The sequence below is a fragment of the Excalfactoria chinensis genome, chromosome 2 (assembly GCF_039878825.1).
Source record: "Excalfactoria chinensis isolate bCotChi1 chromosome 2, bCotChi1.hap2, whole genome shotgun sequence".
NCBI lineage: Eukaryota > Metazoa > Chordata > Aves > Galliformes > Phasianidae > Excalfactoria > Excalfactoria chinensis.
The window spans coordinates 81,717,549-82,004,385 of NC_092826.1; the positions used below are offsets into that span (position 1 = coordinate 81,717,549).

A 286,837-nucleotide genomic window follows, 5' to 3' on the forward strand; every position below is an offset into this window, starting at 1 on the left:
AAGACTTCCTTCAAAGCAGAAACTTTGCCATAGCTGTTTTGATCAGCTTTTGCTGCATTGCTGTGTATGTAAAATGTAATTAAGGACTGGCTGCTTGGGGGAGATGAAGGATCTGATTAAAAGTTATAGAAAGAAATGGCAGGGGGGCGAGGAAGGACACTTTGAGGGGTGGGTCATTAGGAGGCTCATGATTCAGCGATACTGAAAACGATTAGTAAAAATATGATCAGAAGTGTCGTGTTCTGTAATGCAAGCAGCTTATCTTTGTACTCCTCGTAATCAGCAAATAGATTTTTCTCAGAAAAGTAAGCCTAGCGCAGGTGAGGCACAAATTATATTCATGATCTCCAAAAATGCACCCAAGATTTCCCAAATTACCTGCAGCAATGGCAAAAGCCATTTGTTTCCTTGAGTGCTTTTGGACACATTTGCCACTAATTTCTAATGTTGCTTCTCACAGCATTTTGAGACACCTGAAGCTTGCAGTATTCATACGGGTAGATGCAAACCATCTGTCTCCTTTTCAAAGAGTCAAGCTTTCATTCACAGACTCTCCCCCTCCTCACTTTCTCACACACTAAGAATTTTCACCACCTGAATTTTACTTTCTTTTTTTCTTTTTCTTGGTTTTATGAACTGTGTCATCTGCAAGTGAATGCCATCAAGTACCCCTTAAGTTTATTTCCACAGTAAGGAGATATTGGAAATAACAGCTCAAAAACTACTCTCTGATCCCCTTAGCAATGCAGAGCTTGATTTACAGCAGTAGTAAACAAGCAAAAATCTAGCTGGAGTGAGCACAGAGTTATGTTAGCTTGGCATCCTCTAAAAATCATACTTTAGGTATCTTGAATTGTAATCCAGAAGGGGAGGTACCAGCACGTGCTTTAGAAAACCTACCTCTATTTGTATTTGAGGCTAAACATTTACACACTGGTCCCTCCCTAAAAGTCCAGAGGGTTTCACAGTGTCCTGGTAGCCATTTGGTACTGAGGAAGTCTTTTTTTTAAATCTACTGATTATAACAGAATACTGGGACTCTACATAAATAAATTTATTATTTCTTAAGAAATAGTATGTATTTCTCTTGGAAAAGCGCGTCAAAAAGATAACATTAGATGAATCACAATGGGCAGTGCGTGTGTTTGGTAAAATCTATTTTAAAGATGGATTTAATTGACAAGTCTGTCGCTATTTGGAAAAGAATGAAAAACACATGAGGCCAAACATCTTTGTTAAACTATTAACTGTGAATTCATAGCTGGACACGGTGCCTGTGCATGCACAGTTCATTAACTGCACAGCTATTTGGTCCCAGGCATTTACAAGCTCTTCTGTAGAAACTTGGGAAAACGAACCTACAAAAAAGTGAACAGAGCCTTTAAATACAGCCAACTGCTCAGCTTTGAACTAAACTCCATAAACTATGTTTGTAAATCCACATCCCCACTAGGTATGGAGAGAAACCGCTGAGGTGCCCTGAAGAAGCGTATGGAGCTTTACCAACTTGCACAAGCCTTCCAATCCTGGGCCAAGGGCTCAGCAGCTAGCTGGCAGTGGGCAGTAAGCTGAAGATCCTCTTTGCCACCCTGAAAAGCATAAATACAAGTACAAAAATGACATCAGTGAAATTCAAATGCTACCAAAAAAAATCCCATGCTCTGTTCCCAAAGCAAAATGCTATGCTTAGCTCACTGTTCAGAGGCCATTCCCCATAGGGCTGCGTGATGATGTTCACAGTATCTCAGAATCATAAAATCACAGAATTCCTAGAATCACAGAATATTCCAAACTGGAAGGGACCCACAAAGATCATCAAGTCATTTCCTGGCTCCATGCAAGACTAAAAATCAGACCTGAAGTATGAGAGAATTGTCCAAACACTCCTTGAACTCCAGCACTTTAGGCCATACCCACTGCCCTGGGCATCCTGTTCCATGCCCACCACCCTCTGGTGCAGAACTTCTTCCTAACTCCCAGCTTCCCCTCCCCTGACACAGTCCAATGCCGTTCCCTCGGACCCTATCACTGTCACATGCAGCAGAGCTCAGGGCTGCCCCTCTGCTCCCTGTGAGGAGCTGCAGTCACCACGAGGTCCCTCCTGAGCTTCTCTGCCCTGGGTTGAACAAACCAAGGGACCTCAGCTGCCCCTCATACACCTTGCCCTCTGGACCCTTCCCCATCTTTTTAACCCTCCTTTGGACACGTTGGAGCAACCAGGGCTCACGTATTCTCCATGAGCACAAACCCACCCCTTGCACCTACCAAACACAGGTTCTGTCCAGGCATACCATCAGAAATCCCACTTGTGGTCCTCCTTAGATAAAATATTTAGCATCCTTCTAACTCAGCCCTCGACAACATGTTTGCTTGTTTACTACATCCATTGTTTTACTTCACAGACAAATCACATTTGTTTATACTTTTTCAGAAACACTGCATTCATTTGGAGCCGAAACAGCTTTCACAAAGATTGCAACTATACCACACATTTACACACAGAAACCAGATTTGTACTTGGTGTGCATTGCCTGCGTGTTTACTGCAGTGCTCATTTTTATCTTTGAATAAAAGTGCAATTTTTTTCCTCCATTATCTGCCAGCACTATTAACTAGCCACATTCTTCCTGTTGGTTGTACAATGTGTCCTTCTCTGATCCTTCCTAAAGCAAACAAGATGGCTGTGCCCACACCACTGTACCCATATGGACTTGACTGTCATCCCAGGACAGCACTGAAGGAGTTATGGCAGGTGATCCCATGATGGTCATTCGTTTTTTGGCAACCTGGGTAAAAGAAGGGGCTCTCCTCCCCTGGGAATGGACCTCAGGGCTGGGGGAGGAGCCTGCTGGTGCTTGGAAAGGTGGAAAGCACCCAGGGGTACTGCCTTCGGGGTGCACGTCAGCCAAGCCAGTGTGGAGGCTTTGCAGGGGAAAGCACAAGCTGGTTTTAATGGACTTTGTGGAGCCTGAGATCTGGCTGGACTGCCTGTGTAAACACGGCCAGTAATACCAGCGATGTAAAACTCCTGTTGTGAGACGTGAATCAATCTCTTTTTATTCCCCCTGCACCTTGTCCAAGGCTTTATCAGGCAGATGAATCAGATCTTGGTCTCCTAATATCACAAGCACAGGTTTTCCTTGAATCAGCTACTGTTCCCCAGTGTGAGTCAAGCAAGAAGGCAGCGTAACAAATCCTTGCCAACCCTCTTAATACTTTTATTATGGCTGGGGGATCTGCCCTAATACAATTGATTCTCCCTACAGCCCCCATGTGAGTGGCTCAGGTTTGGAAAAGGAAACCCACCCAGGGGAAGACTATGCAGCATTTCAGAGCTGATTCGGGAAGTGCAGACTGTTTTCACTCTGCACCTGCATCACTGACCGGATATTGGAGTCATACTGATCAGGTGTGGAGTGACACCTTGCCACATTGGTAGTCCTCAGATTCCTGAAATCTGAGTAATTTGGGAATTCTCCAGGGGTTGAGTCTCGTACCAGAACCTCAAGGACACTTCCAGACATCCACCCACAAGAATAGGTCAGTGACAGAGCTGCTCACAAATAGTTGTAGGTCCAACCTGTAGGTCAGATGAACACAACACCTTCCCAGCTGATTCCTGAGACTTCCAGGCAAAGACTGCTTTCTTCCTTTTAGCCTTTTGAAAATGATACAATAGATGAACCTTCCCTTGTCCCAAAGACTGACAGCAACTCACCTCCCACCAGACACATCTCCCACTGAAACTACATCCCAGGAGAGCTTGAACACCCCCACAAGGTCCACAAGGGCATATTTTTTGGAAGAAACCTTTAGTTCTTATTTCTGAGGTATCGAGTACAACAGCAAAATTGTTCACCTTTGACACAGCTTTTGTGAAGGTTTGAAGACGTGGCGTGGTATTAGTACTTCAGGTGAGGTATCCTAGTACCAAATCTTGTAGAGATGCTGCCATGATCAGGGTTTATAGCTTATGGTTTAATTCATTGCGAGTTGATTACAATTATTTATGTTAAAAAGGTTTGAAAAAGAAAACTAGGCAATAGACGTTGGTATGGGTGTTTTTCAAGTACAGGAATGAAAAATAGAATGAAATTAAATAGTGTAGTACAGGTGAGTCTTTAAATAAAAGGCATAATTTCCACTAATAAAATACTCCATTTCCACTGATACTCCATTTCCACTCTGAAGATTAATACTACAATTTAAGTAGCTTAAAACCACTTTTGCTTTTCTCACTCTTTAGACAGACAGATAAAATTCCAGTTCAGTTGAAGGGTTTCTATTTAAGTCCTGTAGGTATAATCAGTCTATTAAAATGGGAAGTGTTAATTTTCCAGTAATCACCACACTTTCTTTCTCTTCCTATCTCCCAACTGAAAGGACAGCCTCATCCTACATGGTTAAAATGTAGTAATGCATTTAATGCCAGGCCGTGATTTTAGACCTCCAGCTGTTTTACTGGTTGTGTAAGTAAAAATAAGATAATGTTATGCTTGGTAACCATGGTTTTTGTAGGCATTCACATTTTACAAATCACTGCACAGTATGCAAACCATTATATATATTTAAAATGTTTAAAATCAAGCCTACCAGGAGTCTACCACTTCCATTATTTAAGGAGGAGGACTGCTAGACTGTGAAGAGTGATATATTCTATCAAGCTACTCAGTGGAGTTATATTATCAGTGCAAATCATGTGAAAATATGTGCTTCAGCAAGACAGGAAAGGAGTATTCTCTCCTATAAAAAGTGTGATATGGGAAGCTAGACAGAGTCATTGGTTTGGTATAATATATGAGTAAAATCTTGTATGTTCAAATAATAAAAAGGGAGAAACAACAGCATGGAGAGAAGGCAACCATGAAGTACTTGTTTATTCTCTCCCTGTACAAAAGCCGGCTTCTACTTCAAACAAAGGCATCGATTCTCATCTCCTGCGATTTTAGTGAGGTGTAACTATGCTTGTGACTGGAGATCCCCCTGATTTATACAGGCAGGAGCAAGAGCAAAGCCAGGGTCACAAGGAAGAAGCTTATTGATTCGTTCCATGCACACGGGCAAAAAAATATTATACCTCACCAGTGTGATCACAAGCATTTAGTTAAATACAAGTAAACATTAACTGGATTATTTTTGTAAGAAAACACTGGTAATGGAGCTTCTGACAGCTTCATTTTCAAGAGCATCTGCTTTCAGAAACAGCAGCCATTCAGAACAAATGTTTTTGGAGGCAGATTGTGCTCCTCTGATTAGGAGTACAGCAAAGATAACAGACAGTATTCGGCTGAACCTGAAGTTGCCTTTAAAGTTCAGTATGAAATTTGTAGCGGGATTAGAAAAACACATGGCCCCTGTTTGCGCTGTAATTGTTCAGAGAGCAGACGTGTCACACTCTGGACAGTTAGAGCTCTCAGTTTTAATTAAAAAATGGTAAGTATTATGCGGTACAGTCAGATTTGATTAATTGGGGTGGAGCTGGTTTACGCGTATGTCTGGGAGTAACTAATGCTTCAGGTATTAATCAGTGTTACTGTATTTATTTACTTTATATATTTGTTTAGATTGACCCCTGTTTGTCAACCTCCGGTATTCAAAATAATTAATGAAAGCAAAATCACTTCACTGCCTTTATATATATATATATATAAAATTATGTATATATATATATAATTATGTATATATATATATATATAAGGAAACAAGAAAAAAAAATGAAAGGAAAGAAAAAGAAAAAGAAAAAGAAAAAGAAAAAGAAAAAGAAAAAGAAAAAGAAAAAGAAAAAGAAAAAGAAAAAGAAAAAGAAAAAGAAAAAGATAATGGAAAAATAAGTTCTTTTTTTCAAATTGTGGTCCTCTGTGTCCTTATTCTTTCCATCATTAGGATGCATTTGGGTCAGCTTCAGAGCTCTTTCTTTAACGCAGAAAAGAAAACAAAACAAGGTGTCCCCCTCCACCTTCCAGTTAAGAAATAGCAGTGTGAAGTTTAAGCCTATCATCTTCATGACTAGGAGTTGCAATTTAAACTTTAAGTACTATAAGAAAGCATATGAGAATGGTGGCAACATGGAGTGTCTCAGGCACCTCCTGATCTATGCCCAGAAGGTCCACCAAAGGCTGCATTTATTCTGCCAACCATGGTCTGCATCACCTTTTTGAAGATACATTTCAGCAATGCAAAGAGCCCATTTGCTTAGCTTTACGTCAGGAAAATCCCCAACTGCTCCTCTTCATCAAGAGAGGAATTTCTGCTCAACACTGAGTTCATCTTCCAGTCTCCTTGTGAATGAAAGATTGGAAAGGACTCCTGAACTGTTCCTGCTGCTGATGTAGGCATAGTCTGCCTCCTTCTCCCAGGCAAAAGTGCATGACAGCAGAAAGAAGTGTTTCAGTAGCTTGAGACAAATGGGAGAAGGAATGTGTTTAGCCTGACACAGCAAAGTAGCAACAGCTCCCCAAACATTGGGACATCGAACATTGGGAATGACCACATTAGTTCAGCTTCCTTAGGGTACTTTGGTATTTACATTCCCTGGATTAGTACGTGCAACTACCGCAGGAATCTGGAGATAGTTTTTCTTCACAATGGGCAATTTGGATGTCTCATACTTCTTGCCTAGAAAGGAAAACTATATAAATGATATTCTGATTTTTGGTGTTTTGGCCACAAATAATCCTATACATCACTCACACTCTATGCATTCTGTTGGAGACGTCTTGGAAATGTTTTAATAATAATTTTAATACGCTACATCTGTGAGAACCTGCTATACAAGTGTTATTTCCTTTTAACAGACATCTGACAGCTTTGCTCAACAAATGCATCCATACAGTGTGAGATTTTTATCTACAAGTTTTGCATTCATTCATTCCCTAGAATTCTAGGAAATAGCTTCTTACATAAACAGATTCCCAATGTCAGCCCACCACACATACGATTTGTGGGTACATCTGTCCACTAAGTAAAAACCAATTTGTCTTGATAGAGTATTTTCAACTAGAAAACAATTTGCTGCTCGTAGCGCAGTAGCCATGTCTTTCCATTTGTTCAGTGTCTTGCATATGTAAAAACATAAAAGTACTGTCATTACAGTAAGCTCAGCCTCCCTGAGAAATAACATCTGCTAACAAGATGCCCCTGTGCTGCAGATGGGCACCCGCTTCTAAACTCAACTAGCATTGTAAAATATGTGCATGTTCGCAAACTAATGTGAATGTGGTCTTCTGTGTCTGTTCTAGCTTCAGCGTAGGCCACTTGAGATTACACAGGTTTCCAGCTGATGAAACAATGTGGTCTCACCATGTTGTATTTGCTGTTTTTCAGAGTGAGATGCTCTTATGCACTTGAAGAAAGTGGGAAATAAAAATGCACACTCTGTCTCTGAGACCAGAAAGATAGGCCTGAGCTATAAAAGACTCCAATCTGAATCCAATCTTTTATTGGCCCGCAACTCATCACTGGTAATCAGAATAGCTTATGTCATCAACCTCTTTAATTAAAAAAATAAGATTAAAAGGCCAGCTTATCTTCCTGAGTTCTCATCCTGGGAAATCTAGGCAACCTTCAGAGCCCCCAGAGGATCTCCAAGGGCTCCTCCAGGGCTGCTGCAGATGAAGAACCTCTGTAGCTCGTCAGCCTCCTGCACTGGGAGGAGTACCCTGCGGACAGCTCACAAAATGGATTTGTCCTCTGAAGTAGGCTTGCCCCTCCTATTGGCTTCAAGAAACAAAGAAAATCTACTTCTTTTTCCTCTGCTGAAGCGTGATGTGAATTTGCTACAGAAAGGTAGTCTGCACAAGGTCCTGTAGACAATAGAGCAGCCAGACTGAGCACTGCAAGTAATACCTACACCGTGACTCTTGGTCAAACCTTGGTGGAGGGAAATATTGCCTGACATCCCTGAAAAACTGAATTGTCTCCAGGTAATCCTCCTCACTGAGGGCTTGTATAAACAACCCAGAAATGCTGGCTGCATGTGTTCCCTCATTCTACAAAGACAGCTTCACTTTTCCTGTGGCAGTGTGGTGGGAGCACATTATTTCTCACCACAATGCAGCATATCTCTGAGCTGACCACAGCATAGTGCAGGAATTATAAGGACTGGTAAGGATGTCCCCTTGGCCCCACCAGCTGAACCACAGATCTGATTTCTTAGGGGACATGTGGAAGCACATTGTAGTTAGACCTCTCTGTCCCCACATCTCTTACAGTCTTTGCCTGGCTTCAGCCAAACATGACAGAGAGTTAGAATAAAAGTGCTCTTACAATTGTTATGAAAATAATCAGACAGGAAGATCTAAGTTCTTAGCAGGTCAGGGGAGATGGGGAAAAGCTCATGAGATGTCTCTCAGCCAGCAGAAGATCCATGCAGGAAGGAACCATTGGCTTCAGTATTCCTAGTGCCCATGGGACTATTTGTTTAAACGTTCTTCGTATTCATAAACAATTCCTATGCTAAAGGCTAACACCAAAGCAGCCCTTCTTTTGCAACATGCCTGTCTCTGTGAAATCCTCACAATGGCTGACTGTATTGTTTAATGCACGTTCATCAATTTTGGATCCTATATGTAATATCTTCCCATCAGCCTAGTTACTTGCAACGTGTTAACTTGGGCCATCGGCTCTCTGAAGCAAGTGGAAACAGAGGTCATCTTTAATCCTTTGCTTAGAGGAAAAGTACCTGGGGATGTTAGTCATTTGGTAGTGTGCCCCGGTGACCAAGAAGGCCAATGGCATCCTGGCTTATGTCAAAAATAATATTGCCAGCTGGAGCAGGAGGGTGATAGCCCCTCTGTACTGAGCTCTGGTAAGGCCAGACCTCAAGTGTTATGTTCAATTTTGGTCTATAAGGAAGACACTGAGACACTGAATCATGTCCAGAGAAGGGCAATGAAGCTGGCGAGGGGTCTGGAGCACAAGTCTTATGAGGAGCGGCTGATGGAACTGGGATGGTTTAGTCTAGAGAAGAGGTGGTTCAGGGGGAGTTTACAGCTCTCTACAACTGCCTGAAAAGAGGTTATGGCAAGGTGGGGATCAGCCTCTTCTCCCAGATAACAGCAATAGGACTAGAGGGAATGGCCTCAAGTTGCACCAGGGGAGATTCAGGCTGGATATTAGGAAAAATTTCTTCTCAGAAAGAGTACTGAGACACTGGAACGGGCTGCCCAGGGAGGTGGTGGAGTCACCATCTCTAGAGGTGTTTAAGGAAAGGGTAGACATGGCACTGAGGGAGTGGGTTGGACTAAATGATCTTAGAGATCTTTTCCAACCTTTATGATTCTACAATTCTATGATTCTACAGGAAGTGAGCATATCACAAAATCCTTAGACCCTTATAACCTAGGGTCTTACAACCTTACATCCTAGAGTTCATTGTGTGTGTGGTACACCACTCCACAGGAATGAGAAACCTAAGGAAAAAGACAGCAGTGTGTTCTTCCCCGCCTATGAGATTCTGGTGTCCCTAGTAGTTCTTCTGGTGTTCAAGAACCCAGTGCTTGGAAGGATTTATCTGAGCAGGAGAAAGAAGCTGATACTGTTCTATATGAGAAGATTCCAAGGCAATTTGGGGATATCTTTACTCAAAGTACATAGTAAAATCTGCATGGCCAGAACCTTATCTTTTATTTTTTTATCCTACAGTAATTATGAGTTCTTTTTTTAACAAAAGCTGGGAAAGAGGTAGAATTGTGTTCAGAATCTATTGTGGTATGGTTCTTGAAATATAAAATACAAGAAGCTCCAAGCTCTTCCGTGTTACACACTGTTTCTTCCCACAGCTCCCCATCCACACACAAGCAATCAGCCTCAGCCCTCTGGCAGTACCCACCCCATGTGCTCAGCAGAACGCTATGCGGGCCCTGGGGCACAGGGAGTCCCCTGGGGTAAGGTAATTTTTACAAGGAACTCTCAGCAAAAGCATTCAAATAGCACAAGCCTGCCCGGTGGAGCACTTCTCTCCATGCCTGGAAGGCTCTTGGAAGACATGGCTAACTGGATGAGTGAGAGTTGCCTCATTCCTGATATGGGAAAGATTTGCTAATAAGTGGGAACCAATGCAAGGAATGCGGTGGCAGCAAGGAGATCTCTCTAGAGACGTGAGTATCTTTCAGGGGACCTCACTCTTGTGTGCTGCAGTGCCAGGGCTGACTGCCTGGGAGGTGCTTCTGTGGGTTTCTCACCCAATAAGTGGATTATTTTCCAGCAGGCAGCTGCTTCATAGAAATAGGTCAGTCTCAGGAACACACTTTGCTTTCCCCTGTTTGACCTCAGAACCATTCAAGAGGAAAAGGGTCTGCTTGCAGGGTATTCATTTGGGGAACATTCATCTCCTGAGTGTGCCTGCTTCAGCCTTCTCCCTTTGCTCCTTACCCATTGCTTATCTGAAGCCAGAACATGGCTTTAGTCCTGATTTCAAAATGGGGGTGCACACCAAATAGGGGGGAGCAACAGGGCAGCACCAGCAATGCAAATCCACAGCTCATGAAAGCCACCCTCATTGTCAGGCGGGAAAAATAACCTGTAGCACAGGCAAGAGTAACAGAACAAAGCACTGAAATAAAAGTAGGCAATATAGCTTTGCTATTAAGATTTCTCTGTCCCTCACACTCTTTCCATACTATTATACCTCAGTGGATCATTTTGAAGCATAGAAAGCTTTTCAAGTGTTCATTATTGACTTTAGTTTTTCTCATTCCTCTATTTAACCTCTGCGTTGTGGTTCAAATCACTCAAAAATATGAAGATAAAGGCCTTTTCCTACTATATCTGATATGACTGGAGAAAGGCATAGGGAAAGCTGTATATGAAATGACTGAGAAATGAGGGTAATTTCCAAATTTTCTAGCATTTCTGCAAACAAACCCTGTTTGCACAGGTAGGCATCTCTGCAGTGAGGGGCTGATCCCCAGTTGGTGCGATATGACACAGCCCTGGAAGTTTTTATGAAGCAAACACTGTTCTTCTGCCCCTCAGATCCTCACTCCACTGGAGCAGCAGAGCAGATTTGGAGCCCTCATTTCCACGTTCCCAACACCACATGCTGTGGAGCCTGGGAGAGCTGCAGGTGCCTGACCTTGTAGCACAGAAATTCAACTCGAAAAGCCGGCTGCAAATGGAGTCCAACCCAGCTGCAGAGAGCCCCAGCTGAGGGAGGACATGCTGCCGCAGCCCCAGATCCACCCCTGAAAAAGCTGCTTCATCACCGGATAGAAGTGGTGGAGGAATTAATTGTGCCATTTCCATGACATTCTGCTGTAGCTTAAACACATTAATAACCGCTCATCCCCAAAACAGCTTTTTCCTCCCACATAAGGGGGAAAAATATCCATCTGAATTTTTTAGATTATGTGACAGGCTTGCAAACTGTTGTTAACTTTATCATTTGGGATATGGATTAGACTGCAGCACATTAATTTATCGGGAAATAAGAGCTGCCTGTTCATCTCTTCTCCGTTATGACATCTGCAGTGAAAACGCGGTGGGGGCCAGACAGGCAGTGAGTAATAGACTGGAATATGAAGTTTGGTGGAGGGAAAATGGCAAGGTTTGCCACAGATGTAATTGAACCCATTAAGCAAAAAATAAAAAAAGCAGTCAGTGGTCCTTCAGCAGATATTGTTCTTAATGAAATTGCAGATAATGAAACCTGCCAGTTAAAAGCGATACCAATTCACATCCATTATCGTCGGCACAGAAAAGTCAAGGGACAGCTGATGGTGCAGTTGAAGGGTTTTGCTGGAGCTCTGCAGCCACCTCCTTCTCCTCGTCTCCTCTGTGTTCTGAGGGCTACAGCTGATAGGGCTGTGCTCTGTGCTTGAAATCCACTCAGATGCCCCAAAGGGGCTGTGAAACAGACAGCACCTCATGGCCAGGCACTTGGGGTTGCAGGGCTTAGGTTCCGTGGGCTTTCCTCCTGTTTCAGGGATCTGCCACATGGACACAGCAGTGGGAAAGGGGAAGGGCTGTGTATCAAAAATAGTGTAGTCAGCAGGACTAAGCGCTGTTGAGGCTGCACAAGTCTTGTGAGGGGTGACTGAGGGAACTGGGACTGTTTAGTCTGGGGAAGAGGAAGCTTAGGGGAAACCTCTACAGCTCTCTGAAAGGAGGCTATGGCAAGCTGGGGGTTGGCCTCTTCTCCCAGGTAACGGTAATAGGACAAGAGGGAATGGCCTCAAGGGAGGTTCAGGTTAAATATTAGGGAAATTTTCTTCTCAGAAAGAGTGTTGAGGCATTTGAACAGGCTGTCCAGGAAAGGTGGTGGAGTCACTGTCCTTGGAGGTACTCAAGAAACACGACACAGAGGGAACAAGGTTAGTGGGCATGGTGGTGATGGGTGGATGGTTGGACTAGATGAACTTAGAGGTCTTTTCCAACCTTAAAGATTCCATGACTCTACATATGAGTTGAGAGAAATGCTAACAGCGAAGTGTTTGTGAACTTCAAAGCTGAGCTCGCCAAGTCACAACAACACAGTAGTGCTGCCACCTCACAGCAATTTACAAGCTCCCATGCTGACTCTTGGTCAAATCAGCTACAGGGCACAGGGCCCTTTGCAGCTCTCGTCCATACTTCCCAGCTCTCCAGACTCTAAGCACACCATTCCCAAATCCTTCGGGATTTCTCTCCTCAACAAGGAGGCATGGGGAAGTACTGCACATGCTGCAAAAAAAGCAGCTCCCAAACCTTTTCTCAAAGCAAACCCAGCTAACTCATGCTGAAGGTGTTCCCAGGCCCTTCTTAATTCATATTATGTGAACAATCCTACCAGCCACTTTTTTTCTTTTGTTCCTGTTAATTCACTGGGATGAGGGCATGTGTGTACAAGGTAAAGATTTATGTCAGAAGCGTTCGCACAGCTTCCTTGTCATCCCTTTGATTTCCCTCTTTTTATTTGTGGAAAATGACCCTCGCAGAACAATACCATGTGGGAACAAAGGGATGTTGGTGCCGAATCAGGCCATTGTTCTGCCACGCTCCGCACCGGTCTCCATCAGCAGCCAAGCCCAGCTGCTGCAGAGGGAAGCACGCAAAACCCCATAATGAATGATTATGGAATGATCTGCCCATAGGGGAAGGTATTTTCCTAATTTTTATCAGTGAGCTGCTTTCTAGTGCCGTGGAGCATGAGAGTTTGTATCCCTCGTATTTTGTTAATCTAGTCTAATGTAGTTCTCGTTACCCATACAAATGCCTGGCCTGTTTTGAATCCTGCTAATCTCTTGGGCTCAGTGGTGCTTTATGGCAGTGAGTTCCCAGGGTTAATTAAGTGTTGTCTAAAAATATTTCCTTATCAGTTTCAAATCTTCCTTTGTTTTTCCCTTTGTGCTTCCTTATTGAGTAACTTGCTCATGAATTTGGAAAAGCAGTCAAATGAGGTCATCTTTCCTCATCTTTTTTGTATTTGTCATTGTCTTCCCACTTTCCCTCTTTTCATTTATTTAATCCTGAAGTAGAAGCAGTTGGTTCGTTTCAGCCTCTACTCCTAAGGAACCCTTTCCAGGTGTAGATCACATGCCTTTTTGATGTATAATTGCAATAAGCATCCATCCCATTTGTACAGCCTGACCCAGAGCACCTCAGAAGGCTCCAATCACCAGAACAGACAGATGAGACCATCTCCAAAAGCAAAGTTCCACAGCACTCTGGACAGCATCTTCCAAGGACAGACCACTATTCCCTTAGACATGCTGGGATCAACAAGTTTGCAGCAGGCTTGCAAACAATAACCAAATGAAATTCATCTATGGCTGTGGATGAATGGAGCTGACCAGTCCAGCTTCCCTTTGGTCGTGCAGCCTCCCATAATTGCTGCCGTGCTGCAGAGCCGCATGCCTGCCCGCCGAACAGATGCAAGTTTCCCGTGCTCCAGTTCAGCTGGGAGGCTGCTCAGCAGAGCAGAAATAAATCACGGGGAACTTGTTGTCACGCCGCTGCTTTCCCGCGCACCCTTCGCTGCCGCCGCCTGGCTGGCTGGCTGGAGCTGGCGTGGGTTGTGAATGAGATCTGGGAGACTGGCATTGGCAGGGTTGCCTTGCTTTGAGCTAATACCTCCGTGGGTTCTGTGCTCACATCTGGCCGGTGCTACCATGCTGAGCCTGATGATGACGGGCTGCTGCTCCTTGTGCACGGGAGGCCAGGCCCAGCCGTGTTCCAAGCACAACAGCCAGCGAAGGGTCTGCGGCGTGGGACTTCTCCCAAGGCATAAAAAAAAAGGAGAGAGAGAGAGAGAAATGTGTTAACTGTGCTAACAGTGCCAAGTAATATGCTTCGTTAAAAATTTAATCACCTGCAAGTGCAAAACAAGTGCAAAGCAATCATGTTGTAATTAGCACAGCAATTAACACCTCCCTTTTCGATAGCACATGCATCCTAGGAAGTGCATGATTGCAAGTGTTTATGCTGCTGACAGACTAAGTTCCTATAGAGAAGAAAAAATTGCTTAAATAGATTTTTTTTTTCCCTTGTCTTTTTGGCATTCGGGCTGCTCTGTGTCCACAAAGCCCCAGCACCAGCTGCCGTGTTGGTCTTGTGTGCATGCTGCTCTGTTGCACAGCACAACCAACAGCTAAAATAAACCTGTGTCTGTGGTACAGGTCTCTCCAATGTGCCCCACCATCCAACAGCCCCCTTTTCCCCAAGGGCTGCGCTGGAAGCAATGAGATTCAGTGTGATAAATCAGACAACATGGACTGGACTGTGGAAAATGTCCTCACACCATGGCTGCTCCTTTCTCTGCCACTTTGAAAATACCTGGGGTGTGACCATCCCAGTTCTGCTGCTGGCATAGTTGAGCACTGGAAAGCAAAAGACATCTTTGAAAACAAAGACCATGCGGCCAGTCCTGATGATCCTGCCTTCACTCACACTGTGATTGTTGGATGTTGTTTCCACCACAGGTTTCAGTACTAGGATCCCTACTTGCAATGTACTTTGCAGAGTCTAAAGCCACAGCAATTTTATTATTGGGTCTGAACCAAAACAGCAAATAAGCCTGCAATAACTGCCACTCCTGCAGTTACTTCCTATGTAACTTTGCTGCTGATTCTCAGAAATTCACATTTTCTGCACCATTAATTCCATGAATGCAGATAAATCTGGAACACAAATTCAGCAGTAAGCATAGAGCCAAGCAGGAGGCAGGTAAAAAAAACAAGCTGAGAAAGAGCAGTTGTACTCATGCAGTTGTCCCAGTATATTTTCTCATTTCCTGACCACTTCTAAGCTGGAGCAGAAGCCACATCTGAAGTACTATCAGTTAGAGAATAATTTCAGTAGTTTCTGACAGCACTGGGGCCCAGCATTCATTCCCATACCTCCAGCCAAGTGACTTGTGTTTAATTACAGACAGTTGGGCATCTCCATTGTATTTTAGTGGAGATCTTCTTCCTGGCTCTCACTGGCACCATTTTCTCCCTCCAGTGAGCACAGAAGTGAAGGCAAAACTCTTTGAGGTGGTGTCACTCTCCTGTCTGGCAGGACATAAGCACATGCTCATGTTTCTTGGAATTGCCACCTCATCACCTTCTTGTCATTCATGCTATATCTGAGCCACCTTGTTCTCAAAGCATCCACTGTTTGATACCATCAAACTGGCAGCAGCAGGCACTTACCTCTAGCCCTCAACACATTTTTTATTACTTTTGCAAGTCTCCAATATGATGCATGCTTTAGAGCTCTGATATGCGTCCACTGGGGCTGTGCTACAGAGGGGCAAGAAGAGGCTCTCATTGTCTGTATTAGAAAGTCCAATATCCCTGCCTCTGCTGGAGTTCACCTTCTCAAAGGCACACTGCTAAATCATCCCTGCCAGAGATGACTTACCCTCGAGGCTCATAAAAGTACTTCTGAAGAACAGTCTTGTTTGTACTTGAAACACACTGAAATAAGTTGTGTGTGAGGGTTGGGGTGGTCCCAAGGAGAATACCCCTGAAATGCTGACCTGGATCCTCATCTTGGCTGACAGCAAGTTTCCATTGACTCAAATACAACACCTTCCTGAGCTATACATGGCTTTTAATTTTTTTCTAATTATTTTTTTCCTGAAGAACTTTTGCAACACCGAGCTAATAAGGCATGATTGGACTCCCCGGTGCCAAGCCCTGCTCTGAACACTCACACTGCGTGCATCAAGTAAGGGAAAAACTTTGTGTGAGTTCCTTATTAAAATTTTTGCAGTACCACAGAAAGTTTAAATCACAGGAGCCCCTGTTCGCTTCCAACCTTGAAGAGCTGATAGCTATCACAAACACAAGGTCAGGAAAACCATTGTGGGTAATGAGAGCCTCGCATGCATGGAAAACCATGGCTTACTGTACCAGTACAAAAGCTCATGGTTCAAAGTATATGCAAAATTCATCACAAACCTCTCATCCTGGGAAAAATCAAATCATTTTGTGCCCATGGGAGGCAAGCACAAGGTGCAAGAACTTCTCAGGGTCAGGGACCACAGCAGAGAAAAATCTCAGAGGGAGGTTAGTGGATACTTGCTAGTAGCAGTCAGTAGGGATTTGTTACAGGGTCATATGGGAGCCACTTTTATGTGGCTCTGAGAGTGTGGTGGTGCATCTAGCTGCACAGATTAGGACCTGTGATCTGCTCAAGGACACAATCAGCAGGAGTTTGTTCCAGGAGTGGTTCAATGGAGCCATCACACAAGTCCCTCAATAGTTTCAGCTGAGTCTAAAAACAAAAGCCCAAAAGAGAAATGTAGTTTCAGCATTGTGCAACACAACTTATAGTGTTGGACTAGCTTCCTATGACCCTCACAAGATGGGGTCTTTCTCAGACAACTTTGAGGAGTCCTCAAACAAGTCCTCACAGACAGAACACCAGCACAGCATAGCCTCACCAGCCAGGATTCCGCGGCTTCCCGTGCCCTAAACTGCCTGGTCAAGGCAAGAGCACCACTATGCCTCTTGAGAATTTTGGGGGTATTCAGCATTATAGATGTTGAACTCTTGACATTCAAAAGGATAAAAGTGAGTGGTGAAAGATCATGGGGGGTTATATGGCTCTTTCAGTTAATAGGACATACATCTTAGAAGTGAGAAATGAGACTGGAAAGGAAGAGATGAAAGAAAATGGAAGACCCAAGAGTACCTGAATTATGGGCACACATGGCTTGGGAGGTATTTAAGAAAGCTAGTCTCACTTCAGTGACGTATAGAGCAAACTTTACAGATTTTGTTAAGTGCTAGGACAGTGAACAGATCTCAGCATCAGCAGCTTGTTTCCCTCTTAGTGGGAACCATAGAGTCTGGGATAGTGAGACCCCCACGCCCTCACCAATATCTCACCTTAACTTGATAGGCACTGTTCGCCCACAGCTAGGGAAAATAACTCTTTTCAATGACATTTCTGAGGCTGGAAATAAATAAAATTAAAAAATAAAAATAATAATAATTAAAAAAAGAAAGTTTAAAAAAAATTGAAAAACTCTGAATTCCCACTCATTTTGCATATCCAAGTTCCCAGGCACCCATCCCTTTTTATTCACGAAAGGGGGGGAAGAAATACATTTAATAAAGATCTGGCAGGAGTATGATGAAATAATGAGTAGGATGAGACCATGTTACATAAATTGGCAAGGCTCCAGCTTGTAAATGATTAAAACAAAAGAAAAAGGGAGTTTCCATGAAGACTAACGTAAAAAGCATTTTATAATCAAAAGGCCTGAAACTATGGGGGCTGATGGGAACGTCTAGCAAAACAAGCCTGTTCTGAAGGTTCCAGATGATACATGGAAACTTAATCAGCTCATCTCAGTCAACCTTATATCAAAGAAAAGACTGATTGGAGGTTCAAAGGGAAGAGTGGTTTTGTGGCTCAAGCACAAGAGCGGGATGCTTTCCCGATTCTGCCACAGATTTCCTTTGAGATCTTGGGCAAGTCACTTGCGCGATATTAATTTCACAGCTATTGAGCACAATACCTTGTCTTATATGCATATTTCAAATGGTCCCTGGAAGTGGACTGTTACATTTATGCCTGGCTCTTTACACCCACGCGTACCGTTCATATAGCGCAGTTGCTAACAAGCGGGCCTTCAAATTTCCTTCTATAGAAATTTTCCTTTCTAAAATGCAGAGAAGTCCCATATACATTTATAGCAGTTCTGTCTTACAGAATTCACGCATAATACTCCTAAAGATCTTTGAGCAGATAACATTACAGGAGTGTGAGAAATCTCCGTAATTTACTGCTGTGAGATTAAAAGTGGATGCTTTCCTCGCAGGTAGACACCAAAAAAGAAAACAACTTAAAAGGTTACGGTCTCTGCTGTTAGGAAAAACATCTCTTAGGAGTTCACCAGCAGCTTTTGCTTCTTCTTTACTCAAAGCCAAACTCCTGTGACATTAAAACTAAGAACTGTAACATCAAGAGAGACACAGATCCAATTTCAGTTGCAACAGAAAATTTGTTACTCAAAATCAAATGCTAATTGGCCCCAGCCTTTTCAACTGAGCAAGCTGAGAGGCCATGGAGAACGTACAGATCTTCAAGGGAAGTTTGCTAAACATATGTACTTAGAGCCCAACCTTGATGTCTTTTTATCTTCCAGGTTTATAAATGTATGTGTGTGTGTGCACATTTCTGAAAGTCTGTTCCTCTGTACACTGGAAATTCAGATGAAAGTCGAGAAGAGGAAGGTTAGATCAGGGAATCAGGACTCCTTTATACTGCTTCCAAGCTCTGCCCTGATGCATTGTGTAACCTTGGGCAAGTCATTTAACTTGTCTTGCTCATCCATCAGATAGAAAGATGATGCTTATCTATTGCATGAAAATGAGTTAATTGCTGTTTGCCAACTGCTTTCATCTCTTTGGATGAATCAGATTGACTCCATATATGTGAGTGTATATAATTTTGCATGTATATTTTTATTTGGAGCCTGCTTATGTCTTGGAGCATAGATTCTTCAGGTCAACGCTGGTTATCTACTTGGCAGAGAGCCCCTATTGTACATTTCTGATGTAATGCAAATCAGAGCAATGAGAAACACATAAGTGAAAGGTATTGCTCTTATCACCTTCATTAGTTGTTGTTATTATTATTATTATTAAAGTTTCATACTTGAATGCTCAGATAGGACCACTTTAAAAAACATGGCCCCAAGAAAGAAGTCTGCTGTTCTTGGGTATAAATCTCTAAAAGTAAAAGGAATGGGAGAAGCATAGGCCTGGAAATATCACTACACAGATGTGTTAATTTAAAGCTTCCCAGAGGCATCACCAATTCTCTAAACAAATTTATTTATAGGCTTTACCACTCACTAACTGACCTATGCAAGTACTTGGCCAGTGGGTGGTTCTTGCCAAAACAATAAATCTCCTCCCTCAGGGAGGAGTCACTGCATTCAGGACTTGTTTGAGACAGACAGATATTGGAAAGAGAGACTCAGAGAGAAATATTAAGGAGAAAGTCTCTAAACCACGACCACTGCTCTGGAAAAGACATACTGGGTCTGTAAAGCCCTTCGGTGCACACCCTTTTCTCAACCATCAGTGGATGCACAATGGACAGTGCCTTATATATGCACATGAAGCTGTTGAAGAATGTGGAGATGCCTGCAGAGGCCAAAGGGGTCACCACCACTTTGGGAAGCAGCAACAAAGAGAGCAGCAGAAAACAGCAGTCTGGTGCATTGGAGAGGTATGATCTTTAAACATACATTCACGTTAACTATGAACTCTCATCATTCTTTCATGCAAAGTGTTCCACCATCTGTGAGCTTCTACAAAGAAGGCCAAGGTCTCCAGTCCTACAGGACTTGTGTTCTTACTATAGATACTGCCAACAAACCAAGAGAGCCAATGCCAACTCTGCAGAGCAGCAAAACCACCACAAGCGCTAGCTCTGCTGCTACATTTAGGCTCTAGAAGCAGCAGCATCCTAGCAAGATTTCTCACTAGGAAGAGAGTTTTGTGTAAAAGAAGCAAAACTCCTATTTACAGATGTCTCACTGTGTGTCCAAAGCAACAGGTTATCCTTTCTCTTGGGTGATATCTCCCAGCTTGTTTCTTGCGTTTGAAAACTCTTCAGAGATGTTTCCACACATAGGCAGATTGCAAAGCTTTGGAACAGCTGCTCTTCCAGTCTCGTGGACCACAAAAGCAACTCAGCACCCTCCATATCAAGGCGTTGACACACTGGGTCTGGACTCATTCCCAGGCCTCATGGCTCTGCCATCACCTTTTGCCTTGGAGAAACACACATTTTCTACCCAGTGGCTCTTCTCGTTTCACCTTCCATAGGACTGAAAGAATAGGGAAGATTTTATCCAGTCTTTCCATGAGTGGTTGAATTCTGCCCGTAAGGACTTGTTTTTACTCTTCCCACACTTTCGCCACACCAAGTATGAGGAACTTAATAGACCAGTGTGCGTTGCATATTTATTGGATGAAAAGGCAAGCGCTGTGTGTTAACTTGTGATTTTTCATTATAGATTGCAATGCTTGTCATTGTTTAAGTTAGATAGGTTAGTTCATTTTGTTTCACTCTGCTTGCTCTACTTGCTGTTTATTGGTTGACTTACATAATGAGTATGACTAAATTAATAGATTTTAGAAAGTAAATTAGTTTCCACTAGTGTTTATTAGATACATCTACAGATAGGGTTTAAATGAAAACAGAGCCAGAAATCAGAATTACAATGCATTCTAACCTTAATGAATGACAGACCTAACTTGCTCTTTGCAACAGTTGAGTACCTGAACAACTCTCTTTACTCCACCTTGACTTCAAACCTCTGAAGGGCAGACATTGGCACCGAGTAATTATTTTTTTCTTTTTGTTGCAGGTGGCTGACTCTGCTCAGACAGACACACAGATCTCTGTGAAGTAATCATCTTTTGCAGGCTGATTAGGACTTACTCACTGATGTAAGGGCTCCACAGAAACCAGCTTCCAACAGGGGTAATAAAGCCCAAAGGACAGCAGCAGTAGAAGGTACTGGTTACCAAGATATAAATAATTGAAAAGGTGCCCTTTCCCACACATCCTATGCTTCTCAGTGCCTTTTATGCATCACATACATTTTGCTTCTGCTCCTGTTTTGTTGTTGTTGTTTTTTTTTAAAAAAAAAGATATCACTATTAACTGACCTTTCCACACACCCATTTCAGCCTAAATTTTACAAAATTCAGCAATATTGGAAGATGTGGCTGACACAGACAAAGGGCACTTGAACATGTCCATCTAGTTTACGTGCCTCCACATATGATAGGTAGCAGCAAGGTCTTCAACTCCACGAAGCTCTAGAGAGCCACCTGGCCCTTCACACTAGATAACATTGGTGCATCTTTGCATCTACTCTCAGTTACCTGTTTGATAATGGGCCTGTTAGGATGCCCAAGACAGTCACCCTGGATTTAAAACCCTGTTGATCCCATCTTTCTGAGAACTATCTCCATGTTCATTGTGTAACCACCAGCATAAAACCTCAAGCCGTGAGGTCTCCCTGTAAAGGTGACCATGCTTCTGGCTTCCCCTGCCCCTTTCCCTTGTTTTCCCCCACTGCAGAAAACTTGCTCCTTGAAAAATAATTACCCAGGGAATGTTAGTGATGTAAACTTGTTTAAACCTGAGCACACAGTTAAGTCAACTTTATAATTAATTGCCTCATCATTTCAGTCATCCTTCAGGAATGCTGCACTGCTTGTTTGTCATAAAGTGAAAAAGGGCCAGATCCCCAGCAAAGATCCCCCAAAGCAAATGAAGACACACAGATCTGTAGCAAATCCAGTTCCAACCCTGAGTAAATACAAAGGAGGAGAAATACCATCAGACCCTATTCCAGTCCCACCATATTCCACTGGCTGCATTCCAGGTAAAAGGACCCACGTCCCCAAGGCATGACCACAGCAAACAAAACCAGGGTGCTGCACTGTGGTGTGACCACTCTCCATCAGTGACGCAGAGCCCCCTCCAGGGCTCCCACTCCTTGCTGCCACAGGAAGGACACACAGTAATAACAAACCCACTAGCAGTGCATGGGAGCTACTGGGAAGAGCGTGGGACTGAAAAACATGTTACAAGTGGCTTGTCTGAAGACAAGGAAGAAGGACAGGGAGGGACAATAGCAGTAACCAACAACACCTTCTGCCTCACCTACCTGTGGTGAGAACTGATGAGGGTGAAGCTAGCTGAAGCTATAAAACTCCAATTATCATTATCTTCCTTCCACTCACATCTAAATGCACCACAGGTGTGCGTGCATTCAGAAGGTGGTTTTACCCACATACGCTCTTACTGAAGCTAGTCTCACCTACACAGAAAAGAAAAGGAGGAACCAGATGTTCTAAGAATGACAAAAAAGCAAAGGGAGAAGAAAAACAGTAAAGTGATGTGAGAAAACTAAGGAGAGAGCAAGCTAAGCCTACAAGGAGTGCAGACTGTGGTGAAGAGAGTACCAAAGCAAGAAGCACTTAGTATCAGGACCTGTTCGTGATCAGTCTGTCCTTTTTACCTTTTAGAAGACTGATGGGCATTATGAAAGAATGGGCTGAATGGGAGATAGTTATTTCAAAGAAGAGCTGCTGTTAATATTTATGGCTACTTTATAATTGCTGTTTAGACCCCAATTAAATAACTAAGTAGAAGAAAACACTAGAGTCTCAATGAAATATGAGCTGAGTGATGTGGCCAGTGCAAACCTCAACATACCTCCTAAAACAGCCTTCATCCCTATGTCTGTCAGTGACCAATGTGGCCTCCAGGTTACAGGTCTGTGGTGAAGAGAAGATGCCTTCGGATGGGTTTCTGGATAAAATTTCTGTCATTGAGGGGACACAAGTGTGTTCTGGCCACCTTTCTTGCTTAGCTTCCAGCCCACGAAGCTGGAAGCCCACTTCCCAGTCCTGCTCCCATAGCAGCACACAGCACTTCTGTGAGGATCTGGGGGAATTCTAGCACAAGGAGACAGGAAGGGCAATCAATGTTTATGATAAGATACACTCCAGCTAACTGCTGTAATTTTTCTCACTGGGTTGCAGATGACCTAATAGGCTCTTTTCCCATCTCTAATTTCTATGAATCTGCAATCCTATTATTTATATTATATCTTGAGGGTTTCTTCAAGAGTAAATGATGTAATTATACCCTGCACCATAGCACTTCAGGATTTAGTGTAATAGAACTAAATATGCAATTATGTGGTTAGTAAATGTAACAGTACAAAACTCAAAATCTATATCCACATACTGTAGCTTCATAAGAAGAATTAGTTTCCTGTTATGTACACAGCAGATGTAATGTAATTATTGCTAACTGCAAAGTATCACCAGACATTCATATGATACCAGTGAAAAATGCCACTCTAGCCAATTCTTCAGTCAAACATATGAAAATGAGAGGATTCCCACAATTCTATCTTATCAGTGAAGTGTAGGCACATACATTTGATCCTCTACATATCAAATCAATCCTTCCCAGGCTAACATACACACAGAACTCACAAATAATATACATGCATGCACAAAGCGATGGATTGGATTCACCTCTGGTGTTATTCCAGCAACTTCAGCTGAATTACAGGATGGTGGAAGATAATCCATTGTGCAACCTGTGTTGATTACAGTTGAGAGAAATAAAACCAGGCCCTGACATTTATAAAACACTATGAGACTAAAGGAAAACAACATGAAAGGAGCCACAACCCTGTGGTTAAGAAGCTGATCTTGGACTTGAGAAATACAGTTTCTACTCAGAGGTTCGCCACTAGTTTCACATATGAGAAAAAGAAGAAGAAAAAGGAAAGAACAAATAGAGAAGAGAATCCTAGGCCTTGTTTGCAAGAGGATGCTGAAAAGTATCAATTTGCACTGTTGGCATGCAACTACTACAAATGCCTCTTAATTTCCACTTAAACCCCAACACAAAATGGGCCAAACTGTACCAGAGGAAAGTGTGTTCACTAAATGGTTAATTATTCTAATTAAGAAAAAGAGAGAGAGAGAGAGAGAGAAAGAGATTTAAAGGGCTGTGACAGCTCCAGCTTTAGAAATCACACCTGGCTTGGATTCCCCTTCCCTTAAGGAAGACAGCTGCTGGTTGAGTGGGTACAGTGGGAGCCGCCTGTCTCAGGGCTTAGCTGCACAACCAGGCAGTGAGGAAGGGGGACATATCCCCTTGTGCCAGCTCCACTGCTCTGTGGTGGAGGTGAGATTACTCACACCCCTGAAACAAGGTTTGTCAGGACCAATACACCAGAAACTAAAGAAATGTGTGCGTTGTTCCCATATAGAAACTACACTTCAATTATCCATGTGTAAAAACAGAGACAGTGCTTCAAAGGAGTGTTTTATTGCTAAGCAAACACTAGTCAGGTTTTCAGCTGCTACTGACACCAGGCCAAACACATCCCTCAGCAAATATATGCTTACATCCCCACGTGTATGTTAGACCTATACTTAACAGGGAGGAAAAGCCTGATAGCCGTTCCCTGCTACACACGCTGCATGCTGTCATGGCAAGCCACACCGCAGCACTGCAGTCCATGTTTAAAGAAGCGTCATAACATTTAGCCATAAGTGTGTGGGAAGACAGTCGCAGCAGAAGCGTCAGTCACGCTGGATGCACCAAAGGACATTAAACCTGCATGAATTTTGCACATTACTTACGAATACCGAACGGTCCTTTTACAAACTTTGGTCCTGGCAACTGAATCTATGATGAACGTTTTAAATAACCTCCCATTTGGTGCTCTCAGGGACATGGGATTCCATCATTTCTCATTCATATAATGGACACTGAAAAGATGTGCTTATATTAAGAGATGTTCAGAAGCCTTGGCATTGCTTAAGGATTTAACTGTTTTGCTCCTAAGAAATAACATGAACCAGCCATAACAGGTGGCCAGGTATGTACTCACCAAGCCTGAAGACCACAACGGAGCCCTGAATTTGTTGCATCCTACTTTCCTTTACATTCCTTTCTGAACTTACCATTTGCCACAGAATAATAAATAACGTTCTGCCATGGACCAACAATTCAGTGCCTCGATGCTTTAATGCACTGTGATGTTCCTTCTTGCCTTCCCTTCAGTCATTCCTGGCTTCTACTTTGTATAGCTGGTACACCAAGATAAAAGCAAACACAGTGAGCTGTAACAGTGTGTAGGTGCTCCTCTTTGAGCTGAAATAGTCATATTTCCCCCCCACTCTGTATTGCTGTCATGTTATTGGCACTGGAAGCATTAGCTTTGTAGTCACAATTATATGAGAACTAAGTAAACTGCAGAAATTTGTAAACTGTTGCATTGCTAAATTAAATGCTGTTTTAACTAACAGTTAATAGTGTTTACTGCTGTGTAATAGTAATTTTCATTTTTTACTGTATCTAATGACTTTCTGATGATTCAAATTCTCTGTAGGGATACCAAATCATTACATTAAGGATGAGTGATTTTAGTACGCAATGACTGATCAGTACAATAATATGTAGACTCATGCTTCAGCTAGTAAATTAAATCATTTACACCAGAGCGTTTGTCAACAAGAAGAGTTCTATTACACTGCTGAATTATAATGTAAAATCTGCTCAAAATAAAGCACATGCTGTATTAAATCTGTGCTACACTGCATGCAAAATCCTTAAGGAGCAAGGGTTTGTCATGTAGTAAGGCCACAGAGAAAGACTGTTCTTAATGAAGAGTGGATAAATCTAGATTTTTTTATGAATTTGGAAAAGCATTATGAGCAATACACAAGCCCATGAGCCCACTAAATTATGCTAGGCATCCAGATGTCACTTGAACACTTCACCTGGTACTTAGACCTGTGTGAGTAAAACTGGTCACAGCCAGAATTTATGACCTGGCAGATGAAATCTAAGGATGAGCCAATGTACGGTCTTTATGTAATCATCACATCATCCCCAGCCACAAAGAAGACCAGTTTACTTCAGGATACAAACACATGACAAGTCTGGTGAAGTTATGTGTTCAAATGTGTCCTTAGGAAACAGCTCATCATAATCATACTTTAAATGACTAAGTCAGTTCTTTACTTGAATTGGAGCTAAAATATAACTTTTACTGGTGTTTAACAGTTACCTGCAGTAGTGTTTGCTTGGGCCCAAAAACTGAGATATCAAAACATTCAGAAGAACTGAAGAGATGTTTTAGTGCTTTAGTGCTGTGGGGACTGAATGTTTCAGTGTTTGCGTGACATACCAAAGGGTCCAACTTAAATCAACACAAAAGCACCAAGCCTCTCATTTACTGTAATTTGAACAGGGAGTTCTACTCCATTTGGGAAAAGAAAGACATCAGCATCTCAAGGTTATCTCCCAAAATCAGATGCCGTGCACCACTGTTAAACTACTGATTGTTGACCTCTTCCCAGTTTTGCTCATGTAAACGATAAGCAATGAATCAGAGTCCCAGTTTCCATAATACACATTCAGTAATGCTAGGCAGAAATTGCCAGTAAGGACAAAGTTTGCTTGCATGAATTGTCCCTATTGTCTTGTGACACATCTTGTGACACACTCTGGAGAAATCCTTGGAGGACAGCAGGATGTGCTGCATCACGTTTGCTTAGTTCATGTTCCGGATGTGGCAGCTCTACTGTCAGAGAAGGACTTTGAGCTTCTCATAATGTGAGTCGTGACAGAGAAAGGCTTGCTTTGTGAACATGTTTAAATCCACATTAATATATTGCTTTTCAGGAACTTAATGAGTCATTTGGTTTCTACCCTTGGGATATCTAGAGTCACAAAAACAGTATATTGACTTCTAAAGCCTTTGCTGTTAAAATGTTTTCTGTGCTGCTGACTACTATTTAGGTTTCTCCAGTAAGAGCAAAAAAGTCAAGTTATCACATCTAGTTAACTACATGGTGCTGAAAGCACACCTGAAGGCACCCAGTGGATGAGATTGGTGGCAAGTAAGCAGTCCTCAGTGATGGCTAAACATCTAGCCCAAACAGCATTTCCTGCTCAGAGTATGAGTCCACATCCATAGCTCTATATGACATACCTAACATGTCCTTCCTTCTCAGCAGGATCTTCTCCATCAGCCAGCTCCAGCAAGACTGGCCCCTTAGGTTTTTCTTTTTACTGTTCTTCAAAGCATCCTTTAATAAAAGACACAGCAAATGTTTTTAAGCCTTTTGTTTAAAATGTAAGAGTGTTAAAATAGCCTAATAATCTGGAGAATTGCCAGCTTATAAGCAGGCACTAAATTTTAACTTTTGCATAGAAATCAAGTATTAGCAAGGGCAACAAGAACACATACAAAGAGACTGCTCATCTGGCCAACATCTGGTTTGATGGGGCCATTATTTCAACAAGTGCTTACAGGCACTTTTTTGTTGTTGTTTCTTCCTCCCAGAGCAGCAACAAACTGGTAGTAGAGATTAAAATTTCAGAATCATTCCCACACACACCAAGCCATAGAATTTGCCCAGAACTCCTAATACTTTCCCTTCCCATTTCTTTTTGTTGCCACTGTTTAAAAAAAAACTACAGTATTTAATAGGTGGGATGGAAAAGTGAGAAAAGCGGTTAAAATTGTTACTTTCCAGTACGTTCCTGTAGTACAAGTTACAACAGTGTTTATTACGTGTGTTTAAGGAAAGAGCCAGAATGCAAACCTGAAAACACTTCCTCCAGGTGTAGGCTGATGTGAAATCAGCCATCTTGAGACACAGTGGAACTCAGTTTCACAAATGCACACATATTTGGAAGTTCAGGCCATCCCATTGCTTGTTCTGGGCTTACTGACCTTCATTTGTAAAGATGCATCCTCTTTTTCTCCTACCCTGCAGAGTAATTCCTAGAATAATTTATTATGATGGGTTTGTGCTGTATGGGTAGCAATGCATACTTGTACAGTCAACAAAGCACAGCTGAAAAGAGTACGGTAGTGAGATAACAAAGGAACAAACAGAAAAGGAATGCTCACCCTTATCTAAAGATTTAGGCTCACAAAAGCTCCACAAAAGAAGGATCCCCAGAAAAACATCTTCCCCTGTTGTTAGTCAGCCCTTGAATGGAGTCTAGATAGGGTGGAACCTGGTTCCGGTCACAGAGGTGAATTGCCTTTACCTGCTCTCCCACAACTGACTCAGGTGATCAATCAGAGGTTCAGGCTATGACTCAACAGTTCCCATACGGTATGCTTGCTTACAGAACTTCTTTCTCTCAAGGCAATAGTGAACATGTATCATCTTTTAAAGTAAAGTGGGGGTTATCAACCCTGTGACTATGCTGTGATATCTATATGTGTCCTGCTGGAGGATCCGTAACTATCATTTTTTTCCAGTGCTGCAAAACACTCAACAACTTTGAACAACAGCCATGTTTCCAAAGCAAGGGAAGAAAAAATCATGAAAACACATCAAAAGAACCCAAGCCAAGCCTTCTGTCGCAGTAGTGACAGAAAGAAGAGCACTACTGGAGCACATCCATATGCAAAGATGGAAATAAGAGATGCATCTCCACCAATTCCCTCATTAATTTGTTTTTCCTGGTAACGCCATTTGTTCAGCTTGTAGCACCACCTGCCTTCATGCTGTGTTTTTCCTCTCTGGTGTTGCTGCAGTCATTTCTGGTGTTGCCACAGTGCAACCCATGAGAACCTTTCATCACTGAACAGGTCATAAGTCAGACTTAGGGTTTGATTGCCTCAGAAACAACTATGGACACAAACAGTGATGAAGACTGGTCTGTCTTGCCATGAAATCTCGGGAATCTTGTTTAGGTTTGAATGGAAGGTTTTACCTTCTGTCTCAAACTTTCGCTCAAAGCAAACCCAACTTTCGCCCAAAGCAAACCCATCAGCTCACCACTGAGCGATGCAGTAGGTGAGGCCTTGCAATCAGACTTCCGAGGCAGAGAATGTTTGCAGCCTCCAGACTCTGCTCTGGTGATTACTTGCAGACAGCCTTCTGAGAAACTGACAGGACTCAGCACTTTTTTGGGTGGGAAGAAAGAAGACAGCACGCAACTTTGAAGAGATTTGTATTTGTTGGTTTGGGTCTGCTCAAAGCTTTCCTTCTGAAGGTGTAGCTACGCCTCTAACCAGAAATATCCTCAGGTTTGGGGGAGAGTTGGGAAGAGTGCATCTGCATGGAGAGGTTTGCATGGGGCAGGACATGGCAAGAAAATGATATTTTGCCAGAAGACATGAGAAAACAGGCACTGTGTTCTTCCCAAACCAACCAGAGCAGACATTGAGCCAATAAAAAGACTGGGAAATACCTTTGCTTTCAGTCAACCTGCAACTCTGTCCGCAGCAGTTTAGGCAGCTCCACCAGCAGTAGGCACTGCATTCTGTACTTTCCAGGTGACAATTAGTTATTTCTTATCCACGATTAACTTAGTTCTCATGCTTTCATCACTTTAAGATTTTCTCGATGAACCATTAGTGGGCAACATGACTCAAGACCATAAATATGATGGCAGGATGGAGTCCCTGCTCCATCATTGCAGTTTGGCTCCCTAGATACCCTACTGAGATGAACCTCATCACATTTTAGACCAGAGTTGCACATGGAGAAAAAGCGATGGAAGAGCATTCACTTCTATTGCTAGAGAGTGCTTATCCTACACAGCTGTATTTATTTTCTGCAGACAATTAGAGAAAAGGTAGAAGTATATGCACCAAGGGAAACAAAGTTGGGGTTTCTATGGAAACTCAGAATTTTCTGACTTATAATTAAAAGAAATTGTGGTGGTGTTCTGTTTGTTTGTTGGTTGGTTTTTGCATTATCTGAATGCTTTCATTTATCTTTCTTTTCATATATAATGTGTGCTAAATATATTTCCTAACTCGTGGTAATATTAACAAGAGTTACTCGTGTAACTTCCATTCATTTTTGAGACAATGAACCTCAGAGAGTGTGAAAGCACTGCATTCATTCTCCACCATTCTTATTTTTCTCAAAACTGATGTGAACACAGGGTGCTAACATACAAATGAAATGGCACACATAAACCCGTGGACCCACTACTGCTAGATATCATGCATCATGCACTTATCTTTCTGTCATATGCAACACTGAGGGAGAGTGTTTTTAAACAAATACATGTGTATTTCCCAGGGCAACATCTCCTGCGAGGGAGAGGGAAGTAGCACCGGTACTTAAAAGCTTTCCACACTAAAACACCCAGTGAGTGTCTGCAGCTTACAGCCTTTAGCTCTGATAGCGCTATATATCACACACTAAGTAGAAGTGGGACTGATCAGAGCTTGGAGAGAGGACCTCTGAGGAAAGTCTGAATATAGCAGGACATGGCACAGCATATCCCTGAGATTTCATCTGTACTCCAGCTGTGATCCACTGGTGCTGGAGGAAGTGTTAGTTTATAAGAGAAATATAAAGAAGTCAGTACTTCAAGCCTTTTTGAGGAGAAATACATCGTAAATGACAAACAAGTAAAACGTTAGAATTAAGAGTGGGAGGGTTTAGGTGCACTGAAGTTGGAAAGAAGATAGGCCTTCCTGGTGAAGTTATGGACAAGACTGTATTATTATAATAAAGCAGGAGGATAGCCTGGAATATCCAGCCCCAAAGGTTCTGTTTCAGCAGTGGGCATAAAGCAGGCTCTCTAAGCCGGACCCCCATGGTACCATCTGCCAAGCACCTTGGGGATCCGACAGCATGGAAGGATCATTAAAAATGTACAAAGTTGCCATTTACATTAATAAAAACACATATTCGAAAATGAGGTTGAAAAAAGAACAACATTGTAAACATGTCTTTAAACCGAAAGCCATTTCCTCTTGCAGTGAAACGCGTGGTTTATTTTCATCTGTTAGGATGTGACTACACCAAATCCAGCTTCTGCTGCCTCACCGCGCTGCTCTCTAATGAAATTTGCACTCGCCTAAATAAAGTGTGCATTGTGCATGGGACTGTCTCTGCTCTTTTACCTGGCCAGAATTAAAATAAAGCTCTCCCGTGGCTGTGTTTTCGCCCCCAGACCATTACTTCCAACATTCTTATAATGAGGGTTGAGTAAAATCGAAGCATATAATAAGAGCATACTATTCCCTTTCTAAAGCCTGACCTGCAGTTCTGGTTTACAAACCAAATGACTGTAGTCAAGCATATTAGTGCTTTAACCTTTTTATTACATTACATACATGAAAACAATTAAGGCTGGGATTCTTTCCAGTGTATTATCATTTTCTGTTCCCTCTGGCCTTTTTCCATCCATTTCAAAGAATGTACATAGCATCAACCGAACACTCTCTCATGTTTTATTTTTTTCTTTCTTTTCTTCTTAACAACTGTCATGCTTTCAAGATCCGCCAACTATAGAGCATCGTGCAACAGCAGCAGCCGACAAGACAGGCAGCAAAACAACAACAACAACAAGTTTGGGGTTTAAAACTCCTCATAAAATTAAATCTGAGATTTAAATTCTCCTCATATTTTATTGTCTTTTCTTTTCTTTTTCCTGTGGTAAATGGTAATTAGAGTCAATAATCTTTTGCTGAGAGAGCACCTTGTCCTCACAGTGTTTATATCATCATCATCAAAGATCTGCCTTAAGGCCCTGGCGTGTTAATAATTTAAGGTGTGCACAGCCTAGTTATAGCAGGAAGCCTAGTTATTGAGTTTGTAAACCAGCTGATGATTTATGGGAACACCTTGCATGAGTCATGCTCATTAAATAAAATAGTTGAGTTTAATAAGGAACATGGGGTAAACAGTTCTTCCCGTTACAGGGTGACTGTGCAATTGGAAATTGCTGACTTTTGTCACCAGCTTTGCCACTGCTGTTTTGTGTTAATTGTAACATCAGGGTTAGCTTGCATGCCTGCCTGTGCGTGTGCATGTGTTCACTTTTCCCCTTGAAGTATAGATAGAAGGTCTTTCAGGGATGCTCTATTTCCCTCCTACCCTCTCTGTCTCCCCCCTCTCCCCATACAGCTGTTTCATAAGTTACCCTCTGATAATGAAAATGTTAAATCTCTCTTTAAAAGGCTACTAATTAAGAAAACAGAAATGTTCACGGAAATAAAATTACAAGGGGAAAAAATCAATATATGGTTGTTAAATGTAGCTTGCATTTGAGAGCCATAACCATATTTTACTTTTAAACACTGGAGTTAACTCTGACTCATTAGAAATTCCTCGGGATATTGAGGCTGTAAAAGCCCTACACATTGGCCTCTTCTGTTCTACCAGGAGCAAGCACACATTGCCCACTTCTTTCGAAATCTACTGTAGCTGAAAGAGATTTCAGTAGGATAAGGCACAGCATCAGCATCTACCCTCAGATGGTGAACATCTAAACAACAACATCCTCTGCATTATCTGATTCTTATTGTCTGCATTTTTTTTTTGGCCTTCCAGGAGCAGAGGCCTGATTCCTTAGGGTACCAGAATGGTCCTTTCCCAATGAAGCCCGTTTCATTTGCACACCAGGAGTGGGAGGAATTGATGCAGTCATGGGGCAAAGGCTGCTCTGAAACAAAACCACCAGTATCAAGGGGGACATGGAACTCATGGAACTTCAATATTTCTGGGGAATAAGGAGAAAACAAAATGCAGTAAGAACAAAACAACTAGGTAGACTTCTCCTGATGGCTTTCACTGCTATCATCCAAAATGGAGAGGCTTCTTGGTTTAATCAAGCTTATAACAAAAATAATAAGAATTAAATTCAATAAAATGGCCAGCTTCTCCCAGCAACAGATTAACAGCAAGCATCACCTTACTCCTACAATACTGATTTCTGTGTTCTTTATGGTTTCTTTCAGATGTACTCTTCTGTATTCTTTTCATAGGGGTGACAGAGCTTTAAGTTTATTTTATTATGAATAACTGAAAATCCTAAAATACAGACAGCCTGTCAGACAGCATTAACAAATTAGTTAAAGAATATTGGGCCAGACCCACTTATAGTGTAACTTCTATATTCAACAGCACTACACGGACACGTAATCCAACAGCCAGATCGTAAACAATGGCTCAAGACCTCCATTTTTTTCCAGGGAAAACAGAGCATGACATAACAAAGCATACATGTTACTCAGGCCATCCCTTGAAGGTACTTAAACACTTTCCATAGATCTCATATTTGCATTTTGCAATATTTGGTTTGCTTTCACAATGCTCGTGCCAGCCCAGGGAAGTACCAGGAGCTCATTTTGCAGATAGCAAAGCATAGAGAACCTATGATGAGACCCACAGACAAGATCAGGTACCACAGCAGTGAGGAGTGTCAGGACTTTCCGCAGATACAAGATAAGTTCAGAGCCCCTCAAGCTGGCCCTTCCAGCTTGGCTGCACGTGCTGTAGTGTACAGCGCTGTGGCATCCAAACTAAATGCAACCTTGAGCACTTTCAGGTTTCAGAAATCTCCAAGTCAGGTGGCAACTCAGTGAGGTGTTTTAAGAACATAAATTTTGCAAGTAGTGAGAGTTAGGCATGTGCTCCTCGCCAAGGAAGTCAAAGGCGCTGACTCAGAGGCACACAAGGAGCCTGAGGCAGAGCAGAGAGAAAAATCAGCCTCTTCAAGGCCCAGAATAACTGCTCTAATTCATAAACTTGTCTTCTAAATGGGAGAAATCTTTACAATCTCTCAACCATGACACTCCTTACTCCTGGAGGCTATAGCAAAGGTGATGTGGGAAGAAAAGACACTTAGCTGGAGGAGAAGCATCTTTTTTTCTTCCAATTCAACCGTAGTACGACTGCGTTTTTTGGTTTTGCTTTTTTCTCTTTAACAGAATGTTTAGTGGTTATTTCTCAGGAACACGGGAGATAGGAAAGAAAATATTGGTTTCCTTCTTACCTTCATGCTCTTCTTTGCAGATAGAACAATTGCAGCGGATTCACCTCCAGTGGAGTAGCCACCTCCCTCCCCAGTGATCTCCTGAAGACTGTGTTTAAGCAAAAAACACACATTCCTGATTGAGAGTGCTGTAGGAACAACCACTAAGTTCAGAAAGGCAGTTTTGTAGTAATTTCTGCTAGCGCACTGGTTTGAAGGCATGAGGTAACCAAGGCCAGGCAGCACTACAGCTTCCAGCATGCTGCTCCTTACTTCACCTCGCTTTCTCTTCCCTAGTGCTGTTGCTCAACACTACACCTTGACCATTGCTATTTTAAACACTGCTGGGTATAACTGAAGTACTGCTGTTTTCCATTGCAAATGTCTGAGTTCCACTTCTCTCTTTGTCTGGAGTCAACAGCAAGAAGCTTGAATGGCGTAATTACTAATGTTATCCTGAAAAAGTAGTAGAGAGCATCAGAGGAAACAGGCCAAGCTGCACTAAAGAGTATTTCCACTACTGAATGCAAGCAAATGGTTTTAGCCAATCTGATTCGCTGTAGGAAAAACATTACATTGTTTCTTCCTTTCCCTTACTGGTAGATATGGTACATGGGCAAGAGGCTTCCAACATAGATGGTCAAACTTTTCATTATGATTCTTTCACTACAGTAATATCTGGAGACTTGATAACTTGACTTTTCTATCCTGTATAGCAAACATTCTATATAGGCAACACCAAGAATTCTCCACGATGTTTCAGAAGGTTTGGAGGTTTCGGATGAGCTGAAATTATTTTGTATAATCCTTTGACTCAAGGTCAGAAATAGTCAGTGTGTAGAAATGAGTATGGAAATTAAAATGTAAGAGGAGGAGAAACTAAATTAGGCCATAAATTTACAGAGCACACTCTGAGTGGAAAAGGAATTTGGGAGCATACGAGTAAATCATAGATTATATAATGGAAAGATACCAAAACAAGAGTTTCCCATACATTCACGGGCAAGTTAGCATACCTAAGCAAATTCATCCTCTAATTGGCTTCAGTTAAGTGCTCTATTCAGAGCATCTTTTGGATTCAGGGTACCACTTGTAGGTCTGGCAAGAGAAAAGCTCCTGGGAATTAAGCAAAACAGTCACAGTAACTTCCCTAATGAAAGATCTTGAGAATAACAAAGAACCTGGTACAACCTCACCTGGCCTGAAGGCTGTTTTTCAGCAAGATGTAGCCTGAAACACAATAGGACTAGGACGGTGCTCCAACTGAAAGTTGGGGGGAAAAAAAGAAAAATGAACATGGGAAGAAATAAACGATGATAAACATGAGTAAGTCCATAAAACACTGAAAATCACATTAAGGACACCATTTATCACATTCTGCCCAAACTGCAAAAATCTGTCCAGAAAATTGCAAAATGATCTCATGCTCCTTTTAAAGAGAGCAAAGAATTTCAAAAGGCTAATGTGAAGCAAATGTTAGTCCTTTGCTTCCTCGTGTCCTGTTTGAAACAAAATCAACTTTCTTCTGTGCTGGGGCAAAACTGGAACTTGACCCAACCTGACAGGAATTTGAAAGTGTGGCTCTGGATGAGCAGCCAATAGACAAGGCCTAGATGTCTCTAGATAAAAATCTTCCCTTAGCTAACAGAAGATGAAGGCACTGGGTATCCTGTCATTCTAAGCAGTCAGAAATCTTAGTCACAGCCTTCAGTGTTCAGCTGGAGACGCACCTTTGTAGATAACAGTGCACTCACCAGAGATAAGATAACAAACTGAATGATGCTGTAATAAATGGAGGAGGCGACATGCAGTAGAAACGGTGAAACAACGTGAAATTCCTGAAAATTCTCAGTGTATGACTGATGGATGCCTCTTTGAGTTAAACCAGAAATATCACTGAGAGATCTGCCTCTTTATTTGCTGTCTTCTCATTCAATTAATTGGGCGTTTTGATAAGGTGTTGCACAGCACAGCACATAGCAGTGGGTTAGCAAATTATAAAATCCCAGTTTGCGTCATATGCATTTCCAGTTCAGTCAGAAACAGCTAGCATAGAATGAGAGCATTTTCTATGACCAATTCTCTTTAATACAATCGGTGAGGTCTACCCTGCCAAGTGCTTGCTGTGCAATGCCAAACAGCCTGGCAGATGGTGGATGATAAAGAACTTGATAACAAAAAGTCTTGGAAGATGAAAATTGTTGATATTTGTCATTGTTACAATATCATAACACACCTCACAACGCTTTATTAGGCTCTCCAGTTTGGGGCAAGTAGGTAGAAGACAAAACACAGCCCTGCCAACTTCTTGAGCAAATACAATTAATCCTGAGGTGTAGCTACAGAAGGTCATGTCAGGACAAGAGCAACATCCAAAGCTGCCAAATAGCTACTATCTAAACAGGAGATTTCAGTGTGTTTTGGGGAGTCTGACATACTTCTGACAGTTGTGACTGCACCAAACTCATATATGAGATGCTTGAATGACAGGAAGGCCTGCTGGAGGACTGCTGATGAGAGCTGATGGCTGCACTTTGAGGACATACAAGCGTAGTTGGCATGGCTCCTGTGCTGGCAGAAGGGGCACATGCCCACCCTTCTACTAGCAACAAAAGTGAAGGCAATGCAGTTGCCAAGGGCTGCTGAATGAAGCCTGGGAGGAGGAAGTCCTGGAAATGCTTGAGAAGTGGTCACTTACCCAAGCCCTGTGATGTCAAACAGCTTCTCAGCATTGATGAGTCCTGGCACCCCCTCTCATGTGCACAATTCATGCAAGTGTTTTGGGGGCAGCAGGAAGGGGAGCCTATTTTTTTGTTTTGTTGGAGTGAACAGACACCACCTCCTGCCTTGTGGCCAGGATATAATCCTCCTCTGCTTGGCCCAGAGCAGGAGCTCAGGGCACAAAACTAACAGAGCTCACCCCTAACAGAGCTGACCCCTGCTGAGTGGGGCATCCTCCAAAAAGCACACCGTGTGCACTGTAAATCACTTCATAAATAAATTAATCTGCCTGGAGATCTCTGAAGGACTGACTCACTCAGGAGACAAAGAGCAGAGAGAGACACGGTTATGTCCATGTCCTGCAGAGCATCTCCAGGACCTGGGAGAAGGTTATGGGACATTCAGGCAGGGGACTGCACCACAAAGCTAACAAAACATGGCAGAGCAAACTGCATGGAGCACCCCATGCTGCAATCAGAACACAGTATGAAAAGAGGAATAAAATGCCTCGCATGCTTCGCGTGGGCCTTTGAAACCCATCGGGGATAACTAGCACGTAGTGGTTATGCTGAGGTCAGGCTCTCAGTTGCAGTGCAGATATACTCTGACTCGGACTAGGGGAATTATTGACATGGAAGCAATAATGAGAAAATCAATTGCTGAGTCAGATAGCATCGACTGCAATGAAAATTTTGTGCATGAAGGATTTGCAAGATAAAGACCCAGGTTTTATTTTAGGGTAGATGAGTTGATAGAGATGCAAGAAGAGATAATGAGGTTAATATTGCTGCCCTTGTTATATGGCCTGATGGCTTCGGCCCAAGTTCAGGCTGTGGTTCTGCACATTTTTGAAGGTGTGCGTGACTGCGAAACGGGAATGTTCATTTAACATTAGAGCTAGTGTATCAGCAAAAAAATACAGTCCGCAAGTGTCACCTTGCCTATCTCCCTACTTAACGTGGGACACTTGACTGCAAATGCCTTCAGTTGCTGTGCCATTGTTTGCAGTAGTTTGCAGTCGTACTCAAAGCCTTTAATCAGTGCTCCATTCATCCAGGCAGGGGATGAAGTGTAAAAAACCCCACCCCTTCCCCAAAACGACCTGAGAACACTTAATGCCATCACGAGCCATTCACTCCGCTTTGTGCGATGTTATCTGCATCTTCTGTCAACAATACCTACTGGAAGATCATTAGTAGTCCCGAAGAAATGTTTATTATTGCCTTATCTCTCACACCTGCCCAATCATCTGTTTGCTCTTTGTCTCAAAGGCAGTAAAAGTGCAGCAAAATGCAGAAGAGATATGCCTTCATGTTACAGGGTTGTTGGAGAATTACAGCGGTAATTAAAGACCGCATGTACACTATTTCTTGACTTGGAAGTCTTTCTGCTCCAGGACTCCTCATCACCCATTGGGACCCATATGTGCTTGGCAGAGGGGTACCTCAGAATGCTATACAATGTATTACCTTGGATGCATTGCAAGTAGAAAATGCTCTTCCTTGTTTTCACAAAGCCCAGTCCAACAGGGGGAACAAGAGGAAGGGGCAGAGTGCCCCCAGATCACATGCTTGGATTTCCCACACCTAGTGCTGCTCACCCAAAACCAGGGGAGAACGCGAGGAGTGATGGCAATCTCACGACCAAAATGTTTTTTTAATTAGATGGCAGCCAAATGAAGAGTGATGTAGGACATAGCGAGTGCAATTGGCCATTGTGCATCTGAGAGAGCTGTGTAAAGATTTCTTGTTTTTCTTTTGGAAAGTAGGAGGAACCTGGGGAATTCAAACTATCCTCAGCTCCCTGTGCCAGAGCTACTGACACATGCAAAGGAGCAACAACAGCCACGTACCACTTGCAACACTGCTGGACTCATTCGTTCATTGTAACATAATAATTTCCTATGGTCGCTGAAGAGAAGCATATGTTCCAGGCAGGCATCAGATGAACAACCAGGCGTTTAGATAAAGACAATGAAAACTCCGTTTTAAAGTTCTAAATCTAATCCTGAGTAAAGAATGAACAAAGGGTCAGGGAGGAGAAATCACGTTATTTAAGCTGACACAACCTAAATCAGATCTCACACAAACACGGAGCGTTTGTCGCGGCGAGTTGGCTTCATGACTATTTATACCACTGCACGCTGACTGCACACAGTCCATTCATAATTGTCTACTTTTTCCAATTAATGACCAAAGACTTTTGCTTTGCCTACAGCTAGCTCGGGGAGACTCAGGACAGCTAGCCAAGGCCCACGTATCAGCTGAGGCTGGGGAGGCTGCTCTGTTCTCCACGCACCATAGGGCTTGGTGCTTTCATCCCAGCCTTGTTTTCCCAGCACAGAGCCAGTGGGGAATTTGGGCAGGGTTTTGCAATTCAGAGGGTTTGATTTCCCTCTCTGCCATCCATGCATGTTCTTATTCCCCTCTCCTTGCTAAAGCAAGCAGTGTGGGATCTGTAAGGCTTCAAAGAGAGCGAGAGAGCTGGGTCAAATATTGCATGAACTTCTGCATTACCAATGTTTTCTTAATGAGCTCAGCATAATCAGCATATGCTAGCGGAAAGACCAAGTCAGCTACTAGGTCCCTCCAGCTCCAAGGGCATGTGCAGTAGGCCTGGTTGCTCACACCTCCTCTGCACACGCCAAGAACAGCAGCTACACACGTGAGCAGGACATTTGGGCTGCAAATAAACTACTTTGTAGTACGGGTTTACCAGCCCAAGCTAGAGGACAGCAATTTGACCTCTGATTCCGAGGCTGACAGAGGTTTAGGCACGTAGAAGCTATTCCACAAACAAAGAAATGCAGCAGTTTGGCTGGTAATGGATGGAACAAGAGCATGCTCATTCTCCACACATTAAAAGAAATCATAATTCTTCTTAAAAAACAAACAAACAAACAAAAGCCACTTTTTCCTTTGTTAACATTGATGACATTGGTAATAATACCAAAAGTCGTCCTAAGATCATATTGATCTACATCAAGATCAGAAAACAATAGAGCCATACCATCTCTCAGGTACACTCCAACATAAGGCTACAAACTGTAACACTAAAGATGTGGATGAAGGCTTTCTGGTGAGATGCATCTATTGACATGATCATACTGTGCCCACTGCTGAGTCTGCAGAGAGGTAGCATCATGGCAGGAGAGGAGTGCTCTGCACAGCACCCACAAATCCTGAACAAGGTTTGTACTGATACAGATCAGAAAATGTCTCAAAGATCAGAACAAAAGGATAGCTGGCGTTAAATGTTCTGAGGACTTGAGCTAAACTGTTCTATCCATAGGGCCAGATGCTGCTTTTCCCTTGAGATGCTGGCTGCTTGGTGTGTACACGCACATATGCACACTGGAGCTATTGCCACCTTGCTGTACAGGCTGTGATTTCACTGGGATACACTGCCTATTACCCAGTTGCATGCTTAATAATGACTCTGGGCTTTGATTCCTCCTAAGGAAGAGAGGAGCTGAATTAAATATTATTAATGTCAACAGTATTGCATTAACACAGGAGAAATAGCGGTATTCATAATAACGTTATCTAAATGGCGGTGTAAATGTAAGGTAAGCCGAGTACCTGGCTTCTGAGGAGTGTGAAGCCAAACGGTGATTTCCTCTCGGGGCAGCGATAAACAAGTCAGTCATACTGAGTTTACAGTTTTAGTAATAATTGGCTTGAAGGAAAAAAATACCAAGCGCCGTAGCAGATTAACTACATTATAATTATAGGGTGTAATTTCAGCCCCTGCTCCCAGAGTGGAAGGCACAGTTTTTATCTGATCAACCGCCATGCGTAATTCTCTATTAGGTTTTGGGCTGAGCACTGCTCTGTTGACTTTAAAGGTGCCTAAGAGGATGTATCTGCAACACAGAAACCTGGGTCACAGCACAGGAACAGGACCTCTGGCCCCAGGCATGTGGTCACTGGAGTAAAAAGAAGTGGTGGCAGTGACACAGCTGACAGCACACAGGGATTGCCACATAACCTAAGCAAACTTTTGGAGCTTATCCTGGTGATTTTGGAAAAGATTCTTCACCGGAATGTGGTCAGACCCTGGAACAAGCTCCCCAAGGCACTAGGCATGGCCCCAAACTGCCAGAGGAACATACAGTACTCTCAGGTGTAGGGTGTGAATTTTGGACGGTCCTGTGTGGAGCTGGGTGTTGAACTCAGTGGTCCTCATGAGTCTTTTCCAAATTGGGATGTTCTGTGATTATATTTTGTCTGGCAGCACCTGGGTTCTGGTCCTCTGTGGGTGCCATGACCAGCAGAATGGTGTGATTCACCTACTGGAGCTAGGAGAGGGTGTCTCTGCACAGCTTAGGAAATCCTGGGGCTCGGTCACCTCCCCAGACCGCTCAGCTTGGCTTCTCCCATAACTAACCATTAACCGGACACACCACACCTTCAAAAAAGGGGCCTCCAGAAAGACCTTCTTCAAGAGCAGCTGCCACAGGCAACAGAGATCTAAGGCAGAATTAGGGACCAGTCCTGATGGGAGTAGTATCCTCCAGAGAAAAAAAAGAAGTATGAATTCACTTTCTGTTGTTGTTGTTCCTTGAATTTTGGCTCCCACACTTTTCTGTTTTCACCGGAAAGCTGATTGTGAAACAGAACTTCAGAAGGAGGAGGAGGGTTGGGTGCTGATTGCATTTTCTGGCTCCCCAGCTTCTCCCCAGCAGAACTTCGTTCATCTTCTGTGTCTGCCTACAACAGCAGTGTGTGTGCTAGCTTTTCCCCATTTTTTTTGCCTGCCTCTGTTCATGCATTTACTTAGGACAAGTCAGTTTCTGTAGCACTGGGTGCCTTTTCCTACCACGCTCCCTATGAAGCCCAGGCCTACTTACCCAGGCCCCATGCTCTGATGCATGCAACAATAGGCACTGAGCCCTGGCAGCGGAAATATCAGATCATGCTCCTGCTTCGTTAGCTTGTCCTGCAAGAAAATGAGCAAGAAAACTGAATGTTTTCTCATTACACAATTAAAGTTTGTGTTTGTCCTTGGGGAAAACAGAAAAGTTACTCAGAAAGGTGTAGGGTACCATTCCTCTCCCATCAAACACAACACCTTCATGTCAAACAAGATCCCCCCACCCCTCAACGCTGGTGCCCCGTTTTGTAGAAGGACTTCCAAGACTGACATAAAAACAGTCTTATTTTGAACAAGGATGAGAAAGTTCACTCAAAATATTGGTGCTTACTCCCAAAAGGCATTCAGTCATGGGTGAGACACACTGCCACAACCCTGCCAGAACAACGTATTGTTGTTTCTATTTCTGTGAAAAGCTCTCAGAGGAACTAGGTAGTACAAGCAGCAGGGGAGGTGGTGACCTTCTTCTGCCTACTGAATGTGATGGGAATTGCCCTGTACACGTGTTGGAAGGGAAAAATGCCATGCATAGAGCTGATTTCTGGCCTAGACATACCCTATGGATAGAGGGGTACAGACCTAGCTGACCCTTTTACAGCTTGCAGCACGCAGGAGACTCCTGGCTATGCTCTGTGTCCTTCCCTACACTGTGATTTCTTTTTTTTTTTCATCAGGCTAAAAAGGGTATATTTTATCATAATGGTTTCAAATCCAATGTGTACCGGCCAACACAAATACGGTATTACAAGTTGAAGAACTGTACCTCAGGCACCATTTTATTAGAACTAGTGTTTACATCAAACAATACATCCTAAGTACTTCATATTAAGCTTGGACAAATCATTTGCCTGAGGATTAGGGTGTTGTGCCATTGAAATGTAATCCTTCTGTTGATTTTCTTTTTTTTTTTTTTAACTGCCAAACCAAACGTGGTAAAATCAGTAACTGTTAGAAACCAGGAGAGTGAAAACCTTAGCCTCAATTTGACATGTTAAATAAAGCAAAAGAAAAATTACCAGGGTGAGTGTGCAGGCACAGTATTTGAGCAGCAGTCCAGATTTTCTCCTGTATAGATCAGAAAAACTCAGCCAGGTTGGACTGCATCCCAGGATGTTTCCCCATGCCACAGAGCAGCCCCAGTAGGATGCAATGCTCCGGGAGAAAAGATAGGATGGTATTAGGGCAACCTTGCTAATCAGAACCTTTGCAAAAGGAAAATGCACTCCACGCACCTCTCTCAATGTCTGACATACCCGTGATATTGGCTTTTACATGCATGCACTGCCTGGGCCCTTTTTAACAAAAAATACTCCCAAAGGATGAGTCTTTGGGCATACCTGGTGTCTCTGCTGAGATTTGCCGTTGTGTGTTGGAGGGCAAACCTTGACATCAAGGTATGCAAAATTCTTGCCCCATGATCAAAAGACACCTTCCTTCTGCTCACAGACATTTAAAGGTCAAACAGGAGGCAATGACACTACTGTAGAGATGCTTTCCCCAAATGAAGAACCATAGCAATGCCATGGAAACTACTCTTGGTAAAAGCCATATAGTAATGGGCAAGGAATATACATCTCCATCCCAGGTAGGAAAATCTGGAGTACAGTTAAGAGTATTGCATGGTGATCAGACATAATGACATGAATTGAACAGAATACACCCTAGGACACACTTGATATGGTGCTTGGTATCTAGGCGTACTTTGGTTCTTCAAGGCTTTTTGTTGCCAGGATTCCCCAGCAAATTACATCTGCACACTTTGGTTTTATGTAAGTGCATGTGTATTTATTCATTTATCTATTTGTGTGTGATACTGCATCTTTGGGAATAACACTGAATTGATCTAGATCCTGATTTAGATGCGTATCTAGATATAGATCACTAACATGCTACCATAAACACACAAAAAATCTTACTGTTTGCTTTGTTCATAGTAGGAAAAAAAAACATGTTCTAGCAGCTGTCAGCAAAAACCATCATGGGCAGCTCCTGCATTGCCTCAGGTGGGTCAAATGCTCACAGCCCAACCAGGTCACATTGGGCACCAGCAGTGCCCATCACCTTGTACTGTGTTCCTATGCATCTGCCTGAGGTTCAGGATGCATCAGGTTTTGTCTGAAGGCACGGAGTTGCCAGTTTCATGGGAAATCCTGCTCAGCCAGCATTCCCAGGCAGCACCAAGATGTCTGAACAGTTGGAAGTTCTGTGTTTCAGGTGATGCTTAGAGTGCATCCAGTGCATCTGGTCTAAGGGGAATCTAGGAGATGCCACACTGATGCTCCCCCCCAAAAAAAAACCTCATTGGTAAGCATCAGGGCAGAACAGAACTTCAACAGTGGCAAGTGTCACTCTTTTCCTCAAAACAGAATGGCTGATGCTCTCAAAAACAAATCTTGGGCTCAAACCACACTCTCAGACTTGGAGCATTTCCCTGTCAAGTTGGAGCTGCTGCACACAGCTCAGTGCTTTGTTAAAGCCAGCTAAGTACTGAGATGTGCCTTGATACTTCCTCCCCTCGTGGGCCTGTTCTGGGAAGCTGTGGCTCCTGAAACAGAAGAGAGTTGCTGACAATGGAACCGGTACTAATTGCAGCTCCCAGTAAGTCCCATCCTGTCTGCAGCCTCAGCGTGGTGCCCGTGAACAAGGCACTGCTTTACCGAGGCTGAAGAAATGTCACAGAGATCACAGGTGGGTGAGAAGGCTCAAAAGAAAACTAAATAATTTTAGGGAAAAAAAAGGACATAGGATGTGAAAAATTAGGAAATTATAAGCAAATAGAGAACACAGGCAGAAGTATTTTGCACAAAGGGCAATAAACATATGGAATAAATTACCGGAGTAGGCAGTCAAAGCAAAGCATGTAAATGAGTTGCACAGACACCTCCATTTGTTGCTGAAGAATGGGGGAGGAGGATGAAAAAGCAGGAAGGTGGAATTAAAAGGGCCTTTTCCCATGGCCTTTTCTTGTGGTTCTTATGCTCTCTGTATGCTAAGGTATTTCTGGGATCCCAGGTCGAGAAGCACATGATATTTTGTAGGTACCATATGTGCGATCCTACCTAGACATGCTGCTGCTGCTGGCTTACAGCAAACGACCAGCCTGCCCTTGAGGAGCAGCATGAGGGTCTCTCTCATGAGCTAAAACAGGAGGCTCTTCATTGCCCTGAGTCCTTAAGCATTCGGTATTACTACTCTCCAAAGGCAGAGTGTTGAAACACCCAAAAAAGAGAAAGCAGGAGAGAAAGATATTCACAGAGGCACGTTGTAACTTGAAAGAGCAAAATACAGTGTGCCTATTCATGGGAAGGGAGTAACAGATTTTATAATATTAAAAATAGCTCAGTCACAAGCTGGAGCTGCCAGAGGTAATCTTATAGCTCTGGTTTTACTGGCACTTTGATGTTTTACCAGAATTTAACACTACATTATTCACTAAGAGGCTTGTTCCCACTGTGGGATGGATGAGCGTAGCTGCTATTAGCACTAAGCGGTGAGCACATAAACGCAGCCTGGAGAACAGCCCCTTGTGCACCTATGCTTTTTATGATAATGCTGCAGAGCTAACTTGCAGCCCAGGTTGGGATTTTTCTGTTCCCACTAGCGGTGACAGCGGCTGCAGCAGACAGCCCTGAGGGGCTGCAGGAAGAGCAGAGCTATTGAGGAGATGCTCAATACAGACGGTCCTTTTGCACAGCTTGTGCAGGCATTTGTATTTATCCAGGTGTATATACAGCATTTCTGATATCCCCGGCACCAGTGGGGAGGCAGGGTGGTTTACACCAAGGATTGAAAGGTGAGAGGCTTGCATTTCTTCCCAGCTCTGTGTAGGGAATGATGTTTGGCCTTGAACTGCTTCCCTCCAGCAGAGGACAACAGCACTGCCCCTTGTGCTAGAGCGGGAGGTGCTGTGCTGCTGACATCACCCTGCTGCAGGGCAAACCAGCAAATGCTTGTGCTTCCTCTGCCCAGGGCTGCTCCTGGCCTTAAATCCCAGATGGCCTGATCCCAAGGCCTTTCCCTTGTAAAGAGAATTGTCCAAAATAAAGCCTAATTTAAGGATGAGCTGGCATTGTGGAAGGCACTTGCTTCTGTCTTTGCTCACTGCCCATGTCTAGTTTGTACAGCTGTAGCAGGAGGAGGAGGTCTGGTATGGTAGACCCATGACCAGATTTAATCAAGTGGCCACTGACCACCTAAGAATGAGGTAGAGGATCCTTTGTTAAGGAGAGGATAGGATGAGCATGCTTTCTGTTACCTCAAAAGACAACCTCCTCCCTTTTCCCTTGCCCTCTGTTGTTACCATTTCCTGTCCTGTATCTTGTAGCAGATGAAATAAAGCCTGGATCTGAATAGGATTTCCCTTGGAAACCGAGTGGATTGACTGAAACATCAAGCAGCGATGGAAAGAAGTATCATTTTTTTTCTTTGTTAGCCACTAAAATAAAAACTGCTGCCTGCCTCAGTGGCTATTTTGTAGCAATTAACAGAAAAGTCACTTCTAGGTTTTGTCATTCTATTGCTAACACATGGCTGTCCCTCTAGATACCTGTACTGCTCCAGAAGGTACATCTGGATGTAATGACAGTTCTACCTGCATAGGCAAGGGACCAAAAATCCCTAAATTCAGAGCCCTTCAGTCCCTTAACGTCTAATATTAGTCTCTTAACCTCTAATATTCAAAGCCTAGGGTCGGGGACAAGAGAACCCAGACCAATGCAAAGAGAGGCAGGTAGACCTATTTACAAGAGGGTAAATATTCATGCCACCTACTCTACCACGAGTTTTAGGTGCCCAAGTCTTCTGGCAGTGATAGAGCATGGTGGCTTTGTGCCCTGAGTGTTGTGGGCAGGGTGCTGGCAGCAGAACCTACTCAAGCCTAACAGTGCTATGGCTCCAGGAGCCATCTTCTCTCTGCAAACAGGGCTGTGAGGGATGCACAGGCACCCACTGGACTCACAGAGCCTCTCCATGCTGAGCTGACATATCTGACTCATTCGCAACAGAATTTGGAGAAGGAGGACCAATCATGCCCTCGATTGCCTGGGAGGCATTGCTGAACCATCATCACGAATGGCCTTATTGCTGTGAACAAGGGAAAGCACATTCAGAAGAGGCCTGGGCAGGGATGCCAAGACGTATCACGCTGCTCAGCTGTGCTCAGAGCCCTTCTGTGGGAGTTCACTGGAGGCACTCAGGGACAGGATGAAGGGCAATGGCTGAGGAGCCACAGGTCTGTCCATCATGCGGGGGACCCCACAGAAAAGGCCATCAGAAAGGCTGCTACCAGCGAGATTCACCTTGGATCTCAGAGGCTGGATCCGATGGAGGCTACTGAGTTTAGGGACAAATAACCCACTTGATGAGTAGCCTGAGAAAAGCCACACTGACACTGAAACAAATGCAGCTGTAGATGTGTGTGACCATTACCACCCTGGACACTGCCTGTGCCACAGCAAGCAGGGATCTGAAGTGACAGTGCTGCTTCCTCACTCAGCAGGGTGAATCTGGGACGTGGGCCCAGCTCAAAATGCGAGCTCCCTGTCACTTTGGGTCTAAACCTCAGCGTTATTTATAAGCAAGGGTGCGAGCTTTGCTTTGTCTCCTTGAGAATTCTCCTCCTCATGCATTTTGTCAGCAAAACTGGAGCAGCAGGATCAGTCGCAGAGGTGCAAGGGCTGCCTCACCTCTGCATCCAGGTCTCTGCATGCTGAGGTGAGGGAGCAGCTTTCCCAGTGTGAGCAGACCCCCAAACCCCACAAGCACAGATGATCTCATGCATTGATAACTGCAGGGCCCAGCTCTCCATCTGGCATTATTTGATGCTCTCCTGGCATGTGTAGCATGGACTCACGGTGTCCTTTTTTTGTCAGTATCTTCTGAGTTGAGCTTAGAAACAGGCCAGTGAGTGTTTGTGGTAATACTTCGAACTGCTTCCAAGGCAGCCAGGCCTATTTTAAGACAAGGACACAGATACACAGGGATCAGATTTTTAAAGCACTGAAGCACCTGAAAGTGCAGAGAGACACCTAGCTGTTTCCTATTGCTCTTAGTGCAAAATTACCAGGCACAGCCTCATGAATTTAATCCCAGCACTTCTGCACTTGAAGAAATAGGAAGATCAAACTTGTCAGCTGCAGAAGGGATAAGGTGCCTTTCATTTCTCTGATGTGCCGACAGGTTGTAGTTGTGCTGTAGGCCTCAAACCAGCCACGAAAAGCATGGTATGTACTTAGCTGCTGTCTCACCTATCCCCTCTTACAGAAGGAAACGAAGAGGGTGCAGGAAGGTGGTCCCTTCCATTCCCATTCCAGTACACCCACCCAGCTGGGAAAGAAACACACGAGAAAACATGCCCATGTAGAATATGTTTTATATATTATATAGAGCATTTCACCCACAAGGGCATTTCACAAGGGTGAAATGCTGATGCATTCTGGCCCTAGATCCATCAGTGTTTATTTTTACGGCGTAACCAATCATTTTGTATAATTTTGGTTAAGAAAATTGGCACTTTCTGGTGAAGAGCACATAAACCAAGACTTGCATGAAGGCAAATTTTTGCAGACAACCAGTAAAGTGCTTGAAAATTACACAGGCAACGGAACTGCAGCCGTTATGGCAATTAGACGCTATCAGATATGAGCAAGACAAACCAGCAGATCATTTTATTAGCCTGGGAGAAATGGTCAAGCTCCTCTGGCTTTCATTACCATTTCCTTTGGTGATTATAATGATAATTTTACTATTAGATTCAAATTCCTCCTGACGTTTTTATCTCGAGAGTCCAACTGGCTTTACAATAAGATTGTACACAAAGCTGTTGCCGCTTAGAATCATTTTTAAGTTCAAAACTGACTGTCCATTGCTATTTGGATGTACTTGTCCTGATGGGGACTCCAGCCATGTCAGTACTCACTGAGTCTCTTACAGAAGGAACTAAGGGACAAGCATCAGCTTCACCAATATCTGTGAGCCACAGGTAAAAGCCCACCCTTAAGAGATGAGCAAGGTGCTGCGGACATCCTCAGAGCATCCCACTCAGCTCACAATTCTCTGAGAACCCTACCACAAAGAAAGCATGGAGTCAGAGTCGCCATTCAGCACAAACCAGAGCTGCTCCCCTTGCAGACTTGGCAGTGTTATCTTCAATAGCTTGGTACAGGAGGCCACTTGCCCAGGAAGGATGAAGAGCAGCATCCCTGAAGTGCCAGATATTGGGGTGCACACCCCCTGGGTTCCCTAGCCACGTAAGACCATAGGATGAGGCAAAATACACCTACATGTGCTTTCTCATCCCTCTCTCCAGTCTTGTGAGCATTCCTAAAAGGGGAGAAGGATTTCTCTGCAGCTGTTTGCTGAAAACAGCACATAGATATTCCAAATGCTGATGCTTGGGTGTCACTCCAAAGCCATAAGCAAAGTGGAAGGCAGAGATTTCCAGCTCAAGCCTTCAGACACCAGATATTCCTCTACCCCCCTGTATGATTTTACAGGCTGAGGAGCGATGCTAGCTGAAATCACCATCTGACAGCTTTTACATGAACAGCTCAGAATGAAGTTGGTCTCCGAAGAGTTAGCGATGCTGTCTGGAGAAGATCTCTTGGACTTCCAGGCAATAATTAATACTTAACTTTCTGCTCCATCATGGCAGCTGTGCCACAGGGTCAGCAGGAGTCACCGTGTTGGTAAAAGATAATTGCACTGCACGCACAACCCCAAGCTGAGCACCCTACAATAACAGGGGAAGCTTTCCTGACCTCCTGCAAAGGCCCTCAGGTGAAGGAGGCCTTGCCTGGGAGGTGGAAGATCCCTATTCCCACCACAGCACCAGGAGATAAGGAGTGAGGAAGACATCCAGCCCGACATTGCTGTACCTGCGGAGAGCAGTGGGGCTAGAGGCTTTCCCGCAGCAGCCCTGCCGAAATACAGCTGCCCTCCGCGGCTTAATCAAATGGTCAATCGCCTGCATGAGCCTTATCTCGCATTTGAATGCGTCTGGCTCCAGTTTTGGGGAAGGTCCCTTCTGTGCTGGGGTTTTCTCCCCGGGAAGGCATTGTCATGCGGGGCTCTGCTGCCCACCCCGCGGGGCAGGAGCGGAGTCACCACCCGACACAGGTAAACACCCCGGCTCCATCTGAATGGCGGGGCTGTCAAAGTGGCCTCCGAAAACAAAACCAAAACAAAATAAAAAGAAGAAAACAAGGGGAGGGGGAAGGCTCCGCCGGGTTAGTTTTAGTCCCCCTATTGCTGTCCTCCGTTGGCCAGGACAGAAAGGGGACGACGTTCCCTGTCCCCAGCCCTGGCTCCAGCCAGAGCCCGCCTCCGGCCCCTAAGCTGATAATTGCTGCCCCTCCACTGGCACGGGGCGGCTCTCATGCCATTTTGACCCAAACTATGTCTTCTTTCTGTATATTTTTAATTAGCCTCAAGAATGCAGCAAAGCCAGCGTGAGATCCTTTCATTCCCCTTTGTTTAATATCTGTTATTATGACATTAAGTGTGGTTTTTTGTTGTGGTGGAGAGTTAAACATCCCCCTCGGTCCCGCCGCCGTAGCCACGGGTTTGCAACGGTTTTGTGTACATTAAAGTGGTCATTTTCGGATTAGCTCTTTCTTTCCCTTTGATGCATATGAAACGCTTCGCCAGTTACTCGGAGAATGCATTTTGCCTCTTTTGTTGCCCTCCTCGCAACCAATGGCAGCGAGAGGACGAAAGCCCCCTGGCTCTCTCTTTAAATCATAAAGGAATTTCCAAATGGTTTAAAGCTTTACTCGCCACTTCTGTCTGGAGTTTCCTGACCAAAAATAGACCGCGGTTGTTTTCAAGGAGCGAGCAAGGCAGCACCGCGCTGTTACCGCCCGAGAACGGGACTGGGGCAGCCGCACCGCTCGCCGCTTCTCCCTGTGCTGGGGGGGGGGGGGGGGGAGTTGTTGATGTTCTTTTTTTGCTTTCCTTTTACTTCTTCCATCTATTTTTTCCCCCTTTTCCTTCATTTATTTTTTTTTCTTTTTTTCTCCTTTTTTTTTCTTTTTTCTTTTTGGTCTTTTTTCCCCCCTTTTTCTGTTTTATCGTTTCACGGGAAGCGGAACGAAGGTCTGACCATAGACCTCACAGCACTCAGTGCACGGTGATCATCCCTCTCTCATCCACGCACTGGTTCCGTGGGATACCCCGCTGCTGCCCTCAGAGCTCCCCCAGCTTTCAGCCCACCCCATCGCTACCGTTCGTATCGTTGCAACCAATCCTGGGGGCTCCCGATTCAAATAAAATCGAGCCCATCGGAAAATAAATAAACCCACCTGCCCCGCTTCCCTCTCATCCTGGGGAGCATCCCAAATAGTGATGGGGGCCGGGGGGGGAAGGGGGGGGTTCTGGTGCCAGCACCGCCCCGTGATGGCACAGCGTGCCCTAACGGGGGGTGGGGAGGTTTGAAGCCCCTCCAAGCGACAACGCTGCGGATCCAGGGCACGGGCAGAGCTTGCCCGTATTTCTCACCCACCGGGATTGTTTCACCTAGGGAAACGGCTTCTTCTTTTCTCTCCCCCCCACCCCCCCTTTCCTTTCTTTCTTTATTAATTATTATTATTTCTAGGGCTCTAACACGTGCCTCGTCAGCGAGAGACGCTCTAATTTAACAGCCAACAGCCTGCAGCCGAACGGCGGTACGGAAACCCGATGTGAGGATCATTCGGAGGTTCCGAAGCGCTGAGTCAGCGGCGGAGCCCCATCTCCGAGGCTCGGATGCGTTTGTAATTCCCGCTGCTGTGTTTCGCTTACTGTGACACCGATTGGATCGTGTAATTATTGTTTGTTTTCCAAAAATGTAATTACTTTCTTTTCTTTTCCTCTCTCTCTCTCTCTCGCTTTGTTTCCTTTGCAGCGTTCGGTCCGCCTGAATAAAGCAGCGTTTGGAGGGAGGGTGGAAGGGAAAAAGGGTGTTTAAAAAACACAACACAAAACACCGAATAGAAGAGGAGGAGGTCTCAGTCTTTGGCCAAAGATGTTCCCTCTCGGGCATTTCTTGCACCGATGGTTTGATACCAGCACGTGTGAAACAAAGCCTTGAGAGTAAGTCCTAACTAGGGGCTCCATGGGCAGCCCCTGGTTTGGGGGATCCTTTTCCTCTCCCTGTAGACCCGAAAGCGAATTAATAATAGTAATAATTCTAGTGGTTACGCTGCTGGCGGGTTAAGGGAAGGCTGCCCCCAGGAACCCCACGAAGCCGCACCGCCCTCGGCCCCCAGGCGCGACGCGCCGGAGACGGGCGGAGCCTCCCTCGACCCCCGGGGGCTGCGTCTCCGCACCCACCAAGGCTGCCAGGGAGTTGAGGGGGGAAGGGATGGTGCCTTCCTCCCCCGGGAGAGCCCCATTTACCTCTTGGCTAATGGAGGGTCCTGAAAAGGAGAAGCGCAGCTCCCCCCAACCCCTCTCGTAAATTACACCTGCTTGAGGCAGAGAGGATAAAGCACAGCTCTCACCGGCCCGGCAGCAGCAGAGAGGCTTCGCTATGCAAAGGGGGGGATCCCGCCCCCTGATGGGGGTGGGGGTCCCGGCCCGGCCTCAGCCCCGGTGCGTGGCAAACAATGCTCGGCAGCCAGCGCGTGTGCGAGAGGAGTAATTGTGCTCCGGCGCTTAAATAAATCATTGATGGGTGAAATTACACATGCTCACTTAAAACGTAATGTGATTAAGAGATTAGGGGATCGCGGTTAATGCGGTGCCTCGCAGCTTCTGGACCCGTCTTCCCCACACCGGGAATCCCGTAGCCCCATCCGGCTCCGCGAACCGGGGCGGCCCTTGAGGGGGGGCTTACGAAGAGGGCCCCCCACCCCTCTCAGGGTCCACCGTCCAAAGGAGGATGCACCTTGAAATTAATAATATCTGGGTCGTTTTGTCTGAGGGCAATGGAAAAATAAAAAGTTAAATGGAGTCGGGGGGCAACGGGGATGCTGCACCCGCTGATTGCCCCCGCTCTGTTAACGGCCCCGTTTCCTCGCACATGGGTAAGTCCTTTATCGAGAGGAGGCACGAGCGCTGCCGGGGGCGATGGGTAGCCCCGAGGAAGGAGTCGGGATGGCGAGCGGGACCCTATCGCCCGGCTGCATAATAACCCCGGGCGCGCACAGCTGCGCTGTGACCCTTTGTGATGGAGTCGATAGAGCTCCCGTGAAATAATGTCCTCCTTTTGGGTGTGAAATTACCATGTTTATTAATTGAGCCAGACAGGAGGTTTACCTTTTTCTTTCCGAGCCGTGGAAATCTGTGAATCAGGGCGAATGGTTCCCTCTCCCCCATCTCCCCTCAAGCTGTGATGCCCGGGGCTGAGCGCAGGACCAGCTGCGGGTTCTGGAGGGGAGTGCGGTGAGTTCGGGGCAGTTCATATTCTCCTTTCCCCCCCTCCCACCCCCCGCCATCGCTTTTTTCTTTTCTTATTTTCTATTTTTTTCTTTCTTTTTTTCTTTTTTTCCCCCCTTTTTTTTCTTTTTTTTGCGTTGCAATTAGGCTTGTCACGAGCTCGGCACAGCATGTGTTTCTGGGCCAATAATACTTGTATTTAACCTAATTAAAGCCGACCTTTTAGAAGATCTGAAATATAAACACGCCTCCCCCCTTACCCCCCCACAACACCTCCCTTTTCTACTCCGTTGTAGCAGTTTAACATCTGAATCTCTGGGTTGGAACACGCAACCTTTCACCGAAGCACGAAGGGAGGGAGGCGGAAGGGGGGTAAGAGGGGAAGTCGCAAAAACCTGCGGACGATGCTGAGGGACCGACTTTCCCGAGCGCCTGCGACAAGTGGCCAGGTAGGCACCACCCGCACCCCCTTCCTCAACCTCCTCCTTCTTCCCCGGAGGTGGGCAGGGTCGGCTCTATTCCCGAGGGGCAGAGCGGCTCCTTGCGCGCTGTGTTGCGCCGCGATTTTCAGCGCGGCTCGGCCGGGCGCAGCCTCTCGGGGGCGGGTTTGGGACCGCCTCTGAACGCCGGGCGCAGCCGGACGGGCCCGGAGAATGCTTCCTCCGCTTCCCAGCCCGAGGGGGGGTGGGCCGGGGCCAAACCCCTCGAGTGAATCCTCAACGTGTGTACACGGTACAGCGTTTTACGCCCATCACGTGCGAGCTGAGCAAGCCTATTTTCAGCGAAAACCCATCCTCGCAAAATTGTAGCTTTTTCCTTTTTCTTTTTTTTTTCCTACTACTGGGCAATTTATACATTATTATTATTATTATTATTATTATTATTATTTTCCAGAGCAAAACCGAATATATATTTTTTTCCTTTTTTTTTATTTTTTTTTTTAATTTTTTTAACTGGGTAATCAAAATTGTCCTGGGATTCTTTCTTTTTCCCCGCTGAATGACATTACAAAGAATTTTGTTAAAGAAAGCCAGACTAATTGCTGCCAGAAGAGTCTTTTCATAGAAAAGTCTGGTTTTCATAAGGCAGTTTCTGTGGGTGTTGCGGTTAAATCTAAACCTAGCGGAGAGAGGAGGGGTTTTTTTTTCCCTTTTTTTTTTTTTTTTTTTAATTTATTCTTTTTAAGGCGATTTTTCTCAGCAGCGAGAAAGACTCCAAGCTGTAAAGAAACCACTCTGAGACGCACGGGGCAGCCCCAGCCGCCAGCACAGCGCGCATCTCCCCGCGGAAATCGCAGACCTCTTGGAAACCGCCGTGCTCACCTGCGCGGCTCCGCTGAGGTGGTTGCTCGTTGGTGGGGCCGGGACGGCACCCCCGAGCATCCAGCCCGCGTTAGGGAAGACCAGACCGGCCCCGTAACACAACACAGGAAGCTGCGCGAAAACAAGAGGCGAAAAAGAGCTGGATGGTGCCACAAAGATTTAAAAATCGCGCCGATTTTTCTCTCGTTTTTGTTTTCCTGATTTTTTTTTTCTTTTTTTTTCTTTCTTTTTTTTTTTTTTTTTCTGCAGTTATTTGGGTTTATTTATTTTTTCTTTTTTTCCCCACTTTTTAATTTTCCTCTAATTTTTGTTTTTACTTTCTTTCTTTCACTCAAGACTCCTAGGAGGAATTTTCAGTCCCCTTCGTAACACCCACGGCCCCCTCGCCTGAAGGCGAAGGCACCAAAATAAAGAAATAAACGACCTGGCTGGTGCCACCAAAGCCTGGGGGATGTTGCCGTGGTCCCCTCCCTCCCCGAACCCTGAAGGGCAGACCCGGCTGGGACATCCCTCCCTTCCCTCCATCCGGTCTAGTATGGGCTCTCTCTGCCAGAGAAAAGGGGAAAGCCCAGGTGAGAGAAACACAACATGCCATGAAGGTGGCAGAAGGCACCCGCCAGCAGCATGGAGACCCTTGGGGGGGTTGGGGTTCACACACAGCCCCCTGCTGCAGGGGAGCTTTCTGAACGGCACCAGGGGGACGAGATTAACCAGACTGTCCTTTTTTGTTTTGTTTTTTAATTTATTTCTCCCTCTCTCTTTTTGTCTTCACTATTTTTGTTTCTTTTTTTTTTTCTTCTCATTTTCTTTCTTTTCTTTTTTCTCCCCCTCTTTTCCCCCCTTTTTTTCTTTCTTTCTTTTTGTTATTCCCTTTTATTTTTTCTTCTTCTTCTTCTTTTTATTTCTTCATTTTTTCCCCTTCCACAAGAACAACAACAAAACACCCAAAAGCCCGCTGCAGGCGGAGAACACTCAGTCCGATGATTCTCAGTGGCCCCTTTGTTCCCGGCGGGGGGACAGGCTAGGCGTGAACCCCCCAGCCCGCTGCCCACACGCCGTAGGACGGGCCCCTTCCCGGCGGGGCCGCTTGGCAGGGCCTGACCCTCCTCTCCTCTCGGCAGAGCGGGGATATGATAAAAGGAGACAGGGCTCTGAAAGGATTTGATTGAGATGGCGTGTGCCAAGCTGATGGGAGCCAGCGAGGGACAAAGCGCCGAGGAGCCATGGACACTCGAGCAATTATTCCTCCACGCTGAAGGTGGATTAGCGCAATGGAAAGAAGCATATGTTCGGCCTGGGGCGACACTCCCCCTGGCTGGGTTTAGAGAATGAGAGCGGAGAAAGAGGCTGAACCTGGAATATCAACTATCCGGGAGACAGCCCACCCGCCCCCCCTGCTCCCAGCCTCTCCAAAAGTCCCGGGGATGGATGGCGAAATAAATATGCATGGCCCTGTAGATCAACGGGCACCCACATGTTTACCTGCAGAGAGCTGCACGCACCTCTGTGCACAGTCATTGCATCCTTTGGCATGGGCACACAGAGAGGCAGGAAGACAGAAAGGTGGGAAAACCCCCTGGGGTGTGACAAAGAGAGCACAAACAGCCTGCCTACCAGGGTCCTTACAGCACCTATTCTGCTAGAGCCTCAGCCCCTTCCCTGAAACTTTCTGAAGGTGGCTGAAGGGATGGAGTCATACCCATTCCCTTGCACCAGGCCCAGCCTGGAAGATGCATGGCAGACATCTCAGCTTTCCCTTTCTTCCTGCTCCTGCAGTTCATCCTGTGGGCACTCAGCTGGGTGAGAAGGATACACTCTGCTAGGAGAGAGGGGGAAAGAAGAAGGCTGTTCTCTCCATCCTCCTGGGAGCTCCAAAACTGTGTCCCAAATATTTCACTTCCACTTTTTTATCCTCAGGCAAACATAATATAGGGGCTGGCAGCAAGGGGGCAGAAAGCTCTGCAGGATGGACAAGCCAGTAGGAGCATAACCAAAACCGCTGCATGGAAGAAATACATCCCCGAGACTGCAGTGGCACAGAGTGCAACAGCTCCCGCCAGAAAAAAGGCTTCGCTCACAGCCCCTGCATCTGCTTTCAATAGTTGGTTACAAAAGGAATTAACCACACCGCAGGCAACAACAGCAGTTGGGCTCAAGAGTATCTCTGGATGGGAAAGACCTCCATGCTGTCCATGTCCTATGGAAGCTGGGATTTCAGTGCACGTACTTCACACCCAGCTGTCCTTCACCTTCCTGCTCTGAAAACAAGGATGTGCTTTCCTGCTTTCTCTTCCTTCATCTAGTCCAAAGGTGTCTGTGCAAACGAGCTGTGTGGCTACGCACAGATCAAGGAGCTTGCTAGAACCTTGGAGCCCTGGTTCAGAGAGGGATCCCACATGTTTGCCATATAGGGCAGTGATGGTTTTGGGTGCTGGTTCCTGCCCTGTAGGAACTAGAGTAGGAAGGAAAGCCAGTCAGGACACCAGTGGGTCCTTTCCACTCCATCAGAAAGCTCTCAGTTGCCTCAGCCTGATTCCTACTTTGGTTTGTTCAACGTATGTTCTTCAACCACTCTACTGGAGAGATGAGGAAAGTTGGCCCTTTAGTTTTAGTCACCAAAGCTGACCTCTGCATCATGGAGTCACAACTACACAGACAGTAGCAGGGAATAAAGGCCACAGGTCTGTGACCTTCATACCTACAGCACCAGGTACCAAAACAGAGAGATAACAGTGCAAGGACACAAATCTTGCTTTCCACTACAAACTATACTTCTGTTCGCTCTTCCCAAAGCATCACCTCCTTCACCTGCTCAAGAAAATCCAGAAACTTCAATCAGAAAAAGAGAAACAAGGCTGATTTGCTCATCTCTACAAGTAAACCGTCAGGAAAGATTTTCACATTTCCTCTGTTTCCTATTGCTTATTTTAAAATACCTATTTTGGGGAGTTTCAGGTTATTCAGCTAAATATTGCAAACGGGGAAGCTACAGCGTATGGAGAATTAAATGACCTAAGAACCAGGCTTGGCTGTTTTCTTTTTAGCTCCATCCCAGAGATAAAAAGAAGGAACACATTATAGTAATCCCCGCTCATTTTCATGGCCATTCGTGCACCTGTAACTCAAATAATGAAGCCATTTGTTATTTATATTGCACTTTCCCCTCCATTCTAGATTTCTAATGATCTGACCCTGTTTTACGGCCCGACAAAGCCTGAAACTGGTGTGGACTTCCAATAATTGAACGATATAGGGAAAAATCTTTAATTGGAACGAAGCAGATGTTAGCTTCATGCAGTCCTCTAACTTGATTATTCTTTGGACATGTTAGACAAGCATTAGTGATTGATAATGACGCTAATTAACCCCTTTCCTTTCCAAAACAGCTAACTAACACCAGCGGGATTCTGCAAACAACACACCCAATGTACTGCGTATATCACTATCTGTTTAGAACGGATTAGAGTCACAGCCACACTGCCCGAAATCTTCTCCTGCTGATACCAAGCAGGCTCCAAATACTCCCTAAGAGTTCCCAGTGCTTGCGGAGGAGCAGCACAGCCACTTAAGAGAGGCATGTGGGACAAAACCAGGCGCACAGTGCGTTTTGCAAACTCCTAACCTTTCATGTTCAGCTGTGGAGCTGTTTCCATCCCATCGCCTTTGCTGGCTGGGATGGGCTCAGTGCTGCTCCCCATCAGAGAGACGTTTGTTATTTCAGCCACACTCCTGGAACGTGAGGGCTGGTGCTCTGGGAACCCGGGCTGGGCTGAGACACGCACGTGGTGAGGAGGGAAAGGGAAGCACACATGCCAGGGATTTCAGTGCAAGGCAGGAGATGAGCAACCAAACAAGGAGCTGATCTGATTACGCAGTTGGATTTATCAAGGGCAATAAAGGAATCGCCTTCAAATGTAAGGGTTTGGAGAAATGAATACTCCTAGCAAGTGAATAAAATGTATTCAATTAACTAAAAACCTCGTGCACTTCTGAACTGAAGTGGAATCGACTGTAATTGATTTATTTGAAACCAGAGGTTAAGGACTGAATTAGCTAAGTACAACTGGGTATTTCAAGCCACTGACTTCTCAAATGTCAAATCCCTTCTATTTTAAATATTATTTCAGCTGCGGGGCATTGCTGTCCTGATGGCTGTTCCACCAGTTAAATCTCAAATTATATTAATATTCGATTTTTGGAGGGTGGGGTAAATTACGATACAAAGAGGAGGGCTGTCCTTATTCACGGCGAACGAGCGCTGAGCCATCATTAGGCTCACGTGCAGAAATCAGCCCCGGTCTAGCATTCAGCCACTCACCCTAATTCCATCCAATCTGGAGGAGAAAACAACAGCAGATTTTTGTTGGTGTCTGAAAGCCTGACCTAGAATTGGACTGCTGTGCGTTGAGCACAACGGTACGAACGCATCCAAAGAACGGTGGAGTAATTAGCACGTTTTTATAACCTCGCCTCGGTCGCAGCAGAAGAGGCTGAGCTGAAGCCAGTCTGATTTCCATCCTCGCCTGCAAAGTCCTTCCTCAGAAATAACAGCCATAAAGATATCTACGCAAGGTCATTTCATTTCTGTTTTCCAGTGGCTTGCAAATGCAGCAGGAGGATGCTTGAAATGTGCTCTCCTAGCACAGAGCAGCTAATTATATCTTTAAAACATTATTTATTACGACCTTATAATGTTCTAGCATAAGACTGCTTTATACATCGCCCAGTATAAAACGATTATATTGGGTACAGGTTTCAAAAAGTAACAAGCATCTGTAAATCCAGATCCGAATGAATGGTATATAATAAGATTGTTTTCGTTTAAAAATGAGTATTTATGTGTTGCTGTGGAAAGAGCAGCAATGTATTGCTGTTTATGAATGCTATTGTGCCTGAGGTTAGGATCCCACACACAATCTGAGATGCAGCCAAGAAAAACAGCCCTGATAGACAATGCTTCACTTCACCTGCTACAATACTGTGCATTTCATTTATGTCAAGAATATGTACAGTTAGGGTTCATTCACCTCATTATTTTGTTACATCTACTTTACAGTTAACCAGTCTCTCTCGGAAACAATAAATAACTGTTTTTTAAAACAATTGTGGCTTTGCATTCAAAAGATGCACTTTCAATTTATAAGGAAAAAAAAATTATATATATATATATATATTCAGCGCTTTTATAAACTGGCTGGCTCTCGAAAATAGAATTTAGACGCCACCAACTCTCTTTCTGCTTGGCAAGATTGATTTTACACTGCCTCCCGTAAGTAGATTACCAAAGCAAAATGAAACATCTTGGGCTTTATCTAATGCTTTGCTTCACCAGCCCTACCAAACGTCAGAATATATGAGCAAATGTTAATTCTCTTTGCAGCTTCGTTGTAAACACCTCCCTCTTAACCTCCACCGTTTCTGACTGAGCAAAAAAGGGAAAAAAAGGAAAAAGAAAAAGAAAAAAAAAGAGAGCAGGAGAGAGAGAGAGAGGCAGAGGCAGGAAAGGGAAAGAGAGAAAAATCAGCCACCAGCACCAAAATATCATCATCACTTCAAGGAGACCATCTCTTTAAAAAGCCTTTACAATCTTAACTGCGTTAGTCCCTTCTCCTGTGATATAACATAATCCAACCCAATGCTGACTTCACCTGCCCCCCTGGGCCAAAGAAAATAGATTCAAAGTCGGAATTCTCACACATTTTTACAACCCATCTACAAGACGCACGCTCCGTTCTTTTCATTATCATTTTTAAAGCGAACTTCCCTATCTTACAGCCACAAGAAGAAACTTCAGCCAAAAACCCTCAGCTCCTCGCAAATGGAGGCAGCCATCTCAAAATGCCAACCTGCGCCTCCCACCCAAACGCAAACCATCCATCAGAACCAATCTGTCTCCTGCAGGATTGCACTAAAGTTCACAGCCGTGAGGTGACATAGGCACAAACTATGGAGCTTTTCGTTTCCAGCACCCAATTCTGATCCACCAGTACGTTCCTTTTTCCTTCACAACGCCTAATTTTCGGTATGTGCTTAGCAGCAATTCCTTTTAATAACGTCTTTCCTGAGACAGATACCGTTTTCTTTTCTCTCTGCTCTCCTGCAGGACAACTACACGTACAAAATGGTATAGGCTTTATAATTCTGTACGCTGCGGATAAACATAAATAAAAACCTAGAGGTCAACATAAATAAAATAAAACTTTATTATTATTATTATTATTATTATTTCTTTAAATAAAATTATGTTTTGGTTAAAGAAAAGATAGCGTGTCATTTTGTTAGTAGTACAGACAATTTTTTATCCAAAAGAATACACATTGTGCTTTATTGTGTCGTTTGTCTGAATACAGACTCGGTGGAATATCTAAATGATACCCTGCTCTGAACTCCAAGTTGAAAGTAAGTTTTTATTATACTTGAGGGAAACAATGGGTTCAGCTGCTTATTGCAAGGAGCAATTGTCAAGGGAGAGTTAAACTCAATTACTGTAACCATACTGAATAAAAAATACTGCCAAGAACAAAAATACGCCTGGGTAAAGACAGCCACTGAATAAAAAAATCGACATAAAGCGTATCAAATATTTATTTATCTGGGCAACAAAGGACTATGATACATTGACAGGCATGGAAACTACTGCCGGCACAACTCAATACAATACAACTATAACTGCTTCCAATATGGCCAGTGGAAATACAGGATACCAGGTGGTCCCGGATGTGTGAAGTTCTTTGGAAAAAAAAAAAGAATAAAGAAGGGGAAATAAAAAAGAAGAAGAAGAAAAAAAAAAAAGGGGGGGGGGGGGAAGGGAGGGAGGAAGGAAGAAAAAAAAAAGAAAGTGAAAAAGGAAAAGAAAGAAAGAAAAGCTAAATCTTGTTTTAAAAGACAGTATTAATTTATTGCTCTGATGGTGCTTTGGGGAGAGGGACAGCGGATGAAAATAACTTCTCCTTTCATTTTTCACAACATATAAGGGTTGTAAAACCACTAACGTGTTTATAAAATCTTGCCAGGGTCCAACATCACTTTATTTTTTTCTTCAATGAGAAACTAAACGTCATACTAATTATATATAAAAATCCATGTTTTTTTCTCTTTTTATTTGTTCAGCTGCTTCATTGTCGCCTTTAACATGCTACAACAGGGCTAAAAATGATGAATCCCAGAGAAAAACCCCCAAAAAACCTCTGATATCTAAATAAGTACCATGAACCACATGATGAACTAAGAGGGGAAGATTTAAAACCCACTAAACAAGAGGTAAACGAGATCACCAGATAAATAAAAAAAGGCTTAAAACAGACTCACCATATTTACAATTCCCATTAAATTACACATAAATAAATATATACATACATGAACACTGATTCCCTTATATAATAACCGTGAATCATGTTGCAATAGAAAGTTCAAGTTGGTCTCTTTACCTTTGCCAGGAAAAAGTTCTACAACTGAAGATATGACATGGAACTGCTTGTGTTTTGTGTTCAAGTTTATTCACAATACTGATAAAACGTCATCAGTCCTTTTTGCCTTTCGTTTGCTTGCTGCTGCTGCTGTCGCACTTCGCATGCTTTTTTCTCTTTTAATATGGCTACAATCTTAACTGAAGTTTATGTAAGGGAAGGTGGTGATTCAGTCCAGTGAAGCTCATAGAATTTTTTTTTTTTAAAGTATTATTTCTTTTTTTTAGTTTTTTTTTTAAAGTTTTTTTTTAATATATTTTTAGAAAAAAAAGTCCTTTTTGTTTTGTTTTGTTTTTTTTTCCTCCTTTTGTTTTATTTAAAAAAAAAAAAAAAAGTTCACAAACTCAAGACAGAACTTTTACTTTTTGCTGGCTCCGTCCCCCTGTTTTCTGTTCTCTTAGGCTCCAAACTGGGGTAGCAAAACGATGGTGGCAGCGGGGAGAGGGGGAACAAGTTAAAAGGGAGCAAATGGAGATGTGGATGCCGGGAAGGGGCGCAGGGAGAGGGCAGAGCAGTCCCGCAGAGTCAGAGAACAGGATTGGCAGAAGGATGCTCATTCTGTTGCCGTAGCCTGGGGTGCTGGGTGCAGGGCAGAGGGAGGAGGGAGATGAATGGACTGATGGGCTGCGAGAGGGGGAAGGGAGAAGAGTGGGGGGGAATCCTCACTTTCGGTGCTTCTCCTCTTTGTCGCTGCTTTTGGTGCTGTTGTCTGTGTGGCTGTTGGGGTTGTTGCTGAGGTACATTTTGTCCATGGCCTTGAGCGCCTCGGTGAGATAGTTCTGCAGGGCGGTGACGGCAGCGCATACCGCCGGGCTCCCGAAGCCGTGCGAGATGAGGTTGAAGTGGGTCAGGCAGCTCTGGATGCCCGGCTCCAAAATGGGGTTGGGCCGTGAGTTCCCCAGGGGAGATCGGTCCTGAGCCAGCAGGTCGGTGAACTCTTTACAGATCTGTCTATAGCACAAATGGAGCAGAGACACAGAGAGGGAGGGCAGGAGGGGAAGAGAGAGGGAGAGAAATGAACCATGGCCGTCAGCAGCAAAGCCAGTGCACGCTCCTTCCTAGGTTACACAAGCCCGCGGGTGGAGGCGGCCGCTGCCCCCAAGCGCACACACACACACTCACTCCCCACTGCTTCCTCTCCTCTATGCAACATTCCCCCATTCTCAAACTTGTGGGCAATGCACACACCTCTTCCCTTCACCTTGCACACGTGCACAATTGCGTGCACGCATCGTGCCCCAGCCTGCACAGACAAAAAGCGAGCACGCACACCGCAGCGGCTCCTGCCCACCCCACCGATCCCCGTTTTGCACCCCTCACCTACTGCCTTCCCAGATGGATTTTGGAACTGAGTCAATGCGCAGCTTAAAGCTTCCCAGCAATGTGGAATGGAGGAGACGGGATGCAATATCCAGAGAGGATTTGGGGGATTTATTCACGTTTTGGAAGACCCTTATTTGGAGAGAGCCTCGGGCCTCTTCCTTCACGAGGCTAAAACACGCCCATGTGTGTGGGGAGGAAAGGGTGAATACAGAGAGGGGAATCGAGGCTTTAAATTAGGGTGTTCTAAAACACTTTCTATACGTACATCACTATCACCAAATCCTAAGGGACCCTTCCACAGAGGGGAAGGCTGATGCTAACCGGGCTCTGGAAATTTCCTTCCAAGGAGGTGAGAAGGGAGGATACAAGGGCAGGGTGCAGAAGTTAGGTGACACCATCCGCCCACCGCACAAAGGGCTGGGGAAATAACACACCTTACAGCGAGGGCTTAGAGGCACGTTGAAACAGTTTGGATTCTGAAACCCGCCTTAATGTCTTCCAGCCATAAACTGGCTCCCATCTTCTGCCTGCGCCCTCTGGCACCGTGCCCTTTCGTGACACCTCCACTGGTAATTAAGGGCCACTAAACAACCCTTTTAATTTCCAGCAAACATATCAAAACAATCATTTTCCTTTCACGCACCACCTGGAAGTCTAGCCAGCCCTACCAATGATAAACTCTGCTAGCATTTTAACTGTGTACAGGTTGGCATTTAAAATATATTTTTAATATCCCTTGGTTCACTAAGTAGCTGAGATTCTTAGGAAGAAAGAACCGCCGCAGATTTTAAGGATCTGAAATCAGTTTAATGTGCCAGTTTTATTCTGCCACCAATGGGAAGCCTTCCCCCTTCTACCTCGATTGATAAGCTAAGTGAAAGGAGACAGAATATTTTTTTTTGCTTTGAATAACTACCGCTTTTTTTCTTTAACCAGCCATCCATCTACAATTTCCACAGCTCACTCTCAAGCGAATCCATGCAGATGGACCAGATGGAAACCAAGCTGAGTTATGCAGAGCTCCCATAGCAGGAGGAGACATACAAACCCCCACCAAACGCAACACCAGGAGCCACCGGCTACATGGAAAACATTTGCAAATAAAAGCTCCAAACCCGGGTCTGTCGCCCTCCCCTCATAACTGAACCACATGCTAGGAAGGTAAATGTCTTACTTTGTAGCTAGAAGCATGTTTTTTCTTGTGACTTGCTCGTTTGGATCGGAATGTTGTCGGTTGAGAAATTCAGCTACTGCTTTGGCAGGAAATTCTGTCTCACAAACGTACCCAAAATCTCTAGCTAGATGCACTGCTTCCCCTGCAAAGGGAGAGGCGGGAGGGGATGGGAAGGGAAACACACAGCTCATCAGTACACACAGCACAGAGGCAAAAATCCATCAGAGAAAACAACAACAAACAAAAAAAAGCACGACTTTCTACCTGGGTTTTCCTTCTAAAAGACAGGGACTGGTATCTTTCTATCTCTACAAAAAGGTACAGTAAGAAATGCTAATCCCATTTTATCTTGTAGGAGCCGCCTTTTGCTTCAGTCTAGGGCAATGCAAATGTGTATTTTCATGACAATCATTACGAATGAAATCTCACATTCAGTTCTTTTTTCACGTTTCCATTGACTAACAGATCTTAGACACACAGGCTCCCAGCACCTCCAACGTGCGCTCACATTTACATAGCCACGTGTATACGCAGCCATTTATACACAGTTCATTCAAAGCTATTTACTCCGGAAATATTTGTTTGCCTCAGCCACGTCTCTAATATTCTTTCGCAATGCATCGATGATTAATATTGATCATAATTACTCCTAGAGCTCTTCTAAATAAAAACGCATTAAACAGCTAAGTGTTTAAAATTTAACTTGATCGCATATAATTATATGTTCCCCCTCCCCCCCCAAAAAAAACGATTAACCATGAGAATTTTAGGGTCATTCCACCGAGTCTGTCTGTTTTGTTGATTTTCAAATCTTTGGTTTTAATTTCCTGAACCAGTTGGTTTTTACTGCAGGGCTTCCTGCCATTAGCTCTAGCTCCGGAAGAACGCATGCGCCAATTAGAGCTTCAAAGCCTCAGTCCAGTGAGCTTGTTTCCATAAAATGGAGCGGATCATAAACAATAACAGTACTCCAGAAAAATGCTACAAGACTCAAAGCCCGAGCAGTGTTTACACTATCATCCCCCCAAAACCAGACACTGCTCCTAAGCTAAATGAAGGGAGATCGGGCCTCTGTTCTGCTTTTTGTTTTCATAAAAATCCCTCGTTGAAAGCAATTATATTCCAACGCCAAACAGAACAATCAATTACAATCAAACATTCTCCATATTCATTAACATCCCCCCAAATATTAGGCATCTACCGAAGCTAGACGTTTTAGAAGTTTTCCCCTTGCAATTTATTACTATGGTGTGCTGATGTAATGGCACAGCCTTTTCAAAAGCATGAAGACGCAGTTCATTTCCACGCAGCATAAATACTGCGCAGCTACCTAACCTGAATGTTTAAAAAACTTAAGTCCGGCATTGCACAGCGCTTCTATCCCCATCCCTTTCAACATGAAACATCTCCAGCAGAATGCAAAGTGACAACCAAACAAAGCTACCGATTCCCTCCTGCAACAACCAAACTTAACGCAAACCTGCACAGCTCGGGCTGAGGTTAAAAGCACTCTGCAGACCAAGCTGACCCAAAACGTTGTGAAACCCACGTGAGGAGAAAGGGGAAGGATTTATATTCTGGGTACGGGTTTACTTTGTGCTGGTCAATGTGACAAAGCAACTGATTCAAAACTAAACAACAGCAAAAGCTCAGGCTTCCCATCCCCGAGTTCTGAAAGTACAGGGCACCTGAAGGTGCTAAAAGTAAGTTGTGCATTCTCTGGACAGACTGAAGCAGAGAAGAATGATATAATGAAGGGAACACATGTCCTAAAAATGAGAACCAAAAGGGAGGGGGGTGCAACTCGGAGGCTTTCAGGCCACCATTAATTCATGGCTTAGGTCAAGGATTCCCAAATTAATTCAGGAAGTAATGGTCACGCATTTCTCCAATGCAGATGTCAGAAAACTTAAATGATTTACTGTTATGTGGCTGGGGGCGGGGGGAGATGAATCCCAAAGCAGCTGCAGTTTTTTGACATTCCAGTTGCCCACTGATGGAAGGGTGGCAGCAGCCCTGCTCCCTGCAACTTTCAGCCCAGCGCTGATGGGACTGAGCCTAACACCGAGCCTGCAGGATCCGTTTTAAGTTAGATCAAAAGGCAGAGCTGCACAACCAACCGTCCTTTCCTGGCAGACCACAAGAACACCTTTCCAATTTCAAACAAGCAGCACCAAGTTGGAAAACAAACAGAGCCGAGACGCCGAGCCTTGTCCCACTGTGCAACACCACAGGCAGGGCTGAGGCACTTACCCTCCACCAGCGAGGTGAGCAAGGTGACATTAGCAGCTTTGCGCCTCCCGGCCGGCAGGTTCAACCCTATCTTGTCCAGCTTCTCTCGGAGGGACCGCCCGCCATTTTTGGACTTTGCCCTGTGCCACAACAGAAGGCGGTTAGAGGAAGGGCAGTAGGGACTGTGTAGCACCCCAAAACACCACACTGTCATCAGAGGGACACTGAAGGGAGGTTTCTGGGGGAAAAGCTGAGTCTACAGACAGAGCAGTGCAGTGACTGAGGTGACAGCCTGCTCTGAGCCGGAAGCCGCCATGGCCCAGAGGGGACGTGTCTCAGGGCGGCTGCATTGATAAGACAAGATGGGATGGTCTCATGATGCACCAGGGGAGGTTCAGGTCAGATATTAGGAACAATTTCTTCTCATAAAGAGCAGTGGGGCAGTGGCACAGGCTGCCCAGGTGGGTGGTAGAGTCACCGAACCTGGAGGTGCTCAGGAACCACATGGATGCACCACATAGTTAGCGGGCATGGTGGACTAGACTATCTTAGCACCTTTCCAAGCTTAATGGTTCTATTCTATCAATCTGCCATTATTGAGCGGGCTGATGTGAAACTCTGGGAGCCCACACTGCCGTTATCACACGGGAGACTGATCCCTGCGTGGCAGACACTGCGGGCCTGCAGAGACGGCACGTTAGGATGGAAGTTTGGCTAATTAATTTTATTCCCTGCCCGAGCGCTCCTATATTGTCTGCATTAGATCACAGCCCAGCGGCGCCCACAGGGCACGGTGAAGTCAACCTCCGCACCCGGGGCTGCCATTGCCACGAGGGCAGAGCGGCCGGGGGTCCACCACCCCTCACACACCGGGTCGCGTTGTCATGGTTACAGCAGCCCCCCCTCGCTCTCCCCTCCTTCCCCCCCAAGGCGCCCGCCGCCTCAGCGGCAGCTCGCCGCGCCCCCTAGCGGCCGGGCGGGCGCGGGGCTCCGTCGGGGCGGCGGTGGTCGCCGGGCGGCCGGCCGTGCGGTTCGGTGCCCCCTCGGCCGCCGCCGTCCGCCCGCCCCCCGTCTTCCCCCCGCCCCTCACCTCCGCAGCACTCCGCCCAGCAGGGAGGCGTTGAGGCACTCGGGCGGCGAGAGGCGTCGCTGCACTTCCGCCACCGTGACCTTGTACTTGGAGGTGGAGCTGAGCAGCGAGAGGCGGCCCGGCACCGAGCAGAAGACCTCGTTGGGGTTCACCACCCCGCCGAAGAGAGCGTCCTTGTTGATGGGGATGGAGGAGACGGCGTTGTTGTTAGACTTGGACAGGGACACGGGGCCTGCAGGGAGGGAGGAGCGGGAGGTGAGGGTGGGGAGGGGAGAGGGGGGCAGAGCGGCCAGCCCCGGCCCGGAGCGAAAATAAACAAAAACGGAGGGGGAAAAAAAGAAAAGAAAAAAAAAGAATAAAAAGACCCCGAAACACACCGGCCGGCCCCGGCACAGGAGTTGGGAGCGCAAGGCGGAGGGCCCGGGGTTGGGGATGGATGGCTTGTGACATTAATAGCTCGGGGAGGGCTAATGGATACACCGGGAGTTAAACGAACTCTGGAGATTACTAATAAAAGAGCCAATTATCATGTCGGCTCGGAAAGAGCATCTCTTCAGATTTATCCCTCGCGCGTCTAATTTGACGTGACAAAGGCTTGGCGGGCGGGGAGGGGGACGGGGCGCTGGGCCGCCCGCTGTCCGTGCCCGTCCGCCCGGCAGCGCTGCACAAAGCCGACGAGATCCCACCGACCCGCCGCCGCTTCGCCCCCCGCTCCCCAGCAGCCCGGCCGATCGCCGCCGCGATTTTAACCACGGAACAGCGAGAGGAGGAACGCGGCGTTTCCTCTCCTCCGCTTTGCCGACAACGATTTCACACCTCCGCGCAGCCCCGAGCTTCGGGCAAAGCGCGAAACCGAACCGCTTCCCAACGCGCCGCAACACCGGAGCGGATTTTGCGGCCCCGCAGCTCCCGGGCAGCGATACGAGCGGTGCCCTCCGCCCGCTGCCCTCCCGACCCCGGCCCGCCGCACCCGCGATCGCCTCTCACCTTTCTTAATGACGGTCTGGTCCGGGATGTTGATGCCGGGGTCTTCTACGTGCTGCAACACAACGAGAGGCTGCGGTCAGCGAGCACGGCGGGCACCGAGAGCCGTCCCACAGCCCCGGGCCCCGCATCCATCCATCCATCCATCCCTGCCTCCCTCCCTTCCGCCTCTCCCCGCCGCGGGCGAGGCACAAAGGAGCGGCCGCAGCCGGGCTCACGGGGGGCCGCTCCGACGGGGCGAGCTGTGCACCCCCGGGCGGGCTCCCCCCTATTGTCTGCCCGCAGATGGGGTTCGCTCGCAACGTGCCGAGGAAACCAAACGGAATAATGTTGTTGGTATTTTTTTCTCCTTCTCTTTTCTTTTCTAAATCCGAAAGAAGTGACAGGCGATATAATGCCTGGCTGTGTTTACAAATTAACACCAGCGCTGCTGAGATAGAAGGTTTCGCAATCGTTACAAAACGCAGGCATTACCATTTAAAAAACTATTACTTCCTCCTCTAGTCTTTGTCCAACAATAATACTGATCCTAACATTTTCCATTCTGCCTTGGATTTATGCTCCCGTTAATTGTGCCTGATCTCAATGATTCCGGGTGGATGGTACTAAGTTGCTTTATTACAGGTTTTATTATACTCCGTGCTCTCATTTGTAACTTGCCTAAAGTGCTTCTGGATTTAAGTATAATTAAATTGAGAAATGTTCAGAAATGACTACTGCCGCAGTTCTCGTGTTTTAACTATATGGGGAAATATGATCCCTTTATGCATGCACCCTAAACCCATAAAGTCAATGTAGTGTGGCATAATACTTTTATTTGTGTTATTTCTGCGCGTATTCCGTACGGGGAGGACTGTTAAGTTTAAAATCCCACCGAGATATTTATGATTAAATAATTTGCACCGTCTCCTCGATTTACTTCAATCTTCCACCGGTCCCTTTTTTTTTTGTTCAAGCCCAACCGTGGCAACAACGGAAAAATCCACAACCGACCCCAAAGCTCCGTCTTTATTTTCCCCCTCTCACAACGAGATGAGATACTCTCAGCAGATACGTTCCCTTATTTCTGTGCCTTCCCATTCCGTTTCACAGAGAGGGGGAAAAAAAGAAACCCAACAACAACAACGCACCAAACAAAACAAAAACAAGCAAGCGAGGGCCGGGCTGGGTAAGGATTTAAAACAGATGGCACTCAGCTCTCACAAACTACGGCAGCGCCGTTAATTCGTGGCTCTTTCAGAGGCAAACGGGGCGATTTGTACTGTAGTCTCTGCAGGGCACAGCGAGACAGAGAGCGGTCGGGAGCGGAGGGGGAATGGAGGAGTAAGCTTTGGTCACGTTCCTGCAGCAGTCAGGGGTTCAACGGCAACAAATTGGTTTGTTCCTGCTGTTGCCTCCGCGTTCTTTTGCATCGGGTTAAAAGAACAGAGTCGTTCCTAACGGATCCCAATGGCTCACTAAAGCCTCCGCTCTGGAAAGCGTTCGTATTTATTGCAAAAGTGCGGAACACGAGCGGCAATTTTCTGCGGCTCAATTCAGCCGGGGGGGGGGTGGGGCGGGGGGAGGGTTGGGGGGGAGAGAGCTGCCATAAATTCACCATTTTCCACGGGTGTAATTTGCAGAAGGTTTCCAAACGCCCCCCCAAAAAGAGAGGTACGTTCGTCTGAGCATCATCCTTGCAACGCGAAACTGTACTCATTAAGCTGTCAGCGAATATATTGCCGTAAGATTTGATCCCGTAATTTGGGATGGCATTTGGGCAGAAATCACATCCAGACACCACACAGCTCCCTCCTCTCCCTCGCAGCCTCAGCCCATCCGCACGGGCTCTGTGAGCTTTCGTACATCTATTGCCATGTTCTCTTTCTGTTTGCAGGGAGAACCCTGGCAGAGGAACTTTGCTCACGTTCCCATTGCGTTGCATAAGGCACTCTCCTGCGGAACAATGGCCCGGCTGCTCCGTCACAGCCATGTGTAATGCCATGCTTCATTAGAAACCATTTTAGTTTTAAATCCGGGCTTACTGATAACAGAATTGGATTCCCCGAATATAACGTGCTGCCCAATGGGCTCCACACATTTAATTTAATAGAAGTGCGGCAGGTCTGGTTGGGATTTGATAACCCATAGGTATAGCCAATGGTCTGTGGGGTCATCCGTCCCTCTGTACTGCTGCTGGAAGAACATGGCACCAGCTCCACACACCCCTCCTCCAATACTTGTCCATTAATTCCTTTGGAGAAGGGATCTCCCTGCATCCCCTCACAACTTGAGATGCCACCATCCCGTAATCGTGGGGAACCGTCTTCTCTTCCTTTGGCCTTTTCCCCCTTTGCCACTTTCCCCGACTTTTTTTTACCCCTTTCCCTTTGCGTTTCCCATGGAGAACGCTGGCTGAGACCCCACACCAACGAGAGATCCCCAGACGCACGGCCCTGTGGCTACAGTAAACATTCTCCCAATCGCAACATCTCATTGTCACCGAGAAGGAAAGATATTGTTAACGCTGACACTCATTTGATTTATCCCCATTTCAGCGGGCGCACCACACGAGCCCATTGTTCTGGGCAGGGGGGCTCGGCCTTCCTCTCTTTCTCCCTCCCCTTCTATTACATTTCGGGGGCCCCTCCCTCGCCCCGTGTCCCCCCCGCCCCCCCCCCCGAGGGCCGCGGCCCGGCGCTGCTTACCGGCACGTCCTCGATGGCGTGAGGGATGGAGTGCAGCGGCAGGTCGGCCAACCCCGCTCCCAGCCCGTGAGGGCCGTGCAGCAGGTCGTCGTGCCGCCGGTAGTCGCGGCGGGGGTCCAACCCCCCCAGCTGGTGGGGCAGCCCCCGGTGCGCGTGCAGCAAGCCCGGCTCTTGGCTTTGCCTCTGGCCCGGCCACGCCGGGTGTTGGGGCTGCGGCTGGGTGTGCAGGGAGTTGAGGCTGTAGGGGTCGTTGACGTGGGAGTAGGGGTCCTGAGACTGGGGGTAGATGGGCTGGTACGGGGGGGGGAAGTAGGGCGGCTGGAAGTCGGCGTTGGGGGTGTGCGAGAGCGGCGGGGCGCTGCTATACGGGGACTGCCCCACGGCCCCCAGCTGGGGCAGCCGCGCCGTCCCGTTGCTGGCACTGTCGTGGCGCTCCTGGGGGGGGGAGGAGGGGGCACGGGGAGGGGGTACGAGGGAGGAGGGGAGAGAGGGGGAGAAAAGAAAAACAAAAGATGAAATCAAAACCGGTGCTCCTCAAAATCGCCCTCCAGTCATTTCCCCCGCCGAGCAGCTCCTCGCTCGGAGGGAGAGACGGGAGTCCGTCTGCCGCCCTCGGCAGCATTAAGGGGGCTCGGACCATCGCCCCAACGGTGCCGGTGTAATAGCAGCGATAACCACAATAACGGGACCGTTCCGAACAATTCACAAAACGCTGCGGCGGCGACCCGTGCGCTCCCGGCCGGCCGTGCCCCGGCAGCGGGCACTGAGACAACCCTTACACGGGGCCCTACGGAACCATAATCCGAAACCGTAACCCAAAGCGCTGCCCCGGCCCCGGCGCACCTCTGCCGGGGGCCGCCGCCGCCACATCCCGGGGATAACGCGGGAGAGCCGTACGAACTGCCATCTTGCTGCGGGGGCACCGCTGCCCCTGCCAGCAACTTTGCACAACGATTCGGGGCGAAAGAGAGGCCCCAGAGTCTCCTCCGGGCCCCGTTCCGACGGGGGAGAGGAGGAAGAGGAAGGGATCGGAAAGAGAGAGACAGAACCCTCAGAAAGGCGGCGGGAGAAGGAGGAAAACCCCGCGGGCAGGTGCGGAGCGACGGGAACGGGGTGGCGGCTCCAGAGATCGGCAGAGCAAAAATAAAAGGAAAAATAAATTAAAAAAAAAAAAAAAAGAAAGAAAAGAAAAAAAGAAAGGAAAAAAAAAAGGGGGGGGGGGGGCGGTAATAGGGAAAAGAAAGAAAATAAAAGAGAAATAGAAAGGAAAATAAAAAGGAAAAAAAAAAGAAAGGAAAAAAGAAACAAACCCCAACATAATCAAACCAATCTTCCCCCCCCCCTCCAACCCCTCCCGCCTCCAACAAAAAAAGCAAAGGAAAATAAAGCCAAACGAGAACGAGGAGGGCGAAACCGAAGCGAAGCACCAGAACGCAGGGCAGAGCCGCCGCGAGCCCGGCCGCCGCCGCCGCCAACAATAGCAGCGCCCCGCGCCCCGACCCCCGGCGGAGAGAAAGGCGAAGCCACTCACCATAGCCGAAAAACTGTGCACTAACATCTGCGAGGCGTCGGGGGATGCGCGGAGGGGAGAGAGGCGCGGGGCGGCCGCGGAGGGGCGCGGAGCTGCGCGGAGGGACGCGGCCGGAGCCCGGCGCTACGCTCGGGGGGCAGCAGCGGGGCGCCGGGGCTGCTCCTGCTCCGCGCCCGCGCCGCCGGAATCCATCAGAACGCGCAGCGCCCGCCGCTGCCCTTCATCGGGTGCTGCAGAAGCTCTGCTATCCTGGCGCGGGGCGAGAGGTAAAGTTGGTCGATTTTTTTTGTTTGTTTGTTTGTTTGTTTGCGCTTTTTTTTTTTCCTTTTTTTTTTTTTTTCCTTTTTTTTTTCCTTTTTTTTTTTTTTTTTTTTTTTTAGTATGTGTGTTCGTTTCTCAATCCTTTTTCTCGCTCTGTCTCTGTCTCGTTCTCCTCTCCCCCGAGCTCCGGCCGCTCCGCTCGGGCTCCTCACGCCCGCTCCGCCGCCGCCTTCCCGGAGCCTCCTAGCAGCGGATATTCATGACTATTAATATTACACGAATACTTAATAAGGGAAGAATGGCCGCAAATCGAGCGTGAAGCGCGAAGGCAACTCAAGGCAGAGCCCGTTCTAAATGACGTCCATTGAATGAGGAATCGGTGTATCTAATCAGCGCCGGGGAGAGAGGGAGAGAGAGGGAGAGAGAGACAAAAAGGAAGGAGGGAGGGAGCGCGGCGCGCAGGGGGGACATGCCGCCGCGTCTGGCGAATCACAGGGAAGGGGCCACATTTTAAAAGGTTGCGGGGCATGCAAAAGTGAAAGAGAAAGAGAGCGGAGAGAGGCTGAGGGTGGGAGCCGGGAGGGGTGCGGCGGAGGTGGGAGAACCGTGCGGCGGGGGGAGGGGAGGGGGGGCGTAAGGGAGGGGGACGGGGGGGGGGTGCGCGGGATCCCCTTTCCTTCTCTCCTTCCCTCCCTCCTCTTCCTCCCTCCCTCCTCGCCCCCAGCCCCGGGCGCACCTCGGGCTGCGGCTGCTGAGCGAAGCCGGGCTCGAAGGCGGCGGCGGAGGAGAAGAGCGGCCGCTCTCGGCTCCCGCCGCCCTCCGCCCCGCCGCCCTCGCGCGGGGGGGGCTCCGCCGCCGCCCCGTCCATGCCCCGCCGAGGGGTCCCCGCTCCGCTGTCGCCGCCGCGTCCTGGAAAGTTCTTCTCCTCCTCCTCCTCTTCCTCCCGCACCTCGAGCCCCGCCAGCATCCGCTGCCCCCCGCTCGGAGGAGCCGGGAAAAGAGGAGGGAAGGAAGGGACGAAGGGAGGAAGGAGGGCGGGCGGGACGCGGGGGGAGAAGGAGAAAGCCGGGCACGGCGGGAGGGAGGCACGGCGAGCTCTCCTCCGTCCGGCCCAGACACGCCGGGCCCCGCGCAACCCGTCCGACTGGCTGCGCGACTCCGGCACCGCCCTCCGCGCCGCTCCTCTGCCCCTATCCCGGCCCCGGCTCCGCACTGCGCCGGGCCTTGACGGGACGAAATCGGCGCCCGCGGGGGCCGGGGCCGAAGACCCGACGGCAGCGACACGCAGGAGGCGCTGACCCACAACGGCGGCCTGGGGCGGAGTGGAGGTGAAGCTCTCGCCGTGCCTTCGGCCGAGGGATGGAATGATAATTATAATAGTCATAATAAAATAAAGAAATCTCCCTGACGCCCCATTGCCAGACATCGCGTATCCGACAGCTCAGCCTCGCTCCGAGCGGCGGCTGCGTCCCAGCGCTCGGGGCAGGACTGAAGCACCGCATCCTTCGGTCCTCGGCGGTTCCTCGGACGCTGCCCTACGCCGCGGCATCGCCCGGCATCGACTCGGCCCCAGATTAGTACGTTCGTTCGCACAGTGCGGTCCTTTTATTGATCCGTGTCGCAAGGAAAACTTTGGTGGAAGGTGTGAGCGTGGCTTTTGTTGGGGATTGGCATGGGATGCCCTCTTCGGTTTGTTCTTCTCCTTTTGTTTTTCTTTTTTCTTTCTTTTTTTTTGTCACACCGAAAGACACTCGGAGCACGGACGCGCACACACACGGTTCTGTCCTCCGACCCTAAATTGTTGGCATTGTATTTTCCGAGCGGTCCGCATACGACTGCTCAAAGGCCCTGAGAACGGGGAGGTCGCCCCCAGAGCCGCATTCGGGGCACGGCAGCACCGGGGGCACGAGGGGGGGGATTTCAGCGGCGGTCCTGAGCCGCTCTGCTCCCTTTGTCTCCTCACCCTTCCATCCATCCATTTATCCGTCCGTCCATCCATCCATCCATCCGTCCATCCAACCGCGCGGATGCGCTCAGCATCCCTCAGAGCCGCACGCACAGAGCTCTCTCCCTACGGCTGGGACCACTCCGGCTCTCGTTCCGCCGTCGTTCCCCTGGGGGGCTCCCATCGGCCCTGGCCCATTTCGGCCGCACCGGGCGCGGGGGCACAACTCGTCCTCAACGAAATCCGCGGATCGGTGGATGCTGCCCGGCCCCGCTCGCGGCGAAGGGCCCCGGGGCAGTGCCCGGCCCTGGCAGGCGCTTACCTCGCACTCCTCATACTTGATGTTATCCGTCAGCTTCCAGAGCATTTTCATGGGTCGGCGGGAGAGGGTCCGATCCCCCCGGCGCGGTGCTGCGGAGCTCGGCGGAGCTGTGCAGAGCCGCTCTGCACTGAGCGCTCGGAGATCTCCCTCTAATGGCAGAAACTTTTCCCTTTTGCAGCGCTTTAGCCGCAGCCGGAGCGTCTCATTAGCATAGCGACCGCGGCCCAATTGCTCGCCGGCTCCGACCCGCGCCCGCCGCAGGTACGGGGCCGTAGGGACGGCGCTGCGCCCGTATGCGCCCACCGCGGGGGGGAAAGGGGCCGTACTCCCTTCCGCCCCCCGGGCGCGGGGCGTCCTCTGAGCTTTTTCCCCTTTTCCCCCCAAAACCGAGGAGAGGAGAAGCGAGGTGCGGCCGTTTACCGCCTGGGGACGTGGCTCCTGCCCTCGGGGTTCGATGTCACCTTTTATTTTGTGATGGATTATTGAAAAGCCTCGTTCTTTCGCGAACTGTTCTCATCCCCTCCGGTCCCGGTGGCTGTCGCTCGACAAAATCCAGCCCCAAACCCTACACGCCACACCCGGACGGAACGGCGAGGCAAAAGCACGGGCAGCCAAAAACACTTCTGCGAGCGCTAACAGAGCAGGGAAGGAGCAGTGACACCACCGAACTTTGGCCGTTCATTACGCGGAGCGCTCCGTCGGCCCCGCACAACTCTCCCTCCTCCGGGGTCCGTCTTCCCTCCTCCCCGATCCCATTCATTTCACTCCCCGAGGCGCCGTCCTCTCAGACGCTGCGTTCTGCCTCGCGGAGCCTCGGGGTACCCCCAGCGTCCAACCCGCACCCCGGGGCTCCCCCCACTATGTGCCGCCCGGGGCAGCGCGCAGCGGGATGCGGTGGGGACACATGTGGGGCAGAGAGCTCCTAAGTGGGGGGTACGTACGAGTTGGGTTAGTACAAAAGTAATACAGATGTGTACACACGCACGCGTGTCTACGCTATTTAGATCGCTTCTGCTCGCCGACCCGATAAAGGACGCCGATTTCAACTGTAAAAGTGATTAAAAATATATTTGTGCTCACTTTTTTTTTTCTTTTTCTTTTTTTTTTTTTTTTTCTTTCTTTCTTTTTTGGTCTTTTCCTGCAGTAAAGAATAAAGCAGCGCGGGGAGAGATCGGAAAAGTCGGGAGCAGCGCAGACACCGAACCCACCCAACCCCCTTGTGCACCCCACGCGGGGTCGGATCACGCGTGGGAACTCCGCGTTCCGTCCCGTCCCTCGACGCCCACTCCCGTCCCGCATAGCAACCCCCCAACAAAAGGCTGCAGCCCCCCCCCCGTTACCTGCCAGTCCCCCATCTTGGCGAGGACGGACATGGCGCTGCGGGCTGCGGCTCCCGCCGCTCACGGGCTGCGGGGAGCGGCGCCGCCGGGTGAGTCCTCCCTCCCCTCACCTGCACCGCGCTCACCTGGGCCAGGAGGGGCCGGCAGCTCCTGCCCGCGCCTGCGCGCTGCAGCCCGCTGCTCCCCCCCCCCCCTCCCACCCCTTCACCTCCCGGCTCCCACCCGTGGATATTTTTCCCTTTCCCCGCGAGGATTCAGGTCTGATTTCACGCCCCGAGAGAGAGAGCAAGGAGAGGGGGGAGATTTCCTCCTCCTTACACGTAGTTAAAATGGGACTTTTTTTTTTCCCCCTCTCTTTATTTTTCGCGCACCGCCAAAGTGTATCCGTGGGTGGGGACACCCGTCGTACCCATCCCTCCGCTTCTTTAGCATTGGCCCCGCGGTGCGGTGTCCACTTCGGCTGCCCGGCAGCAGCGCCGGTGAGCGGGGCTCCCCGGGACGGAAAAGAAGCCGGGCTGGGAGAGGGGCCGCAGGGAGCGCACCGCCTCTTTCTAAAGACACGTGCGGCTCGTCCTTTTCTTTTTGCTTTTCTTTTTTCTTTTCTTTTTTTTCTTTTATTTTTTTTTCTATCCACCCCCTCCCCTCCCTCCCCCCCCCCCCAACCCTTTTGTTTTTTTCTTCTCTTTTTTGTTTTTGCTTTTGGTGCATCCCATGGGAATCCCGCTCGGATGCTCACCGCCCGCCCCTTATTTGCCTCCCCCACCCCATCCAGCCCTATCCCATTCCCAGCTCGGCTCCGGTCCGAAACTCCGTCTCGGGGGGGTCACATCCTTCCTCCGAAACGGGATGCGCGGTGCTGTGTTGTGGGGCTGTCCCGGCTCGGAGTAGGGCTGTAGGATGCGGAACAGAAGGAAGGAGGAAAAACTGGCCGGGTATTAAAAAAAATAATAACAAAAAAGGGATAAAAAGGGATAATCAAGGGAAAGGGGGAAAAATAAACAACACCAATAACAAAAAATCAACCAACCACCAAACCAGAGAGCCTCTGTATGCGAAGGAAAAGGCAGAAAGGATGCTGAGAAGAGCCCTGCCGCCTCCACCTGCGGCCGTTCCCAGCTGTCAGCTCTGCCGGAGCTTCTTCCCAAAGCGGCCGCTCCGCTGCGCGTAGCGCCGGCAGTGAGGGACCCACGGATGGGGGAGCAGCGGGACGAGGAGAGAGATGGAGAGGAGGAGGATAAAGATGTGCTGCCGGGGGTTGGCGGGTGGGAAATCTGCGTACATTTATTTGGTTTCAGTGTCAAACGAAGAGCTTTGAGGTGTGAGCGGAATGAAACTTGCTGGAAGTGAGATGAAAACTCTTTGGGAGGAAAAAAACAATGTTTGTTTGTTTGTTTGTTCCGCACGTGGGTCCCGTCTATCCTTTAATATTTATTTGCCGAATCAACCAACCCAAAACAACCAAGCAAGTGAAACCGGGACTCAAAGCAGAGTGAAAATCGAGCGCAGGGTTAAAGCCGGGCGCATGCTGGGGACAGCCGCAGTCGAGCTGCTGAGGATGGCCGGGTATTCGCACGAGATGCACCGCGGCGAGGACACCCCGGCCCCGCACCATCGTTACAGCCCAGGCCACCCAGCGGGCGAACTCCTGAATAGAGCGTCCCGATACGCGATAAATCCATCCTAAAGATCCACCCAGTAGAAATCCGGCTTTTATTTACAGGGACCTGTTCGCTTTTTGAGGTTTTGCTTTCGTACGTTTCATTTGCTAAACACGAGGAAACCCCATAGAGCTCTAAGAGAGGTGCTGCACTTGCAGTTCGGGCATACAAACTGCAGTTTGGGTCATTCTGACTCCTCACACGTCCCCTCTAAATGGCTTTTGCACTTGAACTGCAGGCAGCTGGTTGGCCACCGACCCTACGGTTGCAGTTGTACCGACCGTGCCACTGAAAAACAACTTCCAAATAAATAATAAAAGAAAAAAGTTTTGATTTTTAAAATCCAGCTTTAATTTTTCACCAGCAAAATGATGGGGCATGGGGGTGAAGTCACACTCCTGCAGTAGGTCTCTATGCGGCGTTGTGCTTGGATTGAGATTTCAAAGCCTGCACTAAGATACGCCGTAAAAACTCAGACAGCCCTCCTCCCCCGGGGATATTTATCTTACACATTTAATTGCTCAGTAAAGCAAATTCTGAATGCGTGTGCTTGTATGGAGAGGCTTTGGATCAGTTATTATCAGTACATCCACTGTTCTGCAGCAGCTCAGTGGGACTCTGCACCAACATCCCCGGGACTTGGGATTTTTAGTTGGTCCTGTGAGGAGACAGGAGTCGGATTGAGTGATCCTTGTGGGTCTCTCTCAGTTTGGGATATTCTCTGGTTCTGTGACTGTGGGGAAGCAGAGGCTGTGCCGGGCTGTGGGCTCCCATCCATCTGCTGAGCAGTGACACACAGGCAGGAGCAGCGTTCCTTGTAATGCTGTCTCCTGGTTACATATGATCATTCAAGAAGAAAAACAACAGAAAGTTGTTTAAGGATAGGCCAAATTCCCACTCTGCTTAAGCAAGCAACAGCACTCCACAAACCTGCATGGAGAAGAACAGGGCTCTTTCATTTTACTCTGATATCACACTGACGCGGTCATTCTTCCAACAACTTCCCTCTCTGTAACAATCTGCAACAAACCCTCAAGAGATGCAGTGCTGTTAGTTTGTCTGCCTTACAGATAAGCGAAGGGGAAGACAAGTAACTTCCCCCAGGTCTGGCAGCTGGTTTGGTTCAGATCTAGGAAAGGAAACCATAGACACATCCCAAACTGACCATTTTGCCCCCATTGCCAGAAAAGCAATACCCCATGAGGAGCAGCAGGCCGTCAGCACCCCTGCAAGAGGTTCCTTCCATTCATTGCCTGACAGTGCTCCCCCATATCCAGCCCTGTGCTCCTCCATGCCCAGCCCTGGGCACCCACGCATGAAGCTTCCAGCTTCCCCCTCCAATAGCACGTTGATGCTGCATCCACCCCAACGTGGCACAGAGCATTGGAAGTGGATTCATTCTTTAGCGCGTTGCATAAATCACCCTAACAATTCCAGGACGTATTTATGAAACAAGGCCCGACATTCAGCATGGCAGATTTTAAGTAAAATCTACTTTGATATATCGAAGCTAACACGAGAACTGCTGTCTGCAAGGCATATATTTTAATGCGTCAAATAATTACAAAAGGGCCTATTACTGGAAAATGGCTGTTGGAGGCTCTGATGTCCATAACAATATTAATCTGCAGAAAATACTCTGAGTGACTTTTTCAACATGGAGCTCCCAAGGCTGGAGCCTTTAATCCAGACCAGCTTGCGTGCAGCTGCAGAGCATTCAGCCTTTACCATTAGGTCTCGCCATTGTCCCAGCACATGCCTACACCCCACGATACTCCATGGCATTAAAGCACCGCTGCATGGCTGGAGCGACTTGTCACTAAGATGTATCACTTGGCAGAGAGCAAAACAAAACAAAACAGACAACAGAGTGCAGTCTATACCATGGCTCCGGTTTGCTCGGCTCCGTTAAGCTTTGTGGCGTTAGACACCAGCTCACTGCCGAGCTCCCACGCCGAGTTCTCCTTTCCTGAGGCTCTGGCGCCCCGGTGTGTCTCGGTTTTGGAGGATTCAGCAGCACAACTCAGCTCAGCGCTGGGAGTGCAACACTTGGGCATGAGAGATCTCTATGAAGACAGCCTGGACATTGTGGGCAACAGTCTGACTACACACATTATTCACTCTCCTTCAGATCCAGTATTGTCCTCTTGCACCTTCACCCAGAGCCTGGAGACAAAGAGACTCTCGTGTTTTAAAGCAACGCTTAGAATAATAGAATCGTTTGAGTTGGAAAGGACCGCTAAAGGCCATCTAGTCCAACTCCTCTGCAATGAACAGGGACACTACAGCTACATCAGGTTGCTCAGAGCCCCATCCAGTTTGACCTTGAGTGTCTGTAGGGAAAAGGATCATCCACCACCTCTCTGAGCAACCTGTGCCACTGCTTCACCACCCTTATGGTAAAAATCTTTTCCTTATATCCAGCTTAAATTTCCCCTCTTCTAGTTTGAAACTAAATGAACCAAATCATAGTCTTTTCTATACCCTCCCTTGTATCTCCCTGTATATGTGAAGTACAGATTTAAGCCTGAATAAAAGAAGTAAAAATAAAGCATTACAACTGTTTTACACCCTTGATGGGTCAGATTCACACAGTGGATGGGCACTACTGCACCTGTGGGAGATGCCTATCTGTATCTCTCAATCATTGACTGCACCATACATCTCAGTATTCTTCAAGGGTAAAGGCAGAGGTGGAGGGAAAGCAACAAAAAATATAAGAAAATCCTAACTGTCAACATTTGTTGTCATGTCCCACGTAATTATTAGTGGTGAGGTGCTGGCACAGCTGCCCAGAGAAGCTGTGGGTGCCCAATCCCTGGTGGTGCTCAAGGCCAGGTTGGGTGAGGCCCTGGGCAGCCTGAGCTGGTGGGGGGGGGGCTGCCCTGCCCACAGGAGGGTGTTGGAACTGGGTGGGCTTTAATGTTCCTTCCAAGGCAAAGCATTCTGTGATTATTTATCCCTTATCCTGAAGATAAGTTGGACACAAAGGAATGAAAAGAATGGCCTCGGAACACGGGTGGGCCAGCTGGACACAGAGGAAGGAGACCAAGACAGCCTGAGTTTTGTTGAGATTTACTCTACCAGAGGTCCATTGATATCATATCAGTGGACTCTGCTGAATGGAGTCCGCTAAGGTTTTGCTTTCCTGCCTTCCAGCTGCTGGCACTTACTTCAAAACATGCAGGGGATGTGCATGTCAGAGGGGCACGGTGTTTGTTTGGGACTATTCAGAAAACACACACGCTTTGCAAAGCATCATTGGAAAAACACAGCATGCAAACAGAGGCAGGTTATCACTTGCCCTACAGTCAGCATCGCCTGCTTTGCACTTAACCTCGCTAACCTGGAACAGCCCTCCCCGACACCTGCCTTGCCCTTCCCAGCCATTAGGCAGATGGCCCAGCTGTAGGACAAGTAGCCCTGCCCTGCCTTTATGTATGGGTGGGTGGTGGTGATGCCATTGTTTCCCACCTAGGGTGCTTAGTGCTCTTTTCACCAGCCCTTGTCAAGATGCATCTGGTTCCTAAAGCTGAGGGGGACCCATCCCAAAAGGTACTGCTCACCCACCCCTGGCTTCTTCTGCTCTCATGGTTTGTATAACATCAAGTTGTCCCACTTTGTCTCCCTCTGCGAGGCACCCTGCCGAAATCAACCAGATTACAAATAACCCTGAAGAAGTAAGGGAGAAGATTGCCTAGCTCAGGGGCCTTGCCTAACACCATGCTCCCAGGCTAGGGACTTAATGCACTTGCCCCACTGCCTACTTCACCACTGGGTATGGATATGGGCAGGTCTTAACCTCTGCCTCTTGCAATGTGCTGTGAGATATGTTTCAAAATAAGCTGCTACTTGCTTAATCCTCCTCCGGACCTGCGGAGGAACCCGAGCTTGGCTAACAGTCTTATGCTCATGTGGAGCCTCCCCAGAAGGAGAACGTTTCCCCATGAGCATGGGAGCCTCGCTCCCAGCTGGTCCTGGTGGTACAACTGATGTGAGAACATCACCCGTCTGAGCACACCGAAGCTGTTCTGCTTGCCTCCATTTGGTGCTCTTCCTTGGCAGTGGGAAAATAACTTTAGTACTACTATGATTTCATTCCAGAAGGAAAGAGTTGATTGCAAAAGCTGGTGGTTTATCCCGTGGGCGAGTGTTGGCCAAACTCGGTGCTGAGATTTTAAGCCCCAGCTTCCTATAGTAACAGGCAATGTATTGGCTTGACCCAGTTTACAGTCAATTGGGCACAAGAACTTAGAACAGGAACAAAAATCATCCCATAAATAGTCTGTCTGCATCTGAAACAGAATTAGCCCCACAGTGAATGGCCTCCTCAGCTGAATTACAGCATGACTGAGCCCACGTCATGGGCCAAAACCAAGTCCTGTGGCTGGATAAGAGCAACATTATTAGGATTATTATCAGGGGCTGGATCAGGCCTAATATGCATGCAATTATTCAGTACCTTTAAGCTACAATTAGGTGTGACAGCAGCAGTTTAAGTGGCTGATGGCAGAGAGCGTTTGGCCTTTCTGGCCATGCAGCTCCCTACATGCTGGCAGGGCTCAGGGCACGGACAGATGGCCAAGGTGCAGCTCATTGTGCTGGTCAGAGGGATTTCTATCTCAAGCCACTCCAACGAGGAGATGGCAGAAGAGGTTTGGTTTCCAAGCTTCAGATGCTCTGGGATGAAGCTCGGCACCTCAGGCTGTGGTTTTGCACCAGAGAGTTCAACAGCAATAGCAGCCCTAGGGGATTCACACCCTATTCTCCAGCCTCATGCTTTCTTTTTTCCTACTTTTTGTGAAGACCTGCTGGATGGATTTGCTTTGGGGAGAAATGAAGGGAAAAAAAGAATTCAGCCCTTTGCCTTAAGCAGATACATCCCTAAATGTGTTTCCAATCTGGCCCACCAACCATGCAGCCGAAGGACATGGGGACAGCCAGTGCTGCTGAGAGCCAGTGGTTGAGAAACCTTGGCCTTACCTTAAACTGATAATGAGCTTTTTGTGCCTCCTTCCATTCCTGCACCTGAAAAGCACTGCTGATTCTCTGGGAGAGGCTGTCCTGGCCTCCTGCAGATGAGGTGGGCTCTGTTGGATGCTGGGCTGCCCCACAGGGAAGGAAACAGAACTTATGTGTGGAAAAGCACGTGTACACATGGCATTGTACTACACACGCCTTCAGCTCCACGTTTGTCTGTGCCAGGCTTACATACAGCAGAAAACACTGTGTCTGCACAGTGGGCGCCGACCCACCACATACTGGGAGTGAGCTGCTGTTGCAGCGTAGCCATGCATTAACACGTTGTAAAAGGCCGTTTAATCGCCATGGGATTGTAGATGAGCTCAGGACGGGCAACAAGCGGTGATTCACAAGTGACTCATTTCGGCTCTTCTTTCCGGTGCAGCAGTTGCAGCAGGTCCTGTTTGCACACATTGAAACTAGCAGTCCCCGAGCCCGCCGCACGCTGCCCCAGCCCTGCCAGCCTCACCCCACCGGGCTCACGTTTCGTCCCGCAGCAGCGAACCCCGCCGATGCTCGAGCCAACATTGCCATCCAGTGGCACCGAGGACGAATGACATGGGAGAGGCTCGGCGGCGGCTGGCAGGTGTCCTGCGTTGGATCAGCAGCGATAACACAGGATGCCCCGCATCACCCGGATCAAACTAGTGCAGCTACATCCAGGACGCTCCTTGCCAACAGCGCGCAGCTATACAATATATATTGTGTTGGAAAGAGCGTAGCCAGCAAAAGAATGAGGGTGACTGTTCCCCTATACTCAACACTGATGAGGTTGCACCTCAGGTACTGTGTTCAGTTTTGGGCCCCTCGTTACAAGGAAGACATTGAAGCCCTGGAGTGTGTCTGGATGGGCAATGAAGATGTGAGGGGTCTGGAGCACATGTCTTATGAGGAGTAGCTGAGGGAGATGGGATTGTTCAGTCTGGAGAAGAGGAGGCTCAAGGGAGACCTCATTGCTCTCTGCAACTCCCTGAAAGGAGACGGTGGTGACATGAAGGATTGGTGTCTTCTCCCAGGTAACAGTGATAAGACAGGAGGGAATGGCCTCAAAATGCACCAGGAGAGGTTCAGGTTGGATATTAGGAAAAATTTCTTCCTGGAAAGAGTGGTGGAGCACTGGAATAGCCTGACCAGGCAGGTGGTGGAGTCACCATCTCTGGAGGTGTTTAAGGAAAAAGTAGATGTGGCATTGAGGGACATGGTTAGTGGGTATGGCCAGGATGGACTGGCAATTGGACTGGATGGCTTAGTGGTCTTTCCAAACTTAATGATTTGATGATTCTATGAAAAATATGTTGTCTTTCTTTCCTAGAAAACTCAATATGTTGATTTGGTTTGGGCTCTGGGACCTGTTCATCATCTGCTACATCTCTGTGCCTTGGTCATGCTGCTACTTCTTGCCTGCTCCTCAAATTCAGCTGGGTTCCTCTTCAGGCCCAAAGGAGCCAATGAAAGTCAGCCTGCATGGTTGTAACTCGGGGGAGAAATCTGCTCATTTTCAAGTGGTTGCATAAGAAAACTCGAAAGGACTGATTTCTTCTTTTCAAAGCTGGGAGTACAGCAGTGAGGTTACTCCGCTTCCTCTGAAAGGCATCTGTATGGCAACAGCAGGCCTGACTGGAGAAAGAGACCAAAAACCTACCCAACTTTGTGTAGGAAGGGGGACATCAACAGAGATGGTGCACCTTTAGAACCAATGCAATGGCATGTAGAACACCACAGATTTAATGCTTACACACAGCGGCATCACTAGAGCTCAGTCCCCAAGCAGGCTGGATATTAAATTGATCAAAGTGGTAATGAAAGTGGGAATTACTCCATCTCAGCTGACACAAGGCAGGTGACCTTATTAAAAAATATGCCAGTGTATTTAATGGGGTAGGGCAGTTTCTTGGGGAATTAATGATTAATGTGGCTATAACTTTGGAGATCTCACAGCTAATGCCACTGGAAAAAGTCTCTCTTCCACTGTAAGAAATGGCTGAAATGCTTGGGCTGGGACAGTCAGAATGCAGGTACATGGATTCAGCTGAGAGGTGTCCCGTGCAGGTATTGGAGGCTGAGGACTGTGGAAAAGCAAGGGAGCAGGGCAAGCAAACCCAGCACATTTCCTTGCACTCTTCCAGCCTCCAATCACTTGCAGTCCAGGGTCTTTCTGCGATGGATGTGTTTGTTGCATATTCAGGAACAGTCCTCTCTCTTATCAATACGCCCAGGTACTTCTTCGGTGCACCTGTGAGTAGAGGGAGCTTCCTGAGATTTAAAGAATCATTCAGGTTGGTTGGAATGACCACTGAGCTCATCTAGTCCCACCACCAACCCATCCCCGCCATGCCCACTAACCATGTCCCTCTATGCCACACCTGCCCTTTTCATAAACACCTCCAGGGATGGTGGCTCCACCATCTCCCTGTGCAGCCTGTGCCACTGCCTCACTACTCTTTACGAGAAGAAATGTTTCCTAATATCCAACCTGAGCACTGTCATCCCAAATCCAGGAAGAAAATTCTCTAAATCCAATGCAGTGTTAGAAAGCAGCATTCCTTTATTCCTCACAATATGTGCCAGGCAACTTGATAAACAAGGACACTCTCAGAGTTCAGGTTCTACATTTAAACAATTAAGACCTACATACGCAGTGCTTTGGCATTCATATTCATTCTTTTCCACTGATAGATGCTAATGTCCCTCTGGGACTGGATGGTAGCATATAGGGCGGCCGTACCCTCACTTACTTTATCCCCATTTTTATCCACCATCAGCTTCATCACTGAGGCTTTTGGCTGACATTTAGCTGTTTTTCCCCAGCCTGGCAAATTCCCACTGCTTGTTAGGCTGTAATGAGCAACTTCCAAAGCAATATATGTGAAGATCCAAAGAAAATGTCCTTGCACCTGGTAAAATGCAGAGATACGTAGTTTATTATGACCCCAGTGCTCCTTGGGAAGCAGAATTAGGCTTCACACACCAAGCAAAGTTGAAGCTGCAAGTTTTAGAATTAGAATTCGCTGTTTCCTCTCACTAAACTAATATATTGGTCCTTAAACTAATATACTGATCCCCATTGCTAAAGAAGCCAGCTGGTATCAACTTCCCCTGGCACAACTTGAGGCCATTGCCACACATTCTGTTAGGAGTAAAACATCGTTGCTGCTGCTGCTTGCTGCAGACTTAGGAAAAACAGGCCTTCCCACACATTCTTTGCAAATAAAAAGGAGTATAGCAAAAACTATCTCAAACATAAGCCAAAGGTTCAGGCCAAGGAGAATTAGGACTGTGAGGAACAGGTAGGTAGCTGTAAGCAAGAGGATTTGTGCTGAAGTAGAAGAGGAGAAAGATACTAGGGGAGTTGAGAGACAGTGGAGTTACATGTTAAGTGGGATCCAGGCATGCTGCAAAAAGAAGATTCAAGAAATTGCTATTAAATAACACATCACAAGACTGAAAAGCCATGTTGGGGTTCCAGCTGCCACGTGTGGATGGTAAATGGCAAACCCAACAAGAAAGTCCTGGTCTGGGAAAGGCAGTTTTTCCGGAAGGGATCAGACAAGAGGAGTCTGTCTGCAGACACTGAGAAGCATAAAATCATAGAATGGTTTGGGTTGGAAGGGATCTTTAAGAAGCTAAGGAATGAGATGTTGTGCAAAACAGGAGGTTTCCAGTAGTCTTCTAACCTCCCGATAACCTCCAGTGACCCAATACAGGGAGAGCAGATTGTCTCAGCTTCTGTAATACCATCAGGAGCTGCTTTGGACCTCATGGGGCCTGGCAATTGCAGTCATTGCCCTTCCCATAAGAAGGCCATAAAATGATTGTGTAAGCTGCAGAACAAGGGACAAAATGAGTACTAGCCTCCACCCAAAGCAAGGTCAAACAGAAAGGTGTTTGGGAATGTGAAGCATCTGGGAGCTGGTGGCTTTAGTTCAGTGCTGTTTTGGGTGTAAAACAGCAGATCAAGCAGAGAATTGGGAAAAAGGCATAGGAATATATATGATATATGATATGATAAAGATATGATAAATATGATAAAGAGTACACTGGTTCTAAAGAGGGTGATACTGGTCCAATGGTATGGATGGCAAAGACAGTGGGGGAAAAAAAGGCAGACTGTCTTCAGGTCAGAAGCAATATGAGACATAAGTCTGGGGCTTACAGTGTGATGTTACCAGCAGACCACCAGCACAGTTTGCTTTTCCCAGACTCCTGGTTATATGAAGGGGAGACCTTTGCATACAGTAATGCCTCCGGAGGGAAAATGAGGCAAGGGAAGCTTATGAACCCAGGATGAGACTTAAGAAATTGGTGCTTAGGTGCAACAAAAGGGGCTGTTTTCACTCCTGGGAAGAAAACAGCAGCTGTGTGACACAGGCCAACTTCCTTCACAGTTTGACAGCCAGCCTTTGTCACTGGCCACAGAAACATTTGCCATTTGCATGGTGACTCACCAAGAAGCTGACAGGCTCTAGCAGCCATGTCTGTCTCCTGGGCAGAAATGAAACAGAGTGGAAATATCTGAACTACAGAGAAACCCAAGAAACACACCCCAAAATTCCGCTCATCCTTCAGTTCTTCTTCAGACTCTCTATGGGCAACAAATGCCTACCAGCTGAAAGGTAAGTCATTGAAAGAGTAAAAAGATGGAACAGGCATCAAGCTGTTCTGTGTGAAAAGATATGAGAGGTGGAACACACGAACACAAAAGTAAAGTGTCACAGATTTAGAATTTAAGTGATTTTACCTCATATTTAGGGTGAATGACAAAATTATTGTACAAGCACTTTTTCCCTCCCTGAGTGCTCCTGGACTATTTTGAACTTACCAAAGTTGCAATGTAATGGTAACTAGAAGAGATGACAAGCATATGTCTAAATGATGACAGAGTTCTTTTGTTAGTGTGTTCATACATTTCCTGGGCATGATAGGATCTCCAGGCCAGCTACAGCCAAGCTAGGTAATAAATACAGTAATAGAGACAATCAGAGGAAACGGAGAAGGAAAGGAGCTAGAAAATCACCAGGTCTGGACCAGTATGACCTGTAAAGCAGCTGAAAAAGCTATGCCTAACCTGCTTCTCAAACCCATCAAAAGCAAATTCCAGCCTCTTCAGACCATCTAATCTACATTCACCTGTTTAGCACTACAAAGCTTCCCTAATGTCTGATCTTCACCTCCACTGATGCTATCTATGCTGATTAGTTCTCCTATCCGCAGAGAATGCAGAGAATCATAAAATCATATGAGTTGGAAGGGACCCTTGAAGACCATCTAGTCCAGCTCCCCTGCAATGAACAGGGACACTACAGCTACATCAGGTTGCTCAGATCCCCATCCAGCTTGACCTTGAGTGCTTTCAAGGATAGGGCATCCACTGCCTCTCTGGGCAACCTGCCTCACCGCCCTTATCATATAAAGCTTTTTCCTTATACCCAATCTAAATTTCCCCTCTTTTAGTTTGAAACCATTTTCCCTCGCACTATCACAACTAAAAAGTCTGTCCCCTTCTTCCTTACAGCTCCACTTTAGATAATGTAAGGCTGCTCTCAGGTCTCCCTGGAGCCCTTTCCTCTCCAGGCTGACAGCCCCAGCTCTCTCAGCCTGTCAGAATCAGCTACTCCCTTTCATATTTGCATCAGGTTTTGTTTCTATTTATATATATACATATATGTAATGTTCAAAGACTTTCTATTTTTTCTGATTTTGTTCCTTTCTCACTAGATAACCATATATCATTTCAGTCATCCCTCACGGATACTTTCCAGGTCTTCACGGACTTTCTGCTCGTTTCGAACCCAGCAACAAGTTGCAGAGCCAGAACTATGAGCGAAGCAGGCTGCAGCAGGTTGTGGGAGGCTGTGCTTTGCAGAGCAGCTTGCTCACAGCCTGCAGGTGGAGTCGTGCTCCTCCCGTGACCGCTGAGGCGCCTGTAACTGAGGACAGACTCCGAGTCTGTGCAGGCAGTTGAGGCTTGACACTGTGCATCAGGGAATTAATTTTGCCCCGGTAACCCAGGCCTGTGACTGGCTTCGGATCACATCCATTAAGTGCTCAGTAGAAGACAAAATCTGAAAGCCCCAGTAGCCAGGCTTGATGATCCGAGAGGTTCATGTTTGTAAAGTTAGCAAACACCTAAATGTTTGCAAAATCCATTGCGAGCCATCTTTGGGCACTCCTTTAGTGCAAATAATAGCTGCATGAGTACACCTGTCCTCTGCTGTACACTGTTATGTACATTAATCTGCATTAACCCTATGAGGAGAGGCTAAGGAAGCTGGGGCTGCTTAGTCTGTGGAAAAGGAGACTGAGGGGAGACCTTATCGCCCTCTTCCAGTATCTGAAAGGTGCTTACAGTGAGAGCGGGGCTGGTCTCTTCTCACTGGTGACAAGTGACAGGATGAGGAGAAATGGCCTCAAGTTGCACCAGGGTAAGTTTAGGTTGGATGTTAGGAAACACTTCTTTACAGAAAGGGTAGTTAAACACTGGAATGGGCTCCCCAGGGAGGTGGTTGAATCACCATCCCTGGATGTGTTTAAGAGCTGTTTGGATGCGGTGCTCAGGGATATGATTTAGCAGAGGGTTGTTAGAGTTAGGGTACTGTGGTTAGGCTGTGGTTGGACTTGATGATCTTCAAGGTCTTTTCCAACCTGGGTAATTCTATGATTCTATGACTGATTAAGAAACAGCCTTATCTCCATGCCCTGTCACTATCAGTATCAACAGTAAAATGCAGTTGTATTTAACAAAAGAACACCAATTTCTCCATCACAGCTAGCCTGTACTCTATTGGGACGTGTTTAATTATGTCTTGCTTTTCCTGCACAAGAGGATAGATGAAGAAGGAGGAGGACGAGCTCTGCTGCTCCAGAGCAGCTGGTAAGGGGTGGTTTTTCACACAGGTAAGTACAGGTCCCCATTGGAAACTAATTGGAAAAAGAGCAGAAAAGCACTCTATGTTGGAGCAATTGTGTGTTTAAGTTGAGAACCGTGCTCTGCTGGAGACCAGAGAGCTTTACACACTTCTGCCTTCCTTGTGTCAAAAAGCCTGCTGTAAATTCAGGCCAAAAATGAAGTTTCCACAACGTCAGAGGCTCTGTGTTTGAAGCCTGGGAGCACTGCAAGATGATATCAGATGTGACGGTGTGCTGTCTGGCCTTTGCTGTTTGCAGACAGATGTGCTCATGTGCTGCGTGTGATTAGATTACTTGATAGTTTTAGTGAACCGTGTGAGCTGAGCTAGCGTTTCCCTTGATGTGTCATTTCATCTCTCCTCCCACTCGCTGCAATCACTGCTGCAATGTGACTGCCCGGTGTCAGCCCTGCGCCTGCCTGGGAGCTCCTTTTCAGGTAGGTTTGTGTTTTCTTCTCTTTGGACAGCCACATTATTGCTGGCTGGCATGCACAGGAATGCCAGGGACTGCTCTTAAACAGCAGAGAAGGGAGGGTAGAAGAGGACAGACAGAAACTCCATCTGCTCCTGTGCTGGACTCTGCTTTCTCCTTTCCCGTGTCACACTGCAGATACACATCCTCTAGCTCAGTCAGGGCATACAAGGCACAGGATAGAAAAAACACTGAAACACTGCCAGGCAGAGCTGATCCAAGAGCTTTGTGGAGAATGTGCACATCGCAAGGCTCTTAAGAGCAGCACAAGACTGAGGCAGTTTCATTCTGATGCAAGGAGCGAAGGATGGGGAGCACATTTACATGCAGAGGATGTAGTTACCTACACTTCTGAACCAAAAAATAAACCCAACACAGTGAGGAGAAATTGCTTGCTTGCAGTAGCCTCTCTTGATTTTTAACAGTGGTGCTGATTCAGTCTGCCAGCTTTGTGTATGAGGGATGAGAAGATGAATGTCATCATACAGACATTCCTGTCCTAACAACAGAATAGAAAACTCCAAGTAACCCCAAACAGATAAATAATATGTAATGTTTGTCACTATTAACCTGGGCCAAATAGGAATTTGCAACCATGATGTGCAAAGCCCATGCACCTTGCTTTTTAATTCGCTAGCAAATTAGCTGAAACCAATTACCTATATTGATTAAGCCAGAAGCAGTTTACTAAGTGCTAACTATATTCCTCGGATAAAAACCCTTGCTGACTGGAAAGGTCTGTTCCCATTCATCTCCAGGGCAGTCATTTCAATAGCTAATCTTACTGTTGAGTGTATTTCCACTGTGTGAACTGTACTAAAATGTTCTCTAATGCTGCAATGAGAATTGCCACAATGAAGGTCCAAGGGACAATAAAAAGAAGCTGCACTGCAGATCTAAATCAGCAACAGATTTAGTTCTACCAGCACAGGCTCCTCCTACATAGCCTCTGTTGAAAAGCATAGTAAAGCCAATCTCTTCTGCCTACTAACTCTGTTATTTTTGCATTCAAAATAAGCCAAGGTCGAAAACAACCCACGCCAAACCTTTCATATTTCTTAAGCAGCAATGATTGATGAAACTTGGATAGGACAGAAAAAATGTTTTAATAAATGGAAAAGAAATCAGTTATAGAAGAGGTAAATATGAGGGTTATTTTTTCTGTCATCTTGCACAGATAGGTGTTTTCATGGCTGTCTAATTCTTTAAAGGAAAGGGAAGGGGGAGCAATTAAGAGCAAAGCCGCAAATTGTGTTCAGAGATAACAAAGTATGTGGTGGTGGATGTCCTTTGACAAGTCAGTAATTACATTATGCATCTGTTTAATCTTTAGGGTGCTGTGGAGGAACTTCTGTCAACAACACATTCTCTACTTATGGTGCTCCCACATCAACGATGACTAGAGATCTGTATCAAATGAAGACATCGGCTGGATACTATGCATTGACCTGATGCATGCATTCTCCAGCACGAACCAAGAACAGACAGTGAAATGAGTTGTTTGGTGTGTCTGATCTGACCTCCGTGTAGGGTTTCATGTGAGGCATTTTTTCCCAAGCAGCCATGAGTGTACTCAGATATTGCTTCTTTGCTGTCTTGATTCTCAGTGTTTCCCTTCCGTTTGTTTTCTATGCCATTAATATACATGCACAAAAGTCTCTCAGGAGGCTCAGGTTCTCAGTGACTTCAAGTTTAGTAGAAGACTGTAAAGCACTCATTGAAGATAAAGTGTCCTTTCTGAAGGAAAAACTTTAAAAACATCCTTAGGAAAACACAATTGCACTGAGTACATCACACAGAATCATTATATCACCCGGGTGCTGTCAGCCGAGGAGGCGGCCTTCCCCTTGGCCTACATCATCACCATGCACAAGGAGTTTGAGACCTTTGAGCGGCTCTTCAGGGCAGTCTACATGCCACAAAATGTCTACTGCGTCCACGTGGATGGCAAGGCGCCGGCTGCCTTGCAGCGAGCCGTGCGGCGCCTGGTGGGCTGCTTCCCCAACGCCTTCCTTGCCTCCCGCACCGAGCGGGTGGTCTACGGTGGTGTGTCCCGCCTGCGGGCCGACCTGCACTGCATGCGGGACCTGCTGGCCTCGGCCGTGCCCTGGCACTACCTGCTCAACACCTGCGGGCAAGACTTCCCCTTGAAGACCAACTGGGAGATCATCCAGCACCTGAAAGCCTACAGGGGGAAGAACATCACCCCCGGAGTGCTGCCACCAAAACACATCACCACGCGCACCCGCTTCATGCACCTGGAGCGGGGTGGGAGCAATGTCTCAGGGCTGGTCACCCCCCAGGTGCTCAAGGCTCCTCCACCTCATAACCTGACCCTCTACTTTGGTTCCGCGTACATTGCGGTCACCCGGCCCTTTGTAGAGTTTGTGCTGCAGGACCCGCGTGCCATCGACTTGCTGGCGTGGTCTGAGGACACCTACAGCCCCGATGAGCACTTCTGGGTGACGCTCAACAGGATCCCAGGTGAGTACACCTTTTGTTTTGTTTTCTGAAGATTTATGCCTAAAGTAATGGGTGTACACATAACACACACACATACTTCAGACTGAGTTTAATTAAGTCTGTATCACTGAACAGAATCATAGTACCGTCCTTCCAGATGCCAGGGACAGTACTGAGAGGAATAGGCAGACCCAGCTGATCCACACATGGCCCCGAGGCTGGTATAACTGGCATAATTTTGGGTCTCTCTGTCATGAGATGGTCTACACAACATCAGGGCTGCTGGCACCTGATAGGATGCACCTGTCTCAGATGGGGGAAAGGATTTTTGCACAAGAATTATCAGGGCTGATTGATAGAGCTTTGAACTAGATTTGAAGGGGGAAATGGATAAAATCAGACTTGCCAGTGATAAGCTATGGGATGGCATGCCAAAATTGGAGGGACTGCATGTCAGTGAGATCCTTCAGTCTGCTCTTCAAGTGCTGGGTACAAGGAAGAAAATTTGAGATGTTTCCACACCAACGTACTCTGCATGAGGAACAAGGAAGAGGAGCCAAAGCCTTGTCTCAGTCCCAGAGCTATGATATCACTGGCATAAGCAAAACCTGGAAGGCAAAGCCCTGGAACTGGTGTGTCATGATGGACAGCACTGAGCCCTTCAGCAGGGACAGGCAGGGTAGGTGATGCTGGGAGTGGTTGTGTGTGAGGGAGGGGCTGGGCTTTACTGAGCTCGTGGCTGGCAATTGCATGGTTGGGTGCCTCTGAGCAAATAAAGTGGATATCACTGTTCCCCTGCTGCAGGTCACCCAGCCAGGATGATGACACTGATGAACTATTCATTAAGGAACTAAGATGTAGCTCTAGATCAACCACCCTTAACCTTGTGGGTGACTTCAGATTCCCAGGTGCAATTCCACACTGCTAATACGTAGAGGCCCAAGAGATTCCTAAAACATCTAAATGATAGCATCGTAAGGTGCTGCTTCTTTATCAAGGGTAAGCTCTAAATGTTTATACCCCCCAAAAGAGGAAATCTCCTCTCCTCTTTCACTTCTCTTCAGCTTTATGTGAGAAAACATACACACAAAACATATGAATTTAAAGATCTGTCACTCTTGAAATAAAAGTGCCTGATGTGAAAGCCTTTGCTTCTAGATCTTTGCTTGAAACAGGCAGACTGACATCTGACCTGGAATGTCCAAGGCTGGGACCTGCCTTGGTCATGTACATCCCTCCACAGAGTTGGTGAACGGTCACCTGTAATAAGGGAAGTTGGGGGGGTTTGCAGGGAAAATGCCAGGGCAGAATTGCTTTTATTCCTCATTTCTGCAAGAAGCTTGCAGCTGTGAGTATGTGTCCCAGAGAGGGGAAGGAAAAAAAAGAAAGGCTCCCTACGTCATTTTTGCTCATATGTCAGTACTTGGGATATAATGAAAAGGACGGATAGTTTTATTAGCTTGTAGTGTCTTAAATCACTCCCAGATTTCAAAAGTACGTCTGCACCATCCTGATGGTAATATTTCAGCTGGGAGCTGAATAGCAGTCAGAAAAATAAGGACAGTTGGCATACGGTACAACTCAGGTAATGGCAGGCATTGCTGAGTCAAGCTAAGGGTACAACCAAGGCAGATGGGGGGTCTGTTTGTGCAAGCAAACAGCCATAATTTAAAAACCAGGAACTGCTTAATGTGGTTGATTAATGTGTTAGCACTGTTACCCAGCATTTTCTGGTATTATTCTTGTCTCATCCCTACAACCAAAGGATGTGAACAAGATGTTCCTCGAGAGCCACCAGCTCTCACTTGGCTCTGGAATTACTGCTGCAGATAAATTGAAGTTTCAACAAACAGACCTACTTTGCTGTTGTGGTTTGTTTGTTGTTGTGTCCATCCCTCTCCCCATATATAATTTATCCCGCACCGAGCTTCTCACTACAGCAACTTAATCACCCCAAACTACTTTGGTATAACTCTCAGTTCCTTCAGTGTTTGTAGAGAGATTCTTGCCATGACCTTCTTAGCAGTGCATGCATCATACTAACGCGTCACTGTGGTTGAGCTTTGCCTCCCAGAATTGTTTCTTTTCTTTTCTTTACATTAATGCCCACCCTTCAAAAGACAGATGTAGACAGAAAGGCAGAAGCTTTTTGTATGATTCCAGTCAGTGACGCCAGCTGAATAAGTGATGTTCTCTAGAAGGAAATATTTTGTATCTATGTGTGCAGCATTACTCATATAGCTAACACTTACTCTTTTGTTTGTATTTTCCACTCTTTTAATGAGGCTTCCCATTTGAGCAAACACTTCTTGTAGAAATAAAGTATAAAAAAGGGGATTTTCCTGTAACTGTTATTGAGTCTTATGCCCACAAAGCTGTTGCAATCTCACAATCAAAACCATTGTCTGCTGCAAGATCTACTTAAGGAAGATGTTGCAACGCAATGGCACCAAATACACCTGCTTTATGGCAGAATTTCCAGAAAAAATTATTCTTGTCCTGTATCCTCCATTCAGGAGTTACAGTGTATCACAAAATGTATGATTAAAATACGGTTAAGTCCAGATGCAATCTTTAGCCACTGGAATTTAAGTGTTGCTTTACACTTGTGCAGATTTTCTCCTATTGAGGCCAAGCTGCTTTACAGCCAATCTTTTGCTTTGCACTACTTAGTGATGACAGAGTAAGGAAGGACATGACAAAGAAGGCTTTCTGAAAAGCCACAGCTAATAAACGGACTTGCACTCCTTTGCCTGACTCCCCAGTGTCTTTCTATCTATCATGCACTGGTGTAACAGGGTTCAACAGGCCGCTCTGTGAAAAGCAGACGCAGGTTACAGAACTTCAAGGAAGTGTTTCCATCTAAAGGCAAACTCATCTGACCAGAATGAAAGTTGTGTTGTATGTGTTGAGAGACAAACCCTGCAGTCAGCTGCGTGCCTGGGCAGCAGCACTGGAAGACACTAGAGCCATGCCCTCATGGGTGCTGGTAAAGAGGGCATGCCCTGAGCAGCCCTCAGGCTGAGCTCAGCTTCTCTAAGGCAAGACCATGACCCTGACAAGTTGCCAAAATTAGTTTATGAGTGAGTAAAAGCTCAGAAAAAAACTTCAAAACATACTGTCAAACGAAGCTACTGTTATTGGAACAGAAAATGTTTCCTTGTTATTCATCAGATGAATTTATGCAAGAGGTGCAGCTTAGCTGTTTTATGATAGCCAGCAGCCCAACTGCTTGAGCAGACAGCACGCAGCTCCTCAATTCAGACCACTGCTTTCAATGAAGCAGGTCTCAATATCCTTCTGTTCCCGAGTTTAATTTCCTTCTCAGAGAGTTCTGAGGTCTGCTTTTAAGCTCAACAACCTTAAGTTTATGTAAAATCCCACCCTTGCCTACCAAGTTTACAGTTCTAGAACCTAGATTGGCACTACAAGGACAGATCCCCTCCAGTGTCAGTGAGCAGTTAACGGCATTACCGGCCCAGCCTCTCAGGCCCAGTGCCTGCCGCCTGCAGCAAGTACGTGTCCCACAGCCGGTACATCACCCGGGTACTGTCAGCCGAGGAAGCGGCCTTCCCCTTGGCCTACATCATCACCATGCACAAGGAGTTTGAGACCTTTGAGTGGCTCTTCAGGGCAGTCTACATGCCCCAAAATGTCTACTGCGTCCACGTGGATGGCAAGGCGCCGGCTGCCTTGCAGCGAGCCGTGCGGCGCCTGGTGGGCTGCTTCCCCAACGCCTTCCTCGCCTCCCGCACTGAGCGGGTGGTCTACGGCGGTGTGTCCCGCCTGCGGGCCGACCTGCACTGCATGCGGGACCTGCTGGCCTCGGCCGTGCCCTGGCACTACCTGCTCAACACCTGCGGGCAAGACTTCCCCTTGAAGACCAACTGGGAGATCATCCAGCACCTGAAAGCCTACAGGGGGAAGAACATCACGCCCGGAGTGCTGCCACCAGAACACATCACCACGCGCACCCGCTTCATGCACCTGGAGCAGGGTGAGAGCAATGTCTCAGGGCTGGTCACCCCCCAGGTGCTCAAGGCTCCTCCACCTCATAACCTGACCCTCTACTTTGGTTCCGCGTACATTGCGGTCACCCGGCCCTTTGTAGAGTTTGTGCTGCAGGACCCGCGTGCCATCGACTTGCTGGCGTGGTCTGAGGACACCTACAGCCCCGATGAGCACTTCTGGGTGACACTCAACAGGATCCCAGGTAGGCTGTGGGGTCCTGTCTAGGCATCCAGAACCCTGGGATGCTTTTGGTATTAATCTCACTAAATAGACCAATGGCACTAGCTTTCCATTGCAGAGTGACAGCTGATTGTGGTGGTCACCACAGCTCTCTTCATCATGGAGGTATTTCTCAGTGATGTTCACCACCTGGTTGTCATCATTCCTGCAGTTTTATATAGAAGATCACCCTGATGGGTGACAGCCTATGTTAGCAACAGTAGTGACAAACCAGTACCGAGCAGTACTGAATTTATCTTCCTGTAGATTTCTCCATCTGGCCATGAAGTGTGTCTTAATCAGCCTGATGTTCTGGGTGAGGGTACAGAAGGATTTTCTGTGCATCAGCCTATAAAGCACAAAAGAAAAGCTTGGATCAATTGATGGTGCAGAAGTGTGTAAGCTCATCTCCTTCTGTAAAGAGAGCTGCAATTGAGAAGCACAAATTGCTAGTGAAGACTGACTACCAGCTTGACTTTAATTGACACATTGGTTAGATCCTGGAACTACAAGTAGAGGACTCGGAAGTTCAGAGTAAATCAGGCAGCCTTTCATGCTGTGGCATTTCCATCTGAATATGAGTTTATGTGTGCATTGCAGAAATGCAAAAGCAGTGGCTTGTTTTGTGTAAGATATGGATGCCTTTCTTGATAATACCTGGTAGTGGTGTAAGAAGGGAAGGGAGTGGACTCCTTCTCAGAGCTAGCGCGTGCAAATCAACTCGTATTGGGATTTGAATGGCGAAAAGAAAAAGAGAGAGAGAAAAGGAGAATCTTAGCTGAGAAGCTTATTTTGTTGTGTCCTGTGCTTGAGGTCAATGTTTGAAACCAGAGCATGTTTTCCCTGACTCCAGACCTGTGTCTATGAGAGAAGTATGACCAACACAGTGCTTTGAGATGCTGTTTGGCGAGGAGGAGAGGGCTTCGCTTCCCAAGTGGTGTTTTGCAGCCACCAGAACTGCACTGGTGGGTTGTGAATTCAGCCACAGCTGACTGGAAAAACAGGTCAGCACCTCCAGCACCTTTACTTTCATTTCTTCTCTTGGTGCATACTTGAAATTCTTATTTTGCTGCAGGTACTTTCAAATTCCTGTCACATATATGGGTGATCCAAGCCGCCTGAGGTGAGAGCTGAATAAAAGTAGAGTGAGGAGCTCACACCTGAGTTTATATTAATGATTACCACCAGCATAACTCTTCAGACAAACTGTTTTATAAAAAAAGGTCCCGAAAACAACTTGTGAATATGAAATCAAATGGTAAAGATTTGACGAAGATATAAAGGAAAATGCGGTAAACCCATTTTTAAGTGCTGAGCTTTGTTATTCCTTACTCTTTAATTAACTTACAAAAATGCCTAGTTTACTTAATTTGAGAGCTGGCGAATAATGTGAAGTCAGTAATTTTGTATTCCTAGAAGGCAGTGCCTCCCATTGTTTCTGTGGATGTCCCGAGGTTGTTCCTGTTTTGTCAGTCATCTTTCTGCTTTCCCACAGCGTCAGCATTTTCCAAGCTTTATCATCATGCCACGCTTACCGCCAGCTCTTGCAAACAGGTTTCTAATTCGGAATGACAATGCGTGTCCCAGGCCGTTTGAAGAGCGTATCGCCTGCCATCACTGCCTCTTTTTGTCTTTTATCAAGTGTTGTCTCTACCTGAATGCTTACCACAAAAGAATGACATCTTCTGAGATTTCCCCAGGATAAAAATCTCACTTTGGCATGCTGTTCTGTTTTGTTTCATTTGATAATAGCCCAGTATGCGATGGAGGAGAAACGAGATGATTGTGATGCTCTGCTTACTGCTGGCAGGTATCTCTGTTTACTGCTGCAGTGGTTCTGCTGTTGGATCAAGCCATCTTTTTGCATTTGATAAAGAAGCCACAATAGTATTTGATAGCATCTGTCCTTAGGTAGGAGGAACGTGCTATCCTTAAAAACCCAAAATAGAGCAAGAAAACAGAAGTAAAAACCAAAAAGTGACGCTTAGCTTTTCTCCCATCAAATCTCTCGAAAGCAGAACAACGACAGAAAAGAACAAACAACCCTTGACATTCAGATAATTGCTTCCTTAAAAAGGAAAACTGGAGGACGTAAGAATAAAAGTCTTTGAATATCCCTATTAAAAAACTGGGAAAAAAATCTCAAAACAGTTCATCTGTTAAAGAAGTTTAAGTTACCATTAGATTAATTGCAGTTAGTTAATAGATAACCAGAGGTTATTAATCTGTGGGAATGATAATAATATTGCTGCTACCCAAGAGGCTCCCAGGGGAGGGAGCTGCAGGTTGTAGCTGCCTCGTGGTGCGTGTGGAGCAGCCAGGGTGACGTAAGTCCTCTTCTCCCTGACCAGTGCTACTAGTCATTGCTGTTACTTCTACTGCACTTGTTAAAGCTCTCGAGTTGCAAGTACTCTCAATAGTGACACTAAACTCCTTGCATGTGAGCAAGTTACTCTTTTCCTCTTGTAGCAGAAATGCTAGGTTGTGGCTTGAACCAAATTGAGCACCTGGTAGGAAAGCTGGGCCAAGCCAGGGGAGCTCAAGTGCAAGCAATGCAAGCAATGCACCTGAATAATTGGAAGGGATGGAGCCAGGGTCCATCCCTTCCCAGACCTCATTTATGGATTGGCAGTGGAAGCAGGGGTAATTTGCTGATGATCCCTACCTACCTGAGGCCTTTTGGAAGTAAGTTGTTTCTTTCCTTTATTTCTGTGGTTGCTGCATTTGAACAAGCTCTCCTTTACTGCAGGGACCTTGTTGTCATTGCTGTGCTTTCCATTGTGTTACATCTCTGTTTTCAGCCTTGTTGGGAGAATGCAAAAGCAGCACCTGCTGTTGTACTTCTGGCTCCCCAAATGTTGCCTCTTTTGCCATTTAATAACCCAGGTGTGATGTTATGGTAATTACTTGCTGGGCAGGAAAGAATAAAACGTATTGAGCTTTTTTTTCCAACCAGGTAAATAAATAATGGACAAGCATTCTTATTTCAGTGAGGAGTTGAGGCTTTTCTTAGCAAAGTGGTTTGTGCATTGGGGATCTTCTGTTACTGACCTGAATACAATATTGCAATGCAGATCAGGTGTAGAGGTTTTCCTAGCTGTAATTATCCAATCGCCACTTGTATTCAAAGGCCAATGCTTTATCTCATGGCAGTGATCTGTTTGTTGCAGCCTGGAGTTGATGGTAATGAATTTCCCTTGACTTATAACAAACTTAGAAGCCAGGTGTTGGCTGACGTATGCAGCTATGCATGCAGCTATGCATTTTATCCCAGTTGCATGGAGAAAGGTCCTAGGGAGGAGCCATAATACCATACATACAGATGTTCATAAGAGTGACAGTGTTATTTTCTGTTACCCAATTGCAGGTGTCCCTGGGTCCATGCCCAATGCGTCATGGGAAGGTGACCTGAAAGCAGTGAAGTGGATTGATATGGAAGACATCCATGGAGGTTGTCATGGTAATGTGTATGTACTTCCTCAGTTCTTGTTTGTCTAGTGAAAAACTTGACTTCTTCCAGTAGCCCTATTTAATGCAAGTCAGTCCTTAAGCAGCAGTTTAATAGAGGTAAGATATTGAAAGGATCTTCCTTTGTCCTTAGGTAGTGGGTAACTCACAGTATGGGTACACAGAATCACTGATGCAGATGTTGATGCCTGCTGGAGCCACAGTGGTTAAGGAACCTCGGGAACTGCAAGGTGACAACGTTTGGATATTGAGATTTTTCCCATTTTATATTGCTTCATGACATAACATTAGTGAGTTTTAATTTCTATGGCACGCTCAAATTTTTGGTCACTGATTTTTTTTTGGTATGATGTTACCACTTCTGATATATCAAAGTGAGAGGGGAAATGGGATCCGTATTTCATGAACTTTTGATTTGTTGCTTGTGTTGAGGAGAAAAAAGATTGATAGTTTCAGTCAGTTTGAGTTGCAGCAGCTTAGCATTACCGTGACTACACTAAGTGCCATTGCACCAGTATCAGTCCCAGTTATTTAGTGGAGAGTTTTGCATAAGTAAAAGGATCAGTTCCTCTTCACCACCAGAAGGAAGTTTCCCTCTTTACTGTGTCACAGCCTTGACTTAGGCTCAAGTAATTAAAACTTCTTTTCTGGTCTATTTCCTTATTCAGAAATTATGCTTTTATTTACTCATAAGTAACTTCCTTTATGTATTTCTGTTGTTAGTACTTATTCACACTGTGTGCGTCTATTAAGCCTTTTAGGCTGTGCTGTAGTTTTATAGTGGCTCTGCAGATAAAACTTGTCCAAAGAAAGTTCTGGATCCTTAAGCATGCCTGTAGAAAGAAACCCAGGTTCTGACATTTCTTGTTTTAATCTCTTTTTAATTTGGCAGGCCATTATGTCAGAGGAATTTGTGTATATGGAACAGGTGACCTCAGGTGGCTTTTTAACTCCACTTGTATGTTTGCAAATAAGTTTGAGCTCAAAACGTACCCTCTGACTGTGGAGTGCCTGGAGCTGAGACATCGAAAGAGGACCTTGGCACAGAGTGAAGTTCAAGTGGAACCAAACTGGTATTTCTAGCCAGCGAAAAACCCAGGATACGTCAACAAAAGTGGTCAGAATTACAGCAAAAATCGAACTTCTGCTCTGCTGGAAGCACACATTCATCCAGCAGGTTTCTTTAGGATGTGCGATAGATGCAGCTCAGGTCAGCTTGTCTCACTCTATTTGCAAATCTTTTTCACTCCACATTCCAAAATGTGAGAGATCCAAAAAGAAGCAAGAGGGCACAACTGCTGTGTTTGTACTTTTGCTGTTTTAATGGCCTGTTGTCCAGCCTTAATGTTTTTCTTGCTACGCTGATATTGCTGCCTGTTTCTATAACTATATAGAATCAGGCATCCCCGAGGCTTCTCATACCTCAAAGATAAGCAGTGCGCGTTGGTAAGCAGAAAGGTAACAAGTCACAGTGAGCAAGGCATTAAAAACAGGAACACAATTGGTGGCCATACATGCAGCTGCTGCTTAGTCAAAGATACAGGAATTTAGAGCACCAGGAAATGGAAGGAAGATGTTATGCTGCCTGGGTCTTAACTGTTCTTTAAACATCTGTTAGTTCCAGGTTTGTAGGAGAACACAGCACTTTTTGCTATGTGAATGGTTGTGAATAGGCACTGATAGGCTTTCAGGCACAAGAGCTTTTTATGGAAGATAAGGGCTTGCTTATTTGTTTTACTTGGCTGACTAAGAGAGCTGGAAACTGAAGCAGACTTTTGGCCTGCCAGTGTCCTCAGATCATCATATGCAAGGACACGAAGGGAGGAAGGCAGTGGAAAGAGATGTCAGGACTAAAGGATCGGTAATTGAGCTTTGGAAGTAAGTCTGTGGTTTTTGTGTCTTGTTTTGATATGGATTGGGCCTCCTTCCCAAGTTAACTTCTTTTGAGCAGTTAACGCATAGACTTAACATTGAGCCCTATTTTTGTTTCCCGATTACAGCCGCTAGAGGGAGGCAGTCAAATAGCTGAGCTGATGCTCCTCCCGAAGTTTAACTCCCTTCAGCATGCAGTCCGGACTAGGAAAGTTGCAGAGGGAAAAATCAGCACTCGGGACTGTTATAGATAATAGATAGAGGTGTCAGTCACTGCGTCCTAAGAAACCGAAGCAAAACGGAATGGTTTCTTTCTGTAGTGATGACAGGCTGTGCTTCTGGGGTATTTTAGCACAGTAACAGTGTTACTGTTGTTCTGCAAATAAACCCTTTAGTTTTCATTGTGCGACTTTTTTTTTTTTCTTTTGTTGGGGGGAGAGGGGGCGCACCTCAGCAGCTTCCTCACTTAAAGGAAACAACAGGGAGGTGAGAAGGAAAAAAAAAGGAGAAGCCAAGCCCAAGAAATACACACAGATCAGCGCAGCCTGCGGGCACAGCCGGCCTAAAGGACACGGCCGGTAGCGGCGGTGCTGAGCTACCCGCCCCGGGCCGGAACTCCGTGAGGCGCCGCTTCGCCCCGCTGCACGCCGGGAAGCGCGGCGCCAAGGTCAGAGCGGGCCGCTGGCCAACGGCCTCCTTACCCTGCAGCGGCCGGCCGAGGGGCACCGCAGATGGAGTACGACTGGGTCGGCTTCGGGTATGCGGCGCTGGTGGCCTCCGGGGGCGTCATCGGCTACGTCAAGGCAGGTAGGGCCGCTGTTAGCGTTGGGGAAGGGTCGGGTCGGAGTATGGGGTTCTGCCCTTTAAAGGGGCTGGCTGCCTGCTTGCGCGGAGGCAGGGCTGCGAAGTATCTTAGTAGTTGAAAACTAAATACAAGCTGTGATGTTTCTTGCTTTCTTTCTTGAAGGCAGCGTCCCGTCCCTTGCTGCCGGCCTTCTCTTTGGTGGCCTGGCAGGACTGGGTGCGTACCAGCAGTCCAAAGACCCGAAAAACGTATGGCTTTCTCTTGGTAAGTGCTTGGTGCCTGAGCATTAAACCTGACTGTAGGCAGTGCGAGCAGCGCCGGTTTGTGTAGCATGTTCCATCTAGCTTGTGTCCCTGTATGTATACAAGCACTGTGAGTGGTGGCAGGGCTGCCTGCTCATAGTTGGGAAGTATTTGTGCCAGAGCTCCAGCTCCTTGCTGTGTTGTCTCTTGGGGCCACGCTGGGTGACAGCTGTGTATCCCCACTGCCAGGTGTGACACTGCGTTAAATTAATTCAGGCACAGGGGACTCGTGTGGAAAACCAGCTGCAAAGGAGCACTGTGAGCATAAAAAAATGTACACTGTGGAAGGGAGCGTGAAATCTACAAAATAAAGGAGGGAATGAGCTGTTCTCTATTGCTTGTCCCACCTCTGTTGCTTACGATAGGATGAGAAGCTGTGGGCTTAGCTTGTGGCAGACCTTTTGAGGGAAGCAAAAAGAAACAACGTAAAACAATAGTGGAAGGTGTTGGGAAATACTGGAACAGATCAGGTGAACCTTAGAGGGCTTCAATAACTGGTCAGGCCAATGCCTGTGAGGAGTTGGTCACGCCTGTGTGCTCTAGGTTGACCTCTTACAGCTCTGCAACCACATCAAAGCGCTACTGGCATTCAGGTGTTAGAGGGATTTAAGGCTATTTACAAACAGCAGGTCTTGGTCATGCAGGGTGCTGAAGGGCTCTGTGGGATCCCTGGCAAACACTAAAGAGGACTGTGTGGTGAGTAGAAAATGAGGTGCGACACACAGCTCTACATGAAGCACAGCTGCTGTTTGTGTGCTGTCTCTTGCAGCGTGGTGTGTAGTAGGAATGGCTGTCCATCTCCTGCACTAGTTTTTAGTGTAGTGAGAGAGATAAGTTGCTTCTGTACTTCCTGATTTTTGGACACAGTTGTTTTTGAGAGGAGGTGAGACATATAGACCCGTTGGCACTGGTAAGTGCGTAACAGCATTGTAGTGCTGCGCTGGTTCTTCAGACCCGCTTCCCTGCAACCGTTCTGACTGGGCTTCTCTTTTATCAGTGGCATCTGGAACCTTGTCTGCTGTGATGGGGATGAGGTTTTACAACTCCAAGAAAGCAATGCCTGGGATCATTGCTGGTGCCAGGTACTCACCTCTTTTGTTATTGTCTGTATTTTTGAATAAGTGTTTTATTTAACTTGCACATTGATTATACTGCATTCAAGAAACATTTACATGTTGCACTGAGGGATGTGGGTTAGTGGGAAATATGGGTGGTAGGTGGACAGTTGGACTGGATCATCTTGGAGCAGGTTTTTTTCCAACCTTGGTCATTCTGTGATCAAGTCTTTTAAATATTACATGTGAAGTTGTGTGGGAAAATGAAATCTTCTCCCTATCAAAATGAATTGTAATGTTTTCTTTTGTGGTGTTTGTTTTTTCTTTCCTTCTTCCTTTCTTTTAACAAATATTCTGTTTAACAGTTTACTGATGGTTGGACGACTTGGCTGGCAGATGATGGAAAAGCCACTCGGGCCATAAGTGAACATTACACCACTTGAAGATACGTGATTAAGAAAGAAGCCTGAAACTGCCACTGCCTGAATGCACCATATAAAAAAGATAACAGACGCTGTTGTCTGTGCACCGTTCTTCATATCCTTATGCATATGGGTTATATCTTTAAATGAGAGAAATTGAGAGCCCTTGTTTATGTCTTCCAAAGCGGAATTTGTCTCAACAGCTGCACTGTGAAGCAGGAAAATGAGCACAGTTCAGCTTCTGGTCCTGCTGTTTATTGTATGTAAAAGCCTCTTGGCCCTTGCGGGCAGACAGTTGCAGGAATGAAGCTTAAATATACATTTGGACTTGTCCTTCTAAAACTCATTAGACTGCTGAAACAATGGGACACAAGTTGGACTAGATGATCTTGGAGGTCTTTTCCAACATAGATGATTCTAAATTGCCAACTTTATCATTAGTATTTCCTATAACATGTGAGCTTTTTGTCACCTTCCCCTCCCACCATATCTGGTCATCATGTTGTCAATCAGGGACTTTGTTTTGCTAGCACTGTGTTAGAACCTTGGCCTAAAAACACAATCGTGTAGCAGGGGGTTGAGTTTCTACTGTGATGCAATGAAAGTAAACCTGTTACTTGAGATTATTTATAAGCAAAAGTGCCCAACTGAATGTAATTCATTTGACTTCCAGAGACTTATTCTTTGTAAGAGAAATAAAAAATACGCTTCATTAGGTAAGGCTGAATTGCAGTCGTAGCACTTGCATTTAACGAGAATTAAAATGTTACTTTAAATAAACCAGTCAATGTATTATTATGACAAACTTGCCTTCTCTGCAGCTAGTTTTATTTAATCATTCATCTGGACTGATCCACTTAGTACCTCTTCTGTAGGGCAGCTGGATGTATCTGTGAACATGAACTGACTAAGTTAGCCCTGTTCCATTCCCCTGGACACAAGGACTCATAAAGTGAACTGGGCAGAGGTGGGCCAGAAAAAGCAGCGTGCAGTCTATATAAGAAGACTAGTATTACATTAAAATCTAATTTTGATTTTCGAGAGAAATCTTCTATTTCAGACTTGAAAGGCTCTCAGAAAGTTTATTTAAAGACTGAAGGGCTCAGATGTTTTCCTGAGAAGTGCCCGAACTCATTCTAAATATAAACTTAGGATGCAGAAATAATCCTGGGAGCTACACATGGATGGTAATGTATCCCTTTTCTGATCTGGTTACCTCATGCCTGTTTTTGCACAGGACCTGAGCTTCGATTTCTTCAGCCTTTGTTTTGGTGGCTGATACTGTGAGAGACTGAAGCAGGTGGGTTGATCTGTTGGAAGAGTAAGGCTCAGGAGCCACGTTTGCTCTGAGTTCTCTAAACATTCGGCCACACAGTGGGAGTGTAACATCTTGTGGTTTGTTTCTTTACTTTTTCTCCCTCTTTTCCTTTCCTTCCTGTTAGATAATTTTAGTCCTTGGACACGGATGGGGAAAAGCACCTGTAAGGTAGCAGCTGGTTTCCTCACAGGAGAAAGTGATCTGGGAGCAAAACTGGCAGCACATTGACCTCTCTGAGAACCGTGTGGTCTCACACTACCTGAGGAAGTAATGCAGGTCAAGTCCAATGGCAGTAGCTGAGGGCTGCTGACACTGTGTTCTGTCAGGCACATCGTAGTGATGAGGCAGTATCAGAGGTAAGCCACAACATCAGCAGGTTGGGTTCCAGGCAGCAAGGATGTGGCTGGCCACAAGCAGAGTTGCACCAAGCACCAAGAGCAGGGGTCCTGGCTGCAATGCAGCTATGGAACCAAGCTGCCAACAGCCAGCCTGGTCCCATGCCACGCAACTTGGGTTAATGCTGGCCTCGAGCATATGTAGTGAGAGCTTAGGGGAAGCTGCATTCATGGTCCTGGCAGCATCTTTGTAGAGCTCGTTTATATTCAACCTGGAGAATCTATCTCTGAGTGCACATCTGTATTTACTTTTGCCTCCCTCTGTAGCAAACTGCTGGGGGAATGGGACATGCAGGACAGCAGGTGGTTTCTTTGTAAGCCATCCTTCTGAGTGTCTTAATTCCAGACTCTTGACCCAGCACTGGTGATCAGGTTGTCTGAATGCATTTGCCATAGCTTGAGAAGGCTAGTAAGCTATGTATTATCATTTAAGACATATCTCTTTAAACTACTGTATGGGTTATATGCATCTTCATGTGGCTTTTGAGTCAGTTGTCTTCTCTAGAAGGAAGATGCAAATATATACACATCTTCCACAGTAATCTGAGGCTGATGGAATTTAGCAGTCTTCTAATTGTATGATACTGGTCTCAAGTTAGGTAACTTGTAAGTAAGGTACCTGGGACAAAACCAATAGTAATTGAATTCAATTTTCTAGTGTGTTACTAACCAGATGTCTATAAATCACTTCCAGTATTAAAGTAATGCTACTGCTTCAGTTTAAACTGACTTCTAGTAAGCAATATAGCCCAAGTATTGTGGCACACTAGGTCAACAACAGGAACTGAGAATTTTATATGCAGTTAAAACAATCATACAACTACTTCTCTTTTTACAGTGCCTAAAGTAATAATTACTAGCTTCACATCTTTAAAGAACATACTCATTTTGTATTTTAAAATGGCAGGTTTAATACTACGAAGTCCAAAACATCTATTCTAAACCCAGCTGTGAACAGAAGTAGCCTAGATCAACATAAAAAATATATATATTTATTGTACATTGGAAGGTCCTTTGCAAGATATTACTGTAAAACTTAGCATAGGTACCAAGGAAAGTATGAAATGATCATATAAACATTGAGGTATTGCATTATTAAAGCTCGTGTGTGTTGCTGGGGACTTAAGCTGGCCTTGAAGATCTAAAGCAGAAAGTAACCTCTTTGAAAAGCAGCTTTATTTCCTCCCTCACATAATTCATGTGACCTCTTTAAGTTACAGAAGTCTATAGCTTAGTGTCATCACCCAGTAAGATGCTTACCAACCGCTTATGCCTTTTTTGGCTAATTCACCATTAGAACAGCTGATGAAACTGCAGTTATTTGGATTCCTTAAGACGGTGCTGTGATATACCTCTGACAAGGGAAACGTGAATCCCTGCAGATCTTCAACTAAAAATGGTCATAAGCTAATTTTAACAGTAGAGCCTAGGTTTAAGCTTCACTACAGCTTGGTGAGGTAACTGCAGCATTCAGTACTTGATTAGCAGTTTTCCAGTGTTGCTACTGGCACATGCTTTCAGATCTTATATGTGCAGTTTGTTAGCATAGTGTTGATGTCCAGCTACAAAGGAGTTCTCATTGCATTTATACACTGCAGACCCTGAGCGACTCTTTAGGTACAAGTGAGTTCTGAAACCTTTGTGGGATGCTGGTGTTCTTCACAAAGCCCAGTCTGTGCTTTCACTTTCATGTTTCCAGGAAGGAACCAGTGTATATCAGCTAGGAGCCCGGTGCTGCTCTGCTGTAGCCCCAGTTCAAGCTGTTTGTGTACATGAAAGCAGCTTATGTCAATGGCAGACTTTGCATAGGGCAAAAAACTCCAGCAGTTGTTTTCTGAGAGTATGCTGATAGAAAGTCCTCTATAGAAAAATACTAGGTGAAATCTACTTCTCGTTGCTTATAAATACATAGTAGATTTGGCAAGATGTGTTGTACAATACTTTCTGAAATCCCACTTTATAGCCAGTATTTCAAATATTATGTGACTTCATTTTTTGTGCATAGGTAGTGGAACACAAGGTTGGTTGGTTGTTCTTACCTTTACTATTGCATAGTCTTAAGAAAGAGTAGAGCAAAGAGGTGTTGCAGGCTTCTCACACAGGAGAACTGAACAAAGCTCACACAATATCTGCACAGGATGGCGTTTTCTATCTGTGTCCTCCATATTTAGCCATCCAGTCTGTTCTTCCATGTACCGGCTGAACTGTTGGCGCATGAGTTAAAATATTCATGTTTTTTGCTGAATTGTAAGTAGGACCTGCTAACTGAGCACGGACAGCTTTGGTTTTCCAGGAATAATCTGAAAAGAACAAGAACTTAGAATTAGTGATAATTACAGTAGTATTTTACTACTGCACAGGTGTGAATGAGAGTTGAAAGATGACTTGGGATGCTCAGGGATATTAACACATCAGATACCAAACAACATGCTATCTTGGATATCCTTGTTTTACAGATAAGGCTAATGTTTCCTAGAGTTTATGTATCTTACTAGTAATTCTCACCTATTGGATACCTGTTTTGCTAGAATTCTTTTGGAAAACACTGAGGCAATTGTGGAGGTTTGTACTGAATTTTGATCTCCTATCACAAAACTGCTATAGAAAGGAAGTATTCTTTCTTCTTTATCTCAAACACTTGAATAAGCATCCAGTAACATAAATAAACTCATGTTGTTTGGCTCTTCTATAATGAGGCAATGTCTATGTTTTCACTCCAGGAAGCACTCCTGTTATATTTCGTGGCTACACGAGTGCTGTACAACTACTGAGATGACACTCATCACTTACATAGTTAACACAGTGAGATGAAGACAGTGAAAGCCTGTCTTAAAATATTACTACCAAAGCTGCAAAGCAACCCAATAGGGCTAGTAAAGAACAGAACAATTCATTTTAATACAGTGCATGTGCTATATCTGTAACATCATTTGTGAATTTACTGAGTCACCTAAGGGGGAGGTATTTACCTTTTTTGAAGTTTTTTAGACCACTCTAGGCATGTTTCAACATTATTCAATTGCGTTACATAGCGTTATACTTAAAGACTCAGATAGGACTGCCACATGTGACAATATAGTCTGTCAAGAAAATGCCTCTAAGCCCATTTAAATATGATATTGATGTTGCCTAAACCTGAACATATCTGCTTTCCATCCTAGTGTTAAGAAAAACTGACGTGTGTATGCTAAGATGTATCTTACCAGATACAGGTGGACCAATAGGAGCTAGTTGTATCCGTTGTCCAGCTGATCCAACTTCTTTCTTATGAAAGGAAGGGATGTATCCTCCTGGTGGGTTGTAAGCAGCACCTCCCACAAAGTCAGGATTTCCTGTTGGTATTAAAACCTCCTGTAATATTTTTAGTTGCATTCATAAAATCTGCATATATATGTTTTTTTTAAAGTCACTTCAAAACGAATTTGCACGATCACATGACTAACGAGTGTTGTTCTGCCCCAGTGCTTGTCTGGGGGTAAGAAGTAGATATCCTTTTACTTGCATCTTAGTTGGACCTTTTCAAAGGCCTAACAAACTCTACAAGTACGTATACTCCAGTACATCCGCTCCTATAGCACAGCAGAGATGAAGATAGAGTGGTATGCCAGTTCATTAATACTTCCATTAAATTTACATTGCATATCAAGAGTTTTCATTGAGTTTTAGAACAACACAGGGTCTTACCTTTTATTTACTGGAAGCAGGTTTAAGCACTTACATATTTGAAAGTCAACATGCTCTTGTGCTCAACATCTTTGACTTAGACCTATCTAAAATGGAACCAGAACTCCTCTTGCAGTCAGTGGTGGTACACTACTAGAAGTGACTTAGCCAGTTCCCTGGTTAAAGGGCTGCTACAAAAGATCTGGTTTCCCTCCCTTTTAAAGCCTGATATTTTATTGTGCTTGGCTTTTACCCCAACTTTCTTTAAGGCAGTGTTGCCTTGGGAATACTGACATAATCATCCTTTCCATTCTATCATTAGGAAGCTGAGAAACATTGTGTATTTATACACAGAACTATTACTGAAATTACTGTACAGTGGTGTGGAAACAATTAAGATATTTAGACTGCTCCAAGGAGATTTCCTGTCTATCTTCTCCATGCTTGTCATCACACAGTCTTAAAAACCTGTGTGATAGCACATTTGAAGAAGTGCTTTCTCTATTTTGCTTCAATATCAAGTAATGTTAAATTTTTGTGAACTACAGCCATACCTGATAGCTTGACCTTTACCACATATGAACACTTGCATCATCTTAACCTTCAGGATGGTTCCAACAGTAGTTAGTAAAATATTGACAAAGTTTGTTCTTTCTCCTATATCACCAGCCCCAGTGCAATCCCAAAGCATTCTTCACACTAACACCTTCAGTCTTCAGTGCTCATGTCAGAACTAGTGCAGTGGACTCATAAGATGCAGAATTGGTTATCCACAAACCACAAATGTATCCTGAGCTTGTTACAGCTGTATTGGGCCAACTGACTCAGTTTCACCCATATCCCCAAAGTCCTGTCAACAGCTGAGACTCCAGGTGGCTTCCCATTCTATAGCTGATGCCAGTCTCCAGTGGAGTAAAGGATGACACACAAGTCTTGATGGAAAATAAAGCTTTAATAAAGTACTCAAATAATAACATCCTTAGAGTCGCAAGTTCTTCTTTTTCACAGTTTTGCCTGAAAAACAAAAAGCAACAATTTTAGTGTTACATTCCCTTGTCTGCATACAAATACATGCATCTATTTATCCCTACTTTCTAATCTTTTCACTGGGAATGCTTGACAGGGTATAATTCTGATCTGTCAGAGGATACCTTAACATTCTAAGACCTAAAAGTAAGAACATGGCAGGCCTAAATGTAACCTCAAAATGACTTATTCTGCATGTTTCTTATCTACAGCTCTGCAAAGCTACCTGTCAAAAATTTCTCTACCATTTTATTTCTTCCTTTTACCTCTTCATTTCTGATGTTCTTCACGAGCTTTTCTGCAGAAAATGGATAAGCACAGCCAGAAGAACAGCCTGGGTGAAACTGAGAGGTCTGAAGGAATTGTCTTTTCCTTGGATAGAAGAAAAATAGGAAATTCAGTGCAAAATTATGGCTGCTGATGTTTAGAAAACACATATTGAGAAGTACGCAGTAGGTCGTTCCTTACCTCTGGCAGCTGCTATGCAGAACAGAAGTTCTTGCTGTAGAAGTCGATCAGCATCAAGGAGGTCCAGCAGCAGATGTGTAAGCAAACACAGCTACAGTGCCAGCAAGCGTAAGCATGGCCTGAGCAGCATACCTCAGTGCATAACCAATTCTTCTCAAGGGATGAAGTCATTGAAGCATTCAAGCTGGGCAATAAGTTGAGAACAAACTACAAGTAGTTGCAAAGGGATACAGTACACACCTCAGGTGCCAGAAATGGAGGGAGAGGTGAAACATTCCAGCTTTACAATGCTTGTAGTGAGGAGTGTGTTTAGATATAAACACAACTGCCTGGAAACCTCAGTTTTCACCTATTTACACTGAGGTTAATTACCTAAATCTCTGCAATCACAGTACTGTAAAATCAGTGTAATCAGCAAAGAATAAGAATGCAGTCGGTGGTGCAAGTGACAAACAATACTATGAGTGAGCAATCCTTCAGAGATACACGTGTTCCTCCTTTAGGATCAGTTCTTCTCCAGAAGAAAAGTTGTGAAGTCACTTCATGGAACATTCCAATGTCATTTAAAAGGAACTTGAAATTATACATGTAGTCATTTTATTCTCTTGGATTTCAAAGAGCATACTGACAACATAGCTTAGCCTGAATGAGTAAATCCACATGTAAAGGGAAACGACTTGCTCTTCTTCAGCATAACACAACTTAGATGTAGATTCAGAAGTGAAACAAACAAACAGACCTTACTTGTGTGGATAACTTTTACTTGAGTTCATCTAGGTGACTACTCCAAAGAATAAAATTCAAGGTAGAAGCTGTTTTTCACACTGTGTTACACTGTGGGAACTGAGATAGATCTCTGCTGTTTCCCTGCTGCTGTCACTGGAGGAGTTGCTACAGCTTAACTCATAGGTGAGTGGACTAAAAGCAGGCACAACAAAGAAAGCAAAGTTTGATAAAACATATTACAACTGAGAACAAAGAATGTGATCTTTTGGAATCCTCACCATAGGTGTATTTTTGGGGAGACAATGCAAAACAAATATGAAACGTGCAAAGAGCCAGGTTATAATTGCTATAAATTACCTTTTGGATCCTCTAATTTTTCATTCAATCTTTCTTTGCATGATAGTTTTTCAATGGGTATAATTAAGTTCTCTTCTGTAGATAAGGAGAATGAGAGAGAAAAAGATGGAAAGACAGAATTTTATATAGAGAAAGTAGATGAAGAATCTGGTTAGGTGATACCAAAGAAATGAGGAAAAGCAGATCAAGAAAGAATAGCTGACACTGATGTAATTATAATCTCATACTCCTTTGTTTCTACAAGCAGGAAGTGTTACTTAAACTACATCTTCATTCATTAGAAAGTAGCTCAAAAAGCAACTAGTTCACCAACAACACAGTCACATTAGACATACAAAAACATAAATCACAAGTTTTAGCATTCAGTACTTGCTAAGTCAACTGATGACAGCTTTACCATTCCTTAAAATTAAGCATTTGTAGCTATCTGTTCTTATTTCACCCTAGAGCAGCATTGTGGGTACGGAAAAAATAAAAGCACCTGAAGAAACTAAACATAGTTATTTAAACACCAAGCAGCACAGTGTCAGCTTTCAATCCTATCAGTATGACAAAGAACTACACACATCATACATGCACTATATTTCTCTGATCTGTGGTCCAATTATCATGGTTTCCTATGTGTCTGCCTTAAGTATTGTTGCCTGCCTGGTACGTGAAATATTAGCACGTATAATTTAAGATACCAATGGAAATAATGCTAAGTGTTTTCCAATACAACATTTTTAGATTATTTTTCTTTAAATTTTTAGTAGATAGTCAAATTAAGACAGTAAGACAAAAGTGAGATTTTACTACTGGCATTTACCTGATTTTGTTTACAGCCAAATTCAGTACGTAGCTGTCTAGCTCCCTAATATATACTTATGGATCAGCTCTGCCTTTTTGTGCCTCTCCCCATGCAATGAAAATCGATTCATTCTAAGGCACAGAGCCATAATGTTTCTGAAAACTGAAAGACACATACGATGATTTCTTTTAAAAGAAGACTGTCCTGTTCCATCACTCCAGTGGATGCTGTTACCTTTCCATTCCTTAAGCCCTCTCCATCAGTTTGGATGAACAACTTACACTTCACCTGACTTCCAAAGGGAAAATAATGTTTTGATAACACTACTGGATGGCTACTAAAGTTTTGTTAAAAAGGCATGCAGCAGCTGCATGTAAACAAGCCTTCTAAAGATCTTGTACAGACATATTAGGTCAGGTAGCGTAATGACATAATGTGATGGAAAGTACATCAACAGTAGCAGGGTGGCACAATCCTAGACTGCAGCAAACAAGGATGAGACCAAATACAGCAGCCATGAATGCAGAAACAAAAGAAAAAAAGCTGCTTACCCTTACAAGGACTCAGGTAAGCAGAGATCTCCAAAGAGATACCCTCACCTCCACTGCCAATCCTTAAATGAGGTTTGGGAAGGTGTGGATCCTGGCTCCACCCCTTCTGGTCACTCAGGTGCATTGCTGGCACCTGAGCTCCCCTGGGTTGGCCCTACCTTCCCATCAGGTGCTCAATCACTGCTTCAGGCCCTGACTTAGCATTTCTGCTACAGATGGTCATTAGCATCAATGTTGGGAGTGACTCGTGCTGGCTTCAAAGCTGTTAGGGTGATCTCCTATCAGAGGGTGATGGATCTATCAGTGGTCAGAAGGTAGATTTTAGTCTCCAGTCCTATGCTTTCCATAGTGAAATCTTAGGTAAGCCATTTAACTTGTTTAAGCTTTAGCCTTCACTCTATAGAATGCTGATAACAGCATTTTCCACAAAAGGTAGTATAAAAAGTACCTTACTTTCTGCAAGGGACTTGCAGTAAGGGGACTTCTCATCTGCTAAATGACGTTAGGCAGTATTTTGATCACATGGGCTTAGCACCCAACACCTTGGTTTTTTTCATATGTGAGACCGCTGTTTTACAGTGTTCCACATCACACTGACCAGGCAGTAGCGAGATTGAGCTATTTGCTTAAATAATCATAGTAAGATAATTAGTTTAAGAGGATTGCAGACAAAAGTTATCTTGACAGAACTTTATTCTAAGAGCTAAACTGTACTTTCTTTATGCTCTGAAGGCAAAATACATAGCTTAGCTAAGAAAAGATTGCTTTGAGTCTGTGTTTAAATGAAGAAAAAGTTTGCCTACAAGCTAAAGCTGACAATAAAAGTTAAACTAGAAGGTCTTAATTAAAGTATGATGAAAAACAAGGTGACAGCTTTTATTACACTTCTACCTGTATTATTTTTGTTGAAAGGCAATCCTTCTCCAACATGTGCCAATGGCTTGGAAAACAGCTGGTTGTTCCAGTTTCCATGAGATCCTTCTTTATTGACTGCTACTAAGGAGACAGTCTTAGGATTTACACCTTAGAAAACAAATTATGGCAAATGTTATTAATTTCCAAATATAATTGAATCAATGAAAAATTAGATATTTCTAGATCAAACAAAACTGAACTATTTCTCACATAATGTAACATTAATGTAAGTCAAAGAACAATATCCATTGATTAGATTATATTTCTCAACTCAATGTATCTAACTTTCAGTTGAGATCTGCCGTTTTTATGCATTCAAGAGAATTTCTCAAGTAACTTTACTGCACTTACTTGGTGTCTATAAAATCATAACCTGATATTTATAATTCTCAGTTAGCAGAAATGAAATAAACCAATTGAAGATAGAGGTTCTCAAGACTAAAAATAAACTAATTCTTCAGAGGATAAGTTTAACAGGAGGACAAAAGTTTATTTCAGCATGTTATGAGCATTAGTGAGTAAATGGGATTACACAGCATGAAAGCAGTTTATATACCTAGTGATAACAGAGCTATATTAATACAGATAAATAACAAATATGCTTCTTGGAACTATTATTCTCTTAAGTGCAAAATATTTTTTAAACTATTATGCCATTCTCATTGAAACTTAATAAAAACAGAAGTATTATAAGTATGCATAAAAATGTAAGGTATGTAGATTAACTTCCTATTTGTTATCTTTAGATAGGAAAGCTTTTGTCCCCTCTTTTGGGCAAACTGTTGAGTATTAGGGCATCCTATTAAGCAATGAAGAAGTGATTCCATACTTAGAAGTTATCACTGTGCTAAAGAGAATTATCCAATGTGAGATCTGAAGTTTAAACGTACTGTATTGTAAGGAGGAATGATACAAAGATCAATCTCCAAGAGATGCTGCCTTAGTGGTGATCAGTCCTTAAATGAGGTCTAGAGGAGGTGGAGTCAAGCTCCATCCCTTCTGGGAGCACAGCATAATTACTCTCACCTGTGCTCCCACAGCTGACCTGACACTTGCCTGAGCTGATTAATCAGAGGTTCAGGCTGTGATTACCAATTTCCCATACATGTATATAGATAGTTCACTGTTTGCATTTTCCATGACATGTTGACTTTTCCCTTTACCTGGCAGATATCTTGATTGTTTTAGATAGTACTGTTTTGCTGATGTATTGGTTCTTCCAGAATCATTTCTCATCAGAACTTTATTTTCCACTCCTGGCTGGATACCATGTGAAGCTTTTGGTTCTGGCACACTGAAAAAGAAATAAATCAAAATGTTCAAGCTGTGTAACCAACAAGTCCACCTTAGAAATGCTGTGAGCTGAGGCTGCTTTAAGGATGCAGCGCTCTTCTCTTATCCTGCTTTCATCAGTAGACTTTATTTCCACAGAAAGCAACAGCTAAATCTCATACATCATGAGAATATGAAAGGGGCGGGGGGGTGGGGAAGAAACAAAAAAGAAGTGTGTATAATATATAGAATTAAAAGCAACTAAGTAACTGTGGCAGAACTTTCCCTAGCTTCATTGACACAGGAAATCAAGTACTACTTCAGTAAATCACTGTTTCTTAAAAACAAGATAGACATCTATGTTACAGATAGAATTACAGATGTTACTGGTGCTACATCAACACTGTACTCAAAGCTGGCCTGTTCACAAAGCCCTTTGCACTATTGCAGAGTTTCAGCGAGTTAAATTTTAGCAGATCTGTTTTAACCAATCTATAAATCTACTGGCCACTGTGTATTCAAAAACCTTTGTTAACAAGTGATTTTATAATTATAGGACTTACCTAAAAAGACATTCCTTGTTTTTCTTTTCTTTTAACAGTGCAATGCTAGGCTTCTTTGAACATGACATTCCAAATTCAGCATCATCCAATTCATCCCAGCTGTCCGCAGCCTTTATCAAAGTCTGACCCCATCGTCTCCTGCAACTTTTAGAACCTAGTGTGCCATTCTGGGGGCCACTAGCTGCTTGTTTCTATTTCAAATACAAAAAAAAAAACCAAAAAAACAAACACCAAAAAAATACAACTTTAATTAAAAGCTTAAATTCTAAGAAACATTAAATTCTAAACCTTGCTATTTTACATATAGTTCACTACTACCACTTAAGAACACTGAAGGAGATAGGTAGATAGACAGATAGATAGGTAGATAGACAGATAGATAGATAGATAGATAGATAGATAGATATAGATTTAAAAACCATTGTGTTGTGCCTTTTTTGGTCATAACCTTAATGATTTTAAGCACAAAATATATAACAAAGTTGGTAGGTATTTTGAGTGCAGCCCTTTTGGACTGCCAACTTCAGATGGCTCAAATCTAGCTGATGTGTTCAATTAACATACTGCTTAAAGGCCCAGTTCAGCACTCAGCCTGTTTCTTGTATCTTGCTGAATCTGCCAATGGAACAGTAATTGTCAGAAGCTAAAAATCTTACTTTCAAGATTCTTATGAGCTTAGAAATTGCAAGGTCCATGTTATTCAAAGCATTGCTCAGTTTGCATCTATTCACTGGTAGCCAGCAGGTGGTAATCAAGGAAACTAATGACAAAAGGTAGTTTGCTCAGGTATTTTCCTGCTGGATGCAATGAAAGTCCTTACCTTTTCTTTTTTTTATGTATACTAACCAATGTTTTTGCAAATTGTTTCTCAAAGCTTAGTAAATGATTGTTGTTGTAACCACATTACTGCAACAATACATCAGTAAAAGCTATTATAAAAGAAAACAGTTTGTTGTTACAAGGAACCCAGGTATGTCCAACCCATAGCACAGCACACAATGCATCTGCCCCCAACCCTATGCCATCATGGTGGCACTCTACCCTGCTGAGCAGCCTGGCCAAGCCCCAAGCATTTGTCCATCACTCAGCAGCCACCACAGTGTGCTCTTTCAGATGAAACCAGAGCAAGGAAAGGGCACAGTGCAGTGCTAACTCCAGTTAAGACAAATAATTCTTAAGTGTTTTGATACATCGTCTAACCACAGTCTTGTGAACAGAGGAAAAATATCCAGTCTTGCTTTCCATTTTGATGAAGGAAATTGAGAATTGGTTTCAAAATTGCTTTAAAATCAGTAATATGTATTTGTGACTCCATGTTCAGTCATCATAAATACATTACCTGCGAATTTTCTAGGGGAATGTATTGAGTCACAATCAGATATTCAACTCCAAAATGCGATCATGTCTCTCTCCTAGACTTTTATAAGATCTCTCTCCCTAGAGACAGGCATTCCTAGCTTCATAATCATGCCTTATTCATGTCATTGCTTTTGGGTGGCATTTATGAACAATTATTGTCAAGGCCAAAGTACAGGAGGAGTAAGATTTCATCCAAAATCTCTGATGAACACCTTGAGACCTCTCTAAGAATCACAAGCACTGCCATTGAATCAGCCTGATATGTAAGTTTCACAAAACCAGGGTAAACTACCCCAATAGACAACTTACCATGGATGAGTCTTTACTGATAGCTGGAAAAAATGGCTGTGCCTGTGGCTGCTGCTGTTTTGATATCTGCTGGTTAGCTGTATTCTGAGGCAACTGAATTTGCTGGAGAGGCTGGTGGTTGGCCTTTGACAGGGACTGTGGCTGTGTTTTGTCAGGTTCATCAGGTGAAGACAAAGGTTCTGGCTTGGGTACAGCTTCCGGTTTAGGTAAAGTTGGCTTTGGTTCTGTTGGCTGCACTGGTTTAATAGGAGTCTGCTTCTCCAGATATTGTGGAGGAGGTCCTAAAACTTGGCCAACTTGAAAGTATGGGTACTTCAGTGCCTAGAGAAGAAATAACATACAATCTGTACTTCAAAAGTTGACTTTGGCAACTTCTTTGAGGATATGAGCATGTTTCTGAAGCATCTGAGTAATCTCTATCATAGTAAAGAAAGACAGATGCATAAGAAGTTCGTGTGTAAATGTATCTAGCCACCTCTCGGTTCTGCATTTTCAGCTCTCTCCACCATATAATTTAGTAAGATGGATGCACCTGTACATGTTATAGAAGCCTTTTTCTTCCCTTCTATGTTTGGTGAAGTCTGTGTTTTTATGTGCATTTTACATTTAACTCTGTTCCGTGTTCACACAGTAACAAATTACAACTTAAAAACAGGTTGTTTCAACTGTAGTAAATAATTCTTGGTTCTCTATTGCATACTTCCCTGCTAACTATCTTACATACCCAACGAATACACCAGTTCTTCCTGTTCCTGTGGAACAAGTTCTTGCTGCCACTCCCGGGTCAATGCCTACTCTTTGTTAGTCCTCAAAGAAAGTTTTTGCCTCAGCTGCTCTTGAACCTTTGTACCCTCTTCTACGAACATGCATTAAACTTTCCCTTTTGGTTAAGGATTGCACAACTGCTGCAGCTGCTTCCTTGCCAACTCAGGCAGAACCTGGTTATTTGTTGTCACACAGCATTCTGCATAGAGATATATAGCACCACGCTACAGTTTGATGTCAGTGACTGTAACAATATATATGCTTTATAAAGTAGACAGACATGGTTGCTCTGCTTTGCACCACCTGCTTAACCACTTCTTAATCACTTCCATTATGTCCACCTATGATAAACCCATTACCTTCCTTTTGTTTCCCAGCTGCACTCTCCTCTCATACCTTCTAAGTAGAATTTTATTAGGTGTACATTCTCAAGAAAAAAGAAGCAGGATGTGTATATCTTTGAAACACCTGATTTTCGCAAGTTAACCTAGGGAAAAAACATGACCTTAGCGACCTATTGATATGCTCTTCTCAAAGTTCTTCCCTTACCACTCAGTACATTGTACGGCCCATTTCCTAGTAAAAATAAAAGAACTATCCTGCACTCTCCCTACTGCATTCCATCTGCAGCTTTACAATAACAAAGCCTTGTTTTCAGCATCTCCCACTGAAGTGTTCAAGAGTGTACTCTGGCCTTCGGAATTATGACAATCAAGTTCTATTTCTGTCGCTACCAATTTTTGCCAATGCAAGATGATGCAGTCTTATCCTTAATAATCCAGGTGCTCAGACCTGACTTGCCGTAGGTCTCTTCTTTGGATTCCAGTTCAGCATATCACTCATAAGCTGTATGGCTTCACTGCTTGCATTTGGGATGAGAGTTTTTAAACTTATAGGGACACACTGTGGGAAACGGAAATTCATGGCAGAAGACAGGTGGTATCCTTCTGGCCAGTCACTCTGTTTAAAAGAAAAACAAGTTTAAGAAAAGACTCTGTGTGTTTGAGTTATTAGATCAAGTTGTATTTTCTGTAGCTTAAATCATGCTTGGTCTGTGTAGTCCCATCTCTTACAGTGAAAAACAAGCAATTCATTGCAATCACTATGGCACCAGTCAATGCAGCATCAGTCTCAAGTGGCCATCCTTCTTGAGCTCTCCTGTAGGTTAAGGGGGAACTGTCTTTGTGCATACAACACTTGGATGTACTCTCTGAAGGAGAAGAGATTCCAGTAGCTATCAGGACACATCCCACCTATTACATGTACTTCCTATATGGCAATACCAGAGTTGAGGCCTTTCTACTCAGCTGCATGGAAAAACGCAGATCACAGCCTGAACAGGTAACTTGCCCATGAGAAAGGGCTCATGTTTGCTTGGGAACACAAGTTAACAGCCTTCAGTTTCTGCATGCAGCTAGAAGAAACCTGCTTGTGAGAAACTGCTTGGCAGCTGTGACCAAGTATCCTTGCTTTCTACAAAGGATCTTATTTATCCTGATATGCAATGCTTTATTGTTTCCTGCTGTTATATCCATGGCCACAGTACTAAGGGGAGGTTAGGCTGTCTGCCACCATTACCTGCTGGGGGTAATCCCAGGGTGAACATGCTACAAGCTTGCTACTCTCTGTAAGGAGGACTCAGCAGAGACTGACTGGCTCACTAACAGCCCCATTAACACAAATGCCTCCCTACTAAACTGATGGGTATTAACTTGCATCTGTGTATTTTCTTTGGGATCAGTAAAGCTTACACAGAAGCACTGGCTCTTTTGCATTACACCACCCTACCATGTTTGTGCAACCATGATGTGAACAGATGTGTAACCACTCGATCTATCACTGATTCCACCATTAAGACACTCAGTGAGTTAATTATAACCAAACATTACTGAAATTGGAAAATCATGACCATAAGGTGAAAACTTGGTGGGTTTTTGTGTGAGAGTGTTTAAAGTTCACAAAGTAGGACTTGAAATCCTTAGTTGCTTGATAATTGCATTTTTTGAATACAGAATCCTAGGACTGGAAAAGATCTCAAGAGATCATCGAGTCCTATTTTTAAACACATCAAGGGATGGTAAGTCAACCACCTCCTTGGGAAGCCTATTTCAGTGCTCATCAACCCTTTCTGTAAATAAGTTTTTCCTGATATCCAACCTGAACTTATCCTGGTGCAACTTGAGGCCATTTCCCCTTGTCCTGTCACCAGTGAGAAGATATTAGCTCTGCTCTCACTGCAATCACCTTTCAGATATTGGAAGAGAGCCCTCCTTTTCCCCAGACTAAACAGCCCCAGTTCCCTCACTCTCTCCTCACAGGGCATATTCTCCAAGCCCTTCACAAGCCTTGTTGCCCTTCTTTGGACCTGCTCCAGAACCTCAATGTTCTTTCTGTACTGAAGTGCCCAAAACTGTACCCAGTACTCAAGGTCCAAGTACAGTACTCAGTGCCAAGTACAGGGGCAGGATGACTTCCCTAGCCCTGCTCAGCACACCATTCCTGATACAAGCTAAGATGCCATTGGCCAAATGGCATTTCATAAATCTCTCCTTTTCAGGTCATCATTGACCTTTTCATTAAACAGGCTTTTCTCAAAGCACAGCCAATATTTGAACTGAATAACTGAACTGTATCTATAATAATTTTGTAAAATGGCTATGAAAATAGAGCAAAGTAGTGGCCTGTCACTACTGAAAGTTGTTAAACAAAAAACAAAAGCAACCAAATCAATGAACAGAAGTCATTAGCATGGTATTACAGACTTAAACCACTAAAAGGAAAGGCAGTTTGGAACAAAGACAGCTTCTGGGCATAACTCCTGTCATTCCTTACGGCAAGCTAATGGAATAAACGAGTCCACAGATGCACAAAGCAACTAATTACAGCTTTCTGATCTTAGAGGGTTGACTTTCAGCGCCTGTAACCCCTTGGGTCTTTACAAGAGGCTACAATGTTCTGAAATATTCAGGCAGTGTTGTTCCCTCCTTTCTAAAGCAACCAGCCATATGCTTCTTTTCAACTACTAATAAAGTTACAGAATCACACCAGTGACCTCAACACTGCTCTGCTACACACTGTTAAAAGTCTCCCTCTGATCTGCTTGCATGCCCAGGACTTGTGCTATGCACTGAAAATGTTCTAGAAACTTAAGTGTTGTTCTCTTTCTTAGATAATAATTTAATGAGCTGCAAAACATTCTTATTATCCTAGACTTGTGAGCTGCTCAAGAAAGAATTAACAACTGGGTTTGAAAACTCAATTCTTAAAATACTGCTACACATTGCACGTTATTTTTGATGCATGATTATAGAAAGCACTGTTTTATACGTAACAGTTTTCACCTGCTCATCTAGACTCAATTCTCACTGCCACCAGTTATGTGCATACATATATATATATATATATATCATATATCTCCACCTTTGACCTTTCATACTCTGTCACAAACTTGCACCTGTTTCTCAGTATGTTCTCTTAGATGTTTTCCCACCACCTTAAGCTCCTAGCTAAACTTACTCTACTTTAGTTTTAAGTTTTCTGTTCCTCAAATCTCTATTGACCACAGCTCCTCTACTGTATGAGACTTACACTTTATTTTATATTGGCACAACACCAACGCTTTTCCAAGTCTAGAGACTCAGTCCAGTCAGCAATTTCACAGGTATTTATGTGAACAAGATGCCCATACTGCATCTGTCATCTCTTACCTTAGTCACCACAGTGTTCTTCCCCAAACATATTTTTATTATATTGCCTATTTTTTTCCCCCCAATTGATTCAATATTTGGAAGGTAAGTTTATTTTCTCTCTTTTATTCCAATTGATTCTAACATCTTACTGCTTCATTAGACACCTCAGTTTCAAGGCTTGGCATAAGCCTGTCCCTGCTTACGCACTCCCTTTTTCCTCATCCTACTTTGCTTTCTGCCATTACGTTCTTTGACTTTTGTCAGGCTACTGTGTTCATTTACTCCCATTCCTGGTTTGCACGTGTTTTAAGTACTTCTTAGGAATTCATTCTCTTTTGAACACTCTTTAACAACTTCTGCAAACTCACCGATTCATCTTTTCAGCTTTTTAATCTGTGTTTCTGTGTGTCCCTGTGCATTTTAGCTGCTGCATTCTGATTAGTTCATGTCTTCATTCAGTACAGCTCATAACACTTGTAATTCAAGGATTAAGCATATTTAGTTTGTATAAAAAACAAACAACACACCTTGCAGGAAGTATTTGTTACGCAAAACAAATTCTTATGTTCATATACCCTTATCCCAAAAACTTAAACAGAAGTAAACATAACTGCACACATTTTTACATGCACTACACAAACCTCCCTTGTAGGTCTTAATTACTTTCTGAAAGGGCCAAATATATTGTGAAACCATTTTCCTTTATTACTTTTTGTCATTCAGGATACTACATGATAGATTTGTATTCAAGATCGAGTATTTCTTCTATGTTTAAAAAGTAAGAAAATTTCACATTCAACTTATGCAGAGTAACTTCCACAAGCTCCAAATTCTAGGCACCAGTCTAGAAAAACTGAAGTTTTGGGAAAGGAAAACTAATCAGGTGTGGCAACATGAAATCCTAAGACTAATTTTCTTCTTTTTCTCCAGTTCTTCTGATGTGCATGCCTTTAGTTAACTGAACAACTTCATCTGGCTTTCATCATAGAGTAGCACAGGATTACATGTAATAGTAGGATATAAAACAGATGCTCATACACTACAGAAGTCCAGTATTCTGTGCCTTAGCAGATGTCTACAAAGACAGCTGAGAGAACTTAACTTCCCAGTGAATTTACTAAAACAAACGTATACGTATGTTCTGGAAGTTCAATAACATTCAATATTCTATAATCATTTTATGTATTTATTTAAAGTACTATTGCATGAGTTCTAGAAGTCTTACCTTCTTTGGAGTCCCTAATACTTGGCAAATTTTGAAGATTTCATCTACTTCACTTGTGCCTGGGAAAAGGGGTCTTAGTGTGTATAATTCAGCCATTATGCTGCCAACTGCCCATATATCAATAGGTGAGCTATAAACAGATGATCGCAGCAAAACTTCAGGAGCACGGTACCTATGAGGAGGGGGAAAAGTAATAGATAAATTAAAACAGTAACCAGAGAAAGGTAGTTCATTAAGATAATATGTTAACTTCATCATATACTTACCACCTGGTGGACACATAATCTGTATATGGTGGTTGAGATCTCAGCTCTCTAGCCAAACCAAAATCAGCTATTTTTACAAGTTCTGGACCAATGCAAAGAAGGTTTTCAGGCTTCATGTCTCTATGAAAAAATCCTACAAGAAAGTAAAGAGAAATTACGGTAAATTGTATAATCATTTCTTAAATAACAAGGTCCAACAGTCATCCAACATTTATATTGGCTTGTTTTTTGGGTTGTTTTATTTTTGATTCAACAGAAATGAATGGCAATCCCACTTCCAACACACACATTTAACCTTCAGTGATTATTACGTCACATATTCTTCAATTCAATTTAAAATGTCTGTACAACCTTTGAGCTTCCTGAGTTTGTTTATTCATACAGCATCTAAGGTAAGGTAAAAGTAGTAAACATTTAACTAAGAATAATCAGTGTTTCTAAAAAAGAAAGCATATCTGATTACAAGAGGTAACTTCAGATGTTGTTTAAAAACACACCATATTCAAAACAGCTTGGATATTTTTTTACTAGAGATAATTAAGAGCCTTCAATAGATATTTTTGTTACTTTTATTACTGTACATTGTCTCTTTCCTTATGAAAGCAGTATACAGGCAAACTCTAGCATCAGACCTACCGTGTTTATGGATGAAAGCTAACCCTTGCAATATCTGATACATCATGTTTCTGATGACTGACTCAGGGAACAACTTGTTTCTGTGAAGAAAGATTAATAACTTCACAAAATTATAAGACAGTATTTTTCCTGTAAGACAGAACACACGTTTCCTCACTTTTCACAGTATGTCTCAAACAGATTAAAACAGACTCGTCAAGTCTTACGTACTTAAACTCACATAGTGTGTGTCAAAAATATCCCTTGCTTCCAAGCCATAATTTTGCTCACTATCTTTACCACAGAGTGGCTCCTCCGCAGAGAGATGTCTACTTGCAGATTAATCTGGCTGCCCTGTAATATGCTTGACCAAATGCATGCACACACCGCATTAGAGCAAGCATGAGACTGCCCTGCGTAGAACCATTGTATGTGTGCTACCCAGTGGTACTCTTATGGAAGCCTGAGCAAGAGCAGTGCTTCCCAGCTGTAAGTTAGCATCACACTAAATTGCTAACAGCTATCTAAAGGCTTTGTGCACAAGGAGATAAAAGTATATGACAGAACCTGAACAAAGCACAGTAAAGGCAAAAAGAATTCAAAGAAAAATGGTATTAAAATAGCAAGTCCTGATCTAAAGTCCCCCATGAAAGCATTGCTTTGGGCTGTCTCTCCGACACTGACACATCACTTATACTTATAATACTATATATTATTATACTATACTTATAATGATCTTCTTGTACACTCATGCATGTTCATGAGAAGATGATCACCCCCACCTCAAGCCAAATCCATTAGCAAAAGCAGAATGAGTGGCATTGGTCCAATCCTTCATGTGTTAATGAAGGCTAATAAAGAAAAAAGTATCTGGAATTTCTCTTATGGCTCAATAAATACTAAAGACATGCAAGTTATCACATTAAGAACTTCATGAAGTCTTACTCCCAGAAGTATTACAATGTGCAACGCTGCTACACTAAGCAATGCAGAATTTTACCCTGAGGTAAGCAAGTGCAGCAGATCCCGTTCACATCAGTGGGGCTGCAAGAAGAGCCTAAAATTCCAGTATGTCCTTCAAGACAGTATAAGAAACATAGATAAAGGATGATAGCACACTACTTGTTCTCTGAGAAAGATATACCTGTCCTTCATCAACTGATAGAGATTTTCCTTCATGTATTCAAACACAAAGTAAAGGTGGTCATTTTCTCTTATGACTTCTTTCAATTTTATTACGTTGGCATGATTTAGCTTCTTCAGAGACTGTAACAGAGACAAAAGCAGGGTTTCAGTCACTGTCAAGTTATCTATCTCCTTACCTCAGCTGCATTTGTACTGCATAAAAGTTACTAGCAAGGAATTAACAAATCATGCCTGTCAGGTAGCCTCTAATTATCTTGTAATTTCCCTTTACCTCTAAGAGCAACAAAATAGCATTTTAAATTAATTTCAATATAAAAACAGGAAATATTAACAGTGGCTTAAAATTCTATTTGTAGGGATTACATCGTAGCTGAGGTAAAGAATAACACAAGAACTTAACTGCCTAGAATGAAAGGCCATCCTGCACCTAACAGCTTTTGCTTACAAAACTGAGTAAGAAAGCCTAGCAACTGTTTTTGTTTGTTTGAATCATAGAATTACCAAGGTTAGAAAAGACCTTCAAGATCCAGCATACCACCAACACTGCACACCAAACTACATCACTCAGTACAACATATAAACATTTCTTCAGGCACCCCCAGGGACTATGAGTCTACCACCTCCCTGGGAAGCCCATTCCAGTACCTGGCCACTCTTTCAGAGCAGTTTTTTCCTAATGTCTAACCTAAATATCCCCTGGCACAACTTGAGGCTTCTCCCTCTGGTCCTATCACTAGTCACATGGCAGAAGAGGCCAATCCCTACCTTGCCACAACCTCCCTTCAGGTCTTTGTAGAGAGTGATAAGGTCTCCCCTAAGCTTTCTCTGGGCTGAACAATCCCAGCTCCCTCAGCTGCTCCCCATAGGACTTCTGCTCCAGACCCCTCACAGCTTTATTGCCCTTCTCTGGTCACGCTCCAAGGCCTCAGCGTCTTGTAGTGAGTGGCCCAAAACTGAACACGAGAGGGATGACCACTTCCCTGCTCCTGCTGGCAATGCTGTTTCTAATACAAGCCAGGATGCCATTGGTCCTCTTGGCCACCTGGGCATGCTGCTGGCTCATGTTCAGCTAAGTGTTAACCAACACCCCCAGGTCTGTTTCCTCCACACAGACTTGCAGCTGCTCTGCCCCAAGCCTGCAGCATTGCCTGGGGTTGTTGTGACCACAGTGCAGGACTCAGCACTTGGTCTTGTTGAACTTCATACCACTGGCCTCAGCCTAGCTATCCAGGTTGTCCAGATCCCTCTGTAGGGTGATTTTATCCCCGGAAAGATAGAAACTTTCCACCAACTTGGTGTCACCTGCAAACTTAACGAGGGTGCATTCAGTGCCCTCATCCAGGTCATCAATAAAGATATTGAACAAGACAGGCCCCAGTACTGACCCCTAGGGAAAACCACTTATGACTGGTCACCAGTTGGATTTAATTTCATTCACCACCACTCCCTGGGCCTGGTCATCCAGTAAGTTCCTTACCCAGCAAACAGTGAACCTGTTCAAGCCTTGGACTGCCATCTTCTCCAGGAGAATACTATGAGAGACAGCATCAAAGGCTTTTTGTTTTTACAAATAAGGATAGTCCCCTTGCAGGTTTCATTTTTGGAGACATTATGTGCTATTTCCAGTAAGTTAAACCTAAACTGTGGATACTCAATTTAAGGACGCTCAATTCCTCTGGTGGGGAGTTTTGTATTTACAGAAAATTAGAGGCCTGAAACATGGGATGACTTGAAATTTAAAGCCTGGCCTTGAAAACCTTGCCTTATTCTGTCTCTTGGGTAGCCAAGATTTCCTGTGTTTTCTAGAAATGCCCCAGATACGAGATATGAGAACTGGATACACACCCAGAAACACATGCAAGAGCAAGCTGGTAAAACACACAGAAGTCAAAATAATTCTCTTCTCTCAAAGACAAAAGGCTTGGCTACAAGACATGGCCGCTGCATGAGAACAGCAGGATATTCCACAAAACAGAAGCAACTCTAGGAGTTTCAGAAACACACAGCTTTGTGGAGCCTGCGACTCCTACTTAAAGAGTTCACTGAGTTCAGCCTTGATGCCTGTGCATCATAGATGCCCTTTTCCTCCAGGCAAACCTACCCAGGCACTTATTTTCAATAAGTATGTTCACCATTTTACCTTGACTTCTCTCAAATTCATGCACTCATCCCATGAATAGAACTTCCTTTTCATTCTGAAATAAAAGTCAAAATATTTTCAGTGACAGAGAATTCTTTTAGAACAAAACAAGATCCAGATGTGTTATTTTCTTAATACAACAGTAGCTCTTTCTTGAACCAAATTTAAAACGTTCCACAATACCTTTCAGCAACATAACTCTTACATTTATTAGAAACTTAATTACTTTGTGATTGTTGCATACATTCTTAGTTGAGTAGTTAACAGGAGACAATTATACTATCAAGTATTTCTAAAGCATCAAGGACGCACAATCCTGTTGCATTGCTTGAATTGTGCCCTTAATAAGGAGGACAGCAACAGTGACACTGCAAATAAAACATGGATTTTGAAACAAGAAAAGCTACTTCTTTTTGCCCACGTCACACATCATAGGAGAACAAGAAAACTGTATTTGTGAAATCTGCAAAGTATCTTAACTGCCTGAAATTATAATTAAATATAGTGCCATTATTTCAAGCAATATCCATACATAAAAGTGATTACACCGTATATAGACTGCTGTATTTACTTGGAAGCCTTCAGTAAAAATATAGATAATTAGGTGTTACTCAGATTTTGGAATTGGGTTGTGAATGTCATGTTCCTTACTGCACTTCTCCGCAGTTCCAAACGCTACAGAGAAGCTATTTAAAACTTATATTTCAATTAAGAAGCATTCATCTTCATTCAAAACTATCCCCCCCTCTAAACTCCCAACCTGAAAACAACAACAACAAAAACAGCAAAAATCACACAGTTTTACATCCTGAGATACCAAGAATGGAAAACACTTCCCACAAAACACTGCACCGTTTGCCTGCAGGTTACACAAATGAATGTGTCTCCTGACGTACTAGAAGGAAGTATGAGCCATGCTCAGTTAAGCAAGTAGATTAAATAAATATCTTTTGTTATGGTAATTTCCTTTCAAAAAAGGGAAAAGGGAAACATTCTTTTTTCTTATACATAGACAGCATAGGGCAATAATGTCAAAATCTTACAGCTTTTCCAAGTACCTTTACGCAGACGTTACGTACCGTTTGATGGCCACAAGCTCTCCTGATTCATTGCTCTTTCCCATCAAGACACTGCCATAGGTGCCATCACCCAGCTGCTTCATGATTGTGTAACGGTTCATTTTGTCTTACTAAACTACAATAGGCAATGGCTTATGAAATTCTGGATGTCTTCTCTATTTTTAAAGGATTTTTTGCCTTCTGATTTTTTTTTTTTTTTTCAGGCTGTCAGGAAGCAGATTTCTCTAAGGTTGCTGGATGTTTCCCCATAACACAGCAGGATGGTCACCAGTCTCCTCTGAATTGCATGTGTTTTGAGATCCACTGGGAGGTAGAAGAGCATGGTAATTCTCAGTAGATCCTGAAAAAAAAACAACATAAGTGAATAGCCAAATATGTAATTTTATGGTTTTTTAGGCAAAAGACACCCTACAATTTCTTTGTAACAGTAACCTGCGATCTATTTGTGTTCTTTAAAATAGAACACCTCAGTGTGACTAGTTCCTTTAAATCCTTCAGCCCCCTAAAGGTGCCAAGTCTAGGATTAGGGTCAGAGTAAGCAAGGAACAGATAGTCAAGATCACTGTTATAATTCCCTAGACCTACAGAAGCAAAGAAGTTTCTGTTAGATTTTCCTGGCTCTACAACTACTGACTGCAGCATTTATTTACTGTAACCTAAATGCTTAAATATCAACCATCTACTGTTAACCTACTCCCAGCATTATCTTTAACTCGTGTCTCTGCTGTTTCAAAATCCAGAATAACTCAAGTGAGTTGGCATGCACTGTCAGCGTACTTCAGCAAGAGATGCAAAATTCAGCACACAGCTTTATCCTCATGCCAGAATTAGCTACAAATCAGGCTGTCCAAACAGATTAAGGCACTCAGATTCAGTAGGTAACAAACTTACGGGTCTGGCAAAGAGCAACAATAAAATTGGCCCCTTAGGAGTGTGAAAGCAACAAGCTGGAGCAGGCATCTGCTCAGTAAGAGAAACATCTGATTGGAAAAAGCACTGATGTTTCCAAGCTGTTATTACTTTGAAATGCTGCATCCCTGGAGACATCATAAGGTACACCTTATCATTCACTGTTGCTTCTGTTACCATGGAGGAATCCTGCACCAACTGTCATGACACCAGCAATAAGCGACCTAGTGGACAATCCCAGTTCATCACCTTTGCATCAGACAACCACCAGTATGGTAACCAAGGAATATAAAGCAATTTCTATCCATTCTCCCCAAAGCCCATTTCTACAGTAAAGTAAAATCACTGGTTAAGAGTCAGTAAAGTACTGTATGGTAAAGCTTTTGGGCTACTGGTGATGTAATTTTTCTTAATAACTATAGTTAATCTTATGTAGTAGTGGTTAGGTCCATCACCCTTTCTGTTTTATTCCTGCTATATCATTTCACTTATTACCTTGTTGCTTTAAAATTGAGGAGGTGCTCAATAACTGGTCCAAGTCACGACTTAGCATTTCCACTGCAGATACTGAAAGCTCACTATCAGGTCACTTCAGAGCCGTCTCTTCCAGACTGAATAGCCTCAGCTCTCTCATCCTGTGCTCACAGGGGAGGTGCTACATCCCTTGGATCATTTTTGTGTCCCCAATATGGACACTCCGACAGGTCTATGTCTCTTTTGTACTGAGGTCTCCACATCTGGATGCAGTGCTCCAGGTGAGGTTACTCAGGTGGTCATGAAACTGATCATCACTTACAGCAGGAGGGACTTACAGCTATGGGATCCATAGTCCTTACCTTCTGACCCATCTGCTGTGGGGTGTGAAGGGCACAGTGAAGACTAAGGCAAAAATAGTTGTGAATACGTCAACCTTTCCCTTGTCCATTGTTACCAGCCTGCCTGTACTGCTCACTAAGGGGGGTATGCTTTCTTGGACTTTCTTTTTCTGGTTAATGTACCTGTAGAAGCCTCTCTTTTTCTTCTTTGCACCCCTTGCCAAGTCCAGTTCCAGCTGGACCTTGTCCATCTGCACACAGCCTAGCAGCATCCCTATACTCTGCCAGTCCCTGCTTCCACTGCCTATATATTTTCTTCTTGCTCTCCGGTTTGACCAGCAGGCCCCAGTTCTGCCACATGTTGGTTTCCTGCCTTCCTTTCCCTCTCTTCCTACAAATGGGGATGGAGAGTTCTTGTGTCCTAAGCTTCTTTAAAGATCTGCCAGCTCTGATCTGTTCTCTCACCCTTCAGGACAGTTTCCCAGAGAGGTTTGTTGACTAACTCCCTGAAGAAGTAGAAGTTGGCTTTCTTAAAATTTAGCATCTGGATTTTCTTCTTTGTCTGCATAATATCCCTCAGGAGCATGAACTCCACCACTGCATGTTCATTACAGCCCACGCAGCCTCCAATCATGATGACATCAATCAGTTCACTTGCACTGATGAGCAACAGGTTCAACATTGCATTCTTCCTGGTGGGGCTGTCTAATATTTGACTCAAGAAGTTATCCTCAATGCATTTCAGGAGTCTCCTGGACTGCCTACAGCTCACCGTGCTAATTTTCTAACAGATGTCAGAAGTCCCCCAGTAGCACAAGAGCCTGTGATCATGATGTCTCCTGTAGCTGGAGGAAGAAAGCTTCATCAGCAGGCTCTGCTTGATCAGTCAGCTTGTAGTAGACATCAACCACATGTCTTTCTTTGATGTCTAGGCCCCTAACTTTTACCCAAAGGCCTTTGACTTGCTCATGGCCATTCCTCAGGGACATCTCTTCACATTCTATTTCAATGGGCAATGCCTCCTCCTCTCCTTCCTCACTCATCCCTTCTGAACAGCTTGTAGCTGTCAACAGCCACAATCTGGTCATGGGAATCATCCCACCAGATTTCTGTGACAGCACCTACACAATGGTTTGGTTTTCTAGTAGCACTGCAGCTTCCAACTCCTCCTGTTTGTTTCCCAAGTTGTGTGCAGCAGTGTAGAGGCACTTCAGCTAGGCAGCCCGCCTTGTTGCCTTCTTCCTATGAAGTATTTTTCCCTGAGTTTCCCAGTTGCCTTCTCCTAATGTCTTAGAGGTCCTGTCTCACTGTCCTAAGATTTCAAATGAGCTGCAGTGTTGCCAGCACACTCGTGGCAGCAGGTTGACGGCCCCAGCTAGTACCCTGTCCCTCTTATACTGCTATGCCATCCCACACCTAATCACGGACAGGCTCACTATCCAATTTCCTCCATCTTTGAACCTAGATTAAAGCCCTGCCAAAAAGCCCTGATAGCTCTTCCCCAAAGTCCCTCCTTTCACTTTGAGAGTTGAAACCAAACTGGTGCCTGCAAGCCCAGTGCCATACGGGACACTCCATTGCCAAAACCCCTCAAACTTTTGGCAGTGGAACTAGCCACAAAGTCAGGTGCTTATACACAGGACCCTTCAATTTCTTTTGGTGTCCTTATCCAGTGCAGGAAGCACAGAAGATGACCCGTGTCACAGACAATGAAAATCATCATTCTATTTTTTATTGGACTTTCATATATACTTTTCCAGTCTACTGGCTTAGAATTCATATTTATATCTTACATCCTCAAGTTCCCCAATGCACTCTCATCTTTAATACTTTGAACATCATTTCTTCTACAAGATCATTTGTTGGCTGCAGCAATAAGCAGATGATAAGTGTTTGTGCCAAGCTAAGATATATACTAGCTAGTCATATCTTGCTCTTTACTGATCATTAGAGTTGTGTGTGTGAATATATCTATACACATACACACACAGAGACATTTTATATTTACATACACAACTCGCTGAAGATCTTCCAATGCACATTTTTACAGTATCTAAAGCAATGACATACTGTGCCTGTATGTTATGCATAGGCGCACACAAACACAAAACACAAAGTGAAGTGAATTGTAGGAGGATGGAGCTGCCCAGAGAAGCTGAGGGTGCCCCATCCCTTGAGGTGCTCAAGGCCAGGTTGGATGGGGCCTTGGACAGCCTGAGCTGGTGGGGACAGCCCTGCCCACAGCAGGGGGGTGTGGTTGGGTGGGCTTTAAGGTCCCATACACTCTAAGCTGTTCTATGATTCCATGTTTCCACGCTCTAGACAACCAATTTTGCTACAATCTGCACACTTTGTAGAGTTGTCATAATAGTTGTCTCCCAAACAGATGGGAAATCCTATTGCAAACAACAGCCGGCTTTATACTCTTAATGACATGCTACCTATAATCTCCTCACGCAGGATTACAGAAGGATGAAAGCAGGGGACAAATAGAGGACAAATAAACTTGGAAAATCTGAACTGCTACGTATTTTCAAGATCTAAGCAACACTACTAGTGGTTTTAAATACCCGCATTACAGTTTAAAATGGAATTAATAACAGCAAACTCCCTGCATTTCTGCCATACCTGAAATACACATTACCAAACGCATCACCGCCACACGTTAAACAGGGTGCCCGAATTAAAACGTAAAGCGGAATACACCCCCCCAGCAGAGACAGCAGGCAGGTAGGGATAACACAACCCCGTTTCACCAACCTGTCTGCCAGTGCGAAGCTCAGCAGGCCGGCTCACAACGGCGCAGGACACATCCCACACACAGCCTCAGTGTGAAGCATCGCTCCTAACCCGCACCGCTGACCCCCACCACCCCCCCAGCCCCTCGCCGCCCGCTTACCAGCCGCGAACCGCCGCCCCGCCGCTTCGTCTCGTTGCCGGGGAGACACCGCGAGTGGGCAGGGCCTACGGAGGAATCCGTCCCCGTGGTCATGTGGTGGTGGCGGGGGGGGGGGGGGGAGTGTTAAAAACCCGAGCCTGATTATGGTTGTAGTAGGTCTTTTTAGGCTATAGTGTGCCTGCTTGCTTTACACGGGAATATGAGCACGCTCGCTGCTAATTTGCTGTTGAAAGAGCCCTCTTTGGCTGCGGTCTGTAAAGGTGTTGATGCTTGGCTGGAATGCCAGCAAAAGGTGGGCTTCTTGCAAACGGCTTTCCAGCCAGTGACAGTGGGTATGCAGAAATTAATCGGTGTTGTGTGAACTTCACTTTGCTTTTGTTTAGGTTATTTTGATCTGCATATCCGTTTCCCACTGATGGCTGTGTTGCCTATGGATTCTTGCAAGCCCATGGAGGTGCTGTATTCATAGAATCATAGAATTACTCAGGTTGGAAAAGACCTTGAAGATCATCAAGTCCAACCGCAGCCTAACCAGTAGCCTATCTCTTAAAAAAAAACAACCACAAAACAATACCACAACAACAAATCTCTGCTAAATCATATCCCTGAGTACCACATCCAAGCGGCTCTTAAACACATCCAGGGATGGTGATTCAACCACCTCCTTGGGGAGCCCATTCCAGTACCTAACCACCCTTTCTGTAAAGAAGTTCTTCCTAATATCCAACCTAAACTTGCCCTGGCGCAACTTGAGGCCATTTCCCCTTGTCCTGTCACAAGTCAGTAGTGAGAAGAGACCTGCCCCACTCTCACTGTAAGAACCTTTCAGGTACTGGAAGACGGCAATAAGGTCTCCCCTCAGCCTCCTCTTCCTCAGACTAAACAGCCCCAGCTTCCTTAGCCTCTCCTCATAGGGCTGATTCTCCAAGCCCTTAACGAGCCTCATTGCCCTTCTCTGGACCTGCTCCAGTACCTCCATGTCCTTCTTGTGCTGAGGTGCCCAAAACTGGACACAGTACTCGAGGTGAGGCCTCACCAATGCTGAGTACAGGGGCAGGATGACTTCCTTAGTCCTGCTCACCACACCATTCCTGATACAAGCCAGGATGCCATTGTCCCTCTTGGCCACCTGGGCACACTGCTGGCTCATATTCAGCCGACTGTCCATCAGCACACCAAGGTCCCTTTCCGTCTGGGAGCTTTCCAGCCACACCTCCCCAAGCCTGTAGGGTTGCCTGGAGTTGTTATGACCAAAATGCAGGACCCGACACTTGGCCCTGTTGAAACTCATTCCATTAACCTTGGCCCATCGATCAAGTCTATCCAGGTCCCTCTGTAGTGCCCTTCTCCCCTCAGGCAGATCAACACTCCCTCCCAGCTTAGTGTCGTCTGCGAACTTACTGAGGGTGCACTTGAAATGCACTTCCCATTTTGCTCAGTCTTAACCATAGTACTGCATTAATAGCAGTTGGCTCCCTCTCCCTTTGTTCAAGAGCTGGAAGATCTCAGGGGTCCAGTGCTGGGAGAATACCATGTGCTGTCAATAATTCTCAGGTAGATGGACTCTTAACACCCTTGGGCTAATTCCTTGCCCTTAAAAAGAACTACACTAACCCTGAGGCCTTGGTTCTTTTCTCCACATGTCACTGCTGATGATAACAAAGGGAATCATAGAGTAGCTCAGGTTGGAAGGAACCTTAGAATTCCAACCCTGTGCTGTGAGCAGGGCTGCCCCCACCGGCCCAGGGCCCCATCCAACCTGGACTTGAACACCTGCAGGGATGGGGCACCCTCAGCTTCTCTGGGCAGCTGTGCCAGCGCCTCACCACTCACTGAATAGAGATTTTTTTTTCCTAGTATCAAATAACATTAATGACACAAGCTTTCCAAAATGTGTAGCTTATCTCCTCAGAAGGCCTCCTGTACCCCTGGAAACACGTAGTGTCCTGCTGCGTAGTCCAGCTTTGTGAATGGGAATAGCTCAGTTGTGTTATATAGCTTCCCCGCAAAAAGACATAGAGGAAAACCCTATAAATCCAGACAGAAACCCCAGAACCCACTCAGGAAAAAGCAAGAAGCAAACTCAGGAATTCTGCCCTCCTGCACCATTAGTGTCTCCAGAGGAGCTCTGCTTCCTGTTTTCGCACTGTTGCCTCTGCCTGTGGAGACGACGAAGGCCTCAGTGGGCACCTCAGTAGGGAGCAACCATTAAGATCAACAGAAGCACTCAAAATGTTGTTGAGCAGCCTCTTGTCTCTGGGAAGGGATCCTTTATACACCCAGGCTTTCAAGCTTTGCCATTAAAAGGCTGCTTTTTGATATAAAGGGCATCCTCAGCCTGGGGACAGCTGGTGCTCTCCTCAGCAGGGCCCTTGTTGATGGTGTGAAGCTGGAGCCACAGATGGCTGAGTTCAGAAAGCACATTCTTCCCCTCCACAGCTACACTGTGACAGCAGGAATTTGTTAGACCAGGACATCTGCAGACCAGGATGCGGGCAGCCCAGAAACCATGCTTGAGGGGGCACTGTGAATGGAGAAGCTACTTGAGGACTGAAGGGAGCACATCTTTCTTCCAGGCTGCTGCTTCACTTGAGAAACATGCTTTTAATGTCAATTCCACAGCTATATAAACCAGCAAGGAGGCACTCGATTTCAGCTTTTTTGTTATAGAAGCTAGCATCGCATTCAGATTGCTGTATTTTGGGCAGAAGACTATGTACAACACCAGATCGAATCCATCTGCTCTTATCTGGACAGGTACGTTGTCCCAGACACTTGTAGATGAAAAGAAGCAGCGCAAAAGAGAGGCTGCTATAATCTTCAGTGAGTTTTTATTTGTTCGAGGGCCACGGGTGATACAGTGAGCTAATTGCTACCACATCTTTGTACTGTGCTTTAACAGCTGTTTTGTTTATCAGACACAAGTCAACCCCCCAAAAGTAGCATTCTGACAGTTTTCTACTTTTACTCAGCAAGTACAAAGTCCTGCTTAAAAGGCTATGTTTTAAGAGCATAGCATAACAATTTAAGCATACAGATACAGCAACAAGCTTTATACCAGCATATTAACAGCACAGAACCCCCGCAGCTTGTCCTGGCATTTTTACTATATATGAAGGTAGAGTCACAGTCATCTGATTTGTCTAATGCCAATGCAAAATGGGGTATCTTACATCTTTAGAACTCTTTGACTTTGAGATCTTCTGTGAGTCTCTTCCCATTCGTTTTACTTGACCTTCATCCATCTCCCCAACTATACTTCCATTTTTCTCCTAATGTTAGGCAGCTTTATCCTAATTTTTATTCCACTCCCAAACTGACTCGATATGTTTGGGAGCACAGATAAGAGGTTTCAGTTCTGTGTATAGTTATGGTGTTACATGTTTCTGAACCCAAAATTTGGTTCAAATTTTCTAAGTGGCAACTTGCCCTTTTCTTATCTTAGTGTGTAGGCTAATCATGTAACTTATGTTGCTCACCTGACTCATTTCTGTAATCTAAACCACTTTGTAGAACTGCCACAAGATTTTAAAAAGAGCCTGGTGAGGCAGACAGCAAATACGCTGGAAGTCAATGTAAGTTTGATGTAGATTAATTCATTCAGTCTCTTGATAAATTCCAGTTTCGAGTGGCTTGAGCTTTTAAAATGCTGATCGGTGTTGCTGAATGTTGTTGTTCATTAATTGGCTGTGCAACTCCATTTCAAGTATCAGACTGCGTGCATTGTTCTCATAAAAAAAATACAAAGTAAAAAAAAGCAGTACACCAAAAATAATGACATAAACCCAAGTGTTTGCACACCATACCATACAAGAAAGATTTTATTATTAATCTGATGACAGCACTGCAAGATTCTGCACATTGAAGCCAACTAGTGAACCATTCGTGTTAGATTACGTGTTGTTTTGTGTTTAAATGCATGTTTATTAAAAGCATACAGGAGCATGCTCTTACTCAAAACAAGCAATATACAAAGCAAGAATATACAAAAACATGTTCAAAAATATTTGAGTGCCTAAAAAGTTAAAATAATTGGTAAGTAGTAATAAATGCTGTCACCTTGATCAAATCCACATACATAGCTTTCTTGCTAGGCATACTGTTTTTGTTTCATTAAACAGCACTAGACAGCAGCTTCCAAACTGTGTAAATTGAAACCAGTAGTGCTGTCTTCTTCTGGACCTACTGGAGAAGGGTTTCATTAACTGAGATCCTGGAGGTGCAAGTTCCCAAGTTTTCTTTGTTTATCTCATGGTCTCAGAAAATTTTGGTTTTGGACCTCTTGCCTTGTTGGTTGCTTTATTCCCAGGAGAACACCACTGTTGGGGGCTGCTAAGAATTGATAGTAAATATCCCTTGCGGGAGAGAGAAAGACCTAATGATGAGGCATGGAGAAGAAGAGTAGTAATCAACAAGGTTTGTTTGCACTGAGACCTGCTGCTTCTAAACAAAAATGTGGTTTCCATGCAGGTTTATCATTTCTCTAGCCCACTAGTTTTTGCATTCATTACAGAGATCGTGGCAGGTGGATTGATCATTCAGGTTAATTATCCTGCAGCTTGTCTCACTGTCATTTCTTTCCACTGGCTGTAATCTATAACCACTTCTACTTCCTTTTTCAACTACCTGGGGTGTGTTTTCCTTTCCAAGTTGGAGCACACTCTCTCCAACCACTGGCAGTAGTAGTGGCTGTAAGCAGATCACAGTTTCCATTCCAAGAGGCCGCTTACTTTCCAAAGTGCTTTGTCTCAACATCACCATCTCTCAGGTCATGTCTGGACCTTTCCTACTCTTTTAAAGGTACATATATTGATTTTTCTGGGGGGGAATATGCTTTATTCAGCTCCAGAAAGCAACAACACATTGCTTTCTCACACTTAATCAAATCTCAAACAACATACCATTAGTGCAACCATTAATTTCCCAGATGACCATTCCAATAGGATTTAGGTAACATTTAGTCAATATTCAGCACTCTCATACCTTAAGGCTTGACCTTCATGATCAGCATAGCTGTTCCCTATTGGTAACCCAAACCGATAGGCCTCCATGTTCTCAACTGGTTCTGACTTTGTGGTGATTGGGTCATGCTGGTAGAGCAGTGCCGACTTGATCATCCCAAAGTCTTCCTGAATCTTCATCCCTGAATAGATAGTGCCTGAGACATTTTCAGCCACATGTGTATAGCTCTGAAGGTTTTTCATGTCACAGAGGTTGTCGGTGTATTTCAGCATGGATGGCTTGTAGGCCTGGTAGGACACCTTTGTGGTGGTTGTGATGACAGTCTGTAGTGGTGGGGCCATGGGAGATGGACTGGGACCATATTTTCCAGAGTACTCACCACCATAAAAAGGGTGGTTAGTGCTTGTTTGCACCTGACCACAGTCGCTCCTGTCACCACTGCCAGATTTCCCCCAGATTGGTTTCAGTCCATAATGCCTACCAGTATGTTCAAAGCTCTTGTCAATGCTAGTCAAGGAATTATAGTGAGATCCATTCAAACTGATAGGGTCAGCATCGAGAGGAGGATTTGCTGGATCTTTACAACATGTTGGGTAAGGGCTGGAGCTAATGAAGGGAGGAACTCCAAACTCATAACTACATGGCCTGGGCATGTAGATCCTAGGATTGGGGTACTTCTGGTATGGCAACAGCTGGTCCTCTTGGAAGCTGGCCGAGTCATAAGACATCTTGTAGAGGTCAGTATTTTGCGGCAAAGGGTAAGACTGAGCTGGAATTGAAAAACTGGTGTCTGTGATGATGCTGACTCTTTCTGGCACATCTATGGAGGGCAGATTTTGCATGTTACTGACATAGCCACTGCTATCATGGTATCTTCCAGCCTGGAAAGGACAAGAGCTTTAAGATTCAAAAGCGGATACTGCCTACAATGAGCATCCAGACACTTGCACTACTGATCATTCCAGTCCCAAATGAACAAATGTAGCATGGTATAAAACCTCGTGTTGCCCTGGGCTTCCCAGTATGTACTTCTGGCAACTTTTTAACTGACTCATAACCTTGACCTACCTCTGAGTTCAGAAGCCTCTTTTTCTGGGAATTCTGAGAAGACAACATTTGCTTCTTAATTGCACTTCGTCTTGCCTCTGCCTCCAATTTACTCTCTGGTCTAGGGTGATCATGGACTCCTTTGGCCTAAATAAGGATAATCAAAGAGTGATATGTGAACTTGAAGCAGGTAAAAGAAGAAAATACAGTGATAAAATGAGAGGTATCCATGACATAACCGACAGTCTTGCACAAGAGAGCTCAGAAGAGAAACTAAAGAACAAGGAAGGATTAAATTTAAAAATAAATTAGTAAAACTCAGTTGTGACTTGCAGGTAGAGAAAAGGAAGAACCGAGGGAGGAGAAGCCAGTGGTTACTGCAGAGCTGTGAAACAGAATGATGAAGGAACAAAAGCTACCCACATCTAGGGCATTCAGAAGTAGCTGATCAGAACCAAAGGGGTGGTGGTGGTAAAGTATTATAGATTGAGTTTAATTGGTTTTCTGCACTCAGTACTGCTTGATAACATCCACCACCAACATGACAATAGGCTTTAAAGAGGTTTCTCTCTACTTTAAAGCAATGGCCACCTTCTTGAAGGAGACTGAGAATCACACCCACAAAAGCCATCGAAAGATGGTCTGCTATTGAAACATCTGTGAATACACAGACCTATGTATCCAAAGCTACCTTCACATATGATAAAACAATGTGTGCCACATGTAGTTACCCATTACACTGTTCTAAGTGGGCCTTCACATAGTCCCTAATACAAATCAGGAAACTTAAAACTGCTTCTAAAATGTCATTTAGAAGTTAACTTCTAAGTGAGAAAGCATCAGCAATTTTGATAAAGATCTTTTCAGTCTTTGCATTTGTACAACAGCATATCTCATTAACAGGAATGATAAATAACAGGTGAGAATTTGGAAATGTCATCAGTTTGCTTCCATTTACTGGCTGGAAGAACAGAGTTCACCGGAGTCTGGGTCAGGGCAAAAAAAAACAACAACACATTCAGTAGAAAAATGTCATCCCAAAACAGAAGCTTTTTCTGAGGTTTTTGTCCTCGCATGGCTTTAAAAACAAAAGCAAAACATCAATATGAAGTTTCAAAACAATTTTCTAAATATTGTTTTTTTTTTTTTCTTCAGCAAGTTTTAAATCTTTTTTAAAATGTTATTTTCCACACGAAGCAAAGTATTTATATTTGATCTTCAGCAATTTAAGTGAGACTTGTCATTTTTTAATCTGAGTAGAAAATAAATCCAAAGTCCTTGGTGAGGTTCAGTCATCAGATGTGTGCCAAGGTGTAGGACAAACCCTTCATTTCCATTTGTGTAATGTAATCAAAAGAACTTTAGACATTTATAATGATGGAATAGCAAGGATGGAAAATATTAACACTCAAGTACAGCTTCTTAAAAATACAGCCAAGCATTACTGCTTTATTTGTTGTGGCCACATTTATAATACAGAAGGATCCAGGCAAAGACCAGAACTCCACTATGCTCACTCTAGACTAGAACTAGGGGACTATGCTCACTCTGTGCGTGCACTTATACGTATACAATAATATGAAATGTGTGCGTGCTTTTTACCTGGAAAAATATTGCTTTGCCATCAAGCCTCCAGAAGTTGGTGACAGGATAGCCACTGTGCCCACGGCAAGGGATGAGCTGAAGGGCTGCGTTGCAGTTTGGACAGGCTTTCTCTACAAGTAAATATGGAGAAAACACTGGTTTGGAGGGAAGGCAGAATGTAAGTACAGTGATTCCTTCACTGAAATTCACATTGAGGTATGGTACTCGAGTAAACAAGATGCAGAGCACCAAGCATAACTGAACGGTAAAGACTAGAGCTGTATACTTAATAAAAACTAGTGACTGAGAGCATCGTAGGCCCATTTGCTCTCAGTTATTTATGGACAGACACTGACAAAATTTGGAACTGAATATTTCCCTCGCACTCTTCACAACGCATGCAAACACGTGCAATTCTCGCAAAGCAGACTTTCAAGAAGGCAAGGCTGATCTCTGTTCAGAAACCAGGCCTAGCTGAGGGAATGAGGTCCCCTCTGGTCCCCCCTCACTTTGCTGCTTCTGCCGCGCCTTGTCACAGATGGCAGGCCGCAGCTGCAGCCTGGCACCACCGGGCAGGGCACAGCTCCCCGCGCACACCACCACGCCAAGGCAGGACTTCTTCAGGATCTGGCAGTTGTGGTTGTTGGTGTTGCGCATGGCCCAGCCGCTCAGGTGCCTCTGAGCATTCTTCTCCTCGCTGGAGTAGATGAGGCGCACATAGCCGTCCGGCCACTCCTGGAAGGCATCGAAGTGCTCGGGTTCCTGTGACAGGGGAGAGTAAAGGGGCATGAGCAGGAGGGGAGACTTAGTGGTGTCTGAGCTCTCCTCTTTGGTGACAGTGACAGGACCCAAGAAAAAAAAGCATGGAGCTGCATCAGGAGAGGGTCAGGTTTAGGGTTAGGAAAAGGTTCTTCACCAGAGTGGTGGTGGGCATGGAGCAGGCTCCTCAGGGCAGTGGGCACAGCCCCAATTGCTGGAGTTCAGGGAGTGTATGGGCAGTGCTTTCAGACACTGGGTTGGATTTGGTAGTCCTGTGCAGAACTGGGAGTTGGACTTTAGGATCCTTGTGCGTCCCTTCCGACTCAGCCTGTTTTATGATGGTGCCACCTTGGGGTTTTGTCCTAAGGCCTCATTGGGATGACCTCTCAAGCAGTAAATTTGGAAACAGTGGAAAAGTACTTTGGAAAGAATAGCTTATTCAGAAAGAGCCTGTAACAAGAGAAATGCAACCTAAGCTTCCATGCCTCAAGAGTCAGGAGCCATTCTCTTTTTGCATGATTTCTTCTCATAAAGAGTGGGCACAGTCTGCTAAGGGAGGTGGTAGAGTCACCATCCCTGGAGGCGCTCATGAGCTGTGTGGATGTGGCAGTGAGGGACGTTGGGTTAGTGGGCATCATAAGGATAGGTTGGCAGTTGGACTAGATGAGCTTAGTGGGTTTTCCAACCTTAGTGATTCTATGATGACCAGTAATAAGATGGTCTCTTATCACCAATGCCCCTACTACAGTGAGGTTTGTCCAGCTGCTGCACACTGCCTCGTTACTAGCACTCCCTGGCTGCCCACCAGCAGTGCGCTCATTGTGGGGCTGTGCACCTGAAGACTGAAAGCTTCAAGTTGGGCAACAGCTGCTTGAAGTGCATCTGTAGCAAGCTGAACAAGGAAGGAAAAGAAGAAACAAAACCAAAACCCCACAAGAAAACCACAACTAACCACTGAAAACATATATGTTCCACTGTGTGTGTAGTGGCTCAGAGAAAGAACACTTTTATTTGGGATGTCACTGGCTTCCTGACATTCCTTATCAAAATGGAGTTGGCATAAAAATTAAGTAATACCTAATACGTTTAAATTGCAAACACAACATAAATAACAGTTTCCTGCAACATTCCCTTAACGCATGTATACAGCACATGTGATTGATCCCAGTGAATCCAGGCATTTGCAGAATAATCCCATTCTGTAATTGCACGGTATGTATAAAATTAAACACACGATGAAACATATGTGGATTGAAGACATATTAGGAGCTTACAAACAGAGGGGAAAAAAAGATCTGAATACTCATTTCCAAACACATTCAATCAGATGTGGGGCAAACAGGTACAATATCCAGATGGCTTGGACGATATCAGCAGAAAACAGTCAAGCTAAGATTCTTTGGACACACTTTTAACAGGGGAAAGAGGAAAGGAAGGTCGTTTCAGGAGCCCACACACAGCTGGAGAAGACTGTGTATCAAACCACTATATCCCACCCGCAGCCATGCCCCCAACCCCCCAGTACCTGCGGCAGCTTGGGGTCGTTGATATCCCAGGTAAGCTTCATGCTGGGAGCAGCGGTGGGCGGCTGCTCCCGTTTTTATCGCCTCGGGGTGGCCCGCACCTCCCGCCCGGCCCCCGGGGGCGGCCCTGGGGGTGCCGGGGAGAGGGGGACTCCCCTTCTGGGCATCGAGGGAGGTCCGCAGCCCCCCGATTATCACCAGAGCGGCGCGGGGCTGCTTGGAGCGGCCTTGGGGGCTGGTTTTGCTGCGGGTTGGTAACTCTCCCTCCGAGAGAGCCATCGTGGTAATCAGAGGGTTGCAGTTTATTGGGAAGTTACACACACTGGCTTTTTAGGGGTGAAAAACAGCCGATGCGCCTTTTGTTTAAATAAAAATAAATAAGGGCTGTTAGGGTAGAATTGTTTTCAGTTCTCAGAAACAGAAAGGTAAAATAAAAACTCGTGTGATGATCCGGAGTTGGGTGCTTCGTCCTCCCGTAGCGCTTTAAATGATCCCACCTGGCCAGGGGCTTTTCTCGTTCTCTCTTCTCCCCTGGGAAAGGCGTTCCGTTTCCCTCCCTATCGCGAAATAAAGCCGGCCTTACAGCCCCACAGAGACGGGATGCAGGTACGGTTTTGGGGAGCGGTGGCTGCCAGCGAGGAGGATTTTAGTTTCGGGGTTGGGGACGGGTCAGCCCTCCAGGAGCGCCGGGACACGGAGCCCTGCGGAGCGCCGGGACACGGAGCCCTGCGGAGCGCCGACGGTCGTTCCCCTGGGGCGGTGAGTGGGGGAGCACAGTCCGGCTGGGACTCGGTATGTCTCGGGTCCCCCCCACAAGGTGCTGAGATTTCGTTTAGGAGGTAAAATGAGCCTCGGGGGAAAGAGAGGGGAGCTGAAAGTTTGTGGGGTTTTGACCAGAAAAGCGTTTTATTTTTCTTAATTGTTGATGCTTCCTTTTATTTTTAAAGAAAGGAAAGCAGAGAAGAACGGAATAGAGATAAGCAGTAACATGGCAGCCCACGCGGAGGACTATGTAAGGAGCTTTTAAATGCATCTTTAGGTTTATTTTACAAATACCTACCTGTGTATTCTTAAAGGTGTGTACTTGCATGAATGCAGCAGTGCTCAGAGCTGTCAGTCATTTAATGGAAGTGGAGACATAAGTAAATATAGAAAAAGTCTTCAGTTCTCCAACTTTATAAATGGCATTGTGAATGTTTTCTCCTAATCAGTCCCACAGTGCTTCAAGTACTTGCCCGTGTTAAATCTGCTCTGTTTTATTTCCCGTCTCTGCAGCTTGAATCACTGCTCATTGATGCCTTTAAGGGAAAGGGGTACCAGAAGATAAGTGACCTGCTGCAAGAGAGAGAAACAGACACGCTGCAGAAGTACAGCAACTCTCTCCTTAGCCAGCTCGACAGAGCACTGAGAAGGGTGAGTATCACAGCCTGTTTACCAGAGCTGATCCTAACCACCCTATAATGCTGCCTCTGTTACCCATGGACTGGGATGACTTGGCTCCCTGTCTTTCCATAGGAGCTGGACAGGAATGATTTCCACAATGTGTCCCTGCTGCTGAAGTGTATCCAGCTCTACTTCAAGAGTGATCTCCAACAAGGGACAAGCTTGTTTGTTGAGCAAGGACTTGTAGAAAAGATGAGTATAACACCCTAAGCAAGTTGCTAATGTGATGTAGAGTTGCTTATATCAGGGGAAAGGATTTGTAGTGAGAGTGAGAACGTGGCTTATATGGTTCTGCCAAAAGTGTGTATATATATATATATATATATATATAAAAATATTTCCAGGTATATTTCATGAGCTGAGTGAGGAAAGTCTTTTACCTTCCTGATATTGTTTCCAATGCCAAAATTAATATTATGGTTGTACCTATCACCTGATTTAACAGGACTGTGATTTCTTTTTTTTAAGCTAGCAGTGGAGGGAAAACATGAGTTGATGAATTTCATTTGTGAAATAATAAAAATACAATAAACAGTAGAAATATAATACTTAGTATCATATGTATTAGGTAATATAATAGAATAAATCTGTGAAATAATGGAAATATTCCAATTAAATTTCAAGCGCTGCTGCAAGATACTATGTTAGTAATAGAACTGATGAACACTGTTGTGCTTTTATAACTTTAAAAGCTGGATGTACTCTTTAAGCAGGTCTGCTTTTCCATGTAGTGCAGCAGCTGTATTTAATTTGTAATCGTATTTTCTCTAATCAGCATAGTGCTGCTTTCAGCTGGCATCAGTTGTAGCAGAAGGCACCTGTGTCTGAGATGAATGATGCCAGGCTCAGATGGGCTGTGTCCAAGAGTCTTCAGACCAACTCACTGCACCACTGCTTTGCAATGATGCTTTTTAGGGACGTGGTTGCTCAAAATTACTTTCTAGAGAGAGCATTAACCAAATCCTGCTAGTCTGAGCTCTGTACCTCCAGTGTTGCATAAATCTGTAGCTACTCCTAGGTGTGTGATGCTGTTCAGTGTCTTGACTACCATGTGTTCATAACATACAAAAGCAAGAGCTTGGGAAATTTCCTATGTGTTATTTTAATTCCAGAGCATGTGGAGCAAGGTAATTTTGTTGCAGCTGTGATGCTGTAGAGCAGCATGACAAGGGAGTCTCAGGCACCAAGGGCAGGTGTCTTGCAACAAGGAAGGAGGGGAGTATGGTGAGAAGTGGTGCAAGTGTTGCAGAGTGCTGTGAGAGTGGCAGTGTGTGCAGGTGGCTAACAAAACTCAGCTTCTTCACAGCTTGTGGCTTCTAACACGGTACAGAGCTGCAGGAGTTGAGAACAGTTCTGTGTGCACAAGTATTTCTGCAGATACATGTAGCCTAAGGTTTACTAGCTTGTTCTGTGAGGCTTTAACTGATTCTTTTAATTTTTACATGGTATCTTGGTTTGAAAGAGCAAGAACATTTGTGATCCTCATTGACCCAACTGAAAACAGTTTTTTGATGGTACTTCTGGAAGACTTCTTTGACTCTGCACTGGTATGTACATGTAGTAAAGGGTGTAGAAGGGCTGTCTTTATTGTGTAAGATAGATGTCATTCACAAATAGTTTTCTGTCAGGTGTAAATGCTTTTGCTGAGGTGGTTCTGGCTGTTTGTCCCTGTACTGCTTGAAACAAATGATTTACTTTATAAGGACTGATCTGTCATTTAGTTTTTATTTACAGTATTCATAACTTTAAGCTTACTGCAGGGCTCATGTTCCAATAAGGAAAATGCTCCAGATCTCACAGTCTGCACACACACTCTTGGATATGTGTGTGTGAACCGCTTGTGTGCATGCAGGCGTCAGCCTAGCTGGATGTCTTTACTTACCAGAGCCATGTTCCTGGATGCAGCTTGATTCATTTATTTATTTTAGAAGATGGTAAAATATATTTAAGCAGAATCAGGCCTTCTTGTTCCTCCTTGGAACTATACAAAATGCTCTGTAGATAAATTATTTGTTGGTTTAATGCCTTTGTCTTTCTGGACAGTTTCTTCTATATGTTTTCACTGTGGAGGATGAGGTGATGGTTCTGTGTGTTTCTTTCTGTTATCTGTTTTGTTTTATTCTTAGTGTTTTGTTGTTGTTTTGTTTGTTTGTTTTTTGTTTTTTTTCCAAGGGACTCCAACACTTTTCAGATACTGCCTGCAGCAATACTTGTATTTGAAGCATGTAAACATAAACAGTGGTGTTATGGAAGGGTGCCTATATGTGCACCAGGACATGCTGGGATGTGGGTTTTGCAAGAATCAGGGTGCTGCTGAATTCCCTGGGCAAGTGGATGCCCTGCTCCTTCATGCCTTGTATGATGTATGTGACAGCTGTCCTAGGTGATGCAGGGTGACTGTATGTGACAGCTGTCCTAGGTGACAATGATTTAATGGATGTGGGTGCAACAATATTTTAGGCTATTTCAGCCCCTGAGAGGTGTGATGGTAGGGACATAAGCGCTGAGGCACTCTGACTACTGCAATTTTTGAGTTGCTGTATCTTAATGTAAACTTCCCTTACTTTTTCCATTAGGTGATTTGCAAGTGCAGTAATGAAGGTCAGTATCTGTTATTTTTCCATTCCTATATTTTCTGAATCTCAGCCTCAGGAGCACATTTCTTAATGCTGTTAGAACCCTGTCCTCTCTCTGTCTCTACTTTCCTCTTTCTCCTCTTCCCTGTAACATATAGTTGAAAACCTCATCCCGGTTTCCTACCTGTTTGTGTTTGTTAACATATATACCAGAGCACAAAACGCTATATATATGTGTGTGTATATGTATGTATATATATATATATATACTTCTTAAAATTTTTCATATGATAAACATACTAGCTGTGGTACCTTGTTAAATTGGCCATCATCAAATATTTCACTCAGTAAGTGGTCCTGATGAAAGTATGCCAGCCTACACGCCATCCCTTTGTAAACCAGCATGTTAACTGCTCCCCTGTTTAAAGCTGAATCCATGACTGGGATAGTTTTGCTTCTTCAAAGAACACCACAAACTGATGTTGTCTCACTTATCTTTTATGCAGATGTTATGCTCATTGCTAACTGTAGCCTTGCAAACTCTTTTCATAGGGAAGAAGCAGCTGGTGAACTTGTTTCTGCCTGAGCTAGGGCGTCTGGTGACAGAAGCAAGCATTTGCTGTGCTCTGCGGCAGGAGGTAAGGCCCATGCTCTGAGAAGAAAACATTAGGTGAGTGTGTGTGACAAAATAAAAGTGTGAGGAAGATCTAACTGGCTTCTCTCTGTCCATTTTCCATCCTCTGTTGGGGGAGAAAGGCTTTGAGGACTCTCAACTCTATACTTGACAGCATCCCACGTGAGGGTAGAAAGAAACTCCCTCTGTCGGAGGAGGTGTGTTTCCTTACGTAAGTATTTCTCCAGCAATCCCTGTTGCAGGGAAGGTGGCATTCAGTTGGGCTGCAGCACTCTCTGGCTGCATGGGGTATGGATGAAGTTACTGGGCTTCCTATTGTGTTTCGTGCATTATCTTTTTCATAAAGTTTATGCTTCCATTTAGTCTATTATTCTCATTTTAGTGTTTTATTTCTTCAACTTGTTGTGTCCTGTTCTTTCAGGAAGGATCTTGCAAAAACAATGCTGGAGGCTGGTGGTAAGAAGTACTTAGTGGTTATTCTTATGAAGCAAGAGTTCTCTGCCTTCATTTGCTTATTTCATGCAGATGAGTTATGATTTAAATTATTTCCTCATAGGAGTTGATTTTAGGGGAGAAAAATCAGATAGTAATTTAAGGAAGTCTTCATAAAAAATGATGAGATGTGACAATGAATTCTGTTTTTTCTAACTGGTGTTAGTGATTATTATTAACTAATAGGAAAAGCTAAAGTGATGTATGTAGAAATGTAATGATGAAAGTAATTGCAAAGTGTGCTTGCAGTTATTTTTAAGCAAAACAAAAAAAGCCAACCTAACACACCCAAACTTAAAGTTCAGATCTTTGGTGTGAACAAACCAATGCTAAAGGAGGTTTTTTTTACCTCTCAAGTGAAATCATTTTAGTTTTCTCCTACTCACAACACTTCTGGGGCAGTGACTGAGTCACACTGCACATGCCATGATTGGAGTGTGGTGGCAACAAGGGTTTGCTCTCATCCTTTCCCTGGTACGCAAGAACATCTCCCAATGAGGCTGTGTGCAGTAGCTATTGGCATCCTTTGCCACCTGAGTGGGGAGGGTGCCCACAACTCACAAGGGCTACTGTCCTTGGCTAGTTGACATTGCCATTTGCCTGGGTAAGCCCGAACAGAGGAACCAGTTTATAGAGTGTTAGCGTAAAAGTAGCAGTACTGATCCTCTGTGTTGCTGGGGGGAATATATTTATCCTGTGCTTATGTTTGCCATGTAGATTATGACCTTCAGGTTGCCCTTTCAGAAGCACTCTGTAGGCTAACAATAAAAAAATGGAGAGATGACCTTGTTAACCACTGGTTTGAAGATAAATATCTTGCTGAAGCTTTCAAAGAGATCAAGGATAAAGAATTTGAGACGGTGAGGGTTCTTATTTTGAAAACAACATATTTGACAAGACTGTATAGGGGCTGGTTGGTTTTGTTTGACTTCATGTCCTTGGAAGAAGTTCCCAGAGAACTGATTTTATAAATATGAAGTTACTTAGCTATTTGTGAAAGGTGTTTCTTCTTAGCCTGACAAATATAAAAGAGAAGATCTTTCTGAAGTGCTTACTTGTATGGTTTATGTTCAGAGGCTGACTGGTTATGTGTTGGGTTGAACCCTCTGTAGCAACCTGAGTTTTTGCTAGTGGTCTTTGGTGCCACACCAATGAGTATAAAGCTTTTAACTGGCATAGAGGCTATAGATCTCCAATAATGTTATCACCTTTCCCAAAGGAAACATAGTCTGATTTATTATTTTCTTTTTTAATGTTATTTGTCTTGAAGGACTGCAGGAAATTTCTTAACCAGCTAAATGAAAGGCTTGGGGATAAAAGAAGGTAAGCTGTGAATCAGGAAAATAAACTGCAATCCATTTGAAAACTGTTGGGGGAAAGTTGTTAACTTGTGCTATGTACCACAAAAGTGATTTAGATCACAGGCATGAATTAAGTTGATCTTAAGAAAAGGATTTCATTTATTCTAATAGTGGTTCTTTTGAAAGTCAAAATTCATGAGGTAACTGTTTCTTTTTCCTCTAAGCTTCTCTAAACTACTTGAAAGTTATCAATTTTCTTTTTTTAACAGTAGAATTTAGTAGCTGATCTTAATGACTTCAGATTTCATCAAGTTAGGTTTTGATTTATGTTGAATGTATGATATGAAGTCTGCTTTTCTTCCAGAGTCTATTCATTTCCTTGCCTGTCTGCTTTTGCTGACGTGAACCAGGTAAGATATAGTAATGCTGGGCTGCATTATTTACAATGCTACTGCTGCTCAAATAATTACTTGGTGTATGGTATTCTTTAATGAAAAAATTAGATGAAGAAGCACTTAATTTTCTGGAGTACAGCACGTAACTTTCCATTCTAGTTCAAGAGTTTTCTTGTTTGTCAACCAAGTCCTAGCTTACTGCTGCTGACTTTGCTTTTGTGTCAGCCAAATGACAGAGGCAGCACTTCTCTTCATGGTGATGACTGAAGAGAGATCTAAAATGCATCAGAAGGACTCTGATTCCTCTGGCAGGGCTCCTTCCAGACTGCAAGAAAACAAGATAAGCTTGATGCCCATGTAGGAGGGGTCATAGTTGTGGTTATAAATTCTACAGATTGCTTTCTAAGGCTTCAAGTAAAGTACATATTTGTGGCACTGTTCCTGCCAGTGGTACCAAAACAAAACAAAGTCGCTAAAGTGCTCTGTTGAAAACTGGTGCTGCTGCTTTGGCTTATCTCATGTGCTCAGAAATCCAGAAGACTTCAGTCTTTATTTGATGCCAACACATGGGCATTTGCATGAGGTATTTCCTTTCACTTGGCTGATGTACAGCCCTGTTCTGACTTGTTGGGTATGAATGGTAGGCTTGCAACTTGCAGATTGACTCCAAGTTAACCTTCTGGGACGTATACACGTGCACATAAGTAGGGCAACTTTTTCCAATTTCATTTTGTTGAAGAAAATTGAGAACGATAAACCAGAGGAAGTGGCAATACTACTACCATGTTTTCCCAGGTGAAGAAGCCATCAGATGAGAAGCTGGACAAGTTCTGGATTGACTTCAACACTGGTAGTCACAGTGTGACTTTCTACATAGATAGTACCGAGGTAATCGTAAAGCCCTGGCAACCCTGAGCTAGCCTAATGTAACAGGTGGATGTTCTATTGCTGATGTGTCGGTTTTGGTTCTCCAAGGGTATTCTCTGGGACTCTGTAAGGCTACAGAAAGAAGCAGTCAGCTGTTACAGTCTAAAGGGTAAGACTTGGCTGCTCACCATACCTTCTGTTTGTCCACAAGTCTGCAAGGTAAAGGGAGCCAACATAAAATATCAGAACTATTTGGTGATGGTGATGCCTTCGCTTCTCTATGCTGAGTAATTTGATCACTTCGCACCAGTACTCCCTATACTGATTTGTGGCTTGTGCTTTTGTTGAAGACTGGGTTTTCAGTGTCCTTTCACACTGGTTAATTGACTGGTGTGAGTGGACACCTTCACTAACCACATCAGGCTCTACAGAAATTCATTTTCTGAATGATGCCTGGGGAACAGCTACACTGCTGTTAAAAGCAGAACCAAAACAGTGATCAAATGTGTGCCAGGCAGGTGGAACTACCAGTGCTTCTCTGAGCCTTACCAGGCTACTGTGTGTGTAGGTGACTCTTCCATGTTGTGTCCTGCAGTGGCAGTAGAGCCACGAGGAAGAAAGTTTTGCATGTGTTGTGGATGTACTATACTTTCCACTTGGCATGAACTGCAAGACCATATTTGCACTAAGGTTCTGCAAGTTGCAGAGGTGCTGGAGGGAGCAGGTTGTTCCCTGCACCTAGTTGGGGCGTATTGAGAGGGCTCATCTGTAGATATGAGGGTAGGGGATGCATAATCACCTGGACCCGATGAGAAAGAAATGGATGGGCAATGTAACTGGAAATGCCATGGGCAAGGTGTGAAAGAAACTGCCTAAAAATAAAATAAAATAATAAAAAGTTCTTGGGACAATAGACTGAATGTCTTGGTCTAAAAGAGATATGACTCTTGTTTTCCCTACAGAGGATGGTGGAGAAAAGATAGTCAGAATTTACATGAAGATACCTGCTACTCTTAACAAAACAGAAGCAACAAAAATCAAGTTGCATTTCAGTTCTGAGTATGAAATCTTAAGTATACTTAAAAAAGTCCTTGGAGATGAAAAAATGATGGTAAGCTCTTAGCATTAGGTTTCTTTTTTTTCTTTACTAAACTGTGTTTTATTGATATGCGCTTGGTGAAAACATTGAGTGGCTTTTTTCCTACCTGTTTCTTATGTATTATTCTTCCCCTTGAGATTTGTTTGGCTCTGAATATGGCTGTTCTTAACTTTGGCCTGAAAGAGATAGTAGGTACTTCATAGGAAAAAAAGTTTCTAGGGACTCTAATTTATGCCTTAGAAGCTGGAAGGGTTAAACTGTATTATTTATAAGTTGATTGATATGATCGCCTCTGCTGAGTTTTAGAAGTAGGTAATAAAACCTGTTGCACTTAATTATATGAACTGAACTGTGAACAAGTTCTCACACTCAAAGTGCTGCACAAGTTGAACAAACAGTGACACAAGAAGCTGGTGAAAAGAGGCATGACAGGACGTAGACTGACTTCGCAGATACTACTTTTAATCTAAAAAGTAGAAGCACTCTTATAAAAATGCTCGCTTTTATTATGAGATAATGGAAGAACACAGGAGGGTGTTTTTCTTTGGTTATTTATCAGTTTGATAATTTTTAATATGTTTAATTAATCTGCAGACTGTGGGATCTATGGAAAATCTTATGTCAGAATAAATAGTCACAGTGTAGTGGCAGGGGATGAGACATTTCCAAATGGTCAGCTTGACTGGCATCTGATATTTGTTGCTGGTGATTAACAGATGTTACTTATGCTAACTGTATGCTAATGGTAGCTAACTGAATTTGATAAAGGATTTCACTTTAAGGTCATTTCACATAAGATTCCTTCATTCTAACAGACAGACGTGGGTGAAGAGGAGTCCATTCACACTGGGAAGCAAACCAGACAGAATGAAGAAGGTGATCTTTTTTTGTTGTTATTTTATTTTATGGAAATCAAGTCATTCAGTTTCAAGATGAGTGTCTTTACTCACAGTCCGCTGCTTGCAATTAGCCACATTTAAAACGAAATACAAGAGACAGGGAAACAACTTATGGAGACTGGATATGTGCACTGACAGCTACAGTGTGTTTCAGGTTTCTTCAGACAAATGTCCAAAAGAGCTACTGCTAGCTGTAGGTATGGGACAGCAATTCTTTCACTAGTCCTTCCCTTTTCTCTCCATTTACAACCCAAAGTAAACTGTAATGGAAGTCTTCCAGATGCTGAAGGCACAGGTGAGGAAGCTCTTCTGTCAATGTTAAACCTTGAAGCATGTACACAGGTAAAAGGTGGGCAGTACTACTCAAAGCATTCAAGCAGTACAAGGGGTAGAATATAGTTTGTCTCTAGATAAACAACCTTTGTAGTGCCTTTTGGAGAATCTAACAATGAAACAGATGGTGGAAGATCTAGTCTGGTGCTTCAGTTGGATACAAGAGGTTTGTGTGTGTGTTGCAGAGCTAGGGGTTAAGGCAGTAAGCGCACATCTTCATACATGATGAGAGGTGGGCTTAAGATGCTGTTTATTGAGCATTTCAATTCTTCCTTTGGTAATTCAGAGTTTTTTTATTGTTTCACCAGGCATGATCTTGAGATGTTTGTTTAATAGTTGGTACTGTGATACTTCTACGTACGTGCTTGAGAACAGGGAGGTGTATGTGTTTGAATATCATGAAGATATTCTCATCCAGATTGTTGTTTTGCAGTAACATCTCAGCCCAGTGATCTACAGAAGAGGAAAGATCCTGAAAACTCTGAAAATGTGGAACCCATCCCAGGAAACCTGATCTCACGACACAAAGAGCAGTTAGTGGGCACTGTAGCAGTGAGTCTTGTGTCTCCTTTTTCTTCTCCTCCAGTTTTTCACGGGTGTAGTTAAAAATTTCTTTCCAAGAAACCGGGTTTGTTCTCAGACCTGGCCTATTTTTAAACTCCACCTTTCTCATATTAATGGGAAGTCACCCTAAATACTTGTCCCCAGATCTGAAATACTGGCAAAATGCTTAAAAAACAAAACAACAACAAAAAACCCACAGCTTCCCTGCCTTACAGGGTGATGATGGAATGATCTGTGGTGCTCATAGTAACACTCAAATGTAACTCAAAGACTTATCACTATATGTGAATAGCAATGATGTTGTAGCTATTGCTGGCACTGAAATTCTGGTCTTGTAAAACAAATAAGAAACCTCAGAAAACCCCACTTCTTTATGAAATGTCTGTTGATGGTTTCATGTCTCCAAGCAGAAAACATCTAACTCTGATGTCACTGTGACTTCAGTGAACCAGCAGTCTGGCCTGGATGAAGCTGACCAAGGCTCAGGTCAGGCATGGCTCCCTTCAGTTCCTTAAGCGTGACCCAGTTAAGTGTCACCTGGGTGACATAGTGAAGGTTCTGCTATTGAGGACTTTCCAGTGAAAGCAGGCAGACAAAAACTTTTATTAAGTAGCTCTAGAGGGTGAAGCTGTAGTTTTCTTGTCTCCTTCAGCAAACAAACCCAGAACTCTATCTCCAAGGATGGATGTGAAGTCTAGGTAAGTGTCTTTCAGGTGAGAAGCAGAAAGGTGTTGGCTTTTGTTTTCTTCCCTTGGGCTAAAGTGCGTGTGATTATGAGGTTTGTTACATCAGCTATGAAATGGAAAAATTAAACTGCTTTGCCATCCTGATTAGCAAGGTGATGTTACCTCTCATGCCTATTTCAATTAAAATGCGGTATAAGTGTACACCTGTATTACAGGTAGCTCAATTTCTGTTGCATGCTCAGCTCATCAAAGAAATAGCTGTTCCTAATAAGGACTGTGATTTTTGTGCAAGATCATGTGAAATTGTGTCCACCTTGGTGTTACTGATACCATTTTTCAGAGCTGTGAAGGACAGTGTTATAGTTAATGAGTTACTCCTCTATAGAAGAGCTTTTCTCCCTGTGCACGTGCTAACCCTCTGCTTTAAGGCTTATTGGTACAAGTTCCTCTCCTCTTAATACTTCATAAATGGACTATCTGGGCTTTAAAACACTATCCCCTCAGCACTGTGTTCACTTGTGTATCCTCCACAGTGAGAAGCCCCGGGAAGAGAAACTCACGGAGGCATCAGTGCCCAAGGTATGTTTTTACTTGCCTGAGTTAAGATACATGAGGCAAGAGATGAGATGTTTTGGTGATCTTTCTACCAGGTTTATGAAGTATATATATTTAAACTGAAAGTTCAGAGGTGTTTGTAACACTTGACCCTGCACAATGAGTTCAAAGCTTCTAAACTATTTCTCTTATACCCTTGATATCCTGTCCCCTTGATTCCAGCATCAAAACTCCAATGCTTTCTGGTAGGAATTAGCTATGTAGCTACAGCTAGGCTGTTGTTTTGACAGGGAGACTATTGCTTCCTGATACTCCTTACTCTTGCTTTTATCAGACTTTAGGACGAATACGTGACTTTGCATATGACAGCTTTTAATCTCATAACACTTTTCTTTCTAGAAGGTTGGTACCTTGGAAAGGAGAACCAGAACAAAAGGTTTGGTCAAGCAGAAGACTGGAGGCAGGTATGGTGCAAGCACATAGTGGGATCTGGTTTTGATCTGATGGTTTTTATCTCATAGCTGCAAAAATGGAACGTGGAAATGGAACATAACAGGGTCCTAGGTCCTAGTTGTTTGGTATTTCATGTCCTGGAGCTCTGAGATAGCTTTTTCTTCCTGCTGTGGTATTGGTTGTCCAGGTGTTTGACTTTGGTGTGTGTCTTAGTCTAATCTAGTGATTCTGAGCTTAAAAAATATGCTTGGATTAATTTATCTTAATTGATTTGTAGATAGGAATGGAAAACTGTAGTGCAGAATGTCAACATCACTGAATAGTCTGTGTTTTAAGCTTAAGTACCTTGGTGCTCCGCTTTAGAAAACAGGAGTAAGGGAGCTGGAATGGAGAAGTGGCTTAAGCATAGTCGTTCTGCTCCCTCTAGTGCTTCAGCTGAAAATGAGCATTTCTTCGTACTAGTAAGAAGTCTCACTGAGAAGCGTGTAATTCTTTCTTCTTTTTCTCCTTTTGCTTGTGAGAAAAGGAGAATGTGCTGCATGTTGAGAACTAATCGTAGGGCTTTTTAAAGTAGCTGTTATTTGGTGAAAGAAAAATACCCTTCATTTTAAGTAATTAAGGGCACAAAAGCTAAACAAGAAAAGTGATTAGAGAACAAATGTTTAAAATCAAGCTCCCAAAAGGGAATTAAATGTTTGTTTGTTTTTTCTTGAATGCTTCTGAACTTATCTTTCATTCATGACCTCCTCCTACTACGTGCTAAGGAAGAAGCGAATGTTATATCTATCTATATATTATTTATAGTGGAGGCTGTGAGAACACTGTACTTAAGCATATGGCACTTATTTATTAACTTTGTCAAATAGTAAACACTCACAGTTTATTCCCCCTTCCTTAGTAGTTCCCAATGCCTTTGGGTAACTTCTCATGATGTCCTGCCACACTGTGTTGTCTTGCAGGAAGGACTCCTACGACTTTGAGGTTTCAGACTCTGCAAGTCATGAGACGGTAAAGCTGAGGCAGCTTTTAGGGGCTGTTCTGAGCTCATGGTTCAGCCAGAAAACAGAGATTTATAGTGGGGGAATACATTTGGTCACATATGTGCAGCAAGGGTGGGTGTGCTCACACAGCAAAACAGTTTGTATTTCTTTTTAGTGTTATACTTCAGGAATGGTTTTCAGGACTGGGGAGATTTTTTGCTACAAACTGGACACTATCCAGTCCCTTCTGCTACCACTGGGTGTCAGCATGGAATCTTGTTATGTGGTGTGCTGCCTGATACCCTGATAGTTCTATCCAAAGTCTGTCTGGGTTGAAGTGCTCTAATTTGGAGATTATTTTACAGGATAAATAAACTTTAAGACAAGCAAGTGTGTGTTCTTTTTTTATTAGGTTGCTGAAGCCAAAGGGAAGGTTTTTGGAAAGAAAAGTTATTCACAAAATCAGAGGTACAGGAGCACCATCTATAAAATGCTTGCTTGTGGTAAGAACAGTACATTGCCTTAGTTAAACTGCTGCCAGTTAAGAAGGCTATGGTATGTATCCAAAACAGCAGTTCCTTACTCATCTATCATAGCATCTGCGAATGTTGGATGTCTCCAGTAGCAACATTTAATGAGAATCTGAAAGTGTGTAAGTTATAGAAGAGGAAAAACTACTCTTGCCTACTTTGATAACAGTAAGATTTGATCTCTTAAACTGATTTGCCTTTAGAAAATACTGAAGCCCTCTGTCTTTCATTTAGGTGCTAAATTTTGGATATTCCTGAATTGTTACTTTCAGAAACCAGACAAAGAAGGGAAACCTGGCAATAGAAATGCTGAGTTCTAATTATGAATTCAGCCTTGCTATTAACCCATATGTTTTTGTAATTAATGAAGTACAGTTTATTTAATTTGTTAATAGTGCAATTGATAAATGAACTAGTAGTGGCTGTGCATGAATAGCTTGCTGGTGTCTTAACATGCCCTGTTGCTGATGTTTAGCTATGAGAGGAAGCAGGAGGATGCTCTAAGCCCTGTACTGGCAAAGGGCAAGTGTCTGCCCCTGGTGTTTTTATGCAGCTTGAAATGCTTCATATATTGCACTGTGGGGAGGAAGAAATAGGGTAATTTCCTTTAGAGGAAAGGAATGGCTGGTTTGCTTTTTGGGAAGAGACAGAGGGAGCTGGCTGAACAGGACTCCTAATGGTGTATTTCATCTTAATTATAGGAAGAAGCATCTCTTCTCTGAAAGTAACAATGAAAAAACAAGCAACAGTGAGAGTGAGAAAAGCTGGATTCTCAACTCCCAGAAAAAGCAACTGCCAAAATCTCTCAACTACACCCGAAAAAGGCACAGGATAAGAAGAAAATTAAAAGGTAGGCTTGGGTCATATCATACATGGTGAGGAGGTAATGCTACAGGTGAGGAAGTGGCTGGTGGTTACTTGTGGAGGAGGATTCCTTTTCTTTCTCCTGCAGCTGGCATTTTTAGCCATGGTGCAGACCAATGCGGATGGCTCCCAGTGGCATTGCTGGTAACCAGGTAAACTTTTCTCCCCACAGTACTTCCAGTATCATCTCCAAGTAGCAGCAATGAAAACCAGGTGGAAGAGGTGAGAAGTTGTCATGTGTAGATTTAGAAACAGTATCAACGCAAAATGTGAGTGACTGGGAGTCAATATGTCGGAATCATATTTTCAAGCATTCTAATGAACAAATGCCAATTAGATAGTTCTGATGCTGGTGGCCTGCTAGAGACTGAGGATACAAGTTCTCTGCTTCCAGCTGTAGCTTCTGGAAAGCTAGCTGAGTAATACTGACAAGGCAGCAAGTGGACCAGATGTATATAAAGCACAATAAAACACAGCTAAGTAATGCCAGGCTGTTCCAGTGCCCAGCTGTTAGGTGCTGTGTCTCAAATGTTCTGAAAATCTTTCTACCTGAACAGAGCAAGTAAGGGAAAAGTATCTAGAACTTAAAGCTGCACTGTCAGTTTTAATCTTTCCCTGAAAGCCTTTTCTATTTTCTCTTGACTGAAAATTCTTTGATTCTGCTGCGCGAAGAACTTAATCCATTATATAACTCCACTGGCCAAATGCAGAACTTTAGTGTGCAGATAAATCCAGGGCACAGCAATGAAGAGAGCTTTCAGTTTGTGTTAGGCACATTTTGAGGCCTCTGCTGTTATACATCTTCATAAAATCCACTCAAACAAACAAACCTAATTGTATTGAAAATACATATTGAGGTTTGATTTTGTTTTAGCAGGGAGCAGCAAGACAAAAGGATGAAAAGAAAGTGCCAAGGAAAAAAAGTGCATCCACCTCCAAGAGAGAGGATTTACCTACAGTGGATCTTGCTGGTAATTCCATTTATATTGTTGTTCAGTGTATTAGAAAAGTATTTTGTTTGGCCTTTTATTTTTCTTCATATTTTCCTCATAAACATTCCACCTGGTAACATTTCATTGTAGTGGCTGCAAGGCCTGGGTATTAGGTTAATAGGTGAGGCCCCTTGAGCAGCTGGGGCTGTTGATCTGGTTTCTGGGGAAAGGATATGCTGCATTTGTGCTACCTTACCCTATCCAGAAATCTGGTCACAGGCAGGGAAGGCTGAATCCTTTGGCTACCCTCTCACACAGGTGAGGTTCTATCAGAGGAGCCCAAAGGCACACGGCAGCCATTGGATGTATTGATGGAGGAGCATTCTGATGTGGAGGAGGAGCCGACACAGGTTCTGTATGCAGTGCTTGAGTTCTCCCCAACCTACCCTCAGCCTGCTTCTGATCTGCAGGCCATCCATGCATTGTGTTATTTTGCTTCATCTGCAGCACCTGGCAACTTGCCTGCCCCCTGGGTGTGCTGCCTTATTTTCTTTTCCATCTCTCCTTTAGAAGTTTCACAGTGTGGCTGGTGAAGAGACGAGAGAAAGCTTTAAGCGGAAGGACTCAGGTGTGTTGGTCTCAATAATGTGGGAGAACTGGTTAAAAGGCAAAAAAGGATGTTGAATGAGTTGTTGATTTATTTTTATATAAATTCCTAAATTCATTACTGTGTGGAAACTGTTGAGTCACGGCCTGAAACACTGATTGATCACCTGGGGAAAGGACAAGAGTCAGACCTGGGAGAATAGGTGAAGGCAATTCAGAAGGGATGGAGCCTGGCTGTACCTCTCTTAGACCGTATTTAAGGGCTGACTGCTGCTGGGGGGGTATTTCTGATTGGAGTTTCCTCCCTTGTGGAGTTTTTCCCCTTGACTCTAGATCTTAGGAGACAGGGTGAGCATTCCTGTCCTGTTTGACCTTTTGCTATTCTACTCCTGTATTGCTTTTCCACCACGCTAATCTTTCCAGCTGTAACAATCACTAACTCTTGAAGGTCTTTTCCAACTTAAATGACTCTATAACTCTTAAATCCTTACTCTGATTGTGGGGGAGCTACTAGCGTAGCTGGTCAGAGCTTGGAGGCTTACAAACTGATAAACTGGGAGTAAATATATGAAATAAGCAAAAGAATGAGCCCTAAATCTAATTTGGAGGGGCAATGCAACTCTAATTAAAAACAAATGACACACTTCAGAAAGCTGTTGACTTTCTTTTCACATAATATAGACATAGGTAGTGATTATGATGAATTTGGTCAATGGTGACTTGCCCTGATGCTTACCAAAGTTGTAGCTTTCTTAGGTAACAGTGGCATGTAAGGACTTGAAGTGAAACCGAACTTGTACCGACTAACTCAAAACTGCTGCACAGTGTTTTTGTTTTTGGAAAGAACTGAGGTTCACGAAAGTCAAGCTGCAATGGGCTGTCTTCATCCTACTATTCTTGATGCAACTCTGAGAACAATGGTTTTAAAGTTACATCTGGGAATATGACCTGAGTCACTGAAGCATAGACTTTAGACAAAAGTGCCCTCTCTCTCAGGTGGTAGCTAGGTTCATATTGTCAATATGTCTCCAATCTGTTGAGCACTTGCGCTTCTGAAGGTTTGTTGTTGATCACTGTTTACTGCACAATGTTATAGTTGGAGAAAAGCTGCTGCTATATAAAGACAAAAGCAGGGTTCTGTTCAGAAGTGTCAGTTGTGGTTTGTGGTTTCATCTGATCACATACTCCTTGAAGCCTAAACCTACCCTGTGCAGCTGCAGCATTCTCCTCATGGCCTTGCAGTCCCCTAATCCTGTGCTCCGCCACCTGATCTCTGCCCTGTGGAGGCTTCAAGAGGCTCAACTACAGGCACCTTGCTGAGCTCAGAGAAATGCAACCAAAAAAGTCACCCCTTACTCTGAATATTCAAGTTTGATTTAAATACAGGCTGCCTCTTCCTGTGTACCCAAGGATTTTTGTAAGCTGAAAGCAATTGTACAGCAATGTCTTGAAGATCTGGAAGAAGCAGCTGTTACAGATGCTTTGTCTTTCTGTATTTATTCTTTATCTATGTATTTATTTTTTAATGTTTAAAGTAGCAGATGGAATTCCTTAGAAACAACTGTGCATAAACAGAATGTGAACTTGGGCTGGAGAAGAGTTTTACTTGGCTAGAATAGTGGGGCAAGAAATAAAAGAATCTCTGAGATGGAAATATATTAGTTTTCTAGTTAGCTACATAGTATAGTCAACTTCTCCCCTTTTGTAAGTCAAGTCTTGTCTTGTTATCTGTCCTGTGAAGTGTGATGCCACGCACTAAATTGAAGTTGTCTGCTTTTCTGCTGTATTGGTAATTCCAGTGGTATTTTTTGCTTGTGTATCTGGTAGGCACAGCTACGTGCCTCCTGGTAGAGAACAGGAGAACTGAAACCTCTCCCCTTCTCCTAGATGCATTAAGTGGCACTGTTGTGAAGAAGCCCAGGATTTTCAGTCAGGAAACAAATCATTTGTCCTCCGAGTCACCCTTGAAACCAAAGAAACTTCTGTTTTCAGTTGAGAAGGAAGAGGAGATCAAAAGAGGTAAAGTCAAATTGGCACTGAAGGTGAAGTGTTGAAATGTTATCCAATTTTTCTTTCATTGGTAGGCCTCAGAGTCATGTGAAAGCTTGAGGGGAGTGAGAGAGAGAGATCTGGAGGGAGGATATCCTCTCCAAAAGTCAGTGTAGCAGAAGGCCTGTCTTATGGTTTGCTTTTTGGATGCCATATACTTGGAAGTGTGAATAAGGAAATCTGGGGTTCCTAACCACCATCTGCTTAGGTAGCAGTGCTCTCTAGTCATTCTGAATAGTGGTTGTCAAGAGTAATTAAAAATAATTTCTTTTATAGAAAGCATACAGATAATGGACAAACTGCAGTTATTGGGTAATGGACCTCTGTCGTCTTGCATTGCTATCTGGGGATACACTGCTCCATGATAATGAACATTGTTGTTTAAATCTCCCTGCAGTATCACATGGGTTTGTTTCCCACTAAAGCCTCCCCCCCAGCATGGAATTAACCAGGCACATGCTTTCTTGTAGGTCAGGAAACCATTGATGTGAATACTGCATTTCTTCCCAAGATACAGCATAAAGATATTGGTGATTCGGGAGTGATTGCTGTATTTGAAAGCTTTACCAACCAGCTAAAGCAACTGTTCTGGGTAACTTGCACTTTATTAAAATGTATGCCTTGGGTGGTGTTTTGGTTACAGTGCCTGTTAGCCTGAAGCTCTTTGAACACTTTTGCTAGCCCCTGTAGTGCCTAAATCAGGGACATAAATAGTCGTCCTCATAGACAAATGTCAGAAATACAAAAGCTTCATTTTAGAGCACAGAGCACTTAAGCTCAGCATTAAAAACTCCATAAGTTTCTCATAATGAAAAATAGAAAGCAATGCAGACTGCATCTAGTCACTGAAACACACGTAGATCCACAAGGGCACGCTGGTATCTCCCGGATCAGTGGTTTGCAGAGGTGGTGGTTTCTCAGTGAGTGGTATGTATGCTGCGTATTGTTGGTTTGCTCACAGTATGGGCATACTTGAAATTCAGAGTGGGGGACCAACTGTTACTGTCAATTTAGCTTTAATGAGTTATGATGGCATAAACCCAAGACTAGTATGAGAGAGTGTTATCAGAAGATCTTGTTATATAGCTTTAAACAAACCAGACTCCCTTCCTATCAGATTTATACTGGATTTACATTTTGTGCCATGAAGCAAGTATGTTTTTTTTGTATTTTAATTATGTCAGTGTGTGTTCATGGAAATGTCTGCAAACTGGGTTTTTAGGTTTGGGGTTGTACCACATGCCTGTCCTTAATGGTGTGTCCTGTGGTCAGTCCAGGTACAAAGAGATGGAGATGTCTGCACAGAACACACTGAAGACTTCTGAGAAGAATGTTTCTGCTCTGCTGACAGAGATTCACAAGTGCAGGTGAATTGTCTGCTGAATGAAGCGTCTTCAGCTCCATATGAACTGATTTCTTACAGTGAAATGTTTCTTTGTAAGGGGGCCTGACCTCTATAGTTTTCAAGGCAAAATGGGTTGTGTGTCTCTTCTTTTCTGTAAAGAGAGTTTCAGAAAAATGGCTTTGTTCCTCTTGTAGAGGTACAGGGGATGGTTGATTTCAGGTCAAAGAATGCTTGAGTTAGGAGTGGCTGATAAAGCTATCGACTTCTTGTTGTCATTGCTGTTCATAGATCTGTTAAAAATCCTTGTTATGATTAGTAGCTTCTCTTGTGGTGTTTCAAGGGAGTGAGCAAAGGAGACAGGCTGATTTACTTAAAGAAGTGGGGGAGAAGTACGAAGGGGGGCTTATTTATTCAAGCTTTGTTAGACAGCCATTTCTGTGGACTGTCTCCATGTGTTTGAAAAAGGTGGCAGCTAAAGGACTTTACAGGCAGTCACCCAATGGGTTTTGTCTACTTTGTGCACTAACAGATTTTTCAGATGGGAGGTGCATTCATTATTGGATACAACACTTACAAATTTGCTATAAGCAAAATAAAGACATGACTTTTAGTTACGTGTAAGCCTATCAAACCTCTGTATCTGCTGCACTTTGTGGGAGTTAGGTTAAGCATAGTATGAAACAATAGCCTTTGTTTAATAATTGCAATGGGAGCTCTGTTGTATGCTCTGTGCTGAGTCCCAGTACCAGCATGTAGCTAACCTCTCCTCTGATTTGGCATGGTACAGCTATTTGTATGCTCTGAGAGCAAACCTTCCCTGCTACTTCCAGCAAGGATGTTAGTGTCTGACTATGGGTAGATTCTGTGCTGAAGGCAGAGCATGGGGATGTCCACAGTTTTGCTCTCCTACAAGCACTCCTGAAGTCTTGAACTTGTGTGTTTTCCATCACTAGACTGAGCAAGCTGGAAAACTTCAAGAAGATTGTTGTGGAGGAGCTTGCCAACCTCGAGAAAGATACTCAGATCTTGAGGAGCATGGAGAAGGATGCGGTGGTGTGTAGTACTTCTCTTGTGCCAGCTTATAGAGTGCCCCTTCCAAATTAATGGGGTTTTCTTTGGGTTGTTTTTAGGATTTCTGGAATGCACAGTTGTACAAACTGAATTCTTTCTGCAACCAGCAGAAGCAAAGGTATGCATTTACCAGTTGTCCAACCTGCTCACAGGTCCTCTGGTAGTTGAAGTTAGCCTGAAGGTGGTGTGGCACCTTCACTTGGTGTGTTCATTAACAGAGTCTTTGCAGCCCAAAAGGACCTTAAACTGGTGCTAGGACTCAGTGAGGGACTCTGCATGGGAAGCTGTGCATGATGGGCATGCACGTAAGTAGAGAGATAGAGGACTGGGATGGGACGCACATCATCTCTATCCAGGGATCAAAGGAGGTGATACTCTTCTGATTAAAATGCTAATTGGTACCAGTGCTGGGCATAAAGCTGCAGAAAGGATAGTCCTAACTTTTGTTTTTATTGGTAAATATTACTGTTTTATCTGTAAGCAATAGACGCCTCACAAACCAACTCATCTCAGCTTACTTTCCCCACAGAATTCAGTCTGTTGACTCAGCCTTGGGTGAGACAGCAGAGAGTTTTGCCAGTACGATTGTCAACACCACAGTAAGTGCCGTTTTTGTTTAAGACTGTTAAATTGTGCTGAGAAAGTTCCTATTGGCTTTGTTATGATTGGTTTAATTGGGGAAATGGGAGGGAAAGCAAAGTGGCTGAAAATCTCTTGCCTAAGGGAGAAGAAGATAAGGACAAAGGCCATTATGTGGTAATACTTCTCCTCAGTATGTACTCTCCTTAGCTGTCTGCAACCTTCTTATCTTGCACAACGTAAAAATTTGTATAAACTTCTTGGAATGCTTTTTCTTACCTTTCTTACTTTCTTACCCTCCCCTACAGCACAATGTCTCAGTGAAGAGTGCAGTAGAGAACGGTGTGTTTGTTGTTCCCTCTGACTAGCAGCCCTCTGATTCACTGGAGATTCCAGTGTTTAAAAATCCAGAGAAGATGGTCCTGTGAAGGAGATGTTAGTCTATTCTAAATGAAAAGAAAATGAGGACAGAGAAAATAACATCGATAATGAGTTTTTTGTTGTTGTTTTGTTTAAAAACAGCATATGCTTGTTGAATTGTTTAGTTTTGACCTGTGTCCAAAACACTGTTCCTGCAAAACTGCAAGACAGGTTCATTAAATACCAAAGAAACAGAAATGGACTGAGTACAGTGACTTAGCCAACAAACTGATGTGCATTGGCTGCTCAGCTCTGGATTGCAGAGAAGAAAGCATGAAGGGATCTATTGGATGTTGGCTATGTGCCCGGTGGCATTCTGCAGACTAAAGGGCAAGAAACCTGGAGCACCGTGGGCATAAAGGCAAGTGAAACTAGAGAAATTATTTCTAGAACCAGTAATTATTGCTTGTTGTACTTTGTACTTTCCTGGAAGCTAATGTTTAGGATTGGAAAAGTAACGCCAAAGGTCTCTTGAAAGCAGTAGACAAACTGCGCTATTTAACATCATCCTTTCTTCCAACAAGTTGGTTTCCTAAATTGCAGTTGCTCTTCACAGCATTAAATGCAGCCTGTGACAAACTTCACTCGTGCTGCTGCATCTTAATGAATGTGTGGGAATGTGGCGTGGTTCTAAGCTTTGTTTCTACCTACTTGCCTTGTGAAACAGACATCGGATTGCTGTGCGAGTTGGAGTGAAGGGTATCTCCCCTGCACGTATTGTGCCTGCATGGATGCTAGGGTTGTTTCATCATTGAAAGCCTTCAGGTAGCTGAGCCTGTTCCCTCTCAAAAAGACTGCAGTGTCATGCCTGAATTGAGAACGGTGAAAATCCACAGATGCCATCACCGAAACTGGAACGCTTCCTGGAAGTAATGCTTGTTCCTTTTGCTGAAGTATTCCTGGCTGGGTGTGAGACAAGGCTGCGCTTCCAGCTGTGTCAAGGGGTGTCTGGTTCTTTCTTTCCAAGTTGATTTAAAAGCAAAGGCTTGTTCACTCCTGCTCTTCCCACAAATCCAGAACCACTGGTCTGCCCTCTGCTATTTGTAACCTGTAAAAGACTGGAGCTGCTATTTTGTGACTGCAGGCTTGCCTTTATTTCCTTGAGGGCTGTCCTTGGTTACCTGACTATGCTGCATCCTTCTGCTGCTCTGCAGGATCTTAGTGGAATTTCAGTGACTGCTGCATTTGTAACTTGTGACCTTGGACACGTTACCTCCTTTGGGACAGATGTTGCCTTGGCTGGCTTAGGCTTGTTCACCTCCTGCTACAGCATGCTCATTACTTGAAGGGAAGGTTTAACACAGGAATCACAGTGAGACGTGAGGGCTCTCCCTCACTTAAGGATCCTTTTTTTTTTTTCCCCCTCAAATTATGGTAACAGTGAATGGCCATTCATTTCTGTGATGATTTTTGGTGGTTTTACTGCTCTCCAAGTTAGAGCAGCCAAGCATTTAAGTTTTGTGAGCACAAGGGAGTAGATGTCCCAAGTTCTGTTTTGCCACATGTCTTCACTATTGGTGAATGGTGATAGAATACCATTTTCACATCACTTATGACTGTAAGAATAGGCTTGTTTCTCATGTAATAATCTGTAGTAGGGCATTTAGAGGAATAAAACCCATGCATAGTGTATTTCTTGTTGAATGCCCATATAATCTGTCAGTAACAAGTTTGGAAGGTGTGTTGAGCAGTTCGGGTGGCTTGAATAAATGAGAAATCAGCCTCTTTCACTGAAGTGTGTGTGCGATAATGGAAACTTTTATTGCTTTTAATTGTTTTACTGGAAAAGTCTGAACCCCAAAAAGCTGCTTTCCTTGATAGGGTAGGATGGGAGAGGATAAAGAGCTGCCATATGACTTAGGTGACCCTTTGCCCTGCACTTTTAATATCTTCCCATATAAAAAGTGTTACCTACAGAGCAGCATAGCAAGTTAAGCCTGGCAAGCTGTGAACTGCCTGAGCTGGGAGGATGCACTGGAGGCTTTGGTCTTTCCCAGTGGTTTTCATGTTTTTGCCAGCGGCAGGTACAGGTGTGTTTGGACAGCCCATCTCATGCCATTTCCCATGCTGTTGAGTCAGTTTGGTAGGTGAAGTCCCCTAAAGGTCTGAAGTCCACTTGGCTTTTGCAGGTGATGTGTTGCAAAATGGCCTTGTGCGAATTAGCCTAAAGTTTCCCACAAAAGAGCTGTTTTCTGACCCTGTTTTTTTTGTTGTTGTTATTTTGATTTCTTATGAGCTTGTCTTATCACTTATTGATGCTTTTCATCAGCTCATTGGTGCTCTTGTAAGTATTACTGAGTTACTTTTATTTTTCTCTCCCTTTTGTTGGAAGTAAATAAAGCTCAATTTTCATCCTGTTCTTCTGAGCTAGGCCACCAAAGATGGGTTCCACCCAAGCCTTCAGTGGGTGCTAAAGATGTGTGAAGGCATCGGTACCCAGAAAAAGAAGTTGGAGAAATGAAGTGTGTGTTAAGGACAATTGCCTCATACTTGGAGTTCCTAACCAGCTTAATGATAAACTCTGTTAAAGGCCCTGCTGTATCTCTTTCAGGGAATGATGCTGGCACAAGTTCTTGTTTACCTGCGTGTTTACACTAGTGAAACGGGCCAACCAAGGTCTGGAGAGCTCATGCAGCCCATTGGCAAGGTTGCAGGAAGCTGTGTGGCACCGTGACAGTGTCTTCTGTGATTGGAATACACAGGCAGAGTGACCAGGAGCTGTGTACCCGTGCTTACCCTGCCTGTGGTCAGCCTGCCCTGCCGCTTGGCTCTTTCCATGAAAGTGGTTCATGTGTTTGTGTAGTGAAAACAAATACAGCAATAGAACCCTTTCCTGTCATGTAGGCTGACTTTTGTGTATTGTGAGCAAGAGTCAAGAAAATATTCCCAATAACCATTTGGTTAAGGGGAGACCTATAAAAAAAGCTGGGGTTGGGTGCACAGCAGCAGCCTCATTTCTTTCCTGTTCTTCTGGGGTTCATGGAAGGACCTTCCTAAAGCTCATTTTCTACCACTTTGTTTCCTAGGGGGCCACTAACATTCAAAACCAGCAAACCAAACTCGGTAGCTTTCTTTCTTCCATTTTGCTTTTCATTCCTTTTGTGCATACATGTGCCCTGTGGTGAGTCCAAAAACTGCACGGCCTGGGTTTTTGCATCACCCTCTGTACTTCCAGTGTGAAATAGATTATATTTTTGAGATTTTTGAACTGTTTTCAGTTGAGACCTGGTAGCAGTTTTCTGCAGAGGGGCAAAGTTGGAATCAATCTGAGAATCAGATGACCTGGCTAGAAGTATGTGCCTTGAACAAGCAAGTTATTCACATGCTGGCTTTGTTTGAAAGATAGGCTCCCCAGGGAGGTGGTTGAATCGCCATCCCTGGATGTGTTTAAGAGCCGTTTGGATGTGGTACTCAGGGATATGATTTAGCAGAGTGGTTTTGTTTTTTTTTTTTTTTAGAGATGGGGTACTGGTTAGGCTGCGGTTGGACTTGATGATCTTCAAGGTCTTTTCCAACCTGGATAATTCTATGATTCTATGATTCTATAAGTTTCTGCAGGTAGGGGGGCTGTGTGAGATTTAAGAGGTCTCATCTACAGTACCTTGCAATATAGAATTTGTGCTAATTGCTTTGACAGTTGAATATAATGTTAGGTCAGAATAGATGCGTGTGGCATTTCTGTGAGTGCTACATCTGAGTTCATGAGTTGGCCTGAAGACTGAAAGATGGATAAGCATAACTCCCCCAAGCCCCAGTGTCATTCTGAGAATAGCCCTCCTTTCTTAACAATTGTGATTGCTTGCAGTGCGTTACAGCTGTAGAGAAACTGTGTATGTTCCTTGTGGAGGTATTTGGGGATTTTGATGTATTTATGGGAAGGATGGGGCTGCTGGCTTGTTTTGGACTAGAAGATACTTCAAAACTTGTTGCCAACAGAGTTTTTGATAAGTAGACATTCAGGAAAACAACTGTAGCAGACTGCAATGGAGATGATGAGTGGCTGGTGGAAAAATTGCTGCAGGACACTTTGGTGTAATGTTTGATCTTTCATAGATCCTGTGTAGTTGATGCTGGTACCTAACCAAGGGAATTGTATCTGTGATTCTTTAGGCCTGCTTGTGTGTACAAGCACCTTCTCTGGGCTTGAGTACTCTACAGGAGGAGGCTGCTGTTGGCAGCAAAAAGCCCTGTTGCACCCATCCAGTAGAATAGCAACTCCCTAGAAGCGTGTTAACAGGGTGATCGGTGTTTTGGGTGTTGCTAGGAGATAAGCTTTGTCAAACACTTCTTTTTTCCATAAAAGAACTTTTCCTTAGAGAAAGCAAGAAGACTTGTAGTTCTGGCTTTGCCTGTTTGGTTGAGCAAGGTGCTGCCTCCTCTGCTGCTCCCTCTGCTGTTCCTATGAAGTGGACCGAGCATGCTGCTGGATGATGGTATGTCCAACAGGCTTCATCTCCAGTCAACAGCATGTGGGAATTGCATCTGAACATAGCATAAGAAGAGAGCTTGTGTAGGAGAGGAGAAAAACACCTGCTGATGGACTGCAAAGATATCAAGTGCACAGAGATTGTCATTTTCTATGAATGCAGCTTGAAGTCCCCCATGAACATGTCATTGCCTGAAGCCCAGGTAAGCTTGTGTGTGGGTAGGAGCAGCTTTCAGATCAGTTCTTTGCCACCATCAGCTCTTCCATCACCTTGCTGTTTCTGAGTCTGACATCAGCCTTTTATATCTTTTGTACAGAACACCTTCTAGCCCTATACCCGAAGTCATGCATCTGAACCAAAAACCAGAGGAACGAAGGTGGGAGCCTGCATTGCATTTTGAGCCACTACTAAGAAGTAGGGGCTGCTGTATGGGGCAAGGATATTCGATCTGCCAAATATATATATATATATATATATATATATATGTAAAATAGGAAGCATAAAAATCCCTTGTTTGCACACTGTAGGAAACCTCTGCTTATCAGCCTAAATCATGTGTATGCATGTAATATGCAGAAATACCACCTGTTCCATCAGTGAGGGCAGAGCACAGCCATCAGCTGTACAAAAACCACACGGGAGCTTTACAGCAGTGCAAGTGGAGGGTGGTGTGTGGTTACAGAGGATGTCTCTCACTCTGAAATGAATGGCCTCCAAGCTTCTGAAAAAGAATAGTCTCAAACACCTCATAGCAATTTGATGCCTGAAATGGAATGGAGACACACTGATATTAAAACTTGTTTATTTACAGTGTTACGTTTTACAGGAAAACTGGTTTAAAAAGTCACTGCCTCTTTTTCTTTGCAGTTGCAGCATTCTGAAGATGTTAAGACAGGTCTGAAGGATTTAAAAACATACCTGATTCCAGCCTTCCTGGCTGGTCTGGATCTGCAAAGTGAGACCATTTTGGTGGTGGTTGGTTGTGTTGTTTTTCCTTAGCCCTTCGAGCTTCAAGTAAGGCATTTATTTTATTATTATTTTTTAAATGAGGTTTAAGCAAAACACAATCAATTACTGTGAGGTTTGTTGCAATAATGTACTTTAACTCTCAGAATGCTTATGCTGTCCATATTGGTAGATAGATACTTTGCCTTCAAAAGGTAAAGGGACTCCATTTGGCCTAATATCCTTGCTTAGACATACAGTCATTTGTTGCCGTTCATAGACAAATGGTTCAGTTATTTTCCTGGTGCTTTACCTTCCTGGTTCTTGTGATACCCTTTGTCTTTATGCCTTCTAGTGGTGCTTCTTGCATCAAACTGACACCTGCAGAGGTTGGAAGCTTCTGCTGGTCAAACACCTATTCTTCCCCCAGCCTGTATGACTTCTTCATGCCCTTTCCTTGCTCTCTACAAGCTCTTATTGTGGCTGCAGCCATGCATGCTGTTCCCAGCTAGGCTGGATGGTCAGCCTCTTGTCCTGGGATAAGGCTTCGTCCCTTTGTGTCTACTGTTTCCAAGACCCCATGCTGAAAGATCAGTGCAAGGGGAAAACTGGACTGGGACATGGAGAAAGATCAGAGGAGCAGGACTTGGTAGAATGCTTCTGCACGTGGGTCCATGCTGCTGTTTGGTTCCCTGTGCTGGCTCTCAGATGCATGGTCTGATTTTTGGGTGGCTCTTTATAGAGTCAGGAGTTAGACTCGATGATACTCAAAGAATCATTAAGGTTGTAAATGAACTCTAAGATCATCTAGTCCAACTGCCAACTCTTCCCCACCTTGCCCCTTAACTATGTCTCTGAGCAACATTCAGATTGCTTAGGGTCCTTTCTTACTCAACATATCCTATATTCCATTATTCAATGGCTTTGCACATGTGGCTTCTTTCTTTCCTTGCTGGGACCCTGCAGGGTGATGGGAGGGCTGTTGTGACCACAAAGGGGTTTTTGTGGAGAGAATTTAAATGCACTAGATAGGAGGAGTGAAAACTATTTCACTGTGGAAAAGGGGAAGGTCAAGGGGTTGTGACTGCTTTGTTAGAGACTCTGAGAGGGGCTAGGTTAGAAAAGGGTACAGTGAAGCTTCCCAAAGCTAACGTAAGCTGTTTTTAATTTTTAACCATTTAAGTGGGAACTTTGTGCACATTTACACTCAAAGTACTTGTCTTCTCTAAGTTGCCGACCTCCAATTTATTCCAAAATCCATTTATCATAGAATGGCTTAAGTTGGATGAGACCTGACACATCATCTAGTTCCATCCCTCTGCCATGGGCAGGACTGCCACTCACCAGCTCAGGCTGCCCAGGGCCCCATCCAACCTGGCCTTGAACACCTCCAGTGACAGGGCATCCACAACCTCTCTGGGCAGCTGTCTCAGCGCTTTACCTCTCTTTTAGTGAAGAGTTCTTTCCTAATAACTAACTTATATCTCCCCTCTTATAGTTTAAAACCATTTGTCCTCGTCCTGTCAGTATCAGACTGTGTAAGAAGTCAATCTCCCTCCTCTTTATAAGCTCCCTTCAAGTACTAGAAGGCCCTGATAAGGTCTCCTTGGCACCTCCTCTTCTGAGCTAAACAAGTCCCACTTCCTCAGCCTCTCTTCATAGGAGAAAGTGCTCAAGGTGTCAGCCTAGCAGAGCCCTAACCTTTTGAAGACTCGGAATGTTTCCATCCAGTGGTATATAAGGCATTCTTGTGCCAGCAGTACAAATCAGAAATATTTTCTTTTTCATGTGAGAAAAGATGTTGGCCTTATTGTTCTGATGGTGTTCTTTGACAGGACAAATAAAACTTACTCATTTTGTTAAAACTTAAATAGCAGTAAATCAATGAGTGTCTGGTACAAATAACCGATAGGTGTAATCAAATAGGTTTTAAGCTAAAGCCTGTAATTCAGTCTCTTGTTTCGGTTTTGTTTCCCAGGAATGTGCTATACTTATTGTGCTTTCTTATTGTTCAGGAATCCGTTTGAAACAGCAAAGTAGTTCTTATGGAATCCATTCTTGACTTCTGTTGTGACAGGGGCTTCCTTTGCAGCTGTTCTTGAAGGTGCTTTCTGGTATGTCTACAAAAGCAAAATTTAAAGTATCTACTTGCATTTGTTTTAAAGCCCCCGAATAATATTTCTGGGTAACTGTACAATAGAAATGCCCTGTGTTTGTTGTTTCACACTTTCAGCAAACAGCATTATATGCAGCAGCAAAATTAATACAACCTGACTAGTATTACCTGTAATACTTCTTGGTGTCAAGAAGGATTTTAAGCTTTTCTCACTGGGTGTTGCATGTATGCAGGCAGGCTGGAGCAGTCCTTGCTAAAAATATATATATTCACATATATATGTGAATGCAAACTTATTTTAGGTACTGACGCTAGTTCTACCTGTTTGGCATATGGTTTGCAACAAGAGCAACGTGCAAAAACTTTTTCTCCTCTCCTTGTCAAAAGGAAGAGAGAGAGACTGCTTACCTTAATGTAAAAGTTAACAAAGAGGACGACCAGTGTGGCCATGTAGGAAGACTGGAACATGAGGCAGCCAAAGGGAAACCCACACGGCTTTACAGCTGCGCTGAGCGTGTGCACAATGGTGAGCAGAAACTGGATCTGGAATAAAAAGATCATGCCTGAATATTTACTAAGGAAGGACTGGCACCAGCTAAATCATATGTAGCAACCTTACCTAGTTCTGCACTTTGAAATCTGAAATGGTTCCTTTCTGAACACGTGTATTATGAAGGTTAGGTTAAAATGATGCTCTTAAGACTTTAAAATAAATAAATAATAATGTAAAAGGAGCTGGATGTTTCTGGGAGTTTTTAGGTCAAATGGTTGGCAAAATGAAAGGTGTTTTAAGAGGGATTGTTACATCTTCCCAGGCTGTGTCATGCAAGTACAGCATTGTCCCTGGGCAGAAACCTGAGAAAACACTGGAGACTTGAGACAATAGCTTTACAAGACTGAACAGAGTAAAGGAAATCTGAGGTGCAAGGAGAGGGTTAGACAGACTGGTTGTTAGTTGGGGATGGGATAGAAACAAAGCAAACATGAGGGAGATGGGGGGCTGTCAATGTTTAGGACTGTGAACCACAGCTTCTGTCTTGTTGTCCAAGAGCTGTTTGTGTCATCTTCCATTTTATAGCTGTACTGGAGTTACATTTCTTGGTAGAAGGAATTTAGTTTTTCTCATTTGAATGAGACACCAAGAATTTGAAAACCCAAAACCACAATTTTTGAGCACAATTCCAGTTACTAAATTCTACTGGACTGTACTAAGGAATTAGTCTTCGTATCTGCTTTGTTATGATTTAAAGCTGCAAGTGTCAGTATTTGCCTGCCATTCCTTTCGTCTCCTCTGGCATTTCTGGACAATTTCTGTCAATTAAAAGTGAAAGTAATATGGACACATACCAGCTGTGCCTGAGTGAGGTATTTCTTCCACCAAAGATACTTTCGCATAGAAGGGATGACTGACAGCCCGTAATAGGAGTACATGAGCACATGGATAAAGCTATTCAGAGTGGGTCCAAAGAAACCTATAACAATGCAATACAGAAAACATTTTATATAATACACTGCTAAAATGTGACAAGATGTCATTACTGTACACAGTACAGTACAAAGTAAGATTACAAAGTAATCTTCACTTTGTGCTGTGCTTGCATCTCAGTTTGCCATTCTAATTCACCAGCCTTTCAGCGTGAAGTATAAGACAATGCCCAATAGACAGAGCTGCCCTGTTCAGAATTCAAGTAGTAGTTTTGAACCTTTGTGTATAATTCAGTAGCATTACCCCATCTAAAAGTTGTTTGAAGATATGTAAACACGAGCAGTTGTGGCAACTAAGTGGAGAATCTGGGGTGTAACGTTCAACTTTTTTTTGCACTGAACTTTTAACCTTACTTTTAATTTCACTGAGATCTGCACATGTTCAGCAATTCTGAATGACAAGCTGCGAATCCTAACCATGCTGTGTTGTAACACAGGGAAGCACTGGCTTTGCACAGTGATGTGATTCCCCTCCAGCTGCCAATGGTGCATCCCCCAGGTGATGGACTGAACAGAGACTTACTTTGCCCACAAGGTATCCAGTTCAGAACACACCACCAAATGTTAAACATCGTGGCATGGTGATACACGTGGAGGAAGGTGATCTGGCTGGTTTTCTTCCTCAGTACAAAGAAGATAGTGTCTGCAAATTCAATTACTTTGGAAAAATAATACCACCATAGCACCTTGGCTACCTGTAAAAGCAAGAACAAAGCAGCAGGAGATCAATATCTGCCCAAAAATGAGCTTAAATATTGCTGTACTTCATTATTAGGTGCACAGCTCCCCCAAAGTCATTGAAGTCCTGCCGAAGGAGGAGCACAACCTCTAGCTTTGGTTTTATTTCTCTTTGAAGATGAGGCAGTTTATAGAGAAGTGCTCATTCTTAAATGTGATTATCTAAATTATTATTATCTGATACTAATCATCTGTTATTATCTAAATACGTAATCTATCTAATAATCTGTTATAACCTAAATATGAATCTACAGTTAAATATAATTTTAAAAACGTATACTTGAGGATGGGACTTCATTCTGTTTGCTTTAACCAAAGATGTATTTTCTTTTGAGGATGTTACTGTCTTTATTTTCTTGATGACGGGAAAAGGCATTTGACTGACATTTTCCTTGCCAAAACACAGACAAATTTTGAAGGCTGAGGAAAATTATGAGTCATCATAGGGATAACTCAGGGAAGACCCCTTGAGCTCTAATGTTATCTAGAAAGAAAGCCTGAGCAATGGAGGGTCAGCACTTGGATTTGCTGTGACACAGAAATAAGGGCTGAAATTAGAGATGAGTCAAGGCAGCAAAAAGGAATCTGAAGTTTTCTAGAGTTTGGCTTGAATGCATTTCCATCCTACAGCTCAACATTGCAGGTGACTGATTTTTTTCTCCTAGGTTTTAAAATGATCCATATCCTCTCTTTCAATAGTCAGGAAGAAAATATATTTATAGGTTTATGTAAAACATTTATCTCTATATAGACATATTTCCATACATGCATATGTGTGTGTCAATGTGTGCATTCACGTGTTTGTATATATATATATGTGTGTGTCCCGATGTATGGCTTCTAAAAATGCCTCCTGCCATGCTTTCTATAGTGAGGATGCATCTGCACTGAATCAGAAAGTAAAAACATGTTTGCAGCAGGCCTGCTGCAGGTGCTGGGGCTGAGCAGTGGCTGTCCTCACCCGGATGTCAGCTTCCCCGGCGCTGTGGAGGTTCTGGCACTGCAAGTTGTAGCCTCCTTCCCACGTGGCAAGGATGAGCTGGAACAGAAAACACAACAGTGATGTTTGGAAACAGACAAGGCAGTCCTTCCCTACTCCTGCAATGTTCTGAAGCAAAAACAGCATCATGACAGTATTGTAGGTTCCCATTCTTTCTGTAAACTGATGCTTGTAGACCAGACAACTGGCTAGTATCTTCTGTTTTACAGTTGCAAAGACTTCAAATTCTTTTAGAAATATGCACTGTAATAGAACACCTTTTACATTTCTCTGGCTTTACAGCCTTCAAGGCATCCATGAATATCTCTTGTTACTTAGTGCAGTGATCCTTACTCTAAAGCTCATGCCTGAATATTTTACCTGTGTCCTGAAGCAGTATGAACAGAGCTTGGCAGACCTACTAGTAAGAGACCCTTCCTGTCCTCGGAGATAAAAAAAAATCCATGCTGCCAACCAAGCAAACGAAAGGTAAATCCAAAGCAGTGCAAAAGAAAAAATATTTCCTTATGCTATAAGTACATCTCCCTGTTGTATGTTGTTAAATGCAGGGAGGAGAGAGTACGTGTGGTGCTGAGTGGAGAAGCGGACAGGTATGAGCAATTTCCAGTTGGCTATCTACTTTGTGGAAGGAAAGCAGCTCACCTAATAGAAGGTACCAAATGAACTAGGCATGTATATGGAAGAGAAGCTGGGAACCTGACAGAGGACATCCAGTTACTAGGTCCCTATTTCTCTGTTACTGAACACATTACTTTTACTGGCTCAGCTGTGTTCCTTTCTACATGGTGAGTGCTCTTGCAACTCTTTTAACCTGATGGTATTGTTAATCATGTGGAGACTGCAAATGCTGGGTATGCTAAAGTGATGCAAAAACTTTTTCCTTTAGAAATGCGATTTATCACTCTGTAAAACATTCCAATGAATATTTTACATTCTTATGTTAACTATTTAAGCCTATCCTGAAAATAATAACATGTGAATTGTTTTTGACATTACATAGAAAAGAAAAAGATCAGATAAAGATGAAAATTGTTGTTCTTAGAAAAATTTCTGTTGAGTAGCAACGTTGTGTTCAGCAGCAGAGGTTTCATATTTTGCCGTTGCTCTAGTTTTCTTCCAGTAGCTACACCAATCAATGCCCTTTATTCCCCTACTCGAATATAAAGAGACTAAGGATTCACAATGTCAAATCTGATTTGTTTTCCCATCCCCAAGTGGTGGGGGCGAAGGCACTTTCACACAATAAGCCGATAGTGGAATATAACATTAATTATGCCAAATTTATCATTAACTCAATCTCAATACCTAAAACCTTTCAGAAAGGTTCTCTAGCTAAGATACTCAGTTGTAAAGTCAACTGTAAATAGTATTTGTTGAAGTACATTAATAGAGGTTGCCTGTTTTTAGACAGGCCTCTAAGAACTGTGGTAGAACAGAGAGCTGCTGTTGTGCCTTGAAGGTCTCAAGCAAGCTGTAGTCAGGTAAGACTGTAAACACCACTGGTCAGTGTGGGCTAGATTGTTTAGCTTATGATTGAGGGATACTGAAAAACTGGTCCCAGTACTGCCATTTGGTCAATACCTCAGTTTCCCAGATGCAGTATTAGTAGTAATGGTGTCCTATCAAACATGAAATGGGTGCTGAATCCACAAGATTTTTCACAAAGAAAAAATGTTGTTTTTCTTCTTTATGATGCAAGTGAGGTATTTTTAATAAGAACAGAAATGCAAAGAGCACGTTTTGGGCTGTGCTTTGGTAAGGTTTTGGTCTAGTTAGAAATAAAAGCATTAAACAGACCAAGAGAAAAGGTTGGCCAATTCTATACTTCAGTTGATGGCATTTGGTATCTCAACTTGCAATGTGTACAGCTGGAATCTGCACTTCATCTCCTATCCTGCATAGGATACTACCTATTCCAGAACGGAGGAATTAAGTGGTCCCATGCTTTCTCCTTATTTTCATAGAATGATTGGATGACCTGGGTTGAAAAGGACCACAATGATCATCCAGTTTCAACCTCCTGCTATGTGCAGGGTGGCCGACAACCAGACCAGGCTGCCCAGAGCCACATCCAGCCTGGGCCTGAATGCCTCCAGGGATGGGGCATCCACAGCCTCCTTGGGCAACCTGTTCCAGTGTGTCACCGCCCTCTGTGTGATTTAGAGATCTTAAAGTTCACATCAGTCACAAAAATGAAATCCTGTTCCTAAATGAAGTTTTGACAAGATCAATAAATGTTTTATTTCTTTTTGTTTTTCTGTGAGGAAAACTCTTTCAAGTGTAAAGCCATGTTGTTGAGAAATCCTCAGCCAGTTCTACACATGTATATCAGAGACCATTGGAAGGATTAACGGAAAAATGACTTGCACTTAGTTATAAATACTAATTCTTTTGTCTGAGATACTATAATAGGTTAAAAGAAATCCCTTCTGGGCTTGTTTTCTGTCAACTTTTGATTATATCTCCTATCTTGAATAGCTTTTGTATGCTACCTTGTATGATGTTAGAAGCTTTTCACATGTGATAGACCTCATCATATGAAATGTTGCTTTTGATTCCCAGTTATGTTCTTTGAAAAGTAGGTGAGGTTGAGAGTTGCTTGGTTAGCAAACTGGCTAAAAGTTGCACCTAAGTGCAGAGCTCAGGAAGGTCATTAGGAAAGACATGGAGAACGCAGAGAATGAAACCTGAGCTATGACATGTCCAGCCAGAACTGCGGATGAGAGTAGCAAAGTCAGCTCCTCAGTTCTTTCAACAAATACTCAGATTAGGGTAGAAGAATGCCTGGGATGGTAATTCTACCCAAACTGCATTCTAACTTGCTCAAAAAGCTTGGTCACTTTTGTCCTTACGCTTCACTGCTTTGCATGGCCTTCTCAGTGACCTTTTCGCTGTTCACTTTTTTTGCACTTTCTTCTTTTTTTTTTTCCTCCAGGTGATGGTAAAGTGCACTTAATTTCTCCTGATTTCTCTTGTTCTTTTCTTCTTCCTCCCCTAAGCTTACAATGGTCTTTTTGTCCTAACAAAAGCCTTACTTCAAAGGAGACCTTCAACCTAAGTACCAGTCATTGTTTCCCTGCTGTATTTATGATTGCTAACTTCTAGACAACTCTTGAAGGACTAAGTGATTATTTATTACAATCTTAAAGTAAGTCACTGTGTTAATCTGTGCTTCTGTAGCAAAACTCCAGGACAGCTGAAAACAACTAGCATCTAAAATGATTTTATTGTTTTTTAAACTTTCTTCAGATCTTCCACTATTGAAGCTCTATCATCTGCTCTGCCTTTTTAACATTTGCACAGCTAAGAAGCACATCTTTCTCTTCTTAGCCATTATAATGATGAAATAAATAGAATTTTATTTCAGTTTGCCCTCTGTTATCCTGGACATCATACTAAGCTTTTCAGTCATTTGTGAGATGTCATCCCAGTTGCAATGCACAGGGCTGAAAACGGTGGCCCTGATTATGCTAGCATTATGCTTTTGACCTTTTTTTTGCTCTCAGAGGATACAGAGAATGCAATTCTTCAACTCCTGGAAATCCTCCCATCATCTTGGTACCTATGGATCTGCTTTCAGGTCATAAATCTAACTCAGAAACTTCAGGCTTACTGTGCATTGAACTTTCAGCACCTAGAAAATTGAAAAATAGAGGTAATCATGATGCTTCTTTTTCCATCTTGCGAGGTGTAAGAATTTTCTTCTAGTTTCTCTGAAAAGCTTAGTGCACTGGGCTTGCAATACTCATGCAATTCTGCTTTAATCCTTTGGCACCCAGCAAGCAGCTCAGCTCTGACTTTTGAGCTGCATTGACAGGTCTCACATGCAAGACCTGCTTACCCGCATAGAGAGGTTACTTACAGTCCTCACCTCCTATGGATTTGTAATAAGTCTGTGGAGCTACATGAGGATAAAGGTCCTTGAAGTATCATGTCACTCATATGTTAATGACACGTCTCTAGGTCTTTTTAATCTGACCTAGATGGTGCCAGAGCCCTGGTTTTCTCAGTGCCCAATCGACAAAGGACTTGGGTGGGAGCATGACAGCTAGCTGAGATTTAATATAAATAGGGCAGTAGCAACGGTGCTGTGGAAAGCAAGCTAAGATGCTGATAGAAATTGTCTTTTCCTGTTAGTGATAAAGAATAGCATCACGTGAATAATTTCTCAATTCAGACATCAGCATTTGTCTGCCTTGTTTCCAGGTATAATTCAGTAACTGTGAGGATTTCAACCTGCAGGGTCCATGGAGCATTGTCTGGGAGCTGACTTGTTCATGAATTAGATTTAAAATACATAAAGATTTGACTGCTTTTCACATTAAGCTGGTTTCCTCTTCATATTTGGCACCTCTGCAGTATTAAGCATAGATTTGTGTAGAGGAAAGGCATATTTTGATTCAGTGGAACTGTGAAAGGTTTTGATTTTTATTAAAATGACAGTAGCTATTTCAAGCTCTATTTTTGACAGCGTTTCTGGAAACTGTTGGATCTGTAGGCTTGATCTAGCTCTACTAATACTTCATGGTAGAGAGCAGTACTCATCTCCTAACAAGTGACTGGCACAGCTTTCCCTTATAGTAACAGGAATGGAGGGAATTATCTGGTCTCTCCTCAGTGCATCTGCAGCCTTTCTTATTTAAGCACAAGACTTGTGTCTAAGTTTCAGAAGAAGCTGTGCTCCATGAAAAAACTGTTTGCATAGTTCAGTGTCTAGCTTATGGCCTAGTAAACTGTCCTTTTGTGAGGCCTTCAAAGGCCTCTAACTCATGGCACGCAAGTATTGAAACCCTGCCCTTTGAGGATAGTAAGGGTATCTGACTTTATGTTAATGGTACATCTTGAGCACTTGAGGGACTGTTTGGACTCACAGTTAACGGAGCTAAAATTGGCTCTGAGATACCTCATGCCCATAGTGTGATGCCGAAAGCTGCTGTCTCAGAAGTGGAAATTTGCCTTTGAAGATTTAAAAACACTTTGTTAAGAGTTCTTGCTACAACCTTTGTCTTCCTGCCTTGAGAGTGCGTGACTTCACTGTAGTCAAGGGACTGTTAAACTAGGTTAGGCACAGTGAAGAGCTGAATAATTGCAGCACAGCTATCCCCATCAGTTGGTTTATCACGTTTCTTATTAAAACCAGCATATTGGACAGTCTGCATTTGGAGATGTATTCCTAACATAGGCAAGGTCTTTTTCTTTTGAACACCTAAGAAATACTCACTCTGTTCTGGAGCTATCACAAGAAAAGATGTGTGGCATCTTGTAAACCAAACCAAGAAGAGACAAGGAGAACAATTTGTTATTCATCTTTATAACAGCTCATTATTTTCTGGTTTATCTCTGTTACAGAGATCAGAGATTTGGAGGTGCAGTAGGAGGATGGAGGAATAAGGCCATTGTTATAGATCTCTCTAATTAAGAATTAATCCCGAATCATTACTCACTGGAGAGATCAGCTGTGTTTACATAAAGCACTGTGGAGAAGGCTCTAAATATAGGCAACTCCTCTCTTAACAAGCTTACCTTCCACTTAAGACAGAGGGAGTAGGAGCCAGAGAGAGGCTTTGGAAATGAGGTGTTTTGAAATGTTGAGTCACTGTACCCTTCTTCATTACAGCAGATTTCTGCACTCCTGTTTAGTGATGTGCTGGTACAGGTTGCTCTTAGTGGTGGTGGATGCCCCATCCCTAGAGTCAATCAAAGTCAGGCTGGATGAAGCTCTGAACAGTCTGATGTAGCTGTAGGTATCCCTGTTCACTGCAAGGGAGTTGGATCAGATGATCTTTACAGGTCCCTTCCAGCTCAAACAGTTCTATGATTTGCCTGTTTCCCTTCAGCAGGGATGTTCAGGCTCCTCAGGCAGGTCTGCAAGTCTTAAAACACCTATTGTGCTCCTTCACAGGAAAAGCTGTGAATAGGCACTGGGCAAACAGGCTATGAAAAGGAATACAGAGACTCTGTATAATGAAAGAATAGCTTCTGCAATGTACAGCCAGCCTGGCCAATAGTCCATAGCTGTGAAATCTGTAATAAAGCAGCTGTGTAGTCCCAGGGCTCCAGACAAATGCAAAACTGGTTGCAGGGAGGCACTGCAGGCCATTCCTGGTTGCAGTTTGGGTAATGTAAGTCAGCAGCTACCAGCTACAGAGGCCAAGTCTGAAGGGATTTATCTGAGGATCTGTGCAAATCAGTGACCATCTGCAGTGAAATTAGCCTTGGGAGGGACAATGAGGCAGCTGGAAGGGAGCTGGCTCCCTGTCCCCTCCCTGGAACCATTCAAGGCCAAGCTGGATGAAGCTTTGAGCAACCTAGTTTAGAGGTCTAGAGGGAGGTATCCCTGCCTGTAGCAGGTGGTTGAAACTAGGTGGTTTAAAAGGTCCCTTCCAACCCAAACCGTTCTGTGATTCAGTGCAGTTCCTACAAGGATATGAAGGTAGCAGAACACAAGTTTGCTCAATGCACCTGCAACTTGCCAAAATTCTTATTCACTTGTTTGTAGCAGACTGAACCAACCTATAAGGGGTAGGGAGCAATACAATCAATCCTTTTCGTTGAGTTTTGCTACTAAAGACTGATACCTGCATAGGTAGATTATCTGTATAGAGATTTGAACGCTGAAGTGCTGATTTAAATTCTGGAAAAAAATCAATATGAAGTTGTCAGACCTTACAGCAATAATTGGGCTCATTTCTCCTTAGTTCTGGTCCTCATCCTGTGCTCTCAGATACCCAGAGTGACTCTAGAAGTCAGACAGAGGTTTGACCAGACAAAGCTCTATGTAGCAAGGTCAGTTCTCTTCACAAAAGCACTAATCTGAATTGCTGTTTAGCCTTTTGACCTGGCCAGTCACCTGGGGTCTAGCTCAATTTAAAACTTGAAACCTTTTGGGGTCCTGTTTGGCTTCAGAGTGAAGCAAAGTTTCTTGTCCAGCTAAAAGAATAGTCTGTCCTTGTTCTTATGGAAACTGCTGTGCTGTTGAGAGTCCGTAAAGCAAAAAATGCTGAGAAAGCTGTGCAGACAAGGGTGTGTGATGTCAGCTCATGCTTCTACAGATCACGCTAACACCAAGCAGATCCTTCAGCCTGGGTTTCTCACGCCCTGAGTCATTTTTTGCCAAGTCTTCTAGTGATTGTTTCTTAGAGCCCCAAGTGATGAATGTTAATTTAAAAGCACTGAAGTTATCACAAGACTGAGAAGGGGGAGCTCCCAAATAATACCAAAGGGAGGGATTAGTATTATTCCATGCACAGCTTCCCTGTGACTGAACCACCAACTGAATTCAGTCAATGTGCAAAATTGGAAGGTGCTGAAATGCAACAATAAATGCATCCTCTTACAGGAGAGGAGAGAGAACAGTGCTTGTGTTCCCTGCTTCAGCCTGTCAGGTCTGCGCCTTATTACTAGTCAAGGTCTGTTGTGTTGAATGAGTTCACCTTCACTGGATTTGAAATGATTTTCATGCTAGCTGTCCTTACTAGATGGTGAAAGCACATACGTCTTTGATGAGGAGCACTGCTTGAGACCTCTGCTATTATAGAAAATATTGGATGCATTCATGCCTCCCTTCTGGTTCTGAAGGGATCCTGATTTCTGTGAGCATGTTCCTTCCTGATAAACTCTCAGAAAATAATCTGTGAGACCACATTCAGCCTCCAAGTCCCCACAGCACTTTGCTCTTGGCTGATGTGGCAGGTTTTGATCATCTGTCCGATGTTGAATGTTTCTGTTATCTGGCCATGTGATGGAAGCTTTTTAGTCAGGACAGCGGAAAAATACCATTGAATTGCCAAAATCATAAATGAGTACTAACTCTCATGTAAATAGGTTTACATTTAAATATGGGCATTTGTACAGAACAATAACCCCATCAACAGTCATGCAAATGAAAAACAATCCTTGAGCGTACTTGTGTGCTGAACAATGAGGTATGGGCATGTTTTAGCTAAGCAACTATTCAGATTCCAATCCAAGCTTGTAAACGCTGCCCTGGCAGTGGTCAGCTGTCTCCAGGGGTGGACTGGAGCTCAGAAAGGACAGCTGAAACTGGCCAAGAGCTAAGTTGAGGAGATACTCTGAAAGTCATTGCCCAATTGCTAAGTTCTTGATGTTAAATTTACTTTGCTGTTGATGGCAAATTTCCTAGTAAAACTACGCTTCAAAGAATTTTATGCTTAAATATGTGCATTTTTCACCTTTGTCAGCTGTGCTGCATTGAAGAACACTTACCTCTATGAGCATATACAAGGAGAGCAGCGTAATCCCAAGGTTATATACAATGAGGTGAGCCCTAAGAGAGAAAGGCTGCCTATTCTTCATGAACTTGTTGCCCAGCCATATGCAGAGCAGGTACGCGACAGTGAGGAAGAAGGTGGGAAGGTAAGAGTCCAAAAGGAGCCATCCTCTAACTCTGGAATCTGAAAAGAAATGCATGCAGCAAGCAATTAATGTTGTAGTAAAATACTGCTAGAATATGGCAGGTTGTATTGTAAAAAACCTGAGAGCGGATCTCTCAGAGCTCTGCTCTGCTCATGTTGAGAGCCATCCACTACTTTTTCTTCCCCTAAGTGGTATGCCAGTATAAAGAATGTGGTGAAAGCCATGAAAATAATTCCCTAATAACCTAAAGTTGCTTCTACCTCCTCATTTTAACAAGAATGAGAAAAAGAAAAGAAGAAAATAATCCTGTATGCCTTTTTATTAATGTGTTAACTTAACATTTAATTAAACCTTATCTTAACCTGTTAATGGACAGACAGCTTGAAGATGGCATCAAATATGAAGTATGCATGAAAAGTTGTCAGTTCACACATGCTATTTTAATTTTGCATTTGTTACATCCATATGAAAGTAAAGTAACTTATGCTAGAAAACATTTCCACAAAGCTTTTTAAAAAAAAAACTGTATTTAAAAAAGAAATTGCAGATGATTACTTTGATGGTTATCGAAGATATTTACTAATGTAAAAGCTTGCTTTCTCATGGTTTCTGTTCCATTTGCCTGATTCTGAAACGCAATATTAAGGTCAAATCCTGCTTGCCTTATTCACGCAAGTAATCTCATTGACAGTAAGCAGATAGTTCAGTGTATATGAGCAAAGCCTAATCTTGCATGCCAATCTGCAGGAACCATTCTGTTGCCCTATGAGCAACTGGATGTCATAAGTAAGAGAATTAGATTTTTTTCAGCAAGGAGCAACATTTAAAGTTAATTCATCACAACAACATTCTTTGGACACCTACCTAAGGAAATAACAAGGGGCATCGTGGCTGGCTTTTCAAAAAGGCTATTCTCTATCTGTACGTGAAGAAGTCAGAGAAAAACTACTGTGCAGTTCACAGTGGTTCTTTCTGCTCTCAGAAACTGCATAAAATATAGTGTGTTTTTTAAAAAGACTGACATTAGGTTAATTAAAAGGTGTTAGGTTAAAGGGAAGGTGTCTGCAATGCAATGAAGAGATGTTTTACTGTATTTTCAGCCTGTGGTGAATTTGGAAAGGACTGGTCAATGGGTGATGAGCACACCAAGTGTGCTTGAGTGTTTTAACTGTTGCACGTCACTGTTCTGCTTTGTTTTCTGTCTGGCTATTCTTTCTCCAGAAGAACATATGTAGAAGTATAAGTAAAGTGATATTTCAAATACTTATGAACATGGCTTGCTTTTTTGCTCTTTAGTCTCCCTCCGCTTCCTACCTCACTTCCATTGCAGTGGCTGTCACTGTCAGCTGTTGGATTTAAGCTCCACATGGGTTGTAAGCCCTTTTGCAGGATAGCCCTTCAGTCAGACAAAAGTTACCATAGAAGTCCAGTGCTCTTCTGGTTTTGCTTCTCCCTTATGGACTCCCACAGCACAGCTCCTCTCCCCAGCAGAGGAGGTGTATGGCTAAACCAGACATGAAAGCACAACCATGTATTGCAAAGCACCATCCTTCCTTTAAGTTGACCTTGCTTTGCTGCTTTACCAGTGTAGATAGCCTGATTTCTATCTTCAGGTCTCAGTGCCAATTTAAGATCACCTTACTATGAGAGTAAAATGCTTCCAACAACCCTCTCTAAAGTGACAAGAGGTTTGGGAAGCTCTGGAATGGGTATTTTTGAGGTAATTCTGCTCCCACGTGGCTTCTAAGCAGGACACAGAAGTCAGAGGATTGGTAAAAGTTGTATGTGTAATTATTGATCGAGTGTATATTTAAGAGCAAAAGGGTTTAACTTCTTTTTTCATCATCATTTAGGATATGAATTAAATCAGTCAAATCAGCAAGAGTGCTCTCTAGAAAGAATCTCCCCACTGGAGGATGCAATGTTTGTTTTATAAAGGTTGTTTGCCTGAAGGCCAGCTGGTATCAGATAACTAAGCAGTATGTTTGCTCAAATAGGAAAAACAATTAGAAGAGACAAGAATACAAATCAAACAGTGCCAGATCTGTCCTAATATGCCCTCAGAAAGCTAGTTTTTCCTCTGCAGTGAGTGGCCACAACCGTGTGGCCTGATCCATACAAAACCAGAACTGCTCGTGTTTAGAATCATAGAATCATAGAATTACTCAGGTTGGAAAAGACCTTGAAGATCATCAAATCCAACCGCAGCCTAACCAGTAGCCTATCTCTTAAAAAACAACCACGAAACAACACCACAACAACAAACCTCTGCTAAATCATATCCCTGAGTACCACATCCAAACGGCTCTTAAACACATCCAGGGATGGTGATTCAACCACCTCCTTGGGGAGCCCATTCCAGTACCTAACCACCCTTTCTGTAAAGAAGTTCTTTCTAATATCCAACCTAAACTTGCCCTGGCACAACTTGAGGCCGTTTCCCCTCGTCCTGTCACTTGTCACTAGTGAGAAGAGACCTGCCCCACTCTCACTGTAAGAACCTTTCAGGTACTGGAAGACGGCAATAAGGTCTCCCCTCAGCCTCCTCTTCCTCAGACTAAACAGCCCCAGCTTCCTTAGTCTCTCCTCATAGGGCTGATTCTCCAAGCCCTTAACGAGCCTCGTTGCCCTTCTCTGGACCTGCTCCAGTACCTCCATGTCCTTCTTGTGCTGAGGTGCCCAAAACTGGACACAGTACTCGAGGTGAGGCCTCACCAATGCTGAGTTCAGGGGCAGGATGACTTCCTTAGTCCTGCTCACTACACCATTCCTGATACAAGCCAGGATGCCACTGCTGGCTCATATTCAGCCGACTGTCCATCAGCACACCAAGGTCCCTTTCCGTCTGGGAGCTTTCCAGCCACACCTCCCCAAGCCTGTAGGATTGCCTGGGGTTGTTATGACCAAAATGCAGGACCCGACACTTGGCTATGTTGAAACTCATTCCGTTAACCTTGGCCCATCGATCAAGTCTATCCAGGTCCCTCTGTAGTGCCCTTCTCCCCTCAGGCAGATCAACACTCCCTCCCAGCTTAGAGTCGTCTGCAAACTTACTGAGGGTGAATATATGATGAAATATACTGATGAATATATATATATGATGAAATATACTGATGAAATATATGATGCAGCATCATATATTGTTCAGGCCAGCATGACAAGTTTGTTTATGATCTGTTCTGTTTCATTTTCAGGTGTCCAGAGAAACTGTTAAGTAAGTTTCCTTACTGATTGTTTTCCCACTTGACCTTGGTCTCTTGGAGGGTAAGATGGTTAATAGCAAAAAGCAGCCAGAGAATCCTGATCATTTTGTTTCCATGTCCTTGAATCACAAAAGAGAGGGAGGTTTTTAAGTGGTGGGAAGGCAAAGAAAGCTAGAGTATTTATATTGACTGACAGGAGGTTACTCTGTGTTCAAGCAATACAGTGTCAATGAGAGGAAGTATTATTTTAACACTGTTGAACGCATACAGCATCTGAATTTGAGACCTCGGCAGTGAATAAAACCACAGCATGAAAGTGCTGGACGACAACACAAGTAGGAGCAGGCGCACCCAAGCTGATAGTTCTGTGAATAAGCTCATTTACAGTCACTGGCCACACTGTGCCAGACCTTTGGGGTGAAATCTTGGCTCCTTTAAAATGAGTGGCAAGACTCCCAGGCTCTTTAAAACTATCAGTCTTTTATCAGTGAGGCTTAGAAACGTTTTGACTCAGGTCACTGCATAGATTTGGCCAGCTGTTGTATGAGTAGATCCAGATCTTTTCAGATGCTGAGGGTAGATGGTTCTGTAACAATGTTTTATTACTGTTTACATTCAGTTGAGTAGAGAAGGAGTGCTTATTACTATCTTTGTTAAAATGTCTATTCTTTTGCTTCTTCGACAAATTAAAAATGCAACCCTTTAACTAAATTTGGGTCCTACGATTCGATGCTGCTTTGCATAACATTAAATAATATCAGTAGAGCACAAAGGCCCTGAAAGAAGGTTGTGAGGTTTTTTTTTCTTCAGAGCAATATATCTATTTTACTGTTAATCATTTTGTCCTCTTTTATAGATAATCTGTCCAGAATAACATAAACAACACTCAATTTGTAAGAACACTTCTTATCAAGAGATGCAACTGATAAGTATGTACATGTCTTCCATTCCATGATCCAAGGGACTTGGTCCGTAAGGTCAAATGTAAATTTGATCTAAATCTGTGTACAAAGTCCAGCTGGCAGTGAAGAGAACAGGTACAAAAGAGACCTTTATCTCAATCAAATTTGAATCTTTAAGAGCACAGCCCTTGTTCTACTTGTGCAGTACCGCAGCTTGCGTTGACCTGGCAACTGCTGCTGTGAGCAGAGATTGCCTCTAGAAACTCATGCCCGGTTCTGTTTCTGGTTTGGCACTGAGTAATGATAACTATAGCCAGTGTAGTGATGCTTCTATTTCAAGAGTTACTAGCTAAAATGTAGACCACATATGGAGGATTGATTTGAAAAGAATAGAGCGCTGATGTTTCTTTTTAAGCTACCTTGTTGCTGAATGAAGTGGATAACGTATATGAAAACTTGTATGGAGAAAGAAGGGGAATGACTTATTGGTTTTGGACAACTGGGAAAACTCTCACAAGAACTCATTAGATTTTTTGTTCATGGGGCCTTTCTATCCAAATTAAAACAGTTTGTGGCTGACTGTGAATTATTTATGGGTATAAACATATTGGAGGAATCTTTCTTACTGATGAAATATATGATGCAGCATCATTATACAACCAGTTCCACATAAAAGAGCATGGTGAAGAGGCATGGAGAAACATACTATCTTCAGCATTTGTGTCTGGAGAGGGGTGGTGATGTGCTTGGCAAGTACTACAGATAATGCATAACTGAAGTACTTTAATTACTTCTGCTGCAATTCCCAAGCTGTAGTTTCTTCACTAGAAAGCTTTCTTTCAAGCTTCACATCTATGGCAGAAGGGATAGAAAACATTTTGTACTCAGCCAGACAGGAAAGAAAAGAAAAGAATATATTGGTTTTAAGAATGGCACAGTTTTCTTTCCCTTGTCCTAAATAAGCAAGAACTGTTTCAGAAGCCTAGAGACAACTACTGCAACAAAATGCAAGTATATAATCACCCATCCCCCCCCCAGCCACAATTTTGGCTTTAAATGCTATTCCTGAAATTGGACACCCTGAAAACCAGGCCTACCAGCAGCAAGATGGCCTCACAAGACCCTTCCCTGAAGGCTGGTTCTGCTGTCTAAACCCTTCTCTTGCTTTTTAGTTTAGTTGCTTGGCCCCGTTCTAATCTTAATCCTGATTTTTTTTGACACTTCCACCCTCACTTTGCAGTAACCCTTCTCTTTCTGCAGTCCTACTTCAGTATTTCTGTCCCTGGCTCCTAACTATTGTTACGGCTATTACCTGTTTCAGTCCTAAAAGAGCACCAGGCACCTCCAAGTTCTGTTAAACCAACACTACAATTATTAGGGTTATTCTCAGCCAAATTCTTTCGGAAAGAAGAACAGGAACTAGAAAGATGCATCTGTTCTTTCACACCATCTATCAGGCCAATGAAACTGCGGATGTGATCCCACAAAGTGCTAAGAGTGATTTATTGCTGCTGTGCTGAGCATCCTTCTGAACCATCCTGTTTGTTTGGTAGATGGACCAAACAATGCCTAGATTACTGATGGGTGTCAGTCCCCCCAAGAGCGGAACTTCTACTTTCAGGAAAATAATATATTAAAAAATATCAGTTTTTTAATCTATATTGAGACGTAAGGCTGAAATCTTACGATCTTTTCAGAAACAAAGGATTCCTAAAAATTAGTGAAATTTGTAAGCTTGGAAAAAAAATAAGTTTCATTTCTTCTTTCATCTGCAGTACGACACGCAGCTGGTTTTAGTTTGTGTTACAGATAATGCATCAGTCAAAACAAGAAATGAACTGGCTTTCTATAAATGCAGTGCTCTGACAGGTTTCCTACAACAGCGTTGTGTTCCTGCAAATTTCTGCTTAGTTTGTAATTGAAAAAAATATGAACTATTCAGAGAGAAAATGTTGGCTGTAGACAGTTTCCATCTATTAGAATATTTGAGTGGTTATCTGGATGGTCAAGGTTTCCCAAAAGGACTGTAGGTGGAGCAGCTTACCTCGAGGTCCAAACATATAGTCCACAAATGCATTTACTTCCCGGTCAAAAGCTTTCAGGTGCTCCTAAAAATAAATAAATACATAAAAAATAAGGATATAGGACAAAGAAAGATATAGGACATTAGAAAGAAATACCACCACCACCACCCATAATGAAAGTATATTGTATTTCTCTCTTCTCCAATTATTTTTGAAATGAATAAAACTAATTATTATTAATATATTTTTATATCGAATCTACTTTAGGCTACTTCTAAATGGAAATTAGAGGCTAACCTCTTCAGCCAATTCAATGGAGGAATGAGAACTGTGGAACTACCATTAATAAGGAAGAGCACAACAAAGACTCACAAGATCTATAACACCAGGACTGCTTTTTGCATAGGTTACTGATTTCACTGTTCTAACTCCTGATATTTCTCCTCTTATGCTGGGCTAGGATGAACAGACAGCGCATGGAAGAGCTGAAGCAGTTGAAAACTAAATCCACCTCCTTATGTGTGCACTGAAACGACCCAGTGGGGACTTGTACCAGTTCTCAGCTTTGCTTCAGTCTACCCTAATTAGGACTGGATCAATTCAATGCCAGGTTGGCTTTTCACAGGTAACCTGAAATGTGGCCCATAAGAATAAATAAGCGTACTTCTTAAAAGTCTGCCATTATTTGCTCCCCCTTTAATTACAGTTTGCTTGAGCTTTCAAGAAGGAAATTGAAAAACACATTTGTTTGGTTGCCTTATGGATTTAAAAGTTGTTAAAGACAATATTTTTGTTTATATAGCACTACTGACTTGGGGGAAAAAAACGTAGATGGAAAACGTAGATGGTTTTGTGCGAGGGGTCTGTCACCTTTCTGTTAGCACCTCTACAAAAGACCAGACTGTATTTCAAGCCTTTAGAACATGTCCTCATCAGTGCCTCTGGACAGGTTGCTCAACATAATCTACTGCATTTTTAAAGACAAGCAAATAAAATTAACCTGCACAAAAAATACACGCTCAGAGAACATACTTTCCTCTGGCAAATCACTATAATGGCCTTTATCAATGAAGGAATTCAAGCTGCAAGGCTAAAGATTAATATGTGTTTCATGATTTCCCTTCTGTTGTACGGCGTATGGCTCTGGGCATTGGCAGTGCTGGCAGTTTGGCAGGATTTAGGATAGATTGGTGGCAGACCTGTTTACCTACACCTAAAAACTCACATTAGGTTACTCAAGCAAATCAAAGCCCCCACATGGAAAGATGGAGAGGGAAAATAAAGCTAGAGATGATCATGCAACATAGACATTCCTTATGAGTTTCAATATTTTTGCAACAGAAGAGGGAATAAGGGACTATAACTCTTTTGATCCTTTGGGAGAGACTGAAGTGCAAGAACAGGAATGGGCAACAGGCTGGGGAATGTACCACAGGTCCTAGGTCCTCACAGCTGCAACTGCAAAGCCTTTGGAAGGACAATTTGACCCCAGGCATGGGATTTTCATAACCAGGGAAACTCTGAAGTTTGATATTCTAAAATTAAAGGCTCCTTCATGTTCAGAGACAGCAATACTGGGCTTTCCTAAGCCAATATGGTGAACTTCTATTCAAAATATCCTTAGAATTCATAAAATACAATTACAGATGATAACTTTGATTAAAAGACAAATAATTATTGATTAATTACTCAGTATTACATATATGCAAACATGTATAGGTTTGTGAGACTCTTTTATTAGTTGGATTTTAAATAGTTTTATGAAATAAATTTCCTACAGATGAATAAGCTGCATTGGACTACCTGGAAGCCTTCTGTGTTAGTGGTTTGTTTTTCAAGCAATAGCCTGAAATGGCATTTAGTATCTCAAGAAGTCCAGGATTATTTGTTCTTTGTTCTTACTCAGCTGTGCAGAACTTAAAACATGCTTTATACAAAAAAGAGATCTTATTTCAGGCTTCAAACAAAAACCAGAGGTAGGTGCCAGCTTCTGGAAGTGAACATGATATTAGATACAACTATGATAGAAAAAAATATATTAAGGGCACGGTGATTTCCTTTCTCTTATTGAAGTGGCATTTTTTCCTTAATTCCCTGGAGATTTCTGCTCCACAAATAGTCAGCTACTGAGCAGTACTGGAATTAATCTGAGTTTATTGGCATGTTAAAGAAATTTATTTTAGGCACCTGCACGTATTTAAATGCATGGATATTAAAGAAGTAGTGGCTGCAATAGGGGCTGAAATGAAGAAAAACAAAGACTAAGTTAAATCTCAGGACTGTGGTGTAACTTGCTTATCTTTTTATTGACTGGTGAATTTAAAATTAATCTGGAACTAAGGTGTGCAATGGGAGACAGTTCTTCATCAAAAGATGGTTTCAGACCGCCTTGTGAGCTTTTGTCATCTTTATCTCTTATAATTTCTATGTTTTAACTATAGAGGAAAAAGAAAGTTGAGCCAGGGGCTGCAGTGGGTTGCATCATGGGGAAGTTAGGTGAAGCTGGGAGGCAGGGCAGGATCCAGAAGCTGATAGCAAAGTGTTGCTTTATGCAATTTACAGTTAACGTATGGAGCTCACTGCTGGGTAAAATCACTGGAAGAAAGAACAAGCTGGAATGAACTCAGGAAAGAAGTGGCCAGCCAGCTAAGTGAGGACTGCTGCTTCTCCTGATGAATGGGCAGGAAGGGAGGAAGGGAAAGAAGGAAGAAGTCAGCTGGAAGAGAACTTATCTTAGATCTTCTTTTTTAGCATTTTGGGTTAATTGTTTCAAGAATCAGAAACTGGACTCTGTACTTGATGTGGAAATTTCTGTGTTCCACGTTCCTGGATATTCATTCAACTCTGATGACTGATGACTGATTAAGGGATAGCCTACATTACAAAGACTTAGCCTAGAGATTGCCACAGCTACTAGAAGAAGCACACCCGTCTCTAATAAAGGGTGCTATCCAAAGGACTTTTTTTGCCTATGCACCTATGTGGGATGATGTGGTAGCATAGCAGTTTTGCTGTTTGATTCCTTCCTAACAAGTGAAGCCAGTAGAATTTTGTAACTGGACTTGTCCTGAGAAAGAATGTAACTTAGTGTGACAGCAGTGACCCACACCATGCAGTACTTCAGGAAGGACAGTCCTGCTAGTGATCCGGGTCCATCCAGACAAGTACCCATGTAATATGTGAACGATGTTTGGTTGTGCTCTTGTTTTGCAGAAGATAACAAAAAACATCTAATAGAAAGAACTACTGCTGACTCTATCTAAAGACACAGTTATTATTTTACAGCTACAGGAAAAGAAAATCTGTGTCTTTCTTTTGGAAATGCAAGTAGTATTTCTGAAAGGTATCAGCAAGGGCCATGTTTTGTTTGAAAGCAATCTATCTGAATTTCAATATTTTTCAACCAGATTATGTTTTATTCCTGTTGTTTTCTCACACTTTGCAATATAGGCTCAATTCTACTGCTAAAATTCGCATGAGTGTGTGCAATCATCTGGACATTTTCCTGTTGCTGTTTCCAAATTCAGCACTTTGTGTGGCCAAGAGGACGGCATCCTTGCAGCCAAGGGTTATTTTTGTACATATATGGAATACGGTTGAATACAGGTTGGCATCCTATGTGACACTGATAGCTTGCAGGCCTGCTGGTTATCTGGCTGAATAAGTTGGTGGCAGAGCTGAGCCATCACATAGGCTGCTTTCTACATTTTCTCCTGAGGATGTAGAGAACAGCTGCATGAAGAGCGATTACAGCCAAAAGCGCTGAGCACTTTCTCTTGGTGCTGATTTAGTCACTATAGAGAAAGCTGAGTAGCTGGTGGTATTATTGAGGGTGAAAAGATAAGAGAGAGGAAGCTGCAAAGGAAGACTCAAGTAATACTGCCTTGGCGGCTGCTTGGTTTATGCTACCTAATGGGAACACTGTGCATTAAGTGGCTTCCTCAATAAGCAGAAGAGCTAATGATTCATTGTATGAAAAATGGATGGAAGAATGCAAGGGTTAAGCAGTTACAGTATACAGTAGCAGTTTACTACACCTGAGCTTGTAGTTTGGGTGGCCTACATACAGAGGAGGACACAGCTCTCCTGACAAGCCCCTGCTTAGACATCTCACAGCTCTCAGGGAATTATTCCCAGAGAGCATTAACAGAAAGAGCAGCCTACAAACAACAAGGCTCTGCCACAAGGCTCAAAGGGGAGGCAGAGCCCTTCAGCGAGCTTGTTTGTTGTCCCCCGGAAACATGTGCTGGGTGAGGGGCTCTCAATGAATGCTGAGGGTTAATCCCTGCGACAAGCACTTCCATCCAGATTGTATTTCTCACTCCTCCTTCCTGTAGGTGGAGATCAGTGCCTGATGTGGTTTGCAGTTGTCAGTGATGTACTTTCATCACTGTGCTTGGGACAAATAGCATTGTCTACCAGGAATGGATGGGGGCTTGGCGGTAGAGGAGGGAGCATGATTCCCATCTCCCTGCTGCTTCTCACCCAGGTACCCACATTAAAGCACTCCCTCTGACTACAGAGTTGGAAAGTAGGAACTTGGCTTTTCCTGCAGGCAGCAGGTTGTCCTGGAGCAGAAAAGGGTAAACATCTGCTTCAGGATGTGTCTGTGCTTCAGATAGTACTTCACTTGGTCAGCTCAGACTGGGAGACTACTCATGAAGGCAAGTTACGTTGATCTTTCACACGACATGCCTGGCTTAAGAGTCTGAGCTGCTCTCAGGTGAGGAGCCAACACGCTCCAGGCTCTTCTGGAGAAATTACACTGATGCTTAGGCCCTTTCTGCTCTGGGTTTTTTGTTTCTGTTTAACAAGATGTTTCTTTTCAGCAAGCGTTTTGCAATCTGGCTCAGTGCTACGCCCTCTCAACCCATATCTGGGAATGAGGACCCAGCTGTCTTACAGCCTCTGTCGGGACTCAGATCAGATCAAAACACCATCAACGTCAAAGGTGAGTATGCCCTACGAGGCACAACAGTTTCTCATGAAAGCTCATTACTTGCTTACAGTGTTCTTTCAGACATAAGTGGTTTTAGACTATCCAACTCGCTACAAGTCATAAAAAAGACGGTGTTAATTTGTCATATAGAATAAAGTAGGCCTGGCTATTGACTGTATTAGCCATGCTACTGTGAGATGGCAATATCATCATGAGACAAATTGTTCTTACAAAATTAGTTGGCTGTTTCATTATTTTAAGGACAAGGAAAAGGAATCTGGAAGGTTTATCTGGTGGTGTTCTTATTGTTTTTTCCCCCACTACAATTTCTTAGGTTAGCACGGAAATGTTTTAAGAACCAATTAATAATCATTTGCTTTCCCAACATCTATTTATAATTCAAGCACTCGAAAGCATGCAACCCATTACATGGTTCTCACTGTTCACCTTGTAAAATGCTATGTTGTCATTCTCTCCAGGATGGAAAACATCCTTTCTATAATTGCTCTTTGCAGGATTTCCCTTCTACAGCTTCCAAACTGCTGTTTTTTTCCCTCTGTTCATTATGATTGTATTAAGTAACCACTAAAACAAAACACAAGTAATCACAGTGCTCAAAATAGAACTCATCTGGTCTTAAAAGAGGAGAAGAAAGACAGAGTGACTGTTGTGGTCCTCTTCGCGTTGTCAGCCACGTGCAATCCTGAAAACCATATCTTTATATTCCACCCACTTGCTTCTTACCAGAGTTTCAAAATGAAACTGTCACCAAAGCAGATCAGGGCAATCCTTTTAAAAGTAATCTGCTTGATTCTACCTACTACACAGGGGAACATCAGCTTAACTTGTAATTAAAGAAGATTTCTCTAGGGAGACCTTAGACTTGGCCTGTCAGTTCCCAAGAAAACAGCAGTGACTACTGACCTCGTTTTTCCTGTGCTCTAACCATCAGATTTAAAATGATGGTATGACTTGAGGTGGGGCGTGATTCCTGGCAGTGACAGGCCTGTGTGACTGTGAGAGAGCAAACAGAAGGGAAAGGACTGAGGGGAGACGTGCTTTCTTTTTGCTCACTTCAGCTCTCCATGGTCTTTCAAAGGGCTGAGAAGATGGATCGGTATCAGAATTGACTTTACATCAGCCATAGGAAAGCCTGCACGGTTTACTGTATCTGCTTCTGAACAACTAGACTTGATGAATGATGCCTATCCAAGCTACTTAATGAAGGAGCACTGTGTCACCTCATGTTGCATAAGAGCAAGACAGACAGCTGCACTTGTGAGAAGCACAGGAAAATAACTCCACCAGCACAAGGGAGGGCAATTGCCATTGTAAGGCTTTGGATTTGCCAGGCTCTTTGCTTTTTAGAACAGCATATTCCTCAAAGCTTTGCCTGTGTATGCAGCTTCTGCTCCATATCTGCCACATACGTGGCACATATATTAATGCCAAGTTTTTTTGTTGCAAAAATCCAGCATCCTAAATTTCAACCCATACGCCGTATGAACAAGATGGAGGCAGGGAACAATTGTAACAGGCTTTAAAATGAAAGATGAATAGGTGGTCTTAAACCTGTGTGCAGGATCTCACGGCTAGACCTTAAAAAATAAAGCAAACAACAGCAACAACAACAAAAAACACCCAGTGTGTTTTCCCACAATCCTGGCAGTGCAGTGAGACAAAGGGTACTCTATGCCTGAGAAGTAGGTTTCTTGGTTGCCGTCCCAGACGTCTGCAATGTAACGCTGTGTCCCCACCACGGGGATTACTGTGCAAAGGACTGCCTGCACCTACTGTTACAGGCAGGGGGGATCAAAAAGCCCGGCTCTCCAGTACTGAGCAGTTTTGCCCGTCTCCCCTCAGCAGCTCATTCTGGTGCTGCAGCAAAGGGATAGAAGCAGTAATCTCATGTACTGGAACAGGATCAGACAGATGTTCAGATGTTTGCTTGGCTTTGGTAGTTACTTCTGTAGTTGCCATAGATCCTCCAAACTGTAGTCCTTCTGAGATAAGTTCTTGTTTTCCTAAATTAATGTGTTCTGGAGGGTAAAGTTAAGCTTTCATACATGTACAAAGTGGGATTTCTTTTCCTTCACCCTTTAAGAGATCATAGAATCATAGAATTACCCAGGTTGGAAAAGACCTTGAAGATCATCAAGTCCAACTGCAGCCTAACCATAGTACCCTAACTCTAACAACCCTCTGCTAAATCATAATTATACAAGATATAAACCACAAGATCTCCTATTTTCTTGCCATATGGGAATGGGCTTGGAGTGCTTATTGCATAATTGTATCCCAGCACTTTTGGAGTAAATGCTGAATGCCACTGGGACCAGCAGAGCTGCACATGGGCACAGTGTCCCATTCATCCAGACTCACTGGACATACTGCCAGGAGTGGGGCATTTGTACTTCAGTTTCTCTTCAGACCTTGTAATGAATGACTCTGGCAGAGCAGTCAAGTGCTGTAAGGTAATTGTGGCCGTATCTTTAGCTACAGGTGCTTTAATTGCTGGTCTTGGAGAAAGGGCAGAGCTGAGACAGCTGTAAGAAATCCACCAGTTTTTTTCCTTACTCAGAACATGATAATAGGCAGTGTAAGGTACTGAGAGATGCTGGAGTATGGGAGGCTAAGAATAAAGGAGATTCATTCTGAATAGGAGTAAAGTTGAAACTCACTATGCGTTCTTTCAGTTTTTCTCCATTCAGAGGCTGGTATGATAAGCCATGTTGTAGCCTGCTTTAGCCACATCCTTAGAAGAGACAGCACTCAGTTTACAGATTTGTTCTTACAGTTAAGGTGAAGGGAATCTGATTATATTTATCTGTCTGTTAGAGAAATTGTTAGTGTTTTGAAGTCATTTGCTATGCTCTTTCTTGCTTACTTGCTGCCTCAAAGCAAAGATATTTGCCAAATGATTTATAGGGATGGAAGAGGAAAAGGGGGAAGGAAAAGAATGGAAGAGGAAGAGGTGTTTGCTGTGTGCTTCTGTGGATTAGAGTTCAGTTCCGAGCTTCCAAGGTTTCAGCCTTAATCTTAAAAGCCTTTCAATTTCACTTTGAGGTCATCACCCATATTCAAAACCATTGAACTGCTGCATGCAGAATGCAGGTACACAACTCAGTACTGGGAACTTTATAGTTACAAATGCAACTCATCTTGGGAAAGAAATGCAAAGTTTTAGGATAAAGTGTTTGCTTATGAAACCAAAATCTGCGTGTTAAACTCATAAGCTTCAAATTTGTTTTATTTAATACATTTTAATCACCTAATTTATTAGATTGATACTAGTTTTCATTTACCATTAACTGCTGATTGAAAGAAGAAAAGAAAAAGCGGAAAAAAAAAATAAAGGTTGAGCATGTCATAATAGCTAACACTGAAAGAATGTATGCCTAGAAGACATACATTGCTTCAGCAGATATGTTAGTCTTCTGGATATGGCTTTTGCTTTCTTCATTATAACAGTATTGAAAGATTGGCTTTCCTGGCAGAGGCTTTTCACACAGCTTTCTTCATCACGCTGGGAGACCAACTGCTAGGCTCAACCTAAGCTGACCTGAGGGCTGTCCAATGATAGAACAGGCTTCCTAGCAAGGCAGTAGATGTCCCATGCCTGTCGGTGTTCAAGAGGCATTGGGACAACACCATCAGAAGCATGCTTGAACTACTAACCCTGAAGTGGTTGGGTGTTGGATTTGATGGTCTTTGTCGCTCCATTCCAACTGAACTGTTCTACTCTATCCTGAAGTTGGGGATTTCCACGTGACTTCTCACCTACATGAAAAAAAAGCAAAACCTGTACTACAGTGACTGTCACATCCCTCTGGGTTGATTTAATGACCTCTGAAAGCATCGTAGCAGTTCTTGGAGCCATTGCAAAGCTAGAGGTCATGTGGAAAAGTACTGGTTCCCTCAGCTGTTAGGTATAGATGAGGTTCAGCACTGCCTGGAGTAGACAGATAGCTGTTAGAAGGAAAACAGGGTTGCTGGCAAGGTCAGCCCAAATTGAGACCTGATATACATCACAGGCACCGATCAAGTCTCTAGTGCATGTTTCCAGAAAACGAGCTCCTTGTGAGCTCAAGTTTCCAACAAGTGAAGCAGATGTTCCAGGTCTCTTTAGTTTTGCTGTTTCTTCAAAGCAGCATCATCATCATTTCTTATTTTGCATTTAAGCTGCGCAGCTGGGAATTACATTTTGAAGAAATGGCAATTTCTTATAAGTTAATGTAATAAATGCATTCATTTTAAGTGACATGTTAGAAGTAGGGTTGATAGAGCTGCTTCAGATGATATAAGTATTGCTACGTATATCCTTAAAGACATAAAATGGGAAGCTGCCTATCCTAGAGAACAAATAAAGGCAGAATAAAAAGTAACGAGCAGGCACAGAAAAATCCATTTGACGGAGAAATCTGTTGTCTGACAGAAGTGGAAAAGGAAATGATGGAAAATCTAACTATTAAATATTATGGAATACAGAGGAGTTAAGGAAAAAAAGTAGCAGCAAAACACAGTTCTCCTAGAAAACAGACTATAGCAAGAAATGCGCACCTCTTTTAAAGTCTGTGGGATTTGTTAACTCAGTGAGGTAGCAAATGTACAATAGCAGCAAGAATTATTTAAGCAAGTGAAGTAAAATAAATGCAAATATCTGTAGTCTTCAGAACAAACCATTTACTTGAAATGATTTATTTCAGCAGGATACTAATACAGAAATCAGTAGGTGATGTCTGAAGATGTCCTTTTTGCAGCTAGGTCTAAGCACTGTGCCATCTGAGGGTTCTAATTGAATCGAACGCTTCCTTCATCCTAACTATACCAGTTTCTTCTTTAAAATTTAGGTACAGTTTTTTTGCTGTGTTCACTTGAAGATCTGATGGCTTATTGAGTCAAGTGCAAGATAATTTCAGGTAATAAATATTCAAACCTCACCTAATTCTGGATTGGGGAATGAGTTCGTCGTGGGAGTTTAACGATCTCATTTTGCTTTTAGGGTCACAGAGGGTCATGTTGCAGTGAATACCTTGTTATGTAGCTCAGTATTAATTTGCATGACAGCATTACTTCCACAGTAGTGTGTCCTCCTTCATGTAAATAACCACCTTTCTGCAACCAGTGAGAACTGCCAAGAATCACGTTTGCATTGGTGTCTGTCAATGCAGTCATAATTAGTGGACAACCTACGAAGGGTGGGGACAGCATAAAAAAAAAGGAAGGCACGTGAGCCCCCCAAAAGACTAAGAGAATGATATGGGTTTCTTTGGTTTTAGCTTATCAGGATATTCCTTATCTACTGAGTGCTTAGGACTTGAGCGTTTCTGAATGCATGTGTAGTAAGTGGAGCCATGAGCTCTGAGCCAAAATCTTGAAATACAAACCCTCTTTTACACTCATGAAAACACATTTGGAGGGGAAATGATATGGCTCTGTGTTGCTTCTCCCTTTTACACCCATTCCCATGAATCTGTTCTCTGGGTTGGGCTTCAACTTTGCAATTTTCAACCAAAACATTCTCTGCTCTAAATTCTGTCACAGGAGGAGATAACTTCCTTTTGCACACACTAAGTGAGAAAGGTAGCGTTTTAAACTTTGATCTTAGAAAAGATACAATCAAGGTATTACTTGCTCTGAGCACAGATACGTTATAGTCTTACCATAGGCTACAGCATATACTTGATGAAAAATAAATTAGTTCATAAAAAGTTGTATTAAATGGAGTCCTGAGGATAAGTTTCGATGATATCCAGTGTGAGATAGCAAGGTGGTGGTAATTTAGTGAGTGTAAAGTAGAGGAGGGGAGTGGTGCTTTTCACTTTAGGGTACGCTGTGGGGGATATTCTATGATATTTCTGAGTTTTTCATTGTAAACAGAATAACTCTCATCTAGTCTTTTATCTTTCAAGGGTTTTTTGTTGTTGTTCTTGTTTTTTGCAGATAGTATTCAAATGCAAGCTTACAAAATCTCCAGCACTTAGGAAGGAATAACTGCACTAAAAACAACAGGTTCTCAATATTGCCTTTCACTGAAATGGAAAGCTACTGGTATCACTGAGAGCAATAGAACTAAATGGTACAGCTTCCATTTCTCTACACAAATTGCCTAATTTTGAGCCAGTATTCAAATGTGTTTCTGCTCTCAGAAATCACAAGCTGTGTCTCAGCTTTCCAGGGACGTGTGAGCATCCTGGGATGCTACTGACACATAACAGAAAAATAAAAATCTTAGGCTTCTGCCAGAAAAGTGAAGTTCTGAGATTAGATGAAATAGCATAAAACCAGAAAAGTCACACACTTCTGATTTCTGTGGTTTTTGGCATGGACAGATTGCTGATTCTTCATCTTTAAGCTCCCAGTTAAAGCTATTTGCTCCAATATTTGGAGAGGAAAAAAAAATCCAAGGGTGCTTTTAAGGTTGATCCAGAGTGCTTAAATACCTTTTTCAAAGGAAGGTACTGATTTCTAGGGGGTGGTTTGCATTTCTGAAGCAATTCATGTGAAACACACTTTGGAGGGTGAAGACAACTGCTGTTATCGAGCACACCTGTGCACTGGCAGGCTTAGAAGGCATCTGTCATCTCTGCTTTCTAAAAGAGCAGAAGGTGGGGAGAAGAAAGGAATTTATAAATGCTTTGCTAATCTGAACTGTTTTTTTTTAATACACTTTTTTTCTTGATGTCTTTTTCATCCACAAGCTTGGAAATTATGAGGTTTTTGTGTTGCTTCATACGTAGCTTTCTGTTGATACTAAAAGACACATCTCAGAAAGCACCTAGGCCTAGCCCTAGTTTGGTTCCAGTGGGACCCAGTATAGTCAAGACTCCTTTTACCATCTCCTGTGTAACAGCAAAATGAGACTGGGATTTTACCCCAGGAAGAGGAGTAAGGAAACATCATCTCTGCTGAGAGAAGAGATGCAGATGTTTCTATAAACGTTGCACAAGGATGTTTTCTTCAAACTAGAAAAGTTTCTGGATTTGTAAGGAAGAGCAGCTTTGAGCAGTCAGTCCATATTGCAAACTGATTAAACTATTTCATCCATGAGGAGATGTGAATAACAGATCAACAAGCCTGTAGATACAGAACTAGACTTTGTGTCATTGGAATTGTGTGGACTATTGACAAACACTGAAGAAAAAAAAGAAGAAGAAAAAAACTCTGTCCATAATAAAACACTGTTCTGCCACAAACACCAAGTTTTAGCAGATGCAGAGCTCACACGACCTCATGTCTGACCTTCTGAACTGCAACAGAAGTAACTTGGCTTCCCACAGCTAGTGACAAGAGAGCAAGTGGGTGTGGATGGTGCTATTCAGAGCTGCCTTACTGAAAGATGTGCCAGTTCCTTGGCATGGAAATCACCCTGGAGAACTTTGCCAGTCATTTATTCCCTGCCAGTTTGAGAGCACATTCCTTTTGGGAGCAGTTTTATGCAGCCAGAGTGAAATGCAAGAAACGAAGGTATTTTTTTACTTTATGCTGGCTGTGAAAATGCATATGTAATACAGGGAAACAAAGAAACAGTATCTGATGCATGTTTTCCAAAGTGCTACTCGAGAACACATAACAACACTTCAAGAGGAAAATATCTTCTCCTCCTGTTAACCAGTCATTACTTTTTCCTCCCTTTTTTCCCCTTAGATCCTTGAGAGCCAAAATCCGGATTTCAAATGTTATTTCATGGTTTTTTTTTACTTCAGTTGTGATGAAAGAAGACTAAGTGAAGAGAGGAAAGGAAGTGACGCCTGGTTTTCCAGTTTGAAAAGGAAGCCAGAAAGAGAGCATGAGAGTCTTTCCTCCACCACCTCCCCCCAGAACTCTACATTTACCAATTTTCAAACCTTAAATGAGAGCAACGAATTCCAAAATCACCTCTTTAAAGGGTATGGAACCCCGGTAAAAGAAAACAGTCTGCTGGCATGGGATAAGAGAGTGCATGAACTAATGAGCTCCCTTCCTGCCTTAATGATAACAGTAGGTATCCCAGAGTCTAATCCGCATATAACCAGAATGTTGAAGTCCAGAACTCTTAAAGCAATTACACCATGGAAACATCCAGACAGCTGCTTCTCTGCAAGCAAAACAGAAATACTAATGACTGCGCTGCTTGGTGAGGCCCCAACAACACCATGTATCCATAACAGCGTGAGCTACTGTCACACGGAAGAACTAAAAGCAACTGTAGACTTCTCTATAGGGTGCTCCTCCAGTTAGACTGCCATAGTACATTCCCTTTGCAAGCATACTTGGATGATAACTAGGGACTAGCTTACTTTAGGAGGTCTCTAAGAACTGAGAAAAGAATGGTTTGTTGAGATTCTGTATGCTTCCTTTTAGGATAGTTATTTGAAACTCGGCCACCCAACTTCCAGCTTCCATTCCTTGCTGTGTTTGGCCTTCAAATAACGACACAGAATATGTAGAACTTATTGTTTCATTTCCATATCTGTCCCCTCCTAGGGAAACAAAGCAAAATGTTCCCCAGCAGTGATGAAAACAATCTCATTTTTTTGTCCTATAATTTTATATCTTCATGTAGCCATTTCTAAGACACAGGGCTTTATTTCCTTCAGTTTGTGACATCTGACCTTGATGACTGTGTATTGCTGTCAGTTTTGATTGAGGAAGAGTAAATGCAATGCAGTATAAAAGTCATTAGCTGGAGGAATTTAAGATTGAAAGAAAAGGGAGAAAAGCAACCCACTTAGTTGTTGTTAGAGTGACATCTAATCAGAGTGCTTTCAGTATTAATGCCAGTGTAATTAAGTTGTAAAAAACAATCCCTCCTCCCCTCCAGACTTAAAGTTTTAAGTTCCTTTTTGGTTTTGTTTGTTTTGCTGTGTTACCTAGGTATATAAGTACCTCCACAGGAGACATATATATTGACTTGATTTCATATTGAATCCTACTTGTCAGCTGGGCAGCAGACCTATGGGTGAAGATGTAGTCAAGGTGGTTCAAGTATTTAGCACGTGGTAATACGAGGCATGCAGGCTGCATGCAAATAATGGATTTATAAGCTCAACTGTTGCCAGGCTCTTACAGACTGGCTAATAAAATGGAAATGCCTGAATTCTTAAGCTTGTCATTTATAAGGTGGCAGTGCTGCAGGCCTCACTCTCACCAAGTGGTGCTTCTCTGCTGTAGCAGGGGAATGCTACTTCTGCCTTTCAGTGGCTCCACTGCAAGGCAGACTCATCCTAGCAGCTCTCTGGCTCTTTGGTACACTTAGTTTTATCCTCCTAATTTGTCTCCATCCTTTCTTCAGTGACAAGTGAAGCTGCACTTGTGGCATATTGGTTTATCACTAAATATGAAATTGAGTCTCAAATTATATGTGCTTGGATCTGATTAACTATTTTCTTTAGTAGAAATCAAGAAATGCTATTAAACTAAAGTAACATTAAATGAAGTGCCTGCCGAACAATGGATATTTGTTTCTTTTACAGGTCAGAGTGATTGTAATGAAGATGCAACGACCAGACTTAAAGAATGGAGGGAATATCCCTAGAGAAGAAGGGAGTCAACACCAAGGCCGGGATGCGAGTTTATACAACAGGTATTTATAAGTAGCTATGCAAAGAAGAACTGGCTTATTGAGCATCGTACCCTGATACGATGGCCATGGTTCTTGGAAGAGTTAGGTGTCCCTCATCAACCTCAAATTACACTGGTTGCCTAAGTTTCTTAGAAAACTTAAAAAAATAATAATTCTACCTTCTATCTAAATAACCTGTCTGCACCTGGACTATTGTAGAGCTACTTGAACCTATTAAATACAGTGTCATGCCATCCCCATGTTTATGCTTACCTTAGTGCTATCTAGCCTCTTTGTAAGCATTAGTTGCCGTGCACTGTGCAAGGTTATGCACTCCCTCACTCTGTAAATGTGGGATTTGACCCCACGAAAAATATACTGACAAATCAAATTTTATAATCGGTTTAAAGTTCAAGGGTGCAGCCAAATCCTTAGCCAGTGTAATTTGACCTAGATCCACTGAAGTAAGCACAGCCGTATTGAACTACATAAGCAGAACTGTTCCACTGTGGTTGCCTTCATAATGTGGGGATGACAAGGAAACACTTAAAGCCTCACAAAGACTGTTTTGCAGCTTCAACAAAATGATTTTTTTTTAAGTGTTGTTATTTTATGTTCTATTAGTAATAATGCTGTATGTTCTATTAAAAATAATGAAGTAATGCCTATGGTGTTGATGAAACTCTTTCCTTAGAGTAGAGGGGACATTAGTAACACATACTTGCCTATGAGTATGCCTTCAGAAGGGGATGATAAAATAGTGCTCATACTTCTTGGCATAAAATCTAAGTTATTATTTGTTTGCTCCCGGTACTGTCAGTAGCATCCTCTCTTCCCTCGATCACCAAACCAAACCAAACTAGACACTCATGGGCTGCAACTTTTAACCCCACATTAATTTCATTGCAGCAGTTTTCATTAAAAGCTTGGGTTACATCTTCAGGCACTAATGCTCCCACAGCACTCTTTCAAACTTTTTGAACCAAATTGGCCATTTTCCTCTCAGAATACGTGCATTTATGAATAAGGATTGCAAAATCTAAGCCACGTCTCAGCACTAACAGATTATTGGAGATAAAGGAAAGCAAAAACTTGCTAATAGGACTCATACTAGTAGAATTTGTGTGTAACTCTTCACTGCTCTATCTAGCTACTGCTTCCAGCTGTTCAAAGAATAATTCAAAGGTTGAATGAAACAGCTCTAAGAACCAGAAATAACACGCTAAGGAAAAGTGTCAACTATCATTTCCACTAGCAGGAATACAAGGTTGTCAATATTTGTCATTTGTTTATTGGTACCCATATGACTGATGTCATCTCAGTCCAAATGAGATGAGACCAAGTGAAATACTTTATCTGTTTCCGACTATTCTAACTTTCTTCCAAGCTGTCTCAACCTGGATGTTACTTGTACCAGTCACTGATAAATAACACACATTGCCTTCTGGAACACCAGGTTTATTTGCAATTGTAACCACTATATCATAAGAGAGACAGTATCAGTGGCTGGTATTATTTCAGGCTTTGCTCAGTTGTAGTATCTTGGAATTATACAATGACTTGGGTTGGAAGGGACCTCAAAGATCATCAAGTTCCAACCCCTCTGCTGCAAGCAGGCTTGCCAACTGCAAGATCAGGTACTAGGTCAGTACCTTAGACATTTTTGTTTGGATAGAGCTTCAAGGATCATTCAGTTGCAACCCCCATGCTATGCAAAGGGTCATCAGCCACCAGACCAGGCTGCCCAGAGCCACATCCAGCCTGGCCTTGAATGCCTCCAGGGATGGGGCATCCACAACCTCCTTGGGCAACCTGTTCCAGTGCATCACCACCCTCAGTGTGAAAAACTTCCTCCTAATATCTAACCTAACTATCATGTACCTCTGAGTGAACTGCAAACACACTGAATAGGAGAAACAAATTCAGAATTACAGAAGGTGACTGTTAGAATGAGGGTGTTCAGCCTCCGTTATGCCTCAGCGTGCAGAATACCCGCACGGTGCTCTTCTACTGTGTAAGATCAGGGCTACGCTTCATGCCTCGCAGTTTGCAAACGGGATGAGGTCCTCTGGGGAAGTTACCACGACAGGCAGGACACGATGTGCTCTGCAGAGAGGCTCCTACTTGCTAAACAGATGGCTGCACTGTTCCATTTCAACTCTCCTAAATGCCAGACTGGAACCTAAAACTCTATTGTTCATTCACTATGTGGAAAAAAAGAAAGTGTGCCACGGCAGATTGTATGGCTAGCATCAATTCGATTATCGTACCAGCAGTAATCTCTTTATGTAAGCTGCTCAAACGCGACTCGAAATAGAGAAAAACGCACCTGCTTGCAGGCAGGGAGATAACGGGGTACACCTACCAGAGCAGCCCCGCACGCTGCCAAGGGGGCTGCGCAGCGCCCACCCCCAGCTCCCACCACCCGTCTCCTCCAGCTGCCTTCCCCGCTCCCCGCCTTGCAGCCCTCGCTGCCCGCTCCCTCCCCGCGGCCGGGGCTCAGCCTGCGCTCTGGGCTCCCCTCGTGTCCCGAAGCCGCCATTTCGCGGCCTCCCTCACTCACCATGGCGCCGCGGCTGTGAGGCGCTGTCCAGGGTAGCGGCCCGGCTCTGCCTCCGCTCCCTCCGTGCCCGCCCTATAAGGCGCCGCCTCCGGCCCGCCGCGCCGCCTCCAGGCCGGCAGCCCAAGGGATGGAGCCCCGCCGCCGCCCCGCTGTCGGCTGGAGGTCTGTGAGAAACCGCCGGAAGGGTTCAGCCCCGGAGGTGCCGGTTTGGAAGCGTGCAGTCGGTGCCCCAGTAATCGTATTTGCGCTGGAAGTGCCCTGACCTGAAGCCTCGGTTCTTCCACGTGCTGTGCCAAGCTGAGATCGATGGTCCCCTCTCTACGCAACTGGGGCAATGAGTAGCCACGTGTTTGTTTAGGTTGGTCGGAGGTGAGGTGAAAGGGCAAGAGCTAATGGCCCCCACCATGACTGCTCAGATACTAAACAGGAGAAAGGGAAGTGGAGAAACTTTGTGCCTGTCGGAACAAAAACAGTAATTTACACCTTCTTTAGTGATTTTTGATCTGGATGCAAGAAAGACTTAATATCTCATATAAAACATCTCTTTAAGCTATTTAAGCCCTATCTGGAGTACTACATCCAGGCCTGGGGTCCCCAGCTCAGGAAAGAAGTGGAGCTATTGGAGCTAGTCGAAAGGAAGGCCACAGAGATGATCAGAGGGCTGGAGCACATCTTCTATGATGACAGGCTGAGGGAACTGGGCTTGTTCATCCTGGAAAAGAGAAGGCTGTAGGGAGGCCTCATTGTAGCCTTCCAATATGTAAAGGGAGATTATCAGCAGCAGGGAAGCCAACTTTTTGCATGGTTAGATACTGATACGGTGAGGAAAAGTAGCTTTAAACTAAAAGATGGGAGGTTTAGGTAAGATGTCAGGGGGAAGTTTTTCACAGAAAAGGTGGTGAGGTGCTGGAATACACTGCCCAGAGAGATTGTATATGCCCTGTCCCTGGAGGCATTCAAGGCCAGGCTAGATGGGGCCCTGGGCAGCCTGATCTAGTGTTTGGTGTAGTGGTTGGCAAGCCCGCCTGTGTTCTGGGTGTTGGAACCTGATGAGGTCCCTCCCAACACAAGTCAGATGATTCTGTGATTCTATCAAGTCTTATTGAAAATGTCTTTCTTTCCCTCAGTTTTCAATAAAATGGTCTTTGGTTTGTGAATTCAAAACAATCTTTCCCAAATTATTAAAACTATCCATTTTCATTTTATTTTTGACACAAAGAGTTGTCAACAACAACACGCCACAAATGACAAAGTACTTCCAGTGCTGTCCTCCCAGTTGTGGTTGCTCAGAGTCTAGCCAAGCAGAGCTCAGCAACCAGCCTTTCCCAAAGCCAGGAGCACAGGCTGTGGAAGCAAGCCAAGGGCCCATGTGCAGTGCACAACAGGTAGCACCTCCACAAACTAAAGTGTGCTCAATATATTAAGGCTGTATTGATCCAAAATGTAGCGCCGATGTTCTAAACCTCAAATCATTCCTGAAGAGCTTTGTTCATGCACTGCTCTACTCCCTGCTTTTTCTTGGCTCTAGATTTAGATACAGCAAATGTGGTGAGAATGGCTAGCATCCCAGTGCTGTTTGCCTGCCCAGAAAAGATGTGCCAGCAGCCTCACGTGTAAGCGTGTCCCTGTGTAACATCTAGCCCACTTTTATAGACTCGAGCTTGTTTGCTTGCGCTTCCAAATTCCAGCGTGTTAGTCTGGACCAAAGTACCATAGTTCCTGGGGTTGACCCACTCAACTTCCATTCATCTTCTTTTTGCTATAGTTTCAAAAACTAAAAGCATCGTAAAAATAGCGTTATAAAAAGAAATTACAAAGTATGTTAGCTTTTGCTAACTGATTCCATGCAGCCTTGTTACCAGCAGTTCTTAAGCACTCACTGAGAGTTCACACAAAAACCTATGACGTTAACCTGGTAACTCCCCATAGTGTCACACTTAAGGTGCCTAAGCAGTGTCCTGTGTCAATAGAAGTAGAACTGATGCGACAAGAATGATCAGCTCTTCCATTTGAGATCTCTGTTCAGGGAAAGAAGGTAGTTTTTTTTCAGTGATGTGTACAGGTACTGTCAACAGGATAAATCTGTGAAAGAAGCCAGTCCTGAGTATTAATACCAAGTTTTGAAGGAGATCGTGATGAAAAGCAGTGACTGATAGTGGGAGACATGTCTGTTTTCTTTCCCAGACCAATATTTTTTCCTAGTGATTGAAACTTAGCAGCAGCTGTCTGATAACTGTCTGATCCATGGTACATTGTCCATCCTGTTTCCTTCTAAGCTGGAAACAAGTGGACATGGTAGCTCCAAAGTCAGTGCAATTCTAAGGTGCCCTTCCTGAGATGCAGAGATGCCCAGTGCTTGACTTGACTCTGCAACCTGGACAATTCTGCTTGAGCAGCGGGTTGGATCAGATGCCCTTCAAAAGTTCCTTCCCACCTCAGCCTTCATAGGTGGCTTCTGATAAGGTCCAACCTGCAGCAATCCCTACATCAGCAGAACTCAAGTTAATGCCCTGTGGTATTTCATCATGAACAGTAGTTGTGTAACAGCATCGTCCCTGAATGAAGAGCTGTTTCAATTGCCTCCATTTACTCTCTCTGTTTCTGAAGAATTTCAGCTGGAAATAAGCAGTTCTTTTTTCCCCCCCACACATTGACTTATTTTTCTGCCTGCTCTTGCAGCACAACACGCTCTTCAGCAGCCAAAGATAACGTGCCTGGTACATGTCTGCTGTGCTCAGTGCCTGGGATCCAACCAAAAGCGTGGTGTCACCTTCCATGCAAAACAGATGAATCCAAACCCTGCCTCAGCGCACAGAAATAATAAAATAACAATGTATTACAATGCTTTTAGTTGTTGAAACCATAGCAGGTGTAATATGCCTGTAAATCTGAAACTAAACATTGTATTAAACTGGCAGCTGTGGGATTGTAAATTAAAAACTAAGCCATAATAAACTTATGCTGCAGAAAGTATTAATTTGAGGGATTGCATAGCTTTGTAACATTATGCTTTAGCACCCTCTTTCGGAGCAAAGGAGTACTTGCAGGTATTTACTCTGCTAAAGCTAGAACGTGATTGCAAAATGCCCAGGAAAAGTCCCTGGCTGTGATCACAGTTATAGTTTAGTTCTGCAGTCTGGTATTTTATGAATTTCCACAAACAGAATCTTCCCATCCCTCCTACATCTTCATATAAATAGTCTGTGTTGCTCATTTAAATCAGCCAAGAACCAGGAAAAGATTAATGGATCTGAACCAAAAAGTGAAGGTAAACACAGAAGGTTGTGCTTAGATACTCTGTTGTTCATTGTCCAAATATCTCGGGTGAGGAGTCTGATGGTGGTAGCCTGCTGTGAGTTGTGATTGGAACTGAACGGCTTCCCTCATACATTTAGGATTGTGGTAGCGTACAGAAGTCCCAGCTGGGGATCATTGCCTAGCTGTATTGAGACCTACATCAGAAGGTACATCCTTCCTCAAGGAGCTTACAGAATGAGATAATGCAGGGGGAAAGTGGTGGACCCAAGCTCTGCTCTGTGCTCCTTCCCTGGGGAATAGTACTGTACTAAAGTCAAAAGAGAGGTAGTGGGGGAAGACCATTAGGGTATTCTTGGTAGAAGAAAGGGTTGCTTTCTGTATGACCTATCACTACTCAGCCAAATCCTTTGGTAGATGGGTCAAATTCGCTGTTCTGGTGTGATTGTCAGTTACCTTTAAAGATATTTTATTCGCCAAGACAAGGATTTAAAAAATAGGACACGGTAGAACAAAAACGACTTGGATTAGTTTAGCTTGCTCATCTTGTGCATATTCATTTAAATAAGCCTTATTTACATGAGTAGCCTTTGGCAAGACTCCTGCTTCATCAGTGCACAAAGTGTATGATAAATGAAAAGCAGGCCGTGAACGATGCAAGGGTGTTAAAAAGGAGAAAAGATAATCTCGTTAAGTGTCTGAAATTCTTGAGGAGGACTAGAATACACTGCTTATATAACATAATTTTCGTGTGATTATGGGTAGATCATTTGAATATTTTTATTTTCTAGAGCTAGTTAATGACTTTATTCTTCCTTCTGCTGTTGCCTTGGGGTAACTCAATGTAGATTTGTCAAAGTGCTGAGCACTTACAGCTGCAACTGACATCAGTGAAAGCTGTGCTACAGATAAATTAAATGCAAGTGAAACATAAAATGTTCCCCATACACGAGCTGAAAAGGAGGCCAAAAGGGGCAAATCCAAAAGCAGTTGATACTTAGAACATATGTTTCATTCAACCTGGTGAATGAAAGATAATGACATCCCTCATCTTGTTTGGCTGCAGAAACATGAGCACTAGCTAACTGGTTGCTGTGAAAGAACTGGTTGGTCTAGGTGCACTGGCTTTCACACCCTTTGTTAAGGATTGTGCCTTCAGAAACTGGATTACAGCTAGTCTTTAGCTGGCTTATTTGCAACACTGCATGTCAGTTCTGCTCTGTGAAATCCATGTCAGATGCTCGGTTGTTGTCAAGGTAGTTGACCTACCCCATGGCATATAACGCATTCATGCAATATTATTGGGTTCTTGTTTGTTTTTCATTCAGTCGGAAATCTTCATATGTGTCTCATTTGACACAAAGTGTTCCATGTAGTCCACAGGAAAGGCTCTATAGCCTTAGGAAAAAAAATCAGATAACTAAGCTGTATTCACCAGATGATTGGAGGAGGAAGTGTTTCTCCTTTTATCTCATGACTTAGTTAAAATGTAACATCCACAGTTACCTCTTCTCTGTGCCCACCAGGATTTGTCTGTTTAACTGTTTCAGCCATGATGCCCTGTAGCCACCTTTTTTTACTGCCTTGTTGTCCCCGCTGAGGACGACTTCAGACCTACATTCATACTGACCTCCAGCTACAACAGGCCACAGATAGCAGAGAGAAAGTCTGGAGCATAGAAGACTTGCTTTTAATAAAGGAGGACCGATTTCGAGAGCACGTTTCTTGTAGTATAATTTGAGAAAGTTTTAATTGGCAGATGAGGAACGTTTCAGACCGGCTAGTACCAGCAACCAAAATTATATCAGCTTTGGTTTATGAGCCAGTTCTTTCAAAGTAAGAGGATTTACCATTCAGAGGTGGCTTATGTTTAAGCCTGAAACCCCTTCATTGTATATGTTGCATTCTAGAGACAGGACAGCGAAGCTAGGAGGGAACTTATGCATTTATTTTTTTTTTCTCAGAAGTCAATACGGTGGTAACTGTTATTGCCATGTTTGGTTGCAATACAGAAGAAATCTTGCTTAAGCATGTTTGTAACGATTTGGAATGAAAGACGAGGAGACGTGTCACGGTATTCAGTTATTGAGACACATCAGGAAAGGTGTTTCAAGTAGGACAACGGTTGCAAGACACAACAGGTGGGTTAGGCAGGGTATTAAGCAGGGCTGGGCCTGCTGGGAGAGAAAGGCTGAAATGAGAAGATGGAACTCAGGTGCCGAGCTGGTGAAGTGGCAGCAGCTTTAAGTAGCTGAGTGGGGGATTTCAAGGCCAGGCTGGATGCGGCTCTAGGCAGCCTGGTCTGGTGGTTGGTGACCCTGCACATAGCAGGGGGGTTGGAGCTGGATGATCATTGCGGTCCTTTTCAACCCAGGCCATTCTGTGATTCTATCATTGCGTGTGTGCAAAAGCAAAAGCACTAGTTCTGATTTCAGCTGGAAGGGGGCATTTTAAGACAATCCATATAGGAAACACGAAGAGAAATGGGCTGGCTTTTCTGTGACATCTCACCACAGCGGTGAGATCTAAACGGCAATCTGTTGTATAAACATTAAGAGTGCCTCCGAGGCTACGGAAGGGAAGCTGATAAGCGTACTGCGGTGCTGAGGGCGAGGTCAGAGCCTGCCGGGAGCACAGCCCTTATCGCACGGTAACCTGATTTCCCCAGAGATCTCAGAGGGAGGTCAGCAGAGGGCCCAGGCACCAAGGTCGTGCGGGATTGGAACAGCAGCGGGGTGGTGCGGCTGTAAAAGCGCTGCCTCGGCAGACACCTGGACACCCCCTCGTATGCACCACACGCTAACGCGGGGACGCGCTCCGCCCGCGGGAGCTCGCTTGAGGCCGTGGCCGAGCACGGCGGGGCACGCTGGGAGTTGTAGTCTGCGCTACCCGAGCCGCCCGTTCGCACCCGGAGAACGGAACTACGCTTCCCGGCACGCTCCGCGCTCCGCGGGCGTCACCACGCCGCGCTCTAGAGCCCTCCCCGCCGCCGGCGCGGCTGGCGCTGGGGTCTGCCGGTTCTTCCTCCGGGACGGTGGGCGGCAATGGGAGGCGCCGCCCGTGCCCTATAGCCTTTGGGCTTTGGTCCGTGCAACGCGGCGCCTCCGGTCTGGGTCGGGCCCTGCGTGAGGAGCGAGCGGGCCGTGGAGCCGCCGTCAGGGATTGGGCCCCGCTCCTGGCGGTGGGGAAGGGCCCGGCAGCATGTGGCAGAGCATCGGGCTGACCCTGCTGGTCATCGTGGCCACCTTGGCCTGCGTGCTGCTCTTCATGCTGTGCGGTGAGTGCACAGGTCGGGGTCGGTCTCGGTGTGCGGTGTTTAAGTAAACGTGTCGTTGTTCGGTGAGGAAATACGTGTGGTAGGTGGGCGGTTGGGCTGGGTGATCTTGAGGGGCTTTTGCAACCTCCGTGTTTCTGTGGCCTGTCTGCTGTGCTCCCACGCTCCGATGGCCCCTTTCTGTACGCTTGGCTTGAAGAAAGGAAAGGGCCCCATGCTCAAAGGGTGGGAGTGGGCTGGGACACCATTCCTCCTCGTTTCCAAATCACTGTGAGCCTGGAAGCACTTCAAGTGTGGAACACTAGTGAACAGAGATGACCCTCCTGCTGGTATCCCCCAGCCTGTAATGTGTGTCCAGAGAGGGGCAACGAAGCTGTGAGGGGTCTGGAGCTCAAGTCTGATGGAGAGCAGCTGAAGGAACTGGGATTGTTCAGTATGGGGAAGAGCAGATATAGGGGACACTTCATTGCTCTCTACAACTGAAAGGACGCTCTGGCAAGGTGTTGGTTGCCCTCTTCACACAGATAACTGGTGGTGAGACCAGAGGCGGTGGCCTTGAGTTGCACCAGAGATTCAGATTGGATGTTACATAAAACTTCTTCTCAGGAAGAGCAATGAGGTTCTGGCACAGGCTGCCCAGGGAGGTGGTGGTGTCACCATCCCTGGAGGCGTTTAAAAAACGTGTGGATGAGGGATGTGGCTGGTGGGGGTGGGTTGGCAGTTGGACTTGATATCAATGGTCTTTTCCAACCTTAATGCTCCCGCGATTGTTTGTTTGCTGGAATAGGTTGAGGGCAATGCTTGGTTCCACATTTTTAGGTAAACAAGCAAAAAAAAAGAGGGTTCCAGAACAGGTACTTTCTAGATGTAAAGAGAAAGGTTATTTAAATGGGAAGGTCTTTGGGAGTTGTTGGAGGGAAGCATTGATGTAGTGCATATGGGTGAATGTGATCAATGTGTTGAACTTGGAATTCAAAAAGAAGTCAAAATGAAGAGAAGGCCACCAACACTGAACTTGATTATACTTCAGTACGAAGCGTTCCTGAGATTAAAAAAGTGACTGCTTGGGGATTTGTAAGTGATCTTTGAAAACATAGTGAGTCAAATGAAGGCTCTGTGAGTCCAATGAAGACCTGATGCTTAAAAAAGTTGGTTGTACTCAAAGCTGTAAAGCATTGCAGAAAGATTTTGCAATGTGAAGGGACTGGATAATGAAGTGATTGGAGAAATGCAGTATTAACGTCTATGTTCACTCTAAAAGTAATGCCTTGTATTTATTTCCGTGGAAGCTACAGCATATATGAAGAGAACAATAATGCTGTTTGATAGGGCAAATTCAGAGGATTAATGTGTCATTGCAAGCATTCCTCTGAAATATGCTAATCTTCATAGAAAGAAAAAAGGTAAATCCAGTGTTAGATATTCAGTATAAAATGGGAAGTGCTGTTATATTGCTACAGGGATCTATCTTGTGCTTATGTCTCAAACAGTCTATTTCACTGTTTAAAGAACCAAACCCAAGAGTTTTCTTAGGGAGTATTGAGAGCCGTGTAATGATTTCTGCATGAAGAGATTCTAAGTAGGTTAGACCTGTCTAGCCTGCAGAATACATAGCTGGGGGAGGACGATGGTTATAAAACCAAGTAGTGTGTAAAAGGTGGTCGGGCAGCAGTTTTTCAGTTGCCTTATTACGGAGGAATTGGAATACGTTATGTTAAATGATCAGCCAACAGGCATAATTAAGGAAAAGGTGTTCTTTTACACAAAGGGAAAATAGCAAGCTTGTTAACAAAGACTGTTTTGGAGGCCAGAACATTTACCATGTCAAGTTCATAGAGAAAAGGCTTGTCAGCTTACTAAGCCATACTCTGTGTTAACAGTATCAGAGCTTATTGCAAAGGTTGCCAGAGTGTACCTAGGTGTTAAAGGTACTAAGCACTGAAAGCTGCCATTTTAATGGTTTGGGGGCGGTGCTTTTTGACTGTTGCCCTGTTAAGAGTTGACTAGATAAGGTTAGATAGCAATTCATGCTGTGCTTTACTCAGTAGTAGTAGGATGCTTCTAGTTTTTGTGCCAAGGCTATTAATGGAAAATACTTGAGCAGAAGCGATGTCGAGGCTGCTATTAGAATAACTTGAATATAAGTCACCTTCAACCTATTTGTGCCTGTGATAGGTGGTTTCTTATTGCCTTCTTAGCTACAGATCTCTGTTCTTTACAGCCTGTTGGTCTCCGGAGGAGATGAGTGCTCTGTGTGACAGGATATGAGTAAATGCCAGCCAGTGAGGTGTAAAATTAGTGGACAAACCTGACACCAGAGCGGTTGGATATAAGCTTGAGTAAACTTAAACTGATAAGAATGTTTTATGGCCATCTGATGAGTGGTATTTAACAGCCTCACAAAAGGGCTTACAGGGTCAAGAAACTGAAGAGCTGTCACTTGGGTTTTGAGTGGCTTATATAGGAGGAGTTGTGGTGTGAATGCCAGCAGAAAGCAACGTAATGAAGCGTGCAGGATGGTGTGAATTTGTTACGTATCACAAGCACGGAATCCTTCCCGCTATTTAATTTTCACAGCACGCATCCCATCGAGTTCAAAATTCTTCTGAAGATAAAAATTCAGAGGAGCACAGAATATCGGAAGTTATTAGGACCAGTTCATCAGCCATGTGAAAAGCAAATGATTACGCCTGAATTAGGCATTTGTCTATAGAAATACTTTGAATAAGTGACCTGATTTCTTCTTCTATTTAACACTTCTGGATGCTTGCATTTGTCGTTTTCCATGTGGAGCTCAATTTGTTAAGGAAGCACCGAGGGCTTGCAGCGAGTGGAGTTTGTAAACTGAGCACATCCGACACAGAAACCATTCAGACTATAACCATAGATCTTCTAAAAGTGGGCCAAAGGTAAATTGCTTCTACTTGGATTGCTAGCCTGTCAGACTACTTTGCTCTGCTTTCTCTCATGGTCTTATTGGCTTAGTGCTTTCCTTGCTCCCCTGCACCTGTTAGGAGTTCATGTAGAATGAAGGAGATGGGGTGAAACAGAAGACCGGCTGAGTTGAATTGCAGTACTGCTTTCCTCTGTGTGTTTGTTTTCCCAATGGATCAACACATGGAGTCAGGTGAAACCACACAGATGCCTTCAGTGCCAGAAGCAGATAGGTGTGCTCATCTGGGGAGTGAGGCCAGCGAGGTGATGTTGAAGAGATGGGAATGACCTTAAAACAAAGATTGTGTGACTCAAATTGCTGATACAGTTGTGCAACTTGGTTGCAAGTGGAAAAACACCAGAGCCTTAAATTCTGCCTCAGTAACTTCAGTGCTTTGTTCGGAAAGTTTTGTGACAATGTTAAATGAGTCGATCTCCAAATACAAGCAGAGCCGTGCCTGATTAGGCTTGCAATAGAGAGAAGGCATCTTTTCATTTTGAGCTGAGTTTTCAACCTGTTAAAAATAGAAGATGGGACCAGAGCTTGTTTCCTGGCTATCGGTCAGCAGAAATGTGTTACAGGATGTTAAACTAAGCAAGAGAGGGCTAAAGGAGTGAACCAAGCACTGTATCAGCTGGTGTCTGCTGTTAGCTCTCTGAGTAGCTCATGCCTTCTTCAATCTGATCAGCTTCATAGCTGAGTACGGTGGGACAGTTTATTTTGTACCTTTAAAAAGGCACACAATTAGCAACTTGGCTGTGTCATAGAGGACACCAAACACAGAGCTTAAAGCAGCACTCTGCTCCTCCAGATCTCAGGTCAGCATCTAGAACTCTGTACTTTCTCTTCATAGAGGTTAAGTTTTTCTGTCTTGGACACTTACGTATTTGAATGCAGGGCTCACTCAGCCTGATAATACCATAGTCCTAAATTAGTGTTTGCTGCTGGAAAAGCAGGATCCTATTTTTAAATCAGTGGGGACAGAGGTAAAACTATTTTGCAAGACTGCTCAGGAAGTTGATAGTAGAGGCAGAAATAGAAGCCTGACCTCCAAACTCTCTTGTGCTGTTAGCACATCACCTTTCTTCCCTTCTCAAGTGAGTTGTATTTTGTCTGAGAAAACAGGTTACTTCTCAGCAGTATGCCATATGACTTGCTAGAATCATAGAACCATAGAAACATTGAGTTGAAAGAGACCTTTAAAGGTTACCTAGTCCAACTCCCCTGCAATGAGCAGGGACACTTACAGCTCAGTCAGGTGCCCAGAGCCCCATTCAGCATCACATTGAATGTCTGCAGGGATGGGGTATCCACCACCTCCCTGGGCAAACTGTGCAGTGCCTTTCCACCCTTATTGTAAAAAAAAACAAGTGTTATCCCTGTTCTGTTTTGTAGGCGTCTCTTCTGTTTGAATCAGAAAGATGGGAGTACACTTCAATAAAGACATCCCTTTCCCTGTGAACTTCTGCTTGCAGGCCAGCCTAAGGTGCACAAAATCAATGGATCTGAGGCCAGTGCCTTTCACCTCTTGTGGGGGGGTAGCTCAACATTTAGATCACTGTAGAAAGGCTTCTTGCCTTTCCACAACGAACTAGGAGTCGTTGTGGGAAGTAGCAGGAAATGTGGCTTTATTGGAACTTGGTCAAATCATAAGATCTATGCGGTATCACCATGTTGAACAGATGCATACCTGGGAGTTGGGGACCAAGGCTTTGACTTGCAGTCCCATCTTTGCAAACACACTGCATCATGATTTATAGGAGGGGTTGATGTGCTGAGGGCATAGTGCCAAACGTGGCTTGAATGTCTTGAGGCAGCATCTGGCTGTGGCATTTGGAGTGAGACAGCCGCTCCCTGCTTAAAACTTGGCAGTGACTGGGAGCTGCTGTTTTGCCTGGATGCAAAGTACTGGCTGTTGGCAAGGTTTCCAGACTCTCTGGATTCAGGTATGGGCTGTACCAAGAGTTGGAGCCCTGGCTTTGCATTGCGGTGATGTGCAGTTGTCCTGGAGGACTGATTGTGATCAGGTAATTTGTGGTGAAGTTAAATCAATTGGGCTTCTTCATGTGGCCTGCCCAAACAGACCAGCGGCGTTGCTTGTGCAAACTGTGGAGTCAGCCACCTGTCCTATGTCAGCCTGCATCATGTAGTTTGCAGTTATCAAGTGTGGAATGATGTCTGGTGTTACGGTTTTGCTGCATTCTTAAGAGACTGAAGAATCGATGCATTGTCAACAGGTTTGGAAGTAACTCAGTACTTTGAATCTGCCTCCAGTCTTTGTGTGTGGCTTTATTTTTAGTGGCGTATTTACTTGATACTGTTAACTGGAGTCTCTTTGACCCAGAGTAACTTTCTTCAGTTCTTTGTGAGTCTGTTCATTTCTAAGAAGCTTCTGATCTACTCTGTTCAGTACCCTGCCAGGCAGCAGGGCGTCTCAGCTGAATGGGCAGCTTTAACTGTGTATTTGTTTTGGTTGTGTTTTTTAATCTTTCCATGCAAGCCGGCACTGCAATGAGAACAAGTGAAAGAAAGGAATCTTCCTGCTTTGATTAACTTAGACCTTCTTGTCTGAGAGATCTTGTGAGTCTTTGATGTGGAAGCAGCGGGGTGTGTGCAGAGGGCTGTGCAACAGTGAACAGTGATCATAGAATGGCCTGGGTTGCAAAGGACCACAATGATCATCTGGTTTCAACCCCCCTGCTATGTGTAGGATCACCAACCACCAGACCAGGCTGCCCAAACCCACATCCAGCCTGGCCTTGAATGCCTTCAGGGATGGGGCATCCACAACCTCCTTAGGCAACCTGTTCCAGTACGTCTTCTCCCTCTGAGTGGAAGACATTCTCTTAACATGGCAGAGATGGTAAACTGAACTTATTTAGCAATCTGGTCTAGTGGGAGGTGTCTCTGCCTATAGTGGGGGGTGGAGGTTGGAGCTAGGTGTTCTTAAAGGTCCTTTCCAATCCCAACCCCTCTTTTTCAAGCCCAACTGTCCTTCCTGCAGTCAGTGGAGAAGCCTCTTGTCCCTTTCTTTTCAGTGCACAGCATCCAGGTTTACTTCACTTGTCTCTTCCTGCTGCTCTGTTTGTTTGTTGGCTACCACCCTGGTTGTCTGTGGTGTCCTAATTCTGTCCTAAGCTAGTTGAGCCACATGGCTCAAGTAGACCTGGTCGGACATCACGCTTTTCATTCACTTGTAATATAGCATCCCACATCTTGTCTCTGTCAGCAAACTGTGGAGTCAGAAGACACTTCCGATTGTTTGTAATGTTCTGCTTATGTCTCACTTCCTTGTTTCCTGTATTCACTTGTAGTGTTTTGTTATCTTTTCCATGTGGTCTGGAAATAAGCGTGGGGGATTTGATTTCATCTTAATAAGTTTTAGAGCCATGAGAAAATGTATTGATTTGTGGTCTTCAGAATTTGCAAAGCGCTGTAGATCCAAGAGACCCGAAATGCATCTCATTGGAAACAATTTTCAAACAGTAACTATTGCAATTTTTACCCCTAGATATGAAAGGAAAAAGGCACCCGAGCAGCCATTTGCTTCTTCTAGATGTAGGGGTTTTTAATGCATTCGTCAGACATCAGATTCAGTTGAGACAGGAATAGTTTAAAGGATTAGATTTCAATGGAAAAGGAAGTACTTGGTGTAGGGTTTGCAAGAAGAGAAGTTGGGGAAATGAAGTCTGCAGGATATGAGTGTTCTGGGGCAGAGGCAAAGGGTGGGATCGTGCTTTGTCTTAAGTAATGGCTGTTTATGTTGTCATGACTCCCTGAAGAGGAGGAAGAATCAGGGTGCTGTAGTTGCACAAGTGCTACCTATTAAAGCACCCCCTTGCTTTGTAAGTTGCTGTTTGTCCACGCTTAGAAATTTCTCTGCTTGCAGTTGTGTAGCTGGAGAGGACAGGTTTCCCTGGTTCTGCCAAATAGGGCTCTTTATATTTGTGTAGGTCAGTGGTATAAGCTTGGATGGACTAACTTTCTGATAGGAAAATGAGGAATTAATTTACAGCTCTAGACCAGTGGTTTCTGGTACTGCAAACTGTGCTTATATATAGTGCACTTCTTGGATCACAGTGTGACTCTTATCCTACTTGTCTGTGAAATACCGTTAAGTGACTTTTCTGTTCTTTAGATTATGAAAGTTGGCTGGCTAAAGGGGAAAGGATTAGCATTAGTTCTCAGTGTGGTGACACGTGAGAATCTCCATCAAATAACTTAGATAAATGAGACTTTAAAAGGAAGGTTCTGGGTTAGATTAAGACATAAATACAGCTGCTTTTTTTTCCCTTTGAATCCTGGTTATCTGTTCCAGAAGCATCGAGCAAGGGGGTGGTGGATCATAAATGCTTGTAAAGATACTGTAGAAATGTGATTATGTCAGCTGTAAAATTCACTTGAGTAGTTTTGGGACTAAGAGTGTTTGAGCAATCAAGCAGAATGTTACACAAGTTCACCAGAGTATGTTAATATTTCTTTAATGAGGCTTTGACATGGTGAGGTAATACTTTTCAATCTGGGGAATTTGGTCTCCAAGTCATAATTTTGGAATAGGGTTTGTTGTAAAGCATGGTATTAATTCCAAGATCTCTGCAGGTGTTCTTAATGAGTACGAAATGTGACTTCTAAAACATGATGGCTTTTGTTGTGATGAGGTGGTTGTCCCTCTCTTCTCTGCCCTCATGAGGCCCCATCTGGAGTACTGTGTCCAGGTTTGGGGCCCCCAGTATAAGAAGGACAGGGAGCTGTTGAAGAGGGTCCAGAGGAGGGCCACAAAGATGGTCAGAGGGCTGGAGCACCTCCCCTACAAAGACAGGCGGAGGGAGCTGGGCTTCTTCGGCATGAAGAAGAGAAGGCTGTGGGATGACCTCACTGCAGCCTTTCAGTACCTAAAGGGAGTCTACAAACAGGAGGGAAGCCCACTAGTTACAAGAGTAGATAATGGCAGGACAAGGGGAAATGGTTTTAAGTTGAGGGAGAGAAGATTTAGGTCAGATGCCAGGGGGAAGCTCTTTACTATGAGAATGGTGAGGTGCTGGCACAGGCTGCCCAGAGAGGTTGTGGATGCCCCATCCCTGGAGATGTTCAAGGCCAGGTTGGATGGGGCTCTGGGCAGCCTGGTCTAGTATTAAATGGGGAGGTTGGCCTGAGGCAGGGGCGTTGGATCTTGGTGAACCTTGATGTTCCTTCCAACCCAAGCCATTCTATGATTCTATGCATTGAATCTATCACCTGTAATTTAGGTGCATCCATACAAGTTCATTTCCTCCTGACAACCGAGTCCCATATCTGTGCACTGGTGTAATTGCCTACTTACTGTTTACTGTGGCGCTACAATTAAGTATATGTCCAGGTCCTAACCTGGAACTTAAACATTTGCTTCAGGATGAGGGCAGACCTGTTCAAACTGAATTGATGCTTACAGGACCATAGAATGGATTGTGTGTGTGTCTCTGTGGAGGGAGAGGAAGCGAGGGGTGTTGGGAATGAGAGTAATTAAGATGGCAGCCAATCTTTCTCTGTATATTGTCTTTTTCTTTCTTGTTTTTCTGATATGCTCTGCCTGAGGGCTGACTTGGTGTGTATGAAGTAACAAAGCGGTACCTTCTTTCTTTGTTTCCTGCAGGCTGGTACGTGGTCTGGCAATTGTTTTTGTCTAAATTCAAGTTCCTGAGAGAACTGATAGGTGATACGGGTTCCCAGCAAGGGGACAACGAGCCTTCGGAGACAGAAGCTGACCAGGAGACTCCACCCTCACCACAGAGAGGTAGACAGAAATCTGCTCGGCAGCGAAGGGCACCTGCAGAAGAAACAACTTAAAATACTGTTTTGAGCTTCTGGCTAACTATGAATGGTTAAGCACCTCTGCACTGTGTTGTTCAGTGGTTTGCTCTTACTGAAAAACTGACTTAAGAGGTAATATTAATACCCGTGGACCTTTATTCTGAACTGTCAATCTATACTACTTTGGGTTCAGGGAGGGCTTCAGCAGCAAGTCAAAGAATACTGGAAGAAATGAGGTGGAGAGAAATCTCCTTCAGAAAAATGCTCAGCTGCTGTAGCTCTTGTCCCTGCACGCAGGTAAAAAACAGGTCCTGGACCATAGGCTAAGCCTCTGTCTGAACATAATAGACATTTCAGACTTGAAATAGTTTCTAAATTATTTTTCTTTACAGCACTGCGACTACATATAGTGAAGTTGAATTTTATTTCTTTAGGTATATATGAATATATATATATATTTTTTTCAACCGTGAGAATGCATGTGAACTTGAAAAGTGGTTGAAAGAATATCCTGCTTTAGAAAGTATTCTAAAGTGAAATTTTGTTACTTTCTTATATCTGTATGAGTATAAATGAAAGATGAGAAAACAATATTAGGTGAACACAGTTGGGAGGTTTTGGTTATCTCCTTTAAAAAAAGGAATTGGGTCGTAAGACCTGTTTTCTTGGTTCTGACACAAGAAAGGTTACAGGCAGAACAGTCCTGATAGATTTCTTCGTTCTTCCTGAACCTTTAATTCAAAGTCCAACTTGTGTTGGAGGGGAGAAGTTGCCTAGATTATATACTTATTAGTGATCTGTAGGGTCATCTTTGGCTTTTGGATACTAAGGGTTTCTCTTTTGAACACTCTTACATCAGGTGTTTGGTACCAGATGTAACTCTTGGCCTGGAACCAATTAAGGCATTCTGACCAATTTAGTAGGCATCACTCTAATGCTTTGATAGTGTTACAGCAATGAATTTGGTACCTCATGTTTGGTGGGGGACTTGCTGATGTTTATCAGTAACGAGCAGTTGCTCCTTTTTGAGAGTGAGTTAAACAGTGGTTCTGACACTGCCCTTCAGAATTAGGTGATTCACTTCTCTTCATCAACTATGAAGACTGTGAAATCTTTGGCAAGAGGAGGACCATAGTGGTCCCACCTCTCTACGTGTGTGTAGGGAATGACTACCAATGTGTCTGCTTGATTAACAGCTTCACTTGTCTCTCAAAGCTAGATACATGATATTGCTTAGATCACTGTTTGCTCTATAAAAACCATTGTTTAGCAGGACAACAGAATTGTACTTCGAGCTGTTAAGGAGTTTAAACCATATAACTTTCAAAGTTTGGTTTGCTTGCATAGCTAAAAGCAGCATTTAATCTTTTTAATTAAGTAGGCCTACGTCTGGCAAAAGACTACTTCTCTGGTGCCTTTGTTTTAATTTGTCATCTGTGAATGAAAATTAATGAGAGCATTCACTTTACAAATGATTTGGGTGTTTCAGCATTAAAGCACATAAAATTAGCCCGGACCTTCCTTTGAAGTCTAAAAGTTGTTGTTTTAGTTGCTAGCGTGTATGTATGAGCATGCTTTTTATTACAGGATTACACTTTAAAGCATGACTAGACAGTGCTATGCTCACATCCTTGGGACACATGTAGAAATGCAATAGTCTTCTTCCTCTGTCCTCACGACTGACAAGGGAATTCCTAATAATGTTTCTTCATGAGTAAAATTGCCATCTACTCAAACTGAACAAAAGCAATCTGGTTCTTCTCCCTGCTGCTTTCAGTTGTTTGCCCCATGCAATTTAATGTCACTATATTCTTGTATATCTTCACACGATGAGGCTTTCAGCTCAGCAGTGCTAACCCAGTACTGGAGAACTTTTCATAAGAAAAGCGTTTACCATTTGTCTTTGAGCTTTACTTATGTGGGCTTGCAAGTGAGAGTGCTCTATTCTTAGTCCTGGTGTGGAATATTAACACTCCACTCCACTTCTGCCTAGATTTAAGACCACTGAAGATGGCAAAAGGCTCATGCTTTGAATATCTTCGGCTGAGATAAGTAACAGTTGGTTCAGTCTCTGCTTCTCGTAGCTGTGAAGAAATGTGAAATTACAGCAATAAAATATAGCTAGCCAGAGCATCTCTAAGGGTGAAGAGACCCTGGAACAAGCTAATGAAGGAAAATCCATGCGGGTTTGTATGCTGACTATGATTAAATACGCAATTGGACAGTAGTTTAAAACAAATGGATGTGGAATCTTTGGATGGTTCATCTGCTCTAGCCAGACAAATCCCTTTGTGGTTTGTAAGTGTACATTTCACTCCCAAAAGCTATTTTCAGTCTGTTTTCGTTTTTTTCTTTTAAACATCTGATGCTATTTTTTATAGCTGCTGTGACATAGCTACCAGTAATGGTACCTGCTCAGTGTATAACATTCACAACCTTATCAGTAGCAGCCCAAAGGCTTATATTATGAGGTTTGGAAGATTTTGTAATACTGGTATTTTCTGTCAATACACTTTTTTCTTCATAGAGTCTGTAGTACTATCTGTGTGCAGGGCACTTCATGTAAACCTGTAGGAGTGAAGCTATGTGAGTGAAAGCACACTTGTGATAAGACCTGGGTTGTGATTGCTGGCAGTCCAATATACTCACGTCTTTCAGTATTGTTACTGGTGTACTTCCAAAATGTTACTAGTGAATAAGCACTTAACTATGAGTTGACCCATTCAAGTCTGAAACCTTATGAAGGCAACAGGTGATGTATTTGGTCGTTTTTGTTTAGTAAAATCTATTTTTAAAACTGTTCATTGCCTTATTGTTGCAGCTGTTCTATTGAATGTACTTGGGGTTGATTATTTTAAATATATTCATATCACTTTTGTTGCAGGGGCTGTGCAACTTTTGAATAAGCAGTGATTACTTGTATGTGGCAGTTAGTTAATAGCAGGAAGGCTGGAACAAATGCAACTTGGACTGGTGGAACAAAGTAGGAAAACTATTAAAATGTAAGAATGTAGACAATTGTTTCTTGCTGAATTGCATAATTCAAACCTGTTAGTGAGCCACTAAGGCTGTTATCATGGTAATCTAATGTTTGTCCATAAGGTTAATTCTATGCAGTTCATTCACTTAGCGCTGCTGCTGTAGCTATTTGCAGTAAACACCATACACCGTCCTGCAACTTGTGGGCAACTTGCTGCTTAACATCAACTTTTACACCGAACTAGACCTCTGTATGTATTCCTGTCTTGTTTGGAAATGACCAGCATAAAAAAAGGGTTCTATGTGGTTGTTTGCTTCTTCAATGTTAAGATACTGTACCTAAAGCTTCTGTGATTGTCTGTTTTCATCATGTTAACTGTTTTAACTGACTGTGCAGATAAAAAAGAAAAAATAAAGTAACCAGACTTGATACGAGTACTTAATTGGAGTGACTTTCTGCCTTTCTTTTTTTAAAGCAGTTTTTCTTTAGAGTGTACAACACTACAAAAAGAAGACTAGTCAAAAGTTGGATTCTAACTGGTGAGGCTCCTACAGTGACTTCATGCTGAAAAGCAGGTTAGTATGTTATCTTTTAGAGTACGTGTTTGGAGGATGGTTATATGTAAGTGGGAATGTTCAGTGATTGATTACTGGTATCAGAAGCTTGCAGAAAAGCAAGCAGGTGATTTAGTTAGTGGGTGCTGATTGCAAGGAAGCATGGTGTGGTCTCTTCCACTAGAATGGATCAAGCTGCTGCAGTGCAACTCTGCTCTGCCCTGCATTTCACAGCAGGCTGTCCTAGCTGATTGTCCTCCCCCACAGGTACCAGTGTGCTGTCTTTGAGATTTTCGTGTGGCTCTTATTCTATACAATGAATATAGGTAGTCACTGTAAAACAGCTGTGCTCTATCTTGCTTCAGTTACTTACGAATGTTTTGACCTAGGATTAGACTAGAAAAGAGTTGCGTAAGTATGCTGTGTTTTATATTCAGCCTTAGAGACATGTATTTTAGCGTATCCCTCATGAATCAGAAGCTCTTATGTTAGAATTGTAGAATCCTTAGAATTTGAAAGGAGCTTTAGAGGTCATTTAGTCCAACTCCCCTGCAATGAACTGGGACATCCACGGCTAGATTAGGTTGCCCAGGGCCTGATCCAGCCTGGCTTTGAAAGTCTCTGTGTTGCAAGTTTTTTATCACTGTGGTATTTTTAATCGCAAAATGAGATTTGATCATAGATTTCCTTTTAGGATTAAAAATTGAGTGCAGTGGTGTAAGGAAAACTGTAGATCACAGCCTGAACCTCTGATTAACCATCTGAGGCAAGCAACAAGTCAGCTGCGGGAGCACAGGTGAAGGTAATTCAGCTGTGCTCCCAGAAGGGCTGGAGCTTGACTCCACCTCTCCTAGATCCCATTGAAAGGCTGACCACCACTAAGGTAGCATCTCTTTCTGAAGATCACTCCTTTGTGGAGTTCTTGTGGCGAGCCTCAGCGTCGGCAAGCACACTTCTTGACTGAAGGCCTCAGAGTTGGTGAGTTGTTTTCCTTAGGAACCCTCTGGCTATTTATTTCCAACTATATTTGTATTATTCCAACTGTACACTATACTTGTATTATTTCAATCATACAAATGGACAGACTGTATGTAGACCGTGAAAAGGAAGAGAAAGGCTTAGATCTGGTCTAGGGCTTACACTGACAAGTAGCAGTGCTGGCCTTGCCCTGCAGGCAAAAGCAATGACTGGAATGACCTGTAGATGGAAAAACAACATCATGGAGCAAACAGCAGAAAGTCAAGCTTCTGACTTTAAACAACAGCTAGGAAAGCAGAGATTAAATAGAGGGGCCTTGTGATGAGATCTTGACAAATTGTAGATCTGGGAAGTTAACAACTGCATGAAGTTTAACATGCAGTTACACTGTACTTGGAATGTGATAGTTCTGACTGTACATACAGACTGTGGATGAGAGGCACAGCCCCACAGAAGGGTTCTGGGGGTTCTCTTTCACCAGTAGTACTCAAACTATTTAGAAGACAAACATCCAGTGGGTTTGTGCTTTGGTTTTGTCTGTTTTACAAATGGGGATGTTGTGTTGGGTATTGTGTTGGATATCTTAGCTTTTATTTTTTTCCATCTCTGTTCATGAGGCTCTTTTGCTTTCAAATTGGAAAATGGATAACAAGTACTCCTTTCCCTTAGTGCAGAGATCCTAGTATCTAGAGGGGAATGGGACCATTGTCTTGCTTTGGGGTCGTTGTCAAAGCACTGTCCATCTATGCTGCTTGAGACATACCTTTCTTCTAGCATGGCTTGTGTGTATTGCCACCAGGGCTCTGGTGCTGCCCTTGAACGGAAGGAGAAGAGGACATGTGTTCTGTATCAGGGAGCTGTGGCTCGATAGCTATTGGGTTTATTTAACAATTGCAGCATTTAATTACTAGCGATGACGTTCATTCCAACATTAGTTCTTACAGTTCCCAAAGGATTCAGATACTGAGAGCAGACTTGATTTTGCTTTTTCTTGTCTCTGGTTCCAAGGTGCCTTTGTATTTCCCCTAAATGCTGCAGTAACACTGTGGATATCAGAGCTTATCCCTGGCCAGTTGAATTGGTCGCAGGACAGATTCTTGTCCAAAAGCCTGTCAGATTTTGTTATTGAAGTTGGATGAAAGGGAGCTCTGGGCCCAACTCTTCACCACTAGATGGCATGGGCCTTCAAGCTTAGATGTAGTGGTCATATTGCAGAACTGTTGCATGTGTCCATTGGGACCAATGCAGTTGAGCTCCTCATCATTTGCTGTCCCTGTTTTTAGCACTCCTCTTTTCTCTTGGCTGGGAAGGATGGAGTGGCCGTTCTGATTTGGTTGTGTACTTTGTGCCAAAAATGCCATGAGCTGCATGCAGAGTCCCAAGCCTCGGGAGGATCACGCTTTGTTTGTGGCAGTGGAGGAATGCTGAGTTTTTGTTATGTCAAGGAAGGTGACCTTAAAAATGATCGTCTACCTAATAAGAGGGGGATATCAAAGTACCCAGAAGTACCTGCTTTTCTTACCATTCACCATAAATAGAAGCAGTATTTCTTTACCTCTCAAGGTTATGAGCAATCTGTCACATTGTAAAGACCAGCTTGATGGAATGAGCTAGTGCTTGTTTTATTATTACTATTTTCTGGCCTAATTGAAGGGCCAAACTGTCTACTGTCTAGATCCACAACTGCATCTCTTCCACTGCTCACAGTTTCACTGCAGAGCTGTGAGGTGGAATGCTGGCCCACCAGGACTGCTCTAAATCCTCCTGGTTACCGAGCAGCTGCTCTCCAGCTGTAAAACAAAAGCTCATGATTAGCTCACTTAATGCTAACCTTGCAGGGAGGATTTTAATATTAGGCTTGGGGGAGAGAGCCTTGTCACGTTCTGTTTGCATTGAATACAGGAGTCCTTGAGAGGAGCGGTGAGATAAAGATGTGGTGGGAGCTGTGCTGACTGGTGAGTCATCCTGTTGATTCAGGGCTAAGGGAGAAGCAGGGAATGTTTTCTTGCAAAGAGTTTGGAGAAACCTGCATTCCCTTTGTGCCGTTCATTTGTTAGACAGCAGTAATAGCAAATCCCCTCTACCAAAACACAAAGCACATGGAAACAGCCTGAAGCAGCTTATTCTAACTGTGCTCAGGTTTTCACGATGGGACCTGGTTGTTGGCTTGGTTACCCACACCTGTGGGAGAGGTGGGGTTGCTCATCTCATTCATGGGTTGCAGCAGGGCTGTGCTCACAGCTCTGGGACTCATCACAGCAATTCCTACCAAAGTGATGCAAGCTGTCAGTGGGGCTGTGCTCATCCCTTAGGTAGATCTGTGTGTTGTGAGCAGTGACAATAGCTGCAGGTGAAGCACTGCGGTGCACATGTGCTTGTTCCTTATCAAAAACTAACTTTGAAATGCAGCATAATAAAAGCCAAGTGGGTTCTCCCTTTCTGGAATTCAGGTTGGTTATACAGGTACCAGTTTCCAGCGTAAATCACCTCCTGAGATAGAAGGCTTTTAGGTGGGCTGCTCCTGCCATCCTTCATAAAATCAAAGCACAGGGTGGAAAAGCAGCACAAGTCCATTTTTTCTTACTCATGGCTGCTCACCCTTGTGCCTTTTTATCTTCAAGCTCTTTGGCAATAAAGCCAAGCTGGATGCACTGCTTGGAGGTGTGCCCCAGAGCCTCTTACCTGTACAAACAGTTTTAATGTGTATTGCAATTCCTTTCTGGGAGATAGTCTAGAACCAGAGCGGGCTGCTGCTCTCTTTCCATCTCTTCCTGATCCCATCTCTCTTGCAGGTTTTTCTGCTTGTTGCTCCTAACCTTGCACAAACACTGGGTGCTTCTGGGGCAGTTTGTGTGCCTTCCCAAGTACAAGTGGTTCAGGCAGTGTTGGCTGGGGGGGCTGAACAAGGCAACGCCAGCTGAGCAGGGAGTTGTGAATGGCTGCTTGCTTTTGGGCTCCTGCATTAAGGAAAGAGCTCTGACCACATTTCTTGTTATTAAGAGAAATTACAGTGCCACAGGTAGGCTGAGCTTTGTGTATCTCCCGACATGTTCTCCCTTGTTCTTTGCTTGCTGCAGTCAGCTCTATGTATCCAGTTGTTGCTTGCAAGGAAAGAAATGTCTGCAGGGACAGGATCTTTCACCGTGTCTCTAGATAAACCTGTTCTGATACCTCACCATCCTTACTGTAAAAAAACAAAACAGCTTCCTCATATCCTGTCTAAATCTTCCCTGGAGGGATAATGGGCTCTGGCACTGTAGTGGAAATGTTAAGTCACTGCCTGAAGCAGTGTACCTGGTAGGAAGGCAGGGCCAAGCCAGGAGACTTCAGGTGCAAGCAATGGGGACCAGAATGGGTGAAGGGAGGAGCCTCACCTTCCCAGACCTCACTTAAGGGTTGGCAGTGGGGGGGGTAAGGGTAACTTGCTGGAGATCCATGCCTGTTGGAGGGCTGTCTGAATGAAAGCAGATTCTTTCATTTGTTTCTGCACCCACGGCTGCTGCGTTTGTGCTTGTCCTCATTTGCTGCAGCCGAAGACTTTGCCACCCCACTATTATCGCTGTGCTTTCCATCACATTGTAGTGTTACAGGTGCAGAGCAAATGCAGAGGCTTGGCTGTAGGCTGAAAGATGGTGCTTCTGGTGCAGGAATGCTCTGAAGTGTGCTGGAAGGAGATGTAGGAGGGATGAACATATCCCAGATGAACAGATCAGAGAATGCTCTTGGGTGTTATGGGGGATGCGAGGATGCTGGGGTGTGATCTGGTGATGGTGTGAGAGCTTGACTCATATCTCCTGTGTTGCCTTTGGAATGGCAGGCAGTGGATTTGCTTAAGTTGCAGCCATACAGCGCAGGCGCAAATGTAGCAGCTGTGCAGTGAGAAATCCCAGAGGCAGCAGCAGGGTGTTGTGCAGGGTGGGGTGCAGTGAAGTAGTTCCTCTGGGCTCTAACAAAATATGGATATTGTTATGATGGACTGGACAATTTCCTTAAAATCCGCTGTTTTTGAGAGTGACCTTTCTCCCTGGGCCATCACTTGGTTGTCAAGCAGCAGCAGTTTGTTAGCAATGGCCCAGGGATGCTGTGGCTCAGCGAGGGAAGAGAGGAAGAGATGAGGATCTGCCTAATTCCCCTTTTATTGTTAGTTTTTAGAGTTTAGCAGAACAAAACAGGAAGCATCTCCCTGCTCCTTGGCTGACCCGTGGACAGGAGCCACACCAGAGCTTCACTCCCAAGGCTTTCATGGGTACTTTCCCCAGCAGGAGTTTTTTGCCTCAAGCATGCAGCCAATCCCAGCCAGTTATAGGCTTCATCACCCTTCCTCGCACACCTATGGTGTTTGAAAGGAGGGCAACGCCTCAACAACAGGGAAATGGGGAAATAGGTTTTGGAAAAGATCATCATCCTTGGAGCCACGTGGTTGCTTCAGGTGCTGTCTGGAACCTGGTGTGCTCAACTCAGCACACATTAGGAGAAGTAAAAGCAAGGAGAACTAAGACCAAACGTTGTCTTTTTTTTTTATTAAAAAACAACGACGACAACCACCTAGACATGTAATGATTTTAAAGTGACTCTACAAAATAACCAACTGTACTACTGGCTTATGATTAATGTTCTCCTTTTGAAAGCACAAACTATCGACCTAACAGGTAAGCTTCAAAATGCCTTTTTGCTTCTGAAGAATATACAATGAAAAAATGAACAAGGAAAACCAAAGCAATCCCAAACAGCAAAAGTACAAAATGGGTTCAGGCAGACAGTTTTTGGCAGCTGGCTGTTGGTTACAGTAAGATAAGCCAGCGCAAGGCGCTGGGGCTGACTTTGGTGCTGCTGTGGTTGTTCTGCCTTCTATCTCTAGGCCTTTCTGGGGACCTTCTGGAGACTTAGGAAGCAATGGGATGGCGGTTAAGAGCAGTCTTCTTTCTGAGGCAACATCTTAAGGCTGTAAAATATCACACACTGCTGGAATGGTTTTGTTTCAAGGCAACAAATGCTACTGCAGTAAGGCACGTGTTTAGGTGTGAACAAGGAAGCATGCAAAGTTGGGCAGAAGTGCCTGTTCTCTTGGTGCTACTGATCTCACAGTGGTGTATTTATGCTCTTGTGCAGCCAAAATGCATCAGTGCTACCCTGACCAATCAGAAGACAGTAGTGTTTCTCCTTCCGAAATGCCAGAATCACCTGGCATTGATCTAAGCTAGTCTGTTCCAATTACCTGCTTGGAAGAGTGGCTTCTTCCATTCTTAGGGCCAAGGACAGCTGGTGTTCCAGGACTTAACTTTAGGAGATTCAAAAAGGAAAGCAAAATAACCAAAACAACAGGCTGATGTGTGTTTCGGAGCAGCCAGCAAATATGGAATTTCTAAAGGAGCCTACAATTTGGAATAGTTTTTTTTTAAGGGTCCAAGTTAAAAATTACAGGTTGGGATTGTTTATCCTATTGATGGTGGCCTCATTAAGGCAGGAGGTAACTTCTGGCAACAGTGTAGTGCAGAAGGATTAGTAGCTCTGGAACAAACTTTTTTGGGGGGGAAAGAAAGCCCAGTACTTGAATAGAAGACAAAATCACAGTGGATGCAATTAATTACCAAGAATGTCTTAGAAACATCACTTATTTTTTTTCCTTCATTAATCTGGATTTGCTCTATACAGAGGGATGATTAATTATCTAGTGTTTCAAATTCAGTTGTTTTCTTCCCGTATGAATGACGATCCTTACCCTAATGCTTTCGAAAGGATTGCTATTTTGAGACATTGCTCACCTGCCACCTCAAAGATGAGCCCAATGAATTTTCTCAGGATAGCCAAGTCCACAGAGAGCACGATGGTTACATTTAATTGCCAATGCAAGGAAATACAAGGTAAACATGTAAATTCATGTTGCTAAGACTCTGAGTTTTGAAAACTTATCTTGTATGATTATTAGAAACAGCAAAGTTTAAATGCCATAACAAAAATATACAATTCCTTCCTTCTTCGAAGGTTCTGCTTTTTACATGGCCATGTATGGCCCTAGAATGCTTTTCTCCCAAATACCATATGCTTTGACTGTTGCTCGTTGCAACTGTACACACGTATGCTATTCACAATGATTGCATCTTCTCTATATAACAAAATAACAGCAAGAAGAGTTAATGAAATTAACCTAGTAATTTCTAACAAGGGAGGGGGGGGTTCTATGAGAACCATTATGTTTCATGGATTGCTACAAGCAGGTCTCACAACCAAGTCCATGTGCCAAAATTAAGATGGAATGAATCAAGGCGAGTGCGGCATCCAGTTAAATATACTGAAGAAATAGCAGTATATACAAAAGATATGCACTGCTTACCTGACATGTACTTCTTAAGGTGCTTAATGATGTTTTAAAGAGTGTAGCAACATATACATATATGGAGGGTATACATAACTAACTGTATAATAGGAACATAATACAGAGCCAGATATTTTCCCAGATCCCTGATTTCATTAGATTCTCTAACTCATAAGAACGTATTTAAAGCATTTCATGTAGAATATCTACACAACATAAATGGTTATGTTTACATAAAAACACTCCAGTTTCTTTGATTATTTCTCTGTTTGCGGGTTGAGTTCGGCTTTGTTTCATAAGGACGCCATCTGGATGAGCGAGAGTTTGAACAGCTGTGCGTGGTAGGACAGCTCTGTCACTCGGTTCACCATCTCTTGCATCGCTGCAGTGTGTGGGTAATGCAAGGCTGCCATCTTGGTAGCCATCACGATGCTCTTCAGCAGCTCGCACAGCTGGTCGCTGGAGTTGCGCACCTTGTTGCGTATGTCCTGAGATGTCAGTTGCCTTGTAAGCGTGTCCCCAATGAACACCAGTTTGTGGGCACTCAAAATGACAAGTTTGCTGTGAGCGACGAAGATCCGAGGGGGCTGCGAAGCACTGATGCAACTGAAAAAGGCATCAATGGTGTTCAGGAGGGAATTGAAATGGGTCTCGTATTGGTCGGAATAGAACAAAAGCGGTTGTCTGTCATGGGAGGCAATGGTGCTGTTGGCAGTCTGGAGGGCCTGTGGTGGCTTCCATTTTGAAATGTCATTCTCCACAGGCTTTGTGATCTCCTGTTCCAGCCGCTGGAACTGATTGATCTGAAAGGTGAATAAAAAGTTTCTCTTCAAAGCCCGTTCCTATAAGATGTGACGTATTACAATTGCATCTGCCTCAGAACAGCAGTGAGTACTCTAGGTTAGTCTTATGCTGAAAGAAAGCTAGCATATGTCTTTTAAAATAACTTATATTGGAGAGCCAGGGGTGCTTTCATTAACAAAAGTCCAGACAGAGGTCAGAAGGCAAAAACATCTACATCACTTCATCTGTACTCAGAAGCTTACTGAATTTACAGGCTGCTGCTCATTTAGAGTATGCTGAAATCAAAAGTGAGAGCTGGATCTGAGTGGCACTGACACCTACGCAGCCTTTAAAAGGCTGCCATCTCCGTGGGCTTTTGAGATGACAAACCTTCAACTCTCGGCTCCTAATTACTTCTAAAGGAAACACAAACAAATGGGAAATTAAAGACGGAACACTTAAAGTGATGATGAAGCTGAAGTTTAATATGCTCAGAAAGCAGGAAAAGCAGAACATGTGGTCACTGTCCTCTCCATCAAAAGTGGGGGGAATAACTATGGTCTCAGCTCTTTTGTTTCTTTCATATAGAATTAGTGGCACAGTAACAACCCTCAATCTTACACCCCCTGTTTTTTGAGCATTTGGAGCATAACTGGAAAACTGAATTCTCAAGCTGGCTTTGTAACTGACCTGCTCACTGTGTGATGTTACAGAAGTCTGCTTTTAGAGACAGACGCTGCTTTATAACATGCCATGAGCACCACAATGCTACACTGCAATAAAAAAGCTCCTCTCTTAAACTGAGATGGCTGGAAATTGTTTTCAAGGGAAAGGCTTAGCTATGCTACAGGACACGTCATTCCAAACACTGAGAGCTGTGGCTCTGCTTCCACTCAGTAACTGAGTGAAGCAGAAAATGAGGAGAATAGAGATGCTGGTTTTCAGATGTGCCGAAACACCTTGAGCTTTGTCAGTAAGGGCTGACACATGTGTCAGGAAGGTGCTGCAATCCTGATGCTCACTATTTCCTATCTGAAGCATGGCAGTGCACATTTTTGTCCATTACATTTCTAAATCTCTTAATTTTGGAGACTGATGGGCACAAATCCTGCTTGGAAAGAAACTAGCCCAGGGCTACTTGTTAGCCAAGACCCAATGCCTTCCATCTTTACCATATGGCACCTGGGACTTCCCAACTGTTTGTTCTGGCACTCACGCACACCTCACAGCCATGCTGCTAACAGTCACATACTGCTAAGGAAAGGGCCCCTCCTGCTTTATTTGACCAGCGCTCCTTATGTGCAAGGAACATTACATTTCCATGTGATTATTGCACCTGAGCAAACATACCTGATGGTGTTCTAGCTCCATTTTGCTCTGCTTGATGATATTTTCTTTTTCTAGTAGTTCCTTCTGTTGCCTTTCAAACTCTTCTTTCCCCTGTTTTGCATAATGTAAAAAGACACCGTGTTAAAGAAAAACCTTTCCTGAGCTAAATGACTACTTGTAGGCCAAACAGCAAGCTTCTTTGTGAGGGCTTTTTCACTGGCAGCACAACCCTTAGAGCTCAGAGAAAACAAAAGGATAGTGTGGCAATGGCAAAAGGCTATTGCTGCTGTCTATGCAACAGTGCTATTTGAGAGGAAGAAATCACCCAGGTGAACTCTCTCTCAAATATGTCTTAATGTGACAATCTGATTGCAGCTTTCCTGCAAACAGTTCTTACTGGGCCTTGCACAGAAGAAGATGTTGGTTTAACCTACCTGCAGGTGAACATAATCATAGTCGTCCATCCAGCTCTTTTCTGAGCTCTCGCTAGTGGTATTGAGAGGCTGCTGACCTTTACTCAGGAGAGGAGGAAGAGAACTAAAGTGATTCTGTGTTTTTTCTCCATGACGCTGCATATGAGGACTGTTATATGCATATTCAGGAGTGTTCATATTCTCTGGGACACTCCTGAAACGTGAGCTGCCTGACACCTGTTTGAACAGAAGCTCCGCATTGACGCTGATGGTGGTGGTCAGTTGCTTGGCATCGTCTGGGACTGTCTTTGCCACCATAACAAACCGATCCAGGTCGTCACACTTGTTTTGCACTCTGTTGACAGCAAGAACATTCAAAGACCAGTTGTAGCTGTTCAGGTCATGGCTGGTTTGGGTAAGGATCTGATGAGAGTCCTCCAGCCTTTGCACCTCCCTCCTCATTTTGTTATGGAGGCTGATCTCGGAGAGAAAGGAAGCGTTGGCTGCTGATCCTTTTGCAAACTGAAGGTACTCCAGCAGTGACTGCTCTACCTTATCCACGGCAGTGTGAATTTCATTGATGTGTTTCTCCATATAGCTATAAGAACGCCAGTCTGCTGTAGTGAAGGCCATGAGGTTATTGACTGCTGTCTCCACCATCTGCTGAAGATGATAAAGCCTCTCTATAGCAGTGTCTGGATCAAGGATTAGTCTTTTGTCCTGTGCAGTTGATGCTGAGAAAGAAGAGTCTTTTGATGTTGTTGAAGATGTGGACATGTTACTCCTTGTGCTTCCCGTGCTAGAGAAAGACAACCTATTCATTCCATCAGTCACATCCTGTAAGCCTTTAGTGTCTTGGAGCATTGGTGGTGGCACATCATATACACCTTCTTTTCCCTCTGAGGCTAGACTTTCATTGAGTCCTGTCTGTTGTCCTGGGAAAGCAATTCCCCTCGGGGTATCATAAACATCTTTCTGAGGTGCAATCTGCTGTCCAAGAAAATGGTTTTGATGGTTTACAGGGATGTCATAAACACTCTGTTTGTGTGGCGCTCCATCAGTCAATACAAGGCCCTCAGGCGAATATTTCTTAATCAGTTCTTTCCCAGTGGCTTTGGTGATTGGAGGAGGAATATCATACACTCCTTCTTGTCTTGCATTGTGCCCCACTGGAGATGAAAAATCCTGCACATTATCCCTCAGGCCTACATCATCTCGGCATGTAGACGGGGGTATAGCATACATCTGAAACACAGAAAGCAAACCGTGAAAACTCTGGCTAGAATAGCAAAACAATTTTACATTTTCCATATGGCAAATAAAATGTTTGGATGGAAGACCTGCCATTGAATTCCACAGAGTCTTATCTCAAGTTTGAAGGAGCAGCAGCTTTAATAGTTCGCTTTTTAATTTCCATCTCAATGCATGTTCTCACAAGCAGCAAAATCCAAGAAGGCAGGATGCTGCCACAGAGATAATCTAGGTCTGATGACCAAATCACATTATGTAACATTAGAAGCTATGATACAGTGCTTCACACTATCAGTTTCAACAAACACTTTAAAAGCTTAAGGAAACCTTTAAAGTTCTGAATCTCATTTTATTTCAGGATCATACATAAACTCTTGTTTAAATACGTCTCTGGTCACACATGGAAATACAGGATCTTGTGGAAACTGTATAACACTTACTCCTTTGGCAGGTGGTACGTCGTAGACTCCTAAAGCTTTTGGATCTCCAGTGGGAACTGGATGCGCAGTCCCCTTCACTGATGTGGGGGGAATGTCATATATCTAAAGCAAAAATATATTGGACAGTTAGGAAGTATTTCTGCAAATGAGTGAATGGCAGGCTGGAGAGATGAAGTCATGGCTGACTTCCATCCCAAAGGTTAAATCAAGGTCAGCTCATTACAGATGTCTGTTGGAGTAAAAAGGGGAGCAGCATGTTCATGTGACTAGAACTGATGAGACTGATAGAGATCAGAGGGATGGAGGAATAAGCTTGTACTAACACATGCTATTAAACTCTGAGATTAGGGCTGCCCGTGTTAGGACCACATATCTGCTTCATCAGGTTTGGGTGGTCTTAATAGCAGGGAGTACAGCTGCTAGCTGTTTCAAGTACTCCACTTGGTTGCATGTTCTGCATTGCAGTGGGTTCTACATGTGATCTAAGGCTAACTAACACCTGAATGTCTCTCACTCCACATTTCTCATCAGTTCCGGCCACTCAGTGTCTGCCTGTTATGTAGCACTGGGCATCAGTGATGTTCCCTAGAGGAGCTTCACTGTCAAAAGAGCCACAGAGAGATGTGGTGCAGCTGAGTTACATACTCTGTGCATTTACTCCGGGTGTCCATGGTCTTGGGGACCATGTGCCAAAGGTGTTCCCCAGAACAAAGATGTATTTCAAGTTCACTGATGTAGTGCAGCAGACATATGATGAAAACAATTCCCTGCATGGTAGCTGTTCGTCTGGGAGATAATTTTACCCTCACTGAGTGAATTACTGTCAACTACGCAACAACAAAGCAAGGGGAAAAAAAATGTTCCCAGGCATTAAGTTTATTCTGTTTAGATACTCTGTTTGATCAGAACACAGAACAAAATGGGACTTCTATGTTTGGTGCGCTGCCAGACCTTACTCAACATCAAATACAACTCTGAAACACTTTCTGCGCTCTGTGAAAAAGCCGCTGAATCTAATTGAAACTTGTTTTCTCTCTCAGAGAGAACTCTGTTCATAAACTTCGGGGAGAAAATAATGGTCTTTTGTGCCCTTTTGGTGCTGCCGGCAGTTTTATTGGTACTTACCCCTTGGAGAGGGCGAACAGGAGGGATATCGTAGGTATCCTTCTGGTATTTGGAAGGGAATTCATAAACATAACCTTGTCCTGACCTGACTGGAGTTACTACCTGTGTGATAAAAGAAGAGGAAACATAAGCCTTTGAAGATCTTGGCATGTTCTCTCTGTAACTGCAAAGGGTTCTCAGTGTAAACATTCTAGTACTATTAACATTCACGTTTTAGGTGGCAGTGTTAGTAACACTGGTCTACGTGTATGTCTGATAGCTGAACACTGCAAAAAGCTACAATTGTACTGTTTTTTACTTTCAGGCCATTTCTGGTACAGCTCTTTGCTTATCTATTTGTCTCCATCAGATCTAAGGGAACTTCGTCCCTTCATCTCAATGACTGCCCTTTAGTACAGACCACATAAATGTGATGGTCACAGCACCCACTCACTGAGATCAGCGCTTGGTATACTTTGCTAATCCTACTGAGGTGCTGAGTGCCCTTCCGTACCGACAGAGACTCAAAGTAACACAATCAGGCTCTGGAAGCAATCCCCCTTTGCTCATGGAAGTGCTTTCCACCAACTCCAGCAGAACGTTTTGCGTTACTGTGCCCCATAGGACAACATCCCAAATGACTGAGTGTGAGCAATGGCTTTGAAAACTCTTTACATAGAAAGGCTATGCTTTACCTTACCAAAGAGGGACATTCATTTATGCTGTCTCCATTTAGTTTGTCTGTATTTAGTGGCTGAGAGGAAATGTTAAGCCATTCTTGGAAGCATACAATGCAAGAACAGTCTTTGAAAAAAAAGCTTAGCATGTACATTTTTGTCATTCTATAAACCATTAGCTACCATAATGACTTCAAATAAAATTTAGTCCAAAATAAATGCCTTATGCTTTAGACAGCATCTGAATGGTAGAATTTCAGTATAATGCGGTATATAAAAAAAGATGTTACCTGACCTCCAGAAAGAGCTGGTTTTATAGTGGAAATGCTGACATCTTAACCACTGCCAGCGCTATTTAGCTCCAACAAGAAAAAATACATAAATACCATAACCTGGAGGCATGAAATGACAAATTACACAGGGCCATACAAGATATGGTTTTGTGCTCAGCTGGGGAGAATTCTTTACCAGAGCTACTTAACTATCTTTAGAAACAAATGCAAGATGTGAAACTGAGTTTCTGACCACATGCTCAGTAAGAATCTCACAGCAGTTTTTGCTATAAGAAATCTTAGGATCCTGGCAAAATTTCAATGCGAGTATCTCTGCTACCTTAACAACGCAGGCTTTTCTTCTTTTCACTTGCTCTGCAAATATTGCTGTGTAGTTTTTGGCACTGTACCATGAAACAAACACTTTTTTTCCCCTAGGGTGACTTTCATTGCCAGTTTGGGATACGGGTCCCATTCAATTGCAAGTAGCCCAAGGCAACGTGCCCTGTAGTGCCGGGGAGAAGGACAGTTCTGGCAGGTGAGGAAACACAGCACTTTACCAGAGCGGCTATTCCTTGAATTAGCATCAGAGGACAGGGAAGACGGAACTGGAAGCAATACAATGTCCTCAATACTGAGTGGGAGAGCCCACGACAGCAGTCCCGCTGAGTATGGGATTGTTGGGGCTTACAAAGAATCTCGACATGTACTGAATTTACTGAGTTTATTTCTTCCTCCCAGACTTACCTACTGCCTTGTAAGAGAGATCTACAAAACTTTAAAGCAAGTTCTCCCTCGTGGTACTGGAATTGTACCCAAATGGATCACTGCAGACATTGTCCCTCCCTGGCCATTCTCATGTAATCCTGGGATTATGTTGTTTGCCTGAGAAACTTTTAGCTTATGTCAACACCTCTTCCTCATGCTATTTCTGCCTGTGAGGGCCAGAGATCAGACCAGCACAGCTTGTGTCCCTTTTTCCTTCAGTTGGGTGCTGCCAGTCAAACACTTTCCGCCCAAGTTAGCAACAGAAGGACTTGGCTTTAAGCAAAGTATATTCCAAAGATCATTCCAAGGGTTTCAAAATTACAGCTGTGGCCTTACTTCAGTTATAAGCCACTGGACTTTTAAAGATCATCCTCCAGCTAGCAATGCACAGCACCTCTGTAGAAGCTTTATGGCACCTCAAGTTCAACAACTGCACAGCAGTAGTACCACTGTTATTCTTGCTGATAGTCTTTGAAGATGATCACATTTCTCAGAGAAGGCTGATGTACCAGATGCCGTATGAAAAGCTTCAACAGCCACAAAGCTGCTGTTTTCATTTACTGTGCTAAAATAGCCTGAGAGCAGCCTTTCAGTATCTAAAAAGGGGCTGTAAGAAAGAAGGGGACAGACTCTTTAGCAGGATCTGTGATGACAGGACAAGGGGAAATGGTTTCAGACTACTACAGGGAAGATTTAGTTTGAATTTAAGGACATTTAAAATTAAGGGTGATGAGGCACTGGAACAGGTTGCCCAGAGCGGTGGTGGAAACCCCATCCCTGGAAGCACTCAAGGTCAGGCTGGACAGGGCTCTGAGCAACCTGATGTAGCTGTAGATATCCCTGTTAACTGCAGGGGAGTTGGGCTATGTGGCCTTTAAGGGTCCCTTCCAGCTCAAATGACTTGATGATTTTGTGCTAATGGAAGCCTAAATAACTACCCTAACACTAAAGTGGTAAGATTAAGCATGCCAATTTCACTCAGATTTTTGACATTTTCACATTTGCTCTGACTTGGCTAAGATGAAGCAATAGTGAAACAAGGTCACCCCTTTATTTGGATGAAACAAGCCCTTGCTCTGGGTGTTTCTGGCTGTCATCAAAGGCAGCGAGAGCTTTAAACATGACATACCTTATTCAATGTATTCACCAGCACAGCCTGCCTACATGGATGACTGTGAACACAAGATCTGAGCTGTATGTCTGCACTTAGCAGTGCACTGTATTTAAGGTGGCATTTGTTTTCCAAATAAAATTGCCTGAGGCTTTTATGTCTGCTCATTTTTAGGCTTCTGAAATAGCAGACACAAAATACAGTTGTAAAAAAAAACAGCAACACCCAGCAACAGCCAAGGTTTGTTTATAATATAAAAGACAACTTTGTTCTCCTAGTGACTCAGGTGTATTTTCCTGTGTGAGGATTATGATCCAGTAACAACATGTTCTGAGTGATTTCGTCATAAAATTCCCCACAAATGCTGATATGTTCTGCGCTGAGTACAAGAACATTTCCTGTTGTACCTTCACTCCTCTTCCCTCCCAACACTTTTCACTAGGTTAAACTTGCCTTCTGTTGGGCTGCTTATTCCCAGCCAGATCAGAACAGAAGCTGCTCATCACCAAAACATACCTTGAGCTGTTTTGTTATGCTAATTAAAAGAATCATAGGATCATAGAATTGCTCAGGTTAGAAAAGACCTTCAAGATCATCGAGTCCAACCACAACATAACCTACCCTAACTCTAACAACCACAACCTATCCTACCCTAACTCTAACAACCCTCCGCTAAATCATGTCCTTGAGCACCACATCCAAATGGTTTTTAAACACATTTAGGGATGGTGACTCAACCACCTCCCTGGGGAGCCTATTCCAGTGCTTAAAAGAATGCCCATGCTGCTTGATGAAGTGAAAACATGGAACGTTCCCTCTGACTCTCATGTTACCCAAAACGCTGGTATCTCATATAGGAAGCTAGGACATAGGGCTGTACTGCTTCTTCTGAAGGAGGAAGAGGGAGGTAGCAGGGTGGATGAACTGAGAAAGCCATCAAACCCAATATCTGCAGAAGCAACTTTCGATTTGGGGTGTTCACCCATAAATATATTAAATGAACTTGCTGCTTCTGAACGGGATGCTCTGCCCTTTCAAGGCACTGCTGAAATAGTCTGTATGGTTTTGCATGTTTGATGGCACTTTAGTTCTGAAGATGGACTTCATAAAGAAGGATGTGGCTGCAAAAGAAAAGATCCCCTTTCTCTTACTTATGAAAAAGGGATAGCAATCCTGCCTGGTATTTAGGGATTTCTTTCCCAACAAATGTCACCGAACTTCAGACCACAAGACAATTCTTTTTTGTCTTACCTCCTCTCTTTTAAGAATGCCTGTGGTTATCTGAGTTTAAATAATCCTGCATTTCAAACCAGCAATTTTCCTTGTTTACGCGTTAAAGGAAACAGATGGTGTTCCCACAAACTATCTAGCCCAACATTCTCAAAACATCGTTAACCACTTAATCCATGCAGAGCAACTAACAGGGACCAGGTTTGGCTCTGGTGAAACACGTAATGGGCCTACTTTAAACTTTCAGTACTGGAAAACAAAAGCAATTGAACAGAAAGTTTGTTCTGTTCTTGCCGTAGACCACACTATTCCAAAAGCAATTACTTGAGCCTTTTCCATGCCAATTGCATGCTTCTGACCAAGGAAAAGAGCTGAATGTGCATGTACTTTGCAAAATATTGAGCCCTGCGGTTCATTAAAACCCTCTTCCTTAAACATTAGGAAAAAACAATATTCTATTTCTTCCGGGATTAAAATGGAAGTTAGGTTATAACACAGAACGTTCCTAACCAAAGCAGTAACAAAACAGTTCTTGTGTTTCCTGCAGACACACAGAACCGTAGTTTACATTGTTTAAAGATTACATAGGATGAATAAGCCTACAGAAGCCAAGTGAATTCCTCTGGATTTGCAGTAGTGTGGAGGGCAGAAAGCAGGCTCTTCTCCAGAAGCACAGCACTCGATGTACAGAATGATGGGAAATGAGCTTTGCTGAATTTCACAGGTAAGAAAACCAAAGCACAGATATGCCGAACAGCTTGCCCCAAATCACTTTACCGATTGCTTTTAAAATAGGTGAGTGCTCTTTAGAGGTGAGAAAGAGAAGGGAAGTGTGCTAAGATCTTATGCTTTCAATCTAGTGGTGGTTAGTGATAGGACAAAGGGGGAATGGTTTTAAACTGAGACAGGGGAGGTTTAGGTTAGATATCAGGAGGAAGTTTTTCACTCAGAGGGTGGTGACGCACTGGAACAGGTTGCCCAAAGAGGTTGTGGATGCCCCATCCCTGGAGGCATTCAAGGCCAGGCTGGATGTGGCTCTGGGAAGCCTGGTCTGGTGGTTGGTGACTCTTCACATAGCAGGGGGTTGAAACTGGGTGATCATTTTGGTCCTCTGCAACCCAGGCCATTCTGTGATTCATTCAAGACAGTGCACTACTCCTCAGCTCTTTCTGTTTTGCTTCACTGGTTAAGGAAGCCAGGTGTGTCTATTTAAACATTTTTTGGGGAGGGGAACAGTTATATGGAACAAGAAGAATGTTATATTTCAAATGGCTATCTGAAAAAACTGGGAAGCAGGCACAAGGTCTGTCCTTTCTATGGAAAACACAGTGGTTTCCTCCCCTGGCTTTTACAAGCTGTATCAAGATTTTCAGTGACTGATAATGCACTTCCAGTAAATAGCACCTATCATATCACTCAATATTGTCTGGTATTTTTATTAAGCAGTAGCTTTAGCTTACTTATATGCTACACATGATGATACCCAAATGTTTCCAGCTGTTTGGGAATAAAGGTTGCAGCTTCATTCTCACACGTGCAAAGTATGCTTGCACTTAATAGTGTTTGTTTCTGTGAGTTGCTATAGGTCTTAGGATCAGCAAACAGTAACACTTAATTTTAACCTGAACAGTGAATAGCCACCAGGCCACTGTAAAATGTGGTGAAGTATTTTCTGTCATCGCCAAGCTGCTGGAAAGCTTTTGATCAAGGCTCACAAGCCTTGAGAGGAGGGGATGCCTGTAGAGGCACTTCTAATGCATTAGTAATGTATGTACAATTATGCATTGTACATACAGCTGTGAGTTGTTTTCTAGTGCTCTGAGCCCTAACAATTTCTGCACGGAGAGAGGAAACCAGTAGCATTGACTGCGTTCTCCTTCCTGGGCTCTGCTCTGGTAATGCGGTATCAACATGCACGGTGACACTGCAGCTTTTGTGCAGGCTGCCTGTAAGTGGGTGCTCCCCAGTGAGTTTTCTAAGAAGTGAGATTGAGATGTGTGAAGATAAGGACGTGTGACAAATACAGCTTTGATAGAGAACTAATTTGTTTCTTGGTGTTGCATGCATCTTTACAATGACTGCTTTTTTGTGTCTGTTGTCTGTGATCCTTGCTTTATGATGATCTCCTCTTCTGCTCTAACCCTATGGACTAAGGGCTAAAGCATGTCCAGATGTCACTGACTCACAGTGCGTGAAAATGCCTAACTTTGCAGACTCAGGGCTTTAAATGGAAACTTTATGATGTGGCTTGGAATGCCTCACCAGTAGATAGCCAGTCATAAAACAGTAAAAAATAAAAATACCCCATGGTACCATAATGCAAATAACAACAAGTAACAAAAATAGATGTTACGCTATGTTTTTTTTCTTCTGCTTTTGAGGTCACAGTGCTGCAACCAGGTTTAAGCAAGTTTTGGGTTGTGATACTTGACAACGCGAAACTGAAGTTGTGAAACCCATTTAAAAATAAATAAATAAATAAATAAAAGTGAAATCAGAAGCTGGCCTTGATTCCAACCACGAACTACTGGTGATACGGGTAGAGGAAGCAACTTTGCAGCTAGCCTGGTTGTGACTTTTTAACTCCTGGTCTAAGCCCTTCCATAAACCAGCATACATTACGTTATTCTTCAGCTTCGTATTTTTTCCTTTATCTGAAATACAGGCTCGTTTAGTTTCCAAGTGACTTTGTTTTGGTTTTTGTTTGTTTGCTCCGCTTGTTTCTTAAGTTATGGAGTTACACAAATGACCTAAGTTTCCACTAGCATAAAATCACAGGGCTGCAGTAAGTGCAGTGGAATGGTGCTGATTTGCATCAGCTGTAGTTTTGGATTACAGTGCTGAATGTTTTGCTTGCTGCTGGTGTTCGTGATCACAAACTAAATGCAGTTGCAAAGCTCCATCTTTCTACAGACCTTACTGAATTAGCAATAGAAGACAGAATATAAGATCAGCAGTTTTACTTTTATATTTAATGATGCTTTCATGACTCAGTCCCGCTCTCACTTGCAATCAGCTCGGAAGTTTTCTACCAGTTGTGTTATGAACAGCATTTCTGCTTGCTTCAGTGGAACAGGCTAGGTGCTGGCTGCCCTTGAATAGCAAAGCTGACAGGGAAGGGATACTCCCAGCTTCTGAAGTCATTCTTGCTTACAAGATCTCATTAAAAAGAGCCAAACTAACACTTCTGATGATAGTCCACTTTCGAGAGGAGAGGAAGCGCAGCACATACCAGTTAGTAATAAGCTATCAGCATTTTCAAGTGGACTGTGAAATAGGATACTTGTCCAATACTCTCGTCAACAGTTTTGCCAGTGCCATCCCCATGACATCTACTCACTTTAGACAGAGTGATGTTGTAATTTCTGCATGTGATGGCCAAGGAGGCTGAAGAGCTGATGTGTTACACTACTGGTGACAGAACAATCATGCGTTCTGGAGTGCTGAAATACATGTTTGTGGAGGAAAAAAAAACTGTCAAAATTATTGTGTGATAAGCTCTTCTGGTGGAGAAATACATGTATTTGCTAAGGTGGTCTCTGGAAAGAGCATGACTTCTCATTAATGAAAAGCTTGTGGTGAAACTTGGCGTCTCAGTGCTTTGGTAGCTTGCTCCTGCTACATACCCAAAGCAGCTTCTTGCTTTGTTCATCTCAGTCTGTCTGGTCTTTTCATTTTATAAAGGTTCCAACATGAAGAACACTTTAGCAAATGCACGCTTGTTTCCTATGTTGGTAATACCTTCTTATCTCAAAAACAGAAGCCTAAAAGGGCAGGTTTGGAGGACAAGAAGGAACAAAGATGAAGTGCTGGGGCACCTTGGTGGAACAGAGAACAGTCTTGCTGTTGTGGATGACACGAAATCCTTGAAGGCTTATAGCCAATAAATCCATTTGGCTCAGTCCAAACTATCTGTTTTAATTCTTCTGAGGACTTTCATCTTATAGGAAGGAGGAAGTAATAGAAATATTAAATTTCTAGGTAGGAACCAGGAGAAGGGGGGAGAAAAACAGTCTTCATTTGGAATATGTTCAAATCAGATGCTTTAATGACTTTTTGCTTCTCTTCGAATATTTCATTTCTTCATTTGAGATGTTTCTCAGAAAAGACTCTACCCTGTCGACAGTTTCAGTTTTGGCAAACTGGCATTTCCCAGTGGGAGGAAAAACTGGTTGTGATGAAGCTCCGCTGGTTTCAATTCCACAAGAGCACTCTGAGGGGTACACATAAGAGGAATACTGAAGTATCCCTCAGTCATTTGAGAATCATGCTTTTCTGAGAGAAGCAAGCAAATAAAAGCTCCCATTAGGAAGTTCAACGTAATTTGATTTGTAGTTGTTCCCTTGCTCATAATCTATGTTCTGGCTTTATTTTTGTATTGGATTTCTCAGGGCAACTGTTCAGACAAGCTCTCCTACTGACTGGCTTTTACGTTCACATAGCTTGTTTTGGCAAGTTAATAGGAGGTGCAGACTCTCTGTAAACATATATTAATGCAACAGGCAATTAAAGACGTAGGTAATGCAGTGATTAGACTAGATATCAGACAGGTCTGACTGTACATGTGAATAAAAAAGCTGTGATAAGACCCACCAGGCATATATTAGTGTTCTTTAAGAATTGAGGATGGACAGTCTTAAGGACTGTCTCCTAGGACTAACTGCATTAATTTCACTTCGATTCTATTCTGGGGGTGTTTTGGTAGAAAGCTTAATTTACATTTAAGAAGTTTTTGAAGGAAAAAAAGATAACAGAAGCAAAAAAATAACTCTGCCATTTAAAACATAAAAAGTGGTAACATCTCATGCCAGATATGGAATCGTGATGTTTGGATGATAATTAGTTTTCTGCCAAAATAAATACCTACAAAATCATCCAGCACCTGCAAAGCCTCCAGCTATCCATAGAACTATATTTCCTGGCAAAGATGAGTCTTCATCCATCCATTTCCCACCTCAGAAATAGTGCTTCCTCCTCATGATGATGACAGTCACTTTTGAAATGATCAGCTTCCCATTCAAGTTTTCCCAAATGTTCTTTTTGGGTTTTGGTACTTGGGGGAAATGTTAATTACCCAAACGTATTATTTGGCTAATCTGTTTTCAGATGTAACCAAAGATCCGGTTAGTTCTAAGTATCAAGAGAGAACCCCTAAGCCTACGTTATTTACTTATTTAATTTAGGCTAAGGTTTGATCCCGTACTTGTGCCTGTGTAGACAGATTTGTGTCCCCGGGGAGCTCATCTGTTGGTTGAGGTTTGTACGACTGGCCTTTTTTCTGATGATGCCCTCTGGACTACAAACAGAACTGATTAAAAAGAGCCCTGTGCTTAGGGAAGAAGCAGGGAGTGATGTTGAGCTCATATGTTTACTCAGCCTAATAAAATGCAGCTTTTTCTTAAAATAGTTCTCAACAAATCACATTGGCGACTAACTACTGCTTACTCAGATGTGTGGACCAGTTTTTTTTTTCACTTGCTGGTTTGCATGGAGACTCCTGTGGATAGATTACTGATAGAGGGCCTGTGCAGTTAAAATGGCACTTCTCCTATTAACTCCACGTGGAAAGTTACAAGAGAAATTGCCAAGTCTAAGGACGGAGTTGTGTGATGCCTTTCCCAGTTTGCATTTAGTTTGAGAGAATTTCATCCTTTAGAACACGCTTCATGAAAGAGAGCCCTGAGTGCTGAGGTATGCATTACAATTCCTGCAGCACTCAGCAATTCTGCTGTGTGTTCAGCACTTTAACACTGAAACAATATTTTGTTACGAAGGTTAAAAATCCCCATAGTGGAATTTACAACGTGAAAGTAACAGGAAAAGAAAGATGGTAAGACAACTGCTCGGGCCCTTTGAGTGAACTGGATCACAGGGCTTTTAGATTCAAGGGTAAATGGGGACATTATTCTATCCTGGAATGCAAGAACATTATTTTTATGTGAGGATAAAGAAAGCTTGTTGGCAAAATGTGTCTGCCATGCTTAAGCTCTTTGCTTTGCTAAACATATGCATTTTCATACTCTGTGAATGTGAAGCTAGGCAATTAAAAGATGGTCAATGAAAGGCAGGCTTATTTCTGGAGCACACATTACATGCAGCTGTTTGTACCCTCCCAGCTAAGCCAGCACTTCTTTAACTGGAAGGAAAAAACGTCATAACACAGCTAACTGACACTGCTACTGAAGTCTGTGCCAAAGCAGTCAGGGTGGTGCTACTTGTGGGGCTGCGTTTCCACTTTCTCATGGATTCATTCAGAGTGACTCTGATTTAAATAAAGAGCATCGGGAAAGAAGGCCTATTCTCTCAGCCTGTGCTTTACCCAAACCTCCAGCTGAAGGCACTGAACTCTTGAAGAAGGTGGGATGTGAAAGGGTCTGCCAAGGGCACTTTTACACTTGGAAACAGGCCAGGGATGTTCACGTGTGAATATGAGCTCCTTCCCTCGTTTGTTTTGTCCACCTTTAATAGGCGGATAAATCCAAGTGTTTCCTGAACTGTAGAGCTCTAGTTTAAAACAAACAAAGAAGCTGAAGAGCTCCAAGTTGGCATTTGTCTCCATTTAGCTGAGTTACTCGGGTCCTTGTGAGAGCCGCACGTCAGGGCTGATATCTGCTGCAGAGCTCTCCCCCACTTGAGCAGCTGTGGTGCATCAGCCTCGTATTCTGTTTTATGCTGATTCCTGAAAGCTATTGGTTCCTACAGAAAACGGTCAGAATTTGTTGTAATGGCTTTCCAACGTGCAAAAAAATTCCCTTAAACTTTTGGCTAAAGCTGTTTTCAGGACGGCTGGGACAGCAAAAGAGATCACTTAGGGAAACACTGTGCTATGAAAAGACCTGATTTATGCTGGTGATGTCCTTTAATCATTAGTTCTCACAAGGGCTTAAAACTAGGGAAAACTATGTGTAATTGCAGATGCTAAAGACACTTGGTGCTTTGATAGCACCTTTCTCAAAGGATTTTCTGTACAGAATGAGTTCCCTTATAATTATAGCCACATGTTTTATAGATGAGATCACTGAAGTGCAGAGACTCCACTCCAGACTCTGTAGAACTCTGTGGGAAGGATAAAATGCAGGTTTCCTGAATACCAGGTGTGTCTGAAAGCTCCTTCTCTTTGCTCGCTGCGGTGTAAAGTGAGTAAGGCTAAAGGCTGAGCAGGGATGGGAGAAATAGACTGCAAGATGGAGCTTTGGTATCTTTAAGCTCCCCAAATGTTCTTCATGCTTAAGGGTGTAACTGTTTTGCGACCGAACTTGCAGCAGAGCAACAGAAGCTTGATGCTGAACAAGGTTAATTTTAAGTCACCCTTTCTTATCTCTGCCATTTGTAGAGTAAGTTTTAGGAGAAGCTGTTAAGAGCTCTGTTGTCATCAACTTGCCTGGCCAGAATCGATTCATCATCATAATCACCTGCCTCAGGACTCCTTTTTGGTTTGCCTTGCCTTTCTGGCTAACTAGATGTGTTACCTCAGTGCGGCTTTATAACACGCTTGCTGTTGATTTACTGTTACCTGAGGCTACATAATTACTGCCTGACAGCAGTTCCTGAGCTTTGCCTGTAAAACCCGTATGGCAGCCAAACCACACATCTGCACACACACACACACAAAAAGCCAACAACAGGCAAATGTGCACAGAAATGGATAGGATAGAAACAGCTGCTGGTCCTGCTTAAGGTGGTGTTTAGGACACGGTCTTCTTGAGCTACTGTTGTGAGAAAGGAGAAGGCTTACATATGCAGCGTGTGTGAAGTAAAAGCCTTTTGACTCCTACAGCCCTGCCAAGATGCACAGCTTGCTGACCAGCTGTTTCTGCTAATGGAAGAAAGCAGAGTGGCTCAATTACGCCATTTGGGCATGTGTCACAAGTCTGAGGGAAACCTATTAATCCCTTTGGAAGTCCAAGCAAAGTTTCCTTGAATCAAACGTTCAAGATTTCCCCCTTTCCTCAATACTAAGGACTGTTTGTACGGATCCCTAGATTAGGAGGATCATGAGATCAGGCTTTTACCTTGGACAAAGGAGGCAAGTGCTAAAGTGCTTCCCCTGGGTTAGATTTGCTTTTACAAAGGCATTAGTAGGAAATTGCAGCAGCTGCTTTTGGTGAGCATAGCTGTAAACATAGCTTTGCAAGGTTGAGATGATAAAGAATGGAGTATGTTCTTTACTTTTTGCCTCACTCTTCTGTTACTAATAAACTTACAGTTCTTTCTTGTTTATCATCATTTCAGTTCCAATGGGCTCTTTTTAGTCTAAACCAGAGAATTCCAAGGGACTAGACAGATGCCTGCCTCTAATCAAAGCAGGACGCTGGAATGAGGTTTACCATCCAGCAAGCCTGCCACTACATACTGAACGCTGAGACTTAGGGCTCATACACCAAATTAATTGACTCAGGATTAAAGCAATCACATCATAAGTAACAAATACTAGCCTGCATTAAGCATATTGAGAACTTAGAGAAAACAGGTGTGTTAGCACCTCTAGTTTTTCATTTCCACTAGTTATTTGCACTTCACTGAAATCTGTTTCAATTCTGAGTATTGTAGGGTTTTAGCATGCTCCGTGTTGCACCCAGGCTTATGCAAAATGCTGGAATAATTTGGGTGGAGCTAAAGAAAGCAGAGGGAAGGTGAAGAGATTTTTGTATGCAGAGTTGTAAGGGAAACTGTTGATCACAGCCTGAACCTCTGATTAACCATCTGAGGCAAGCGACAAGTCAGCTGCGGGAGCACAGGTGAAGGTAATTCAGCTGTGCTCCCAGAAGGGCTGGAGCTTGACTCCACCTCTCCCAGATCCCATTTAAGGGCTGACCACCACTAAGGTAACATCTCTTTCTGAAGACTGCTCCTTTGTGGAGTTTTTGTGATGAGCCTCAACATTGGTGAGCACCTATCTTGAAGGCCTCAAAACTGTTGAGTGCTCTTTCTTAGTTACCCTCCAGCTATTCATTTCTAGCTATATTTGTACTATTCCAACCATGCAATGCCATACTTGTATTATTTCCACTGTACAAATACCATACTTGTATTATTTCTGCTGAACAAGAGTGTACACACACTTTCCATTACATCATGCAAACTATGCAAGTGGTCATTTTTACAGCACGAGTTCTAAAAGGAAAGTAGCTGGTTAGTACATAGCGCTGCATCTGAGCTAGCATCCTGGGCTTCCCATCATACTCTGCACAGCTCTGCAGTATGTTGTACCTTGTGTGGTCTGAGACAGCTATCTGAGGTATCTTTGCACAGGACTGTGCTACTATATGCACACCAATACTAAAATGTGAGCTCTTCTTTGAGTCAGCTGACTCCTTACTGGGTGTTCGGTTACCACTTTGGTGGCTGTCTAAACACTAACGTGGATAGGTAAACCACACTGTCCTGAGAAAGGTTTAACTGTATCTAGCCTACAGAGAACAGAGAGAGATGTGGGTTTTCTTGGGTAACATCACATTCTTGCTCCAACAAAGGCCCTCCTTGCAGAAAGTGCAGCTTGCTCATCTTATTTTCCTGCGTGTCTTACACAGCCTAACTGTAGAAAAGCTGAGCAAACAAAACTCTCTTCTAACTTGATTTGGAACGATCTCACAGATCTTTTCTTTTGCACGAGAGACAGAAAAAAAAGTCCATCTATTTTTATCAACGAAAATGAAATCATATCAAGGAAATAAAAGCATTAGAACTCTCCCAAGTGCCTGATGGCTGAGTTTAGGGTCTAAAAACAAACAAACAGAACAATTCAAAACAGACCATCTTGCCAATATAAATCAGGAGTTGAAAATTTGAACTAGTCAACAACTTGCTGACAGAGGCATCTTCAGCTCATCTAACTTAAAACTCTGTAGCTAAATAAGATGCTAATTGCCAGAGCGGCTGAGGTAGGAATGGAGGGACAGTAGGGCAACTTCTTTTTGGCTGGAAGGAGCCTGGAAGGCCAGGAAACTCTGCTTCCTCATACAGACACATCTTCTCTAACTCTTTCAGCCTCCAAGGCCCTGCTGCCACCTATGCAGGTGGACTGTGCACCAATTTACCTTTGAACGTAAAATGAGGTAAATACAGGAGATGAAGAGAGAGTGAGAAGGACAACAAGCACAAGGAAGGGGCTCAAGTACTGGAAGGTCTTTCCTATGCTCACTGAAGCCTTTGGAGCTTTCTGCTGTTCCATTAATAGCTGTACTGTGTAGCTGCTGCAGCTCCCACTTTTAGTCAAGAAATCTGCATTTTAGCTATAGATAAGCATCAAATTCATTTCTATAAACTTTAGGCTCATTATTAAAACATCTCTTGTTAACATCCTCATGCTCCTTCACTGTTGCAACTATCTCATCTCAGCAATCATTGCTCTATCTTTGAATTTTAGGTCCACTGGGACTTCTCCGGCAAGGTAATACATCATATTTAATTAAATAAAAATTACTTGGGTAGATGATGTTACTGTTTATTAACTTGTGGGAAAGTTAATCTCACTGCAGCAGCTCTCCTTTGAGTACATAATGCAAGAGTGCCATGTGCCAGATGTGCTTCAGGCTCCTCAGAGAGCCTGTGAGGACATAGGATAACACACTTTCCAAACCTTCAGCAGCTACATGCTCTACTGAGTTATGAAATAAGCAAGACCTTAAGAGCTGGGCCTTTCTTTTCCTCCCATAGCACTAAAGTTACAAGCAGGAAGTGGGTAAGTAGTTCATTTATCCTTCCTATGTCTTAAGTTCATAGCCTAATCACTATATATTAACTACATCACTAGCAGTCAGCACAAACAATGATCTTTGGAGCTATGACATGGAAGTAAATGCACTCACCTTGTTAGTCAGAGGTGGACAGTCAAGGCATCTTTGTGTGGAAGGTGGCACCTGGTAGATATCTGGCCCTGCTACACCATGACCAGTGGGTATTTGGTAAATTCCCTGATTCATATGGGAGGGAGGCACCTGGTAGACAGGGTCCCGTGCTGAGGCATGTGAGCTTGGCACTTGATAGATCTTTTGCTGGTGGAAGGATTGATGTGTCAGTCCTGAATTGGACATATCCTGGCTGGAAGGACTGTCCTGTACCACTGGGCCTATCAAAAGCTTCACGCGGTTGCCTGGAACAATGCCTTGCCGGCCATGTAGGGAGCACAGCCACCATCCTTCAAGGCCTTCGGTGTTCTGTTCTATCACGGTCAAAATGTCTCCCTTACGGAAGGCCAACTCTTCTGCACATTCGGGGACATTATCATAGAGAGCTCTTGCCATAAGATTCTGTGGAAAAAGAAAGAGAAGAGAAACAAATGAACAAACATACAAGGCAGTCTCCAAAACTTCAAGCACGTTCTAGGCAGAGAGAAAAAACAACTGAATTTGACACAGAAGTGCGCAGGAAACCAAAATAACAAAGAAAATGATGCAACATAACACAAGATTCCTCTTTCCAAAGTTGGAGAATTAAGATGCTGGTTTATTAACAGCTGATATTTGAAATCAAACTTGAGCAAAACTCCAAGTGATATAAACTGCAGATCACGTGGAGAGGGGAAAAAAACAGTCTAACATACAATGGAATCTACATTAACTTGTGGTCTGCAAGGTTCAGATGTCTTACTGAGAAGTGCCGTGTCTTCTCATGGATTGAACTAGCTCCTTTCCTCTCTTGCTGCAGGCCTGTATGGTGTGTTTCAGTTCCAAATTATTAGCCAAGTTTAGGTATTCAGTGGAAAGTAGGCAGGCAGCACATGCTGACATTCTTGGATTCCTCACAAAGGCTGCGAACATTTCATTTCTTGGCTCTGGTGATGATTCCAAATGTTTTGGCAGGAACTCTTCTATGCCTGCCTGCTTTTTGGTGAAGGCAGTCAGCAGAGACAGTTATAAACTAATTGTAAGCACCTGAAAAAACACGGGGAGCCCCATATCTGGAGTGTTCCAGCTAAAGTATTTGGATGCAGGGCGCAAACTGAAATGGTGCTAATCCACCGGAAGATAGGAAATGCAGCTGTCTTCAAAGTTTATCTGTCACAGGGACAGTGGCAAGTACAGGTCAGTGTTTTATCTATCATATTTATCATCCCTCTTGTGGACGTATTAACACTTTTATTTTCTTCTCCACTTATAACATCTTTTCCTATTGTTAAACACTAGCTTAATGATTCCCCGTCATCTCTGTGCTTCATCCATTTGCCCTAACTCAGTTCAGTGTTTCTTAAGTGTAGCATAGAACCAGGAGGTAGCACGATTGGTGGGTGGAGCTCGAGTATCACATAAATGGTAGATGAGCATGTTTTTCTCAAGACGTGGTACTGAAACGGGGTGTATGAGATCAGCTTTTTTCTTTTCTGACCGGGAGATCAGCTTTCAAACATATGAGAAACATTGCCTTTGCCTTTCATCAGCATCATTAGGGAGGTCAGCATAAATTAAGCTCTGGCTTAGACTCCGGCAGGACTGCCGTTTTGAGCTCAGTGCTAGGAGCCACAATTCTCTCTGAGTGAAGTCTGCACCATTCATCAATCAACAACGCTGAGAAATACGAGTAGAGAGAAAGCACAAAGCAATTTTGCCCATGCCTTGGCAGAACTGCAAAACTCTTCCTTAGCATGCTTAAAAACAGTCATCTCTTGCTCTCTTGCTGGGCTGAATTTGCTGCTCAGCTGAGCTCTTCAATAAGGAAAAGCTCCTGTCTAGTCTGGATACTCAAGTTAATCTCTTTCTACATTTCTTTTGAATGTATCTTTCACATGAGAAATCTACTAACATGACTGGCTGTGCAAACTGTGCAAACTTAAAGAGGGCTTTTGCAGGGAATGGTGTTTAAAGGAGGATGAAAAATACAGGGGGTCCACAAAATGAGCAGGCTAAACTTATGATGAATGCTTATTCTCCTATACTTTGTTGGTTTAGGGTATTTAAAAAGCCCAATTAGCTTCTACATCACAGCAGTTCTCCGAACAAAGAGTGGAGCGGTGGTACAATTAGAGCAGATGAAAGTTCCCATGTGAATTTTTTTTCCCGGTTGCTCATTATCTCTGTCCCAGTGACCTTCTGACCACCTGGCGTACAGCATGTTAATACTTTCTGGATGTGTTTCAAGAACTTTGCTGCACATAGCTTCAGATTCTTGTCGTCGGTGTTAACTTGGGCACCAGCATGTGAATTATACTAATTGGTTGCTGCTTGTTTCACAGCAATTTTCCCAAAGTCTTTTGAATGGCTCATGGTCATGCCACCGGCATCAGTCACCGATGGAGCAGTAAAATAGGCTAAATATTTCTCCTTGTAAGCACTGGGACCAAAAACAACACTGCTGCTTGCTTGCCAATTACGCAGTGCTCATGCAAAGCAAACCTCCTGCGCTGAGTACTTCCCTGACTCTGTTCTTCCTTCACAGGATTTCTCAATATGAGCTGCAGAAACAGTGTCACAAATGTTCTCATTAGTCAGCGTAGCTGGCCTTCAGGAAAAAAAGCAACACAACACAAAACAGCCACCACAGAAGGTCATCAGGAAAGCTTCTGAAAACCACAAAGCTAACGTTCACCTGCTGTGGCGATCGAGCTGGTGGTCTCTGCTTCTCTACAGGCAGAAAGAAGTTCTAGTCAAAGACTTTCCTCAATACTTGCAGGCTTTATCTGCCCATTGATCTGGCAGGCTTGACTAACTTTAGGATACTGCAGGCATCTCACAGCATACCATTTGGCTCAGACACTGCAGAAGGTGTCTTAGTTTCAGCTGGAATTTGTTTCCTTCAGAGAGTCTGCTGTGATGCCACATTTTTGGTTCTAGGAGAAAAATAATGTTGATAGCGCACTGATGTCTATAGTTTCTGCAAAGAAGTGCTGTATGGAGCCAAGGCCATTCTCAGCAAAGGGTCCAAGGAGGTGGAAGGTTATAGGATTAGGAAAGCTGACTTAAACTGGCCAAAGGGATGTTCCATGCCATCTGACATTATGCAAAAGGAGTTCTGAGGGGGTGGGAGCTCATCTTCTCCCTTCTACTGCTAGGTGAGCTAGCTGGGCATTGGTCAAAGGGTGGTGAGCAACTGCGCATCACTTTTTATATACATTCATAAATACACACACACACACACACATACAGTCATATCTATTATCCTTTTTCTTTTCTCTGTCTTAGTGAATAGTTATAAATACCTAGAATTATCTGGACTTACCCCCAGAGGCTTGGATCTATTGCTTATTTATCTGTGAAGCAGGCACCAGATAAGCACTAACACATAAGATGACAAGGCAAAGGCACAGCAGAGTGTTAAAAGCCTAACAGTGCTAAAAGCCCTCAGCCATTTCCTAAAGAAACTGACAACAGAGAAAGGGCTGATGATTATCTTGTCCTGGAGTTTGTTTATGCAAATGGAAAAGTGCACAAGAAGTCCCTATTTTCTATATAAAAAGGGAAAACAAAAAAAAGAACTAAAAAAAAATGGAGGATGACAGATTCAAGTTCGGTAATTTCAAGGGAGAAATGCTCTGATCCTAGAGAAGGATAGCCTGGGCTGTGCCACAGGAATCAGCTGTGCTTCATAAAATGAACTGAAGAGCTGTTAAAGCCACCTTCTAGGAAGATTAAGGATGGTCCATGCCTTGGTCCATCTAACCAAATGCTACGTGCAATTGTGCTCTCTTTGAAAACTCAGAGCACCTGTGGTCTAAACACAGCTCCGTTACCGCGAGCCTTGTGTCACAGCAGCCATGCTTCATATAATGGCAGCTTTAACTTCCACTGACTGGAAAGATTCAGTTTGACTTTTGAATCCTCACATCTTGTCAGTAATACTGCAATGTTTGAAAGCCTAAGCCAAGGTCAGGCTCACTCTGTGTTAACATTCTGTACAGACAAAACAGACACACAAAAATTCAACCTCATTTTTTAAATTCTATCTCTAGGCCTGTTAGTTGGACTTAAAACCAATATGAGCCTATAGACCTGGTAGATGAGCCTTGGAAAGGATCCTCTCTCCCAGATTTACAGATATCAACGGCTAACATGCCTGCAGCTGAATAAAAACACATGGAAATACTCCGAAGAATATGATCTGCTTTGGCTAGCCTTCCCTGCAGCCATGGGGACTGACAGAACTCTGTTCTTTGCAGTCTGAAGGATGAAAAAGCTGCCTGTTAATGAGGCTGAGTGGCAGAAGAGGGAACAGCTAAAGAGAGTGGCGGAAACATCTACACATTCTGTTAGAGTAAACAGAGCCAGTGACGTGGGTAACACGAACGTGTGAGGTGCACGCAGCCGTGGAAGCAAACACAGGAATAATAAATGACAGGCCATGAGATTAAATACAATGGTCTCCTTAAGCCTGGGGGCTGTGGTGCCAAGCTCCTCGCACAGGGCTGCCTCAGCCAGCACTGCCATCAATGAGCGCTCATTCATGGGAAAGGTTCAACCAGCCGTGAGCTCAGAGAAGTTCAGTCTCTTCCCTCAGAGGTGCAATCTGAGGACGTTCCACACAAGCTTGTGTGTTCTCACTTCTACTCCGGTGGGGTTTTTCCTTTATTTTTCAACTATTGCTTCTTATGCGTAGACTTTACGTGAAAATAGAAGCAGGGAAATCATCTTTTCTCTTATCTGAAAAGAGGTGGGGTCCCTTATTTCTATTTCTGGACGGACAGCTTCTTAAAATTCCAAATGGCATCTCTTCTATGTTAAGATAGCTTAGGAAAAGGAAGGAAGAGAGCAACAAAAGAAGGAAAGCTGGGAGAGACGCCCTGAAGGAGCGGCTATGCACAAACCAGTATCTTTATCTTGTTGAACCACTCCGAATTCACCATCACAGAGTATTTTTGTTACAGATTCTTGTCTCCTTTTGGTTTTGTTATCCCCTGTTTCTGCTTTAAAATGAATCACTGCTGTTTAAGCATTTATGTACCCTTCTATGGTTGTTGCAGGCCTAACGGTAAAGATTTGCCCTTGAGAATGAAAGCTGTAAACATCCAATAAAGAGTTATATTCTGAGAGAAGCTGCTTGACTATAAGCAGTATGGTGACAGAGGTTGAAGTTCACGCTCTATCGCACCTTCTGATAGAGGAGCTTCACTTTCAGAGCCACTGGGCAGCTTAACATTGTTGCTTTCAAGCTCCTGTCTCCCTTTCTACTACTTCTTGTTTCTGCCCCCGAAATAAAGAATCTGCTGTTCTGTGTTAGCAAGGAAAGAAATTGTTGATGCATGGTAGGTTACAGGTCTAGCTGCAGCGAGCAACTTTTCACAGTGGCTGTTTAATGCAAGTTGAGGTAGATCAGAATAAGCCACCCTGCTTTGGAAAATGTCTGTTGCTGGTCTCCTCAGTATGGAAAAAGGCAGCAAGAACAGCATTTACATGGGAAATGGACTGCAAAATGGTCCCTTGCCACTTGCCAGTAGCAGCCCACTGGCTGGTAACAGCTGATTGCCAGCAGCAAGCTGGCTGCAGGTACTTAGGTTTTATCTTAAGTCAATAGCTACACCACCTAGGAAGCAGGAAATGCTACCACAACTTGTATGAAATGGCTTGCTGCAGCACCAGGGTGTTGCTGTTACCACAGTTACCAGGAGGCAAGCAGAAGGGCTTGAGAAGCCCTTAGCATCCAGTTCAGACTATGGTTCTGAACTTCAAGGATTTGGCTCACAGTTAATGACCAAAGAGGGAGCCACATTGCAGATGCTCAGCATCACAACGTTTCACAGTTGCACATTTTCGGCTCTCTGTTGCTTTTCTCCACCAAAGAAAACAAGCTTGCTTTTAAGGCAGACACTTTTCTGGTTAAGTGTTACTAGCAAAAAATAATTACAAGTCCTGTTGGCTGGAAATTAAGGCAGTTTTCCATGTACAGATTTGGAAGACTGACTTTACAGCTAATGAGAGAGCAAGCTAGGAGGCAACAGCTTGAGCAGAGCCCTAATAAGGACTGTTCTTCCACCCTGAATATGCTCGCGGTCTGGTCCTGTGCATTTCTGGAACAGAGGCTGCCAGTCATGCTAGAGTATGCCAAGCTGTCTGGAAGTTGTGATGTGGAAAATCTTGGGTCTGCAGAGGGGAAAGGCAAGTGTCTTATTTCAGAGCTCCAGTGAGCTGTCCCAGCTCCTCCGTCTGGCCTGAGAGGCCTGAATTGCAGAGTTTGCTCCAGGCTGCTTTTTGTAGTGCGATCAGTTATGTAGTAATGCTGAAAAGTGGGAATGTCCCCTCCTTAGTGGTTCACAGTGGGGTAAACCAATGAGGGCATGTTGCCTGTCATACTCTGGCTATACACAAGTCTGTTTATGCAGGCACAATACTCCAGCCAGGAAGGGTGGCAGGTAGTTTTAGCTCGGGCACTTCATGCTCCTGCTCAGGATACTGAGGCTGTCCACCAGATCTTCCAAGACAGGGATTCAAATGTTAAGTAAACACATGAGAAACCAAGAGCTCTCAGCTCCAAGAACATTCTTGTTTCACCACTGCTATTCCATCTTAAGCAATTAGGAGACATTCGTGCATGCAGGTTTTTGCAGGCAGTCAGCAAAGTGCTCTGCAAAACTTTGCTTCTCTGGGCAACCCACTCTAGTGCCTCACCACCTTCTGAACGAAGAGTTTCTTCCTAACATCTAACCTAAATCTCCCCCCTTTCAGTTTAAAACTATTCCTCCTCTTGTCCTATCGCAATCAGACCACATAAAAAGCCTGCCTCCCTCCTGATTATAAGTTCTTCTCAAGTTTTGGAAGGCCACAATGAGTTCTTCCCAGAGCTGAAAACACCCAGTTCTCTCGACCCTTTTTTTCACAGGAGAGATGCTCCAGCCTCTCTGGTCATCTTAGTGGCCCTCTTCTGGCTGTACCACAAATGCCATTTGTGTCACGTAAGACCTCTGCGGTGCACGGTGAGAATTCAGGGAGAGCTCAGCAGTGGCAGAGACTCCTCCTCACCTTCTGCTTGCACCCTCTACACTGGGACTGAACAGGCTATAGCTAGGCTAGAAAACAGCCTGCCTGAGGCACTGCACTTTGCTCAGCATCGGGGAACACCCATGAGATTCACACACTGCCTCTGTGTTGTCAGACCACCCACTCTGTTTTGGATCTATCATATAAGGCAGATCTGGTTTGTGACAGCAAAATTTACAGTGAAGAGGAGCAGCGATCCCCTGATCACGTCTCCCGATGTTATTCCCCTGCCCTCGTGAGATTCTGGAATGCTGAAATCCCATTTTCTTTGCTCTCGCTGGGAACGCAAACCACATCCCCTGACTTCTTACTTTCAAGACCTACTGATATTTTGGGAAATTCCACCACACCTAACTCACAGTTTTCTGTATGGTATAACCAGTTTCCTTTCCCCCCACCCAAGGAAGGGTGTGATCTAGCTCCATGACTTTAAAAAAGCCTTTTCAAATCTGTCTGAGGGCCGTGTGCCTCCTGTGACATCAACAGGAAAAAAAAAAAGAAGGGAAAAAATAATGCATGCAAACAATAGCCTCAGTGTAAATATGATCTCACTGTGATTAAACCACAGTACATCAAAATCAAAGAGCATGTGGAAAACCAAACCTCTTTCCCTCAGGCAAGCGATTAAAAACTTAATGAAAGGAGATTGGATGATGAATGCGTAAGGATTGAAGAAGCAAAGCAGAAGGGGGGAGAAAAAAAAGAAAAAAAGGATAGAAAGAAAGAATGCAAAAACGTGTGTTTTGAGTTCTCAGTTTTACATTTTCTGGCATTGGTGAGCAGCCTTTTCCCAGACTAGTTTTCCTTGAAAGAACCCCCTGCTCCCAAGTTTAACCCTTCCATAGGCAGTGCTCTGGGGAAACAATCACAGCTCAACTCTTGAGCAACAACAACCATTTAGCAGTAAGACTTCAGTACTGTTGCAGGCTTTTGTCTGATGCCTTTGACTCTGGAAAGTACGATGTATTGGTCTTAGCTCTAAAAATGAAACAGGACACGTTTCTCCCATCTTTCTCCTAAAAATCTCCTCAGAAGGGAAAGCCAGCCTCCCCTGTAACTTTACCATCACCCACCAAGGTCAATACAGAGCAGCTGCAACTTGTGACAGTGCCCTGAGAGTCCAGGTTACCAGCAGCACAGCAAGGGGACACAAAGGCAAAGCTGCTTGCCAGTCACATGCTGGGAGGGCAGGAGGGCCTGGCTGGCAGATGAGGCACAGGTCCCACCAGGGTCTTCTGCAGAGCACTTGCTAAAAGCCAACGAGCATCCCAGCACAGCTCAATTTTTGGCAAGCTGATGTTTTCTAGGGAAGCAGTTCCCTAGGGATGAAAGCAAGGGAGTGTGTTTTAGCTAGTAATAGTTACCATGCTTATTCTCAAATTGAAATGAAACTTCATCTCTGTTCTCAACTGCATGAAAGAATGGTTCGTGTGATTTAAGGGCTGCAAACGAGAGGAAGAAGGATAAGAAAGGAGAGAGGCAAAAAATGAGGCTATATCAGTTTGTAAACAAGGCCTCTCTATAATAATAATAAAATGCTTAGGGTAATAAATCAACTTTTATCTGAATGTAAAGTCCTTAGGACAAGGGCATTCGTGAACCAGCTACTGCAAACTGCATGCTAAGCAGGCAATGTACACTTCCAGAAGCTTTGCACTTAACTCTTTGGATTAAGAAAATAATCCTTGAGGAGAACCACAGAATTTTCATGATCTGTGCTTTCTTCCCACTGCCTTCAAGCAAGTCAGACTGGAGGAATCAAGATACAGTCCTAAGATGGCTCAGCATTTTTTAAGATTAATTATGATCAAATGATTCCCATTATTTCATCCTCTGAATTCTTCAGCCCTGGTGTCAGCAAGTCTTGTTTAAGAAAGGGCTTCTTATGTGTTGACTGCATTTCTGTAGAGTTAAACCCATTCTTAATACTTTTCCTTTTCCAGGCAACATAATCCACTCTGACTGCAAATGCAGCACCTTTAGGACAAACATAAAAACACAGGAATAGGCTTCATCCCTACAGAGGAAACAAAAATGTACAGTTTTCTGTCGTGCTGCGCGCTTGAGTTGCTAGGACTGCAAACTATAGCTTTAGCAGTTCTGTTTCTTGTCAAACGCAAACTGTGTCCAAATCTGCTGTGGAAAAATGAACTCCTTAAAATTAAGACAGTTTCCACTACTGTAATGTCTAGACCAACAGGCAAAAGAAAAAGGTCACTTGCCAAGAGTAGCCTGTGATAGGCAGCAAAACGCAAGAGCTGTATTCTTTACTGCTTGTAAAGAGACCCAGCTTCTCTGATACTGAGAGCTGCAGCCATTTACAGGCAGCAAGGGGTACCTTTAAACGCAGCTTTACTTAGCAGTAGTCTGACTTACAAATATTTATGGCGTGTATTCAGCAATATTTGTTTGGCAGTACGGTCCCAGAGGACTGTCTGATTAATCCTGCTGCAGACCTACTCGAAAAGCATGCTTTGGCAGTCAGAGTCTTGTTTTAACAGATGAATATTCACTGCTTTCATGGGTATTCAGAGAGCTTGAATTACATCAAGAAGCATCTTATAAATGGCTTTCAAATTTATGATTCCAAATATAACTGAATGTGAGCCCTTAGAAAGATAGATCATCTCTCCAGAAGTTCACCTAACATCTTTAGTAATGGCAACGAGACACAAAAGAAGCCCCATGCCTCAATCATGTTTTTTCTACTCTAAACAGGCAGGTAGGTCACAAATAGGATTCTTGTTTCTCAGCTTTCCTGAAGTTGGCCAAAGAAACCAAACCGGTACACCCATTCCAGTAGTGGAGCACAGAGGTTGTGTGCAAGTCAGAATTTCCTCATTTCAACTTTTACTCAGGTCACTTGTCACACCTGACCCTAATGCGATGACTCTGTTATTTGTAATGTTGAACTGCCTTGCACCTGTTGCCTTACAACCAAATAAACTTTTCCTGAGACACCACACGTAGGAAGGTTCAATGTTCAGTGATATCAGTACAAGTACAATCTTTTCTAACCCTGACTGTTGCCATACTAAAGATTATGAGATTCCAAAGGTGATGCTGCACACAGGGCTAGGAACTGTGGTCCAGCTGTTAACACTGAGGTCACAGTAAAACTTCCTTCTCCAAATGCAAGCCTGCATAGTGCAAAGTGGTGGCTGTTGGCTTTGAAGGGCTGCATTTGATTCTTTTTAACTCTGCAGAAGATGTTTCCATGAAACCTTACTATTAGGCAGTTCTGCTCTCTGACCCGGCAGAGCCTCCTCTGATCAAGTCTTTAGATGGCATGGCATTGTTTGGAGTGATTAATGTTGTGTCAAGGTCTCAAAGCAAAATAATAGTTCAATGTAACTGCATTCTTTAGTAGGCTCTTAAAAGCGCAAGTGAAACCCCAAGATAAACAAACACCCAATGCCTCTTACAACATCTAGGGTTATACTGATTTGGAATGACTAAAAAATATAAGGAAGACTGTTCACATGGCACTTCTGCTTCCCATCCTGTACATGGAACTACCAGGCAGGGACAAACTGGACAACTAGTTTTTGATGAAACGGATTTACTAATGAACAGCTGTTTGCATAAAAACACAGTAGTTTAGAAAACGTTCAAAAAAAACCCAAACAAATTGCATGCTGTTGTTAGCTGTAATGCTTCGTCATGACTCTTCTCCTTCCTCTGAAACAAGTCTTGTAATGTCTCTAAGGCTCAGTATCTCCACCTGTAAAATGGAATTAACAGCATTTTGCTATCCTATGAAGTCTTTGTGACCGCAAAGTCTGTCACGAGTTTCTCAAATACCCTGAGGTATAAGGTCAAACACCTCTCTTATGTATGCAAATAGACACCTGACCCCAAACTGGAGACATATAAAGCAGCCTATAAGTCGATTGGGGAGTGAAGAGCAGAAATCTGAAAATGACAGTGGTTTTCCTACCATCAGAAAGGAGCCAGTCCTATTGCTACTTCTCACCAGTGCTGCTGATGCTAAATGCCACCAGGTCTGATCCTGCCTGCCTTTGAACACCACCCTCCATGCACACACAGAAGAGAGAAAAATCATGAAACTTCTATGTAAATCCATGACTGGAACAAAGGCAGTTTTCAGTTCGTGGTTTGTTTCTCTAATATGATTCCCCCCCCCCCCCCCCCCAGAGGTTTTACAGCTCCTATTTACTTCTAGGTTTGATTGTCACACTGTGATTGCTGAGATACCAAGGAAAGGGGAAAAAAAAAAACCAAACACAAAAAAAAGGAAAACAAAGAGGACCGGTTAGCAAAGTACAGGCAGTTCTTTTCCCTTTACATGGCCCAATGCTTAAAGTCTTTCATTGCCAGGGTTACAAGCAGCTTTTCACAGGCATTTCTGGTTGGGAATATAGTATTTCTTCCCAGTGACACTATTTTGTTTGTCTTGGCATGCAAGCATTGTAATCAAGTCTATATATTACAGCACTGTGCCTAAGCACAAATGGCAAGCATTTCAAGCCCTATTTACTTAGGTTTCTTCCTTGCCCAACAAATTATCTAAAAATAGATAATCAAGACCTCATACTTTACATCTACGTCATTCCTTTTGGCTTAAGTGAGGTAAGGAATGTAGTTGTTCTTTTTCTCTCCTCTTTCACCAACTGTTTAGAAACTTCAGTAAACAGATAAATCTCCCTTCCTCCTTTCCCCCTCCCCCTTTTTTGTCTCATTTGTGACAGCCAGCAGGCCACAAAAGCCTTGTTATGATAATGCCCCCATCCTTTCCCTTGTGTCACACTTGCATTACCAGAGATAGGACACTGGAATTACCAGGCAGAGAGATGGAACCACTCTCATCCATGAACTTTTTTGATCATGGTTACCCGGAGATATTTCTGTTCCTACATGTTGCCTTTCAGCCGTAACTGCTTCAACCTTGGAATCACGATCAGGGTTTGTTTCCAAAAGGGGTGGATTCCACCTTCCAAATTCAAGAACGATGCAATGGCATCCTGCGAGAACTTGGTGGGATGCAATTTTGTGGTACACGGAGGCTGTCATCAAATGAGGGAGAACTCAGGTATAGCCATAGTACAGCTGCACCCCACAGGAATTAGTTTCTGAAAGCAGCTTTCAGTCAAGTAGGACTAAGAAATGCTACCAACCAACCTGTATGTATTCGTTACGCTCAGCAGTTCCTATCTATCTTCCCATGGCTCAGTTAGAATATCTCTTGCATTCTCTGGTATTTAACTTGAACAACCAAACAGGCCCCAGCCTGGGGTCAAACTTGTCCTTGGTTTACATTCACATCTTCACTGAATTTCACACAGTGCACAGAAGACAGAAGTGTACAGACATCTAAGGTTAAACTCTGAACTTGCTGAAATCCACAGGAATGTCTCACTGGCTTTCAGGGGACTTGGACTTGAGTATCATCTTAGAAGGAAGTTTAAAAGAGTGGAACGAAGAATGAAGGAACTTTGGGTGGAAGAACAAAAAGAGGGAACAAGTTTTCAAACCATTTCTGTGCGAAAAAGATGAGAAGATACAAACTTAGTAGCAGAAAAGAACTGTGGACCAGAAATGACCCCGGGTTAGTCACATTGAAAGTGAACACAGTAGTGCTGCAGAGATGCTCTCAGGGTCCCCCACACAAACCAGTTTCTGTTCTGCCCAGCTCTTATAGTAAGTATCTCAATCACTTCAGTAAATACGGCCTTATCTCATAGATTATCACAATGAAAGTAAAGAATGACAGCTCCCAAAGTAATGCCACTTGGAGAACACTCAACCCTGCACCTGGACACTGTGTCACCTCTGAAGTGCTGGCATGTTCCCAGGCAGGACATGAGTATGTTCTGTTCCTTTATTTTCTGTATAGAATAAAAAGCTCAAGATTGCTGTTTTCCCATGGAAGAAAAAAGAAAACAGAGAAAGAAAATAAGAGAGAATGAGCAGGTATTTTTCTTTATGTTACTCCAGTAGATCTGAGGATGTTTGTCCTAACTAAGCAGTGTAAGGAACCGCTTCACATTTCCCAGGGAAGGTAAACACCCTTGTCTGACAAGGATTTTGAGGCCCAAACACTTCTTGTATTTAAGGCTTGCGCTTTCTCTGCTCTGCCTTGAATTACGTAATCACTTCCTCAACCCGAAACGTTCATTCCAACCAGACAGGGTAAGAGAAGCATTACATAGCAGGAAGGACTTGCACACTTGAAACTGCTACCTTATTTATTCCTATTCCAGCAGCGTCACTGGGCTGCATAAGAAGTATGATCCTATAGCGTAAGAAGGATGGATGGTGACAAGACAAGTCAGGAAGTTGTTATAACTAAGTAGGAGCGTTATTTTGCCATTGGGACACAAGTGTCACTCTGTCACTGACAGCTGGAAGGCATTTCACGAGGTCTGCACTGACAGCAACACGCTGTCTCTATTAGTCCCAGCTGCCTGATGCTGGTAAAGCTTTCCGAAGCAGGTACTGAGTCTGCCTGAAGCGGTCTGAGGGACAGGAGAGGGATTCCATCTCAGACTGGAATCAGTTATCATTAAGGATTATAATTAAAACAAACAAAGGACAACAAAAAGCATCAGGTCTGGCTCAGCGTTTCCAAAGTCACAGGGTACCTCTGCCTATCTGCATCTTACACTAATTCCTTGTCCTCGTCACTCTTACCACTGAGCTGACGGCATCTTCGACCACTGCCTCTAAGCTTTCCAAGTTTGGGTATGAGAGCTTTGGAAAGTCTGGGCTGAACTCAGAGACCCGTGGCAGAGCTCCTATGAGCATCTCGTTTTAATCCAGCCTCGCAGGGATCTGAGCTCCTTTACGCTCTGCCCAAGTTCAGCCAGAAGACGGGCTTTGCTTCCAAACTCTCCGAGTCTGTAACGAGCGTGACACTCCTCCGTCACCTCTTCATTGATGCCAGAGTTATTTTTGGCCACGAAAAGGAAGGCTCTTCCTCCCCTCCCCTTTATTTTTTCCCAATCGCACAGGATTACGGTATGTCTGCACGGTAATCTAACGCCCCGTGGGCAATGCAGAGCCTTGCCCAGACGGCTCTGCCTGATTTTAGGGTGAAAACTCTCCATTTCTGCGTCTTCTTTAGAAAACTCCAGTAAAAGGTCCGAATCCCGGCTTTCACTTAGCGGTGGAAAGAGGGACCAGCTACCTATTCGCCAACTTTCCGAAGTAAGGAGTTGTATCATCATCCTCGCCGCCCCGAGAACAGACCACCCCGAGTTAAAGGGGATAAAGCAGCTCGCAGGGAGGGATGCAGCACTACCTGCTCCAGACACCACACACACACACGGGCCCTATTCCCGCCTCCAGCAGGCACTACTGAAAGCAAAGCCCCTTCCCTCACCCCCAACAGCCTCCCTCCCTCCACGGCCGCCCCTCACCTTGTACTTCATGGCTGCGGTCGGACACTCAGTACAACCCCACGCTCAGCGCCGCATCGCCAGCGCTTCTCCCCGCCGCGCCGCCCGCCCCGCCGCCAGGCTACCCCTCTCATTTACATACCGCCTTCCCATTGGACGCTCTGGGAGAGGTGGCCCCGCCTTCTGCCGCTCCCCCTCTCTGCCTTTCTCTCGCCGAGGGGAGCGGGTCAGGCCGGGGTTGCCCGCCTTGTGGGGCAGGCGGTGTGGTTGTAAAGCCGAGGCACCTCGTGCTCCGTGAGCGAACAAAAGGCCTCTGTCTGTCACACCCGAGCCTCTGCCAGTTGCTGGCAGACCTTTGGTCTTTACGAAGCCCGAAGTGCAATGGAAGTGTCTCTCAGAGTCGGGCTTTCTTGATGCCGCAAGTCAAAAGCATCCGAGCGCTCGCTTTGCACTAGAAGAGCCACGTATGGGAGCATTAATTAGACACCAGAGGCCGGGATGGCCTCAGTGCCTTCAGTGATTTGGAGGTGGCCATTAGGAAGGGAGACCGTAGCTTTCTAGTTGGACCCCTTAATCAGATGCGATTAATATAGCGCACATAGTTGAAATCTCTGTGTATGGGACGCACTCCAGCTCGTTTAGATGAAGAGGAAATAAATTCTCTCCTTTTTGCCCACGCTGGCTCATAGCCGACATTTCTAGGTCGCAGATGGACTCGAGACTATTTCTAGTGGCCTAAGGACAAGCAGCAAAGAATGATCTACTACTAGCAGACCGCAAACATAACTTCATTCCATAGCACGGTGATATCCTTAAATTCTTACGCGACTAATCCTCTAGAGAGGGATCATATTGCTGAAATGGCTTCAGAGCTTCTAAAGAATGCAATACTTTTATCTGTAATCTCCTCCTCCATTCTCTCGTTCTCGGATAAAATAAGTACTGTACATGTTCACTAATGGGTTTTTTTCAGTACTGTTTTCTTGCCTGCACATGCCCTGGTAGTTCATCAACTGTGTGCTCTGTGACCACGGTCCCCATGCAGTGCCATAACTTTGCTTGGCTCCTTGGCCTCACGTTGTCTGTTTACACTCTTCTGAGGTTAACATCAAAATTGGTCGGAGTAGTTTCAACAGAATGCAGCTCATTTGTTTGCCGTACCTTTCGGACCAGTTTTTAAAGAAAAAAAAAGCTATTTTGGTGATTATGCATGACTAACTTAACAGCCAGGAGAGTGTAAATCTCTTTGGAGTGCTCCTCCAAGCATAGAGTTTGACCTCCACATTTCTTTTCTGCATGTTTTTGCCCTTCGTTCTCTAGGGATAAAAATTTCTCCTGGGGTATTTGTGCAAAGGGCAGAGAATGCAGTGGCCAAAGTGGTAGCGTGGTGTTGGACTGGCACCCAAATCCCGTTCTCTGAATAAAGCCTGTATAATCTCTTTATGTGAAAGCCTCCCTTTCTGGCACCAATGTCATGAAGATGAATGCATTAAAGAATGTAGAAGCATGTTAGTAAGGACTGGATAAGTATTAGAGACGGTGTTTTCCCTTTTTTGGAGGGCTTTACAGTCACAAAACCTAATCGCAATTGGGAAGCTGTGCCTCCTGCTTTTGTTTTAGCTTGCATTGCTTTTGATGTATTTGAAGTGTCCCGGACTGATTTTAATGTGAGTTAACAGATGTGCCAATGTAAAATTCTGGCTGGGTTGTTCCCCTGTATTTATTGTTTTGCATGTATTACTCACCATAGCTTGTGTTAATAACTTCTAATTAGATTCTACTGGAATGAAATGTTAGGCATCATATCCCAAAATCGATTGATGCTGATGAGCTTTATATTATAATCATAATTAGTATTTTACGGAGAGGAAAAAAGATTGCCATCTCACACCACCTCCTTGGTAAAGCCCCACTGCTCATCTGACTCATGCATCCTCCCTCACTCACCTCCTCCATTTACAACCACAGCTTTTCTTTGCTCTTTGTGTGGGACTTTAATTTCCCCAAAGGTGAAATACTCCAGCTTAGTGCGACACATGTAGCAGAGCTCGCGGGGTGGTGGAGCTCCCCAGTCTATCATGAATATCAGGAATTGGATACACCTTGAAAGAGAGATTTGTAAATATGATCCTCTAACCTTGGCGTGTTACTGTAGAAAGTGATGACTGTGGAAAGTACTTGTCTGTGGTTAGTGCAAGCACTTTGCTTTACGCGATGACTTTGTTGACGGTTGATGCTTTTACTGTGTAATGTTGTATTTCAGACATAGTCTTGGAAAGTTTAAAGCTGATTGCCTTGGATAATCAGCTCCATTATACAATGGAACATGTTGGTGAGAAAGCCAGGACCTGGCTCTGCTGATGTCTGTGTTGTAGAGGCGTCTTGAGTGATGCTGCCAGGATTTATAACGACGGGGCCCTATTGAAGTTCTCAGGAGGGCAATTCATGTAATGTGTCTTTTTGCTTCACAGCCCAGCAATGAATTGAATCGCTGCCTCATATTTTATGCTGCTGCAATTTCAGTGGAGTAGTAAAAGGGTTCTGTGACTTTGCCTTGTGCCTGCATCAATGGCCTTTGTTTCTTCGCTTTTGCCGAGGGCAAATTAATATAACTCGCTGCTCATATGGGCAACCCAGCACTTGTCTCCTCACACACCACCCTGGTGAGCTTATTGTTTGCTTTATTGCTCACTGTGCCACTGTTTGGAGTCCTCTCTGTGCCCTCCAAACTACCAGATGAGTATATTTGAGGTATCTGGGGGTCGTCAGCAGGTGAGATGGCCCTGCAGTCAAAGGGGTGTTTGGCCAAGATCAGTGCTTACCCCACAGCCCTCAGTGCACAACATGAAACAGAGCTGTGGGCCAGGCTGGGAGGGGAACAGCCATTGAAACAAATCAGCCAGCTATTGCCCTGTGACAACTGATAGGAGATGAACATGAGACAGATATCCTGCTCTGAAAGGTTACTGAAACAAGACTCCCTTGTTCCTCTTTCCCCATGACACAACCTAGGAAAGGAGAGGCACAGCAGAGTGTCTCCCTCACAGTTGAGAGAGTCTTTTCAGGAAGGGTCTGTGAGCCTGGTGTTTTGGAAGCACTGAGTGATCTTTTTCTTCCTACACAAAGCCCTAGCTATCCTTTGGTTAATACTGTGCAGCATCTGCATCACTTCTTGCTGTGATACTTGGCCAGGGGATTAGGATTCAAATTAATTTAGTTATAGTATCACTGCACTTCATGAACCAAGGAGAGCCTTGATAATCAACCGTGATCCTGTCACCTATATAATATCACAGAGAGTGGTTCACTGGTATTCAGTGGACGGAATTTCTTCAGTACAGAACAGTTTTGTGCACAGAATGGTGGAATTTGCTTGCTTGGAGAAATGTATGAAAAGAAAATGAAATGCTACTGTTCCCTGAAAAGAAAGTTGACAAAACTTCACCAGTGATGTGGGCTGGGTTCTACGTCTGTGAGGACAGAAAGGTCACCTCTCCCACCTTAGGAGGAGATAATGAGAGCAAGATTTCATCCTCATCCAAAGAAGGGAATATTTTGCATTTCAGCAGATCAAAACAAAATCTGCTCTGTTTCCCTCTGACTAACGAATGAGATCTTCTGAGGCAAGCAGCTTATTTCATGTAACTGCAGCAGAAGTCTGTCCTGACGGCGCAAGGTTAGACAGCGATCCCTGCCATGATCAGATTGAAATGCAAGGGTCAGATTGTGGAAGGAAAAAGGTTAGTGAAACCTGTTAATTAAAAAGATGTTGTCTTTTTAAATGCGGCTATACCATTCTGCTTAAGTTGCCTTTAAACTGCAGCATGAATTCGCTTTCTTTGGTCTATAATTCTACATTTCCCTTAACAACTATGAACTAATCTTACAGGCGTCCCACATCCCTTTTTACGATAAAGCACAAAAGCTGTAGACATTCTGAAGAAGGGCATTTTATGTGGTGTTTCTTCAGGAATCGCTTGTTTAACACTGTAAGTCAACCATCAAGGCCCTGCTTACTGAACCTCCTTCAGATAAAGAGAATAAATGCAGCCCCTTCTGTCCCCTCTGTTTTGCTTCAAATGCCAGCCAGAAAGAAACACACTGGTGTCCTCCCACCCAAAAGATTTAAAACTGAATCCAGCCTTTGTTAGCCTAGGAAATCATGGAAGGCAACTGTGGTTTAGATACTGGGCTATGACTAAGCTACCAGCCTGATCCGGTGAACAAAAAAAAATGCAAAATCTATTCCTATTTAACAAAAAGGATGAAAATAAATACTGCTACAATTTCCACTTGTTATTTGAACTGGGCAGTCAGGTTCTCTGGAGGAAATGAACATGGGAAAGGGAAACAGTGGAATCGCTATTAAAACAGTATGAGGGACCCATCTCACTCTGGGGAAAGGAAAAGAGATAATGTAAAATCAATACAAAGGGCGTTTATTACTGCTCTAAGGCTGAGAACCGAATGCAGACAAGGATGGAGAAAAACGGCCCATCCAGGCCCGGGTAGCACAGCTGACCCAGCAGAGCACATGGGTCAGCCAAAGGGATTTTCATCCTGAGCAACATGGGCAGGAATTTCTGGAAGATGTCAGGAATTGGAGCTGAGCTGCCACCTGTACTGTGAGAAGCCAAAACAAGCTTTGGGAACCTCAGTACCATTAGGTGTGAGAGATGGCAGAAGCTGGTGCCGGTGTAAACAATTTCTGCCCTTCACAAAAGCTGCAGCACTGCGGCGAAGCGGGGTGCTAGCGCCGTAGGACCTGATGGTGTTGAGGAGGCAAGAAGAATGTAAGGTATTTTGGGAAGGCTGGAGACAGAAAAGAATGTCAGGATGCAGCATGCATTGGCCTATTCCTTCCAGAGATACTGTAAAAGACCTATTCATTTTCCAAACAAACAAAACAGTCTTAACAGTTGTGCTGGTAGAATACGCTCCTTTATTTTCCCTTCTGGCACTGAATGTTTTTAATACATGAGTTAAAATATACAGGCTTGCTTCCAGACGTGTGGCGTGCATGCCATTCAACCTACTGATGCCAAAAGAGGGATTTTTTTGTTTTTGTTTTTCTTAGAAAAGATGAGAAATAGCACAACTATGGAGGCTGCAAAAGACTCCTGTTCTCTCTAGTTCACAGTTGTGTCTGTGACATATGATAGATATCATACAGGGAGATTGCTCAAGAGGAAGATATGCTTAGGCATCATAGCTGGTTTAAGATGAAAAGGATGGAGAACTGGAACCAGAATTGCCTCAGACAAGAAATTTCCCCATAACTTAGTCATGTTAATCTATTCATGCATTTACTTGGAAGTCATGGTGTTAACATCTAAAAGCTCAGATCTCTGCCTAGGCTTCCAATCTGAACCTTACTCAGTTTGGGCAAAACTCTAAGGCTGAGTATTAAATGTGGAAGGTTTTTCTTTTCTCTTTGTTTTTCTCTTTTTTGCACTTGGTTTTTGTGGGAGTTCTTGATCAAGGCTGAGCAGCCCACCACAATACTATTATGCCATGGGCTCTTTTGACTGTATGTGCTAGATGTGTAAGAATGAAGGCCTGACTCAAAAAGCATATACCCCAGCCAAAGGAGAGGATCTCTTTGTTAGGCTATCAAGTCTCACCTACTAAGGAGCCCTTCGTGATGAAAGGTGTATGAGCATGGATAATTAAATGGGAAACAGTGGTCTGGAGTAAAAAGATTCACTTTCCTGTGTGAAAAGTACCACAACTAATATCCAATATCTAGGAAGGTAAGAATTGAAGTCTGAGTAAGTGTTTTCTCAGCAGATGCCTCCCCACACACATGCAGTGTGTAGCACTTCCCACCTCCAGAAGCCTTGTCTTGAAGGCATTTTTCTCTTGAATATGTGCAGAGGGAGGTTGTAAGAGCCGTTTGGATGTGGTGCTCAGAGATATGATCTAGCAGAGGGTTGTTAGTGTTAGGGTACTATGGTTAGGTTGTGGTTGGACTTGATAATCTTCGAGGTCTTTTCCAACCTGGGTAATTCTATGATTCTATGATTCTATGACATATGAAGTGGAATCTATTACATAGATTAAAAACCACGTTAAATTCCTTTAAGTCACATGAATACCCCTCAGAACTGCCCCTCCAGATGTAGTTCCTTCTGATTATAAATTACCCATCAATTTTACACATGATCTGAGTAATTGCCCTTAGTCTGAACTAGTCAATTGAGTACATTTTGATTTCAAAGAAGAGAAAAACACAAGTCAGCCTTTTTTTTGTCTCTGCTTTTAAGAACTTCCTTTTGAACACCTCTCATGCTCATTTTAGCATAGGTGATCTGCTCTTGTTGTATTTTATATTCTCGCTTTTTCCATCTCTCATCAACCAGCCTCCCAGAGCAACAAAAGCATTTTCTCTGGTAGTGCCCCTTACCAGAAACCAGTTTGTTGCAGTGGGAGGAAGGGAATCAAAAGTGAAAATGAAATAAAATACGAATTAGGGATTTAAAAAACAAAACAGTCCAAAGGGGAAATTTCTGTTTTGTCTGTATCACTAAGCTTCCCGTGAAGTCCCGACCTGGAGGTGATTTGAGGGTTGAGGAATTTTAGGGAAATTTGCTTCTTTTGGATATGTTTGGAGGGAGAATGTGCAATAGGAAAGTGAGCATCTTTCCTTTCTTTTGCTTCAGCCAGATTTGTGGAGGCTCGTTGATACCCGTAACAGAGAAAAACACGTGAAGTATCTCAGGCTGACTTGTGTTTTTCTCTTCTTTGGGTGCTGGTGTTTAAACACTCATCTCATCCTCAGTGCAAATTTTAATCTCCACAAAACTGCCAAAAATGGTTATCTTTGCTGCCATCTGTTTATGGTCTGTTCTCCCAAAATCATTCCTTAAAGGAAAATGACTGATTTCCAAACCCCTCCTCCTCTTCTGTTATTTTTAACAAGCAATTCAGTCCAATGTCATTTAAAGAAAAGATCATTGCCTTTGTGTTGCAGGACTCTCAGGAAACAATGCTAGATGAGGAGGAACGTGGGAACTCTGTTCCTTCTCTTTTCCATTGCTGTCGTTCATGAACTCTGAATGCTTCCAGCAGCAGGGTAGCCAAAGATGGGGTGAAAAGGACAGAGTGTGTTCCCATTGGCAAAACTTCCTTTGACTTCATTGGGACCAGGATTTGGCTCACACCACACGTCACCCCAAGCTTTGGCTTTGACTTAATTGGCTTCTCTTAGCAGATTGTCTCTGCTGAGGGAAGCAGCGCTGCAGATAACTCAGCTATCACACGTATCCACCACTGTTATTCTTTCACTGACTTCAGGCTGGATGCTGACGCTGGCTGAGCTGATAGAAGCACCTGTCTCCAGGCTATGCAAAGAGAAGGCTGCACATATCAATTTCCTGATCTCTCCTTCAGCACCTACGTTCTCTTTTCTGTCTTTACCCTCTGGGTCTGTTTTTCCCACACATCCTGATTGACTCATGTTTGTTCCTGAAGTCTAATATGGGTTTGAGTCATGGGGCTGACATGAAGACTTGACTCCCCACCTCCTCACAGTTCAGCCTTTTCTGAGAGCTGTATGGCTTTTATGAAACTACTTTCCAAGAAGAGACATAGCTCATTTTTTTTTGTGTCATAAAGCCCCGAAGTACATTTGTCTGGAAGCCATTGCTATAAAACTCTTGGATATGTCAGGGTGCTAGTGAGGCTGTCCTTTTGCATCACAGTTTTGAGACAGTGTATTGGCTCTGCTTCTCTGTTCAGTAAATACACACTGTAAAAGGACCTCTCTTTCCATGAAAAGCAGGGCTTTTGAAAGGGCTCCCAGCTACCGTGGAAAGGTTCCACAACAGTGTTCCAAAAGCTTTTGTTCCAAAGAAGATCACGGTATGGATGAGTCTTCATGGAAAAAGAAAACTGAGAGGGCTGTGCATACACAACCCCAGAAGATAAGGAATGGTCAAACATGGCTATCGGTGGTGTTGCATGTGGGCTCAGAAACACGAGAATCAAAGATGTACTGGGCGAGCAGTTTTCAGGTGTGTACATGCAGACAGGGTCAAAAGGTTTTGACTAAAGCTGTTGGAAACTTATCGTTTCATTTTCCTCCTTTCTCAGAGGTAGGTCTTCTGGTACAGACAGATCAGAGGTCAGAAAGCAGGAGGGAATGCAAAGATCTCATATGCTGAGTCCTCTCCTGAGCAAATGGGTGAAAGAAAAGTCTGTTGGACCAATCTATTTGAAGGAACAAGAACCACTGCTTGGAGAAATGGAGGGAAACATTTACTTGAATTTGTAGGAAAGGGGAAAAAAAGCAAGAAAAGGAAGATGGGTAGAGAAGCAGACTGTTATTAATCAACTTAATGAGAGAGAAATAGTTTCTTATTAGGACAGGAACACCAGGGATCCAAAGTACCTCACACCTTGTGAGGATCAGTACAGATTATACCCCCTTCTGCCTTTTGAAAAATCTGTTACCCTCCTTACTTTGCTATTTGAAACATTTCACACTTGGTAAATAGCAAAAAATGCGGTTCTTAATGATCAAATTGCATTCTGGTAGCAGCCAGGATAACTTTATGAAGACAGACAAACTTTTGTTACATCAAATAAATATATATATATCACACCAGAAAGTTATGTAAGATTCTATTTTAAAATCATCTGGTCCTAATTTACTAAATTTACTGCCTCAGAGCTAATGCCAAGCTGCTACGTTTGATTTATAGAAATACTTTAGCACATTTTTTCCACCAGGCTATTGTAGAATGTATTTACTGCCTTCTTACTATTGTGAAAAAAAATGCAGACTTTTTGAAGAGCTTACTGATAGTTTCTCACAAGATGCCAGGAGATATGCAGATAGTAAACAATGCTGTGTACTTAGGAACATTCCATTCGCTTTTCGACTCTTTTTCCATCTTTCTTCTTTGTAATTGTACAAAGTGATCCATCTGGTAAATGGATGTTTGAAAATGTCCAGTTTGTGCCAAACCACTTTTCTTAAGCACAGACTCCTATTTTTTTTTCTTTGCAACAGAAAAACATTTAAACAGCAGCCATACTATGATGCATTACTAACCGTTAAAAAAGCACATACAAAACCCAGACAGTGGGTTGGCGGGTGGGGGGAAGGAGAGGGCTGGGGTGGAAGAAAGCTTAACAAATATTCCATTAAAAATCTATCTAAAAATATCGTGCCAAAAAACCCTCTTTTTCTTTTTTTTTTTTTTTTCTTTTTCTTCTTTTTTAAAATCCCTTTTCTTTCCTTGTAAAGTCTGTCCAAATGGGAAATGGCTGCTAGGGATTAAAACCTAAGTCCTGTATTCAGCAATTCCATTGGACGTGTGCTTAACTTTACGCATGTGCTCAGCTTGCTTTACGCATGTGCTTTGATATGTATGCGTGCTTCACTGAACTGGATCCTTGATGAGCGTTTGTCTACTTCCACAAGAAAAATGTGGTCAGGACAGTTGTTTTTTTTTTTTTTTGAAGGTTTTGAGAAGGAGTTGTTGGCTTTTTTTTTGTGTCATCCCGCATCCGTCTCCCATGGAAATCACCCCAGAGATGCAATGTGTTCTCAAGGGTTTTGAATGGAGCTCTGGTTCAAGCCTTTCCGTAATTTTTTTCATCTCTATATACTGAACCCAGAAGTGCCAAAATACCGCAAGCAAAGGGAATTTTTCTGGTATTTCCAGCTTGAGCAGAAGTAGGTAGTATTAGACATCTCTTCTATAGTAACTCAGACTAATACAGATCTAGTCTAATATCTAACCATACCAATACTAGATACTAGTCATACCCGTACCTCTTCTCTAGAAGTCCCCATATATCTAAACTACCTGGAATTTTTATTGCCTGCTTTCATTTTCGTACCTTTCTTTCCTCATCTGTCTCTACAACTACACTCTGTTGAGTCTCAGCTTCAGACTCTGAAGTCTGCAAACCAAATCCTTAGACCTTACTTTCTGCCCATTTTTGAGTTGTTAAAATCCAATTCTGAAGATCAAGGGACTGGTATTTGTGTGTGTGTGTGTGTGTGTGTGTACTGAGATGTGAAAATCAATTTCAGAAAAGCATCAATGCTTTTGAATTCTCTGATCTCAATGGCAGGACATCCTGAGGAGTTGGGTTTGCATAACAGAAAGCTTCACTGAAAGTATGAGGGCATTCGATTAATGGTGACCCTAGTAAAGTTGACTCAGGCTTGGCTATGGCTCTGAGATTTCATCTGTCGTACGGTGCCAAAGCAAAACTGATGTCTAGTTGATATCCATGACTGTGTTGCACATTTGTTTGCTTCTGACATCCCAAGAATTGAGGGCGTTTCAGTTTGTTTTTTTGGGAAATGGGTTACCAGGCTGTTATAGATTTTGTAGTTGTTACAGTTGGTGAAGAAGGACTGTCAGAAAATGGGAATTGTGTTCTGCCCACCATGAAAGGCTCCTGCTGTTCACCAAGTACAAACATCAAGTACAAATCTACTGAATCTTCTCAAATGCTTCTGCGATGTAGATGCTTGAGATCCACTCATAAGGAAACAAACTGACATGAAAGGGAGGTAGAAAGGTCACAGATGGGAAAAGAAATGATTCAGTGCTCATTTTTGTAGGCTGGCATTTGTGTTTGCAGGTCAAAGTCATTGTAGAGTTGTAAATGTTCCGTGTTCTGCTCTAGAAAGGAGGTAAGCGGCACATGACAAGCAAAGTGCTAAAGGCTAAATCTAATCCGACACCCCATGAAAATGAGACAATTGTGTGCTAGCTGGTCGAGGTCCAGAGATGTCACCTCCCATTACTATCATTTGATGAGTGGTTGCCAACATTTGTCCATTTTCACAGCCCCATCAGTGCTATAGGAAAGTCTTTCTGGGAGTTCTCAGCAGTCTGAGGAAGATTGGAGCTTTGTTTTTTCTGGAGCTAATCCCCTTAAACCACTTCCTCTTCCTATTGGAGTGAGGTTTTCTTAATGCCTTTTTGTATGTTTTGTTTTGTTTTAATGACCACTGCTCTTGGGGCTGTTTCCAGGTCTCCCTGAAAGGTCAAATCTGCTTTTCTCTTTGCTTGCCATTCATATGATGAGTGGCAATTGGTCCTCCTGCTCCCATCCCTGAGGCTTTTAGGCTGCTCTGTTTGCTGGCCTCAGTCCTATTCTTTGAGGTTGACAGTGGTTATTTCACTGTTTTACTCTTTAGAGGAAAAAAACAAACAAGAAGAGTTGAGTTCTATAAAAACTTGTGAATTTACATCTGTTCCTACTTTTATCCCCACTTCATCCAAATACCTGAGTAAATAAAAAGTGTGTCTACATCTTTTCCTGTGCAGTAATACAATGAAAGTCACCTGATGCAGACAGGCATTTTTGCAGACAGTCATTTTTCCACCTGCAGCCCTGGACAGCTTTCAGCCAGCCCTTAATGTTTGTTGTTGGTACAAAAACAATCATGTATGTGACATGTTTATCTAGTTGTGGTTCTAGTGTTAAAATGTATTATTAGTAATTACATGTCCCCAGATAATCTAAATTATGTCAGGCATGTCGTTTTTATAGATGCACGTGCTGTAACCACTGATTAAACTAGCCATGCATGCTGAAGACCACATCTGTCTTTAATTTGTGCAAGACCTTGGTGGTGTTGAGAACCCACAAGCTGCACTGAAGCTGCTCAGTTTTATGAGTGATTACTGCCACTGGGACCAGTCCAAATGATAAAGCATATGTTGGAGCAGGTGACAGTTGCATTCATATGTGTACGGTAATAATTCTAACTTCTTATGTGTAGATAAATTCAAATAGATGAACTCCACGTGCTCACCGCAAATAATGTAGTTAGATATGGAAGAATCTGTTGGGGCATGAGAAGACTTAATTTAAAAGTGAGTCTAGCCTTTAAGCAGTAATTACTTCCCCTCTAATCAAGGATTTGTCTTTTTATAACACTGTCAAGTTTCAGAATTCAGAGCTCAATGGAGTGATGAGTTTTGCTTCCTTCTCTCTTCATCACTTGCAAACAATTTGTGATTTTTCTTAGGTTGGCTGATTTCTGTTCAATTAATTTGAAGGGTTTTTTTGCTCACATCATGCTTTCACCTGTTAGAGCATTTCTTTCGAAATCCTTTCCTGCTAGTCATAACTCTAATCATTCCCCTTCAAAGTGCCATAAATGAATTAATCGCAGAGCATGCCACTTTTGTACCAGGTGAGGTTAGAAATCCAGTGTTGAGATGTTGATATGAACTCACTTCCGGATTGTGACTGACGTGAGTAAAGAAGTACATGAGAAGAAGCTGGTTTATGTAGGTGTGCTTTTTAGCAGAGGAAAATAAGGGGAAGCTTACAGTTTTTTCTCTGGTGCATGTTGTAGGATGGCAGTCTCTGTATTGCTGGCTGTTCTTTGAGTTAGAGTGGTAGAATCATTATTGGTATTTTGCAGGCAGGAGACCGAGGCACTTAGTGACTTACTGATGATGACACAGTAAGTTCATGAGCTGAATGGCAAGGATAGTTGGAAACCCAGCTGTCACAGCATGGCTCAACAGGGAGCTTGCAGTAGTGCTCTGTCTTTTCTGTATCTCTCCCAGTATATCCTTAACTGTATTGAAATGCTACAGAGAGCAACTAGTGGAATTTTCCCTGCTCTTGGCTCTGTGTCCTCCTCCTTTTCAAAAATCAAAGTGGTTTGGAGGTTCAGTTCGCTTAAGCATGTGAATATTTGAGGGGTGGATTTTCAAAAGTAAATATGGGTCCAGCAGGAATGGGGCTGGATTGCCGAAGTAAAGAATCTATGGACAAGTATCGTAGGCTATCTCAGGTGACATTTAGCTGCTACTCTGGTAGATCCTGCCTCATTATGCTCACCCTCACACAGCTTGCTGAGAGCTGGGTGCCTGAGCCTTCTGAATCCAAACTCTGAATATTTGTTAGGATTACAGCCAAGACATCTAAACAGCCTGGCTCATTGAGCTAGAGTTTGAGACCTGCATCTCCCTGTCCACAGCTGCATTTCTTCTGGCAGAAATGAGATACACAGAGGAGAAAACACATGAAACAACAATCATCATGTCTTCAAAATACGTTTGAACTCTTTCCAGCTAAAATTTTGATTCAGAAATTCTGGGAGCAGGAGAGATTTGGTAGTTGGAGTAATAGCAGTAGAAAAATCCAGGCCAGTTTTTGATTCCTAGGATTCAGCCAAGTGAAAATTCATCCACTGTAAAATTGTCAAGGCCTACTCGATTACGCTGCCATGACCTCTGTCATTTCTATCCCGTAAACAGAAAATGGCCTCTTCCATGGTCCAGCAAGGAGCAGAAAATGATTCACTGCAGACAAGCGTCTCAGTGCTCAAATTAGCCAGTATAATTTCCCCCAGGACTTCTGAAAAGCCTGTTAATTTCATGCAAGACATGAAGAATACAAGGATATGGAAGAGGGAAATCTCTCCTTTCAGCTGTGATTTGTTTCTACTAATTTGTACCATGCTTAAAAGCAAAGACCCCTAAATACATTGCTGATTCAGTAACCTCTGCATCAATATTCTCCTCTCTGCACTAGCACTTTAACTATTTTGCTATCTATAGCTTCAAAGTGTCTTTCTGGCTTTTATTTTTTTGAGAGTGAAATCACACCTCACTCTGAGAGTTACTAGGTCATACGCTCACATTCAGAAAGGATGTGGTTTTCCTGCTCTGTAGATTGCGAAGCAGAGCTGCATCAAAACGGATTCTGATGGTACCAGTGCCAGTGGTGACAAGTGCTGACATTTTGTGGGTGCTGAAGGGCATGGTGCTATTGAGAGCACCAAAGCCTGCCTTACTTTCTATACCTTATGCACACTGTCTGTGAGTGTGAAGTTTTAACCACACGGCCAAAAAGCAAACAGCTAGAAGGCTGAAGGGATACATGCAATGCAATGGTTCTCAATGCAGTTGTTATTACAGCTGGCCCTTACTTTTCGCTTTTGCTTCTAATGTGTGTAGTGGAAATGCTAAGTCAAGGCCTGTACCAATGATTGAACACCTGGTGGAAAGGCAGGACCAACGCAAAGGAGGTCAGGTGAAAGCAATGCACCTGAGTGACTGGAAGTATTGGAGCTAGGATCCACCCCTTCCCAGACCTCATTTAAGGGTTGGCAGTGGAAGTGAGATTGTCTTGCTGGAGATTCCTTCATACCTGTAGCCTTCTGAAGGTGAGTGATAATTTTTCTTTCTTTGTTTCTATGGTTGCTGCATTTGGGCTTGTCTTTGTTTGCTGTAGCTCAAAACTCTGCTACCCTTTTGTTGCTGTTGTTTCCATCATGTTATTGCATTGCAACATGCTGCCATTATAAATCTCTTCTTCTGCAGTAAGTACCTAGCTAGACTCCTTCCTGGCTTGACTCCATATCCACAGAGCTATGCTGTACAGGGAATCCTTGTATGGCACCTTTTTACTTTCCAAACATGTACTAACTCCATACCGCTGTTTAGTAGGTCTACTGTAATCTGCAGCTTTGGGGAATGCAAAGGGTCTCAGTGTGCTCACAGATACTGGTTTCTGTAACTAGTTCTCATTGAGTTATGAGGTTCTTAGTGGACTCCTCAGGTATGTAGAAGAAATGCAGATAGGGACATCTACTCCCTAAACCAAGTGATAAGGTGAATCAGTTGTAGTGGTTCATCTAAAGCTTGTCCAACTTTATTTATTTATTTATTTATTTATTTTTGGCATATCACAGTCCATGTGCTTTTATAGATGAAGACCAAAGGTTTTATGTCCTTCTTCCCGATGGATTTTGATGAATCCACAACAAATTGATTAGGAGGAAGAATCACAATATTAATGATATTCTTCCACTCAGTAGCAAGGAGTTGACACCTGTGCCAGGCAGTGGGGGTGGACTTGATCTGACCAGATGTGCAATTAAAACATCCATCCATGCCCTACGAGCAACTGCCATACCCATTGCTATTGGCCAGTATTAATGCAGGCTGATATCCCTTGGGAAATATTCAGCTTTACCACACTTAACAAGACTGGAACTGCTGAAAGTACTCAGCATGAATTTATTTCTCTGATACTAGCACTGAAATCACATCTTCATTAGAGAATGAAGGAGTAGCTGTATAATTGAAAAGTCATTAAATCATGATTTGAAAGTGATGCTGAAGATAAATGCTATGGAAATATTTGGCCAAGCAATTAGTAAATCAATATTTAACAACAAGCCCTTGAGATTGTTGCATGATTCTCACTCTCCTACCACGTAATGAGAGAAGTGTCCTTTCCCTAAAACCATCACCTAGCTACAAATCATGGCTTCATTTCAAGGAAAATATGGCAAATTAATTGGAGCGGTTAAATATATTAAATTTTAATAATCCTCAAAACCATATTGTTTATACCGAAGTGGCTTTTTATTATTGGAGGAAAAAAAAAGTATAAAGAATAATCATTAAGCATAAGGTTGGTTTCTTTTACCTACAGATCTGGTTTGAGTGTAAAGCAGAAGAGGTTTCATGACATTTTGCTCTTGGGCTTGATTCTGTGTGGGTTTTTAATGGGATATAAAACTGTGTCAAAATGGCTTCTGACCTGAATGACTCATCGTTCTCCCAGTAGGTCTGTAGGCCCTGTGTGATTGTCTAAGAGATGGTAGTTACTGTTGGGTCTCTAGTATCTTCTCACCCTCCTAACAGAAGGTTGTGTTTTACACAGAGGTGTTACTGTAATGTTTTTGGCCCTTCTTGAAGATAAAAAGGCTGGATCAGAAGCAGACATAATAGTTTGAGACTGTAAATTTAGATGGCAAGCTCAGGGAGTGTTTGTAGTAACCCACTAAAATAAACATGATGCTTTCTCTAGCTCTTTCTTTATTCGATCATTGTCACTGGTCTGCATTATCTAAATTTTCACACCGTGTCTTCCACAAGTACCCGTGACAAGCCACAGATCTTGTATTTAATGTATCTGTAGCCCTTTTGTGCAGCCTTTATAGCTTTTTCCTGGAACATTAGAGAACTTCAAGAGGGCTCCTACTAGTAGGCGGGTCTTGTGGTTAATATGCAAGCTGCTCAGTGTAACAGCAAGGTGGTTTGGTGCGCTATTATGCAAGCGTCTCTTTCCTCTCCATTATAACTTAAGCTCAAAGAATCCCAAAACCCTATGAAAGCTTCCCCTACCTTTCCACCAAGCTGGCAATAGTTCTGTTGCTCCGTTTTTGCAGGCTTCTGTGCAGTTTTAACAGTTTGAAACCCACCTAAGCGCATTTGGCTAGGCTTTGTTACGCTAATGGTGAAACTTCATGTGGAATGATGTTATCAATCTACTACCAGAGATGAGACATCCACAGCCTCCTTGGGCAGCCTGTTCCAGTGTGTCACCACCCTTTGAGTGAAAGATATTCTGATTGAGAGAGGGTACTCAAGTCTGACTCAAGTACCTGGATTAATTAATACAGTATGCGGTTCTACTGTGAGACTTCAAAGGAAAAGGAATGTGAAATGTGCTTGATGTTTGTTCCCTATTTTATGCCACATTTCACTGATTATTGAAAATTTGAGTTAAACATTCCAGTTTATAAAGGATTGTCTTGAGTGAGGGAAAGAAATGGCTAAAAATTTGTATTGTTTTTCACCAATGACCCCTAAAAACTTGATTTATATGGATATAAATAAAGCTCCATTTGATGCCAATTGCAGTATGAAGGGTGACCATTTACAAAACAATAACAACAACAAAAAAGACTTAAGACTTGTCCTGAAAGATAAGAGTTAAGAACTAAAAATCAGTTTAATTTAGAAATAGCAAACTTTCATTTCCCCTTTCATTTCCCTTGGGATATGAACCACTCATATCCAAGTACTATGTAGTATGGGGAGCATATCTATGTTTCCTCTTGGGGATTTGCAAGTAGCTGCTGTTTTAAGGCACAGAGCTGTTCAATCTTGAATACCTCAAGTTATTTTTATCTAAGCCAAACTAACAGAATCAGTTATTTCCCATTCCACTGTTGAAGGGAGCCTTTAAGACAATGAAGAAAAATACTTCTTTCTGTTTATGTTGTATCTGTGCATATAGGGAAGATTTAGGTTGGATGTTATGGGGAAGTTCTTTACTAGGAGAGTGGTGAGGTCCTGGAACAGGCTGCCCAGGGAGGTTGTGGATGCCCCATCCCTGGAGGTGTTCAAGGCAAGGTTGGATGGGGCCCCAGGCAACCTGATCTAGTAAACATGGAAGTTTGGTGGCCCTGCCAGGCAGTGGGGTTGGAGCTTCATGATCCTTGAGGTCCCTTCCAACCCAGGCCATTCTGTAATATTGTCTGCTTGTTGTTCCCAGATAGCTTGGGAAGCAGCATTCATGCATCTCCTTAGGATTGCCTAGCGAACTGGGGGTATGTGGAATCAAATGAATACAGCATCTTGAAGGCAGAGGTACAACAGCAACCAAGTTTTGTGTGTTCAGAACCACCTGTTGACTCAGTATCATTACCTGCAGACAGGCTAAAAAATAAACACATCTGCTTTTAAGTTTTGCTGGCAGAGAGTTAAAAAGCTATGCCAGATAACCTTTATTTTTATATAATTGATTTATTTCCAGAAGAAGAAACAACATGCTTGTACTTTGGAGGAGGGATTTCCACCCAATTTTATTCATTTTTCTCTTATGCATAAAAAGAGGGGGGGAAGCAATAGGGTTTCTAAAATATCCGGATGTACCTCATTTCCAGCTCTGAAAAGAATACAGATAGTGTTTTACTCTCTCTTCCTTCTGAGCATCTAAAAGTATTTCCCTTCATTTTTTAATGAAGAAATAAAAGCTCTATAATAATGGGGTGGGGTCCTTCCTTTCTTTTTGTTTTCCACGTTCTATGCTTCTTTAGAAGTGTAAGCTTTCTGTATACTTCTCCCTCTTCTGGGAGCACTTGGGCTGTTAGCACCATCCATTCCTTTATTCTGATCCAATGATCTCCACTCATCTCTAATGAGTGTCTGTCACCACAGACACTATCCTCTAGAAGACTCCAGCTTTATGCTTATTACTCACCATATATTTGATTAA

The 286,837-nt window shown here is 43.7% G+C and overlaps 9 protein-coding genes across 16 annotated transcripts; 4 read left to right on the forward strand and 5 right to left on the reverse strand.

Annotated features, from left to right (window-relative positions):
* Positions 1 to 61,916: 61,916 nt before the first annotated feature.
* TFAP2A (transcription factor AP-2 alpha) lies at positions 61,917 to 74,258 on the reverse strand. The gene is given in 9 exon segments (XM_072328838.1): positions 61,917 to 62,425; positions 63,972 to 64,113; positions 66,225 to 66,343; positions 67,294 to 67,525; positions 68,281 to 68,332; positions 70,965 to 71,399; positions 73,493 to 73,803; positions 73,806 to 74,069; positions 74,072 to 74,258. Coding segments are annotated over 9 exon segments (2,031 nt in total). The 3' UTR covers positions 61,917 to 62,136.
* Positions 74,259 to 76,394: 2,136 nt separating this feature from the next.
* Positions 76,395 to 101,796, forward strand: GCNT2 (glucosaminyl (N-acetyl) transferase 2 (I blood group)). The gene is made up of 5 exons (XM_072328103.1): positions 76,395 to 76,452; positions 92,188 to 92,904; positions 96,374 to 97,096; positions 100,481 to 100,573; positions 101,474 to 101,796. Exons 1-5 carry the CDS (start codon positions 76,395 to 76,397, stop codon positions 101,662 to 101,664), a joined length of 1,782 nt encoding a protein of 593 aa, XP_072184204.1. The 3' UTR covers positions 101,665 to 101,796.
* A 1,170-nt stretch (positions 101,797 to 102,966) lies between these two features.
* On the forward strand, positions 102,967 to 106,090 carry LOC140248211 (transmembrane protein 14C-like). Its single transcript, XM_072328744.1, has 4 exons — positions 102,967 to 103,260; positions 103,421 to 103,522; positions 104,558 to 104,642; positions 104,981 to 106,090. Exons 1-4 carry the CDS (start codon positions 103,185 to 103,187, stop codon positions 105,036 to 105,038), a joined length of 321 nt encoding a protein of 106 aa, XP_072184845.1. The 5' UTR covers positions 102,967 to 103,184; the 3' UTR covers positions 105,039 to 106,090.
* A 1,471-nt stretch (positions 106,091 to 107,561) lies between these two features.
* MAK (male germ cell associated kinase) lies at positions 107,562 to 134,336 on the reverse strand. 2 transcript variants are annotated; one of them, XM_072328492.1, is made up of 15 exons: positions 134,298 to 134,336; positions 129,675 to 130,014; positions 128,596 to 128,650; positions 126,454 to 126,575; positions 125,331 to 125,410; positions 124,695 to 124,827; positions 124,429 to 124,600; positions 120,307 to 120,474; positions 118,750 to 119,070; positions 117,082 to 117,272; positions 116,410 to 116,540; positions 115,223 to 115,354; positions 112,991 to 113,065; positions 109,954 to 110,082; positions 107,562 to 109,050 (listed from the first exon to the last, which is right to left on the reverse strand). In XM_072328492.1, exons 2-15 carry the CDS (start codon positions 129,773 to 129,775, stop codon positions 108,899 to 108,901), a joined length of 1,962 nt encoding a protein of 653 aa, XP_072184593.1. In that variant the 5' UTR covers positions 129,776 to 130,014; positions 134,298 to 134,336; the 3' UTR covers positions 107,562 to 108,898. The 2 variants fall into 2 exon arrangements, with proteins under 2 accessions (XP_072184593.1, XP_072184595.1); XM_072328494.1 differs by lacking the exon at positions 134,298 to 134,336 and adding an exon at positions 134,159 to 134,252.
* A 4,790-nt stretch (positions 134,337 to 139,126) lies between these two features.
* Positions 139,127 to 144,216, reverse strand: GCM2 (glial cells missing transcription factor 2). Its single transcript, XM_072329225.1, has 5 exons — positions 144,175 to 144,216; positions 142,400 to 142,652; positions 141,909 to 142,021; positions 140,328 to 140,453; positions 139,127 to 140,140 (listed from the first exon to the last, which is right to left on the reverse strand). The coding sequence occupies exons 1-5, from the start codon at positions 144,214 to 144,216 to the stop codon at positions 139,259 to 139,261; spliced, it is 1,416 nt and encodes a 471-aa protein (XP_072185326.1). The 3' UTR covers positions 139,127 to 139,258.
* Positions 144,185 to 167,520, forward strand: SYCP2L (synaptonemal complex protein 2 like). Of its 7 annotated transcripts, none has more exons than XM_072329221.1 (35): positions 144,185 to 144,205; positions 145,120 to 145,184; positions 145,448 to 145,585; positions 145,688 to 145,807; positions 147,058 to 147,162; positions 148,192 to 148,216; positions 148,744 to 148,829; positions 148,948 to 149,036; positions 149,247 to 149,281; positions 150,035 to 150,177; positions 150,588 to 150,640; positions 150,983 to 151,028; positions 151,809 to 151,901; positions 151,989 to 152,049; positions 152,843 to 152,991; positions 153,795 to 153,855; positions 154,645 to 154,763; positions 155,186 to 155,261; positions 155,428 to 155,473; positions 155,995 to 156,040; positions 156,416 to 156,480; positions 157,429 to 157,477; positions 157,862 to 157,917; positions 158,681 to 158,829; positions 159,016 to 159,065; positions 159,718 to 159,814; positions 160,094 to 160,185; positions 160,346 to 160,403; positions 162,269 to 162,400; positions 162,901 to 163,022; positions 163,703 to 163,797; positions 164,729 to 164,828; positions 164,906 to 164,964; positions 165,376 to 165,445; positions 165,734 to 167,520. In XM_072329221.1, the coding sequence occupies exons 2-35, from the start codon at positions 145,161 to 145,163 to the stop codon at positions 165,791 to 165,793; spliced, it is 2,769 nt and encodes a 922-aa protein (XP_072185322.1). In that variant the 5' UTR covers positions 144,185 to 144,205; positions 145,120 to 145,160; the 3' UTR covers positions 165,794 to 167,520. The 7 variants fall into 7 exon arrangements, 6 of the variants coding, with proteins under 6 accessions (XP_072185322.1, XP_072185323.1, XP_072185319.1 ...); XM_072329222.1 differs by lacking the exon at positions 144,185 to 144,205 and adding an exon at positions 144,349 to 144,422; XM_072329218.1 differs by lacking the exon at positions 144,185 to 144,205 and adding an exon at positions 144,715 to 144,778.
* Positions 167,521 to 171,057: 3,537 nt separating this feature from the next.
* On the reverse strand, positions 171,058 to 208,245 carry ELOVL2 (ELOVL fatty acid elongase 2). Its single transcript, XM_072327678.1, has 8 exons — positions 208,108 to 208,245; positions 191,082 to 191,145; positions 184,783 to 184,970; positions 176,518 to 176,595; positions 175,342 to 175,513; positions 174,681 to 174,805; positions 173,742 to 173,876; positions 171,058 to 173,337 (listed from the first exon to the last, which is right to left on the reverse strand). The coding sequence occupies exons 1-8, from the start codon at positions 208,108 to 208,110 to the stop codon at positions 173,209 to 173,211; spliced, it is 894 nt and encodes a 297-aa protein (XP_072183779.1). The 5' UTR covers positions 208,111 to 208,245; the 3' UTR covers positions 171,058 to 173,208.
* Positions 208,246 to 214,433: 6,188 nt separating this feature from the next.
* On the forward strand, positions 214,434 to 226,772 carry SMIM13 (small integral membrane protein 13). The gene is made up of 2 exons (XM_072327679.1): positions 214,434 to 214,639; positions 223,201 to 226,772. Exons 1-2 carry the CDS (start codon positions 214,564 to 214,566, stop codon positions 223,392 to 223,394), a joined length of 270 nt encoding a protein of 89 aa, XP_072183780.1. The 5' UTR covers positions 214,434 to 214,563; the 3' UTR covers positions 223,395 to 226,772.
* Positions 226,773 to 232,365: 5,593 nt separating this feature from the next.
* On the reverse strand, positions 232,366 to 268,915 carry NEDD9 (neural precursor cell expressed, developmentally down-regulated 9). The gene is made up of 7 exons (XM_072330183.1): positions 268,844 to 268,915; positions 254,370 to 254,810; positions 239,525 to 239,626; positions 238,400 to 238,501; positions 236,730 to 237,953; positions 236,317 to 236,406; positions 232,366 to 234,986 (listed from the first exon to the last, which is right to left on the reverse strand). The coding sequence occupies exons 1-7, from the start codon at positions 268,853 to 268,855 to the stop codon at positions 234,477 to 234,479; spliced, it is 2,481 nt and encodes an 826-aa protein (XP_072186284.1). The 5' UTR covers positions 268,856 to 268,915; the 3' UTR covers positions 232,366 to 234,476.
* Between the last annotated feature and the right edge of the window lie 17,922 nt (positions 268,916 to 286,837).

Bases quoted from the DNA above. Each gene is read 5' to 3' on its own strand.
- NEDD9 (XM_072330183.1), bottom strand. The intron at 239,627-254,369 runs GTGAGTGCATTT...TTTATCACACAG, and splicing joins GTCCACCTCTGACTAACAAG to GTAGTAACTCCAGTCAGGTC. The intron at 238,502-239,524 runs GTAAGTACCAAT...TTTTTGCTTTAG, and splicing joins CTGTTCGCCCTCTCCAAGGG to ATATATGACATTCCCCCCAC.
- SMIM13 (XM_072327679.1), top strand. From the start codon at position 214,564: ATGTGGCAGAGCATCGGGCTGACCCTGCTGGTCATCGTGGCCACCTTG. The intron at 214,640-223,200 runs GTGAGTGCACAG...TGTTTCCTGCAG, and splicing joins GCTGCTCTTCATGCTGTGCG to GCTGGTACGTGGTCTGGCAA.
- GCNT2 (XM_072328103.1), top strand. From the start codon at position 76,395: ATGGCGCTGCGGGCTGCGGCTCCCGCCGCTCACGGGCTGCGGGGAGCG. The intron at 92,905-96,373 runs GTGAGTACACCT...CCAGCCTCTCAG, and splicing joins GACGCTCAACAGGATCCCAG to GCCCAGTGCCTGCCGCCTGC. The intron at 100,574-101,473 runs GTAATGTGTATG...TTAATTTGGCAG, and splicing joins CATCCATGGAGGTTGTCATG to GCCATTATGTCAGAGGAATT.
- SYCP2L (XM_072329221.1), top strand. From the start codon at position 145,161: ATGGCAGCCCACGCGGAGGACTAT. The intron at 149,037-149,246 runs GTAAGTATTTCT...CTGTTCTTTCAG, and splicing joins GAGGAGGTGTGTTTCCTTAC to GAAGGATCTTGCAAAAACAA. The intron at 149,282-150,034 runs GTAAGAAGTACT...TTTGCCATGTAG, and splicing joins AACAATGCTGGAGGCTGGTG to ATTATGACCTTCAGGTTGCC.
- MAK (XM_072328492.1), bottom strand. From the start codon at position 129,775: ATGAACCGTTACACAATCATGAAGCAGCTGGGTGATGGCACCTATGGC. The intron at 113,066-115,222 runs GTAGAAGTGTAA...CCTTATCTACAG, and splicing joins TTTCAACAAAAATAATACAG to AAGAGAACTTAATTATACCC. The intron at 109,051-109,953 runs GTAAGATACATC...TGTTCTTTTCAG, and splicing joins TATTGGTCCACCTGTATCTG to ATTATTCCTGGAAAACCAAA.
- ELOVL2 (XM_072327678.1), bottom strand. The intron at 174,806-175,341 runs GTAAGTCTCTGT...GCATTGTTATAG, and splicing joins CTGGATACCTTGTGGGCAAA to GTTTCTTTGGACCCACTCTG. The intron at 173,877-174,680 runs GTATGTGTCCAT...TTTTTATTCCAG, and splicing joins ACCTCACTCAGGCACAGCTG to ATCCAGTTTCTGCTCACCAT.
- LOC140248211 (XM_072328744.1), top strand. From the start codon at position 103,185: ATGGAGTACGACTGGGTCGGCTTCGGGTATGCGGCGCTGGTGGCCTCC. The intron at 103,523-104,557 runs GTAAGTGCTTGG...CTCTTTTATCAG, and splicing joins AAACGTATGGCTTTCTCTTG to TGGCATCTGGAACCTTGTCT. The intron at 104,643-104,980 runs GTACTCACCTCT...TCTGTTTAACAG, and splicing joins GGGATCATTGCTGGTGCCAG to TTTACTGATGGTTGGACGAC.
- GCM2 (XM_072329225.1), bottom strand. From the start codon at position 144,216: ATGAAGCTTACCTGGGATATCAACGACCCCAAGCTGCCGCAG. The intron at 142,022-142,399 runs GTGAGGGGGGAC...ATTTACTTGTAG, and splicing joins GGCGCGGCAGAAGCAGCAAA to AGAAAGCCTGTCCAAACTGC. The intron at 140,454-141,908 runs GTAAAAAGCACG...ATCCTTATTTAG, and splicing joins GCAAAGCAATATTTTTCCAG to GCCAAAGGAGTCCATGATCA.